This window comes from Delphinapterus leucas, chromosome 17 (genome assembly GCF_059928025.1).
Source record: "Delphinapterus leucas isolate spDelLeu-1000000601 "Yukka" chromosome 17, BTC_Dleu_Yukka2, whole genome shotgun sequence".
In the NCBI taxonomy this organism is placed as follows: domain Eukaryota; kingdom Metazoa; phylum Chordata; class Mammalia; order Artiodactyla; family Monodontidae; genus Delphinapterus; species Delphinapterus leucas.
Genome location: NC_143145.1, coordinates 74,679,180 through 74,967,537, shown reverse-complemented (window position 1 = coordinate 74,967,537; position 288,358 = coordinate 74,679,180). Strand labels below are relative to the sequence as shown.

At 40.1% G+C, this 288,358-nt stretch overlaps 3 protein-coding genes and 3 pseudogenes across 6 annotated transcripts; 2 read left to right on the top strand and 4 right to left on the bottom strand.

The window, feature by feature from the left end:
• Positions 1 to 49,912: 49,912 nt before the first annotated feature.
• ARMC1 (armadillo repeat containing 1) lies at positions 49,913 to 84,829 on the bottom strand. Its single transcript, XM_022595289.3, has 7 exons — positions 84,606 to 84,829; positions 80,864 to 81,084; positions 74,486 to 74,577; positions 65,088 to 65,277; positions 53,049 to 53,165; positions 52,888 to 52,962; positions 49,913 to 52,115 (listed from the first exon to the last, which is right to left on the bottom strand). Exons 2-7 carry the CDS (start codon positions 81,044 to 81,046, stop codon positions 51,924 to 51,926), a joined length of 849 nt encoding a protein of 282 aa, XP_022450997.1. The 5' UTR covers positions 81,047 to 81,084; positions 84,606 to 84,829; the 3' UTR covers positions 49,913 to 51,923.
• A 226-nt stretch (positions 84,830 to 85,055) lies between these two features.
• Positions 85,056 to 165,100, top strand: MTFR1 (mitochondrial fission regulator 1). 4 transcript variants are annotated; one of them, XM_022595286.3, is made up of 9 exons: positions 85,056 to 85,509; positions 85,605 to 85,676; positions 110,721 to 110,860; positions 119,095 to 119,193; positions 127,128 to 127,243; positions 153,562 to 153,797; positions 155,619 to 155,871; positions 162,459 to 162,627; positions 163,524 to 165,100. In XM_022595286.3, the coding sequence occupies exons 3-9, from the start codon at positions 110,798 to 110,800 to the stop codon at positions 163,590 to 163,592; spliced, it is 1,005 nt and encodes a 334-aa protein (XP_022450994.2). In that variant the 5' UTR covers positions 85,056 to 85,509; positions 85,605 to 85,676; positions 110,721 to 110,797; the 3' UTR covers positions 163,593 to 165,100. The 4 variants fall into 4 exon arrangements, with proteins under 4 accessions (XP_022450994.2, XP_089755201.1, XP_022450993.2 ...); XM_022595285.3 differs by lacking the exons at positions 85,056 to 85,509; positions 85,605 to 85,676 and adding an exon at positions 97,561 to 97,667; XM_022595287.2 differs by lacking the exons at positions 85,056 to 85,509; positions 85,605 to 85,676 and adding an exon at positions 97,795 to 98,399.
• LOC115803732 (U6 spliceosomal RNA) lies at positions 129,867 to 129,932 on the bottom strand (annotated as a pseudogene).
• On the bottom strand, positions 155,744 to 287,109 carry PDE7A (phosphodiesterase 7A). Its single transcript, XM_022595281.3, has 21 exons — positions 286,504 to 287,109; positions 218,392 to 218,452; positions 215,133 to 215,216; positions 196,199 to 196,350; positions 194,331 to 194,394; positions 188,843 to 188,938; positions 186,936 to 187,036; positions 181,745 to 181,876; positions 181,459 to 181,550; positions 178,891 to 179,035; positions 178,353 to 178,449; positions 177,378 to 177,458; positions 171,462 to 173,560; positions 170,932 to 171,040; positions 170,444 to 170,701; positions 170,295 to 170,356; positions 167,380 to 169,064; positions 167,025 to 167,191; positions 165,838 to 165,964; positions 164,093 to 164,260; positions 155,744 to 163,545 (listed from the first exon to the last, which is right to left on the bottom strand). Exons 1-13 carry the CDS (start codon positions 286,639 to 286,641, stop codon positions 173,352 to 173,354), a joined length of 1,452 nt encoding a protein of 483 aa, XP_022450989.1. The 5' UTR covers positions 286,642 to 287,109; the 3' UTR covers positions 155,744 to 163,545; positions 164,093 to 164,260; positions 165,838 to 165,964; positions 167,025 to 167,191; positions 167,380 to 169,064; positions 170,295 to 170,356; positions 170,444 to 170,701; positions 170,932 to 171,040; positions 171,462 to 173,351.
• LOC149747058 (large ribosomal subunit protein eL39 pseudogene) lies at positions 230,316 to 235,203 on the top strand (annotated as a pseudogene).
• On the bottom strand, positions 249,985 to 251,787 carry LOC149747057 (PX domain-containing protein kinase-like protein pseudogene; annotated as a pseudogene).
• Positions 287,110 to 288,358: the final 1,249 nt, after the last annotated feature.

The following is a 288,358-nucleotide window of genomic DNA, read 5'->3' as shown; positions in this document are numbered from 1 at the left end:
CCAGATAGGAGGAGCTTGGAAGGTGATGGAGCAGAGAAAAAAATGAAGCTGGTTTTAAATATGTGACGTTTGAGGTGGGTGAGGGTACCCGTGAAGTAAGAACCGGGAACTGAGGCTTGACAGAGAGGCAGAGGACACTGATTCTAGAATGATCATCATAGAGATCATGCCTAAAGCACGGGAATGGCTGAGATTCATAGAAAAAAGAAGAGAGATGAGAAAGGAAAGAGAAAGCTAGCCGGTAAGACATATTGCCATGCATCTTTTGTCCCTTTTGGAGCACAAGTCTGTTTATGGAAGGGTGAGTAATTGTTGTGACTGGAGCTTAGGGTGGATGCAGAGACGCAGTGTAGCACAAAGAGGAGACTGAAGGGCAGACATTTCAGTCAAGGAAATCATTTTCTCAGCTACAGTAAGATATCTAAGTCCCACTAAAATTGTCTGTTATCACCAATGCCCCTATAAACATATTTTATTCACACCGGATAACAAAGCCCAGTAATCTACCTGTCAAATCTAGAGAACAAAAACCTAATCTCCGTTTAGTTTTTAGTTTATCCATGGCTAAACAATAAAAACCCAATTTATATATTTTTCGTGTAAGATCTTAGAAAAGTTCACATAGGATTTTGCACATAAGTATTAATATATTCAATCATAATCATTATATTCCATAATATTATTTTCCATAATAAAAAAATTTGGATTGCAAATTTTAACTATCCCTTTAAAGTTACACAAGTCTACTCAATGCTAGCCACAAGGAACTTGATTTCTATCTGCTACCAACCATTTCTGTAAATTTCTAGAATATGAGTCTTCGTGGTTATACTATACCTATAAACCTATGCTGTGCAATGAAAACCACAGATTATTCGTTTAGTTTCTGTTGCATCTCTCTGGACACTCAAGGATCTCCTACGTGGGTTTCTTTACCAAGCCCTACAACCATCTGGCAGAGTCTCACTGAAAACTGCTATTCCGTGTATCTGCCTGCTCTTGTTAACATGAGCACAAGAGAACAAAGGTGAATAAAATACAGGTGTCCATTACGTCGACTGCTTTTCCATGCTCTGCGCCACTGCTTCCTGTACTCTCTCCTGGAGTCCCACCCACTCACACTCCCAGATTTTCTCACTAGGCTGATGTATTAGTTATGTTATAGGTCAGCCACTTACCAGAGAGACTCTCAAAGACAGTGATATAAAAGATATTCCTCTCTCTCATATAATAGCCAAAGGTCATGAGCAGTCCTCAGGGCTGGTAGCTCTGCTCCACAAAATCATTCAGGGACCCAAACTCCTTCTACACTCCTGTCCCACTGTCTCTGAGGGTGTTGTCCTCATTTCCATCTTCAGAGCTGGCAAACCACACCACAGTTTGCAAGAAGGGGAAGGAGAATTCAGGATAGCACGTGTCACTTCTGTCCACATCCTGTTGGCCAGAGCCTGGGAAATGTAATCCTAGTTGGGCAGCCATGTACCCCTGAAATTGGGGATTCTTTAACTGAAGGAAGAACTGAAGGAGGAAATGGACTTGGGGGACAATTAGAAGTCTTTGTCACAGCTGGTTCAGATTTAGACTTAGACAAGGCCAGGTCTGTCCACTCTGGGCACTTCTTACACCAGATCCTCTCGAAGCCTCTGCTCTAAGTCTCAAGCACTGCAGTGAGTACTTTATGTACATTAACTCATTTAACTCTCACGACAAAGATATGAAGTGGATACCATCATGGCCATTTTAGAGATAAGAAAAGCTGAATTTAGAGGACTAAATCACCTTTCCCAAGCTCAGACAGCTAAGTGGCAGAAACAGGAGGACAGGGTAGACTGAGGTGGTCACAGGGCTTCTAAGTAGATGTGAAATAAACTAGACCATTGAGAAAGCTCTGAGCTAATAAGCATGGGATTGAAAGGTGGGCTCCCATGAGGAGCTAGAGTGAAGACTGGGAACCAGAAGGAGAGCAAAAGCCTGCTCTGCTTGGAGGATGCATGATGCTGGAGTTAAATGGATGAGACACGGCCATTCTCTCCAAGTCACTGAGCAAGTTTTTTCTCCCTGGGGCCCACCAAACCCTTGGTATAGCAGTAACTCGCCATTTTCTGCCCAGCTCACTGGAGGGGGAACTCACGCAGGGTGCCATAGTCAGCATCCACGTTTCAGGACTGGGAAGGGATTCTGTCCATATTCAGTCATGCAGCTCACATATTATATGCCAGCCTTTAGGCAGAATCTGTCTAGGCCTTGGAAATATAGAGATGAACATGCACAAAATCATCCCTCCCCTCACAGAATGCAAAGTCTAGCAGGGAAAACAGACATTAGATTATATGCTCATGAGAATGTATAACAAATGTAATGGTGGGGAAAGTATTGGCTGGTAAGGGCCACCACCTGCCTGATATAAAGGGGGAGGGGCCCCGTCACAACCAGGAGGGAGGGGCCCATTCTTCCCAGAGAACTCGGGGAGCACGCTGTGAGGAAATGACCCTGGACCTGACCATGAGGAATGAGATGAGGTAACAACCTGAGAGGTACGCTGTGCAGACCACAGTACACACGTATTGCTACTTTAAGCCACTGCCTCTAATGGCTGCAAAATAGATATAAGAGTTAAAAACAAAAAAAAAGTATCCATATTATTATACCATTTGACTTTCTTCTTGGATTCTCATTTCCAAGATCCTGATTCTGATTTACTGTATTTATTTTTTTTAAGCATTTTTTTTTTCTTTTTTTAAAATTAATTTATTTTTTGGCTGCATTGGGTCTTCGTTGCTGTGTGCAGGCTTTCTCTAGTTCCGTCGAGCGGGGGCTTACTCTTCACTGCAATGCGCGGGCTGCTCATCACAGTGGCTTCTCTTGTTGCACAGCATGGGCTCTAGGAACACGGGCTTCAGTAGTTGTGGCATGTGGGCTCAGTAGTTGTGGCTCGAGGGCTCTAGAGCGCAGGCTCAGTAGTTGTGGCACATGGGCTCAGCTGTTCCGTGGCATGTGGGATCTTCCCGGACCAGGGCTCAAACCCATGTCCCCTGAATTGGCAGGAAGATTCTTAACCACTGCACCACCAGGGAAGCCCCCTGATTTATTTTAATTTGATCTCTAGTAAGGGTTATTTTTTCCTGGAGATCCTTGCTTCCTTAATATTGATGCTTTCATGTAATTCCTTCAACTTTACCCATCTGATTGCCCTCTCCTATGGCTTTTTCCTGGGGCAACTAGTAGTTACAACAGATGACATCTGTAAATAACCAGTTGCTACAAAATGTTAGTTACAGTCACTACAATTAATGAAAATAAACTGCAAGAATATTTGTATCATCAGCCCAACTAGAGCACCCCTGGAGCCCCTTCAGTCTAAAACACCTTTGGCAAATATCCATAGGATCAGAAACATGTACCATCACAAAAGAAAATAAACTGCCTGATAATGGAGAGTTCTGATGTCATTATTTACACAAGCCAAGACTAGAGGCTGTTAACTAAAGAACAGGGAAGGCTACCCAGTGGGTGTCTCTGGAGTTTGGACCCTCATGACTGACTAGATCCATAATTAACTCAGCTCAGAGCAACTATAAAGAGTAAAAAATCCCCTGACAATAAGAAAGAAAAAGAATTTAAGAAGAAGCAGTGCTTTCCTCTTCACAGGGGTAGGTAAGTTCTCCTTTCTTGAGGTACTTTACATCCAGGACTGTGTTGCTGTATAAATCACAAATACTTTATTCATTCCCCAGATATTTACTGAACACCTAGTGCATGCCACACAGTGTCCTGGGTACTGAAAATGACACAGTAACAGGTAGACACAGTCCATGCCATGTGCACCAATCAACACACAAATAAATCTATGATTATAAGCTGTGATAAAGGCTATGGAGGAAAATTGAAGAGTTTGATGAACAATTTTAAGAGGAGAGAGTATTTTGATTAAGGGGCCAGGGAAAGTATCACTGAAGAAGCTATTTAAGCCCAAAATGAATAGGAATAGGCCAGCAAAGCAACATGAGCTGAGAATGGTGATGAGCTTTGAATGCAGAGCATGGGGTTTGACAACCAAGGATATGGAAGAGGGAATCAAGGCTCCTGTGTAAGTGAGACAGTGAGGTTACCTGTGTTCTGCCCAGGTCCCTGGCTACAGCAAGCCAAGAGGGTCATAAAATCTCCACCTCTCAACACAGCCCCCAAATTCTCAGTGTTCAATTGTTTTCTGTCTTCAGAGTCAGGTAGGAAGGAAAAAGTTATCAACAGCTTGAATTCTGACTGCTGAGGTTGCCACTGTGTCAATCCTTGAACTCTCCAGGTAGAATGAATCATTAGATATTCTCGGTTCACATAATACTTTGGCCACACTTCACTGTCACACTACTGCCGTATTATAATTACATCTTTACAAATTTTTATCTCCTTCTAGCTTTTGAGGTTATAATGTACAGAAATGTTATATTTTTATTTATATCCCTGAAGTCTAGGACACTGCCTGGAAAAGAGTAGCTACATTTATAAATGTGTAATAAATAAATATATGAAAAAATAAGTTAAAGAGTCACTACATTCTGTAGAACTCTCTTGTATTTCAAGGAGATATGAGTTTATATACATTATGTATTTTTATGTGAAAGTGTCTAAAGATAATAACTAATGAGAATCACTTCTTTGCTTTATTGGATGAGTCTCAAAATCTTAGTGAAACAGAAAAAAAGAAACTGAAAAATATACTGACCCAGGCATTACATATGCAAGTAATTATTTTCTTATAAAAATGTCAATGCAGGACTTCCCTGGTGGCGCAGTGGTTAAGAATCCGCCTGCCAATTCAGGGGACATGGGTTCGAGCCCTGGTCCAAGAAGATCCCACACGCCGCAGAGCAACTAAGCCTGTGTACCACAACTACTGAGCCTGCGCTCTAGAGCCCTTGAGCCACAACTACTGAGCCCACATGCCACAACTACTGAAGCCTATGTGCCTAGAGCCCGTGCTCCTCAACAAGAGAAGCCAGCGCAATAAGAAGCCCACGCACCACAATGAAGAGTAGCCCCCACTCGCAGCAACTAAAGAAAGCCCGCGCACAGCAACAAAGACCCAACACAGCCAAAAATAAAAAATATAAATTAATTTTTTTAAAAAAATGTCAGTGCATTATGGTCGTGAAGGTACAAAGCCCTCCACATACCACCTGACTTCAAAATAAATGCATCCATCCTTAAAAAAAAGTCAGCACTGAGTTATTTTGTGCCTTCATTGAAAATGTGATGGTTTCATCTAAAAAAGACTTAGAGTCCAAACTAATATCATATGAATGTAATTATTCTCAAAAACGTCCTATTTGGAATCATTGCATTTTGCACAACAATGCCAGCCACCCACAGTGGCTCAGACACCCTCACACCCGACAATGGCCAGGTATCAAGTGTAAAAGGACCCGACGCAGCAGACAAATTAAAATGTGTCTTTGTCGAATGATACTGTTTCGAGGAACATAAGTGACATGGCAATTAATGTCTGTGAACAGCTGGTTTTAAAGATTAAAGAAAGTGATTACTTTTCCCTGCCAATGGACAGAGCCACTTAAATGTGCTGAGTTGTTGGCATTTTAAGATACACTTCCGTGAAATACTATGGATGAGAGCATGCTGTTAGAAAAATTTAACCCAGTCTTACGACAGGAAGAGACAATTTGGAAGTATTGCAAGAGGCAACCCAGAATTGCAATATGCGAACCAGGAACTATGTATTGCTGTTTACATGGTTAGAGCCAAATAGACTTATCAAAGCAGGAAATCATTGGATTACAAAGAAGGATTCAGATTCTTCCTGTATATGCTGCTCCTTTTAATCCCATAATAGTGGTCTTTAAAGGCAAGAGACTGTGATTGAGAGAGAGATGTTGTGAGAGAAAGAGACGTGTTTCCGTGTATTTGGAGGACTACTGCCAGCTTTAACAGGAGTTTTCCTCAGAATGGCTGTGTGATCAGGAAGTCCCAAAACCATGAATACAAGATATGTCCAAGGTCCAAATATCAATTTCTCTTTAAGCCAAAATGTCTCCATTAGCAAATTGGCGTGGTGAGCTCTAGTGACCAAACCCATCATGGTAGAGCCTTGACATACCAAGGGGATGTGTCCTGTGACCTTCCAGATCTCACGAACATACAGCAAGAGTAACAGAACTGGCAATGGGCTGTGTTTTGAAGGATACTTTCAAAAGTGACAACACTCTTATCACTCCAAGAGATTTACTCCTTGGGAAATGAGGCCAATTCATTAATAGCAAATATCTATTATTGAGATCTTTGTTTTGTAGCTACAAAGGCAGTTAGAAGATGAAGGTGGTCACACTGGAGATGTGAAGAGGTAAGAGCTGAGACATCTGAAAATACTGTTCCTGATTGGACTGATATGGTAGGTGAGGATGCTGGTGGAATTGCAGGTAACTACTGCTATGTTTCTGGCTTAAGGAAGTAATCAGAGGTGTATGACGCCTTTACTGTGATATGGAAACTGGGGGGTGGGTGGGAGCAGGGGATGGAATTTTAAAGAGAAAACAAGGCTCTTAGGGAAAAGCTTAAGATATTGTTGACTGGAAAATTAATAAAAGTTATGTCAAGTGTCAAGTATCAGAGCTGCACCACAATACCCAGATGTACGGAACTCACCACTAGGATGGATATGAACATTTGGGGCTTGATTTATTGGCTTTTTGAGTATCCAAGTGCAAGTAGTAGGGGTTTCAGCGGGCGGAGAGGGAGTGAAGCTTGCAGACTGAAGCTGAGTAGATTCTTTGATACGCAAGTCAGAAAAAAAATTACAAAATAGTTACCATCATCAAGTAGCTTATTAGCACTTTCACGCTACATATCATTGACAGTGAAGAGTCTAGGCAGGGATGTTCTTTACCATGTTAGTGCCACAGGCAAGACTCAAAGGCAAACAGAAATGCTTGAGGGAAAAAATTAAATGACTTCCCTGTAATGTGTGAGGCTGAATGGCAAAGGTCAATATCCTGCCCCATAAGCTAGTGTGTAATAGAAAATCTTTATTGACAATATTGATCTCTGTTATCATTGCACTAACTGGTATCTAAAAGTCACCATCTCTACCTTAATCCTTATTTAGAAACATCCAGTTGTGAAATATATTGACGGCACCCAGAAGCAGCTAATCAATAGTGCAGGGATTTCTTCTGACTTGGAAAATCAGAACTTGGCAGATAAATGGACTTTCTGTCTCAGCTCTCAAATCAATAGATTAATTGGTTCTGGCTCCAAGTATTCAATATATATTTAACCTAAAAATAATAGGCTCTTTAGACCCAGTTCTATGCACCTCTCTTTGTTGGTAAGCTATGTCTATAAGTTATTGGGAAAAGACTAAAAAATAATTGACAGGAAATTATTGAAAAGGCAGGGAATCACTAGTGAAAAGCCAGGGAATCTTTTTCATACGGGCTCCTAGAGACATCTCTGGTTCATTTTCTCCTCTAAGTCTTATAGATTCTACCCCTGTAATAACTCTCAGGTCTTTCCCCTCCTCTCTTCTGACCTATACCCACTCTCATTATCTCACCCTTCGGCGCAAGTGTCTCCGAACTCTCCAATGCCCTTTAATTAATTCATTCAACATATATTAATTGAGCAGCTATTTATGCAGCAGGCACTATTCTAGGTACTTGGAACTCATGGTGCTTAAGGAGTTGACATTCTACAGGGGAAACTATACAAACAGGAAGCACAAGAAGTCAACTGTATAGTATGGTAACAGGTGATAAGTGCGATGAAAACACAAAACGAAGGTAGAGCGAGGTAAGGAGGATGGGGGCGTGGAAAGGTATGTTACAGTGTTAGACAATCTGGCAGGGAGTCCTCGTGGAGAGGACAGGGTAACATCGGAGCAGACTCTTGGCAAATGCCGAGGAGCTGGCAAAGCAGATACCGGGGGCCGATGGGGAAAGCGGTCCAGGCAGAGGAAACGGTCGGAGCACAAGCCCAAAGCCAGGGGGGGAAGAGGGCCTGGCTGCTCATGCGAGCGAGCGAGAGGTAGAGAAGTAGAAGCGAGGTTGGACTCTTTTCCCACAACCCTCGAGTGGGCAGTGGAGGAGGAGAAAGCACCAGAGACTTCTCTTCCCCACCACCACCCATTCTATCCATGTATTATGTTGATTTTACCCCATTAATATCCTTCTGATTTCTTTCCTTATTTATTTTACACTCTCATCATTCCTCACAGGGATTGCTGAGGTAGGTCTTACCTTCCAACCCTCTGGTGTTCAAACTGTGTTCCTATGGGTTTCAGGAATTCCTCAGAAGGGACTCAGGGCTTGAGGGGGGACCCACTTATCACCCTGATAAGGCTATATCAAAGAATGTTTTTTTGAAATGTTCATTGGGGTTGTCTCTGGGTGATAGGGTTTCAGAGGATTTTTTTTTGTATATTTTTTTGAAAAAAGGATTTTTATAATAATATTACACAGTTGACCCTTGAACAATGGGGCTTAGGGGTGCCCACCCTCTGCACAGTCGAAAACCCAAGTATAACTTACAGCCTGCCCTCTGTATATGTGGTTTCTTCAAATCAGTGGATTCAACCGACCTCAATCATGTAGTATTGTAGTATTTACTACTGAAAAAAATCTACATATTAAGTGGACCTACACAGTTCAAACCTGTATTATTCAAAGTCCACTGAAATAATTCTTATAATAAAAATATTAATAATCAGCTCTTTCATTTGGGGGAAGAAGGTTTACCCTGCTTACTTATTGGCATGGAGAAATGCATTACACTGTTGAGTGAAAAGCAATTTATAAGATGATATTAAGTATATATGACTTCTATAATTTTTTAAAACAGCAATGTTTTTTATACGCTCCATACATTTTATAAAAACTAGTACTAAAACCTTAATACTATGACGTATTTACATTGAAACTACCTTTGTTAATGCTAATTAAGTCTCCTACCCATTCTCACCTCTTGATATACACTACTCCCCTACTGACTCAGTCACATTGAGAAACCCACGAAAAGACAGCCATGCAATCACTTCTTTTTGTGCAGTGCTAAGATAAGGACTTACAAAATGGCATTGGAGAGACTGCATAGGAAGAGGCTGCCATTCCTCCAAATGTATCCTTATATGGTTAAGGGCTGGGACTACAGACATCAACTCGGAGAGAATTCCCTGGTGGTCCAGTGGTTAGGACTCCATGCTTCCACTGCAGGGGGCACGGGTTCAATCCCTGGAACTTGGGAATTCTCCACATTTTTGTCCAGATTCCCTACAACAACAATACTGTCTATTTATCTCAGCTGTTTAATACCTGTCCTTTAATCTCAGCTGTTTAATACCTGTCCTTTAATCTCTATTTCTCACACCCAGAAGCCTGTTTTTCCTCACACTGAAATAAGTGCTTTATCATTTCAATCTCTCCCCTTCAGAATTCCAAACCCTTGCTCACGTCCTAATCATAAAGGGTTAACTGTGGACCTTATCTTACACTTGTTCCTAGAAATCCTGACCAGGAAAGCTCTCCTCAGTGAGCCCTCGGTCTCTTTATTTTATATCTAAGTCATCTTCCTAGTCAATGGACCTCCCTAAAAGATTAATGTAGTTTGAACTTTTATAGAGGAATATCATTTGTGCACTGTCATATTTAGCACAAATGGTGCTTCAGTCACAGCTCAGTAATATTCCAGCATATTATTTCCAAGGCATTTGAGAGTTTAAAGAATTACTGAAGGGCACACTGTACTCGTTTGGTAATAAGGCAGAGAGCACTGCCGTCTACATATGATTTCAACAAATGGAATCACTGCTAATTTCATCACACGTAGCAAAATAGTTGTGATAATAACCCAGGTTAAATATCCCACTGGAAGAAACAGATGAGATAGAGCCTTTTATAAGACCTCCAAGAAGTATGGAAGAGGAAGTCCTAGGAGTTGAAGGCAAGATGCTGAGAAATCATCTTCCCACATTGAATACACACCCTTGATACTGTGGTTTTCTCAGCCCTGGGGGTTAGGCCACGGCCCCTCTTGGCCATTATTTGCCTGCAGAAGCCACTGAGCTGCACTGCAAGACGTAGCATGATGCAGAGGTCAGAAACACAACAGAGGAAGGAAGAAGATGCTGTCATTTACGGAGAAGCTGCAGCCACAACAAAGCGCAGGTATTCGGGGAGAAAATTCCCTGATGACTGCAGCTTTCTAAAGAGCACAGGTGAGACTAGTTTGTCTTTTTTTTTTTTTTTTAACATTTGAATTGATAAATATGTTTTAGAGGAAGGAAAGGTCTTGCTCGCTGTCAGGTGTCACCAAATAGTTTAAAGGCTTCAGGATGTACACTAATCAGAAAGACAGAGGAAAACCTACTGTCATGAAAGGTCCTTTCACATACAATGCTCCAACTCGATTTCAGATATTGACTTTTTTTATTAAGTTATCCACTCTAAGCCATGATGGTATTTAAGTCTCCAAGTTATGAGAAACCTGAGAGCAGGAACGGATCTCTTCTTCTGTTTCTGGATTAATAAAGGCATAATATTGCCATTTGGGGAACTAGCTTATTCAAAACACATTCCCATACAGTTTCTCCTGCTTATTAAAAGTTATAGTCTGCTATTAGAATTAATGAGATGTTTTGAGGATACCGGTACTTGTATTAGTTTGCAAAAAAAACAATCCTTTATTTAGACAAAAACAGCTCCACCTTGAGGCTGCCTGCCAGCAACTTCAAGCCCCTCCACTCCACCCGCTATGTCTTTGCTTCTCGTGACCAAAGGAGTTTCAGCCTCTTAGGAGAATGCTCCTGGAACGCTCTTTGGTCAGCATCTACAGGTTACTAATCAAGGGAACATGAAATTATTTCAGTAATATTTTGGTATCTCTCAACTCCTGGAAAAAACAGTAAAAGGTACAGGTAGAGGTAAAGCTCCTTAAAGTTTCAGACTAGATATAAACTAGATGAAAATCATAAAACGTATATAAATGCCAATAAGTGGTTCATCCAAATATAGCTTAAGTGACTATATGCCAAAATCCTTAGAAATACAGGAATCCCACCTCACCTGTGGGGAATACATTTCAAGACCCCCAGTGGATGCCTGAAACAATGGATAGTACCAAACCCGATAAACGCTGGGTTTTTCCTATACATACATACCTATGAAAAGTTTAACTTATAAATTAGGCACAGCAGGAGACGAACAACAGTAACTAATAATAAAATAGAACAATTATAACACTACACTGTCCTAAGTTATACGAATGTGGTCTGTCTCTCAGGTCTTAGATTGTACTCACCCTGCTTCTTGTGATGACGTGAGATGATACAGTGCCTGTGTGATAAGATGAAGCGAGGTGAGTGACGTAGGCACTGTGACCTAGCGGAAGGCTGCTGTTACCGTATGTCACCTTCCACACAGCGAGCCAAAACGCGGACGCAGAGGTTTGCCGCAAAGAGACGGTTTCTTTGGAAGGCCGCCAAGCGAGAAGACAGAAGAACAAATCTCAAGCCCACTTCCCCAAATGCAAAGTGTTTGGAGCATTTATGGAATAAAGAAGAAAGCGGCAGAACGACGTGAGGCGTGGGGAGCCTGGGGAAGAATGATTGGAAAAACCTGCAGCGACGCTCGTTCTACGCAGACGTTCTGTACGTCCCGGGGGTGGAGCTCCCGTCAAAAGGCCACGCGCATGCCCAGTTGAAGGGTCCGTGGTTCCCATCCAGTCTTAACCAGGTCAGTTCCAACTAGGCACAGCTGCCTCTCAGCTCAGCTCAAACTCCAAGTTCCTGGAAAAAAAAAAAAAAACTCAGGCAAACATTTTGTTCTTTTTTTTTTTTTTTTTTTGCGGTACGCGGGCCTCTTACCGCTCTGGCCCCTCCCATTGCGGAGCACAGGCTCCGGGCACGCAGGCCCAGCGGCCATAGCTCGCGGGCCCAGCCGCTTCGCGGCACGTGGGATCCTCCCAGACCGGGGCACGAACCCAGGTCCCGTGCATCGGCAGGCGGACTCTTAACCACTGCGCCACCAGGGAAGCCCAAACATTTTGTTCTTCAGGTTACGTGCCGCTTGCAAGACATGCAAGTCTTGAGACGACCTTGATGGATTTAACCCACAGTTTCACTGCTGTTGACCTTCTGATGATACATCAGGAGAAGGATCATCTGTTTGGGGTGGTCCTGAGTCATTAAGCCAGGACGACGCCGATGGTTGAGGATCTGGGTGGTGGGGACCGAGTGGACCATGCAAGATTTCATCACGCTACTCAGGAGGGTGAGAAATTTTAAATTTATGAATTGTTTATTTCTGGAATTTTCCATTTTATACATTTAAAACACCTTGGTTGGCTTGGGGTAACTGAAACCACGTAAAGTGAAAACACAGATAAGGGGGGATTACTGTATAGGAAGATGGTTTTTACAGATTCCCTTAAAATACAGAAAATGGTACCTGGTATATAACACCTGGATTTGTTTTACAGTACTTTACTCCTCCTACGATGTCTTCAACTCACCAACACATCTGTTTCCCTGGCTACGTCACTGTTTAGGGGTGGCCCTGGACCTTAAGGAGGTCCAGTAAACATGAAATTCCGGATATTGATTCAGACGTGTTCTTTCTCCCGTTAGATATAAACGATAACAGCATACTGCACTGTGAGTTATTGCAAGTCACTTTGCAACCACCAGGGGGAATCAGGCTTGGGATAAGGTTGACATTCTAGAAGGCAAAATGGAGAGAAGGAAGAAACTGACTTTAATATCATGATTGAGCTCTAAATGAAGCCCCAAAGCCTGGCTTAATTTTCCATTGTTCAGTGACATAAAAAAAATCAACCTCTTTTAATTTTAAGGTAGTTTGAGGCAGGTTTTCAGTTATTTGCAACAATTTAAAAAGTATATTAACTGACAGATCCAGAAAAAAACTGAATTATATCTATTAAAAATCCAAATCAAGACGTTCCAGGTCAAAGACTAAGTAAAGCATTTTTGGCCTGTAATTTTATACAGTGCTTATCACCAGGCCACCCAGGTGCCGTGACAAATGAACAAGTTAAAACAAGATACCATATCATTTCTCAGGTTCTGCTGCCAAAGACCTCTTTTATTTAAATTTTTTTGCCTCCAAACAGAACTGGAACTGAGAATTACACAAAATTTTCTCTTTTATTCAAGGCCCAGATGGCAGACTGCAAAAACTTAATTCCTGGTCTCTTGATAGCAATTTGAGGACTGTCAGCTCTTAAGATTTTAAGTAATTCAGTCAAGTGGCTATAGGCTCTGTAGGCTTGGGAATTGTGCTGTCTTCAGTTTTGTTGTTGTTTTATTTTGTCCGTAATAATTGTAACATATCTTAATATTCATAGGCTGTCCTCAGAGAAAATCAGCAGGGTGTCCCGCCACCCCTCACTCTCCCCCCCATATCTGACAACATGAATTGTTTACAAGCCAAGGATCCCCAAGGATCCAGCTTTGAGCAGCTGGAGCTTCTGAGGACTGGTGTGATGGAGCTCAGCGAGCATTTGGGAACATTTGGGAACATTTGGGAATTGTGCCATGAGATGCTGCCTTGAGGGAGGATTGACAATAGGAGAATAATGACATGTGACAGAGGCAGACGGGGACAAAAGGAATTTGGGTTGTCCATAGTACCCTGGAGAAGGCTTTTAAAGCTCACAGATTTGATTCATTATAGGGCTTTAGGGAGGGGAGGGGTACAGTGCAGGCAGAACTCTAAGATGGACTCCAAGATGCCCTGCCTCTTTCCCTCACCCCCATACACACACCCCATAATCCTCAGTATTGTGAATCTGATGGCTTTTTCTCCCATGGTTAGATTACGTAATTTGACACATGTCACTTTAAGAAAGGAAGATTATCAAGATGTACACAGCCTAAGGGCCTGAAACCTTTAAAAGCTGGGAGTTTTCTCCAGCTGGGAGCAGAAGAGTAAATCAGAGATTTGGAGCATGAGAAGGATTCAACTCACTATTGCTGACCTGAAGATGGAGGAGCCACAAGGCAAGAACACAGGTGGGAACTAGTTGCTGATAGCAAGTCCCAGCTGACAACCAGCAAAGAAACATAAATCTTAGTCCCAAAACTGCAAACAACTGAAATTTGCCAACAACAAACAGGAGCTTAGAAGTTGATTTTTTTTCCCCAGAATCTCCAGGCAGGAACTCAGTCTGGCTGACACCTTGCTTTTGGTCTTGAGTTCATCCTGAACAGAGAACCCAGTCACACTGTGCTGGACTTCTGACCTACAGAACTGTGGGCTAATGAATGGGTGCTGTTTTAAGCCTCTAAATTTGTGGTTATTTGTTACACAGCAATAGCTAACAAATACATTTGTCAAATCCAAACAGTAAACAGAGAAAATTATTTTGGCAGGAACAGTGAAGAAAGAAGGTAAGGAGGTGGAGCGGAATGGAGGAAAGCTACTGAAGAAAAAGTTATTCGCATATTAAAGGCAAGTGGCAAACAGTCATATAGTTCAGACCTACATATCTTGATACCACGTAATCACCTTACTGAGTTTTGTATAAGACCACTTATCAACACAGAAGATACGTGAAAATCACATAGGAATGGACATAGTCTTTATAACTTCTAAAACCCAGTGCTTCCAGAGCATGGACAGCAATGCTTGGGAATGAACAACAGTGCAGTCTTCATGTGATAAGATCATGTGATCTTATCATATGATCACCTAAGAGTATGTTTAGTTTTGTAAGAAACTACCAAACTGTCTTCCAAAGTGTCTGTACCATTTTCCATTCCCACCAGCAATGAGTGAGAGTTCCTGTTACTCCACATTCTCACCAGCATTTGGTGGTGACTGCGTTCTGGGTTTGGCCACTTTAATAGGTGTGTAGTGGTATGTCATTGTTGTATTAATTTGCATTTCTCTGATGACATCTGATGTGGAGCATCTTTTCATATGCTTATTTGCCACCTGTATGTCTTCTTCGGTGAGGTGTCTGTTAAGGTCTTTGGCCAGATTTTTAATTGGGTTGTTTGTTGTCGAGTTTGAAGAGTTCTTGGTATATTTTGGATACCAGTCCTTCACCAGATACGTTTTTTTGCAAATATTTCCTCCTTCCCCCCGGCCCCTGCAATCTGGGGCTTGTCTTCTCATTCTCTTGACAGTGACTTTTACAGAGCAAAATGTTTCAATTCTGATGAAGTCTAGCTTATCAGTTCTTTATAAATCATGCTATTGGTGCTATATCTAAAAATTCATGCCAAACCTAAGGTCATCTAGATTTTTCTCCATGTTATCTTCTAGGAGTTTTATAGTTTTGCATTTCACATTTGAGCCCATGATCCATTTTGAGTTCATTTCCATGAAGGGTGTAAGGTCTAGATTCATGTGTCTGTGTGTGGATGTCCAGTTGTTTCAGCACCATTTATTGAAACACAAAGTTTTTCCCTACCAACTTTTATTGAAAGGCATCTGCTTATATGTTAATGTACCTTTGTTTCTAACAGTAATAATAAATCTCCCTAAAAACTCAGGAAGCAGGCATTTCATATAAAGATCCAGCAATAGTGTTGCATTTATTCATTTCTCTCATAACTGCTCTCTGAGCCGGATTAGTGTCGTGACCTCATTTTACAAATAGAAAATCTGACAGAGAGGAGAAGGCTGCCTTGTTTACACCACAAAGCCCACAGCAGTGTGAGGATTCACGCTTACTATCTCTAATTGTTGCCTGCTCACCTGAGTGCCTGATGCATGAGGTCACCCATTTTTACCCTACCATTCAGAAAGCAAGGACGAGGATGCGCGTTGGATTCTCTTGGTCCTGCATTAAGGAAGCACCTAGGATTCCATTTTTCAAAAGTGCTCTTTCTCTCATATTATAAGACAAATGTGAGCAGAAACTCTGAGTGACTCAATCACAAGGAGTATGAAAACCATTTCCTATCAGGAAAGGAAGCATCTCAAACTTTTAGTCCTTGTATGACAAGAACAAAAAATACACACCCTGTTCTTTTCCTCTCTTTGGCAGTAACGCTAACAGAAGAACAAGCATGCTAAATTGTAAGTCTGAGCTAGAGGTGAAGGGACCATTAAGGCACATACCTCGAAGTGTCATGCTTGTTTTCTGCAAATGACTCATCAGAAAAGTTATAACAAAAAATAATTCTGAGAAGTTGGGAAGTTGATAGGTCTTTGGACCAGAACACATACAGATAATATCAGAAGCAGAAAGAAGACACGTATCTCAAGTTCCAGTGGTCCCAACTTAAATACTACTTTTCCTAATTGAACATAATCCTGCTGATTTTTGTGATGGCTTCACTGTGAGTGCATGGCTGAAAAAAGAAAAATGTTACATGACAAATTCACTGGTTCTTTGAAAGAATATTCTAGGATTTGTGGGTCTGAGGACACGCCTTTTTTTAACTTTGCAGCCTAGCCTTCCTGTTGACGTGCTTCATTTGCTGGCTGCTTCAGTTGCTCAGAATCCATGCTGCTGTTTGTTGCATGGAAGTTCCCACACGGCCAGGGTGTCTGACACTGTGCTTCCAACAGCTGTGCACGTGGTCCCAAAGCACTGGATTCAAACTTGTGTTGTTTTACAACAAGTTGTTTATACATTGATTCTAACAACTACATTTGAGAAACTATGACTCAGAAAGAGGACCCTTCCAAAAAGGTACTGGATTATATACCAATATTTTCGACACAGAGAAAGATTTCAATTAAAATACAGCTAACTCAGTCTCCCGACCTAATGTATTTTTGTAAATGTGATAATACTTTGCTCATCATTCCTAAGATTCAGCTTCTAAGATGTCTATCAAACTTCTTCACTTTTCTCCTTACTGGTGGCATTCAGTCCTATTAGGACTTAAACTTCTTTTCCTCAATCATACATTTTGTGTCTGTACTAACCCATTGTACTATGTCAGCATCCACGTCTTTAGCTACGTCCTGAGAAGACAAAAGTGGGGTGCCTAGGAGTCAGAAAGATCACACCTTGCAGTGAGGAGGACATGGGGACAGTCTGATTTGTCACATATGAGCAGAGGGGCTTTGGACACTCACATTAATCCCTGCCCTGTAGGTCTTGTGGGAGGATTAAATGAGATACTGCCTGGAAAACTCAGTACTCCGAGAACAGTCCGTGTGGCACTGGTGTTTGATTTCAGCCAAGGTATTTAGCTTCTTTGTCTCAGCTTTTTTGTCCTTAAAATGGCAGTGATGATAAGTGGAACAGCTCTAAAATGGAAGACAAAGCGTGAGAGTATGTGGGAGGCGTGAGTGCTCAGAGAATATCAATCCCCACACCATGATCAATATGGAGATGACATCTGGATAGAAATTGTATGATTCTGTGACTCTTAAAACATGCACTTTTAATGAACTCTCTGGACTAGGAAATACTGTGACCTTTGTTTTTACTGTGAATTGATGCATCATACGTGTATTTACAATAATTTAAGAGATCCCTACTCCTTGACTGGTGCCTTTTAAATAAGGCAAATACCATCGCTACTTGAATGTTTCTAGATCAGTGTTTTCTCCAGTGTGCCCTGGAGCACATTCATTGCACAGCATATTGAATTAGTGTTACAAAACGAGGCAGTTCAATGGTCAAAGAAGTTTTGAAAATATGAGTTAAGCAGGGTCAAACAGATTCTTTTAATCTAGAAATACTTTAAAGCTTTTAATCATGAACCTCTGAAAAGGTAAATATACTGGAGATTGTTTTCCAAAGTCCATTAACCTGATGTTGATGTTCCGCCCTAGGGGACATGTGTCTTAAGAATACACATTGGTGGGACTTCCCTGGTGGTCCAGTGGGTAAGACTCCAAGCTCCCAATGCAGGGGGCCTGGGTTCAATCCCTGTTCCAGGAACTAGATCCCACATGCATGCCTCAACTAAGAAGTTCGCATGCCACAACTAAAAGATCCTGCATGCCGCAACTAAAAGATCCCATATGCCACAACCAAGACCGGGTCCAGCCAAAATAAATAAATAAATATATTTTTAAAAACTTTCTTAATTCCCTTATTTAAACAAAACAAACAAAAAAAAGAATACACGTTGGGGGACTTTCCTGGCGGTCCAGTGGTTAGGGCTCCATGCTCTCACTGCCGAGGGCCCAGGTTTGATCCCTGGTCAGGGAACTAAGACCCCACAAGCCACACAGTGTGGCCAAAAATAAAATAGAGTAAAATAAATAAAAATAAATAAATAAAAAAGGAATGCACATTGGGAAATGCCTCACACAGTATGATTACTAGCAAGATGGGCTGTCAAATTAGGACCGAAATTTATTCTCTATCAGTCCCGGAGGTCCAGAGTCTAAAATCAAGAGGTAGACAGAGCTCTATTCCTCCTACAGGCTTCAGGGGGAGATTTATTTCCTGGACATTTTCAGCTTCTAGAAACTCCTCTATTCCATGGCTGTGGCCCCTTCTCTGGGCCATTCCAACATCTCCCTTCCACCATCATGCCTCCTGCTACTGACTCAGACCCTCCTGCCTCACTCGAAAACCCTTGAGATTACATTGGCCCACCTGGATAATCCAGGATCATCTCCCCAGCACAGAAGTCTTAATTTAATCACATCTGCAATCACATCTACCTTTTACTACGTAAGATAATATACTTACAAGTTCCAAGAATTAGGACTTGACATCTCTGGGGCAACCATATTTAGCCTACCTACCACATCAATAATTTCTCGATTCATCTAAAATATGTATTGATACATCCACTGTCTAAAATGTACAGGGAATACTTTGGTGCTATCAGGGATCATAAGGATAATAAGACTAAGTCCCCAATCTGAAGGAATTTATGATCTAATAGGGCAAACAAAATAAATTAATAAAGGATTTTCAGTTCAAAAATTCATGGGGCTTCCCTGGTGGTGCAGTGGTTAAGAATCCACCTGCCAATGCAAGGGACATGAGTTCGAGCCCTGGTCTGGGAAGATCCCACATGCCGCGGAGCAGCTAAGCTCGTGTGCCACAACTACTGAAGCCTGCATGCCTAGAGCCCGTGCTCCACAACAAGAGAAGCCACCGCAATGAGAAACCCGGGCACCGCAACGAAGAGTAGCCCCCACTCGTTGCAACTAGAGAAAGCCCGCGCGGCAGCAACAAAGACCCAACACAGCCAAAAATACAAACAAATAAATAAATTTTTTTTAAAAATTCAAATAAGTGGGCGTCCCTGGGGGTGCAGTGGTTGAGAGTCTGCCTGCCGATGCAGGGGACACAGGTTCGTGCCCCGGTCCGGAAAGATCCCACATGCCGCGGAGTGGCTGGGCCCGTGAGCCATGGCCGCTGGGCCTGCGCGTCCGGAGCCTGTGCTCCGCAACAGGAGAGGCCGCAACGGTGAGAGGCCCGCGTACCGCAAAAAAAACAACAACAACAACAACAAATTCATATAAGCAAAGGGGGTAGAACAATATGGTCTCTCAGAGCTCAACGCAGGAAATTAAGTAGGACACTAAATTCAGAAAGTGCCAAAAGTTAAGGTTGTCATGGTAACATGAACTCAGCAACATAGCAAAACCTGCTCTTCAAAAGTATACACTTAACAGCTTTGCACAGTTATGATCTGCTGAAGGAGCAGCTTTCATTCAATGATCCAGAACCCTTTACAGCTATGGATTAGCTCTTGTTCTGTGGCTGTCAGACAAGAAATGGCTTGCCTCGCCAAATTCAGTTTCACAAATACTTAATGTCATCTACTATGTGTAAGACGTGGAGCTAAGTCCTGAGGGGATACAAATATGCATAAGATAATTCCTGACCCTAGGGAACTTTTCATCCAGGGTTAAGTGTGCAAATGGTGATGGTGAAAGTCCACTGAGCAGAAAGAGTGCTTAGGAAGGCCAAAGACATGAGAGGCCCAAACTTCTAGAGGTGACAAAAGGTCTCCTGGATCTGGTAGCATTTGCAAGAAGATACTGAGGTGGGAACACCCCAAGCAGAGCTCAGAGCTGGAAAGGGCAGAGGATGTAGGGGAACAGTAATCAACTGGCTGAAATAAAGATCGCATGAAAGGGTCTTATACAGCCAGAGCCAGGAATGATAGCCAATAATGTCATTAGCAGATATCGGTGTTTTCAACAAAGATATGACACAAATTTAAAAGGTCAAAGTTCTCTTTCCTATCTCTACCTCATCTGTTTCCCATATCGTAAAAACTGCCTTTCAGAAAAGCCCTTATCTGATTTTCCAAACTTCTTACTGTTCATGGTGTGTCATGGCCATGTGCCTTGACACATCTTGTTCCCTGTACCTGAAATGCAAGGCAGAAGTCATGGTATCCATTTTCTAGATAAGGAGGTGGAGAATCAGAGATCAATTTCCTAAGGGTACACAAGGAAGGAACTGGTGAAGCAGGGGATTTAAATGTTGTCTGTCTGACTATAAAGCCCAAGCGATTTCTCACTTTGATTATTGAACGTACGGTACTGTATTGCAATTACTTGTTTGATGTCTCTCTCCCCAATTAAACTGGGAGTATCTCATGGATAAGGTTCAGACCTTGCCCAATTTTGTATTCCCAGAATCCAGTTCAATGACCGACACACAGCAGACCTTAAGTAAGTTTTGCTGAATGAGTGAATAAATGAATTTATGCAAGCAGTTACTGAAGGAAAAGTGTTCTTTTCTCTATGAAGGCAAGGGGTTCTTTTCCATGTGACAGTGATGTTAGTTGTATGCCCTGTTACAGCAAATGCTTGGTGGGCTTTATCCATCAACTGGTTATTTATACTAATAAAAAGAAACAGGGCTTCCCTGGTGGCGCAGTGGTTGAGAATCTGCCTGCTAATGCAGGGGACACGGGTTCGAGCCTTGGTCTGGGAGGATCCCACATGGCGCTGGGCAACTAGGCCAGTGAGCCACAACTACTGAGCCTGTGCGTCTGGAGCCTGTGCTCCACAACAAGAGAGCCTGCGATAGTGAGAGGCCTGTGCACCACGATGAAGAGTGGCCCCCGCAAAAAAAAAAAAAAAAAAAAAGTGGCCCCCGCTTGCCACAACTAGAGAAAGCCCTCGCACAGAAACGATGCAATACAGCAAAAATAAATAAATTAATTAATAAACTCCTACCCCCAACATCTTCTTTAAAAAAAAAAAAAGAAACAGATATGAGCTTCCTGGATGTCCCTTCCCTTAATCTTGATTTATGCTTGCACCTTTCCCTTCTTCTGTTCTGCCCTAAACTTGTTTCCAGGAGTGTTATTATGCTAGTATCCTGCTTGGAAGATAAGACAGGATTCTAGCATCCTTGCCAACTGGGTTTTTATCTCCCACGGTCCAGAGACCCCACCTAAAACTGCTATACAACTTGTAATATCACCGGACACCACTGTCTTCTCAGAGCCCTGTTTAAACAGGAGCACTCTGGGGTCCTTCTCTCCCTCCTCTTCTGGAAGCTTCCAAGGGCCCTGCAATCACCTTTTACTTTTTCTAATTACAATAAGAGAAGACCATTTGCTCTTTACCTATTTCTTCACCTCACCTTGATAAACTCCCCAGTTGACTTTAACCCTGTATTTTCTTTTTTTTTTCTTTTTTTTTTTTTTGCGGTACGTGGGCCTCTCCCTGCCGTGGCCTCTCCCGTTGCGGAGCACAGGCTCCGGACGCTCAGGCTCAGCGGCCATGGCTCACGGGCCCAGCCACTGCGTGGCACGTGGGATCTTCCCGGACCGGGGCACGAACCCGTGTCCCTTGCATCGGCAGGCGGATCCTCAACCACTGCGCCACCAGGGAAGCCCCAACCCTGTATTTTCATCCCCTGAGTGCTTCCCTACAAGATCTGTTAGATTAGATGCTTCTGAAGAGACACATCATTTCCTCTTCATGCATGGCCCTTCCCAGGTTCTAGTTTCCAAGTATTGGAAAGTTGCTAACATCTCTTCAAAATCACAAATGAGAAACTTGGGAGTAGTATTGTTTTCTAACCCATACTCTGAACACTAAATTGGTTGCCAAATTCTGCCAATGTTTTCTGTACCAAATTTTTACTAACTCTTCCTTCCCTTCTATCACTGGCTCACTACAGGTTTGTTGAGTTTATTATATTTTCCCAACACTTTTTGCCTTTATACCAGCCATATTACTACTGGCAAAGGGATTTTTTGGTGTGTGTTCTGCTTCAAGTGGGGCAGTTTCACTCTTTAAACCATAATGGAATCTCCCAGGCTATGGATCATGTTAAAGGTTTTCACCATTTACTTCATGAAGATGCTGTGAATTACCTGAATTCTTAGCTTCCCTCCGTGTTCCAAATCCTCCCCCTATTATTAGGTTTATCTTCTTAATGATCTCACCCCAATCTGGTCTTTACATTTCTTTTCCTTGTGCTCCTCTATTCAAGTCATTTGAGAAATTCTCTCCTCCCTGACAGACTTATTAGGTAAATCCCATACTATCGGGAAATCCAGTTGACACGACACTCAAAATATATTCCACATCTGTCCATCCACTGCCGCTACCTGGGGTGGGCACCATCACCTCTTCCTAAGGTGACAGCGACCACTTGTACAGGTCTCCCTGCCCACCCACTACACTCTGTCTCAACACACCAGCTCCATCGATCCTTTTAAAAATCGAATCAAATCACTTTCGTCTTCTGCTTACAACCTAAATGGCTCCCTGGGCTTCCCTGGTGGTGCAGTTGTTGAGAATCCTGCCAATGCAGGGGACACGGGTTCGAGCCCTGGTCCAGGAAGATCCCACATGCCACGGAGTAGCTAGGCCCGTTCGCCACAACTACTGAGCCCACGTGCCACAGTTACTGAAGCCTGCGCACCTAGAGCCTGTGCTCCGCGAAGCCACCACAATGAGAAGCCCGCGCACCGCACGAAGAGTAGCCCCCGCTCACCGCAACTAGAGAAAGTCCGCGCGCGCAACAAGGAAGACCCAACGCAGCCTAAATAAATAAATAAATAAATGTGGCTCCCAACTCTCTCCGAAGCCTCATGCTGTGTGGCCTCTTCCCCCTGCCCACATCACATCCCACCCTTCCCCTTGCTTAGGGCACTCCAACCACACGTTCGCACGGCCGGCTGCTGCCTTGGAGTCCTGGTGGTAGTTCTGCCTCCTCTTCGGGGCACTCTTTCCCCATTTATCCACCCCTTTGAGTCAGTGTTCAAATGTCATTTTATTCATCCTATTGGCAGGGCCTTCCCCGACTGCCCCACTTACACCTGCAGCTACTTTCCCTGCTTTGTTCACCTCCTTGGTACTGACCACCCTCTGATGTACTAAGATTAGTCTATTTGCTTACTATCTCTCTCTACCCACTAAAAAATCAGTACGCTGAGGAAAAGACTATTTGTCTTCCCCACCCCCCCCCACAAAACAGTGACAAGAACAGTGCCTGGCACAGGTACTGAATGCAAACTTGTTGAATGAATGAAATCAAAGCATTAACACACTGCAAGCCTTATATTTTGCCCTTGTTGCTATTAAAAGTTCATAGCGGGACTTCCCTGGTGGTCCAGTGGCTAAGGCTCCACACTCCCAGTGAAGGGGGCCTGGGTTCCATCCCTAGTCAGGGAACTAGATCCCACATGCGCAAATGAGTTCACATGCCGCAACTAGAAGATCTCGCATGCCGCAACTAAGACCTAGCACCGCCAAATAAATATTTTTTTTTAAAGTTCATAGAGATACGGAACATATGAAACAGCCTCTGCCATGCAGAAGTGCACATTCAGTAGTTTTACCTGTTTATGTATTTTAGCATAAGCAGCAGATCCATGTTTTCTTTGTAAACATCACAAACAACAACGCATTCGGTGCATTCAGCACCTAAAAGGCATCTCTGAGACAGCAGACAGGCAGCCAGGAGTCCAGACAATGGAACTAGACACAGTTCAAAAGTGGACCAAGAAGAGAAGTTACTGTCTAAGAATAGGAAGAAAATGGTTGCCTAACGTGCTAAGGAAAAGTTGTTTCTAATGGGCTTTCTTGCAAAACTTAGGACGTTGAAAAGTGTCGGGGTCTTTTCCCCCAGTTCATCCAGTGCCAGAGATATTTTTCCAAAAGGCACTAGATCCTCAGCTTATATAACCCACGAGAGAGAAGATTCAATAAATAATAAATAATCGGGCTTGAAAAAGAGTTCTGAATTGGAGACGTTGCACCTTGTCTGAGACTGAAACTTCCGCCCTTTGTATAAAATGTTTGTCAGCCATCGTATGGAATAATTAAGAGTCTGAATCCCTTGGCTCAGGAAGCCCTATGATAAAACAATTCTCTGCCAGCATTAGCCCCTCCGCGTGCAGCGGTGAGATGAGAAGATGCTGCGGCCGCTTCCCGGCTGGTGGGTGAGGGGAGTCGCCAGAAGGCGGCCTCTCAGAACGGCGCCCGAGCAGACAGATGGGGCCGCCGCTGTGCCCTGAAGGCCGACAGACCCGGCTGTGCTGGGCCGCGGGACGGGGTGCGTTACAGGGCCCGTTTGCCTCCTTGAGGATACCCTGCCTCTGGGCTCCCGGACGTCAAACCTTCAGCTCCTTGATCGCGGGCACCTTGGAAAAATCGAGTAGGAGGGTCCTGGGGAGAGCTCGTTTCAATTCTGACTGGCTGTCGAGACAGAAGCCAACACCGGAACTTGCTGGGCCAGGCACCCCGGGAGCTAGTGCTCTCAGAGCAGCACAGGTGTAAACACAGCCCAGGGAGGGCGCTTACAAAAATCACTGCTGTGTAACACAGCCTAAAACTTGAGAAAGCGTGTCCCGGCCTTTGTTGCCGCCGTTCAAGATCAGGCTTCACCGTAGCACTTTAAAAAAGGAAAGGAGAGTTTATCAACATGTTCTGAAGTTTAACGTACAAGCGCTGTCCTCTCTGGCTACAATGTAATTGTAGGATTTTATTACTAATTTCAATGGTGGGGTTCCAGTTTTGAAAGTGTTACTTGGTCAAAAGTTCAGATTTCAAGTACACAAAGAAACACACAAAATTGTTCAGTGCGGCATTGTTACTGATATTACAGCAACAAAAATAACATAAAAACAACATCCATCAATAGAGGTGGTTGAAGAAATTACGTTGCAAACATACAATGGAATAATACGTAGCTTGTAAAACTTAAACACAGAAAGATTTCCATGATACAGTAAATCTAAAACCTAAGTTACAAAACAGTATCAGTGTTATATGATCTTATTTCATTTAAAATTTAAATGTTTTCTAAAGAAATACCTAGGAAGATATTAACAAACTACCTCAGAGGATTATGGGAGACTGCATTTTCTATGTCATACATCCCTGTATGATTTAAAAGCTTGCTGCAAGCATCTATTATTTCTATAAACAAAAACACACATTCAGGGGTGTGTGTGTGTGTGTGTGTGTGAAAGTTCACTAAGCTTTGGGCGTGATGAAATTCAAAGAAATGGTACAGAGTAATGATCATTAATTTGCTATTCTATTTGTAGACTAGGCCTATGCCTTTTATAATTTCATAAGAAACACATGACCCTAGAACTAGAAAGCTGAGGCCGTTCACAGGAAAACAACTTCTTTTCTTCTGACTCAAAAACACCTGCAGCCATCCACTTACTCCAATTACCCACTGGAACAAACATGTGAAAATGAAGCCAAAAATATAAGATAATATAAACTTAGTTGAAAACTGAAGTCTCTATAGAAATATCCTTTTCCCCAGGCACCCCTCTTTTCCCACACATACTCCCCCCGATAAACTCAGGCCTTGACCTGAAAACCACTTTCTTTCTCTTTCTTGATTGTTCCTAAGTGATGGTGGGAATAGGCTGTAAATCCCCATGAAGAACACACTCAGTAAGATTCCAAAGTTTATTGTTCTCAGTATTTGTAAGATTACTTATTGGAGTGCTAACGGTGACAGAAACACATACACCAGCATATACACTGCTTGGCATTTAGACGTGACTCTCACTGCAAAATATGGTAAACAAGGAAAACGATTTTTGTTGGGTAAGGAAAATAAAACCCTCATTACATCTCTCATAAAAGACCTGAGAAATCACTTTAAAGCTCTCACTGGCTACTCTTTGTTTAGAAAGGACCAAATTACAAAGGTTCGTCTATATTATGTTAAAGCATGCTTATAACCGTCTTTCTGAATGATAAATTTAAATGAACATTTCTTTGCTGCCATCTCGTGGATTATCTAGGTAATGCGGACAAAGCTCAGGAGCAGGCAAATTCCCCCAGATTGTGCCAGATACGAAAAGACTTATTGGTTATTTGAAGTCATACGCAATGTATATGGACTACTACTTCCAACATATTAAACTTCTTCCTAAGAACGAGGTTAATACTAAGATCTTTTAGCTTTTAAATGTCGTTACCTTGTTAGAGAAACAAAACACTTTTTGCCACTACTTATGCAATAATTACTATTTAAAAAAATTATAAATATCTTCTTTAAGGCAATGATCCCTTTAAAAATCTAGTTTTTTAATATACACTGTTGGCATTACTTCTACCACCTAATATTAAAATTTAGGGAAAAAAGGTAAAATCCTCCACTGTCTAAAAAGATAATATCTATGGCATTTAAGGCTAACTCCAAACCCACATGCCATTGGGAAATGACCCCAAAACACGTAGCAAGAATTAACTTGTGGTCTTAGACAATGGGGGTCTATGGCCTGAGCTCTCTGTCCGAGCACCTTCCCCCAACACCTGTGAATACCAGCCATCTCCAAAGCAAAGGGACTGAACCGCAGGGGAGGACACGTGAACTCACCTGGTGGTGTGACAATGCAGTAGGAATAGGAACACCCACCGAAAGTACCTGCAGCCCGATTTCTACTCTGTGAATGAGTAGGATAACTGCAGAGCTGTTCCCCCTCCACAGAGACTGGGAGCAGGAAAATGTGGGTGTAGGAAAAGAGGAAACAGTATTGTGATATTGTGATTTATAAGAAGTATATATTTGGTCTTCATTTCCTTCCTGGCACAGAGCTCCTAAAACTCTTGGAATTTCCTGAATGATAAGAGTGATCAAGGCGACTTTCGTTATGTTAATGAGGCGACTTTGGCGTTGCACCTAAGGATAGGGGCTGGTTGCCCAAGGGAACCAACAATGTAATGGGCTGGAGGTTGAATCAGTTGCCAATGGCCAGTGATTTAATCAATCATGCCTATGTAATGAAGCCTCTATAAAAACCCAGGGTAGGGTTCAGAGAGCTTCTGTGTTGGTGAACACGTGGAGATGCTAGTGAGAGACACATGAAGTTCTGCATCCTCTCCCCATACCTTGCCCTATGCATGACTGCTCCTGAGCTATATATCCTTTTATAATTAATGGGTTATCTAGTAAGTAAAATGCTTCTGAGTTCTGTGAGCCACTCTAGCAAATTAATCGAATTCATTCAAGGAAGGGGTCCTTTGAACCTCCGTGTAGCTGGTCTGTCAGAAGCACAGGTTACAACCTGAACTTGCATTGGCATCTAAAGTAGGGGGCAGTCTTTGTGAGACCCAGCCCTTAATCTGTGGGATCTGATGCCACCTCCAGGTAGTGTCAGAATTGGGTTGAATTGTAGGACACCTGGCTGGTGTCAGAGAATTGCTTGGTGGTGTGGAAAATACACGTATTGGAATTGGTGTCAGAATTGTCGGTATCTTCATCCCTTTGCAGATTCTGAACGCGGTCCCGATGGGCAAAGGCTAGTGTGATGAGCAGAGGTATGCTTAACATGTGGCTGCCAAACCCACTGTCAAGTGTTGTTACAGATTCATGCTGCATTTCCCATACAATTCCTGGACCTGCAGGCATTCCTTGCAGTGTCTAGGTTTTAGGGTCAGCAATAAACCCAGAAAGGGATAGAGGGGGAAAAACAGAAACTCTTGTTAGTCATAATGCATGTATTGGAGAACTGAAGACAACACTGGAAAAAAATTCTGCTCCCCACACACCTGCTGCCCCCAATTCTTTCCCCAGTAAATCTGAGAAATATGGAATTTTCCCACTTGAGAAGAACTTAAAAGGATGTATTAGGAGAACCTTTATGAGACCCTTCAAATGTGTTCTTCAGAATCCCATGAACAAGATCTAGGACTTGTACTGATACCTCTACACTCACTGCCAGAATAGCACCTTTTAGCAGATTAGTGCTCCGGGCACAGTAAATACAGTAAAAGGTGGGAAAGCAGGGTAGTAATATGTGCTTTCAGTTGCATATTTATTTACCTTTGCTTGTAATTAAATGGTTGCATGGGAGGAGATGGGCCCTGGCTGATAGATCCTATGTTGTGAGTCAGATCCTGGCCTCAGAAATACTATTTCTCCTTTAGGTTCTGTAGAATCTACCTCTGGGGACTTCGAGATAGAAAATGAGATTGACCGGGAGAAGAGCCTGGGGTTACTAGATTAAGCAGAAAAAAAAAAAGGACACCCAGTTAAATTAAAATTTCAGATTAAAAACCAAACAGTTGGGACATGCTAATATTAAAAATGTATCGATTGTTTATCTGAAATTCAAATTTCTAGTGGGCTTCAGGAATTTCATCCAGCAACCTTAATCTTCCCCTTCCCCAATGGGAAAGAAATTGGACGGCCCAACTGGAGAAAAAGAAACAAACTGGTAATTCCTTTTTAACATAAAGCTAATATTTCTAAATTATTAAGATAAAATTGCCTAAAATTACACTGAGTAACAAATTTTCCAAATGTCATGGGGTAAAAACGTATGGCAAATTACATTAAGGTTATAATTACAGGTAGAACTGAAGGTCAAGTAGAATTATTCCCTTCGGTACTTCAGACACTTAGTAAGCACCACTGCATGCAGGAAGCATGCTCAACACCAGGAAGGGGGAGAGCAGGCTCATCATCCAGTGAGGGGAGAGACAGAGGAGGTGGTACACAGGTGATCCGGGCAGGGAGCCGAAGGACACAGGGACCTCATGCCTCTCTTCTGCTGCCCAGAGAACCTGGTCTTGTGAGTAAGGAGGTGAAGAGATGTATTTTAAACAAATAGACCACAACTGTCTGTACTGACTCTTGGTTAACAGCAAAACCTGCATATTATCTGTCAGATGATAAAATATCAAGGCTGGAAATGACCTTAGAGACGTCCCCCAGCATGACCGTTTGACAGAACGGAAGCCTGAAGTCCCGCAGCCGCTGGCATCGGGGCGGCCGCCCCCTGCTGTACAGACTCCATCTAAGTCTTATCCTGGCTGCTGCTTCCTCTGGGGAGGTCTGGCCATGAGGATGGAAGGGTCCATATCTCAGGTTCCAAATGACGAATAAATTCACGTCTCCAGAGACCAAAACTACCAAAGCAGAGAGAATTTTTAAAAGAATTGCGAAAGAGACTGCTGCCACATCGTGACAGTTCAGTTAGAGCAAAGTGAACAATGGGCTAAATGTTGCTACAAGAAGACAGTTATTTAGCCAGAATTGGTGTGTGCTTGTTTAGCAGGTAAAATTTACTCGTGCCATCCTTGGTCCTCACACAGTTGTGTCAAAAGGCTAATCTCTGGGCTTCCCTGGTGGCGCAGTGGTTGAGAGTCCGCCTGCTGATGCAGGGGACGCGGGTTTGTGCCCCGGTCCGGGAAGATCCCACATGCCGCAGAGCGGCTGGGCCCGTGAGCCATGGCCGCTGAGCCTGTGCGTCCGGAGCCTGTGCTCCGCAACGGGAGAGGCCACAACAGTGAGAGGCCCGCGTACCGGAAAAAAAAAAAAAAAAAAAAAAAATGGGCAAAGGATCTGAAAGACATTCTTCTAAAGCATATACACAAATGACCAACAGGTACATGAAAATATGCTCAACATCATCAATCATCAGGGAAAAGTAAATCAAAACCAAAATGAGATATCACCTCACACTTGTTAGAATGCTTTCATCAAAAAGACAAGTGTTGGTGAGAATGTGGAGAAAAGGGGACTCTTGCACACAGTTGGTGGGAATGTAAATTGGTGCAGTCACTAGGGAAAACAGTATGGGAGGTTCCTTAAAAAACTAACACTAGAACTACCACATGATCCAGCAACTCCATTTCTGGGAATATATCTGAAGGAAATAAAGTCACTACCTCAAAGAGACATCTGCACCCCCATACCCATCATTCATTGCATTATTTACAGTAACCAAGACATGGAAATTACCTAAATGTCCATTGACAGATGAGTAGATTTTTTTAAATGTGAGATAGATACAGATATAGATACAGATACATACAATATATTTTTAAATTAAATACAGTGTGATGTTATTCAGCCATAAAAAAAGAAGGAAATCCTGCAATTTACAACAACATGGATAAAACTTGAGGGCATTATATTAAGTGAAATAAGTCAGACATAGAAAGACAAATACTGTATGATCTCATTTATATGTGGAAACTAAAAAAAAAAAAAGGACCCAGAAACAGAGAGCAGTTGGGTGGTTGCCAGGGGCAGGGAGGAGTGGGGGAAATGAGTGAAGGTGGTCAAAGTGTACAAACTTCCATTTATAACATGAGGGCTGCAGTGGACAACATGATAAATACAATGAACACCACTGTGTGTTATACATGAAAGTTGCGAAGAGAGTAAATCCTGAGTCCTCATCACAAGGAAAGAAAATTTTTTTCTATTTCTTTAATTTTGGGTCTATATGAGATGAACGTTCAGAGAACTTTTTGTGGTAATCACTTCATGATGTCTGTGAGTCAAACCATTATGCTGTGCACCTTAAACGTACATAGTATATCAATCATATCTCAATAAAACTGGAAGAAAAAAAATCAGCCTCTTTGTTAACGATATCATTTTCTTTTGTGTTGTGAGCTAAATATTTCTTTATAGGGAAACAGCTGACGTTAGTGAACGTGGGCTCTTTTTTAGTTAATCAGATCTGTGTTCAAATCTTAGCTCTGTTTCATATTATTATCCGTTAAGCGCAACTGGCGTATTGATTCACTTTTCTCTCAAATGAGGATAATGCATCTCAAACAACTGTTATGAAGACTATATAAGAGATAACCCAGAAAAAATGCTTTAGCACAGCTTAGTAAGAACTTGATAATTCATGGCTATCACTATAGTCCAGTTAATGAAAAAAAAGAGATTTTTAATACCTATCTATTTATGATAACTTACCACATATTTGCCATTTAATATACAATAAAGTGACAGCAAGATTAGCTGAATTCCTCATCCTAGAATTTTCTCTCCATACCCATTTTCAACCTCCAGTTGGGAGTAAAGATTCTCTACCAATGAGACAGAACGTGAAGCCACTACAGATCCTTAGCTAATGGGCAATAGGATGGTGGGTTGATAGACTGCAGGAGAATGGAAACACAGGGATATTCATGCCTTCACTCATTTTTTATTCCTCATATGTGTATTTACTAAACAAACATGTATGTCAGATACTGCTGGGTTCTGGAGTTAGAGCAATTTTTTTTAAAAAAAGAGAAAGAAAAGAGAAACTTTTAGTGAAAGATTATATTCTTAAGTTTTTTCGTGCTAGGGGCTATTTGTTGACCATTTTAGGACCCTATTAAGAAGCTCTCAGAAATAAAAACTAGTTTATTGCAGAAAGCCAATGGAAATATAACATCCAATAGATATTTTCTGGTCAAATATGTCTTTAACTAGAATTAACCCAGAGAATTAAATATCTTGAGAGTAGAGTAGACAGGATAAAGGAGAGAGGGCTTGCTGGGTCCTACCTTCTCCGGGGAGAATAGACTAGCTCTGCCCTGTAAGTGCAACAGGGAAGCAGATGCCTTGCAACAAGAGGGAAGCTTTCTCCATGATCAGAGCTGTCTGAGGACCGAAAGGGCAGCCTAGGAAGGGCTAAATCAATGGACACAGAAGCAATTGGCTGACAAATGCAACGACCATTTTTTTTTAAACTACCATTCCTTTCAACTCTGAGACTTTTTGGTACCCGGGCCTCTCACTGTTGTGGCCTCTCCCCTTGCGGAGCACAGGCTCCGGACGCGCAGACTTAGCGGCCATGGCTCATGGGCCCAGCCGCTCCGCGGCATGTGGGATCTTCCCGGACCGGGGCATGAACCCGTGTCCCCTGCATTGGCAAGCGGACTCTCAACCACTGCGACACCAGGGAAGCCCTCAACTCTGAGACTTTTATCAATGAGATGTTTCACATTGAGAGGATGTTGCCTCCAGAGTTTATGCTGAGAAAATAGACACTTGGGATATATTTTTGATACAATATTTGACCCAGTATGGACACTGGAATTACCCAAGCTGCCACATAGTGTCAGATAAAACGGAAGAGAACTGAGTTGGCCTAGCAAGTCTTTTAGGACCCTCGGATCAATGTGGCAATAAGGCCCAAACAGAGTTAACCATCTAGAGAATGGCTGCTTTAACTCCGGCTTCTTTATGGATTGTAAGCCTGTCACATTTCACTTGTTTCATGACCATCATCTACAAGCCACACTAAAAGTTAATTAGCGAAACAGAATCGTCACTGCGATTATAGGATGCAGAGTATAGAATCAGGAATGTAATGTTTGCCATAGAACTATCTGGCGAGGCCACAAAGACCATGAGAGGATGATGAATGAAAGTTCCCTAAGCAACTCTTCTGTGGTGAGCTCACAGTAAAAGAGGAAGAGCTGCGAGGGCCAGTCACAGTCAGCACAACTCCAAACAACGTGATCAAACTGTACAAACAGGGCTAGAAGCCAAGCTGATACATCAATCAGAAATAGAGCAGCTAATGTTAAACACATGACAGTTTTATAGGCAAAGAGCTTCAAGTGCAGACATTGACAGGGCCTAAAAATCCCACGTGATTCCAAACTTAAGGACACTGTGGTAGACAGGGGCAGCCGCCAATGGTGACTCAGGGTCACGTCCGTGCTCCTGCCCTTCACTGCTCTCTACTAAGAGATCTTACCTCTCTCTGAGATGAGAGATGGCACAGGGTTGGGTTCGTCACAGGGTACCTCTCCCACCCTGGCCATGATGCTGGTCCCGGGTTGGACAACGGCCAAACCCTTAACTAGGAAGCAGACTCCTTATTGCCTCCAGAATTGCAGCACTGGAGGCGGAGGATTCTGGAGTGGCCTGAGCCTTGTTCTCTACCACTGGGGAAAACCTCCTGAGATACCCTGTGGAGGCAAAAATGAAGTCGACCTGTGCCCAAGTTCCAGTGGCTTTCAAATCTCAGACTGATCCTATGCCTGCCCTTTCTGCAGTTTGTCCATACGAACCAACGCATTCTCTTTGGCTTTAATTAAAGTTGGGTACTGTCCACTTGAAAGCAGCCTAATGTCTATCATATGTGTAACGAGTTTATGGCAGAGACACAGCTCTTTGGGGGAGTAAATGTAAAACAATTTTTTTAAACTATTGCCTTGAGCTCTACTGCATTGAGTGTCCCTCTCTTACCTTTTAAAGATATGGGCAAATTAACTGCCTTTCAGTTTTTACAGGGGTCAGAACACTTTTTCTGTAAAGAGCCAGATATTAGCCAAATAGCCTAATATTTTAGGCTTTGTGAGTCATATATGATCTCTGTTGTATATTCTGGTTTATTTTGCAATCCTTTAAAAAAATGTCAGGACTTTCCTTGCGGCGCAGTGGTTAAGAATCCGCCTGCCAATGCAGGGGACACGGGTTCGAGCCCTGATCCAGTAAGATCCCACATGCCGTGGAGCAACTAAGCCCGTGCACCACAACTACTGAGCCTGCGCTCTAGAGCCCGCGAGCCACAGCTACAGAGCCTGAGTGCCACAACTACTGGAGCCCACGTGCCTAGAGCCCATGCTCCACAACAAGAGAAGGCACTGCAGTGAAAAGCCCGTGCACCACAACAAAGATCAGGCCCCGCTCTCCGCAACTAGAGAAAGCCCGCATGCAGCAACAAAGATGCAACGCAGCCAAAAATAAATAAATAAATTTATTTTAAAAAATAATAATAAAAAATAAAGAAAAAATGTCAAAACCGTGGGCTGGGGCTGGATTTGGCCCGAGGGTTATTAAAACACTTGTGTTTTTTTTTTTAATTGAAGTATAGTTGATTTACAATGTTGTGTTAGTTTCTGGTGTACAGCAAAGTGACTCATATTTTCATATTCTTTTCCATTATGGTTTATTACAAGATATTGAATATAGTTTCCTGTGCTATACTGTAGGACCTTGTTTTTTATCTATTTTACATTGATATATAGTAAAAGTTTGTGTCTGCTAATCCCAAACCCCTAATTTATCCCTCCCCCCAACAAAACACTTCAGTTTTGAGCTTCAATCTCACTGTTGGGAGAGGCACCCTGCCCCCTGAGTGTCCCTGCACGTTCCTGCTGAGTGTGTAGACTGGCAGGCTTATGTGTCTTCTGACACTGAGCGTAGACCACTAAGTCACATGGACAACTGAGTCCAGGTGACTACCAGGTAGCCCAGCATGATGAGCAGAGCCAAGATTAGGGCGAGGCAAGCAAGGCACCCAGAGCACAAAATCTAAGGAGGCTCTCATGCTTAGGTGCCAATCCTGCATTTGCGCAAGACTGAATCCTTGCCTAAATTGTGCACCGTGGGTGCCGTCCCTTGCCCCATCCTTCTCCCAGCCCAGATGAGCACCACCTAACGGCTCATTCTCAAGAAGAAGGAAACTGGCTTTCTTGCTCTTTCCTACAAGGTTTACAGCTGGCTCCAAAGGCACTAGGTGTGGGCTTCCCTGGTGGCGCAGTGGTTGAGAGTCTGCCTGCCGATGCAGGGGACACGGGTTCGTGCCCCGGTCCAGGAGGATCCCACATGCCGCAGAGCGGCTGGGCCCATGAGCCATGGCCGCTGAGCCTGCACGTCCGGAGCCTGTGCTCTGCAACGGGAGAGGCCACAACAGTGAAAGGCCCGCGTACCGCAAAAAATAAATAAATAAATAAAAGCACTAGGCGCTTGCCTTGGGTTCTACTCCTGGAACATAACCCACTGCATGTATCCGTATTACCTCAGCCCATGAATCACCCCCATGGGACTTGCGGGCAAGGGAAACCAACAGGAATATGCTGAGGCTCATGCTTTTATTGTGCGGTGAGTAATAAAAGCCATTTGTCTCTGCCACAGGAGTCTGATGTCTTCAGCCAGCAGACATGAAACCTATCAGGCTAACTTGTTAGCTTGCAAGGTAAAATCAGACCCTTCACAGCTACGGACACTCACATCTGATGCCAAACTCCCAGCCCATCCATACTCCTATGTGCATCTCAACCACGGGATGGGTGGCGGCTCCAGGACTTGTAACGGTATTGTCTCTCCTTGAAACCTTCTCTCTTTCCTTCTTTAAGGCTGGAGTTCAAGGCAAGGAGGATGGATTAGGGGCTTAGAAACATGTAACTGAACTGCCTGCCTGATGATGGTGTTAGGAATTCCTCGTTTCTCATTACTACTGATTAGACTTGGTTCTGTCTGATGCTGGTGGTCTCCAAAGAGGCTATGTGTGTTTCTTGGGCTACTGTCAGCCTCACTCAGCTCCTTCCATTTCTGAGAAGCCCCTCAGGGAGGAGGAACCTAGACCCTCTCACCCATAGATGTGGTAAATGTCTCTTAATGGGAGTTGTCTTCTCACTCAACCTAGGTAATTATACAGTTCCTGCCCTTCTTTAACTTCCAAATTCCTTCCCAAGGATCCCAAAGAGCCTCTAGATAACTCTTCCATAGCCTCTGAGAGCTGTGGAATCCCAGAATGGGGTGGCAGTTACCACCCTCCTCTACCTGGGCATCCACATCCTTCAAACTCTGCCAACATAGGCTGCTCTTGTAGATTCCTTGTCTTCAGAAACCTCCAGACAACAGCAGATATTCATTTCTATGTACACATACTTCCTCACATTCTACGGATATATTTCATGCTCTCTCTAGGCTCTGACCTTGCTCCACTAAAGGGACAATGCAAGACGCACTTTGGGTTCAGACTGATTCTCTTAAAGCCCCAGCCCCTCCCTGGGCTTGAAAGAAACCACCCCCTCTCCTGCCCCCAGGAGGAGAGGAGGTAGCCACTGGCTCCAAACACCGTTTCCCCTATGGTCCCTCCTCAAGCTTCTCGGGACGTAACTGTGGGTGAAGAAAGGGATTGCTAAAATAAATTAAAACTTGGCAGTGTCGGACAGTAGACTATGGGAGAATTAGCACCCTTTATTCTCAGCTTTGGGCCTTGCTGCAACTCCAGAATAATAAGAAAGTTCCTATTGAATATCCTGACACAGGTATTTGTAAGACATGGGTCTTTTAAAACCACACCAGAAAAAATCGTAGGCATTAACTTTGCATCATTGTTAGGGTCCACTCTAAACTGGATCCACAACAGGAAACTTGGTACTATTTTCATGGGTTTTTAGTATATATGATGATAGCACAAAGGAAAGCTGGTCTCTAAGGGAAAATTTTCAGGAGAAAGTTAGAACCCATTCAAACATATTAAACAGAAAAGACAACTTCATCAGCTGGAAAAACAAATGTTTCCTTACTAGAAGGATAAAATTATTTTCTGACTCGATAAGAGTGTTTACAGTTAACTTCAACGTTCAAATTGCTTTATTGTCTTGTGCACCAATGGTAACACAACCAAAAACATCTTCTTGTGTAGTTTTAGGGTTGGCCTTAAGGGGTCTAGATCTTTAGAGCAGTGATTCTCAAACTTCAGCATGCGTGTGTCAGACCCCTTTGGAGAGCTGGTTAAAACCCTAATTGCTGGACCCCAGCCCCGGTTTCTGACTCAGTCGCTACTGTTGGGGGCAGGGGAGGGAGCCTGAGAATTCGCACTGCTAACAGGTTTCCAGTGATTTGTGCTGCCGATCTGAGAATCACATGTGAGAAACATTGCCTAGGGTATCATTTTCTAGCTCAGAGAGCATCCACTGTGTCCAAGCCAACCTGTTACTTTATAAAAATAGTTTTATGGTAATGCAACCACATTCATTTATTTACTTCTTGTCTGTGGCTGCTTTCTTGGTGCAACTGCAGAGTTGAGTTGTTGCAATAAACTTTAAGGCCTTCAAAGCCTTTTTTGGCCCTTACAGAATATTTCCTATTTGGTGCTTTATAGAAAAAAATGCTGATCTCTGGTCTACTACATCATCATCTAGCCCTAGTAAACCCTGCCACATCATGTCCTGGCCTGAGGATAATTACAGAGGATAATCCTGTAAGGATGTTGCCATGACTGGGGCTTATTTCACTAAATGTGCAATTTCGTAAAATTTTATAATAACTTTGACTTTGCATGGGTCATTTTACAACTATATATAAACTAAAGATATTTGCTCAAAACCCTGCTTTATATTCAGGTCATTATTTTAATTCCTTGAATGAAAAGGTTTTTTTAAAAAGGTCTCCATACACCTTGGAAGATAAAGAACTATTGAAAATATCTATGTTACCCAGTCACAAAGGAAAATTGGAAGGATACAGCATTTATTATGGTGGAGTTGCATCTCGTGCAGAGTTATATACACAAGAAAAAAAATCTCATGGAGTCAAAATTATGCTTGGAAATCAAAGTCACCTTTAAAAAATACAGTATACAACATTTACAGACCATGTTGGAAGCAGATTCTCAACGTGTCCAACACAGCCAGTTTTTCCTTCAGTGTCCAAACAGATGGCTCAATCTTTGGGTGAGCACCAGATGAAATAGTTGGCTTGCATTTGAGGCCATCTTGTATAAAAAAATACTTATCTTTAAACACTAGAATCACACTCTGCACAGTGAGAAGCTCACGCTACAAGGCACAAAGAATCTATGACCAACTGAGGGAGCTCACTTAGTCTGGGGAGTATTCAAGAGAAATGGTAGTCGGAAGTGACTGCATGACTTAAACCCTCAACCTCTCTCTTTCCCTCTGGCCCAGAACATACACTTGGACTCATAAAACTTGAATGTGCCTCTGATGGGACTCCCCTATGTTCATGAAGACACTCGTAATAAAATAAAGGTCTTTGAGGGCTTCCCTGGTGGTGCAGTGGTTAAGAATCCGCCTGCCAATGCAGGGGACATGGGTTCGAGCCCTGGTCTGGGAAGATCCCACATGCCGCGGAGCAACTAAGCCCGTGTGCCACAACTACTGAAGCCTGCGTGCCTAGAGCCTGTGCTTCACAACAAGAGAAGCCACTGCAATGAAAAGCCCTCGCACCACAACGAAGAGTAGCCCCCGCTCGCTGCAACTAGAGAAAGCCAGCGCACAGTAATGGAAGATCCAACGCAGCCAATAAATAAGTAAATAAAATAAAATAAAATAAAAAATAAAGGTCTTTGAATGGTGGTTCATATCCCACTCCTGGTACCAGATTCTGTTATTGCTCTGCTCAGGTTGTAAATAAAAAACATGCCCAGCAGAAATAGAGACACAGATGTAGAGAACAAAAGTATGGACACCAACGGGGGAAAGTAGCGGGGAGGGGGGATGAATTGGGAGATTGGGATTGACATGTGTACACTAACATGTATAAAATGATAACTAATAAGAACCTGCTGTATAAAAAAAATAAAATTCTAAAATTCAAAGAAAAGAAAACAAGATTACTTAGAGATAATAGAGATAAATCTAAAATACAGTCAACTAAAAGAGTTGAAACTGATGCCTCTGTGAAAGTCGAAATGGGGGAAAAGGTAGTGGACTGCCTTCTGTTTTCATAGAAAACCTTATAATACTTGTTATTTTCTTAAACCATGCATATGTATAACTTTTGTTTTTAAAAGAATATAATAAGTTTCCTGATGGCACGGACCATGAGAGTATTGTTCTATTAAAATCCCCAGTGCTCTACCTGAAAAAAAAAAAGAAACATGCCCAGGTAAACTTAAAGGAAAATGATTTTTAAGATATATCAGCATCACTAACGGCACTAGTACTTTGACAGTGTCATCTCTGTTTATGTCAGGGCTTTTTAGCTCCAAATAATCCTAGCTAAAAAGCTTACTGGATCATTTTGTCACCATCCACCACCTCTGACCCATGACCATGGCGAAATGCAAACACTCCTACGCCATTTAGACAAAGCTGCCATGGGCTACTTTCCTCTGACAAAGGCAACTTAGCAGGCTGTCACTTTAAGGCCCCAACCTCCTTTAGTACAAATACCAAATACCAAGCCCTTCCAAATGATCACAAAGATTGTTTAAAAGCCACGTTTATTCTTCACAGTAAGTTCACATGAAATTGTTTTTAAAAAGATAATACCTGGTTTAAAAAATTTTAAGATTTTTTTTTCTTTTATTTATTTGATCTTAGTTCCCCTACCAGGGATCAAACCCAGGCCCCCTGCAGTGGAAGCGCAGAGTCCTAACCACTGGGGCGCCAGGGAATTTCCTGTTTTAAGATTTTTAAGTCCAAGTTTACTTTCATTTCAAATAATATTAAAATATTGTCTAAATTGAGCCTCGCATAAATCTTGTGAAGATGGGTATTAACCTTACTTTGCATATAAGAAATTGAAAAGCATAATTAAGTCATATAACTTGTAGGTTAGAGCTAGACTCTAAACCCAGGTCTCTTCTGATTCCAGGAAGCTGACTTGGTAGGTTTCTTGATAAGTAAATCAATGGCTAACTTTGGCATAATCATTACAGGAACATGAAAAGTATTTAAAATAGTACACAATTATTTTAATTGTTGAATGTGTAAGTCCAGAATAGGATAAGTAGCAGCCCAGGAAATAAAAATTTTACAGTTTTAGCAACGTGTGTAACAGGGAAAACTAGGAATGCCATCTATACCTATCTTGCTGAAATAGGATAACAAAAGTTTAAAAGGCTCCTGGTAAAATCGCCTTTCCCTTAGCATATTATTCATCTAACTAAAGCAAAAAGATCGAATAAACAATCTGCATAAAGAATCACAAATATAGTTGTAGCTTAAGAAGTTTAGATTCATTAGAAAAATGGATAGTTTAATGTGTGAATATAAAATTAATGTAAGGAATTAAGTATAGTTACTCATACATCATTATTTGTTTGACTCAGTTTAGTAAAATGTAATTGTTTCCTACATTTAGTGTTTATGAGTGGAGATTTTTTAAATTGACCAAGCCACATTGCATTATAGCATCTGTCAATGATTAAAGAAACATCTCCCCATTAGTGATTTAGGACTTCACGATCCCCTAAAGGCTACCATAATTTTCCTTTGAGATTTAATGAACATACATAACACAAAAAAATCTTCTGTCCCAATTTGTTTCAAAATCTGAAACTGCTACTCATTTATACCCAGATAAAATGTAAAATATCTGATCTAAATTTACATAATATTTTATTAATCAGTAAAGTTATGGTATTATTACCTACACACACTCAATATATTTATTACCTGCATCTCTACTTGCATTGAAGATCCTCAACACTTGGGACTTTCCTGAGCACTGGAGGACATTTAGCATCCCGGCCCCAGCACACTAAGTCCCAATAGTTCGTTCCATTACTATGACCATAACAAAGGGTGGGCATGAACCTTAGTAAACGTGCCCCCAGACATTGTGAAAACCCTATACCACTCTCCTGATCCCCTTCAAGAACCACTGTGATACGGGCTTCCTTGGTGGCGCAGTGGTTGAGAATCTGCCTGCTAATGCAGGGGACATGGGTTCGAGCCCTGGTCTGGGAGGATCCCACATGCCGCGGAGCAACTAGGCCCGTGAGCCATGGCCACTGAGCCTGCGTGTCCAGAGCCTGTGCTCCGCAGAAAGAGAGGCCGCGATAGTGAGAGGCCCGCACACCGCGATGAATACTGGCCCCCGCTTGCCACAACTAGAGAAAGCCCTCGCACAGAAACGAAGACCCAACACAACAAAAATAAATTAATTAATTAATAAACTCCTACCCCCAACATCTTCTTAAAAAAAAAAAAGAACCACTGTGATAGATATTATAGCAGACCTGGACAAAGTCGACAAAGATAGCTAGTTCTTTGGAAGAGGTTTCTAGGAGACTAGATATATTCAATGTAAGATGTAGCTGGGAAATTTTTCTATACTAACGTATAATTTGACTTGCTGATTTTACTATTGAGCTGGGTTTAATTTTGGAGTAATACATCCCTATGATATTGATTAGGAATAACGAATATCGCTTATGCTAGTAGATAATTGTGTTCATTTAAGTTACAGAAGGGTTCTGAGTCAGAACTCGAAACTCGGGAATACTTTTCTCTCTTCCACCCCACCCCCAATCATCACACAGGACCTGGACCTCTTTTTAACTTGAAAGAATAAAATATAATGGAAAATCAGGCTACCTCTATAATTTTCACATATTTCAAAATTTTTCTTTAAAAAAATTCAGATTTAATAAATTACTAAGTCAAATATTACTGATTTTATAGAGGACATTTATATGTTAGTTTTAGACATACTTTTGGAAAATTGTTATGCCTGTACATATCACAAATATATTACACTGCAGAGCCCTTGCACAATTATTTATAAGAACTACAAACCAGAAAGCCTTCACTGTAAGACTGCATGGAGGCAACTGTTAAAACACATGTGAATCTGAAATCTAAAAAGTAGGTAGAGAATCAATCTGCTTTCATCCTTTTTCTTGAATAGTTCATCTGCAAAAGAGGAGGTGGAGGTAAAATTTCATAAGAAAACTTTCAAATCTTCAGCTGAAATTGCAACCACTCCTGAGAGAGCACACAGGCACAGAATCTTTGTATTGAAAATAAACCAAAATATCCATTACATTTGTGTACTTGATAGTTATAAATCATAATGTGCATTATAGATCCCTGTATCTACATATGCACATAAACTGGCTATATTTACTTTAATAATGAGATTGCTGCTGTAGAGCAAATGATACAATAAACGTTCAACTATTTTGAATGGTTGCTATTTCTATTTTATAGTCTTCATATGTCTTCATTGTTTTGAAAATGTAGACAACTGAAATTAAAGTCATTACCATTCCTCTATGGTAAGTACTGATGACATGAACACAAACACTTATAAAAATATACTATGCGTTCCTTTGAAACAGGTGAAGAAAACTAACAGCCATAACTTGCTAAAAAGTCATGTAAGATAGCTGCCTTTCTACTGATGACAGTTTTGCTTCTACAGTTGTGAATTAGTATTTTTTAATTTGGAGAATTTATAAATATACAGGAAATGTGTGACACCCATAACCAAGCCTCACCAACCAACATAATTCCATGTTTATGTAATAGTAGAAGCTGTAATTTATAACATATACCAAATAACAATTCAAGCTTATTACAACTATCAAAGGCTTCTTCATCCTAAAACATTTATGCTTTTGAATAGCTGCTAGCTCTAAAATGTTTATGTCCGTTTTAAGTATTCAATTGATTAAATTTAAACTTTCTCCCCAGCAGTGCCTTGAGAAATTTTTGAATTATATTCTTGCCCTTTTAATATATTTTTACTTGGATCACGACCTAGATTCTGGATATCTGGAGAATCCGAACATTTGTGGGTATATGTGCTGTCGAAATATTTTAAAACAGGTACTACTATTGGGGGCTGAAATAAAAAAGAATTTCAAGGTTAAGAAACTTCAAATCCAGAAACTAACACACCATTGTAAAGCAATTATACCCCAATAAAGATGTTAAAAAAAAAAAAAAAGAAACTTCAAATCTGTAAAGAATATCTGCTATCCAATAGGTGGTACCCTGCTGGATGCTGTTTAGGGTACCCTGACATTTATACTGGGAAACACTTCAGAAATAAGCCCAAGGGCAAAATGAATACACTAAAAATCATACAAAAGCTGAGTAACTAATAAAACAGCAAAGATATTCAACTAAACATCAAAGGTTTTGTACATAAGCTTTTGCTCTGAATTTCAATTTGAGCAGTTTCTGAAACCAGTTGGTTGGAGGAAAGGGGCTTTCCTGAACTGAGCAAAAAGTAACATCTCTCACAAGACCTTTAGATCTTAGAAGTACAAGGACTAATTCATGGTTTTCAACCTTGGCTGTATATTAGCATCATCCCAAAGCTGTTAAAAAATACCCATGCCCTTGCCCCGTCCCCAGAGACTGGTTCAAGTGTCTGGAGTGGGGACAATGTTATTTATTAAAAGCAGGCAAATAATCCTAATGTGCAATAGGGTTGAGACCCACTGAACTAGATGCAAGGATCAGAGAAAGCAGATCGTAATCTAGGAGTCTGATGGTCTTTCATGGAAATAAACTCATCCACGCTAATATAAAAAATATGAGTGACTGGAGTATTGAGACTGAGCACATTCTCATTCTGGTTAATTTTAAATATGCTTAAGATAAAACTAATTCAACTTGTCTCCTTAGTCCACTAGGAATTTAGTAAGAGTAATATAGGAAAATTCCTAACTGGCCAATCCAGCAAGTCTCTGTTCAGCCTTAGAGAAGGATCCAGAGTTCAACTATCAAAGACCAGTCCTTCCAGCCCTCCTCTGGACTACACTCGCTTCTGAACCTCATTCCACATTAAATGTCTCTTTTCTATATCTTCTCTCTCTAGGATCCATCCCACTAACATCTAAACATCTCAGCCTCTCCCATTTAAAGCATGCGTACCTAGATCCCTCATCAACACCCTCGCCCACAATCCTATTCTTCTAGTGTCCCCTAGCTCAGTGTCCAACAAGCCCATCAGTGCAGCTGCTAAGGATCCTGGGGGTCTCCCCTCACAACAAATCACCATGTCCTTCTCTGAAAATGCATTAAAAAAACTCTCAAACGTGACACCTCTCTCCATGCCCACTGCTTCTTACCAAGTCCAAGCCACCATTGTCCCTGCATTGCAAGTATGGTAATAGCCTTATAATGTGGTATCCTCCAATCCATTCTTCTCTCAGGCCCATTCTCCACATGGTAGCCTAAGTAATCTCTTGGGCAAATAACCAATTACCAAACCCATGTTTCAGTCTTTCTTTCCTTCTTTCCTTCCTTTCCTTCCTTCCTTCGTTCGTTCCTTCCTTCCTCCCTCCCTCCCTCCCTCCCTCCCTTCCTTCCGCATGAGGGATCTTTGTTGCCGCATTCGGGATCTTAGTTGTGGCATGCAAACTCTTAGTTACGGCATATGAGCTCTAGTTCCCTGACCAGGGGTTGAACCAAGGCCCCCTGCATTGGGAGAGCGAAGTCTTAGCCACTGGACCACTGGGGAAATCCCAAATCCACTTTTTTTAAATTAACAGACCTCATAGAAGTATTGAGATCAAATGAATACTAAACAAGAGCAATTAGCAACTGTGAAGCATAATAAATGGTGGTTATTATTAGTTTATTAATGTACAAATACTTAATAGCAATTGAACTATTTGCATTAGTAGAGGAAACAAAATTTCAGGGACTAAAAGGGCCTACAAAGTCTTGTTTTATCTGGCCTCCACCAACATTTCCGTCTCATCTTGGACTCAACACATCAGCCTTACTCTTACTTAGCCTTCACAAAGCTGTTCCTTTTGCCTGGAATGCTCTCCTTGTCCCACTTGGCCAATGAATGCCTGCTCATCACTCAAGTTCTGGCTTAAACTTTAATTTCTCCAAGAAGCCTATCTTGACTCCTCCATCCCCCTTCCCAGACAACATCAGGTCTCCCGAACCTCCTGTACTACTTCCAGGTACATCATATTTGTAATGAGCTGTTCCATGATCTTCCTTCCTTCCCACTAGACCATGAACCCCACAAAGAACCATGTCTATAACTCCATCCATCAGCACCATGACCAGGACAATATAGGTTTTCAAATGTTTACTAACTAACTTTAATGACCTAACTGAAACATACCCTTAAGTGTCAGCATGAGTTGGTAATCGTTGGCATTTCTCCATCACTTTGTCTCCATTGAGCTTCACCAACCAGAGTAAGGAAAGTATCTTCTTTTTCCTAGTATTAAACTTACATTTCTAACATAAGTTATGGAGGTGACAAACCATCTGCTTGGCCTATATTGCTATGACAACACTAAGAAATGGTATAATGAAGGAAGAAAGTGTATCTGCTCTCCCATCCTGTATCATAACTAATAGCTCAGTGATCAGGATCTTAATTTAGAATACATTTTTCTTTAACTCATTACCTCCTACCAGCCTACACTTGCTACTTACTATCCAATCAGAGTGAGAAAAAATCCCTGTAGATTGTCATCCCCGAGAGTTTTACTACATACATTCCCACAAGAAGTTAAATAAAATACTAGTAGTCCTTAATACCAGGCACCATAAGTATCTTCATCCAGAAGTCTTTACACATTGTTTATCATCCTTCAGTAAAAAACACTCGTTTTTTACCGAATTTAACTCTCAGTGGGACCGGAAACACTTGGATTTCTTCTCACTAGGTACATCTTGCTTTAATTCCATGTGTGTCATGTGAATCTAATTTTTTTTAAAAAAGACCTTATATTGCCCGGAAGAACTTGATACATTAAAAAAATCAATAAAATCAAAACTAAAAGTATAAATGCCCATGTAAAGAAAGTTTTACAAAGCTTTATTTTTACATACGAATTTCCTTAAAGCAGTACACTTTTTCTCTGAGTTTCTACATGGAGAGGTAATGATTCTTTTTCCCTTAAAACGTTATCTCCTAAAACGGAGCCCTGCCTTCTAGCTCAACTCTTTCAGTCTGCCTTAGGCCTTTCACTCTATTTTTTCATTCATTGGTAAGGTCAGGGTGACTGATTTTCCATGTATTGCCTTTTTCCATTTCTTACCTACCAATCTTCTAGTGCATTTATCTTAAGCTAAAATTTTCCCTTTTTTCCCACCAATCACAAGATTACTTTTTCTTCTGAAAATGTACCTGGATATCTGAAATATCTGTGTCCTAATAAACTATCCTTCCACCTGGAATATTTAAACGTGAGAAAATGGATACTTACGCAACTCATATTTTCACATTAAAGTCCTTATCGGAAGAGAATAGATTAGAAAAGAACCTCGGGAAACAGGCTAGTCCCGAAGCCATCAGTAATGAGGAGGCTTGGAGCTAGGCTTCAAGGTGGGCTTGATAAGAAGGGGGCAGGGCAAGAGGAAGCACAGCTTTGAAAGTGACCTATGCTGTTGTAACTTACGAAATAAACACGCTTAGGAATGAAGAGACAAAAGACACAACTAAGTGGTCAAGGGTACAGCAGACCAGGTAAGCGCTGAAAGAGTTTAAATGGTTAGGAAAGATTGGCAACAGCCCAAGTGGGCAGAGAAGCCTCTGTGGAATAGCCTTGAAGAATAGATAGAATTTGGTCATTTGAGAAAAGAATGCATTTACTGAAGACTAAAGATGTCAATTCAACTAAAAATAAGAATAGAAGAGCAGGACAGGTTACAGAGAATATTGAGAACATAATAATAATTTAGATTTGACACAATAAAAGTCACTAAAGGCTTAAAGACAGGAGAGTAGAAAATAAAAATATATAATTATTTTGGCAACTATTTGGTCACTAAGAGGACCTCTGAGATTTAAATCTCAAACCTGGGGACTTCCCTGGCAGTACAATGGTTAAGACTCCATGCTTCCACTGCAGGGGGCATGGGTTCAATCCCTGGTCGGGGAATTAAGATCCTGCATGACACGCAGCGTAGCCAAAAACAAAACAAAACAAAAAACAAAAAAAACCCCAAACCTGACACTTATTTGTTATATTTAACTCCAGTTATTTTCAACCTTCAGTTTCCTCTGTAAAATGAGTACTAAAATCCCAGCTCACTGGACCGTTGGGATGATTAAAGGAGATTACACAAGTAAAAGCCCCAGTACATGGCCTGGAATGTAGTTAACGCTCAAGTAATGTTAAATGTTACTAAGAAGCAGGTGGCAGTAAACCAGAAGTACAGTAATTAATCCAAACAAGAGAAGACTCAAAATACCAAATACCCACCCCGACATGGAAATACTACCATCATTGTTAATTTACCATAATAACTCATTCGTAAACACTCCCCAGATGTTTGGCACACACAGTATTACACTCCATAGTGTGGCAAACACTAAGAAAACCTAAGAAATACTCCCTCCCCTTACAGATCTTGATCTCAATAAGAAGTAATATACTTATGGAAAGTAACGGACCATAAATGACAGGTCCCAAACCTAAGTAAGTACCATAGCAGTTAAGAGAAAGAAAGAATCATGGGGTGAAAAATGACCACAGGGGTGTAATGGATTTGAATAAAAAGCAGTGGGAAATACTCTGTACAGTGTGCAAGTTGCAAGTATTTTTATTAAAGAAATGGGCATATCTCTTTAACGTGTTAAAGAACTTCTGTAAGTCCAGTAAGAAAAACCAAATCCTTCTCCCCCTACCAAAAAATGAAAAAGGACAGAGACAACTCACAGAAAAAAATAAACAGCTCTTAGATACATAAAAAGCTCACTCTCAATCATAAGAGATCCATTTTTTTAGACCACGAAGGATTAAATATGAGATAACACAGTTGGAGAGAATGAAGGAAAGCAGGAAACCTCATAACCTGCTGGTGAGAGAGGAAACTGGAATAATTTCTGAGGAAGCAGGAACTATCTAAATTAAAAGCCCTCACAGCCTTTGACGTAGCAATTCTACATCTAGGAATCCATTCTACAGATATACTTAAGTAGCAACATTTGTAGAAGCAAAGGATTATAATCGAAACACTGGTTAAATAAACAGTGGAACATTAGAATGTTAACAATGTGAAGCTGTGAAAGAAGGAAGCTACTTTATACAGGGATCTAGAGTAATTTCTAAGCTACACTTTAAGTGAAAAAAGTAGGGTGCAGGGCGTTATCTTACTTGTGTGGGACAAAAACATGAAAAAGTTGGTAAATTTATAGACTATCCTTGATGGGCACACAAACTTAGTAGCAATGGCTGTCCCTGGTGAGGGGAACCAGGTGACTAAGGTTCAAAGGAAGAGTCACCCATCACTGGATGCCTATCTTGAACATGTTAAAAAATTCAAAGTGTATACTTCCTACCAATCGAAACAAATCAAAACATTCACTGTTATCAATATTGTCCATTTGTAGGATGGACAGATGACTTGCATCTTCTTTATGCATTTCTATAATTTTCATAAGAAAATGTTTTAAAGGAGATGAGAGTGTAAAGGAGGAAATTCTAGATAAGAAAGAATATGAGCAAATCTAGAGAGCAGGCTGAATACAGAATATTTAGGTTATAATACACAGGCAAGCCTAAATAAAGCAGACTTTTTAAGAGTTTTACAAACTTTATTGCACTGATTAAAATTCTAGGTCTCCATTTCATATTTCTAAAAAAGACTGTTTTTGAAACGAGATATACAACTGTGCCTCACATATAGAAAGGCTGTGGTAATGCTGCAGAACGTATGAAAGATTAGGTTGGGGGCTAAGCTCTCACGGCATTTTTGGTGCTGGACAAAGCAGTGCAAACTAATCCATAGGCCTTTGTTGACATTAAAGCAGAAAAACGACAAAGGTACTGTTAAGATTAATTTGACACATCAGAATGTGGCTACTCTACAAGTAAAAGTAGCCAATTTCTGGCCACAGGCATGTTTCTTGTGGCTCAGGTAGTGTTTTAAGGGTCTGGAAAAGCAACCAAGTCCAGAAGCTCTGATTGTTAAAAGCCCACAATCCACGTGAGGAAGACGTGGTTTCCCTCTTTGAACAGGCTGGGCGCTCTCCGTGTGTTTTCCTACGTTGTGGCCTAAACAGACTCACTTCTTTCACGTACCTACCTCTTCTGGCCTCCAGACAGAGTTCTGGATTGCTAACAGACACCCGGGTGAAGTCACTGGACTGGAACGCTGGTGGTGGGAGACGGGAGGGCTCAGCAGGGGACCCAGGACGTAGGCTGCCCGTGAGAGGCGGAGGCCGGGAACTAGGCCAGGCCACGCAGTCTAGTCCTGGCTTCACCACTTATTAGTTCTGCGACCGGGGACTAATGAGTTACTTAACTTCTGTCTCATTTTCCCCCATCTATAAAATGGAGACGTAACAGTACCTACCTCACAGTTGTTAAGGATTAAATGAACAAATATTTGTAAAGCACTTAGCACAATGCCTGGCACAGAATTAGTTTTTGTGAAATTTATTGCATGACCTCAGTTCTAAGAGAAATAAAAATTCACAGACTTTACACTTGACAGATACAGCAAAGGAGAGGGGAACTCTCAAAGATGACAGTAAATGGAGATTTAGAAGGTATCTACACAGAGGTAAATGAAGACAAGAGATGAGTTCTTCAAGGGTCAACATTTAGACAAAAATCAAATAGCTGAGGACTTAGCCTCAAAGAAAGAATCCCTGACTGGATACAGAAAGATGAGTCACATAAAGTGTGACTAGAAAGGCACAGTGTCTTGCTTGAGAATCAAAGACAAGAAGAGAATCATTTCAAACTTCCAGTAACAATAATTCCATCTTATACTTGTACCAGTACTATATATATGTAATATTCTCCTAAAATAATTCTATAAGAATCAGGATATTATAAGTTAATTTTAACTTCATTCAATGGAGCATTATACCCCTTTCTCCTGCTTTTTGAAAAAATAAAAACCAAATGACAAATAAATGGGGGAATTTGCCTAGCATTAATCAGCCAGAAATAAACATACCAGAAAAGAAAAAAAATACAGTCTGACATTTTTCCTATTTGCCCAACGAGTTAAATAGTACCCTCCATTTATTTTTTACTGATTAAAAAAAAAAATTATGTGTTCATTCTCTTAAAAAAATATTTGAGCATTAAATACTAGCCAGGTACTACTACAGACTTTCTCGGTTCTCAAAGAGCTAAGTAGGGCACAGACACTGGTAAATATAATTTTAATCTAATGCAATAAACACTACAATGCATATATGTACAGGGGCACTGATCCAAACCCAGGAAGAAGCAGGTGTGGTGCTGGGAAGGAGATGAATGGAAGATGCCCGGGAATTAGTCGGATAACACACTTGCAGGGAGTGAGGAGAAGGTGCCAGGCAGTGTGGATACAAACAGGCTTTGGCGAAATCAGTAATGCTCATACCACAAAAATGCAATATCCATTCAATTTTAATTATGTTGCCTTTTATTATTTTACAATATATTTCAAAGAATGCCGTTACAGTTGCCTTAACTGCTCTATATCTAAGACCTGGAGTCAAAGAACACTGAGAACTAGCGCACACAAACATCAAGCTGTGATACCTACTTGTGCTGAACAATTACTACCAAAAGGATGTCGTTTTTTAAATAAGCAGATGTGTGGCAATGCAAAATAAAATACAAACCTGTTAGAACAGTAAACTTTGTTTCAATGGCTATAGAAAGGAGGTGGTTTTGTTTTGTTTTGTTTTTTTTCAACACATCCGGTCTGGCAGCAAGTTGTACTATGCATTTAAAGCAATACATGCCCTGAAAGCTTATATTTTCAGTTGTGCGCATCACCTGAGTCAGAGCCCAGGTGAAAAAATATTACTCTCCATACCCTCAACACCCCTCCCTCTGTAAGGTCACAATGTTCTTGAACTCAAGATTCTGGTTGGCGAACTATTTTACAATAATTCTTCTCCAGTGACACTGGATGCTTTTAGTTTTCTCTAAAAGAGAAGCAATGAAAATGCAAGGAAACCCTCCAGGGTCCAATTTTCACTTCACATTCTCCAAGGAGTTAAATAGCAGCTCTACATGTTGACGAAAAATGTTTTCGATTTCCTCCTATTAGTTTTTAATCATATTAGCATTAAACTTTATCTGGAGTTAGTTGGATTTCCAAAAGAAAATTTTTTGTTGCCAAATATTTCAGAAATTTAATAAAGCATTACATATATGTAATTAGCTCTTAAATCTATACCAAAAATATATATGTATATATAATTATATTTATTTATCTTACCTTTGCTGAAGTCCTGTTTTTTTCTGGCAGAAAGTTTAAGTGGACGGACAAATGCTGGCTTGCTTTCTTTATAAGCAATAATTTGAGTCTTTTTTCTTTTCATTCAATATGACTGCATGTTCATAATAAATTCACAAAAAGCAATACAAGGAAACACCTACTGAATAGGCTTCTGCCAAGTAATTCATGTTTTAAGGTTAGACTCTACCAAATAGCACTATGGCATTATAGGCGTTCCATTTTTGTTTTCTTTTTTCAAGTTTGTCAGTTCTTTACTACTTTTTTTCTTCTTCTTCTTAGCAGGGGATAGTGTGTAATCACAAAGTAAGGCCTAGAGACCATTTACAGTCACTCCCAATATTAGGGTGGACATAATTCTCAAGAGCTGATATAAACCAAACTGAACAGCAGTCAACTAGAACCACATTTGGTCACATTCAAATGGTCTCCAATAACACTTTGCTGATATACATGTTTCCTTCTCAACTGATTTTGTGTTAATCTTTTAAAAATTATAACAACTAAGACTGCCAAGTTTTTGTAGAGTTGTATTTTTAGGGGTCTGTTACGTTGCAATGAATATGTTTTAATTCACAAAATGTCACTAGTGACGTCCTTTCTATAAACATGGTTGGCAAAATAAAAAAGGCACAAAAGGGGAATTATGAGAAATGCTTTCAAAGTAAGTATCTTTTCATGAGAAAGAAAGAGTACCAAAGCAAGTATCTTTCAGGAAAAAAGGCAAAATGTTCAGTAATTCATGCACAACTTGAGCTAAAAAAAAAAAAAACAACTTCTCTTCAGATAGGTCCTGAGGCTTGAGAAAACAAGTTTTCCTAATCACGTGCTTTGTGTAAAATAAAATGTAAAGCTGCACAAATACATGTTTGGTTTAACGGTGGACCCATGTTTTTTAAAAAGTGAGGCAATTTAAACAAAGGAAAACAAAACCAAAACACCTTCATAAACAAAGCAATTCCACCTGTAGCCTGTCCTTTTTACCACTTAGTGGGGTAAAATGTCCAGTAAAATGTAAAATGCAGCATTCTTAATCATGTAATCTAGAAACTTTTCATGATAACTTATTGCAAATTGCACTTGACAGTTCACCACAACAATGGAAAACTGGCCCCTTGTTCGTTTACACAGTCCTTGAGCCCCAAACTGAAGTCACCAGTAAAACGATCTGGATAAAAAGTTTGCAGCTGTGCTCAGCCAGCTAGCTCCACCCTCTGGGTGTGAGCCCACCCGGGACACTGCTTTGTCCTGCTCCTTTGTGGGACTCTCGTCCTCAGGCAGGTAGTCGGGCAGCTCTGTGTTCTGTTCTACTTCCACAGGCGTGTCTTGGAACGGGACCAGCATCTGATGCAGAGAGCACGTTAGAGTTGTTACAAAGTCAACCTAATTGATATAGGTACATGTCAAACGTTAAAAGTCAACTTTATTTCTCATTCTCATCACCATATTTATTCTCAGAGGTTATATTCCTTTAAAAAGTATCCTCTTCTATGAAGGTAGGCCCAATTGTTGAGCACTGTGTAAGCACAGAAGGAAGAAGTAGACGTGAAAATTCTGATGCTTTTCTCCTGAGGCTCCAGGAATAAATGTTCAACCTCTATTTAAAGACGACAAAAACAAGCAACCGGCTGCTATGGGGCCCTGAAGGGCCAATGAACCTCCTTTCTGTGGAAACTCAAATGAGCTAAAGCCATACAGATTCCTCTTCCCTATCACAAAGCCAGTGGAAAGAGTAGCAAGATGCAGAGATTATCACTATATATACCTGCCCAACGATGGGACTGGATCTTTATTTTTGGACTGGCAAAACCAATTAAGGGTTAGAAAGTATTTAAAAACCAATGCAAGGAAACCACATATCCTTTATTTCCAAATAAAATCAGCAAGACATCTCCACTGACATCAAGAACAGAGTCTGAGAGATTCTGAAATCCACCAAAGATCTCTCTGTATTTCTAAAAGTGTTAACTGTTAACCAAGAAACATTAGGATAATCTGACTCAGCCACATCGCTATATACTCAGCAGCTATTAATCTAGAAATACTAGCAATCTGCTGGCCACAAGGGATAATCAAGAGGGAGTCAAGCATAAAGCAAACTAAATCGAGCTTTTACCTCTTCTCCACTTTCGCTTTTCACGACTTGCTGAGCCTTCATAACCTTGGTTGATGCTATCGCTGATGCCAAAGCCTAGGCCAGGATAGAAAGACAACAGTTTTGAACACGGATGTGTTTACCCGTAACCTCAAGCATATTTAGCCATTTAAAACACCAACCTCTGCTTTCAGATCCGAACGGATTCGCACCACACATCTTTGAACAGCCATTTGAAAAGTAAAGCTAATAACGCCTTTAATTTTTAACAAAGCTTCTTCACACAGGTTTCTCCGAGACTGAAAAAGTAAAAGCAAATTGTTATTAAAACTAGCAAAATAATAAGGGAATATAAATCAAATCAAACAACACTGAACTAGTCTTTATATTTGGGGTGAAGGAGGGAACACAGGGCAAGGGAAAGCTAATGTCCCTATTTCAATTCTACAATCACATATTTGAGGGCACAGAAAGGGTGGTGCTTAGTCAAGTTTATGAAAATTTATAAGATCCAACAAAATAGTAATTCCTGCTAGATTTTTTTCAAGCTTCATTACTAATATTTAATTTTAATCATTTTAATCAGAAATAAATTTGCCAATGTTAATTTAAATCTTAAACCAAACAGAATGGAAGAATAATACAGAAAACATGCTGAAAAGCAGAGTTTCCTCAAGCTCAAGGGTGGGCAAACTACGGTCCAACAGCTGTTTTTGTAAATAAAGTTTTATTGGAAACACCCACACCTATCTGTTTACATATTGTCCAAGTCTAGTTTCACCCTCTAGCAGATTTAGTAGTCATAACAGAGACCATATGCCTGCAAAACCTGAAGTGTTTACTATCCAGCCCTGCAAAGAAAGGGTTTACTGACCCCTGCTCTAGCTTAAAAACCTCCAGGGATAGATGCTAACAGACTGAAGTTAGAATTAGTGAGCATTCAGTGTATGAGTCACTATTTTTTAAATCACTTGGTATTTACATCACGGCATCCCTCATTCATGGCATTCTCGGTGGTTACCGCTGCATTCTCAAGGGTTGTCAATATCCACTTTTTGGTTCTCATTTTCCTCTTGACAACACAATATAACATGCTCCCTTCAATGCTCCTTTGACTTCTTAATTATACACTACGCTGGTGTTCTGCTTACGTCACTGAGCATTTCATCTCTGTCTCATTTTATCTCCAAGGTCCAGTGCTAAAACTAAGTGATTTTCTTTCTCCTTCATCCCTCAGTAGACTATTCAGATCACTTCAACCATCACTACCATGTAGAAGCACAGAAGTCTACTTCCAATACGATTTTATTTTCATTTGTCTACAAACACATCCACGTGGATAACAAGTGGTCATCTTAAACACAAGATCCAAAGAGAAAATGAATTAAAAAGTAACTACGGTTCTCCCCATCCCTCCCTCCTCCTCCAACCGATACATCAAATCAACATCTCTAAATTATCCTGTTTCTGTATTGAGACCAGACTCCGATTCAGTACTTCTGAGGGGACAGGAATCAGCAAATGACACCAAGTCTCTGGGTCATAGCCTAGGAAGCACTGCCTTCAATTACCTGATTCATTCTTTTCTACTGAATAAAATCAGTCTTCAAACTTATTCCCACATCCTTCAAAACAACTCACATCATTGTTTATCTCCTACTTAAACTATTTTTCCACTTCTGCGTTTCAACACTATTCAGGCAAGGGTCTCGCATACAGTGGTGCATGGCAGCGCACGGGGCTCATGTACTGCACTGTCCCTTCTGCAAAGCGCCTTTGGTGGCTTAGTGCCCAAAAGGTCCATGTTTATCTCTTCCGCATATTCAACACCAGGTAAACTTAACAGTGAACGAAAGTTTACATAGCATATACAACATGAAAGTTAGGATACTACTAGTCTAATCTGTTTCCTTATTTTAAATGTGAGGAAACCAAAAAATATAAACGTTAAGCAACTTTCCTGGTTTATCACAAGAGTCTGACATTAAATTCCAACTATGTGTGACAGTGAAAAACCAGACTCATGATGCCAATTCATCTTTATTTTAACACAAATTAACACATCTGCAACAGGTAAAGGTGGGGTGTCCAATTCCAAGATGTAAACATGAGATCTTCAACAGAGCAAATAGGATCAAGAATTAGCTACGAAGGATGAGTAACTTCTTGATAGGGATAGAAGGTCAAGATCAGGTTTTAAGAATCATAAGCAGATAAAATTAAGAATTGGGCAAGGAGGTAGATGGGTCAAAGTTAACTGCCTGCCAATTGCTAGAAGGGTCGGGGCGGGGGGAGAGAAGAGAGGGAGAAGGGGAGGGGAGGGAGAGGAAGGAAGAGGGAGGGGGAGGGGGAGGGAGGGAGGAAGAGGGGGAGGGGGAGAGAGAGTGTATGTGTATCAATTCGAAAGATGTAGATAGTAGCCTCTCTCCAATTTCTAAAGACTCCATAGTAGCATGATTTGCAGCTGAGGAAATAAAGCAAAGGGAAAAATGCTTGTGACAATCCAAAATCAGGAATATCTTTCTAAAAGCCTTGATACGTACACTAAAATAATGTACACTGCTTTCATTACTAGTGAGAGTAGACACGTTTCCCTGCGTAGCTGTCCAAAGCAGCAGTTAAAAGCGAGGTTCTGCAGCTAGACCCACGCTGCCTAGATTCAAATCCCATGTCCTTCACTTACCACTTCTACTACACCAGGAAGCTATTTAAATTTGGTGTGCTTCTGTCTCCTCATCTGTAAACTGGGACTATAAGTAGACCTTATACTTTTAAGAAAAATAAATGAGTTAACACACCAGAAAGGTACCTGCAAGTACTGCAATAAATGTTAGCTGTTACTATTTACTGGAAATTACATCTCTTCCAGGAATTTCCCATTTTCCTGTTGGATTTTCTTTTGATTTTTTTAATATATATTTTTAATTTTTATTCTTTTTAATTGGAGTATAGCTGCTTTACAATGTTGTATTAGTTTCTGCTGTACAATGAAGTGAATCAGCTCTATGTATACATATATCCCCTCCCTCTTGGACCTCCCTCCCACCCTCTCCCCCCATCCCACCCATCTAAGTGATCACAGAGCACCGAGCTGAGCTCCCTGTGCTATGCAGCAGGTTCCCACTAGCTACCTATTTTACACACGGTAATAAGGCCACTAACCTGATGTCAATTATTCATTACAAATATTTTCCTACTTGTTTTTACGTTTTAAGAACACATTTGACAAAGCAAAAACTTTACTGTTAAACTAGAGCTCTTTCCTAAAGCAATTTCTTCCACATCCTTTTATTACTCTTAGGTATCTTCTTAGTTGTCTATGTGTGAAGGCTTGACATTCATGGCTCCCTTTCTTGGGAACATGCACTCTTCCACAGATAACCACTGGGTCACTCCTAAGTTTTGGCTAAATGTCAGTTTCTCCAAGAGGATTTTTAAACCATCCTATTTAAAACTATAATCCACCATCCCACCCCTTAGCGATCCCTAGCTACCTTCCCTTTATTTCTGTCCATGGAACTTACCACTTCTACTATACTATAAAACTTGTCTTGTTGACGGTCTCCTCCAACTATGAGATTAGTTTAATGAAGTCAAACATAGGATTTATGAGAACTTTTGCTTATTTTGGTCACCGCTGTATCCCTGGTGCCTAAAATAGTGCCTGGCACATACTAGGTGCCAGGTTATGCCACCAAAACATTACAGTACAGTTTCACAGTTAACCTGCCTTTTTTTTTTTTTTTTTGGATTTTAGCAATTACATTTTTAAGATATAGTGGCCTATATATATATATATTTTTTAATATATTTATTTATTTATTTACTTTTGGCTGCACTGGGTCTTCGTTGCTGCACACGGGCTTTCTCTAGTTGCGGGGGCTACTCTTCATTGCAGTGCACGGGCTTCTCATTGCGGTGGCTTCTCTTGTTGCAGAGCACGGGCTCTAGGCATGTGGGCTTCAGTAGTTGTGGCTCACAGGCTCCAGAGCGCAGGCTCAGTAGTTGTGGCTCACGGGCTCTAGAGTGCAGGCTCAGTAGTTGTGGCACACGGGCTTCGCTGCTCTGCAGCACGTGGGATCTTCCCAGACCAGGGCTTGAACCCGTGTCCCCTGCATTGGCAGGCGGATTCTTAACCACTGTGCAATGAGGGAAGCCCCCTATGTGGCCTATATTTTTTTGTGTGTGAGCTTTGTTGGGTTTTATTATTTGGTCTCTGCTAGCTTTAAAAAGGAACTGTACTGTTTTCATTAACATTAAACAAATGGTACTGGTGACAATTTATATATCTTAATATCTTTCATTCAATTAATTTACATTTACCAGAACCTGCTTTCTAGAAACTTTTGGGGATCTTATGGCCCCAGTTTTGATAAGATAGTTGTTAACTTATTTGGCAATGTCATGGATGATATGCATATGAAAAGTTTTCCCCAACCCCTGTTTACTGAATCCTAAATCCTGAGGTCTAGGTGCCCCAATACCACAACTAGAAAAAGCTGTGGATAATCCAATGTAACCTACCTGGCACAGCTAAAGAGATAAGTGGTAATCCACCAGTTGCCACCCCTCAATATGTGAAGGTATATAACTTATCACTGCTCAAGATAACTTCAGGGAGACCTGCAATTCCAGTCAAGATGGAGTAACAGGGACCAGATTTACCCTCAAGGCTTAAACAACTAAAAATACAGACAAAATAAAATGAATAAAACAATGATTTCCAGGTGTTGGAAAGCAGACGCCCCCGAGAGAAGGAAAGCAAATGAAGTGAGGCTCACCAGCACAGCAGCGGATTGCCTGGAAAATTTTTAGGCTGCAACTCACAAAGCAGGAAGCCAAGCAGAACCAGCAGTCTCCCCAAGTTGAGGACACAAAGTTGAAAATTCAGGGAGGCCAAGGCAACTATAATTCATAGCACAGAGCATGAGAGGACACAGTTGCACAAAGGGGGCCCCGCAGAGAGAAGACACACACCAGCGATCGGCAATGGGTTCCCCTCTGGTTTTCAGCTGAGCGATGAAGGGTGCAACGAATGTGAGGAAACAGCCAGGCTGGAAAGGAATAGAAGTAACCATCCTGCGTACTCACACAGGGCTGGGAATACTTCCTGTCCCCATCAGCCAGAGCAGAGAAAACTGATATACACAGGGCACAGACAGAGAATCCAGAAGAGTATGGCCTCAGTAGTGTAGTAAAATTATCCCTAGGTTAAACGGTGCTGTAGTCTGCCTACCAGAGCTTAAAGGCAAGACTCAAAAACATCTAATGTTTGCAAGTAACTTAACTGATCCAGAACAAAATTCTAGAATATTTAAAGGCTTTGCATACACATACATGCTGTATCCCAATATGTAAAATTTGTAATATCTGGCATCCAATCAAAAATTGAGGTGTGCAAAGAAGAAAATACAACCTATAACTAGAAAAATCAACCTACAGAAACACACTCAAAAATAACACAGATGACTGAATTAGTTGACGAAGACATTAAACAGTTATTCTAACCATATTCTGTATGTTCAAGTAGACACAGTATAAACTGTTAAGGAGATATAAAAAAGGCTCAAATCAAACTTCTAGAGATAAATAAAATAATGTCTATGGTGAAAAAAATTAACAGCAAAGTAAATACCGGTAGAAGAAAAATTTAGCAAATATAGCAACAGAAACCGTCCAATATGAAAGAGAAAAAAAGAATGAAAATGAAATTAACAGAGTATCAGTGAGCAATGGGACAACTTCACATGGTTGAATATGTCACAGGAATCCGTGAAAGACAGAAAAAGTACTTGAAAAAATAATGGAAAAAATTGCCCAAATTTGCTGCAAACTATAAACCCAGAGATCCAAGAAGCTGAATAAACATGAAGAAAATGATACCAAGGCACATCATAAACAAACTGATCAAAAGCAATAATAAAAGAGAAACTATTAAAACAGGCAGAGGGAAAAAATAAGATATATTACACATAGATGAACAAAAAAAAGAATGACAGAATTCTGAATAGAAACAATACAAGGGAGAAGACAGTGGGACAATATTCATAAAGTATGGTAAGAAAATGAACTGTCATCTAGAGTTCTATACACATAAAAATATCTTTCAAAAGAAAAATACAATAAGGACTTTTCCAGATACACAAAACTCAAAGAGTTAGAGACTTCAATATCCATCTGACTTTTTTTAAATTTAATTAATTAATTAATTATTTGGCTGCATGGGGTCTTCATTGCTGTGTGCGGGCTTTCTCTAGTTGCGGTGAGCGGAGTCTGCTCTTAGTTGCAGTGCACGCGCTTCTCATTGTGGTGGCTTCTCTTGTTGCGGAGCACGGGCTCTAGGCGCATAGGCTTCAGTAGTTGTGGCACGCAGGCTCAGTAGTTGTGGCTCGCAGGCTCTAGAGCACAGGCTCAGTAGTTGTGGCACACGAGCTTAGTTGCTCTGCAACATGTGGGATCTTCCCGGACCAGGGGTTGAACCCTTGTCCCCTGCATTGGCAGGAGGATTCTTAACCCCTGTGCCACCATGGAAGCCCATCTGATTTTCAAAAATGGATAGAACAGCTGGACAGAAGATCAACAAGGAAGAAGACAACTTAACACTGTAAACCAACTAAACCTAACAGACACTTGTAGAACACTCCAACCAAAGGTATATACATTCTCAAGTGCACGTGGAACATTCGCCAGGATAGACCTTTAGGCCATAAGACAAGCCCCAACAAGTGTAAAAGGATTGAAATCATGCATATGAAATGAGATCAGAAATCGGTTAACAGAAGAAAATTTGGGAAATTTAGGAATATATGGAAATTAAACAACAAACTCCTAAACAACCAATGGGTCAAACAAGAAATCACCAAAAAAATTAGAAAATACTTTCTGATGAATGAAATGAAAAACTACATACCAAATCTGATGGTATGCAGAGACAGTAGTGCTCAGAGGGGAATTTATAGCTATAATAACTACATTAAAGTAGAAGAAAATCTCAAACCAATTACCTAATATTCCATTTAAGAAACAAGAAAAAAGGGCTTCCCTGATGGCGCAGTGGTTAAGAATCTGCCTGCCAATGCAGGGGACATGGGTTCGAGCCCTGGTCTGGGAAGATCCCACATGCCGCGGAGCAACTAAGCCCGTGCGCCACAACTACTGAGCCTGCGCTCTAGAGCCCGCGTTCCACAACTACTCAGCCCACGAGCCCACGTGCCTAGAGCCCGTGCTCTGCAACAAGAGAAGCCACCGCAATGAGAAGCCTGCTTGCTGCAACTAGAGAAAGCCCACGCACAGCAACAAAGACCCAACACAGCCAAAAAAAAATTAAAAAGAAACAAGAAAAAGAAGAGCAAACTAAACCCAAAGCAAATGGAAGGAAGGAAATAATAAAGATTAGAGCAGGGGAAAAAAAGAAATAGAGAATGGGGGAGGGGTGGATAGAAAAATCGATGAAACCACAAGTTGGTTCTTTGGAAAGAGCAACAAAATTGATAAAGCTTTAGCTAGACTGACGAAGAAAAGAGAGGAAGAAGACTCCAATTACTAAGAGCAGGAATAAAAGAGGATATATTATGACCAACCTTACCAAAAGAAAAGGATTATAAACGAATACTATGAACAACTGTATGCCAACACATCAGACAACCTCTACGAAATGATATATGCCTCAGAAGACAGAACCACAGGGCTTCCCGTGGCGCAGCGGCTGAGGGTCCGCCTGCCGATGACCCGGCCCGGGAAGATCCCACATGCCGCGGAGCGGCTGGGCCCGTGAGCCATGGCCGCTGAGCCTGCACGTCCGGAGCCTGTGCTCTGCAACGGGAGAGGCCACAACAGTGAGAGGCCCGCGTAATAAAAAAAAAAAAAAAAAAAGACAAAACCATAAACTGACTCAAGAAAATATGAATAAACCTATACAACAAGTAAAGCAACTGAATTAATAATCAGAACATTTCCCACAAAGAAAAGCCCAGGACCAAATCGCTTCACTGATGAAGTCTACTAAATGTTTAAAGAAGAGTAACACCTATCCTTCACAAACTCATCCAGTCACTTCCCAAATCCTCTTATGAAGCCAGGATTACCCTGATACCAAAACCAGAAAAAGACAGCACGAAGGAAAAAAAGACTACAAACCAATACCCTGTATGAATACAGATGCAAAATGCCTCAATAATATACCAGCAAACTGAAGCCAGAAGCACATTAAAAATGTTATGCACCACGACCAATCGGGATTTATCCTAGGAATGAAGGGCTGGTTCAACATAGGAAAATCAACTGATGCAATACATGATATTAACAGAACTAACTCATCTCAAGAATAAAGACAAATAAGAAGCAATTTTTCAAAACAATGGACAAAGAATGAACAGACATTTCTCCAAAAGAGAAAATCTGTGATAAATTAAAGACATACACAATAAACCTTAAGTCAACCACTAAAAATGGCCAATAAGCATGTGAAAAGATACCATCATTGTAATTAGGTAAATGCAAATCAAAATCACAATAAGATACCACTTCACACCCACTAGAATAGCTATTTTTTTAAGAAATGGAAAATAAGAAATGTTGGCAGGGATGTGGAGAAACTTGACCCCTCACACCTTGCTGATGGGAATGTAAAATGCAGGGGCCACTGTGGAAAACAGTCTGGCAGTTGCTCGAAAAGCTAAACGTATCATCCAGCAATTCTACCCTTAAGAATATACCCAAGAGAACTGAGGACATATATCCACACAAAAACCTGTACATAAATGTTCACAGCAGAATTATTCATAATAGCCAAAAGGTGGAAATAAGCCAAATGTCCATCCTCAGCAGAGTACTTACTATAAGAAATGTTAATGGAGTCCTTCAGGCAGAAGGAAAATGATATTAGACGAAAACCTGTATTTACACGAAGGAATAAAGACCCCCAGAAATGGTAAATACGTGGGTAGACAGAAAATACTCTTATTTTTTAATGTCTTTAAATACTTGTAAATGGTTAAGATGGATGGTAATTCTATGCTAAGTGTAATTTACCACAAAAAAAATTTTTAATAAAAAAAGAGAATATTTAATGTAATAACAAAGTAATTTGGGGTTTATAACATATGCAGAAGTAAAACATAACAAGAACACAAAGGCAGAGATAAGGCAGATGAAAGTATAGTGTTATAAGTGTCTCATGGTGATTAGTGTTAATTGAAGCTAGACTGATAAGTTAAAGATAAGCTGTGACAAAATGAGAGAGTGGCATGGACACCAAACGTAAAATAGACAGCTAGTGGGAAGCAGCCACATAGCACAGGGAGATCAGCTCGGTGCTTTGTGACCACCTAGAGGGGTGGGATACTGAGGGTGGGAGGGAGGGAGACCCAAGAGGGAGGGGATATGGGGACATATGTATATGTATAGCTGATTCACTTTGTTATACAGCAGAAACTAACACACCATTGTGGAGCAAATATACTCCAATAAAGATGTTAAAATAAATAAATAAATAAATATGATTTAAGACATGGTAAAAAAAAAGTTAAAGATACAGAAAATAAATCCTAAATAAAATTCAAAAATAAAAAAAAGATACACAAAATAAACCCTAAATCAACAAACATAAAAGAAAGGAAGGAAGGAAAGAGAATTAAGGCAAATAAGCTAACAAAGGAGATAAAATGCAATCATAAAAAACTTTCAATTACTCCAAAAGGCAGAAAAAGAGGAAAAGAGAACACATGGGACAAATAGAAAGCAATTAGCAAGATGGTTGTTTTAAATCCAGTCATATCAATAATCATATTAAAGGCAAATGATCCCAGCACTCCTGTTAAAAGGTAGAAATTTTTCGATTGGATTAAAAAAGCAAGGCCCAACTATATGGTGCCTCTAAGAAATCCAAGTGAAATACAGACACAAATACAAGATACACACTATAATCAAAAGAACGCTTGAGCAGCTAATATTAAAAGCAGACAAGGGACTTCCTTGGCAGTCCACTGGTTAAGACCTTGCCTTCCAATACAGGGGGTGTGGGTTCAATCCCTGGTCAGGGAGCTAAGATCCCACGTGCCTTGTGGCGAAAAAACCAAAACAGAATATTGTAACAAATTCAATAAAGACTTAAAAAATGGTCCATATAAAACAAATATTAAAAAAAAGCAGAAAAGGTAGAATGTGTTGAGAAAAAACTACACTGTACAACTACTACTGTATAATACTTTTAAAGACAGTACAATTGGTATTACATTTTCCTTAAACGTTTGGTAGAATTCACCGATGAAGATATCAAGGCCAGAAATTGTCTTTATGGAAAGGTTTTTAACTACGAATCCAATTTCTTTGACAGACATAGAGCTATTCATTCAGGTTATCCATTTCTTTTTGAGTGAGCTTTGGCAATCCATCTTTCAAGAAATTTTCCTGTTTCATCTACATTATCAAATTTATTGGCATAAAGTTATTCAAAATATTCACTTATTTTCCTCAGTGTCCACATTAAAAGATCTATAGCAATGCTGTCTCATTTCTGATACTGATACTTTGTGACTTCTCTCTTTTATTCTTGATCAATTTAGCTAGAGGTTTATCAATTTAATTGATCATGTCAAAGATCAGCTTTTGATTTCATTGATTTTTCTGTTTTCCATTCCACTGATTTGTTTTTTTTTGTTTCTTCTCTTCTGCTTACTTTGGATTTAATTTGCTCTTCTTTTTCTAGTTTCTTAAGGTAGAAGCTTAAGTCAGAGACCTTTCCCTTTTTGTATATAAATATTCAGTCATTTGGTGCTAATGAATTCCCCCCTAAACTCTGCTTTAGCTGCTTCCCACAAATTCTAATACTACATCTTTGTAAAAATATTTATTTATTTTTGGCTGCATTGGGTCTTTGTTGCTGCGCGCAGACTTTCTCTAGTTGCAGAGAGTGGGGGCTACTCTTTGTTGAGGTGAATGCTTCCCACTGTGGTGGCTTCTCTTTGTTGCAGAGCAAGGGCTCTAGGCATGCGGGCTTCAGTAGTTGTGGCACAAGGGCTCAGCAGTTGTGGCTCGCGGGCTCTAGAGCACAGGCTCTGTAGTTGTGGCGCACGGGCTTAGTTGCTCCACGACATGTGGGATCTTCCTGGACGAGGGCTCGAACCCACGTCCCCTGCCCTGGCAGGTGGATTCTTAACCACTGCGCCACCAGGCAAGCCCCACATTTTCATTTTTATTCAGTTCAAAATACTTCCTAATTTCTCCTTTGATTTCTTCATTGACCCATGGATTACTTTAGAATTGGGTTAGTTTCCAAAATTCTTAGGGGGTTTTCCAGGTATCTTTCTGTGATTGATTTCTAACTTGCTTTTCATTGTGCTCAGAGAACACACTTTGCTTGGTTCTAATTCTTTTAAATCAGGACTTGTTTTATGGGACACAATATGGTCTATCTTGGTAAATGTTTCATGTGCACATGAAAAGAATGAGTATTACCTTGCTGCTGAGTGGGGCTTTCTATAAATATCAGTTAGGTTAAGTTGATTATTAGTGTTGCGTCTTCTATATCCCTGTTGATTTTCTGTATACTTGTTCTATTAATTGAGACAATGGTAATCAAATCTCCAGCTCTAGTTGTGAATTTATTTCTCCTTGCATTTCCATCAGTTTTTGCTTCATATACTTTGAAGTTCTATTACTAGGGCATAAATATTTGCAATGGTTATGTCCTTTGAATAACTGACCCGTTAAGCACAAAATGCCCCTCTTTATCAGAGTAAAATGCTAATATTGGGACTTACTCTTTTCTTTTTAATTATTTATTTTAATTTATCTATTTTTGGCTGTGTTGGGTCTTCGTTGCTGCATGTGGGCTTTCTCTAGTTGTGGCGAGCGGGGGCTACTCTTCGATGCAGTCTGTGGGCTTCTCATTGTTGTGGCTTCTTTTGGTGCGGAGCACAGGCTCTAGGCACGTGGGCTTCAGTAGTTGTGGCATGCGGGCTTAGTAGTTGTGGCTCGTGGGCTCTAGAGCACAGGCTCAGTAGTTGTGGCGCACGGGCTTAGTTGCTCCACGGCATGTGGGATCTTCCTGGACCAGGGCTTGAACCCGTGTCCCCTGCACTGGCAGGCAGATTCTTAACCACTGTGCCACCAGGGAAGCCAGGGACTTATTCTTAAAGACTGTTAGCAGGTGACACTGAGATAACCGGTTAACATGATTTCCCTCTCGCATGTTATGAACCATGTGTTTATAAAAGTCTTACCGTATCATCAAGACCATCTATATGCAAAACCACTGTTTTGGCACGTTTGTTTGTGGTTCCCAGAAAAAACTGAGCTTTCCTTCGACGTGAATTCATTTCATTGAAACTATCACCATCTGCCATATTGGAAGACTGAAGAATTTCATAGATTTCAGAGGCCAGCAGTTTTGTTTCTCCTGGAGTTGTAGTCCTTGAAAAGAAACATATAAATTAACAAAGCAGTCTTGCCACTTCTACTGATTCTGTAATTTTATTCCTCAACTTGGCAAAACCTTGTTTTCTTCATTCTGATCTATACTTTATTTCTAGAGTCACACAGGCTACATCTACTTAGATAAACAAAACAGTTACAGACCACAGACTGGCAAAAATGGTTATAGGAAATAAATACTCCCACCATCACTGTTTTTAACTTCCTTTATTTCATAGTTCAAAGTGTCATCATTTTCATACAGTAATAAATTCCTTTCTGGAAGATTTTCAGTTTCTATCTACTTAAAACCAAATATTTTTTAAAGAATAACATAGTCAAATCAACATGATGGTCCCACTGTTGTTCTAAGTATGTTTTTCTGGTATACCTCACAGGACCAATTTTATTGCTGCCCTTCCTACAAAACAGTTAAGGGAATACCTCTATAGACACAAATCTCCCTTAAAGCTAAGTAAAATTTTGTCTTAGGCAGAATGAAATTTGCAAAAGCATATAAGCAAAAATGAAGTAAAAACGATTACAAAAAAATGGTTCTGGGGCTTCCCTGGTGGCGCAGTGGTTGGGAGTCTGCCTGCCGATGCAGGGGACACGGGTTCGTGCCCCGGTCCAGGAGGATCCCACGTGCCACAAAGCGGCTGGGCCCGTGGGCCATGGCCGCTGAGCCTGCGCATCCAGAGCCTGTGCTCCGCAACGGGAGAGGCCACAGCAGTGAGAGGCCCGCGTACCGCAAAAAAAAAAAAAAAAAAAAAAATATATATATATATATATATATATATGGTTCTGAAGAACCTAGGGGCAGGACAGGAATAAAGACACAGACCTAGAGAATGGACTTGAGGACATGGGGAGGGGGAAGGGTAAGCTGAGACGAAGTGAGAGAGTGGCATTGACATATATACACTACCAAACGTAAAATAGCTAGCTAGTGGGAAGCAGCCACATAGCAGCTCGGTGCTTTGTGACCACCTAGAGGGATGGGATAGGGAGGGTGGGAGGGAGACGCAAGAGGGAGGGGATATGGGGATATATGTATACGTATAGCTGACTCACTTTGTTCTACAGCAGAAACTAACACAACACTGTAAAGCAATTATACTCCAATAAAGATGTTAAAAAAAAAAAAACAACGAAGTTACTTCTTGATCTGGGCACTATATGAGGTATCACAAATATCTACGTATGTTGCTGTTCAACAAATTAATGATAAATAATTATTGCCTTATTTTTTAAAAATGCTTTTAAAACCAAAAAGAAAAAGCCAAGAGCATCTACAGATTTGGAAGCAGGTATCTTAGTCTTTAAAAAAAAAAAAAACAAAAATTACTATTCAAATACTGTGATTCAAAACATTCAAGTACAAAAAGTCTAGAGTTATATGGTACAGTTGGCCATAAGCCTAAGAAAGACTGTATAATTAAACAAGTATTAGTTGCCCTAAGCTTCTTAAGCAAGTGAAAATTGAAAGAGCTGATTAATGCCCTGGATTTAGTTCAGTCTTTAAAATATGACGCCCGAGAAAAGACTATCCTGAAAAGCTCTTTCATCTAAATAATTGGAATTCTGCTCTCAGTAATTTACTATTCCATAATGAAGTATATTGATTCCTCACCACTTTTTCTAAATAGTTATCTATATTGAAAATGTTCAAAATATTATTCATAAAACACAACGGAAAGGTGAACTCTGATCTTCATTATATATCAAAAATAATTTTCATTTTGAATGTATTTCCTCACTGGTCATAAACACCAATTCACTCTAATCCTATATATATGCTACTAATATCATTTTATACCGCCTATAAAAGCCAGTTAAGACTTCCATATACTTCATGAAAGCAGTGAATATACTATTTTAATGTTAAAGACTTGCTATCATCTTTTGAAGATCTTCACAACTTTTCCTTTAGGAGTTGGTTTTGCTTTTTTTTTTCTGTGTTGTTCACTAAAATAAGTGTTCTTATAACATTTATGCAACTCAGAAAATCATCCTTCATCTTTCAATGTAAAACCAATCCTAACTTTAAAAGGGTTCTAAGAAGGCAGTCAGCAACTCTGCTTAGGTAACAATGAAGTCCAAAGGCAGGAAAACTATGATCCTTGAGCAAAAGTCCGTCATTTACATATCATCTCTGGCTGCTTTAACCCACAAGGGCAGAGCTGAGCGCCGCAACAGAGACTGTGAGCCCAACAAAGCCTAAAATAGTTACTATCTGGCTTTTTATTTTACAGAAAAAAAGTTGCCACCCTCTGTTCTAAAAACTTTACAAAGAACAACGTAAAAATCAAGGCAAAATGGAGCAGCATTTTCAAGAATCACAAGAAAACAAAAGGTGAACCATGGATGCAGTCCAGTTTTCCTTCAAGTATCAAGGTTTACAGAAAAGGAATTTTAAACATGAAAGAACTCAAGGAATATTAGAGTCTTACTTGAGCAATCTACTAGAGAATTAAGCTTCAACCAACAAAGAGATGACTAGGAAAACTAGCAAAAGGACTGATGATGAGCATTTTACGCATTTAACTGTAGATCTAAATTTAAAACTAAAGTGGAAAAGAGAATAGAATATATAAATGTTCTGATAAAGTAGAAATAATGCAACTTAAAAAAAGAAAGGAAAAGGGAGAAGAAAAGGGAAAAGTCGACAAAGTCTGACTATGGGTGTGAAAAGATTACCATTAAAACCAACAAGCAAGATGGTGAAAGTTTAAATAAGAAAACAGAAAACTTAGAACATTTATTTAAAGTATAAGTACAAAGGTAACCACTTTAACAATAAGACAAATCAGAAGAAATTTTCAAGATAAAAGAAGAAAACAGCAGGCACAAAAACACAACTATTATAATATACATGGTAATTACAACAAAAATGGGTTAAGATGAAATATATCAGTAACAGCAATAAATATAAATGGACCTAGCTCACTAATTTAAAAGATTTTTTATTTTATTTTTATTGGAGTATAGTTGATTTACAATGTTGTGTTAGTTTCAGGTGTACAGCAGAGTGATTCAGTTATACATATACATATATTCATTCTTTTTCAGATTCTTTTCCCATATAGGTTATTGAGTAGATAAGAGTTCCCTGTGCTATACAGTAGGTCCTTGTTGGTTATCTATTTTATATATAGTAGTGTATGTATGTTAATCCCAAGCTCCTACTTTATTGCCCCCACTAAAAGATTTTCATTTTGACTCACAAAACAAGACACAACTAAAAGTGATTCAGAAATAAAGGAATGGGCAAGTGTAGATAAGGCAAATAGAAACAATGAGAACAGGAATTGTGTACTGATATCACACAAAGTAGAATTCCAGCCCCAAATCCAAGCATTAAACATGACAAAGGACACATTTTTTTCTCCTAAAATACATACTTCACAACGACTATATATAAGTTATGAAGACATACATACCAAACAACAACATGTATGGAGAAAGAATAAAGCAAATGTTAAAATAGTAAAACAAGGGACTTCCCGGGTGGTCCAGCGGTTAAGACTCTGTGCTCCCAGTGCAGGGGGCCTGGGTTTGATCCCTGGTCAGGGAACTAGATCCCACATGCTGCAACTAAAAGCCCGCATGCCTCAACTAAAAGACACCCACATGCCATGACAAAGATCTCATGCCGCAACTAAGACCCAGGGCAGCCAAAATAAATAAATATTTAAAAAAACAAAAACACAGTAAAACAAATGGTAAAATGTTAAAATTTGGGGACTACTGGTGTACTTATCTAGGCATCAGTGTACTGTTTGTACAACTTTTCTGAAAGTCTGATGTCATTTCAAACTAAAGTTTAAAAAACTATGTATGTATAAACATATTTAAATGAAAACATAAATGGCATTATGGATTTTCTTTTTTATATTTTTGAATTTTTATAAATAAACCACATACCACATACTTGTAATAAGATTTTAAAATAGTATTTTAAAGAAAATAAAAGAACACAGAAGAAAGGCATAAAGAAATGAAGCACATACTTTTCATCCAAGATTTTAGCAAGAAGAATAGACCACCATTACTATGGCACTGTTTCAAAATCTAGAATTTTAGGAAGTTCTCTAGATGAAATGAGGTATTTTAAAGTTGAGATGCCACATTTTATTAAAGTGACTTTTATTTATAGCATACTTCATGTTAGATATTCACAAGTGCCTTTATAAAATACATTTTGTATCAAAAGTATTATTCCTGAAATACAAATTACCAAATGCCTTAAACTGCATTTAGATAACTTCCTAGACTGACATTTTGAAAATTCTCTTCACAAAGGGATCCAGGGTTAAAAATAAAATGTAAAAAGGTTCTAACCTCTAAGGACAAGTTTTCATTTATGGAAGATTAAAATTAGAACACAATGCCAGATTCATTTTGAGTGACAGAGAACTTAAAATTCTCTTTACAATTGAAGAACTGAAAGTAACAGCGACTTTGAAATCAATCCAACTGTCGATCTGTGAGCACCAATTTGACCTAAACATTAAGTCAAACCTGCTGTTGAATAACTTGCTAAAATCTCAGCAAAATTTTGTAGCAAAAAATAATTTGGTGATAAAAGGGCAAAAATTTCAATACACAGAATTTTCCCTATTTTATAAAACATTGCTCTCTGCTTCTCATGTTAAGAATAACCTCCACTCTCCCCACCTACTTCTGCTTTCTGGTTTCCCCTTTGATCACTCCAGATGAAGGTTTCTCTTCAGTCAATAAAGCAGCATCCCTCCACAATAGATTTTCTTTGTTCTATGGGTCTCACTGGGGTATGGGAAGATCCTTTTGCTGCTTCCCTAGTTGTATAGTTCCACAGAATCATAGCTAAATCTCCCTCTAACTCAGTACTCCTAAACAGAGAGAAAAACTGATCCGAATCCCACCCTGACTGCCTAACTGTCATGGGGCAGCCACATCAATGAAAACAATTGGGGTATATAATTTAGATCTCTTGTGCTATGGCTTACCAAGATGACCTACATAAGAACGGAATAGTGGTAAATCAGTCATCTGTATCTGCCAACAAAGATGTCAAAATGCAAAATAATGTCTGAAGAACATATGTCTACAGCGTCAAAACGATTATGCATATATAAAACTCACCCTGCTCTATATGATAAAAACTTTTCCTTTTGATTTTTTAAGAATTTTTAATACAGGTACCCAAAAGAAAAAAGTAAATGAGGAGAAAATAATAATGCCAGAGCAATCTAATTTCTTAAAAAAGGAAAATGAGGGACTTCCTTGGTGGTCCAGTGGTAAAGAATCCACCTTCCAATGCAGGGGACTCGGGTTTGATCCCTGGTCAGAGAACTAAGATCGCACATGCCGCGGGGCAACTAAGCCTGCATGCCACAACTACTGAGCCCATGTGCCACAAACTACAGAGCCCACGTGCCCTGGAGCGCCAGCGTTCTGGAGCCTCCTCGCCACAACTATAGAGACCATGTGCCCTGGAGCACTGCACCACAACTAGAGAAGAGAAAACCCGTACGCCACAACTAGAGAGAAGTCCGCGTGCCGCAACAAAAGATCCCGTATGTCTCAACAAAGATCCCGCACGCTGCAACTAAGACCCGACGCAGCTGAAAATAAATAATAAATAAAATGAAGAAATATGTAAAAAAAGAAAATTATGTCCAAGCCATGAGATAATTCACAACACAAAGCTAAACATGCTGAACCAAAACCTGATTCTAATACTTCAGTCTTAATGTTTACAAGCTAAAACACATAGTTTTATTGATCTTCTGATAACAGTAACTGATAAATTCTAAGATGATTATTTTAGTAAACAGAGGTGACTTTTAAGAAAGCTTGAAAGGTAACCTTCAAATCTGAGATCTCCCACAGCCAAATGAGCTGGAAAATATATATAAAAATTATTACATCATATCTCCACTTTTGAGAGAGGTACAGGACCAAATTATAATGGCGTATGCAATGAATGCATACCTGTTTTACTGCTGGAGGAGCCAGCAACAATCACCACAGTGTCCTAAAAAATATACATCATTTGTATTAAAGAGAAGCTGCTTGTGGCAACCGTGGAGACACACTGCTTGGATCTCCCTTTAAGAAGGAAACCTGCCCTTTGGCTACAGGGAGTAGAATAGTAGAGCCACCAGCAGTAGTGGCTTTGAGATCTCTCACACCATTCAATCCTTCATTCCAAGGCCTGACCGTTCCCAGCGAGACCCCACTCAATGCCTGGGCAGCAGGGGCACAATAGGGCCTGGCCATTTCTGCCCAATGCAAGACTGATCTACGGGGTAATCCTCGCTTTGGAGCTCCCCCTTGAGCTGTCAGATTTGCATTGCAATCTGAGACTCTCCTTGCCCCATTCGGTTTCCTCTTCACTTTCCTTTTACAGATGTCAGATCTGCATTGCAGTCTAACGACTATAGTCCAATCCTTCTTCATTCCCTTCTACCTCTACAGACGATATCTCACAATAAACCTCTTCCATTTCTAACTCCATCTCAAGATCTCCTTCCCAGATGACACTGCAAGATAATGACCTGAACTGGCACAATACTTCTCTTATAAAGATACAAGTTGTTGGTCTTCCCTGGTGATGCAGTGGTTGAGAATCCGCCTGCCAATGCAGGGGACACGGGTTCGAGCCCTGGTCCAGGAAGATCTCACATGCCGCGGCGCAACTAAGCCCGTGTGCCACAACCGAGCCTGTGCTCTAGAGCCCGCGAGCCACAACTACTGAGCCCACGTGCCACACTACTGAAGCCCACACGCCTAGAGCACGTGCTCCACAATGAGAGAAGCCACCACAATGAGAAGCCGGCGTACCACAACAAAGAGTAGCCCCCGTTCGCAGCAACTAAAGAAAGCCCGCACGCGTGGCAACAAAGACCCAACACAGCCAAGAATAATAAATAAATAATAAACTAAATAAATTTATTAAAAAAAAATACAAGTTGTCTCCCTAACGTTAAGATGTTACGGAAAACCCCGAACTTTTTGGCCAACCCAATATTTTAGATGTATCTCTCATTTACAGATACACACATACATATGCACATACCACAAGCTTAGCCAACCAAGCTAAGAAATTGTTTTATAGGTTAAATCTACAGTACCTCTAAAACTTGCTCTAAATGTTTAAAGCTCAAATTTGAAGCATATTTTAATATCAACATTAACTTTTCATATAATTTCTTACATTTTAAAATTTTTACCACGTATTTTCAGCTTCAATAACCAAACCTGTTAAAGAAATACACAATCTTAAGTTCATCATATGAATAAAATAATCCTACAGAAGGCTCCATATTATGCTTAATCCTGTCACGATTTCCAAAAGAATATGCCAGTTAAAAATAATTACATGGGGGCTTCTCTGGTGGCACGGTGGTTGAGAGTCCGCCTGCCGATGCAGGGGAGGGACACGGGTTCGTGTCCCGGTCCGGGAAGATCCCACATGCCGCGGAGCAGCTGGGCCCGTGAGCCATGGCCGCTGAGCCTGCACTCCACAACGGGAGAGGCCGCAGCGGTGAGAGGCCCACATACCACAAAAACAAAAAAAAACAGCTAAAGAGGGTTTCCCTGGTAGCGCAGTGGTTGAGAGTCTGCCTGCTGATGCAGGGGACACGGGTTCGTGCCCTGGTCCGGGAAGATCCCACGTGCCGCGGAGCAGCTGGGCCCGTGAACCATGGCCACTGAGCCTGCGTGTCCGGAGCCTGTGCTCCGCAACAGGAGAGGCCACAACAGTGAGAGGCCCGCGTACCGCAAAAAAATAAAATAAAATAAAAATAATTACATGGCATTAAAACATACTAGGAACAAGAACAATGCAACCTCATATTTTATACAACACTTTAGAATTTACAGACCATTTCTACACGTATCATCCCACTGAATCGAGCACCTTGACGTTGTTCCTCAGGTGTATGGATAAGGAAACTGAGGGTCAAAGAGACCATTTCTCTCAAGTCAGAACTGCAATCCAAATTTTACTAATGCAACTGACCTCAAACCATAGGTAATGATTAATACAATTGATGCCAGTCAATATTTTCTAATATTTATTCCTAACTGATCACCTGAATAAAAACAAAAAAAACCCTTCAGTCTCTAACTTGTCATTATTAAAGATCAAGACACCTATCAGGGGTAGCATGATTAAAAAAAAAAGATTATTAAAATAAAATTTATCTAGAAGCCAAGAACACTAAAAAAAAAAATACACTGCCTTGGAAGTCAGTTTGGATGGCGGTCCACTGATATAATTTAACTTACAGTGCTTGGGAATTATAGAACTTTTGTGAGCACTCAAGCCAAAGAAACTGCAAGTTTTAAAAATCAGTAAATTAAATGGTTATTTATTATAGTCTTAAAGGCAGTCATGTCTTGAATAAGATCAAGATACAAAGTAAACTAAGATAAAACCTCAGAAAGCATAGTTTTTTGCTTTCAGACACAGTGGAAATAACAAAACACTTAATCTTCAATTTCTAGCCTTCTACAAGGAAATCAGCAAGGCCTAGGAAAGGAGCAAAACCAGACGTTCCCAGAGGCAACACAGCTGAAGGACTACAGATAAGAAACTCAGCCTCTGTAATTTTCTCACCCATAAAACTATTATCTGTCTAACCTACCTCAAAAAGCTGTAAATAGCAAAATGAGATGATAGATATAAAAACCTTCCTAAGATGAAAGGTACAATTAAAAACCACCCATTTGCTAGAATTCAAATTAAATGGCCCTAAATCTCTAAGAGACATCGCAATGATTCTCAGGAAAATCTCACCAAAAGCCCTTTTTGTCATGATACAGATCAAGGTTCTTTCGAGTAAGACTGCAAGGAAGTAAGAAAAGAATTATGTACTATACTACAATGCTGCACATTTTCAAATGCCACCTGTGTTGCACTACTAGCAAATCCATTTACATCTACTTCACAAAACTTCATACAAGGTAGGACTGTCTCTTTTTAGAAATATTATTCATAAGTACAATGTGTATCAACATTTTAAATAAAATTTGAGCATTTTCGTAAGGACTACTGTTAATATCAACGTTTAGAAATAATCACAACACTGACCATCAGAACATTTTTGGACATATAACCCACGAAAGTATGCCGTCACATTAAGAGTACAAATTTCAGTAAAGTAACATGACCCACTTTTCTACTCCATTAGGAGACACTATCTATTGTACTTACTTCTGTATAACACTTTGCAAGCTTAGCATCATACCCAGCTCTCCTTTCATCTTTTCTCTGTTAGCACGGCACTCTGCCAAGTATCGAAGAGCCTACAGCGAGAGCAGGAATAGGTCAGTCCACATGCCAGACTACTCAAAATTAAACCCACTACTAAGCTACTGCTAGAGGAAAGAGTGAAAAACAGGGCTTTGCTTTTAGAACCAATTGGTTTTGAATGTTTAGAAACTCTTCTTTAAATGTGATAAGCAGAGCAGTCCTCTAGGGGACAAAAATATTCCTTTGAGCTGCAGTAGCTGAATCTGCTCTTTGAAATGAAGGTTCCCAACTTATCTGCAAGGTCAAAATTAGGCTGTTCTGGTTTCATTTTCACCACTTCATCTTGACAAGGACACAAGGAACTATAGTCCATTTATTAATTTCAGGGAGCAGTCCCAATAGCCATCATTTCCCTAGGTGCTTTTGACATATTAACTAAAATAAACTGCTGAGAGGGACAAAACATACAACCCCCTTTATGGAATGAACTGTTTCTAGTTTTATAAAACACCTTTAAAATGACTTTTTTTTTTTTAAACTGAAAACCAAAAGATGAACTCACTCTCACAAATTCCTATTCTGTGAAGTTAACTTTTCTAGGGTGCTTTTCTCTTAAGATTTAAAGTACATTTTTGCAAGTATTTCCTTCACATGCTGATTCTTGAGGGATTTTATTAGCTGTTCTACAAACTTCCTAATCTCTGATCATTCACTGCAGACTTTAGTACCTGATTCGCAGGGAAATACCTCTGTGAACTACACCATCCAAAGCTGCCCCCTCAGTTCACTGACCTTCACATTTCCTACTAGCTCTCTACACTACATTTCCAAAGTGCCTGGTCCTTACCAAAAATGGTACTATCCATGAAATCACAAATCCAACAACCTGTCTCTGACTGCAATCTCCTATCCTTTCTGTAACTAGTCTTACCTTGATTTTCACTTTGGTCCATATAGGATTAACTGCCAAGGTAACTGCCCTCCCTTCATAAAAAAACTAACAAACAGGACAACTGGATGAGAAGCAGCATAGGACTGGAATCCCTAAGAGAAATGATGAGGCAGATCCTACAACTGCCCCATCTTACTGCTTTGGAAGCAGTTCCAGACTGCAGCACAGGGAGAAGGAAGCCCAGTGAAGTCCAGGGGTCTTGCCAAGCTAGGGAGACAGAGATGAGAGCTGGGGAGGTTAGGGTGGAGTAGTATAATAAAAAATACATGTCTGGTCTTCGTCTAGTCCCTGGCATAGAGTTCCTAAAACCCTTGGAATTTTTTGATAGGAATTTGTTATTCATAAGGAGGCCCTTTAGATCACACTTGGGTGAGTTCATGTTAAAGAAGTGAGTTAGGCTGTGTCCCCTAGATGGCCTCAGGATGCAGCTCGTCACTAGAAAGACCAAGTGACTAGAGGGTGGGAACTTTCAGCCCCACCCACTGACCTGGGAGGTAGGGAAGGGCTGGAAATTGAGCTCTATAAAAACTCTTGAACAAGGAGATTCAGAGTTTCTGGCTTGGTAAATACATCCACCTGCCAGGGTGGTGTGCCCCAACTCCACAGAGACAGAAGTTCCTGTACGCAGGACCCTTCCAGATCCTGCCCTATGTGCCTGTTCATTTGTATCCTTTATAAAAATCTGGTAAATGCAAGTAAAGTGGCTTCCTGAGTTCTGGAGCCATTCTAGTAAATTACTGAACTGAGGAGGAGGTCACTGGAACACCCAATTTATAGCTGCTCTGTTAGAAACATGGGTGACCTGATACTTGCAACTGGCCTTTGAAGTGAAGGCAGTCTTGGGGAACTGAGTCTTAAACCTGGGGAATTTGATACCTAACTCTGAGTGCTTACTGTCAAAATTGCATTGTTGGTCACCCAGCTGGTGTCCACAGAGGACATTGGCTGGTGTCAGAAAATACCCCAGGCAGCTAGAATTTGCAGAGCAGAGTAACAGACAGGAGGGATCAGCACAGCAAGACAGCTCCATAGATCTACGGAGGGGTGCCCAAGAATCTGTGGTTGAATACTGACTTGCACATGCCTGGAGTAAAAGACCAAAGGGCCTGGGACTAAAACCACCAGAAAGTAGGGAAAACCATTCCTGGACCTCACACTGGGCTGAGAATAGTTTGTGACACCACCAGCCAGAAGTGAAAAGACCTCACAGTGCAGGAGGAATCAGGGTGAATCCTCAGAAGAGCATCCCGTTAGGAGTCTTGGAAGGATCAAACTGATCCCAAGTAACTTAAGGGCAACCAAGAATAAAGTTGAAGAATATTTATAGGGACACCAAAACCTCCAAAGCCCATACGATAAAATCTGCGATGTCTGGCATCTGATTAAAAACTACCAGACACGAAAAGCAGAAAAATATGACTTATAATCAAGGGGAAAAAAAAAATCATTAGAAACAGACCAAGATATGACAGAGGCAAAATAAGAAATAAAAGCATTAAAATAGCTATTATAATTATGTTCCATATGCTCAAGGATGGGTAGAAACACCTAAGTATCGTGTGAAAAAAAATGGAAGATATTAAAAAGACCCAAATGTAACTTCCAGAGGACAAAACATAATGTCTAACATGAAAACCACAGTGGATAGGATTAACAGCAGATTAGGCACGATAGAAAAAAACATCAGTGAGCTTTAAAATGCAGCAATAGAAACCATCCAAAACGAAGGACTGCGAGAGAAAAGAAAAAGACTTAAAGAAAAAAAAAAGGAACAGTGACCTGTGGGACCACATGAGGTATCTAAAACACATACAACTGGAATCCCACGAGAGGAGTGACAGGGAAGAGACAGAAAAAACTTGAAAGAATGATGAATCACAATTTCTCAAAATTGATGAAAACTGTAGATCCAAGACCAACAAATCCCAAGCAAAACAAGAACAAAACCAAAACGCAAAGAAAACCATCCATATTAAGCACATTATAATCATTTGCTGAAAACCATTGATAAAGTCACAAAAGAAGCCAGAAAAAGGCTTATATATTATATGGAGAGGAACAAAGGTAAGAATCACAGCAGTCTGCTCATTAGAAATAATTTGAGCCAGAAGATAAAACAACATCCACGGGACTTCCCTGGCAGTCCATGGTTAAGACTCTGCGCTTCCAACGCACAGGGCATAGGTTCGATCCCTGGTCGGGGAACCAAGATCCCACATGCCACTCGGTGTGGCCAAAAAAAAAAAATGAAAAAAAAAAATGAAACATCTTGTAAAGCACCAGGGGAAAAAAGCCAAGAGCAAAACTGCATTACAGGGCTTCCCTAGTGGCGCAGTGGTTGACAGTCTGCCTGCCGAGGCAGGGGACATGGGTTCGTGCCCTTGTCTGGGAAGATCCCACATGCCGCGGAGCGGCTGGGCCCGTGAGCCATGGCCGCTGAGCCTGCGCGTCCGGAGCCTGTGCTCCGCAATGGGAGAGCCCGCAACAGTGAGAGGCCCGTGTACCGCAAAAAAACAAAACAAAACAAAACTGCATTACAAAAAACGTTAAACTTCTTCAGGCGGAAAATAAAACACACCAGTAGAAATACAAATCTGTATTAAGAAATGAAGAAGGGCTTCCCTGGTGGCGCAGAGAGTCTGCCTGCCGATGCAGGGGACTCGGGTTCGTGCCCCGGTCCGGGAGGATCCCACATGCCGCGGAGCGGCTGGGCCCATGAGCCATGGCCGCTGAGCCTGCGCGTCCAAAGCCTGTGCTCCCCAACAGGAGGGGCCACAACAGTGAGAGGCCCGTGTACCGCAAAAAAAAAAAAAAAAGAAATGAAGAACACCAGAAATGGTAAATATAAAATACACTTGATTTTTAAATCTTTAATCTCTTTAAAATAGCTTAGAGTAAGAGAAAAAAAATACTGTAGATTTTTTAAACATACACAGAAGTAAAATGTGTGACAAAAAATAGCACAAAGGATGGGAGAAGGAAATGGAAATATACGGTTGTAGGATTCTCACATTATACATGAAGTAGACTGTAACAAGTTAAAGATGTATAATGTAAACCTAGAACCACCACTAAAAAAATTAAAAACAAAAAGGTATAGCTAATAAGTCAACAGCGAAGAGAAAATGAAATTATGAGAACACCAACATATTCTTCAACCTCTCTGGGAACTCTGAGCCCCTGGCTCCCTCTACTCTCTCCTTACTAGGTCCCTCCATGACTTGACTTCTCTTCCTATTTAGCCCAGCACCTACAGTCTACTGTTTCAGCTACTCTCTTGCCAAAATCCTAAACTTCCTTCATTACCAACTTGCCTGGCCAAGAATCAACCTCAAACAAATCCAACTATCTGGCTCTCAGGGCCTATGGCAGGCCTGAACCAGGGTGAAAAAGGAGTTTCATAAGCTGTAAGCCTCCTATCAATTCAGCGTTACCAAACTAAGCAGTCCCTCAACGCTTGTGAACAATCTCACCATCGTCCTCAGTTAGCAACCTTTCCCATTTTCTGTACCAACTGTGAGAGCCTTCTCCTCAAACCTTTCCCACTTCAGCAGCCCCTTGCCTTCTGAATTTAAATAAGTTCAAGACTAGTCTATTTAGAATAAACAACCCCCTTCAACCCCAAGTCTCTGTCAAGAGACCAACACACTCTCTCTCCTCTCACCCTTATTCCAATTCTCATTGAAATAGGACCCAAACTAGGGGCCACGCAAATTTCCCCATTTGTTACTACCGTTCACTCATACTAATGTCTGTTTTGCCTAAATAAACGTCATTCTATGAAAGTAAAATAGGAAATCTGTATTATGTACTTTGATTTCTGAAAAGAAACAGCCTATATTATTTTTCTGTATGAACTTGTGAAATTACACTAAATGGGAATCGATCATGGGTCCTTAAGTAAAGGACAATGAGTTTAAAATTTTCTATGACAGTAATTTTCTTTTAAACTTTTTGCTGTGAAAATTTCAGAAGACACAAAAGTAGAGAAAATGTGTGGTGACCCCCATGTATCCATCATTCAGCTTCAACAATTATCATCCACTAGGCAATCCTGTTTCATCCATCTCCCCCGCCGCTAACCACACTGGAGCATTTTATAGCAAATCTCACAGAACATATAATTTCATTTGTAAATACTTCAGTATATCCCTAAGAAGTTAATGTTTTTTAAAAAATTAACTTAATGATAATACTATTATAATACCCTGCAAAGCAATAAGTGGTTCTTTAATATTATCTACTGTCTTGTCCACATTCATTTCAAGTTATCTAAAAATATGTTTATGGTTGATTTGTTCAAATTGGGATCCAAGTCAGGTCCACATATTATACCTGGCTGATATGTCCCTTAAGTCTCTCTAAATCTGTAACAGTTACTGCTATGCCTTTCGCACACCCCAACTGCCTTTTTAATGCAATTTATTGTTCACTGAACTGGATTATTTGTCTTCCAGAAATTTTCACATTCTGTATTTGCCTGATTGCTTTGTATTGTTCTTTATCATGTTTCTCTAGCCCCCACATTCCTCATAATATGGTAGTTCCTTGTGCATTATTAGCTATGATCCTGTATATTTTCTCTTTTCTTCTCCTTTATCTTTCCTTCCCATCTTGTATTAAAACAAGTGCCACATCCATCTACTAATGAACAGATAAACAATCTGGCACACCTATATAATGGAATGAAGGAACCATAAAAAGGAATGAAGTACTGATACATGCTACAATGTGGATGAACCTTGAAAACATTAGCTCTGTGAAAGAAACAAGTCACAAAGACCACATATTATATGCTTCCATTTATGTAAATATATACAGGCACTTCTGCCAGAGATATACGCAAATACAAAGAAACAGGAAGTCACGGCTGCTTAGGGAAAGAGGGTGGGGCTGAGAAACAATAAGAGCAGAGTTTCTTTCTGAGGTGATGAAAATGTTCTAGAATTGATGGTGGTGATGGCTGCACACTCTGTGAAGACACTAAAACCCATCGAATTGTACACTTTAGGTGAATTGCACGGTATATGATTACATCTTAACAAAACTGTTACAAAAGAAAAACAAAACCATAAGTGCCTCTTTGAGTGTCTTTCTGTACTGATATAATATAATCCTTAAGATTTCTTCTTAAGTGAAAAAAGGAAGTTGCAGAACATTCCATGCATGTAGTATACTACCATTTGTGTCAAAGAATAAAAACAATATAGTATGCTACCATTTGTGTAAGAGGACTACACGTACATGTTTGCACATACAGAAATACATACAAACTTACTATTATTTGCTCTACACTTAACTTTTTACCACGTCATCTAATACTTTTTCAAATTCTCCTTAATTTCAAAATTATAACACTGAGACTGAAATTACTAAAGGCAACTTACAAGCAGAGCCGAGTGGACGACAGGGGGGTTGGGATGGTCCATAAATAAAATAAGGCCGGGCAGACATCCCTGATCCTGGACAATGGCTCTACGGTTTAATGGATCTGCTGCTAGATCCCGGAGCTGGTTAACTACCGAGAGAGCATCAGGTTCTTCATTCATGGTGGAGGAGGACGAATTCATCTTCTATGCCATACACGTGAACAAAATCTTCTTAAATTCTGTAGAAATGGTTGGCAAAATTAGTTCTAGACTGGTGAGGCATATTATGGCATTTGTTAAATAATCAGAATCACAGCACTTTCAGAAAGAAACAGATGAATCTAAATCGCAAAAACTTAAGCATTTGGCAATTCCAGTCTGAGAACATAGGAAGCTAACTAACAACAACAAAAAATCAAGTTATTTATGTGTGCACAATGTTTAAAGAACATATGTCATCCTCATTATTCCAATAAACTTTTTAGCAATACATATTTTAACACCAAAGTCACAATAAACAAGATCTTTACAGTTCAAACTTACAACCTTTGCTACACTTCTCAAACTGTAACACTGCCAGTGTTTTTTTCCTCTAGAACACTTCTGGAGCCTAAGACAAGTGTCTCCGAGAAAAGTGGCTGGCAGACAGCTTTTTTTCTAAATCATCTGTGAACAAAACCCAGTTTACTGGGTTTACAAAAGATAACATCCCTTAAGAAGGAGGGAGTCAAAGAAGGTCATGAACAAAGAAGCCAAGAAGGGGATCTTGCCCTGTGCCTCAGGCCAGTGGAGTCTGCGAGATCAGGGTGGATCTGAACCGAATCTAACCACACCTATCCGTCCCTGAGTGGGCCAAACTCAGAAGAATGAAACAGATTTTGAGGTGAGGTAATTCATTTGGCAGATAAGGAAACAGTCACAGAGAAGTTAAATAATTTGCCCCAGGTGACAAAAGCTAGTTAGTATAGAACTGGGCTGAAAGCTTATTTATTATCTCCTAAACTGGTCAGCAGTCGTTCCACTTCCCATACCTTCCTTTTAAACTCAGCATACCTTTTTCCCACAAAAGTAAACAAGATATTTTAGAAAATGTAACATAATAAACATACAAGCGGAAATACAAAATAACAAGGAATAATTTTCACAGATGCAGAAAGTTAAAAATAGTAACTTCCATTAACCAAGTTACACAATATATTTCTTATTAGGAAGAATATAAAGGTGTTGGGGGAGGAATTCCCTAGCGGTCCAGTGGTTTAGACTCCGTGCTTCCACTGCAGGAGGCACAGGTTCGATTCCTAGTGGGGGAACTGAGATCCCCATGCCATGCAGCAGGGCCAAAAAATAAAGAATATAAAGGTGTAAATACTTTCCACAAAGTAATGAGTTAGTTTAATGCTAATTTCAAAAACCATGCCAACTGGGGGAGGTGGGCTGGGAAATTATTCTGTAACTCCAGACAGCCTACTAAAGTTATTTGGGAGGAAAAAGGTAATAAAGCTGAAATGGTCTTCCCATATATTGAAATATACAAAGATATAAAGAGTAAAGCAGCAGTACGGGGTGGGAGGTAGTTGAGAGACACTTCTCCCAGGAAAGCTGTTTATACAGTCCATCTAAGAAAGCAGGCTCTACGTGAATCAGACCCTGGCTCCACCACTTGGTAAGTGTGATTTTAGGCGGGTCACCTGAACTCTTTGTCTCAGTTTCTACATCTGTAAAATGGGATTAGTCATAGCAGGTATCAAATGGTATACTGTCCAGATGAAATAACAATACACGTAAAAGGCTTAGGTGACACATTCTAAATGCTCAATAAATAATGGTTGCAAGTTACATGGGGTCAAAAATCAATGAAAAATAGTAAGATTATTCAATAAAGGGTATTGGAATAACTTCTAAGCAATTTAAAACCACTGCTAAGATCTTTAACTCGTAACACATGGGGGAAAAAAATCATATCCCAGATAAAATACTTTAAAAGTTAAATTTTTGAAGTTTTCAAGCAAGCATAAAATAAAGGACTCAGAGAAAACAAGGCTTCAACAGGATAGTATTTGGCAGATAATTTTCTCAAAATGAAAATATAGTTACTTCAGCAATTTTAAAAAGGATTTAACAAAAAAGCAATAGACTGAATACTGTACACAGAAATAAGACGGAAGGGTTTGCCTCTTAGGTGCTTCTATTATCAACATCCTGAATATTGCTGTTTACAAGCCAGCTTACGCATCATGAACTTTATGTGCTGTCACCAGCACAAATTCTGTCAAAAATGAAAACTGCAGAACCAATCACTGGCCCAAAGGTCCAAGAACCAAGTCACATTTAAGAACCAAATACCCAGAGTAATGGCCTTTTGCTTACAACACTGGCCTTGAAACTGGAGCGCTCCATTCTCATCTAAGGAGTACTTAGAGAACCACTCAGTGGGAATGATTCTTAAAGTTATAGCCTTTCCTGTTCCTTTGAGATGAACAAAAGCCAAGAGTTAAAACTTCTAACCTTATCAGCCCATTCAGAAGGAGAGGGCTCAAATTAGGATCTGCCCAGGAAAATGTAGGGAATAACACAAGGTATACCTTTTACTTTCTCTTTTGTTTAGTTCAATTCGGGCAAACAAATCCTTATGACAATGAACGCACCCCAAACTTTAACAGGCACTCTGATCACCTAAGGGATCTTATTTTAAAAAGCCAATTCTAATTCAGTAGGTGGGGTGAGGTCTGAGAGTCTGCATTTCCAACAAGCTCCCAGGTGAGGTCTATGCTGCCAGAATGACGCTTTAAAAAGCTAGGAGTTAAGTGATAGATGGGAGGCACCTGTAATTAGGCAGCTGCCTGAAAAAAGCTAGGAGTTAAGTGATAGATGGGAGGCACCTGTAATTAGGCAGCTGCCTGAAAAAAGCTAGGAGTTAAGTGATAGATCGGAGGCACCTGTAATTTGGTAGCTGCCTGATTTTCTTTCAGCCAAGATGTACCATTCAACTCAAAGAATTATTTAGCTCTCATATACAGAGTTTAATATAAATACACAGAGCTACACAACCACAACTTAAATCCATATTCAGTTAAGCGAGTTTTTAAAAAAATAACGTAAGCAGTGACATCAAATCTGGCTTGCCCTTTACTAGCAACTAACTCTTTGAGAAGTTGGGTTACCTCCTTTGAGCCTCAGCTTCCTCTCATAATAATCCTGAGTGGTTGTCAGGATCAAATAAGAACTTCAGATGGTGCTAACAGTACCAGCAATTAGCAAACAAGAACGATACTTGATCCTGTGGGAACCTCTATTTGGCCACGTGTTGGGGTACACACATAAGTACACTACCACGAAAGGAGGTGCTGTAGACACAAACGCCCCCAAGAACTGTTTTTAAAATACAGAGATGTGAACGCTGGTCTCGCTTGAATGAAGCCGAACCCAACCATGTCCTTCTGCTCTTAGTAGACACGCAGGAGCATAAAGCTAATAGGAAGTTACTAAACAACAACCTGGAGGGATGAAGAAGTGAGATGACACCCATTAATAATGTTAGGGTTTGTGAAAATCGGACGTGCAGGGGACGAGGAGGAAGTGAACAAAGCTAACATTTTCCCAGGACACGTGGGAGCAGAGCTTTAAAGCGCCTGGAGGGACGCACTGCCTCAAGGCAGGCAGCGCGCCCCACCCAGGCCGACTGGCCGCCTGCGTGCAGGGGCCGCTTTCTGCGGCCTTCCCGGCTCCACCGCTTTGTCTGCCGTCGCTGGACCCTACTTACCGCTCCAGCGTTCTAGGAATCCGGAGCCTGCCGCAGCATCAGGGCCACACCGACGGATAACGTAGAGGAACCCAGCAGGCGCGGAGCGAGTCCCTCCTTTCGCAGACGCGGCCTCGGCGATGACAAACGACCCTGCTGACTTTAGGAGCCAAAAAAAGCTAGGACGCTAGCAGGGAAAGGCTTTACGGACTCTCCCCCATGACCCAGCCACCTCGGCCGGTTCTGCCCTCCCATTGGCTAATACCATTCCACAGAGTGTAAGACATCCAATCCGCGAAGGTCTTCTTAGACTAAAGCGTTCATTGGTGAACAAGGGAAATGCCCGAAGCGTTGAACAGGAGGGTCTAGGGAGAACCCGGGAAGAGTGAATTGGACCAAACGACTCTCCGTCCATTAAGCGCTAAGCAATGAAACGTGGTTCCCCCTGAGAAACCGCCGCGCTTTCCCGACTACAATTCCCAGCGTTCCTGCGGTAGAGGAACCTGTCCCCTCCGGCTTTCAGAAATTCAAATTGAACGTAACTTCTCCAGCAACTCTTTCAGTTCCAATAGGGCAGCTTTGTAATATTTCACTGGCTTCTGTGAGTCTTAATTCAGAATCTTTTCAAATTTTTTTCTTTTTACTGAGGACAGTAGCACTGTCTTCGTAGAAGCGCGAAGGTAGCAAAGTACAGTTTTTTGTTTCTTTTAAATAGAAACTTCTTTTTGGAACTTTTTTTTTTGTAAGGAAAAAGAGCCTTATGATCAGGGAATTTTCTTAAATTCGTGAAGAAGTATTTTTAAAACATTGTCTTCTATTTACTTTATCAAAGTAAGGGTTTAAATTCTTGTTCTATTCATGGCAGTCACTGAAGTTTTTGTTCTGTTTAGGTATACGTTTTATATTCTTTAATATATCTCTAAATGTAAGTATAATTTAAATCCCACAGGCCAGTCTGATTATAATCCTTCCGTTGCACTCAATAACCTCACTGAAAAAATTGTGAATTCTCTTTCACAGTTTGATTCTGCCACGTACTTCCTATATTAAAGTCCGAAGGAATTTGAGAGGCCTCTAATGAAGAAAGAGTGAGTGAGTATAAATATCCCCGGCTGTACAGTTGTCTCTCCTAATGTTTCTCCAATACTTTGATTCGTCTGTAAGTGAATTTAAAAACCAAACGGTTACTTCAGCCCAAATTCCTTTGCCTTCACTTGTTCTTCGTTATCCTTCTCTTCCTCCTAATAAGCTCAAGCAAAAAGGGGCAAATTTGAGTAGAAAAGATCTCTTTCACACCGTTTGACCTATAGCAAAAACACATCTGGCTGGTTTCTACTTTCCAAAGTCACAAGAGAGAGTGGTAGTAAGTGAATATTGAATCTAAAATAAAAAGGAGAAGAGAGATGGTGCATGATGTCCAGTGATAGAAGCACCAGCCTCATTTGTAAAAATCAGCCAGACCAATTAACTGCTGGAACTGAAAAAAAAAAAAAAAGAAAGAAAGAAATAGGAAAAAAGGAATCGTAAATGTAGAAAACTGTAAAAAATATAAGAAGTACAAAGGGCAGAGTCAGGTTAAACATAGCCCATTTGACTGAGTAAATTAAACTTTGTTCAGTATTGTTATCAAAAACAATAACCCAGGGAAATAAACTTGCTATTTTTGCTGAGGTTAATTTGTATATTAGAAAAGGAAAAGTCTTTTGGGGTTTTCCCAACTAATTATTGATATAGGTTTTTGGCACCAGTCAGAATATATGTTCAATAGAGTTTTTGACTTTTAGAAGTTCACAATCTAAAGTTAAATATAGTCACACTTCCACATATATACAATGGAATATTACTCAGCCATAAAAAAAGAATGAAATAATACCATTTGCAGCAACATGGGTGGACCTGGAGATTACCAAACTAAGTGAAGTAAGTCAGAGAAAGACAAGTATCATGATGTTGCTTATATACAGAATCTAAAAAAAAACAAAAGACAAATGAACTTATTTACAAAACAGAAACAAGACTCACAGACTTAGAGAATGAACTTATGGTTACCAGGGTGGAAGGGTCGGGGGAAGGGGTAGATTGGGAGTTTGGGATTGACATATCACATTGCTATACTTCAAATAGATAACCAGGGACTTCCCTGGTGGTGCAGTGGTTAAGACTCCACCTGCCAATGCAGGGGACATGGGTTCGAGCCCTGGTCTGGGAAGATCCCACATGCTGCGGAGCAACTAAGCCCGTGCACCACAACTACAGAGCCAGCACTCTAGAGCCCATGAGCCACAGCTGTTGAGCGCACATGCCACAGCTACTGAAGCCCACACACTTAGAGCCCGTGCTCCACAGCAAGAGAAGCCACTGCAATGAGAAGCCCGTGCACCACAACAAAGACCCAACGCAGCCAAAATAAAATAAATAAATTTATTTTTTTTAATTTTAAAAAATAGATAACCAACAAGGACCTACTGTAAAAAAATAATAAAAATATAAAATAATAAAGTAAAAAAATAAACATTTGTAGCTGGAAATAAATAAATAAGTGTAGTCACACTTCTGCCTTTACAGTATCAAAAAGACCAATTCTTCCTAGCAAACTGCCATTACAGAGAGTAGGTGACTGACATTAAAAAGCAGGGAATGTTAGGAAAGGTGGGAGGGAAGGAGACGCAAGAGGGAAGAGATATGGGAACATATGTATATGTATAACTGATTCACTTTGTTATAAAGCAGAAACTAACACACCATTGTAAAGCAATTATACTCCAATAAAGATGTAAAAAAAAAATCAGGGAATGTATTCACAAAAAATAATTACCAGTTTCATAAGCACTATGGATTGTAAGCCACAGGAAAGTCTTTTAAGGTTTTAAGAATTTATATTCCCATATTAAAAATGTATGAACTCAACACCAGTGAAGTTATACTACCTGCCATTGTGAGTCATTGCTTGTGTTTAACCTCAGGCAGGACACAGCTGGAATGTCAAGTTTCTCAATGGCTGTGTTGCTTAAGACACATGAATCACCTAATGGCAGTTTTATTAATTCAATTATTTAACAAACATTTTTGGAACACATACAATGTGCTAGAGACAGTCTTAGCAATGGGTTCAAAGATGAGGAAGAATATAATCACTGCCCTCAAAGAGCTCATGGTCTAGTGCAGTGGTTTCCAAAACTTTTTGATCAAGCATCCCTTTCAGCTTAAAAAAAATTTTCTGAGCACATAGCTCTGATATATGTATATGTATTTATTTATTCACAGATGCTATACATATACTGATGTAGACTTTAAAATATGTCAAAATAGAAAATTTTTAAGGATGAGAAATAATTATAAATAGAAGCACTGAATATAAAATTGTATCCATTATTACCTCATTTACCAAAATATTAAATTCCAGGTGGATTAAACACTCAAGCGTAAAAAATAAAATATTAAAAATCCTTTAGGGGGGCTTCCCTGGTGGTGCAGTGGTTGAGAGTCTGCCTGCCGAGGCAGGGGACGCGGGTTCGTGCCCGGGTCTGGGAGGATCCCACATGCCACGGAACGGCTGGGCCCTTGAGCCATGGCCGCTGAGCATGCGCGTCTGAAGCCTGTGCTCCGCAACGGGAGAGGCCACAGCAGTGAGAGGCCCACGTACCGCAAAAAAAAAAAAAAAATCCTTTAGGAAAATTTTGGAGACTACAGCAAAGAAGTAGGGGAGAACTTAAACGAAAGTGGGAACCAAGAAATTTTTATAAAAAAGAAGAAATGGTCATATTTGACTTGTTCTAAAAAAACATTTTTTTTGGTATGGAAAAAAGATACATAAGCAATGTCAATGATAATAGATTTGGGGGTAAATTTGCAACTCGGTGGGCAGATAGTAACATTCAAAAATTGATTACAAATTGGAAGTTCCCTGGCCATCCAGTGGTTAGGACTTGGTGCTTTCACTGCCGTGGCCCAGGTTCAACCCCTGGTGGGGGAACTAAGATCCCACAAGCCACTAGGCCAAAAAAAAAAAAATTGATTACAAGTTGTCAAGGGCGTAAATAACCCTATGGAAATTGGGTTAAGAATATAAATTGGTATTTAATCAAGAGAAAATCCATATGGCCAATAAACAAGAAAAGACATTTAAATTCACTTGTAATAAGGGAATACAAATTAATATAACAATGGGAATAATCACTTGATGCTGATCAGGCTAACAAAAATCAAAATGACACAAATTTGCTGGTGGGGATACTGGGTAGGAAGAGGACTCTCAGGTAATGCTGTGGAAATGTAAATTATTACAGCGTTTTAGAACACAATCTAGAAAAATCTATTATTAAAAATAATTTATATTTGATACAGCAATTCATTTCTCAAGAATCTAAACCACAGAAACAAAAAGCACCGGTATATAAAGACAGTAAGAACAAAGATGTTTATTGCAGCATTGTTCATGTTGGAACAACAACAACAAAAAAACCCTGAAACAACGCCAACAACATCCAACATCAAATGAATGCATATCAATAGTGGAATGTTTTAGTAAATGATGGTATAGCTAAAAAACGTGGACCATTATGAAAACTATATTAAAAGTCATTAAGAAAAGGAAATTAGAGCTCTAGGAAGAGACACAATGTTTAGTGATAAAAGTAAGATGCTTAAAATTATATGTCGTATGATCTGATTTTTGAAAACAATAACAAATATCCTACACATGTTTATATATCTTTATATGTTATTGTGTGAGCATGGAAAATATAGAGATATAATCTAGGTTTTCATCATATATTACATGAATAAATAGCATAGGATCTGGGGGACTAAGAACCCACCACACCAAGAAAAGCCAAAAATCAATTAAGTAACTTTGGGAATTCCCTGGAGGTTCAGTGGTTAGGACTCTGCGCTTTCACTGCAGGGGGCCCGAGTTAGATCCCTGGTCCTAGGAAAATAGGTTCCCACAAGCCACGCGACACGGCCAAAAAATTAAAAAATAATAAGGTAACTTTACTAGGGGGTTGTAAATGTAGTTTTATATATAATGCATAAATTTGCATTAAGTAAAATCATATATGTAATAAAGTGTATCTATGTGTTAGGTTAAAAGGCAAAAGGGTATTTAGCAGTTCCAAGGAGCTATTGTACTTTTGTAAGTATGAGAGTGACAAACTGGGGGTCACCAAACAGTCTGAGGAAGATACATAGGAGGCGGGAGGCTGGTGGGGCAACCAGTGAGCCCTACTTAGTGCCTCAGTGTCTGTAGGACCTAATTCAAAAAAGCTACATGGTGCCATATGGTTCAGACAAATCTGAGTTTGACTACTTCCTGGCTGTATGACTTTGTACTAGCAGTCACTTTGCTGCTGAGGACCTCAGTCTCTTCTAAAAAACAGAGATCATGGCACCTGCCTTCCAAGATTGCTGTGGAAATTAGTTAAAATAGTGTAAGTGAGAGCACCCAGACCAGTATCTAGATGTTGTTCCATAAATGTACATTTAGTGCCATGTCTCTCTGTAAAAAATCTGCTATCTAGAAAAGATCTGATAAAAGCTAATTTATAACGATAAAATTCAAGAGTGCTTGAATACTGGGGGGAAAAAAAAGAAATGTCACTGGTTACCTTTAGAGAATTTGAAGGAACCAACTCATTTTTCTGAAAACTGCTAAATAAAGAGAGAATCAAACCAAGCATTAAATTTGCCTTTCTTAAATGTACTACACTTCAGTGTAACAAAATTGTTGACATGAGATTATTCTGAAAACTGGTAGCTATTAAGAAACAAGCATCAACCTGCTTTCCTTTACAAACATGCCTCAAGGTAACCAATTAGCTAACAAATGAAAAGGGATGATAACACATCCCTTTGTGTTACTGTTTTGCAAACCATAATCAGATCACGGATCTAGGCAGTGATCATTGATAGCTGTTAACGTTACAAAAAGAAGCACAGGAACATTATGTAGCTTCTGATGTAAGAATATACCACCACATATGAAGTATTCTTGCCAAAAAATTGAGCCTGAATCAGATCAAGCCTTTATATCTAATCAGCAGTTTACAGAAAATAAAAGGAGACGAAGGAATTGTTAAATGTCGCCATAGGAATGCAATCAGCAGAGTCCTGAATGTGGGAAATTTCTATGGGACAAAATTCTCATTTTCTTCACTAAAACAAAACAAGAAATAGTGGGGTGTGGGGGGGGGCGTGCTATGTAGATTAAAACAGATTTCAGAGACTATCCACAAAATGTAATGCGTGGCTTTGTTTAACATTCCAATTCAAAGAAACCAACAATAAAAAAAATAAAAAATAAATAAGACAACCAGGTAAATGTATACACTGAATTGATGACATTAAGAAATAATTATTAATGTTCCAAGCCTGATAATAGTATAGATATGTTTTTCAAAAGACTGCTTCCTGGCTCTTTCGCTGCCAGGGGCCCAGGTTCAACCCCTGGTCAGGGAATTAAGATTCCGCAAGCCACATGGCATGGCCAAAAAATAAAAAATAAAAAACAAACAAAAATAAAATAAAAAGACTCCTTATCTTTTAGGGATACACACAGAAATATTTATGTTTGAAATGACATGCCTGAGATTAGCTTCAAGAGAATCAAAGAGTTTGCTTGTATGAGGCCTTGTGGTTTATTCCCTGGCATCACCGCTAAACAAGAAACAACAAAAAGAGTCAAAGAGGCCAAGAAAGAGCATAGGTGAAACCAGTAGGGATAGGTGGCTGGTTGTTGAAGCTGTGTGATGGATATATGAGGATTCATTGTACTGTGCTTTTTACTTTTGTGTACGTTTAACATTTTCCAGAATTACAATTTTTTTTAAATAAATTTATTTATTTTTGGCTGCGTTGGGTCTTCGTTTCTGCGCGTGGGCTTTCTCTAGTTGCAGTGGGCAGGGGCTACTCTTTGTTGCGGTGCATGGGCTTCTCATTGCAGTGGCTTCTCTTGTTGTGGAGCACAGGCTCTAGGTGCGGGCTTCAGTAGTCGTGGCATACGGGCTTCAGTAGTTGTGGCTTGTGGGCTCTAGAGCGCAGGCTCTGTAGTTGTGGCACACGGGCTTAGTTGCTCTGCAGCATGTGGGATCTTCCCGGACCAGGGCTCGAACCCGTGTCCCCTGCATTGGTAGGTGGATTCTTAACCACTAGCCCCACCAGGGAAGTCCTTGCAGGCGGATTCTTAACCACTGCACCACCAGGGAAGCCCCAGAATTACAGTTTTAAAAACAAAACCATTTAAAAACATAAATAAGAGGTCTGTGGATCAGCGTCTATCCCAAAATCTGGTTTACAGAAGGAAATATCACAGTCTCTGGAACGCAGTGACCTTTTGACCTATTTGGATATACATCTTTAAGGATTTACTGTACATCAGATCGCTTTGTACACTGATCTGAGAAAAATAGTTTCGAGGCTTAGAACTACCAAATTTATCCAATAGTACATGATTAAATCACAATAGCTTAACAAATTCTTCATTGGACACTGTGGTAAAACACATTCGTTTATACTGAGATTTACATGACTGAAGCAGATTTAAACATTATTCTCTCTTAACAATACCTGCCTTGAAGCCAATAGCCCTGAACTATTAGGCATTAACTGGCATCTTCTGACTGTCCCCTAATGTGAGATCATGTTGGCCCACCAGTTAGCTCTGACCAGTAGTCCTGCAGCTTCATCTCTCCTAGACACATCCAGCCTCCCTTTGTCTTAAAGTGTCCCTCACATGGGTACTTCACTGTCCTACCCAGTGGTCTTTTACCAGCTAGGTTTTCCTAGATTCTAACTCAGGACCTCTTGAGGCCCATTTCAGTGTGATATATTTTTTATAGACAGGCAATCAGAGCTGTCAAAAATCAGAACTAGAGAAAGGGTCTCGATTTCCAAATAGGGCTGTCCTTAAACCTAATATGAGAAACAGACTGATGGACATATTTGGACATTTGTCTGTCCCTTACTTTACTAATATCAGGGTCACAATCATATGAACTGTTTGTCCTTCATGGTTATTATTAATTGGGCCCTTGTGATAAGGCATGCATTGCCCTTAGTATTTTATAAATGTTACACAATCAGTCTTCAGGGCTACCCTTTGAGGGTGACTATTTTCCCCACTGTCAGGAGATTGAGGTCAGGAAATTGAGACCTGCGGAGACTTACAGTTGGTAAGTGCAGAGGCGTATTTGAATATAGGTCTGTCGGCCTTAGAAGCCCACAGTCTTTCTACAATAGAATTCTGCCTCACTATCAACCAAAATGAACAAGTGGGAATCTAACCTCTTGTTAAATCTCTGCGAGGAAACTGGCCCACAACTGGCCTTGGTCACCTTTCTATTGCCTAATATACACTTAATAATGATAAATCTCTTTGCCTAAATAACAGCATTATAATCATTTAATTTCCTGTTAGGAATCTGGAGGCATATAAAGGTCAAGGGACTTTTTCAAGCCTGTATGTTGAGTAAGAGAGAACTCTGCTGTTTTTTTCTCCCCTATATAATAAATACTTCAACTAGCAGATGAAATTTCAGTTATTCTGGATTCTGCCAAGAAAGCTAAGCCATTAATTTGGGTAAAGAATTCCAGGATCAGATACACTAAAAAGAAAAGTCTATTGTCTTCTAAAATCCCCAAATGGATTGCCCTGTAACCTTCTACATTTTAAGAATTAGCTATACAGAACAACCACCTAAGTTTCTGGGAAGGAGCCTGGGTATATGTATTTATTTTTTATTTTGTAATTTATTTAATTTTATTATACAAGTTAACACATATTAAATATGCAAAAGTTATTGAAATACAGAAAAGAATACAGAAAAGTAAAACCATAATTCTACCACCCAGAGAGGAACACTATTGACATTTTGTTATATATATCCTTCCAAAGAGTTTTCTATGCATATTACAATATATTCATATTTGCTTTTTAAATCAATATGGAATCATATTTTATACATTTTTAATTAATCATGGCTCTCTATGGGTATAGGTATTTTTAAACAAATTCCAAAGTGAAATTTAAGAACCACTGATCTTATGGAGTCAGAAATTGTATTAGTTATCTATTGCTTCCTAACAAATTACTCCAAAACATAGCAACTTAACACAATAATCATTTATTATCTCATAGTTTCTGTGCATGAAGAATCCATGTGTGGCTTAGCTGGATGTTTCTGGCTCAGGATCTCTCTCAAAGCTGCAATTAAGGTGTCAGTGGGGCTGCAATCATTTCCAGGCTCAAGTGGGAGAGAATCTTTTTCCAAGTTCACTCATACGGCTGTTAGCAGGATTCAGTTTCTTATAGGCTGATGTACAGATAGTCAGAGGCCTCCCTCAATTTTTTGCCATGTGGACCTCTCCATAGGACAGTTCACATCATGGTGGATGGCTTCTCAGAGTGAATGAAGGAGAGACCGGGAGAGAGCAAGCAAGATGGAAGCTACAATCTTTTTGTAACCTAATCTTGGAAGTGACGTCCCATCTTTCGTGCTGTAGTCTATTCATTAGAAGGGAGTCACTAGGTCCAATCCACCCTAGAGGAGAGGAAATTACACAAGAGCATGAATACCAGGCAGAGATCTTTGGGGGCCATATTAGAGGCTGCCTATCACAGGGATATAAACAAAGAATTAAAAAACAAGGCAGCAATATATGTGCACCAGGAGAGGTTAGATTCAATGATATCCCAGGAGCAACTAGTACACCCAATATCTAGATTTTGATTTCTAAATACCATTTCAGGACTCCTTGAAGAAATGGAGAAATGGCTGACTCTAATGCTGGGGCAAGAAAAGTACAAGATCAGCCTGGAGACTCTTGTAGTTCAAGAAAAAAGATGATGATCAAAAAGCAAAAAAGGGGCTTCCCTGGTGGCGTGGTTGGGAGTCTGCCTGCCAAGGCAGGGGGATGCGGGTTCATGCCCCGGTCCGGGAGAATCCCACATGCCGCGGAGCGGCTGGGCCCGTGAGCCGTGGCCGCTGGGCCTGCGAGTCCGGAGCCTGTGCTCCGCGACGGGGGAGGCCACGGCAGTGGGAGGCCCGCGTACCGCAAAAAAAAAAAAAAAAAAAAAAAAAGCAAAAAAGGAGGGACTTCCCTGGCGGTCCAGTGGTTAAGACTCCGTGCTCCCAATGCAGGAGAAGTTCGATTCCTGGTTGGGGAACTAAGATCCCACATGACGCACAGCACAGGAATAAATAAATAAAAATAAATAAAATTTAAAAAAGCAAAAACGGCACATGAGCCAACCTAAGAGAGCTTCCAATGGTCAAGCTAGAACAATTTGAGCAACAAAATAAAAATCATATATAGAATATAAAATGAAGTATAAAATAAATATACATGCATATTTATAAACAAATTATTGAATACAAATAAATAAATGGGGGATGGGGAGAGAGATGAATCTTCTTTACAGAAGAATTCCAAATAATTTGTATAGATATTCTACTCCAGGGGGTGAAGCTTAATCTCTTACTGTCCTTCAGTGTGGGCTGGATTTAGTGACTTGCTTCCAGAGAATAGGGAAAGAGGGGGAAAATGCCACTCTACAGTGGAGAAGCTAGCAAACACTACCATGGTCCAGGTGATTGGGGTTAACATCAGCAGTAATTAAGTCATCATGTACCCCTGATATGATGTGCTGAGAAGGGCATTCCACCCATATGGTATTTTTCCCAAAATTTATAATCCCAGTCTAATCATGAGAAAAAACACCTGACAAATTCAAATTGAGGAACACTATACAAAATACCTGACCAGACTCCTCAAGACTGTCGTGGTCACATCAAGGTTATGAAAAACAAGGAAAGACTGAGAAACTCTGACAGACCAGAGCAGTCTAAAAAGACATGATGACTAAATGCAGTGTGGCACCTCGGATTGAATTCTGGAACAGAAAAAGGATTAGTAAAAACTGAGTTAAGTCTGGAATTTGTGCCGGTGTTGGCTCCTTAGTTTTATAAATGTTTTATGATAATGTAGACGTTAGCATTAGGGGACACTGGGTGAGGAGTACACAGGAACTTTTTGTACTCTTTGCAAACTTTTCTGTAAATCTAAAGTTATTCCAAAGTAAAGTTTATTAAAAACAAAAAGTAAAGCATCCTACTTATATATATATATTTTTTTTGCGGTACGCGGGCCTCTCACTGTTGTGGCCTCTCGCGTTGCGGAACACAGGCTCCGGACGCGCAGGCTCCAGACGCGCAGGCTCAGCGGCCATGGCTCACGGGCCCAGCCGCTCCGCGGCATGTGGGATCTTCCCGGACCGGGGCACGAACCCGTGTCCCCTGCATCGGCAGATGGACTCTCAACCAATGCGCCACCAGGGAAGCCCCCTACTTATAATTTTAAAAGTGTGATGACTGGAAGATTTCCCCCTAGGTTAGCTTCTGGCTGAGCACATTTCAAACTCTCTTTCTCTTCCACCAGCTAAATACTTCTAGTGCTAGGTGCCACGGGACACATCCATTTGTGAGATGGAATAAAGCACGGCTAGGAGTATTCCTGGAAGCCATTCCAACACCGGGGGAGTCAGCAATAACTTAGGGAAGTGGCTCAAATTCATCTCAACTCTTTTTCCCTCACCCAGATTCCCCAAATGCCCACGGCCACTCCAGGGTACCTAGGATGAAGGGAAATGTGAAGGAAAGGAAATTGGAACGGAAAAAAGCCTTAACCAATCCCTGTTGAGGAGAGCTTTAAGACATCTTCCTTTTAAAAAGAGTCGAAAGCTACATGTGATAAGGTGAACTCGGTGCTAGGGGCCCACCTTGGGTCTTGGAAAGACCTGTTGCAAGTCCTGGGGCCCGGGCAGAAGCTTCATTAGCTTAGCAGAGCTCCACCCTGGGAAGATCTCAGGAGAAACAGGTGAACTTTGTCAGAAATGCCGCCATGCTTTGCCCCGCCCCTTTAGCTCAGGAGATGCTGCTCTTTCATCCCAGCCCAAGCATTAACTCCTTCCGGATGTGCTGAGAACCCGGGGCAGGCGTAGGCAGGTCTCCCAGGCCCCTCCATGTCTCCATTATAACATTTGGTTATATAAATTAAGTTTGTTGTTATCCTGTAGGCTCACTGAGGGCGTGGTTCAAAGCTTTTAAAAATCTTTGTACTGTCATAGTGGGCCCCAACAAGCCCTTGTTGAGTAAATGAATTAATGCTCTTGCTGAAGGAGGGAAGCCCTCGCCAGGGAGAGACTGGGGGTCCCAGGATAAGAACATCGGCGCTCCGCTGTCTGCAGACTGACCTCTGGGATCAATTACAATGGGAGGGTAAGAGATGCAGCTAATCAAGCCAATCAGCAACAGCCTCTTGAAAGGCCATACAGAAATAGGTTTCTCATTCTACCTGTGAATCTTTTATCAGTACTACACACGTTACCATGCTTAATATATTGTTAGCTATAAATGTAATAATCATATTTTCATGACAGAATGATTTGCAATACAGAGTGACCTAGGATATTCAGCTCTTAAAAACCATGTGTCCCAGCTATTAAACAGATGCTGGAACTGAAGACTCAGTAAAGTAAAATCGTCATCCATCAGGCACTTTGTACAACCCCACACCCTCACTCTCTCTAAAGACAAGCACACCGGGGATACAAAGTCTGTAAAAGGCAGCAGAAGATAAGCCGGGTGAGCACAAGTCCCTACAGCGCGGGATGAAAAAGCTCCACACTGGTTAGCTTAACAAGGGCTTAAGATTCACAGCTTCTTTCAAGGTAATGCACACTTGCGGCTACATTCATCATGTGATTCTCCCTGCACGCCTAGATCTTCAGGTTTACAAGGCACTTCCCAGGGCAGGGAAGTGAAAACGAAAAGCAAAGTGCACGAGCAAGCGCACGCCCCAGCCGAGCCCAGCGCGTGCGCACACTGCGAAGGGCCTCTCCAGGCGCTTCCGGCGGTCGTCCAGCTTTCCGCTCCAGCTCTCAGTGCCCGCCTCAGGGCCGGAGGAAACCGCTGATTGGTCAGCCTGGTCCGGGCTCGGGGCGGAGATCGGGTGATTGGCAGCAACGCCCCAGGTCAGCCAAGCTGGAAGCCGGAGTTGTAAGGGGTGCGTGGCTGCCGCGCGGCTGAGGTAAAGTGGGGCTAGCGACTCTGGAAAGCGGTCGGCGTGGGGTCGAGGAGGGGCCCCCGGGCCAGACGGCGGTGGGAAACCCTGGTGACAGGGTAGGCGCTGAAGGAGCCGGGCTCGGGCTTGCGGGGAGGCCGGCGGGCTCCGCGGACCGGTTGGGTGTCTGCGCCGCTGCTGGAGGGAGGCGGAGAGGATCTGGGGCAGCCAGGGTGGCTGAGGACCCGGGTGGGGCTGGAGCTTAGGCGGAGCAGAGGGAATTTGGCCGACTTGCCCCGAAGGCTGGCGCTCACCCACCCCGCAGCTGCGCCCCCCCGTCCCCGGGCTTCGGTCGGTCGTCCGGAGCCCGCAGTTGGCCCGCCGGCCGTCTGGAAGGCCCTTGGCTGCGGTTCCCGTGGGTGTTGCTCTTTCCCGGGACCGGCGGCCGGACTTGGCGGGCGCACCTCCCGGCCAGGCCTCGGGGATTCGGAGGGAGGAGCACGCCTACCGGGCGGCCGGGGAGATTCAACCAGCTTTCGCTGACCGGCGTTACCGTTGACTTTCGGCCGCTCAGGACTTTCCCAATGTCTTCCTGACCAGGACCAGGATTTGCATTAAGCCCCAAGGGGAAAAAACAAAAATCGACCTTTGGACATTTAAAAACACATTTTTTAATGGAAATCTGCAAACTCTACAGAGGTCGAGAGAATAGTGTGAAGAACTCGGTGTACCCATCACTCAATTTAACCAATTCAACAGGTATCATTAAACGGCCAGGCTTGCTCCCTCCCCGCGGGTTATTTTGAAGTGCATCCCAGACATATCTTTTCATCTCTTTTACATATTTCTCATGATCAGTAATCATACTTTTCCAGTCATTTGCTTTCTAGAGAGGTTGAGTAAAGTGAGGCACACTTGAAGGCGTAGACAGCCTTAATTTAGTTTGCGCTGCAAGAATGTGGGCAGTTCTCTGACGGTGCAGTTTCAATACCTGGTGCTCAGCTTTTCAGAATCACTGAAAACAAAGGTTTTCAAATAATCTAGTTTTGTCTGTAGCTTTACTGCTTTTGAGTAGCATTATGTATTGATTATTAAAATCTTTTTTGTATTGATAATTTATATTTACCGAGGTTTTGATACGTATGAAGCACTGTGAAATTGTTTCCACCTATCATTTAACTTTTACAACAGCTGTGTGAAGTAGGTATTATCCCATTTTACAGGTGAGGGGAAAAGAGGCTTAGAGAGGTTAAGCAATTTGCCTGTGATCACACTGATGTAAGGGGCAGGGGGCTGAAATTTAGGATGCTGACCCTGGTCACTGCAAAGTTCTTGCTCTTTTAACCATAATTGACTGTCCTAAGAATTGTGGAGTAAATTAACTGCTGTGGGAAATTCTGTTGAGCTACAAATCCATAATGGGGGGAGAAAAAAAAAACCCTGGGTATTTATGCGTACAGTAGTAAGCTAGGTACTTTTGTTTCTTTGAAACAATAAAAGGTTAATACAATTGAATTTAAAGTTATGAGCAAAGTATATAAGTGTAGTTCAGTAAATAGAATTTAAAACATTTATTTTATAGAATATGTCCAGTTAAAGAGGAAGGGAAAAGGGAAAAAAAATATGTATCAATGAATAATCGCTACCTCTTTCGGCACTTAGCATATACTGGCAATGTATACTGGATACTTTAATCTGTATCCCTCATCTTTTCTATCTTATATTACTTCTTAGAGAGCATCTTCATCCAAGTAGTTTTAGAGGAGTAAGGTCTAGAAAGAGACAGCTGGGCTTGTTTGGAGGACAGCAGAGAAGACCTGTTAAACTGGAGTTTAGGATTCCTACTGTAGGGGACTAGTTCAAAAGTCTAGAAGTAAGGTTAGACTCACACATGAGGAACTTGAGTGCCAAGTTGAAGGAGTTTGAATTTGAGCGAAGAAGTGACATGATCACAGTCTCATAAGATAGTGAGCTGGCCCTGTCAAAAATGGCTTCACCTGAGATGTGAAGCAATTAGTGAATTAACCTGGTGGAAATAGAAGTTGGTAACTGGTGAATGTATGGATATAAGGAAAGGAGTGGGGGAAAAAAAAATACTCTGAAGGAGAGGAAGAGGGACTTCGCTGGCAGTCCAGTGGTTTAGACTCCGCACTCCCAGTGCAGGGTACAGGGGTTCCATCCCTGGTCGGGAACTAAGTTCGTACATGCCCAGTGGTGCAGACAAATTTAAAAAAAAGAGAGGGGAAGAGACAGCATGGCACAGTGGTGCAGCAGGTTCTGAAGTGCTGATAAACTTCAGTTTCTACCCCTTTGTTTTCTTGGGCAGTCTTGGTGATGAGTGTTATTACTATATAGCTGCTTTTTGAAACGTTAACTACTCAGCTGTTCATCTGTTCTTTTATGTTTATTTACTGTTGATACAACTTACACAGTTTAGATAAGCAACAAAAAGTGATACTGTAATCTCACCATGTAATGATACAGAAGTGCATAAATATAAAGAAGAAAAGGTAGAGAATTCCCTCACCAGGCCTCAGACACAAGCAGTGTTAAGCTTTGGTATCTTCAGATCTTTTCTTTCGTGTACATGTGTACATAAAATACCTATTTCACCACTATTTCTATGCTTTGTTTTATATTTTAAAAACAGAATCACATATGTGTTAGTCATTTAGATTTTTATCATGAAATCCTTTCATGTATAGCTTTTTGTTTTAATGGCCATAAACTTAGAATAAGTATGTTGAATATAACTATTTCCTTATTGATGGACATTTAGTTTGCCTCTAGAGTGTCTCTTTTACAACTGATACTTCAGTAACTACCCTTACTAGCTTTTAAAAACTAAACATCTTTCTTGAAACTAACACAACATTGTAAATTAACTATACTTCAATTAAAAAAAATAAAAAGTATTGTTAAAATTTGAAAAAAAGTGAACACCTTTACTTATGAAGGTATAATTTACTGAATTTTTCCATAAGGGAATTTTTTAATACACATAATATGTAGGGGACAGTAATTATTACACAACTTATCAAAATCACGTTTATAGTGAATTTTCATCAATTTGCTTGGCCCAAGGAAGCACTTTTAGTTAGTGAAAAATATTATTGACTTCCAAGTAGTGTGAGTATTTTTTTCTACTGATGTCCAGGACCACTTAAGATATTTGAGCAGTCTTTTTGAAAGATTGTTTTAAAATTGATGCCAGGATACTTAATTCATTTGCATGGGAATACTTAAAATAATACTTAAAGGAAATTCCTATCTCATTCACAGGAGGGTTATATGTCAGAGATCCTCACATGAAAATGGCACATCTTTAGTTCAAATGGAAATATAAAGCTACCTCTAACTTCTTTTATAGTATACGGAGAGAAAGTTAACTTCTAAAAATGTTACAGAAAATGTCCTTTAGAAGTTTAGTTTCATATCTATAGCCCATTAACTTGAAAGAATTTTCATCAAGTTTTAATTAGGTTATGTTCTTAGGTTTCTTATCTAAACAGCTTTTTCTTTTGTTTTTGAGAGATGTAGTACAGGTCATGAGATTTATTAATTTGTGGACTGAAAAAAGTTAAACTTATTATATGTCAGACTCTGTGCTAGGTACTGGGAATGTAGCAGTGTACTTAATTTGTATGAATAGTATAGAATATTAATTCAGAATATTGCCAGTAAATTGTACCCATAGGTTGAGTACTATGTCATTGTTTTATAGTGTGGTAAGTGTTCTGACTTAAAGTCTCAGCCCAGACTGACTTGAAGTATAGCAGTGGTCACTAGACTTGCATTTCAAGTTTAATTTCCAGAAAGGGTAGGGCTTTGACAACTTTTTTTTTTTTTTTTGCGGTTCGCGAGCCTCTCACCGTTGTGGCCTCTCCCGCTGTGGAGCAGAGGCTCCGGACGCGCAGGCTCAGCGGCCATGGCTCACGGGCCCAGCCGCTCCGCGGCATGTGGGATCTTCCCGGACCGGGGCACGAACCGTGTTCCCTGCATCGGCAGGCGGACTCTCAACCACTGCGCCGCCAGGGAAGCCCTGACAACTTTTTATTATAAGTAAGCATTAAAAAAAAAAAAATCAAAAGTAACATTCATCTACTGTCCCCACATCCTAAAAGAAATAGCATTTTAATACTAAAAACATAAGAAGGACATATTCTCAAAATAAAGGACAGTAACTTTTTTTTTTTTAACATCTTTATTGGGGTATAATTGCTTTACAATAGTGTGTTAGTTTCTGCTTTATAACAAAGTGAATCAGTTATACATATACATATGTTTCCATATCTCTTCCCTCTTGCGTCTCCCTCCTTCCCACCCTCCCTATCCCACCCCTCCAGGCGGTCACAAAGCACCGAGCTGATCTCCCTGTGCTATGTGGCTGCTTCCCACTAGCTATCTACCTTATGTTTGGTAGTGTATATAAGTCCATGCCTCTCTCTCGCTTTGTCACAGCTCACCCTTCCCCCTCCTCATGTCCTCAAGTCCGTTCTCTAGTAGGTCTGTGTCTTCATTCCTGTCTTACCCCTAGGTTCTTCATGACATTTTTTTTCTTAAATTCCATAATATGTGTTAGCATACGGTATTTGTCTTTCTCTTTCTGACTTACTTCACTCTGTATGACAGACTCTAGGTCTATCCACCTCATTACAAATAGCTCAATTTCGTTTCTTTTTATGGCTGAGTAATATTCCATTGTATATATGTGCCACATCTTCTTTATCCATTCATCCGATGATGGGCACTTAGGTTGTTTCCATCTCTGGGCTATCGTAAATAGAGCTGCAATGAACATTTTGGTACATGGCTCTTTTTGAATTATGGTTTTCTCAGGGTATATGCCCAGTAGTGGGATTGCTGGGTCAAGGACAGTAACTTTAAATTGAATAAGTTTTTATTTTTTACTTCATGGTCCTTATTTTTCTTTTGCATCATTGTTTGCAGCCAGAATGTAGACTGTTGTTTGGGATGCACTAATAGGGTTTACCTGATCTCTTAGTTTTCTGAGAACAGGAAACCTTATTCCAGTAATTTAGCCAACCAAATAACTAAGAATGTTCTATTAATCTTTTTAGACTCCTCGGACCCCAGAATGAAATGGTCACACTCTTCTGTTACATTGTAAAGATAATTAAATGGCCATTTCCTTGAATAGTTCCAAAAGACCTTATAAAAATAAGCCCCATGTACTGTTGTAGCTTACAAAGTTTTTGGAATTTTAAGTTTAATGACAACTTTGGTATCACTGCTAACAGGTTTATTGTGAAACTATTGCTAATAACTTTTTTTATTATAAGTATCTCAAAAACATACACTGCGTTAGTTGAAACAATATTATGTTGTTTTATCTTTGATTTTATTGCTCTATACTTTAATTGGTCTACCTGCACACACATAGTTTCATAGTATTTGTGGCGGGAAAAGAAAGTCTGTTTTCACAGTTTATCTGTTTCTCCTTTACTCTTGGTTTTCTCTTCTACTGCCTTGCCAGCTACCCCACGACGCTACTTCTGCACGATATTTCTGTATGTCTGGTCTACGCTAGAGTAGGCTCGACTATAAGCCTATACCGTCATCATATAATCCTAGAAGTTAAATTTTACAAACACACACACATATACATACATAAAGAACCTAGAAAACAAAGTGCAGCCTGATTCTTAGCTATCTTTTTTTTTTTTGCGGTACGTGGGCCTCTCACTGTTGTGGCCTCTCCCATTGCGGAGCACAGGCTCCAGACGCGTAGGCTCAGAGGCCATGGCTCACGGGCCCAGCCGCTCTGTGGCATGTGGGATCCTCCCGGACAGGGGCACGAACCCGTGTCCCCTGCATCGGCAGGCGGACTCTCAACCACTGCGCCACCAGGGATAGCTATCTTTTTTTTAAACCTGTTTTCTTGTGAAGTATAACACACACAAAGTGTAACACAGAAGGATGCACAGACATAAATATACAGCTCAATAAATGATCACAAAGCAAATATCCATGCAGAGACCACCCAGTTTAAGAAATAGAAAGTTGTCTGCCCTCCAGAGAGCCCCTTTATACTCCCTTCCAACTCTTAGCCACCCCATCCAAAGGTAACCACCATTGTAACTTCTTACACTATAGGTTTGTTTTGCCTTTTATGATTTTCTTCATGCCTTTAAGATCTATAGTGATGTCCCTTTTTTCATTCCTGATACTGGCAAAGTGCCTTTTCTCTCCTCAGTAAATCTCATTAGAGGTCAATTCTTTTTATTAGTCTTTTCAAAGAACCAACTCTTGGCCTGGTTATACTTCTCTGCCTTAATAGTTCTCTGATGCTTTCAAATAGATGCTTTTAAAAATATTGTCCCCTAGTTTACTTGTCCTCAGTGGGAGGAGGGTTTGTCTGAAATTACCTAGTTCACCTATAAATAGAAGTAAAATTCCTCTTAAGATATCTGTTTGAAATTGAGACAGTATAGAAAAGGCACTGGCTTGGGGCTTAGATGCCTTTCATTTAATATTCACATATTAACTGAGCAACTGTTATATCCTATATGTTGTGCTACATGCTGGGGTCACTGTGATGAATAAGATAGAGTCTTTGCACTTACGGTGATTGAAGTGCCGTGGAGGAGGTAAGCAGTTTAGGTACATTGTTTTAATACACTATGTAAGAGAATACATACAGGAGGGCCCTAATCCTGGTTGGTCAGGAAAACCCTCTTTATGACCAAATCATAAAAGACCTACTTTGGTAGTGAGAATGGATAGAAAGGGATAGCAAAATCAGGGGAGGGGGTGGTGCAAATAGTGTAGTTAATAGATTTTTACAATACTGTAGACTTAGAAGAGCAGTAAGGGCAATGGAAATGGAATCTGATATATTTAGGAGGCAAAATAGAACTTGATTGTAGAAAATGAAAGAGAAAGAAGGAATAACTGACTAGGTGTGCCATTTTCTGAGGTAGGGAACATATAAGCAACAGATTTAGGAGGAAAGTTGAGGAGTTCAGTTTCAGATTTCTTTGGTTTAAAAGAAGATGGGAGAAACCAGAAGGCAGCATGTGATTGAATTTAACAGGGCAGAGGAAAGCATGTGATTGAATTTAACAGGGCAGAGGAAAGAGAATCCATGTAATACAGGATGGAGCTGATGTAATGAGACCTGTGGGTTGGGGGTGGGGGTGGGGTATAATCCTGAGCACTTAGTTGGAAGGAGGGACAAGAGAGAATGGGGGACGGACTTAGAGGGACAGAATAGGTGTGGATGCAGAGATGCTGCTGTATGGCATGTGGCGTGGCAGGATGTTGAGGGATTTTCTGTCAGAAGACTTCTCTATTATTTAAAGTAGTAAGCTTGGTCATCTGCTGAGAAATGATGGAGCAAGGGTTAGAGAGATTTGGGTAGCATGAAGAATGCTTGAAATAGCTGCTCTGGAGAATGGAAGAGTGGGAAGAGCAGAAAATAAGATTTTCCTGAACGCTAGGCAGCAGTGAAGGCCCAGTTGAGACCAGAGGTCGTACATTTATAGCAACATCAAAATGTGAGATACAGTCTTTTTTCTACAGCCCAGTTGTAGGAAGTGTAGGCTTGTGGACTCATCAGGTTCTGGCTTGTAGAATAAACAAAACAGTAGAAAAAGGAGTTGAAAATTCTAACAAAGCAGTAGTTCAAGTGATTTGGGGCTTCATGAGGTAGATGAAAGTGGGAAGGGATTGGTTAGGTTGACGGCAAGTGCAGAGGAGGAGACTGAAGGTCTCAGTATGGTCCAAGGAGTGTCTGAGTGAAAGCTGCAAGGTGACATTTGGTTTTTGTAACTTCGATATTTTTTTTCTTTTTTTTTGGCTGCGCCAGGTCTTAGTTGTGGCATGTGGGCTTCTTAGTTGTGGCGGCATGTGGACTCTCAGTTGCAGCATGCATACGGGATCTAGTTCCCCTACCTGGGATCGGACCCGGGATCAAACCCGGGCCCCCTGCGTTGGGAGCGTGGAGTCTTACCCAGTTGACCACCAGGGAAGTCCCTAGATTTTGTTTTTAAATGCAAATTAAAACATGTATTTTTGTAGCATTGTCTAAACAGTACAAACCATCCCAAGAAAAATTTACTTCTACCCACTCTGGCCAGTTTTAATAGTTTGATGTATATCTTTTCATAAATGAAAAGGTTGAAGATTTTTTTTTGTTTTACAGAAATGAAATCATACTTAGTATATTTCTCTTCCTGTAACATATATATACCATCAAGTCATTACATAGACTGTAACTCACTTTTAATAGATGCATAAAGTTTGTAATATGCATATACAGTAATTTATTTAACAGGTGTTTTATTGGTGAACATTTAAAGTTGATCCTAGTTTTGTGAGTAGAAAAAGCACTGCAGAAAATACCTTTATATATATTCTTTATGTATAATGCTTTTATTTCTGCAAAAGAAATTCCTGAAAGTTGCATAACTTGGTCAAAGGCTCTGTGTGTTTTTAAAACTTGTATTTGAAGCATAACTTACATTAAGAAAAGTATCTTGGTAAGCTTTCACAGAGCAAACACGTGCAAGTATCTGCGTATGTCAAGAAATAGAACACTGCCAGCACCCTCAGAAATCCCTCTCGGGCCTCCTGCCAGTCACGACCTCTGCCTCCAACAATTCAAAACAAAACAAAAAAGACTAAGTTTAAATTAAAAAAAAAATTCATAATCTCTGATGAGATTGCTTTCACTTTTACCTGTTTTAGATCTTTATGTAAGTAGACTCAAACAGTGCTCTGTTGAATGCATCATCTCTGTGAATATTATAATCACCTAGCACCAGCAAGAATATATGTTTATTGGTGTACTAGTGCCAATGAGGCCAAAGTGCAGAATTCCATTTAGGAAAGGACTTGGAGTAGAGAAGAAGACTCGGTTGAAGTCATAGCTGAGCGATAGGGAATGATTCAAGTGTCCTTAAGTCAACCCTCATGAGGGACAGAGGGTGGTAAAGCAGTGCTTCCTAAGGAGAGCTTTTTTTTTTTTTTTAAGTGAAGGTATAATTTACATACAGCAAAATTCACTCCTTTTGGCAGACATTTCTTTGAACACAGAGTCATATAACCACCACCACAATCGAGATATAAACTACTTCCATTTTTCCAAAACCTGCCTTGTGCTTTGCTGTAGTTAATAACCCTGCTGACCACTGCTCTGTTTTGTTGTCACTTTAGTTTTGCCTTTGAGGGAGGGTTTTTCAAAGAGCTTAGAGCAGTAATTGATTGGAAACAGCCCTGATATAAAGTAGGAGAGAATAAGCAAGCACAGGACCCTTTGAGAAGGCTTGGAAGCAGCATTCTAAAGGGACAGCCAAATTTCAGTTCAGCGCGGGAGGGGATGCTTACCTTCAAACAGGGTTCCAGAGAGCACAGTGGAGAAGTTTGGAGGAAAGGGTAACTGTAGGCGGCCACCGACTATGTGACCTCTCCTCTGTGTTTACTGTTTATCAGTAACAAGAACCATTCCCCTTATTGAAATTTCCCTTTTTTTTTTTTTTTTTTGGTGACAACACCGCTCTCATTTTTCTGTTACGTCTTTGATCATTTTTTTCCCAGTGACTCTTGTTTTCTCTGCTTGATGCGCAAGTATTTCTTGAGGCTTCTATTCGGGCTTCATTTCTTACTCTGAGTATGAGTTAGCCCATTCACTCTTAGGTTGCATCTCCTTTTTCTAAGCCAGTGCTTCCTAATCTTTATCTCTGGCACAGACTCCTTCCTGGCAAGAATAATTTTTTTTTTTTCTGGCAAGAATAATTTTTAAAAATAGTTTAAAAAAACCCCACAAAACTATCTGCTTAAAAAACGAGGAAAAGGGACTTCCCTGGCGGTCCACTGGTTAAGACTTCGCCTTCCAATGCAGGGGATGCGGTTTCCATCCCTGCTCGGGGAGCTAATATCCCACATGCCTCAAGGCCAAAAAACCAAAACATAGAACAGAAGCGGTATTGTAACAAATTCATTAAAGACTTTAAAACTGGTCTACATCAAAAGAAATCTTAAAAAAAAAAAAAAGCGAGCGAAAGACACTTCTTAATGGAAGGTATCAAGATGCCCCCAAAACCTGTGGAAAAGCTACTAAAACTGCTAAAATTAAAAAGACTGACAATACCAAGTATTGACCGTTGACAATACCAAGGATTATAGAACAACTAGAGCTCTTGTATATACCTGCTTGCGGGAGTGTAATTGGTACAACCACTTCAGAAAAATGTTAGTTTCTACAGATTTTTCAAAGATTTAGCTATATCTCTATCTCTGTATAATCTGATGATCTAGCAGTTTTACTTCTGGGTATAGACTCAAGAGAAATTAGTTCTTTTTTCATTTTTGCCTGTGCCGCACAGCATGTGGGATCTTAGTTCCCAGACCAGGGACGGAACCCACGCCCCCTGCAGTGGAAGCGTGGAGTCTTAACCACTGGACCACCGGGGAAGTCCCAAGAGCAATTAGTTCTTCTTTTTAAAATTAATTAATTAATTTTTGGCTGTGTTGGGTCTTCGTTGCTGTGCGTGGACTTTCTCTAGTTGTGGCGAGCGGGGGCTACTCTTCGTTGCGTTGCGTGGGCTTCTCATTGTGGTAGCTTCACTTGTTGCGGAGCACAGGCTCTAGGAGTGTGGGCTTCAGTAGTTGTGGCTCGTGGGCTCAGTAGTTGTGGCACACGGGCTTAGTTACTCCACTTGTGGGATCTTCCCGGACCAGGGCTCGAACCTGTGTCCCCTGCATTGGCAGGTGGATTCTTAACCAGTGCACCACCAGGGAAGTCCGAGAAATTAGTTCTTATGTGTACCTTGCTATGTTATGTGCACAAATTGTTTCAGCAACTTTATTTATAGTAGCTAAAAAATGGAAACAACCCAAATGTTCATGAACAGTAAGTTGGGTAATACAACACTGTAAATCAACTGTACTCCAATAAAGTAAAACAAAAAACAAACAAGCCCCCAGTAAACTGGGCAAGTAAATTGTGGTATAGTACCACAACAAAATACTGAACATCAGTGAAAAAGAACTGTGATTCACAAATTATGTGGATAAATGTCACAGACAATGTTGAATGACAGAAGTCAGACACAGAAGAGTACATGCAGCCTGCGAAAGTGATAGGCTGTAAAAGTTAGAGTAGTAGTTAGGTAGGTGAGGCATGGATATCGACTGGGTAGAGGCCCAAGGGAGCTCTTGGGGTTCTTCAGATGTTTCACATCTTGATCTGGATGGAGGTTCCACAGGTTTATACATATATAAAAATTCATTAAGCTGGACATACTTAAAATTTGTGCACTTGCCTGTGTAAGTTATATCTCAATTTTTTTAAAAAGTGATAGGTTTAGGGCTTCCCTGGTGGCGCAGTGGTTGAGAGTCCGCCTGCTGATGCAGGGGACACGGGTTTGTGCCCTGGTCTGGGAAGATCCCACATGCCGCGGAGCGGCTGGGCCCGTGAGCCATGGCCGCTGAGCCTGCGCGTCCGGAGCCTGTGCTCCGCAGCGGGAGAGGCCACAACAGTGAGAGGCCCGCGTACCGCAAAAAAAAAAAAAAAAAAGTGATAGGTTTTCCAATTACATAAAACCATCCTTTTTCTCTGACCAGTTTTTTGTCAGTCATCTCCAGCTTATTTTTGGCCCTTTGCACTTTTTATTACCATTACCTCTCAGAATATTCATTCTTATAGGCAACTATAGATGTTGGTAATATTTAAATATATGTCTCACCAAAGTTCTAGCCCCGGCCATTTCTTAGTTATCAATAAATTATATGTTCCTGTCAGCGCTTAGAACTCTTTCATTGCATACTTTGATCTGTCCTTAGGGCTGGGCTCGTTCTAGTTCATGTTTCACTCAGCGTCTGGCGTATTTGTGACAACTTTATCCCCCCACCCCGCCCCAATTCTTTGTAATTCTTCATCAAGTTCTCCTCAAAGTGTAGACCACAAACGTTATTTCTGGTCCACAAAGGGGTAAGCCTATATCAGAATGTAAATCAAGTATATCACTAACTACAAGGGTCCGCAACCCCTGAGCCGCGGACCGGTACTGGTCCACGGCCTGTTCGGAACCGGGCCGCACGACAGGAGGCGAGCGAGCAGAGCCTCATCTGCTTCTCCCCGTCGCTCGCGTTACCGCCTGGACCATCGACCCCCCCCGTCCGTGGAAAAACTGTCTTCCACGAAACCGGTCCCTGGTGCCAGAAAGGTTGGGGACCCCTGACTAAGTACTGCTTTTTTTTTTTTTTTTTTTTTAAAGGCTTCCTTGACAAGGAAGCAGCACATTGATTTATAGTCTGGTGTAAACTTGTTGTGTTGGAGACCAACACTTCAGGTAAGCTGGTTTATGTCATATGAGCTCATAATTCTATCAGATATACAGTATATTGATGGGGAGGTGAAGAGGGTGAGTGGCAGGGGTTATAGTGCCAGTGAGTGTGGTTTGTTGTTATTTTTGACCTTCTGGCCTCTGAATTCCTATTTTATGTTTCTGGAATTCCTTTATGATTTTGGTGAGAGCCAGAATCGGCTTGTAACCGTAGCCAGGTAGGTTCGTCCAAGCAAATACCGCCAGTATGGACAGCAACTCAGGAGCCAGTGGGACAGGAAAGTGGGAACTGGTAGATTCTGTTCTGTCAGGGGTGGCAGTAGCAGTTGCAGTGATGTCTTCCAAGACCAGTTCTGCTGCAGTTTTGGATGTCTTTCCTGGCTGTGTAGCCTATAAGTTTCTTCTAAGATTGTTGTCTACTGGGTGTCTTTCCACAAATATATTTTCTACTTATGTCAGCCACAGTAGGTTTTTGTTGCTTCCAAGGTAGAACCCTGACTGGAAAAGAAATACTTAAAAAAATTTAAAAAATTGTACCATTAGTTTATTTAAAGGTGATCACAAGTAAATTTTTTTTCTTTTTTTTTTTTAATTTGTTTTATTTATTTTGGCTGTGTCGGGTCTTAGTTGAAAATTTTTTTCCTTAAGTAAACTTATACATGCAAAGGTTTAAGATGTAGACTAAACTTACTTTGTGAGATGTGTTGTAGACAGTAAAGATTCTAAATAATAATTATTTCACTTTAGTATTTACATTTTAACATTTCAGTGTGCTTTATGGACCATGTGCTACTATGTATGCCTGAAGTACTTGAAATGCAAATTTGGAGAGACTTTGCCATCTAAATGCTTGGCTGGATTAAACGCCTAATTAGGATGGTTTTTCAACAGGTTGGAAGCATGCAATCGGTGAGTGCTTGAAATTCATTTTTAAAATCCAGACATTGAGAATTTTTTCTGAGAAAAATGAATCTTATGTATGGCCAACTTATGTAGTATTTAATTTGCTTACTATTTAAATCATGGAAGTGAATCTTTACCCAGCATCCTAAGTAAGGGATGGGTTGGTTACATCGAAAACTTAACCAATATTCATGTGACTGGTAAAAGCAATGCATTTGTTATTAGTGAGGAAGAGGCTTAAATGTATATAGAAATCATTGAATAAAATATGTTTGACTAATGCTTGACAACTCTGAATGTTGTAGAACTGTTAATATTGAATGCTCTTATAATGTGGTTTATCACACAGCTGTTTAAAAGGTAAGTCATGTCTCCTAAAATATAACTGTAGATACAAAGGAAAAAGTTAGTGTAATATTGTTATTCTGTGCCAAAGATGTTCGGATCTTGACATTTTTAAAAGTATTTTCTACTAATACATAATTTTTTTTTTAGATCCAGTGTAAAGTTATTAGAGCAATACTTGTGCCAAGCATATTTTGTGGAATATTTGTTTCTCATTTTCACATTCAGTGTCATTGGTGACATGGAATTACATTGTATTCATTAAAGATATAGGCAGGTTACATAATTTGAATATGGGTATACTTTTTAACGCACTACTTTTACTTTTTCGTTTTTATTTTGTGTCTCTTTGAATATTGCTAAGAGAAGGTTGAATGTTTTGTTGCCCCAGTCCCACAAAGTTCCATCTATTTTCTTTGGAGATAAAAAGCAAAGAACCAAATAACATTTACCCCGCCCGCCCCCGGTTTTTTTAAAGTTTTTTTTTTTTTTTTTTTTTGCGGTACGCGGGCCTCTCACTGTTGTGGCCTCTCCCATTGTGGAGCACGGGCTCCGGACGCGTAGGCTCAGCGGCCATGGCTTACGGGCCCAGCCGCTCCGCGGCATGTGGGATCCTCCTGGACCGGGGCACGAACCCATGTCCCCTGCATCGGCAGGCGGACTCTCAACCACTGTGCCACCAGGGAAGCCCCTAAAGATTATTTTTGATGCGGACCATTTTTAAAGTCTTTATTGAATTTGTTACAATACTGCTTCTATTTTATGTTTTGGTTTTTTGGCTGCGAGGCATGTGGGATCTTATCTCCCCGACTGGGGATCGAACCCGCACCCCTTGCATTGGAAGACAAAGTCTTAACCACTGGATTGCCAGAGAAGTCCCTACCCTTTTTAATATTTACATAATTTTGAGTATTATCTTTCGGATAAACAATAGGAAAATGGTTTGTAAAGTTAATACTTTCATCTTTTTCAGTTACATCTTCTCATGTTTTGAACTTCACTTAATGCAGTATACCACCTTTCTCAGTTGCTACTTACCATCATTTGGCTACATAGGGTAGGTTAACATTTCAGTACTGACAGCAAAAGAATTTCTTTTCAGAAAGTCAGGAAGCTTTTGTTGCTAATGATTCCCCAAAAGTGAAACTTTACAGCTTATGATTCCTATTTATTTGCAATTTTAGTAAGAAGTATAGTTGAGTGGAAAGATTGTAGGTCTTGGATTCAAACAAACCTGGGTATGAAATTTATCTCTGCCAGTTACTTTCTTCATCTACAAATTACAGGTAGAAAGAACTACTCCTGCACAATGAACCTGTGGATTACACGGCAGTGTATGTAAAATACCTATCACAGTGGCCTGTATGTAGTGTAGGTACATTCAATGACGGTTAATTTCCTACTGTTTTGCTCTGTCATCCCCCTGCCCCCGCCCCAAGTCAGGCAATGTGACCAGTGCTGATTGAGGCCAAAGTGCAGAATTTTGTTTCAGGAATAGATAACACACTTTATTTAGCTTAGTTTACTTATTTAGCTTTGTTCATTTTGAGCTGTAACATGGGTGCCTTTCATCAAAGAATGGACCAGGTAAGAGAGCATTAGCTTGCTCCCAATATTGTAATCACAACTGATTTCTACCAGTAGATGGAAAGATCATTTTTTTATGTAACATATAATCATCACCTTTAATCAGTTAACTGAAAATCTGTATAAAAATAAATGTTCTCCTAACATTAAACAATTTGACCCTTTGGAGTTATTTTCTATCTTAGTTTCTGGGATCTTTTAGCTTGCTGCTTAAGAGTAATCTGAATATAAAAAAAAAAACTTTTTAGTTCCATCTTTCAATGATAAATACATATTTCTCACTGCTTTGATATATAAATGAACTTGGTACTATATTTGAATGTATTCAAGAGCAGAAAATGCCTTCATTCTTTGCATATTTTATCTGCTTTAAAAAGAAAGTGCAGGTTTTGAGATCTGCGTTTTGTTTTGCCATTAGGCCCAGCTGGTGATGATTAGCTCTTTGTATTTACCGCACACATCAGCACCATCATAATAGCTGTCACTGATCGGCTTACTGTGCCCAGTGTTTTACATGTATTTTGTGTGTTCACTAGGACAACACTTTTTTTTTTTTAACAGATGAGGAACCTGAGGTTCAGAGTGTTTAACTGACTTGTGCAAAGTTACCTGACTAATAAGTGGCAGAGCTGTAATATGAACCCAATTTTGATTCCAAAATCTTCTTTTTAGTGTACTTTGCTACCTCTTATAATAGAAGGGGAAGAAGACAGTATTTATTAAAGTCGTGTTATATTTAAATACCTTAACTCAGTTTTTAAAAAAAATTTATTTATTTTACTTATTTTTGGCTGCGTTTGGTCTTCATTGCTGTGCATGGGCCTTCTCTCGTTGCAGCGAGGGGGGCTACTCTTCGTTGTAGTGCACGGGCCTCTCATTGCAGTGGCCTCTCGTTGCGGAGCACGGGCTCTAGGCGCGTGGACCTCAGTAGTTGTGGCACGTGGGCTCAGCAGTTGTGGCTTGCAGGCTCCAGAGCTCAGGCTCAGTAGTTGTGGCGCACGGGCTTAGTTGCTCTGAGGCATGTGGGATCCTCCTGGACCAGGGCTCAAACCCACGTCTCCTGCATTGACAGGCGGACTCCTAACCACTGCGCCACCAGGGAAGCCCCTCCCTTAACTCATTTAAGACTCATAGGCTTATGAGGTAGATACTGTTCCCGTTTTATAGATGCGGAAAGGGAAACATAGAGGGATCAATAATTTGCCAGCTTTATACAGACAATAAATGGTAGAGCCTACTTTTAAAACCAGGCCTATATGCTTCCGTGGTCTCTGTGTTTTCTCTTCACTGCGTTCCATTTGGCCTCAACATTTGTTTGAATTTAAAACTATATACAGTTGACCCTTGAATAGTGTGGGTTTCAACTGCTTGCATCCACTTAGATGCAGATTTTTTTCCGTAGTAAGTACTGTAGTGCATGATACATGGTTGGTTGAATCCGCAGATGTGAAACCCTGGATACAGGAGGGCCAACTGTAAAGTTATATGTGGATTTTGTTGGAAAAGTGGGGGCAGTGTTTGGTGTCCCTAACCTGAGCATTGTTCAGGGGTCAGCTGTATTCACATTTGTCCAAACTTTCTCCTCATTCTATTATTACTATATTTATGCCCTTAAGTAAAAATGGTTTTAAACTAGAGAAAGCAAGCTATGAAACTAATGTGATTCTGGTTCACCTCAGTATTTTATGTTGAAAAGTTACAGCAAATATCTAATTTGTATTAGGAATATATTTCCAGTAATACTTAAGAATTGCAACCTTGTTTTCCTCTTCTGTTTTGGAGGAAGAATGTGAATGTGGCTAGGAGTTTAGATAAGGAAGAAGAGAGCTGAGGGAAGGGTTGTCTTCAGTTGGGGATTTCAAAATTGTTATAGAATTTCATCTTCCTATCTCCACCCCCTTCTCCCCAACACATACTTTTTAATTTTCCTCTGGTTCCCTTGGAATTAAGAATTTATACTTTGTTGGGTCCTAGACGCCCTAAAAATTTGATTAATGGTATGGACCTTCTTCCCAGAAAAATGTTGTATATGTACATAATTTTGTGTATAATTTCAGGGATATGCGAAATTATATATCAGAATAAGAACCTTGGGTTAATATTACATAGTTTTTTTGAGAAAAATACATTTGATTAGAATTAAGTTTATATTTTTTCTTGCTAAATGGTGACTCTCAGATAGAAATATAGATTTAACTAGTCTCTGAGAAATGAATCACCAGCGTATAAAGCTTGAGTGCAGTCATCATGGTGAGACAGATGACATTTTCAGATTCCAGCCTCACACTTCAGCACTTCGACAATAGCTTTTCACATTGTTAACAAAGAACAAATTGCTCTCCTGGTGTCATCCTCCTCCTTGCTGTCATCACTTACAAACTCTGTTGCCAGATGCTATGGACTGTCATTACTAGACTCAGACATGCAAACATGCATGCCCCACACAGATTCATTATTACATTATTTATCAGTACTTATAAATAAAGCAAAGCAGTTTTTTTGTTTAATAATAATAAATAGGGCTTCCCTGGTGGCGCAGTGGTTGAGAATCCACCTGCCAATGCAGGGGACACGGGTTCGAGCCCTGGTCCGGGAGGATCCCACCTGCCGCAGAGCAACTAAGCCCGTGCGCCACAACTACTGAGCCTGCTCTCTAGAGCCCGTGAGCCACAACTACTGAAGCCCGCGTGCCTAGAGCCCGTGCTCTGCAACAAGAGAAGCCACTGCAGTGAGAAACCTGCACACCGCAACGAAGACACAACACAGCCAAAAATAAATTAATTAAAAAAATTACTGTTACTTAATTTTTTTTTAATGGAATTGAATGCTTGTTTTTTTTTTATAAATGTATTTTACTTATTTTTGGCTACGTTGGGTCTTTGTTGCTGCGCACGGGTTTTCTCTAGTTGCGCTGAGCGGGGGCTACTCTTCGTTGCGGTGCGCGGGCTTCTCATTGCGGTGGCTTCTCTTGTTGCGGAGCACGAGCTCTAGGTGTGTGGGCTTCAGTAGTTGTGGCACGCGGGCTCAGTAGTTGTGGCTCACGGGCTCTAGAGCGCAGGCTCAGTAGTTGTGGCGCACGGGCTTAGTTGCTCCGTGGCATGTGGGATCTTCCCGCACCAGGGCTCGAACCCATGACTCCTGCAGTGGCAGGAGGATTCTTAACCACTGCATCACCAGAGAAGCCCAGTTTTTATTTCTTAATGAAATCGAATTGTCTAGTAATGACAGTTTTCTCCCTGCCCTCTCTCTTAGATCTGAAAAGATATTACTGACAGTTCATCTTTAGAGGAAGCCTTTCCTTCTCCAAACAAGTGTACTGACAAGACACAGTTCAGCCACCAGTTAGGGTAGGAGATGCACTTGGGCCGTACAGCCTCCCAATGCACAGATGGTGACTTTCCATACCATCTGTTCATTATTTCTTCACAGCCATTTACAATTTCTCCCCCTCCATGAGGGCTGAATAGAAAAAATAAAGTTAAGACCTAGTTTTAGACTTCTTGGAAGTTAGCTGCTCCTTTCCCTTACTTTTTCTTCAATCCACTGAAGGTTATGGCTCCTCTTCTTTCTAAATATCCCGGTCATTAGCTTATAAAGACTCTTGCTTCATAATTTTTGGTGCTAAATGTTATGCAGTTCACAAGTAACAGAACAACATTATGTTAGTCCACTGTGTATACTTGAAAAAATAATCACATAAGGCAATCTGTTCTTTTACTTTACTTAACTTTGCATCAAAAGCCTAAATAGTCTACTAATTCCTTATAAGTAAAAGCTGAAGCTTTGGCCACCTTCCCTTGTTGAAGGCACCTGGTATTCTTTCCTTCTGATATAAAGCAGATGGGAAGATAATAGTTGAAACTTAGCCCTGAAGCATGCATAGCAAGGAAGGCTAAAAGCTGGCAGAAATCTTAGTTTCTGACCTTGGCAAGTCCTTTTTGAACTTTTCTTCGTGAGCTTTTTTGTCCTCTTCATCTGCAGTTAAGATCTTTGCTTACTGGAGGGATGGAAGATTCACATTAGACTATGTAATTGTCACATTGTGATGTATAAATAGCATTCTCCTACATCATAGGAGAGTTTTGACTTATGGCTAAGTAGAAGACATGAGAAATGATTGAGTGGTGTAGTTACTATTGCCCTATGGCTATTTTTTTAAAAGATCGATGCCTATTAACATGTATAAGGTAAAGAGTTTGCTTAAATACTGTTTTATTTTATTTTATTTTTTTACATCTTTATTGGAGCATAATTGCTTTACAACAGTGTGTTAGTTTCTGCTTTATAACAAAGTGAATCAGCTGTACATATATCCCCATTTCTCTTCCCTCTTGCTTTTCTTGGCCTCCTATGTTGGGTTTGTAAGGCTGTGATTCCCTTTTTCCTCTGGTCGGATGATTTTCCTCCTCTTGGTCCTCATGTGTTATTAACACTATTCGTGTGATAATCCTCTGTATGATCATTGGTTTGAATGATTGCTTTCCTGAACTCCACGTAATTCTAAGCTTCACAGTAACTTTACCTCTTATATTCTTTGTTTAATATTCTTATTTCAGTATTGATGTCTTCTTATCTTTCCACTGACCAGTTTTCCAACCTGTCCATCCTTTTCATTTATATTTCCAAAGCAGGAGTTATAGTTTTTGTTGGTTATAGTAGCCAGTGTAGGTTATAGTACTTTCTGGAGCTCTCCCAGGTAAACAGTCACTGAAACTTTGAACAATTTTTTAAATCCATTGAAAAAAAGTTGAAGTATAGTTAATTTACAATGTTGTGTGAGCTTCAGATGTACAGCAAAGTGGTTCAGTTATACATTTATTTGTATATATCTGTTCTTTTTCAGATTCTTTTCTATTATAGGTTATTAAAAGACCTTGAATATAGTTCCCTGTGCTGTACAGTAGGTCCTTGTTATTTATCTGAAACTTTGACCATATTGATGATGAGAATTGTATGAGCAGAGGCAGATGCCAGAGGTATTATATATACCCCATGATCCTCACTTTGATTCATACTGTTAACCTTAAATTGGATTTGATTGCTAAAATCTAAGAAGTCAGATTGCTTCTATGCTCGTTTTACAAGTTGTGCATGCTTTTAGAATGGTCTAAAGGTCTAATTAGGGTTATGTGTTGGAGCCATGGCTGTTTACAGTAACATTGCTTGGTCATACTGTAATTCCATTCTTTAAATTAGAATGGGCATTGAGTGACTTTAAAAAGGGGTCAGTGTCCATTGCTCAGAATACATGCCAGCTGATTTGGTACTATTTATTTAATAGTTTTAGGATGCAATTGAATATCTCAGTTGAATGAATTAGTAAATAGTCATATCATTCTCATTCTTTTTTTTCCAAATTGCTTTTAATAGTATACCACCTCTCTTTACCTCTTCTGTCCAGGCTTTCAGGTATAGCACTCAAAACAGATGGATAGTTTTTCTCTTTAAGGAAAGAGCATATACTTGGGGAGAAGTTTCCAGGTACAATTCGTAATGCTTTAACATTCTGCCTGTGCATTTTTTGTTTGCTTTTTGCTTTGAGGTTTGTATTTGTTTTTGCTTTAAGCATAGCATAATGTCCTCTGTGTATTATGATTTCATCTGAAAAATTCTGCTCACTAGGGTTATCACTAGCCTATTTAGTACTTTTGTATAAATTAGGAAAAGACACCTTTCCCCTGAGACAAGGCCTCACAAGTACAACTGGATTTTGGCCCCCACTCACCCTTGGCCAGGCCTTCTTGTGTAGCAAACAAAATGCAGCATCCTGAATCGTACAAATTCAGATTCTGAACTTTGTACTGATTTGCATTTGTTTTGAAAGTCTATTGTAAGTAGCTTGTAGTTTTGAAAAACTTATAGATAAAATTCTAAAAATATAGCAGAGGAGATAAAATAGTTTCCTCTGCAGAGTAGGATGAAAACCTAATGAAAACAGATGAGTTTTTACTCCTAATATAATTTTATTTTACAATTACTAGTAGTTCTTTTTTTTTTTCTTCCTTTTGGCCATGCTGCACGGCTTGTGGGATCAGATCCCCAACCAGAGATTGAACCACCAGGGAACTTCCACTAGTTGTTCTTTTACATTTTTATATAATGCCTTACATTAAACTTTATTGCATTAGTAACAACCTGCTGTATATATTCTTTAATTTTTAATTAAGAAATATTAGCTCATTTCCCGTAACACAGAGCTTTGTGATCCCATAATTAATGTGTCAGCATGTCATGCAATTAACTGTCCAGTGCTTTGTATTAACAGTTCTGTAAGTCTTGTAATTAAACTTTTGGTTTTTCCTACTTAGGTACTTTGGTCTGGGAAGCCATATGGTTCATCTCGAAGTATCGTAAGGAAAATTGGTACTAATTTATCTCTGATCCAGTGTCCAAGAGTTCAGTTTCAGGTACTGTACTTTATATATTTCAAATTTTATATTAATATGTGCATTGGTGATGTAAATAGGCCAGACAGCTTTAAAAGTACTTTTTGAACCTCTCCCCACTATTGATGCTGCTATCAATAAAATAAAAGAGGATAAAAACCACAGTAAAGTCTTTCTAATTTTAGTTCCTCTGTGAAGTGATTATTCAAGCTCTGTAAGACATTTATCCTTAAGAATACATACAGACTTAGAAGCATATAATAAGCCAAGCAGTTGTTAATTCCCAGGTGACCTTGAGCATTGTCTTCTAGCACCAAATCAGAAGTAGCTCAACTCTGCTTGGAGATAAGTTCCTATTTTCTTGATTTGGGTTTTTGTTCCTTACGGTTGTTTTAGTGTGAGACATGTTTCACATAGCTTTATTCTTGTTTTTCAGTAATTCTCTACAGTAGTAATAAAATCTTTTAGTTCACCGTTTAAGTGTATAAAGTTCAGCAGATAATCTATACCAATTTTAAATAATAGATTAGCATGTGAAGTGTGGAAGATAAGTTTAACTCATAATTCAGAAGGTCAGAAGTGCCCCTGCGAGCTTATTAGATGTCTTACTTATAAGTCACTCCTCCTTGTAGAGAGTTAAAAATCTGTTTCTAAGTAAGTGGTAGAAATGAGCATTTGTTCAGGTTCACTAACAAGGTAGGTCATTGTTACGCCCACTTGCGGATTGACTGGCAAGACCTTTGTGCATCAATCTAGAGATTGACAGATTGGAACTTTGCAGAAGTAATTTTTAACAAATGATGCGCTTTTAAAAAAACTCACAGTAGAGAAACCTATGATAGTAATTCTCTCAAGCACGATTTCTGAGAATTCAGTTCACTGAGACACCAATTGCTGATTGCTTTATTTGCCAGTTTCCTTCAAATAACCATTGTGTTAACTAAGACTTAGTAACTTTTCTTCTGATTGCTCCATTTATTCCATTAAAATTTTATCTGTCTGCTTAACCTTGTTGCAGGAGAACTTGCTTCAGCATTTGTGTTCACATAGCTAGAGAGGTATGAAAGGACGTAGAGATAATCCAGCATTTTCTGGTAGCAACCCAAATCTGCCTTGACAGTCAGTGGGCCGGAGTACTAGGGCCAAGTTCATTTTCTTGGCAGGATTCTCTTTCTCAATGTTATTAGTCACTTAGAAGCATCTGAGCAGAATAAGAGTTTTAGGTTTAGTACAGGAGCTGCATTTGAAAAGAGGGATTAACATAAAGGAGAGGAGTAAGGTAAGAGGAATGTTGGTGACCTACTTGAGAATGTAGTAGAAAACAGAAGACATTTGTTTATAGTGAGATTTTTCACTTCCAGGCAGTTTTGCAGCATGCTGCGTCTTTTCAAATTCAGCATCAATCTTAAAGTGAGTGTTTTATCTGCTACTTATTTAGATATTTTAAATTTGCTATCATTCTTCTGTATCTTCTGTTTTTTTAATTTAATTTTTTTTTACTACATCAGAAATATAAAAAATGTAGAGTCTTCAAAAAATATAACGGATGCCGTTTAAGAGTAATAAAATTGACAGTTCATTTTTGCTATTTTTTTTGGCTCATTTGGAGGTTTGATTGATATGGAATGTATTTGGACTGTCCAGGAGTCCAACATGAGTAAATACTGCTATAGAGAGTCTGGAACGGGGGAACCACCGTGGGACCCAGGGAGGGAGAGAAAAGTTGAAATAGATTAAACTTGAGAATGAGGTGTTCATGGGTCAATTCAGAAGCAGGAGTTAGTAGTCAAAGCCAGTCCTTTGTTATCCTGGGTGATTTCACTGTCTTTTGGAACTTAGTCTCATATTTTCTTGTCTTCCTCTGCTCCTGTAGACTTTCACTTCTATTCCTTTTCTTGTACCCAGCACTCAATAGGCATCACCTCAAGTTGGTCGCCCTCACAACAGTTTCACCTCCAAAATCTTAAGCCTCAGTGTGTTCCTTCTAAATCACACCATCTTTTCATTGTTGTCAGCTGACCCATATATCTGCAGACAAGTAAGACTCACATAAATGATGGGCAAGACAGGCATGTTACTTTTTTTTTGAGGGTTAGACAAGATAATCCATGCAAAGCCCTGAATATTGTAACTGGTACATAATTAGTGCACAATAAAAGTATGCTAGTGGTGGGATTTTATTGTTATTGCCACCTTGCAGCAGAATAGCAGATTAACTTACTTGGTTGTCTAAGTGAACTCCCTGGTTTTACAGATTGGATTTTTTTTTTCTTTTGGCCGTGCCGCTTGGCATGCGAGCTCTTAATTCCCCGACCAGGGATCAAACCCGTGCCCCCTGCATTGGAAGCCTGGAGTCCTAACCACTGGACTGCCAGGGAATTCCCAAAACTTTTGCCTTTTTTTTTTTTTTTTAAACAAATTGGATTCCTGTGTATTTATAGGTTCACAAATCAGAACACAGATCAGCACATTTATTTACACCTTCATCCAGTTAATGGGCCCAATGAATATTGGGCTGGGAATAAAATGAGGTAATGAATGTTAAAAAAAAAACAACATATAAAAGCACTCAATGTTTATTTGCTCTGTTTATTGGAATGGAGTTCAGAGGTTTTGATTTGCAGTGGTTCTCAATACTGGCTACATAATTAAATCACCAGGAGCTTTAAAAAATAAAATATCCATGCTCAGGCCCCATCCTCCAAGGCCCCAGCCTCCTCGCAAAAACACTTACAGAATGTATAAAGAATATAAGGTGTCATCCAAGGCTTACTAAATCCGAATTTCATATATTCGATTTTTTTGTTCATTTGTTTTTTAAAACCTCTTCAGAAGCTTCTTATGTAGCCAAGTTTGAGGACTTCATTTACAGATTGTGTTTTAGTATTTTGCTAAAGAAAGTTTACAGTAGTAACATAATTATCTATTGGCAAATTATGAAAGTAATCACTAAAACACCTTTGGGGTCATTTTTATGAATTTCAAATTTTATGAGTTAAAGAAAAACATGGAACTTAAGTGTGGTTTATTGGGGTAATAAATACTACACTTAGAAAAATCTAAGGCCAAAAAAAAGTGCTCTTGCATACCATGAGATAAGGGGAGGGTGGGCCCTGTGCTACAGTAGTTTGAATCCCTGCTCAGTAACTGGCAGAACTCTGGGAAATTTAACCTGGATTACCTTTTTTTCCTGTGGAAACCCTGCCCCAGGCTATTTTCTTAGATTGCTAGGAGTGATTGTTGGAATTGGTGGTGGAGGGAATGTTCTGTAACCAAACAAGTAATGAATAAGATTCTCACTGAAGTCCACGCACTGTGACTAAAGGTGGAAGTAAAACAGCCGCCTGCCACCTGGCCGCCCATCTTTATTCAGCAAATCAACTTGAAATCCATGCATTATGTTAGGTGCTGTTGGTCAGTGGTGAACCAAACAGACACGATCTCTACCTTTACTGGGATATGGTTCAGTGGGAGAGATATTAAGCAAGAAAATATGCTAATAAGCATAAAACTATAATTTGTACTAAGTGCAGTGAAGGAAAAATTGGTATAGCATGGGGAGACTAACAGTGGTGGTCTGGGAAGGCATCCCTGGAGGAATGACAAATAAGGATTAAAAAGAGCCAGCCCCTTAATGAGTTAGGGAGAGGGATGGATGTGGGGCAGTGTTGGCAGAGAGAACAATAAGTGCAGAGGTCCTGAGGCAAGACAGAAGTTACTGTTGAGCTAAGACAAGGCCCCTCAGTCAGGAGCTAGTGAGGTGGGAGACGTAGTGTGGTATCATGGTCTTTGATGTCTGAGCCATCTGTGGATAAGTACCTGGATTCATACTAAAATTCATTGTTAAACTTCATATTTTTCCCAGTTACTGTCTGATAATCTGGACTATGCTAGCATGTGATGTCATACATGTGATGTCATACCATTTCTGGATATTTTTAGCTGTAAAATGGCCCTTACGGGTAACTGAATCCAGATATATATGCATTATGTTTTATAAATTTGGTAACATGGCATAGTAATTTGAAGCCCAACTCAGTAAATATCTGTTTGTGATGTTTTATTCATCCTCAGTAATAGACTTCTTACAGACTTGTTTTTCCATGGAGATACTGTTACTTTCCTTCCTAGGTTATTTTGAGAGACATACACACACATTTCCTTCCCTCTTGTCTCTCTGGTCCTTTTTCTTCTCCCTATTCTCCCCTCACCTTCTTTCCCTCCCCCATTCTAGGTGTGTCATGAATAGGAAGGGTTAATAGATGCTCAGTTTTTTTTAAAGTGACCACATTACTCAGCAGTATTAGTGCCTGTCTCAGCTAGAATATTTAGTTTGGTGTTCTTTACTCAGGTATGCCTCTTGGCCTATTGGTGTCACTGTATGTCACTATATTAAAATGCAGAAATTCTGCTTTTTCTTATTATGACAGGAATTGGTAGAAAGTGAGGAATAATTAAATCTGTAATTAAAAATCCAGAACTTATTTTACTGTGTTGCTTTTAAGAATACATGTTTTGCATTTGGCTGTAAACAAAAGGTGGTAAAATAGACTGAGTATATTTACTGTTACACCGTTTTTGGCAAGAAACTGAGAGAATCCTAGTTCCCGGTGCCAGTGTGTTTATTTTATGAAAAGTCACATGAGGACAAAGCGAGCTCTTCTAATATTTTATTCTAAGTATTTCAACTTTTGTACAAGCTTTATATTTTTCTTTTATGCGTTTTATTAAATAAATCAATTTCTTCAGTGTAGTTTTACATTATCAGAATTTTTAAAATTACCTAAAATTACTTCAGTAAAATTCTAGAAATATAATTGAATCTTGGATAATTTAAATTGTTTCAAATGTTGATTTGAATTTCTTAAGATCAGTAAAAATACAATGCTCTTACTGAATTTTGCTCTGAATGAAATGCTTTTCTTTCTGAAAGGAATTAGGATACTGATAAATCAATAAGCACTAATTTTATTTTTATACTGCCCTTGATTTTGAAAAAAAAATTTTCTGTTGTTTTTTTTTTTCCCCCCTACTAACAATAGCTGTGGTAGGACAGGACCTTGCTGGAACCTTCAGTAAGTTGACCTTTTCTCTTTCAAACTTCCCATCCATCATCCATGCATGTCAGTAGTGGTGTCTAAATCATACCTCCAAGAATTCCATGCCCTCAGTCCCCTTGCCTACACTGACCTCACCTAAACTAGTACTTTACTAGGTGAACTGTACTTCCTGTTTCATTCTTATGCTACTGAGTGCCCATTTCAGCAACAACTGAAGTGGCCTTTTAAAAAATTAGATTTTTTTCAGTTTTATTTTGTTTTTTGTATGAGTTTCCCCAGGAACTTTGTTAGGCTTCTTTTTTGGTGGCATAAATCACTGTTACAATGTAAGTACGTGACTTAAATACTAAAACTACTTTGTTTTGTGGTGCAGGATGTCAATTAGAAATGATACAGGTATTATCAATTCTGGAATTGGTTCCTGACAGTATCATTAACATTTTCATCTCATTGAATACATGTTATAGACATGGTATTATTTCAGTGATTAAATATAATCAATGCTCAGTAAGATTACAGACTAAGTCCATGGAATAATTGGGTTTTTTTAAAGTTTGTGCAAAAAGCAACATTTCATGTTTAATATGCGAAGTGTTACAGATGTAAAATTGAGAAATATTGTATGATCTTTACATTATAAAATAAAATACTTTGAAAGGCTGTCACAGAATGGGTTTAACTTATATTTTTGTGTATTAGAAAAGTATTTTGCTTCCTTTTATGAACAAAAATATCTGGGAAGAAAACAGCAATTTTTGTAGCTTTTATGGGAAGGTAAGAAGTCTTAAGGTCAAAACTAGATTTTTACTTATCTTAAATATACCTTTCTTCCTACCAACTAGTAAGTGTATTGGAACAAAATTTTATTTTATAAACAAAGATTTAGGTAACCAAATTGATCTTCATGAACTAGCACCTTAAGGAAGGGACCATTCAGGTTTTACCTTTATGATTTGTCACTTGTACAAAATAGCCCATTAAATACTGTATTTTCTAGGAGCTTCCACAGAGCTTGGGGGACCTTCCTGTTCCCGAATCTCCGTGTAACCCACTTAGAATCTCCATTTTATAATGTTATGGGAGTATTAATATACCATTCTGTTCTTAGTAATGGATAGCAACAGAATATTGCCAGATTCGCAGGCTCTTGAGACCAGATGTGATGCCCAGTTCATTTATTTAAGTTGTACAAGATACCAATTTACTGAAAACTATTTGTTTATTGACTTATTTAAATAAATTTCTGAAACATATAAGGGAGAAGTAGAAAAATCTTCTTCATGGTTTTTCTTTGATCATATCCCTTGACAATGTACTTGCTGAAGCTTATACTTTTTTTCTCTTCTGACCACAGTTACTCCACTGTGTGCCTTAAAACACTGGGTTTTTATTTTTGTTGTTTTTTTTTTTTGCGGTACGTGGGCCTCTCACTGTTGTGGCCTCTCCCATTGCGGAGCACAGGCTCCGGACGCGCAGGCTTAGCGGCCATGGCTCACGGGCCATGGCTCTCCGCAGCATGTGGGATCTTCCCAGACCCCTGCATCAGCAGGCAGACTCTCAACCACTGCGCCACCAGGGGAGCCCAAAACACTGGTATTTTGAAAGCTTTTTCATCTTAATTCCGTTATTAGTTTTTTTGTTTTTGTTTTTGCCCAGGATTAAGTCCTTACATCTCTACTCTTCTAATATACTTGTTTTCTTTCTTTCCTATACCCCCGTCCTTCCCCAAAGCCAGAATTTAAGGCATTTTAAATACTTGATATTCTTAGTATCTTGTTGTTAAAATGTCAGTTTTCTAATACTACTCTATGAAGTTGATAATGTTGGGCAATTATGATATCTGAATGCGTGCACATACCAGTAGCCAATGTTTAGTTAAAATTTTATTCTTAATATTAAAGATATATTATTTAAAAACTAAAGATATATTATTTAAAAATTTTAACCGTATTAGTATTATGTGTTTGTATGGTATATTTTACAGTTGAGGAACAAGTATTATTTAAGTGTAGCTTCCAAAAGCTTCATCTGGCAATGATAATAGTAAGAAGGTTCAAACAAAGCATGGGTTACTGTAGAAGCTTTCTGATAAATACATGTAAATCTCTTTGGCCTCTTAAACGTTTTTCTTCAATTAAAAAGTCTGCATTTTATTTTTTATTTAAACCTTACTTCAACTTGTAGGAAGTATTACATTAATCTGATAACTGTTATTCATTGGCCATCTGGCTCTGAGGCATTATTCTTAGAACAAAACAAATTTAATTCAATTAAGTTATTTTTCCATTTTTTGAAGGTCAATTTCAGAACTTGCACGCTTTTTCTTTGTTATATTTATTTCAGAATATTCTGTTCCTTCATCTAGGTGTTTAAGGTTAGCTAGAGAATTCTGTTCTGCTATTTGTATTTTTGGTTCTTTAATATAGTTAATACTTTAAAAATCAAGAGCTCTAATGATATTTGAAAATGTATTTTCATTATTGTAACAGTGTATCTATATAATATCCATTTAAAAATATTCCCAGATTTAGCACAAATTGGTCACTATACTTTTTACTAAATCTCTTCAGAAAAGAACTGATTTATAATGTTTAAATTCTAAAAATTTTCTTAATGTTTTAGGATGAATAGAGGTTTTTGTTTTTTTTTAATGAGTCTCATTTGACCTGTAAAATAAAAATTGAATGAGTTAAATTATAATTCAGAGATTGCATGCACTATTAAACAACAGTATAACATAACTAAAGGTCTCTTTCATGGAGACCTTCAATGGAAATGCTAGAAACTGTCCATGTGTTTGTAACGCTAGAGCTGATGATTTTCCTTAGGTAAGAAAATGCTTTATTCTACCATTTTGGTGCTAGATGAAGAACTTTCCCTATTTGTAACTTATAGCTTACCAGCCCTACAACAGAATGGAGCCCCAGACAGCCAGGAGAGGATGCAGTGGTGTCTTTTGCTGATGTTGGATGGGTAGCCAAAGAAGAAGGAGAGTGTTCAACAAGACGAAGGTTAGTCTGGTTGGCTATCAGAGCTGAGCTGCAGTATTTAGTATTTTAAGATGATACATTTACAGTATTTCCTTTTATTAGCCTAATTTGATCTCTAGTAACCCAGTTCTTTTTTTTTTTTTTTTTTTTTTGAGCGGTCATCTTTTCTGTTCATTTTAAACACTCAGCTGGTATTTGTAAAGTTCTTAGAGACCTGTAACTGTGTCCTAGTCCTTAAGAATTACAGAACTCCTTGCCCTTCAGAAGTTTACATTCTAAAATGAGAAATCAGAAAGACCTATCATAAATACGTTTAGATAAGTAAGTAATTCTAATGGTCTTATTGAGGCAGAGGAATCACCGTGGATCAAATTAGGAAATTTGTATAGTCAAGATAGGTTTTTTTAATAGATCTTTATTGGAGTATAATTGCTTCACAATACTGTGTTATTAGTTTCTGTTGTACAGCAAAGTGAATCAGCCATATGCATACATACATCCCCATATCCCCTCCCTCTTGAGCCTCCCTCCCACCCTCCCTATCCCACCCTCCCTATCCCACCCCTCCAGGTCATCACAGAGCACCGAGCTGATCTCCCTGTGCTATGCGGCTGCTTCCCACTAGCTATTTTACATTCGCTAGTATATATATGTTGATGCTACTCTCACTTCGCCCCAGCTTCCCCTTCCCCACTCCGTGTCCTCAAGTCCATTCTCTATATCTACGTCTTTATTCCTGCCTGCCCTGCCACTAGGTTCATCAGTACCCTTTTTTTTCCCCTTAGATTCCATATATGTGTTAGCATACGGCATTTGTTTTTCGCTGACTTACTTCACTCTGTATGACAGACTCTAGGTCCATCCACCTCACTACAAATAACTCAATTTCGTTTCTTTTTATGGCTGAGTAATATTCCGTTGTATAAATGTGCCACATCTTCTTTATCCATTCATCTGTCGATGGACATTTAGGTTGGTTTCATGTCCTGGCTTCAGGATGAGGTTTGATTCAAAGGAGACAGTATGCAAGAGCTAGAGAAGTGCTTTCATTTCTTTGATAGAGCCTGAGTAAATTATTGACTACTCTTCAATCTAATAAACACCTATTCAGCTTATTCAACTCTTCTTATTAGGCATCAAGGAGACATAGATAAAATAAGACACAGTCCCAGCTTTCTAGGAATACTTGGAAATACTTGCTAGAGGAGATTACAAAAGGAAATCAATAATAGCGATACTGGAAAGACTACTAAGTGAATACAGAAGGCCACTGTGGGATGAGAGGTTCAGCAAGGCTTCTCAGGGGGGCGGATGATAGAGCTGAGTGCTGAGGGGCAGTAGGAGCCACTCAACTAGGAAGGCTGTATTCCAGGTAAAATGAATGTGATTAAAGGTACTAATCAGGAGGCCACATGGCATGTTCAGGAAACTCCAAATGGCTCCATGAGGCTAGAGAGTAGCAGAGAAGGGTAAGCTGTAGGAGAAGAATATGGAAAGTAGGTCAAGGTTTAAAGATCATACATGTTAGGCTAAGAAGTTTACACTTTTTCCTGAAAGCACTGTAGAGCGATGGAAGAAATTTAAGCATCATAGTAATAATATCAAATTTGTATTTTAGTTAAATTTCCTTGTAAACAGTGTAAAGAATAGAAGGGAGCCAAGTCAGGAAATAGGCTAAATAAGAGATGATAAGAGTGTGACTAAATTAAGAAACCGACAGAAGGCGTGGAGAAAAAGGACAAAATCAAGGGATACTCAGAAGAATGTTAAACTTTTTTAAGAAACTTTTTGGGTATTGGGGTTGAGAAAGGAAGAGTCTAGGATAACTCCCAGGTTTCTGGCTAGGATATGAGAATGGTGGAACAATTAATAAGAATATAGGAAAACAGATTTCTTTCTGGACGGTGGGAGTAAGAGGTAGTCCAATGTGGAATATGCTGTGTTTGAGCTTCCTGTGGGATGTTGACATTGCTCTAGAGACAGTTTATGTAGCTAGATATTGATAAAGAATGCTTGCACTTCAACATGTGGATAGAATGGCTGGTACCCAGAGTACTCAAGGAGCATATATAAGACATGAAGAGCATTTGTATCCTGGATAAAGCTGGCATTTGGGAGTAAATCAGGAGAAAAAAAAAAAGAGAAAGAAGGGACTCCCCTACCTGCCAGAAGTAGCTCAAGAGGCAGAAGGAGAACCAGCAGAGAGTGTTGTCATGGAAGCAGAGGTAGGAGAGCTTCAGGGAAGTAAACTTCCATCAGTGTCAGATACTTAGAGGCTAGGTAAACCAAAAACCTAGCAAGTTTCCATTTTGTTTTGCAGTTGAAAGATTATCATTGACTTTAGCTAGAGAGTAATTTCATTTGAGTGGTATTAGCTGAATAAAATAAGAATTAAGTAATCCAAGAGCAAAAAAGGAATTTGATTTGAATGACAAGTAGGAGTGAGGACATAGCAGTAGATGAACAGACCAGATTATTGCAGGATTAGCAGGTAAAGAGCCTTTTTTTTTTTTTTTAATTTTTAAAGTCTTTATTGAATTTGTTGCAATACTGCTACTGTTTCATGTTTTGGTGTTTTGGCTGCAAGGCATGTGGGATCCTAGCTCCCCGACCAGGGATCAAACCCGCAACCCCTGCATTGGAAAAAAACATGGAATGCTACACGAATTTGCGTGTCATCCTTGCGCAGGGGCCATGCTAATCTTCTCTCACTGTCGTGGCCTCTCCCGTTGCGGAGCGCAGGCTCAGCGGCCATGGCTCACGGGCCCAGCCACTCCGCGGCATGTGGGATCTTCCCGGACCGGGGCACGAACCCGTGTCCCCTGCATCGGCAGGCAGACTCTCAACCACTGCGCCATCAGGGAAGCCCTAGCCTTTCTTTTTTAAGATGTTTATTTAATTTTTTTTATTAAACTTCTTGAGATAATTGTAGATTCTTCACGTGCAGTTACAAGAAAGAATACAGAAGCATTTCCTGTACCCTTTACCCAGTTTTCTCCAGTGGTAACATCCTGCAAAACATGGTACACTATCACAACTAGGATATTGACACTGGTTAAGTCAAGATGCAGAACATTTCCGTACTATAAGAACCCCTCCTGTGGCCCTGTTATGGCCACACCCACTCACTTCCATCTCCAACCCCTCCTTAATGGCAATCACTTATCTGTTCTCCATTTTCACAATTTTGTCATTTCAAGATAGTTATATAAATTGAATCATACAATATACAACCTTTTGGGACTGGCTTTTTTCACTAAGCATAATATCTACTGATTCATCCAGATTGCTGTGTGTATCAGCAGTTCCTTCCCTTTTAGTACTGAGTAGTATTCCTTGGTATGGATGGACCACAGTTTGTTTAACCATGCACCAGTTGATGGACATCTGGATTGATTCCAGTTCTTGGCTTTTATAAGTAAAGTTAATGTAAACGTGTACAGGATTTTGAGCCAGCATAAGTTTTCATTTCTCTGGAATAAGTGCCCATGAGGGCAATTGTTGGTTAATATGAGTCATAAGGTAGTTGCATGTTTAGTTTTAAAAAACTGACACACTATTTTCCAGAATGGCTGCATTATTTTACATTCCCACCAGCAGTGTATGGCTAAGCTAGCTTCTCTGCTTCCTCACCAGCATTTGATGATGTTACTTTTTCCTTTTTTTTTTTTTTTTTTGCCATTCTAATAGGTGTGTATTGTGCATCTCATTTTCATTTGTGTTTCCTTATTGGCTAATAATGTTAACATCGTTTCATATGTTTGCCATCTTCATATGCTTTTGAATAAAATGTCTCTTCACGTCTTTTGCCCATTTTCTAATTTGGTTTTCTTTTGCGAGTTCTTTATATATGCTAGGTATGAGTCATTTTTCAGAGGTGTGGGTTTGTAAACATTTTCTCCCAAATGTAGGGCAAGTAGGACAAGTTAAATCTTATCTTTTCATCTATTTAACAGGGTCTTTCACAGAGCAAAAGTTTTATATTTTAATTCATTCGTTTTTCCCTTTTACGGGTCATGCTTTTGGTGTCAGTGTAAGAACTCTGTGCCTGTGTTAGATCCTTTGGATTTTTCTCCTGTTCTTGTTTTTTCCAAGTTTATAGTTTTATGTTTTACAATTAAGTCTCTGATTGTTTGTCCGGTTTTGGTGTCAGAGTAATACTAGCTTCAAAAAATGAAGCTATCTATTTTCTGAAGAGATAGTATAGAACTGGTGTTAATTCTTTAAACATTTAGGAGAATTATCCAGTGAACCATCCGGACCTGTTGATTTCTTTTTGGTGAGATTTATTTATTTATCTATCTGTCTATCTATCTATCTATCTATCTATTTATACATACAGAAAGGCATTTTATTTTAAACATAGCAGTGTGTACCTGTCAATCCCAAACTCCCAGTCTATCCCTCCCTCCCACCCTTCCCCACTGATAACCATAAGTTCATTCTCTAAGTCTGTGAGTCTGTTTCTGTTTTATAAGTCCATTTTAGATTCCACATATAAACGATATCGTATGATATTAAGTGAAGTAAGCCAGACAGAGAAAGACAAATATCATATTTCTCTGTCTGACTTACTTCACTTAGTATGATAATCTCCAGGTCCATCCATGTTGCTGCAAATGGCATTATTTTATTCTTTTTATGGTTGAGTAATATTCCATTGTGCATATGTACCACATCTTCTTTATCCATTCATCTGTCGATGGACATTTAGGTTGCTTCCATGTCTTGGCTATTGTAAACAGTGCCTGCAGTGAACATTGGGGTGCGTGTATGTTTTTCTCTGGATATATGCCCAGGAGTGGGATTGCTGGATCTTATGGTAGCTCTATTTTTAGTTTTTTTAAGGAACCTCCATACTGTTCTCTATACTGGCTGTACCAATTTACATTTCCACCAACAGTGTAGGAGGGTTCCCTTTTCTCCACACCCTCTCCAGCATTTATTGTTTGCAGATTTTTTGATTGATGGCCATTCTCACTGGTGTGAGGTGATATCTTACTGTAGTTTTGATTTGCATTTCTCTAATAATTAGTGATGTTGAGCATCTTTTCATGTGCTTCTTGGCCATCTGTATGTCTTCTTTGGAGAAATGTCTTCTGCCCATTTTTTGATTGGGTTGGGTGTTTTTTTGTATTTTGAGCTGCATGAGCTGGTTGTATACTTTGGATACTACTCCCTTTCTGGTTGCTTTGTTTGCAAATATTTTCTCCCATTGTGTGGGTTGTCGTTTTGTTTATGGTTTCCTTTGCTGTTCAAACACTTTTGAGTTAAATTAGGTTCCATTTGTTTATTTCTGTTTTTATTTCTGTTACTCTGGGAGACTGACTGAAAAAGATATTGCTGTGCAACTTATGTCAAAGGGTGTTGTGCCTATGTTTTCCTCTAAGAGTTTTATAGTGTCTGACTTTACATTTAGGCCTTTAATCCATTTTGAGTTTATTTTTGTGTATGGTGTTAAAGAATGTTCTAATTTCATTTTTTTGCATTTAACTATCTGGTTTTCCCAGTACCATTTATTGAAGAGACTTTCTCCATTGTATAGTCTTGCCTCCTTTGTCATAGATTAATTGGCCATAGGCGGAATTGAGTTTTGGTGTGTTTTTAAAATTATGAGTTCAAGTTCCTTAATAGAGTTATGTGACTGTCTAACGAATTTCGTATTGGAAGAGATGTAGTAGTTTGTATTTTTCAGTTAATTGGTCCATTTCGTCTAACTGGTTAGATTTATGTGTATAGAATTGTTTGTAGTATTTCCTTATTACGCTTTTGATAGCTACGTGGTCTATAGAATATATCCCGTTTCATTCCTGATATTAGTAATTTATGCCTTCTCTTTTTTAAATATTTGTCAATTTTATTAATCTTTTCAAAGAACAAGCTTTCTCTTTCATTGATTTTTCTTTTTTTGGTTTTCAATTTTATTGTTTTCTGCTCCTATCTATTATTTTCTTCCTTCTGCTTACTTTTGAGTTTATTTTGCTCTTTTTCTAGGTTCTTTGGGTGAGAGCTGATATTATTAATTTGAGACTTTCTCTTTATTTTGAATTTTATTTTATTTATATTTTATACAGCGGGTTCTTATTAATTATCCATTTTATACATATTAGTGTATATAATGTCAATCCCAATCTCCCAATTCATCACACCACCACCCCAGTCTCTTATTGAAGAGACTTTCCTCCATTGTATATCCTTGCCTCCTTTGTCATAGATTAGTTGACCATAGGTGTGTGGGTTTATCTCTGGGCTTTCTATCCTGTGCCATTGATCTGTATTTGTGCCAGTACCATATTGTCTTGATTACTGTAGCTTTGTAGTATAGTCTAATGTCAGGGAGTCTGATTCCTCCAGCTCCCGTTTTTTTCCCTCAAGACCGCTTTGGCTATTTGGGGTCTTTTATGTCTCCTTACAAATTTTAAGATTTTTTGTTCTAGTTCTGTAAAAACATGCCATTGGTAATTTGATAGGGATTGCATTGAATCTGTAGATTGCTTTGGGTAGTATCATCATTTTCGCAATGTTGATTCTTCCAATCCAAGAAAATGTTATATCTCTCTATCTGTTTGTATCATCTTTAATTTCTTTCATAAGTGTCTTATAGTTTTCTGCATAAAGGTCTTTTGTCTCCCTAGGTAGGTTTATTCCTAGGTATTTTATTCTTTTTGTTGCAATGGTAAATGGGAGTGTTTTTCCTTAATTTCTCTTTCAGGTTTTTCATCATTAGTGTATAGGAATGCAAGAGATTTCTGTTCATTCATTTTGTATCCTGCAACTTTACCAAATTCATTGATTAGCTCTAGTAGTTTTCTGATGGCATCGTTAGGATTCTCTATGTATAGTATCATGTCATCTGCAAACAGTGACAGTTTTACTTTTTCTTTTCTGATTTGGATTCCTTTTATTTCTTTTTTTTCTCTGACTGCTGTGGCTAGGGCTTCCAAAATGATGTTGAATAATAGTGGTGAGAGTGGGCATCCTTGTCTTATTCCTGATCTTAGAAGAAATGCTTTCAGTTTTTCACCATTGAGAATGATGTTTGCTGTGGGTTTGTCATATATGGCCTTTATTATGTTGAGGTAGGTTTCCTCAATGCCCACTTTCTGGAGAGTTTTTATCATAAACAGGCATTGAATTTTGTCAGAAGCTTTTTCTGCATTGAGATGGTCATATGGTTTTTATTCTTCAATTTGTTAATATGGTGTATCACATTGATTGATTTGTATATATTGAAGACTCTTTGCATTCCTGGGATAAATCCCACTTGATCATGGTGTATGATCCTTTTAATGTGTTGTTGGATTCTGTTTGCTAGTATTTTGTTGAGGATTTTTGCATGTATATTCATCAGTGATATTGGTCTGTAATTTTCTTTTTTTGTAGTATCTTTGTCTGGTTTTGGTATCAGGGTGATGGTGGCCTCCTAGAATGAGTTTGGGAGTGTTCCTTCCTCTGCAATTTTTTGGAAGAGTTTGAGAAGGATGGGTGTTAGCTCTCTCTAAATGTTTGAGAGAATTCACCTGTGAAGCCGTCTGGTCCTGGGCTTTTGTTTGTTGGAAGATTTTTAATCACAGTTTCAATTTCACTACTTGTGATTGGTCGTTCATATTTTCTGTTTCCTCCTGGTTCAGTCTTGGAAGGTTATACCTTTCTAAGAACTTGTCCATTTCTTGCAGGTTGTCCATTTTATTGGCATAGAGTTGCTTGTAGTAGTCTCTTAGGATGCTTTGTATTTCTGCAGTGTCTGTTGTAACTTCTCCTTTTTCATTTCTAATTTTATTGATTTGAGTCCTCTCCCTCTTTTTCTTGATGAATCTGGCTCAAGGTTTATCAATTTTTTTATCTTCTCCAAGAACCAGCTTTTAGTTTTATTGATCTTTGCTATTGTTTTCTTTGTTTCTATTTCATTTATTTCTGCTCTGATCTTTATGATTTCTTTCCTTCTGCTAACTTTGGGTTTTGATTGTTCTTCTTTCTCTAGTTCCTTTACGTGTAAGTTTCAGTTGTTTCTTTGAGTTTTTTCTTGTTTCTTGAAGTAAGCTTGTATTGCTATAAACTTCCCTCTTAGAACTGCTTTTGCTGCATCCCATAGGTTTTGGCTTGTCGTGTTTTCATTATCATTTGTCTCTACGTATTTTTTGATTTCCTCTTTGATTTCTTCAGTGATCTCTTGGTTTTTTAGTAACATTGTTTACCCTCCATGTGTTTGTGTTTTTTACATTTTTTTCCTCAGTAATTGATTTCTCATCTCATAGTGTTGTGGTCAGAAAAGATGCTTGATATGATTTCAGTTTTCTTAAATTTACTGAGGCTTGATTTGTGACGCAAGATGTGATCTATCCTGGAGAATATTCCATGCGCACTTGAAGAAAGTGTAATCTGCTGTTTTTGGATGGAATGTCCTATAAATATCAATTAAATCTATCTGGTCTATTGTGTCATTTAAAGCTTGTGTTTCCTTATTAATTTTCTGTTTGGCTCATGTGTCCATTGGTGTAAGTGAGGTGTTAAAGTCCCCGACTTTTATGGTGTTACTGTCCATTTCCTCTTTTATAGCTGTTGGCAGTTGCCTTATGTATTGAGGTGTTCCTATGTTGGGTGCATATATACTTATAATTGTTATATCTTCTTCTTGGATTGATTCCTTAATCATTACGTAGTGTCCTTCCTTGTCTCTTGTAGCATTCTTTATTTTAAAGTTTATTTTATCTTATATGAGTATTGCTACTCCAGCTTTCTCCTGACTTCCATTTGCATGGAATATCTTTTTCTATCCCCTCACTCTCAGTCTGTATGTGTCCCTAGGTCTGAAGTGGGTCTCTTGTAGACAGCATAGATATGGGTCTTGTTTTTGTATCCATTCAGTGAGCCTGTCTTTTGGTTGAGCATTTAATCCATTCATGTTTAAGGTAATTATCGATATGTATGTTCCTATTACCATTTTCTTAATTGTTTTGGGTTTGTTTTTGTAGGTCCTTTTCTCGTGTTCCACTTAGATGAGTTACTTTAGCATTTGTTGTAGAGCTGGTTTGGTGGTGCTGAATTCTTCTAGCTTTTGCTTGTCCGTAAAGCTTTTGATTTCTCCCTCGAATCTGAATGAGATCCTTGCCAGGTAGAGTAATCTTGGTTGTAGGTTCTTCCCTTTCATCACTTTAAGTATATCATTCCACTCCCTTCTGGCTTGTAGAGTTTCTGCTGAGAGATCAGCTGTTAACCTTATGGGAGTTCCCTTGTATGTTATTGGTCGTTTTTCCCTTGCTGCTTTCAATAATTTTTCTTTGTCTTTATGTTTTTGCCAATTTTATTACTATGTGTCTTGGTGTGTTTCTCCTTGGGTTTATCCTGTATGGGAACTCTGCGCTTCCTGGACTTGGGTGGCTATGTCCTTTCCCATGTTAGGGAAGTTTTCAACTATAATCTCTTCAGATATTTCTTGGGTCATTTCTCTCTCCCTTCTCCTTCTGGGACCCCTATAATGCGAATGTTGTTGCGTTTAATGTTGTCCCAGAGGTCTCTAAGGCTGTCTTCATTTCTTTTCATTTTTTTTCTTTATTCTGTTCCACAGCAGTGAATTCCACCATTCTGTCTTTCAGGTCACTTATCCGTTCTTCTGCCTCAGTTATTCTGCTATTGATTCCTTCTAGTGTATTTTTCTTTTCAGTTATTGTATTGTTCATCTCTGTTTGTTTGTTCTTTGATTCTTCTAGGTCTTTGTTAAACATTTCTTGCATCTTCTTGATCTTTGCCTCCATTCTTTTCCTGAGGTCCTAGATCATCTTCACTATCATTATTCTGAAATCTTTTTCTGGAAGGTTGCCCATCTCCACTTCATTTAGTTGTTTTTCTGGGGTTTTATCTTGTTCCCTCATCTGGTACATAGCCCTCTGTCTTTTCATCTTGTCTATCTTTCTGTGAATGCGGTTTTTGTTCCACAGGCTGCAGAATTGTAGTTCTTCTTGCTTCTGATGTCTGCCCTCTGGTGGATGAGGCTATCTAAGAGGCTTGAGCAAGTTTCCTGACAGGAGGGACTGGTGGTGGGTAGAGCTGGCTGTTGCTCTAGTGGGCAGAGCTTAGTAAAAGTTTAATCCGCTTGTCTGGTGATGGGTGGGGCTGGGTTCCCTCCCTGTTGGTTGTTTGGCCTGAGGCAATTCAACACTGGAGTCTACCCGGGCTCTTTGGTGGGGCCAGTGGCAGACTCTGGGAGGGCTCAAGCCAAGGAGTACTTTCCAGAACTTCCGCTACCAGTGTCCTTGTTCTCATGGCGAGACACAGCCACCCCCAACCTCTTCAGGAGACCCTCCAACAGTAGCAGGTAGGTCCAGTTCAGTCTCCCCTGGGGTCACTGCTCCTTCCCCTGGGTCCCGATGGGCACACTACTTTGTGTGTGCTCCCTGAGTGGAGCCTGTTTCCCCCAGTCCTGTTGAAGTCCTGTAATCAAATCCTGCTAGCCTTCAAAGTCTGATTCTCTAGGAATTCCTCCTCCGGTTGCCAGACACCCAGGTTGGGAAGCCTGACGTGGGGCTCAGAACCTTCACTACAGTGGGTGGACATCTGTGGTATAAGTGTTCTCCAGTTTGTGAGTCACCCACCCAGCAGTTATGGGATTTGATTTCATTGTGATTGTGCCCCACCCCCTCCCCTCTCATTGTGGCTTCTCCTTTGTCTTTGGATGTGGGGTATCTTTTCTGGTGAGTTCCAGAGTCTTCCTGTCGACAATATTCCTGTCTGTGATTGTTCAGCAGTTAGTTGTGATTCCGGTGCTCTTGGAAGTGGGAGTGAGAGCATGTCCTTCTACTGCACCTTCCTGAACCAAATCCTCTTTTTCTGATATAAGCATTTAGTGCTGTAAATTTCCTTCTCAACATTGCTTTTAGCTGCATCCCACAAGTTTTGATATATTATTTTAATTCAGTTCATTGTATTTTTAAATTTCCCTTGAGAAAACTTCTTTTAACTGTTGAAGTTAGAAGTTTGTTGTTTGGTTTCCAAATATTTGGAAATTTTGCTATTATTTTTTGGTTATTGAGTTTTAGTTTGATTCTTTTGTGGTCAGAGGACATAAACTGTATACAGTTCATCCTTGAATAACACAGGTTTGGACTGTGTGTTCCCACTTATATGCAGATTTTTTTCTGTAGTAAGTACTATAGTCCTACACAATTTGAGGTTGGTTGAATCTGCAGGTGCAGAACTGTGGATACTGAGGAACTGCAGATATAGAGGGCGGACTATAATTTATATGCAGATTTTGGACTGCGGGGAGGGTTGGAGCCCCTAACCCCTGTGTTGTTGAAGGGTGTATTTCCATTCTTTAAAAATTTGTTGAGGTTTTTTTTGTTTTGTTTTGTGGTATGCTGGCCTCACTGTTGTGGCCTCTCCCGTTGTGGAGCGCAGGCTCAGCGGCCATGGCTCACAGGCCCAGCTGCTCCACGGCATGTGGGATCTTCCCAGACCGGGGCACGAACCTGTGTCCCCTGCATCGGCAGGTGGACTCTCAACCACTGTGCCACCAGGGAAGCCCTGTTGAGGTTTTTTTTAATGGCCCAAGGATATGGGCCATTTTGGTTTATGTTCTATGGGTACTAGAAAAGAATGTGTACTCTTGTTGTTAGTGGAATGTCCTATAAATGTTAAATAGAACTTGTTGGTTGATGGTGTTGCTAAATTCTTCTGTATCATTCTTGATTTTCTATTCTAACAGTTGTTGAAAAGGGGGTGTTGAAGTCTCCCACTGTATTTGTGGATTTGTGTATTTTTCCTTTCTGTCAGCTTTTGCTTTTCATTTTTTGGAGGTCTGTTGTTTGGTGCATACATACTTAGGATTGCTGTGTCTTTTATCTTTTTACTGTAATATAATGTCCCTTTCTGTCCCTGATAATTCTGTTTGCTCTTAAGTCTACTTACATTTAATATTAATGTAGTCAGAACTGTTTGGTTGTTTTTTGGTTAATGTTTGCGTAATATATCTTTTTCTGTTCTTTTACTTTCATCCTGCTGTTGGTATTTGCCTCATATTTTGAGATGCTTTTTTGTTGGATCCATATATATTTGCAATTGTTATATCTTCTTGGATCGATCCCTTGATTATTATGTAGTGTCCTTCTTTGTCTCTTGTGACAGGCTTTATGTTAAAGTCTATTTTGTCTAATAAGAGTATTTCTACTCCAGCTTTCTTTTGATTTCCATTTGCATGGAATATCTTTTTCTGTCCCCTCACTTTTAGTCCGTATGTGTCCCTAGGTCTGAAGTGGGTCTCTTGTAGACAGTATATTGTTCGGGGCTTGTTTTTGTATCCATTCAGCCAGTCTGTGTCTTTTGGTTGGAGCATTTAATCTATTTACATTTAAGGTAATTACTGATACATATGTTCTTGTTGTCATTTTGTTAATTGTTTTGGATTTGGTTTTGTAGGTCTTTTTTCTTCACTTCTATTTTTTTGTTTTCTTGTGATTTGATGACTATCTTCAGTGTTATGTTTGGATTCCTCTTTCTTTTTTGTGTGTATATCTATTGTAGATTTTTGGTTTGTGGTTACTATGAGGGTTTGGTATAGCAAAACCTCATAGTATGTGTATACAAGACTGTTTTAAGTTCCTGCTCTCTTATTTCAAATGCATTACCAATATCCTGCATTTGTACTCTCCTCAAGATTACTAGCTTTGATATCAGATTTGTGTGGATGATTTCCTACCTTTATTGTATTTTTGCCTTTACTGGTGAGCTTTCCCATTTGTAATTTTCTTGTTTGTAGTTGTGGCTTTTTCTTTTGCACCTAGGGAAGCTCCTTTAGCATTTGTTGTAAAAGTGGTTTGGTGGTGCTGAATTCTGTTAGCTTTTGCTTGTCTGTAAAGCTTTTGATTTCTCTGTCGAATCTGAACAGGAGCCTTGCTGTGTAGAGTATTCTTGCTTGTAGGTTTTTCCCTTTCATCACTTTAAATATATTGTGCCGCTTCCTTCTGGCCTGCAGTGTTTCTGCTGAAAAATCAGCTGATAACCTTATGGGGATTCCCTTGTATGTTATTTGTTGCTTTTCCCTTGTTGCTTTTAATATTAATATTTTCTCTGTGTCTTTAATTTTTGTCAGTTTGAATAATTTGTGTCTTGGTGTGTTCCTCCTTGGGTTTATCCTGTATGGGACTCTGTGCTTCCTGGACTTGGGTGACTGTTTCCTGTTCCACATCAGGGAAGTTTTCAGCTTTATCTCTTCAAATATTTTCTTAGGCCGTTTCTCTCTCTCTTCTTCTGGGACCTCTATAATGTGAATGTTGGTGTGTTTAATGTTGTCCCAGAGGTCTCTTAAACTGTCCTCACTTCTTTTCATTCTTTTTTCTTTATTCTGCTCTGCAGCAGTGATTTCCACCATTCTGTCTTCCAGCTCACTTATATGTTCTTCTCCCTTATTTATTCTGCTATTGATTTCTTCTAGTGTATTTGTGATTTCAGTTATTGTTCAATTGTTTGTTTGTTCTTTACATCTTCTAACTCTTTGTTAAGCATTTCTTGTATCTTCTGAGTCCGTGCCCCCATTCTTTTTCCGAGATCTTGGATCATCTTTACTATCATTACTCTGAATTCTTTTCCAGGTAGATTGCCTTTCTGCACTTAACTTAGTTGTTCTTCTGGGGTTTTATCTTGTTCCCTTGTCTGGAACATATTCCTCTGCTGTCTCATTTTGTCAGTCTTTCTGTGTTTGCAGTCTCTGTTCTGCAGGCTGCAGGATAGTAGTTCCTCTTGCGTCTGGTGTCTGCCCCCTGGCGGGTGAGGCTGGTCTAGAGGCTTGTGCAGGCTTCCTGGCTGGAAGGACTGGTGCCTGGCCACTTGTGGGTTTGTCCCTCTCGTGGGTAGGGCCATGTCAAGGGGCGTGTTTAGATGTGGCTGTGGGCTCAGAAAGACTTAGGCAGCCTGTCTGCTGATGCGTGTGGTGTGTTTTCACCCTGTTGGTTGTTTCGTCTGAGGTGTCCCAGCACTGAAGCCTACAGGCTGTTGGATGGCCCAGGACTTGGTGTCAAAATGGCAGCCTCCAGGAGAGCTCTCGCTAATGAGTACTCCCTGGTACCTCTGTCACCAGTGTCCTCTTCCCCACAGTGACCTACAGCCCTCCTCACCTCCCCAGGAGACCCTCTAAGACCAGCAGGTAGGTCTGGCCCAGGATCCTCTGAAGTCACTGCTTTTTCCTTGGGTTCTAGTGCACACAAGACCTTGTGTGTGCCCTCCAAGAGTAGGATTTCCCTTTCCTCGAGTCCTGTGGAGTTTCTGCGGTCAAGCGCTGCTGGGCTTCAAAGCGAAATCCTCTGGGGGCTCCTCCCAATGCCAAGACTCCCTGACCAGGGAGCCTGATGTGGGGCTCAGAGCTCTCACTCCTATGGGAGAACCTCTGTGATACAATTATTTTCCAGTTTGTGTGTTGCCCACCCGGTGGGTATGGGATTTGGTTGTATCATGAATGCGCCCCTCCTACCATTTCGTTGTGGCCTGTTCTTTGTCTTTGAATATCTTTTTTGGTAGGTTTCATGCTTTTTTGTCAATGATTGTTCAGCAGTTAGTTGTGATTTTGGTGTTTTCGTGAGAGGAGGTGTGTTCAAGCCCTTCTACTCTGCCGTCTTGTCTCCTCGCCTGTCTGGGGCCCACAGCGTGGTCGCAGTCACTGTCCCGCTGTAATGTGGCCTCGTTGTTTGGCCACAGACTGGCCTGCCTTCGACGCCCATCAGGCTGGAACGAAGCCCTGCCATTATTTTTTTTAAGTACTTTTTCAGCCTTGCCGTTTTACTCCTCTCCTGGGACCCTGATGCCACAATTACTAGATCTTCTCTTGTAGCCACACAGGTCACCGAGACTCTGCTCATGTTTTTCCCTAGTTGGTTCATTTTTTGTTTTCCAGATTGGATAACTTCTGTTGTTCTGTCTCTAAGTTCACTGATTCTTCCCTCTGTCTTCTCCATTCTGCTTTTGTTCCTATCCATTGTGTTATTTCAGTTATTTTACTTTTTGGTTCTAAAAGTTTTATTTGGTTCCCCACCCCCTTTTTTTTTTTTTTTTTGCTGAGACTATTATTTTCATTTGTTTCAAGAGTGCTGCTAAATGCTCATTGAAGCCTTTTTATTGTAGCTGCTTTGAAATCTGTCAGATAATTCAAACATCTCTTGTCATCTCAGAGTTGGCATCTACTGATTGTCTTTTTCCATTCAGTTTGTGTTCTTTTTGGGTCTTGGCATGAAGAGTGATTTTACTGAAACCTAGATATTTTGAGTATCTGAGATTTTGGATCTTATTTCAGCTTTTTCTTTTAGCTGGCTTTCACTAATAGCAAGGGAGGAGTGTGTGCCATCTTGTTACTACCAGGTGGGAGCAGAAGTCCAGGTTTCCCACTCGGCCTCCAGTCACCCGCAGGGCAGTGCTCTATTTTACTGCTGGGCATATTACTGCTGGGTGGCGGTGGGTGCCCCAACTCCCCACGAGGCCTCCTGGGGCACCATCCTAGCAGATAGGGGAGGCTGCTTCATTGATGCTGGATGGGGTGTAATTCTGCCCCCACACCCCACCCCAGATTGTCTCCACTGTCTTACAGGGAGGTGAGTAAGTCCCTGCTTTCTCTGACACCATCTTGTAGGGTTTGAGGCATCTCATTACAGCCTAGAAAGGAGGGAAGTTAGCCTTGGTGGAGGTGGGGCCGCAGCATTTTCTGTGATGTTGGCTGGAGTAGAGCACTTATTTTATATAAGTTATCTATTGTGGGAGGCTGCCCCTTTCTTGGTCCTTTGGCTAAGAGAGCAGGCTTTTGTTGAGACTTTTTCCCCTGCATCCATTGGCATTTCTGGGTTACCTGTTACTCCAGTGCCCAGTCTGGGATATATGAGGTAAAAGGAAACTCAAGGAACTCACTCCTAGGCTGGGGTTTTTTTTTTTTTTTTTCTTTTTCTTTTGGATCCCAAGGTCCAACTCAGTCTGTCTTCTCTCTGCCTGAAGTCTTTTTTTTTTTTTGCACTTCTTTTTCTTGGTGTTTTTTTCTTTTAACTTTATTTTTCTGCTGCATTGTCTTTTTAAAAAAATTAATTATTTTTTGGCTGCGTTGGGTCTTCATTGCTGTGCGTGGGCTTTCTCTAGTTGCAGCAAGCAGGGGCTACTCTTTGTTGCAGTGCGCGGGCTTCTCACTGCAGTGGCTTCTCTTGTTGTGGAGCATGGGCTCTAGGCATGCAGGCTCAGTAGTTGTGGCGCACGGGCTTAGTTGCTCTGTGGCGTGTGGGATCTTCCCAGACCAGGGCACAAACCCATGTCCCCTGCATTGGCAGGTGGATTCTTAATCACTGCACCAGCAGGGAAGCCCCTGCATTGGGTCTTTGTTGCTACATGCAGGCTTTCTCTAGTTGCAGCAAGTGGGGGCTACTCTTCGTTGCAGTGCATGGGCTGCTCATTGCGGTGGCTTCTCTTGTTGCAGAGCATGGGCTCTAGGTGTGCGAGCTTCAGTAGTTGTGGCACATGGGCCCTACAGCATGCAGGCTTCAGTAGTTGTGGCATGTGGGCTCGGTAGTTGTGGCTCACGGGCTCTAGAGCGCAGGCTCAGTAGTTGTGGTGCACGGGCTCAGTAGTTGTGGCATGTGGGCTTAGTTGCCCCGCAGCATGTGGGACCTTCCCAGACCAGGGATTGAACCCGTGTCCCCTGCATTGGCAGGCGGATTCTTAATGACCGCACCACCGGGGAAGTCCGAAAGTCTTCTTACATTTGTTTTATATATGATGTCCAGAGATTATAGTTGTAGTTAGGAGGAAGAATAGTGAAAAGTTCATCTGCTTCATCTTCCTAGAAAAGTCTCTAAAGGGCTTTTAACACAAATGTCATGTTTGTACTTGACATGACATTATGGGGTAGCTATTATGGGGATTGTGATTATAGAGTAATTGAGTTGGCATAATGGATTTGGATAATGGATTTTGTCTATGATGTTGAAAGTAATTGGCTAAAGGATCTTTGAAAAGGTGCCTGGAAGCATTCTAGGTAAAGATAATCTGAACCTGAACAAAGTGAGAAGGAAACAGAGGAGACCCAGCTGGATTTGCGCAATGCTCTGGAGGAGGAAGTCAACAGACAGGTGGGAAGTGGCCCTAGAGTTCCAAGGTTAATGACACGGCCCATGTGACTAGAGAGATTGGGCAGACTTTTTATTTTGCTGTGTGGTGCTATATCACCTTTTGCATCAGTTGTGATTAACTGTGGATGGGTATAATAAACCTAGATGGCTGGGAAAGGTACTCTGTGTTATGTTCCTGTGGCTGATATCCTGATAAACAGGCTGACACATCTAAGTCTCACCATCTTCCTAAGGACGGGAGCTTTGAGGAAGCTCTATTTGATCAGTTTCACATACCAGATAAAGTGTGTTTTGTACAGATTGATGAGATAGCAGATTTACCATATCATGTATTTTAATCAATAGGACAAAATAGAAGGATGAAAGCTGATGGAATTTTACATTGTCTTGACAATTATTTAATACTAGTACTCTTACCAGGCAGTTTGAGTCTTTTTACATCTGTCATTTTGATATTAACTGCATTTCCATGGCAGTTTTTTATTGTAACTTAACTCATAACTGTAACTTAAATCTTAAAAACATAATATGAAGTAGAGTACTTTCAAGATTTATGTATTGCCATTTGAGTGTTTCCCTGCCTGTCACATTTATATTTATATGAAAGCCAAAGCTATTCAATATATTTGTTTCTTATTTCTCCCTTGAAATTTGTTGATGGCATTTCTATAACTGTTGGTTACAATGTTACAGTATTATCTCTCTGGGAAAGTGGCATACACATGAGTCCTTAATTGGTTATTGTACAATTGATTTTTTTTTTTCAAATACACTGAACTTCAGTTTTCTCATCTCTAAATTGGAAGCACCAATACCTACTTTGAGAGGAGAATTTTGAAAGATAGCATGAGAAAACTTATAGCACAGTGCCATGCACAAGTAAGTCCTCATTTTTTTTTCTGTTCTGTACACGTTTTTATTTCCCTTTGAATTAACAGAATGGCCCCAGGATTGGAAAGAAATCTTCATTTTTATAAGAAGCATTGAGATCCTTTGAAAGAATCAATATAACTGAGAGTCTTGTCTCAGATAATTAACTTGTTCTCTTTCATAATCGTAGCCTATGGAGAATGTGTAGTCTTTGGACATAGACACAGCATAACATTTGCACTATGTGTGATGAAATTAAAGACTATAATCTATGTGGCTTCTAGCAGACATCATAGGCATTGTCATCAAGTTTTGTGTTTATTTTAAAATAAATTTATTTTATTTATTTTTGGCCGTGTTGGGTCTTCGTTGCTGCACGCGGGCTTTCTCTAGTTGCGTCAAGTGGGGGCTGCTCTTCGTTCTGGTGTACGGGCTTCTCACTGCGGTGGCTTCTCTTGTTGTGGAGCATGGGCTCTAGGCCCACGTGTTTCAGTAGTTGTGGCTCGTGGCTCTAGAGTGCAGGCTCAGTAGTTGTGATGCACTGGCTTAGTTGCTCCATGGCATGTGGGATCTTCCCAGACCAGGGCTCAAACCCGTGTCCGCTGCATTGGCAGCTGGATTCTTAACCACTGTGCCACCAGGGAAGCCCCTGTCATCAAGTTTTTGATTGCTTTTGGAGTAGAATATTTTTTTAAAAATTTATTTTTTTAATTGATGTATAGTTGATTTACAGTGTGTTAATTTCTGCTGTATAGCGAAGTGATTCAGTTATACATACATTCTTTTTTACATTCTTTTCCATTATGGTTTGTCCCAGGATATTGAATATAGTTCCCTGTGCTATACCGTAGGACCTTGTTGTTTATCCATTCTATATATACCAGTTTGTATCTGCTAACCCCAAATTCCCACTCCATCCCTTCCTCACCCCCTCTCCCCCTTGGCAACCACAAGTCTGTTCTCTTGTGAGTCTGTTTCTGTTTCATAGATAGTTCATTTGTGTCATATTTTAGATTCCATGTATAAGTGATGTCATATGGTATTTGTCTTTCTCTTTCTGACATACTTCACTTAGTATGATAACCTCTAGGTCCACCCATTTTGCTGCAAATGGCATTATTTCATTCTTTTTTTATGGCTGAGTAGTATTCCATTGTATATATATATCACATCTTTTTTATCCATTCATCTGTTGATGGGCATTTAGGCTGTTTCTATGTCTTGGCTATTGTGAATAGTGCTGCTATGAACATAGGGGTGCGTGTATCTTTTTGAATTAGAGTTTTCTCTGGATATATGCCCAGGAGTGGCATTGCTGGATCATGTGTCAGCTCTATTTTTAGTTTTTTAAGGAACCTCCATACTGTTTTACGTAGTGGCTGCACCAATTTACATTCCCACCAACAGTGCAGGAGGATCCCCTTTTCTCCACACCCTCTCCAGCATTTATTTATGTATGTATGTATGTATGTATTTATTTTTGGCCATGTTGGGTGTTAGTTGCAGCACGTGGGCTTCTCTCTAGTTGTGTGCAGGCTCCAGGGAGCATGGGCTGTGTAGTTTGCGGCACACAGTCTCTCCCATTGAGGTGCACAAGCTCAGTAGTTGTGGCGCGTAGGCTTTGTTGCCCTGCAGCATGTGGGATCTTAGTTCCCTGACCAGGGATCAAACCCACGTCCCCTGCATTGAAAGGCAGATTCTTTACCACTGGGCCACCAGGGAAGTCCCTCCAGCATTCGTTATTTGTAGACTTTTTAATGATGGCCATTCTGACTGATGTGAGGTGGTATCTCATTGTAGTTTTGATTCACATTTCTTTAATAATAAGGGATGTTGAACATCTTTCCATGTGCCTGTTGACCCATCTGTATGTCGTCTTTGGAGAAAAGTCTATTTAGGTCTTCTGCCCATTTTTCATTTGGGTTGTGTTTTTGTTGTTGAGTTTTATGAGCTGTTCGTATATTTTGGAAATTATACCCTTGTCGGTCCCATCATTTGCACATACTTTCTCCCTGGAGTAGAACATTATTTAAGGAATATTGAAATGTTTCAAGTTTAACTCCACTTTGTTCATTCTTTATTAATATGTTAATTTCTAATTGTATCTAATTCTTAATTCTTAGTGCCCACGTACATATCAAACTGAGTATGTATTAAATAAAAATTTACAGGTTCATAGGATTTAAAAGTATTTGAGGTAGCCCTTTTTCTTATACCAGAATGTTTGTAATCTAATGAATTAAGATGAATGTATTTACAAAAATCTGATATAAGAATAGTGAATAAAGTGAGACTGAAGGCTTTGACTAAAGATATCAATTGTAAAATGAAATGTGCTGTTTTTTAAGGAGTGTCGGGGAAGAACCCCAACCTCACAGAGCATGACAGTGAGTAACAAGACTCCAAAGGAAATGACTCAGCAAGCAAGCAGGCTGGCTGGCCACAGCGCCATAGGTGCAAGTGTACACCAGGAGACACAAAGGATCAGGGCAAGACGGTTTCCTACTCACAGCACAGCAAACAGCAGATGTTATTCATTCCCATTTTAATCTTAAGTATTTGACACTAGACATTAACTAATAATGCACATCAGTACAGTACTGCATTCAAGGAAGAAATGTCATTGCCACTAAATATCACTTATAGGAAGATCCAGCTTTTTTTTTTTTTGCGGTACATGGGCCTCTCACTGTTGTGGCCTCTCCGTTGCGGAGCACAGGCTCCGGACGCGCAGGCTCAGCGGCCATGGCTCACGGGCCCAGCCGCTCCGCGGCATGAGGGATCCTCCCGGACCGGGGCACGAACCTGCGTCCCCTGCATCGGCAGGCGGACTGTCAACCACTGCGCCACCAGGGAAGCCCAAGATCCAGCTTTTAAAATACAAAACGAGACTTGTGTTGAACAGAATCTAGAATAGGCGATGAATCCCACTAGTCATCTGGGTCTGCAGCCTCATGACAGTCCTGACTATTCCCCACTATAGTCCTTTCATGGATTACTTCCCTCAGAATAATTTCCCTAGTCCAGTTGTCTTTATCCAGCTATTTGCTCACTTTGAAAAATATTGTTAGCTTTCTACCCAACTTTGTGCTTTCAGGGAACTACATTACGAGTTGTCCTCCCTTCTCCGCACCCTATTGACAGTAACATGTATTTCTGTACCTTTCTAAGCTATTCTCTCAACTAAAACAGTGAGGGAGACTCAATAAAAGTCATCCGGGGAATACCACCTTTCACAGGGCACTGGGCTCATTTAAAAGAATCTCAGATTTTGAGTTGTCATTAACTGTGAGGTAAGGGGAAAGGATCCAAGAGGTACATTGTATTTAATTGAGGATTTTCTTTAAAATAGTCAGTGGAGCTTAAAAAGCCCTTCGTGTCTGTGTATGTTGTACTTCAGAGTGGCCGCCCTTGATACTAACATTGAAAAGGTAAGCGAGCCAGACACTTCGTGTGGATGGTACTCTGAAGGGGAGCCTGCACCCTTGTGCCATAGGCACTTCAGAGCCAAATCAAACAAAAAGGGTAGAAGTCTCGCCAGCACAAGTCAGTATGCAGACCGTATTTTTTTTTAAAAACATCTTTATTGGAGTATAATTGCTTTACAATGGTGTGTTAGTTTCTGCTTTATAACAAAGTGAATCAGCTATACGTATACATATATCCCCATATCCCCTCCCTCTTTTGTCTCCCTCCCACCCTCCCTATCCCACCCCTCTAGGTGGTCACAAACCACCAAGCTGATCTCCCGGTGCTATGTGGCTGCTTCCCACTAGCTATGTGTTTTACGTTTGGTAGTGTACATATGTCCAAGCCTCTCTCTCTCTCTGTCACAGCTCACCCTTCCCCCTCCCCGTATCCTCAAGTCCATCCTCTAGTAGGTCTGCGGCAGACAGTGTTTTTAAGAAATGATCATACTTTGGCTGTTTGTCTTCTGCTTTTGGGACATCCGTACTTGATGCCTCTTTTGTTCTTTTTGTTTTTATATTTGTTTACTTAAAATTTCTCTGAATTATACACAGATTTAGTGGAAAAGAGCATTTCTTAGTTTGGGTTACTTTTGCCTCTATATTCTAGCTCTTTAATAGCCTTGTATTCTGAAGGATGGCAAAACAGATTGGTTCTGAGAGCGAGTTATTTGTAGACTGCCTTATAAAACAGATGTCTGTGGGAAAAGGGTGTGTGTGTGTTTATAGTTTTAAAGGAAGGGACATGTATGAGAATTTTCATAAAACCTAAGCTTTTCCATATATAAGAATATTACAGAGCAACTCTTTTTCTTTATTTTTTTGCCTTTGGTTCTCAAGCTTCTGTAAATGTCAAATCTTTCTGTGTCTTTGAGAATGCATGATCATTTCAAGATTATTTTCCTTTTCCAGCTTCTAAAAATCCACATTTAAACTTCCACATTTCCTATAATTTGTTTGAACCCATAGCTGTCAACCCATAGCAGGGAAATGCAGAATCTATACCAAAGTTATAAAAATAGTATAGACATATAAAATATAGATGATCTGACACTGTCACTTAAATCGTTTTGCTAAAGGTCCTAAACTTTTTCCCTCTTACCCTGGCACACTGTTTTTCAAGATTAATGAGTGCTTATCCCTTAATTCTCAGTAGATGCAAAAACAAAAGGATAGAATTCATCTGGAGGAGTTATGGGGAGAGGTAGAAGCTTAATTCTTATTTTTCTTAAACAGTGTAGTTTGCTGTTAAGTATTGGTTAATTTCCTCTTACAGTGTATTTTGGCTGGAAGATATCTTAAAGAAAGGAAGCTGTTCAAACATGCCTTGTAGTTGATCTCTTAATCCAAATCGCCCTATTATCTCGTTCCAGTTCTGGGTATCGAAGTGTAAATGTTCATGGGATTAGACGATTGGCTTACTTGAGTGATAACATTTTAAAACAAACGTAAAAGCATATAATACTTTTGGATCCTGTGATCTGGGAGGGTATACTCACTACTAAAGTGACTACGAGTTCTTGAAAAAACAGTTATTATAACATCATTTTTTTGTTTAGTAGCACTAAAGATTCTGGCATTCAAAATTTATCTTTAGGGCTTCCCTGGTGGCGCAGTGGTTGAGAGTCCGCCTGCCGATGCAGGTGACACGGGTTCATGCCCCGGTCTGGGAAGATCCCACATGCCGCGGAGTGGCTGGGCCCGTGAGCCATGGCCGCTGAGCCTGCGCGTCCGGAGCCTGTGCTCCGCAACGGGAGAGGCCACAGCGGTGAGAAGCCCGTGTACCGCAAAAAAATAAAAAATAAATAAAATTTATCTTTATTTGCTGTTATAATATATAGTTTATGAAACCTCTGCACTCATACATAATATGAAAATATGTTCCCAATAAAATATTCATTCTCTTAGGTAAGTTCAGATAAACAAAGCAAAATCCAACTTTCATGGAAAATGGGAGACGGTAGGGGGTAGAGGTGCGTCTTTACCTCCAGGCTCTCGTGCTTCTCTGCTCGGCTGCACTTCCATCCAGTTGTCACCCTCCAGGTGCTCCACCCGGCTGCCTGTGGCAGGGCGCCTGTCCCCTGTCTTGAGAACTCTCTGCTTCTGATCATCCCCTGCTCGAGACCCGCCGTCTCCGTTCCTACTAGTAGTCTTCCTCCTTTCTCCACTGTCGCTTCGAACAAGTGTGATACTTTAACTGTACATTTATTTGAGATTTCTATATTTTACCCAGATCTTTCCTCAGGACTAGAATTCTGTCTCTGCCAGTATCCTATCTACCAGTGGTTTCCTTAGTTCTTTCAAAACGTAATATTTTTAAAATAGTATTTTAAAACACTATTTTAAAAGTAGTGTTTTAATATGTTTTATTAGACAGTTGTCAAGAATATAGTTGAGGAACCATATTAAATATTTGACATTATACTGATTAAATAACTATGTAAGTATCCCCCCCAAAAAAACTTCATTCAGTAGACTAATATCTGTCTTCTTGTAATTTAACGTGTTTATCGTATAGAGACGTTTAACGAAATTATTTGACCTACCCTATGAAAGGTAAGTAGAAATCAAAATTCAGTGTTATATTAACAAAAAGCCATAGTGATTTAAAAAAAATTTAATGTCTTATTAAAATTACTTTCTTTATTGCAGGTTGATTAGAGCACATGCTCTAATCTGAACTTATATAACATATAATCTTTCAGAGAACATATTAATGTATTTAATCAGAGCATTGGTATTGTTTCTTATAAAAGTTTTTGCCTTTGTTTAATCGTTATGTACTTTTTTTAGACATTTCATCACCTGTTTCTTCCCCGTGTGGGGTAAGAAAGGAAATGGTAATTAAAGCTTTGCAAGCCCAATATATTTCCCTACCCCACAGATATTCTAAATTAAATAAAGTGAATGAGGTTAGTATTATTAAAGTTGGTTGCTAGTTAGGTAATAACGAGGACATTTATTCTCCAAATATTTTTGTTTAATAATTAATACTACAGGTAAAAAACAATTTGCAAGCAGCCTCTGTGTATGACAGTTTAATTAACAGGGCATAATCAAAATTAGATATGAAGAAAAACAACTGAATTCAGTGCAAAATACCAAAAGCTGAAGGTCCAAGAATTCATTCATTCAGACACTAGGTAGAATGAGTTATCATAGCTCTCAAGCAAAACTAAAATAGCAGTGTTCAGTTAAAGGAAAACTGAAATACAGTATAATGTTGGTGAATGTTACAACAGTCAGTCTGAGTTTGACTACATCAAACAGAAGCCCAAAATAATGGTGATGGAAATTTTTCTCAAGTCAAAAACATCCAGAGTGGATAGTCTGAAGCTGACAGTGGCTCCACTGTGTCCTCAGGGACCAGCCAGGTTCTTTGCCATCCTTAGCTTTGGCTTTACTGTCAAGGTTAGCTTCTGTCCTTCAGCGACTCTCAAGGCTCTCAGAAGCAGGAAAAGTGGGTAGGGCTAGAGATGAAAGGACTTTCTTTCTTGTAGAGTTGAGTCACTGCCCTCTAAGCAGCCTTCCGAAGTGGCTCACCATCTTGTTAGACACAGCTCCGTCACATGACCACGTGAGACTGTGAGGGGAACTGGCATACGTTAATTAACTTGATTGTGGTGATTATTTCAAAATGTATACACATTAACAAATCATCATGCTGTACTATGTGTGTGTGTGTATATATACACACACACACACACACAATATTTGTCAGTTATTCCACAATAAAGCTGGATGAAGAAAAAAAGGGCTTAGAGGCTGGAAAAACCTAACTGTAGAAAATAGGAGGAAATGGATAAATATATAAATTGACAGTTGAAATCTGAATTTTATTCTCAACCTACGAAGCAGTGCATATTAGAAAACCTTTCTTTACGCTCAAGTGAAAATGAGACCATCTGTATAATTACTGCATGGGTTCAATTGTAATTACTTTTTCCCCCTTTTCAGTTTCTTATGCTGTAATTTGGCCCATATTGTTACAGTGTGTCTTGCAGTTTGGTGTATTCTATCACAAGTGGAAAACACGGACATCGAAATGCAGAAACCAAGACCCTGGGGAAGGGCTAATGGATTACTGATTTGATTTGATTGTCAAATATAGCCAATAATTAGTTTACCTTTATTTATTTATTTTATTTATTATTTTTTTTTGTGGTACGCGGGCCTCTCACTGTTGTGGCCTCTCCCACTGCGGAGCACAGACTCCGGACACACAGGCTCAGTGGCCATGGCTCACAGGCCCAGCCGCTCCACGGCATGTGGAATCTTCCTGGACCGGGGGCACGAACCCGTGTCCCCTGCATCGGCAGGCGGACTCTCAACCACTGCGCCACCAGGGAAGCCCTAGTTTACCTTTTTTTAAAAAAAATATTTATTTGATTGCACTGGGTCGTAGTTGTGGCTCTGGGCTCCTTAGTTGTGGCATGCGAACTCTTAGTTGCAGCATGCATGTGGGCTCTAGTTCCCTGACCAGGGATCGAACCCGGGCCCCCTTCATTGGGAGCGTGGAGTCTTATCCACTGCACCACCAGCGAAGTCCCAGTTTACCATTTTTAACAGCATTAAAAGTTGCATCACCTTAGTTCAAACCACCAAAACAAAACATGAATTAGCAAAAACATTGTTGGAATCTGTGATTCCTCCGGATAGTGTTGGCTTGTGCATATAACGTAGAGATAAAGATTAAGAAGAATGATGCCAACAAGAAACCTGGTGTGGTGTGTATCTACATCAGGTTGATAAGTGCTTTGTTGTTTTGAAACTTACAGCAGGGGTTTTATGTAAGGTCAGCCTGAAAAATGGTTCTCAGATGTTATGTTCTGCTGTGTTCTGATTGACTTTGAAATGATGATTTTTTACATTCCCTAACAAAGCCTGTGTGACAGCCAACCTTCTGTCTTCCTTGAAGGACAGAGATCCGGAAAAGGCAACCCCTTCAGGATGATCTTCCTTTCTTCGAGAGGCCCCTAGGCCGGCAGTTTTCCTTACCAAACCTGTCTCCGGAAGAGCCTCCACTGCAGACCATGACACTGGCCAACGAGGAAGCACTGCAGAAGATCTGTGCCCTCGAAAGTGAGCTTGCTGCCCTCAGAGCTCAGATTGCCAAAATTGTGACCCTCCAGGAACAGCAAAACCTCAGTGCAGGTCTGCAAGTCCTACATTTGTTTTAACCAGCAAACTGGAAATTAGGAGAATGCCACTAATTTGAAAAGAAAAAAGAAATGTATATATAGAAGTGTAACTGAATCACTTTGCTGTACACCTGAAACTAACACAACATTGTAAATCAGCTATATTACAATAAAAGTTAAAAAAAAAGTAACAGCCATTGGGCTCGTTGGAAAATCAGGGGTCAGTCCTCTGCATTGTCCAGTACAGGACCCAGTCAAGGTTAAGTAGTTCCTGTTTGTTTTGAACAGTCTTAATGCCGTCAGAGAGGATGGTGAGTGTATTTTGAAAACACAACATATACATACATTGACAACAGTTGACTTGCCACTAGTGAATGCTGTGGTAAACTTAGTTGTCTGTGATAATGGCACAATTCACATCAGACAGGAGGTAATCGCAAAAAACAACCCTGACAGGGTTGAGTGCTGTTTACTGACCTACATGTCCTGAGGCAAGTACTTGGCCTTTCTACCTCCCTTTCCTGCTCTAAAATGGGGATAGTAGTTACCTATGGTAGGGAGTAAACGTGGAGATTATATACAATACCTTCAGCACATAGTAGATATTCAGTAGTCATTTTTCTCCCTCTTGCCCAGAGTGGAAACTGAATTCAGGTCCTTTGACTCCTGGACTACTACTGCTGCTTTTATTTGTGTGGCACTGTCACTTTGGAGAAGAAACTATAGCCTTGAAATCCTAGCCCATTAACCTGTTGGTAGGTAGTGGTGGTTTTTCCAAGTGTTGTTCCCTGAGTCCTGGCGAGACTCAGCATAAGCCAACTCTAAAGGTTAAAGGATAGGACAGTTATTCTGCCTCTGAGCCACTTTGCTTGTGGTCCTAGAGTTTAATGTAGCCCCACACGGAAACCTCATCCAACCTGGGTCAGGCCAAGATGGGCAGAGGGTGAGTGCACTCCCCGCACCTGGTGCTACTTAAGTGAAATTTGCATGTAACTTATGAAAAACCAAAGTCCTGCCCTTTTCTGTTTAACCTATGAATTACATTTCTCTTTTGCTTTACCTCCCTCTTCTGGCAGACTAGAAAACTACTGTAAATTGTGAGATAATTTGGGGCTTTATGTTAGACTTCTATTTACAATCCAAATCCCTTGAGTAAAACTCGTGTGCATCGAGTTCCCCCTAATTAATATAGTTCACCCCCAAAACAACTCTGTAATTTCCAATTATGCAGAAAGATGAATTTTTAGGTCCGTATTTTAGAACCACTTTAACTCTTGGTTACTTCTTGTTTTGGAAATTAACTATAACTTTTTTTTTCCTCCCAGAAATTTGTTCAACAATAAATCTAAAGCTTGAAACACACTTTGGTCAATGCACATTCTAGTTAATGCTCAATTAAATCTTCTATGTAAATATACTTCAAAAGAACCACGAATGTATCAAATGGTTTTTTCAAATACTTAACTCTAGTACTAAATTGTCAAACTGTATATACTGAAGATAGTTATGTGTGCAGTACAGATGCTCTGTTTCATCTAAAAGTAGCTACACACTTGGCAGCAGTCAGACTTGAACAGTAGAGATCACAAAAGCGCCCTGTTAAGTTAAATGGAATGTTTCCATCTGGAGAGTTTGGGATTAAATGATACAGTGACTGAGATGCAGGCATTTAGATTCCAACCAAGTAACTGAAACTTCCTTTCTACTTACGTAACTTTGATTCTTTTTAAGGATACTGTTTTCAGATATAAAGTCCTTAACATAATGTTGCTTTTAAAATAGTTTATTTGCCTATTACCAGCAGGATCAAAATGACTTTCCCTTGTTTCTGTAGGTGACTTAGAATCTACGGCATCCGTTGCCCCAGCGCCACCCTGTGTCCCACCAGCTCCCCCTCCGCCACCTCCCCTCCCTCTGTCAGGGCTCCACAAAAGCGCATCTGCTATTCATCTGATTAGAGATCGAAGAGAGAAAAACGCCTGTGCTGGAAAGACTTCAGTCAAGAGCAGTCCAAAGAAATCTGATATGCCAAATATGCTGGAGATCCTTAAAGACATGAACAGCGTGAAACTTCGGTCAGTAAAAAGGTGAGGATATATTTGCCTTCTTTCTCACTTCCCTTGATTTTTTTTGCCTAAAACCAAGTACTAGGTTTCTTTTTTTTTTGAATTTTATTAATTTTTTCATACAGCAGGTTCTTATCCATTTTATACATATCAGTGAATACATGTCAGTCCCAATCTCCCAATTCATCACACCAGCCCCCCCCCAACGCCAGTTTCCCCCCTTAGTGTCCATACGTTTGTTCTCTACATCCGTGTCTCAAATTCTGCTGTGCAAACTGCTTCATCTGCACCATTTTTCTTGGTGCCACATATATGCATTAATGTATGATATTTGTTTTTCTCTTTCTGACTTACTTCACTCTGTATGAAAGTCTCTAGATTCATCCATATCTCTACAAATGACTCAATTTCGTTCCTTTTTATGGCTGAGTAATATTCCATTCTATATATGTACCACATCTTCTTTATCCATTTCTCTGTTGATGGGCATTTAGGTTGCTTCCACATCCTGGCTGTTGTAAATAGTGCTGCAGTGAACATTGGGGTGCATGTGCCTTTTTGAATTATGGTTTTCTCAGGGTATATGCCCAGTAGTGGGATTGCTGGGTCATATGGTAGTTGTATTTTTAGTTTTTTAAGGAACCTCCATACTGTTCTCCACAGTGGCTGTATCAATTTACATTCCCACCAACAGTGCAAGAGGGTTCCCTTTTCTCCACACCCTCTCCAGCATTTGCTGTTTGTAGATTTTCTGATGATGCCCATTCTAACAGGTGTGAGGTGATACCTCAGTGTAGTTTTGATTTGCATTTCTCTAATAATTAGTGATGTTAAGCAGCTTCTCACATGCTTCTTGGCCACCTGTATGTCTTCTTTGGAGAAATGTCTATTTAGGTCTTCTGCCCATTTTTGGATTGGGTGGTTTGTTTTTTTAATATTGAGCTGCATGAGCTGTTTATGTATTTTGGAGATTAATCCTTTGTCCGTTGATTCGTTTGCAAATATTTTCTCCCATTCTTACGGTTTACTTTTTGTCTGGTTTGTAGTTTCCTTAGGTCCCATTTGTTCATTTTTGTTTTTATTTCCATTACTCTAGGAGGAGGATCAAAGAAGATCTTGCTGTGATTTATGTCAAAGAGTGCTCTTCCTATGTTTTCCTCTAAGCGTTTTATAGTGTCCGGTGTTATATTTAGGTCTCTAATCCATTTTAGTTTATTTTTGTGTATGGTGTTAGGGAGTGTTCTAATTTCATTCTTTTACATGTAGCTGTCCAGTTTTCCCAGCACCACTTATTGAAGAGACTGTCTTTTCTCCATTGTATATCCTTGCCTTCTTTGTCATAGATTAGTTGACCATAGGTGTGAGGGTTTATCTCTGGGCTTTGTATCTTGTTCCATTGATCTATATTTCTGTTTTTGTGCCAGTACCATATTGTCTTGATTACTGAGGCTTTGTAGTATAGTCTGAAGTCAGGGAGTCTGATTCCTCCAGCTCTGTTTTTTTCCCTCAAGACCACTATGGCTATTTGGGGTCTTTTGTGCCTCCATACAAATTTTAAGATTTTTTTGTTCTAGTTCTGTAAAAACATGCCATTGGTAATTTGATAGGGATTGCATTGAATCTGTAGAAGCTTTGGGTAGTATAGTCATTTTCACAGTATTCATTCTTCCAACCCAAGAACATGGTATATCTCTCCATCTGTTGGTATCATCTTTAATTTCTTTCATCAGTGTCTTATAGTTTTCTGCATACAGGTCTTTTGTCTCCCTAGGTATGTTTATTCCTAGGTATTTTATTCTTTTCGTTGCAATGGTAAATGGGAGTGTTTTTCCTTAATTTCTCTTTCAGGTTTTTCATCATTAGTGTATAGGAATGCAAGAGATTTCTGTGCATTAATTTTGTATCCTGCAGCTTTACCAAATTCATTGATTAGCTCTGGTAGTTTTCTGGTGGCATCTTTAGGATTCGCTATGTATAGTATCATGTCATCTGCAAACACTGACCGTTTTACTTCTTCTTTTCCAATTTGTATTCCTTTTATTTCTTTTTCTTCTCTGATTGCTGTGGCTAGGACTTCCAAAACGATGTTAAATAATAGTGGTGAGAGCTGACATCCTTGTCTTGTTCCTGATCTTAGAGCAAATGCTTTCAGTTTTTCACCATTGAGAATGATGTTTGCTGTGGGTTTGTAGTATATAGCCTTTATTATGTTGAGGTAGGTTCCCTCTGTGCCCATTTTCTGAAGAGTTTTTATCATAAATGGGTGTTGAATTTTGTCAGAAGCTTTTTCTGCATCTATTGAGATGATCATATGGTTTTTATTCTCCAATTTGTTAATATGGTGTATCACATTAATTTGCATATATTGAAGAATCCTTGCATCCCTGGGATAAACCCCACTTGATCATGGTGTATGATCCTTTTAATGTATTGTTGGATTCTGTTTGCTAGTATTTTGTTGAGGATTTTTGCATCTATATTCATCAGTGATATTGGTCTGTAATTTTTTTTTTTTTTGCGGTACGCAGGCCTCTCACTGCTGTGGCCTCTCCCATCGTGGAGCACAGGCTCCGGACGCGCAGGCACAGCGGCCATGGCTCATAGGCCCAGCCACTCCGCGGCACGTAGGATCCTCCCGAACCGGGGCACGAACCCGTGTCCCCTGCATCGGCCGGCGGACCCCCAACCACTGTGCCACCAGGGAAGCCCTGTAATTTTCTTTTGTTGTAGTATCTTTGTCTGGTTTTGGTATCAGAGTGACGGTGGCCTCATAGAATGAGTTTGGGAGTGTTCCTTCCTCTGCAGTTTTTTGGAAGAGTTTGAGAAGGATGGGTGTTACCTCTTCCCTAAATCTTTGATAGAATTCACCTGTGAAGCCATCTGGTCCGGGACTTTTGTTTGTTGGAAGATTTTTAATCACAGTTTCAATTTCATTACTTGTGATTGGTCTGTTCATATTTTCTGTTTCTTCCTGGTTCAGTCTTGGAAGGTTATACTTTTCTAAGAATTTGTCTATTTCTTCCAGGTTGTCCATTTTATTGGCATAGAGTTGCTTGTAGTAGTCTCTTAGGATGCTTTGTGTTTCTACAGTGTCTGTTTTAACTTCTTTTTCATTTCTAATTTTATTGATTTGAGTCCTCTCCCTCATTTTCTTGATGAGTCTGGCTAATGGTGTATCAATTTTATCTTCTCCAAGAACCAGCTTTTAGTTTTATTGATCTTTGCTATTTATTGTTTTGTTTCTATTTCATTTATTTCTGCTCTGATATTTATGATTTCTTTCCTTCTGCTAACTTTGGGTTTTGTTTGTTCTTCTTTCTCTAGTTCCTTTAGGTGTAAGGTTAGATTGTTTGAGATTTTTCTTGTTTCTTGAGGTAGGATTGTATTGCTGTAAACTTCCCTCTTGGAACTGCTTTTGCTGCATCCCATAGCTTTTGGATCATCATGTTTTTTGTCATTTGTCTCTAGGTATTTTTTTATTTCTTCTTTGATTTCTTCAGTGATCTCTTGGTTATTTAGTAGCATACTGTTTAGCCTCCATGTGTTTGTGTGTTTTACGTTTTTTCCGCCTGTAATTGATTTCTAATCTCAGAGTGTTATGCTCAGAAAAATGCTTGATATGATGTCAGTTTTCTTAAATTTAGTGAGGCTTGATGTGATCTGTCCTGGAGAATATTCCGTGCACACTTGAGAAGAAAGTGTAATCTGCTGTTTTTGGATGGAATGTCCTATAAATGTCAATTAACTCTATCTGGTCTATTGTGTCATTTAAAGCTTGTGTTTCCTTATTAATTTTCTGTTTAGATGATCTGTCCATTGGTGTAAGTGAGGTGTTAAAGTCTCCTACTATTGTGTCACTGTTGATTTCCTCTTTTATAACTGTTAGCAGTTTCCTTATGTATTGAGCTGTTCCTATGTTGGGTGCATATATACTTATAATTGTTACATCATCTTCTTGGATTGATCCTGTGATCATTATGTAGTGTCCTTCCTTGTCTCTTGTAACATTCTTTATTTTAAAAGTCTATTTTATCTGACATGAGTTTTGCTACTCCAGCTTTTGATTTCCATTTGCATGGCATGGCATATCTTTTTCCATCCCCTCACTTTCAGTCTGTATCTCCGTAGGTCTGAAGTCGGTCTCTTGTAGACAGCATATATATGGGTCTTGTTTTTGTATCCATTCAGTGAGCCTGTGTCTTTTGGTTGAGCATTTAATCCAATCATGTTTAAGGTAATTATTGATATGTATGTTCCTATTACCATTTTCTTAATTGTTTTGGGTTTGTTTTTGTAGGTCCTTTTCTTCTCTTGTGTTCCACTTATAGAAGTTTCTTTAGCATTTGTTGTAGAGCTGGTTTGGTGGTGCTGAATTCTTCTAGCTTTTGCTTGTCTGTAAAGCTTTTGATTTCTCCCTCGAATCTGAATGAGATCCTTGCCAGGTAGAGTAATCTTGGTTGTAGGTTCTTCCCTTTCATCACTTTAAGTATATCATTCCACTCCCTTCTGGCTTGTAGAGTTTCTGCTGAGAGATCAGCTGTTAACCTTATGGGAGTTCCCTTGTATGTTATTGGTCGTTTTTCCCTTGCTGCTCTCAATAATTTTTCTTTGTCTTTAATTTTTACCAGTTTGATTACTATGTGTCTTGGTGTGTTTCTCCTTGGGTTTATCCTGTATGGGACTCTGTGCGTCCTGGACTTGGGTGGCTATTTCCTTTCCCACGTTAGGGAAGTTTTCAACTATAATCTCTTTAAATATTTTCTTGGGTCATTTCTCTCTCCCTTCTCCTTCTGGGACCCCTATAATGCGAATGTTGTTACGTTTAATGTTGTCCCTGAGGTGTCTGAGGCTGTCTTCATTTCTTTTCATTCTTTTTTCTTTATTCTGTTCCACAGCAGTGAATTCCACCATTCTGTCTTCCAGGTCATTAATCCGTTCTTCTGCCTCAGTTATTCTGCTATTGATTCCTTCTACTGTATTTTTCTTTTCAGTTATTGTATTGTTCATCTCTCTGTTTGTTCTTTAATTCTTCTAGGTGTTTGTTAAACATTTCTTGTGTCTTCTCAGTCTTTGCCTCCATTCTTTTCCCGAGGTCCTGGATCATCTTCACTATCATTATTCTGAAATCTTTTTCTGGAAGGTTGCCTATCTCCACTTCATTTGGTTGTTTTTCTGGGGTTTTATCTTGTTCCTTCATCTGGTACCTAGCCCTCTGCCTTTTCATCTTGTCTATTGTTCTGTAAATGTGGTTTTTGTTCCACAGGCTGCAGGACTATAGTTCTTCTTGCTTCTCCTGTCTGCCCTCTGGTGGATGAGGCTATCTGAGTGGCTTGAGCAAGTTTCCTGATGGGAGGGACTGGTGGTGGGTAGAGCTGGCTGTTGCTCTGGTGGGCAGAGCTCAGTAAAAGGTTAATCTGCTTCTCTGCTGATGGGTGGGGCTGGGTTCCCTCCCTGTTGGTTATTTGGCCTGAGGTGACCCAACACTGGAACCTACCTGGGCTCTTTGGGCTAATGGTGGACTCTGGGAGGGCTCACACCAAGGAGTACTTCCCAGAACTTCTGCTGCCAGTGTCTTTGTCCCCACGGTGAGCCACAGCCACCCTCTGCCTCTGCAGGAGACCCTCCAACACTAGCAGGTAGGTCTGGTTCAGTCTCCTATGGGGTCACTGCTCCTTCCCCTGGGTCCTGATGTGCACACTACTTTGTGTGTGCCCTCGAAGAGTGGAATCTCTGTTTCCCCCAGTCCTGTCAAAGTCCTGCAATCAAATCCCACTAGTCTTCAAAGTCTGATTCTCTAGGAATTCCTCCTCTGGTTGCCGGACCCCCAGGTTGGGAAGCCTGACGTGGGGCTTAGAACCTTCACTCCAGTGGGTGGACTGCTGTGGTATAAGTGTTCTCCAGTCTGTGAGTCACCCACCCAGCAGTTATGGGATTTGATTTTATTGTGATTGCGCCCCTCCTACCGTCTCATTGTGGCTTCTCCTTTGTCTTTGGATGTGGGGTATCTTTTCTGGTGAGTTCCAGTGTCTTCCTGTCAATGACTATTCAGCAGTTAGTTGTGATTCTGGTGCTCTTGCAGGAGTGAGAGCACGTCCTTCTACTGTGCCATCTTGAACCAGTCTCCCAAGTACTAGGTTTCTTGCGAACTTTGTTTTATAACATGACTACATGAGTAGCTCTAAGTTTTTAGTTTAAAAAAGATAGTTAACTGTGTACAGGAGCCTAAGAGATTAGCAGAATAAACACTTGAAGGTAACTTTCCAGTTTCTCCCCCAACTGCATTTGAAGGCTTTTCGTTACTGTGCAGTCATTCATCCAGTGAAGCTGTATGCGTCCCTGCTGTGGCAGTCACCAGGCTTTTGGAGAAGAATGGAACCCTAATTGCCCTGAAGGAGCACATAATCTCTGCTCCTGAGAGGACCTGAGGGACTGTTATTGGGCACTTTTGTGCTCTTCCATTGAGCTTTAAATCTAGGTTTTCCACTTCGCTGCATCAGTATGTGTCAGTGTCTTTGTCAAGTGTATTGATGCCAGAGAAGTGCCGTCGGGCTCCCCGTGTGCTTCCCGGAGGGATCAGCGCCCCCTTGGTTCATGTTCATTTTTCTCAGGTCAGCACAAGACACGAAGCCCAAACCGGTGGATGCTGCTGACCCTGCTGCCCTCATAGCAGAGGCTCTGAGAAAGAAGTTTGCTTATCGGTATCGATGTGATAGCCAAGGTGAAGTTGAAAAAGGAATTCCAAAGTCTGAATCAGAGGGCACCTCAGAAAGAGTGTTGGTGAGTACTGGGCAGAGTTCTCTCCAAGTACAGCCTGGTAGTTCCCTTCACTGCTGCAAGCTGCAACACGTTCAGCTCTGTGTGCCTGCGAGATTCAAAAGGACGTATATGCTCTGGGATTTAGTCCCTGCCTACAGCTAGATTAGCTGTTATAGAAGAGCACAGAGAAGGAAGCAAGAGTTAACCCCTGGTTTCATTGCTTAGTGTCTCCTGTGTTAAATTTTTCATGCTGTTTTATTTAAGTATAATGAAGTGAAATTCATTACAATAAAATTTATATCTGAGGACAATAAAAATGCTGATATAGCAAGGAAAGATCATGTTCTCTTAGGGCACCTGTGAGGAAGTCTCCGGAAGAGGGAGAGACATTTGACCAGGGTCTTGCAGGTTGTGGGCATGCCAAAGATGGGACTGAGCAGATTCATGGAAGCTATCAAATATATTAATTTATACATTACCTTTATTCTGGGTACTGTTAATATACATTACCTTTATTCTGGGTACTGTTAATATACATTACCTTTATTCTGGGTACTGTCATGGGGCATATGTGTTTATTACAGAGATGTAGATATCTTAGAAATTCTAGCATCTCTGAAAGTCTTCAGACGTTGAAAAAGAAACTCTGTACCTTCCTTCTTTTATTCGGAGAAGTAAAATTGGACTAAGCTAGGCTCTTGCTAAGGTAATTATAGTTTTCTAGGGCATAATTTTGTTGTCTCTTTGCCTTTCACTCTTTTGATATGTCATGTTTATAACAACTTGTCAGTTCATAAAGGTTTTAATATTACGTAGCTGTTTGGTTTTTCATGAAGAACATACCTTTGATCCATGATTGGGAGCGGGGCATATCATTACTGTTACATGAACCAGTGTCTTTTTTGTTTCTTTTCTAGTTTGGGCCACACATGTTGAAGTCTACAGGAAAAATGAAGGCTTTAATTGAAAATGTTTCAACTTCCTAATACTGAGCTGAGAAAGACTGTCCTACTAGTTCAGCTGTTAGTGTTGATTTCTATTAGCCAAACAGCCCTAATACACCATTTGGTAAATACCTGAATTTAGTGTCTCCTTTTAAGTCTCAGAGGATTAAGCTATAACAAAAGCACTCTAAGTTTGTTTGTTTGCTTTTAAGAGAAGGTCCGTTCTGAAGTTTTCCATAGCATATTTATATTCTGACGTGTTTTTAATGTGTAGCCAAGATGTTTAGATTTCCAGTCTGGAAAACAATTATATAGATTTCAGAATAAAGAAAGGACCTTTGTAGATGTGAGTTTTTAATTCTTAACACTAATTTATCTGTACACGTTTTACGTGCATGTATTCAAGACATAAGATTTAGCAAGGGGGTGACGAGGGTGCTGACAGTGTCATTTGTTTTCAGTGATCATTTCTATTCAGTGATGGAGCAGGTGGAATAACCAAGTTGTTGGAATGAAATGGTTTTGAGATTGGAATTTCTTACCTTGAACAGAACTTTTGATGTTAGATTCTCTCTCACGTTTTTCTTGGATTGGAGATGGAGTTTGAGTAGGAACCAGATAATGTTTGCTGCTGAAATTCCATAATGCTTTCCTTTAAAGAGGGAAGTCAAGGATCATGGAAACCGTTTTCACTGTAGTGCCATCCAGTGCTGAGGAAGAAAATGTAGTTTTCAAATAGTGAGGAATCAAATGATTGGATTAAATCTCTTTTAAAGTAAAAACTAGAACATACCATCTTTTTCTTTCAGTTTAATAAATGGCATGAAGATAACTTGCTGCTAATACTTCTGGAAATGTCAGCATAATGGAGTTAAAATTTTTTTAATATTGGTCAGAATAGTAGCTTTATAATGAAACATTGAATAGGAGAAAGAATTTTCTGTAAGTTGCTTATCATAGGTCAGAATGGTGTTTTGCTGAATTATATTATGTAGCATAAACCTTAGGTGCTATTAGGAAGTAGACAACTGCCTTTCTCCTCTACGACTTCTAAGGAATTGCTACAAGTGATCATTTTTAAATGCATGTATCTTCATGATTTTCTATATTTCTGTTAAACACACATAGTTTAATGTCAGAACCTCCTACTATGAGTAAATATTTGGATCTATTATTTAAATCTAGTGAAAAGAAAGTTGTCCTTCCTGGGGGGATTAGGAGGTGTGAAGACCCTTTTAAGTTATTGAAAATACGTGCAGTGTTCTAAATAATAGCAAATGTTATTAGTTGGAGGTGATTTTCATGGTTTGGTTATTCAGCTGAACTTTGAACTGTGGCTTATTTTACACATGTTGATACATTGTTTCTGATTGTTTTCTACGGTTTAAAAATTCTGCCTTTAAAAAGAATTCAGAAAATTCGCCTGATATAAATTTCTTAGGAGGTCAAAGTATGTATTATATTTGTATCACTGTTGAAATTTAGGCAGTGCTCCAAATTACAAGGAAGTTACTGTTTTGAAATAAACTTTTACTTTCCTTGGGCCATAATGCCTATACAAATGCTTTCATTTTTTTTTTCCACAATAGGCACGATTCTTTTATATTATACATGCAGCTTCTTTAGAATTATTTGCTTTCTGCATTTTTCAAGGGGAAATACATTGCCTAGAATATATCACCTCTCATTCATCATCTTTCTCTTAAAGGAACTCCATCATTAAGAAGAGAAAGGCAGTCACTTGGGATGAGTTTCCTCAGGGTTCTCAAGCCTATAATCCACCTCTGGGACTGGTGAAAGCTCTTTTCTCATCTTCCCCTACACCCACCTTATTCAGTTTCTGGTTCTCCCACCCAACACAATAGTTAGGTGAAAGATCTTAAAAATAGTTCAACTCTACATTTTACAGCTGAGGCTCAAAAAAGTTAAATAACTGGTGTAATGTTTTCTCTCCTGTGATTCTGACTAGTCTAGGGACTCACTCTTATAGAGTGGACCCTTGAAAATGTGGGGGGCGGGACTTCGCCTTCCAATGCAAGGGGTGTGGGTTCCATCCCTGGTCAGGGAGCTAAGATCCCACGTATCCCTCCTGGCCAAAAAGCAAAACATAAAACAGAAGCAATGTTGTAACAAATGCAATTAAAAGACTAAAATTGGTCCGTATCAAAGTTTTAAAAAAAAAAAGAAAACGTGGGTGTTAGGGGCACTGACTCCCTCTCATCCCCAGTCGAAAATCCACGCATTGCTATCTCTGCCTCAACAACAAATGAATTGGTAAATGACTCACCCACGGGTGGGTAGGAAGCTGAAACAGTTTTTGGATAGGGTCAGGACTCAACCCTTATGTTTCTTTGATTCCATGTCCTGTGATCTCTGGTCAAACACACACTTCTCCCCATATGTAACTTAAAGATCTGTAAAATGAAAATATAGGTACTATATTATTTATTGAAACACGTCCACATGTAAGTGGACCCATGCAGTTCAAACCTGTGTTGTTCAAGGGTCAACTGTGTACATAATGAGTGTGGCAAAGAGCGCTGGACTTGGAGCTAAAACACGATCCATGTATGTGATCCTGGCCAAGTCACACCTCTTTTTAAAATGGGAATAATGCTCAGTCCAGAAAACTAGGATTAAATAATGATTCTGAACACGTTCTGTAAATGGCAGCTTGCTAAGTAAGTTACTACATTATTTTACACAAGGTCACTGTAGTGCCCAGTAGACGGATTTCTCCAGTGTTCTTGGCACCTGGAAAAGGTGTCATTCTTTGCACAGGCCTGGGTGGAGCAGTAGGTCTTAGTCTTCAGTTCTGGTTTGTCTTCCCAGTCGTAGGCCCTTCTGCAGAAGAATACTGTCCTCATTTTTTTCTTTTTTTAAATTTTTTGACCACATTGCATGGCATGTGGGATCTTAGTTCCCCGACCAGGGATCGAAACAACCACCCTTGCATTGGAAGCCCAGAGTCTTAACCACTGGACCGCCAGGGAAGTCCGCTGTCCTCTTGCTGTATTAAGAGTTCCTATGAGTCTGTGCCTCAGTGGTGAAGGAAGAAAACATGAGGTAACAACTACTGGAAACAAACCATCCTCTGGTAACTTCTCCAAAAAACGTTAAGTTTTCTGTGTAGGTTAGATCTGGCAGATACAAGTTTAAACTTTCAGGCGTTAGCCCAGTAGCACCAGCTCTGGGATTGCCAGGCAGAAGGAGGCACTTGGTTTTACAACAGTATCACTGTTCTGCCTGTTACTGTCACAGTCTTTCCCATGAGCCTTTAGCCATTCCCGAGTCCTCTTCCCCCTTCTCATCCTAGACTCAGCATTCTTCTGAGCTACCCCACTGAGCCTTTTTCTTAAAATTCTTATTAGTTTTTCCTTGTAAACCTTGTAAGCAGGCTAGTTCTTGGTTCGTACTAGTGTGATCACTTGAGAACAGATAGGACAATAAAATAAAATAATAAAAATAGCATACCCATGGAAGGATCCAGAAATCTTGGATGTTTCCCCGAAAGCTGTTGTCCTTAGTCCACTTGGTAGGGGCTGGAAAACTTAATGTTCCTCTAGCTGGAGCTTCTCAAACTTCTCTCCCCTGGAAGATTTTCCAGCCTCTTCTAAAGGTCAGAGAGCTCCTTCTCTAAGCTGAGAGAATAACACGAGTGTCATTTAGACATTACCAGGAAGCTAAAGATGATCCAAATAGCACCTCCCGTTCCACCCCAAACTGCTGTGGCCGCTACAGGGCAGTCCCGTCCCTCCTAACCACTGTCTTCCCAGCTGGAAAAGCCGTAATTTGGGGAGAAAGACACTCTTCACAACAGGATTTTTACCAGAGTTGTGAACAGCTTTCTGTTCACATGGCCTAGGAGCTGTCCCTCTTCACCGGCCACTCATGCTTGCTATCAGAGGATGAAAAAGGGTGCGAAGCAGGTGTGGTGGGGACACTGTTGTGTAACGCAGGTGTGATCGGTGACGGTGGAGAGCACGTGACACTCTGCACGATGATCTCTCTGACGCAGCTCTGGAGCAGACTGCCCTCTGCAAGGGGAGCACCAGCTAATGCAGAGACATGTGTGACTCAGGACACAGCCCTGACGAGCTGGTCCAGGTCCTCCCTTAGGAATCTGAATAGGAAACCTCGAGCGAGGGGCACAGTTGGTACCTGGAGCTCAAATAAGCACGCCATGAGGTACACGTGTACCCACGATACCCACGAGCAGTTTATACAAAACAGATGACGAGGACACGAACAAGGACACTGGGACTGAACCGTGTCAGGACATTATTTTACCTTCACGAGGCAGACATGTTATAGGTTAGGGAGCCACGCAGAAGATGAGGTGACACGCTAATACACGACCAGAGACCTTAACACAGTCGATCTAGCCATAAAGACAACACTTTAAAAACTTTACTGCCTTTCTAAGCAGACACTCCAAGGTAGAGAAGAGAAAGGAAAAGGAGAAGTGTGGGAAGAGGCAGACGCAGCAAGAAGCTACATCTCAGAGCGCTCAGACCCCCAGGTTCTGCTTCTACAGCCTTCATAGGGTTTGTCTCATTATCGTGAACATGAATCCTCAAGATAAAGCTCCAGTTACCCTGCAGTGATCTGAGTGAGACTCTGTTCCCTACAATGGAAAAGTTAACCCCTATCTTGTGAGGATTCTTAGATGGAAATTCAGAAACTTTCCTGCAAATGTTCAACTAGGAACTTTAAACACATTCCTTTATGATACTTTCTTCAAAAGATAAAGCACCTTGGGATACCATGCAGCCTCCCGATTCTTTATAGGATGCAGCTCAACAGTAAAGAAACACTTCAAATTTATGCTCAAAAATCTCAAGCAATGCATAGCTTAAACATAAATGTAATATAAGATGAACTTTCTTAACAAGACTATTGATGGGACCAGTGGAAAGTTGCAATAAACCAATAGGTCACTGTGCTTCGGTTTTAAAATACAGCTAAAAAGAATCTAATGCTAAAAATGGGGGTGTTTCTCTTTCCCTGACCATTCTACCAGACTTCAGGATAGGTTCAGGACGACTGAGCATAGCTGTAAAAGTAAAAAAAAAATGTTACTGTGATTGATAAAAGTTATTAGTATTTTACTAGAAGTATCACAGTGAACATCTAAGACATATTTTAGAATCAAACTTGAAAGCTAAATGATTTTACCAGTCACGGATGTTAGTAAGATTCAATAATTACTGGAAATGGTGTCATTTTCATCATTAACCCAACAAAATCATTCATTCTCAACAACACCCTAACACTTTACACTCATTTTGTACAGTATAGAAACCTCCCATATTACATAACAGATGCTTTCCACACATCATCTTGTCACCCAAACATTTTGAGAACAGAGACCCCGTCTCGATATTTAGTTTTAATACCTTTATTACATCCAGTGCAGTTCTGCACACAACAGGAACTCGGATACTGTGACCACGTGACCTCGGCATTGACAGACTAGTTTCCACATAATTGCTCATGACGGTAGACTGACAGCTAAAAAGGAAACAATTCCAAGTTAATTTTTTCAACATTTACTGACGGCACAGTTCACGCTAGCCCTATGCTAAGCACAAGAGAAAAAAAGGTGGAGGAGACGGCTGTGCACCCCTGGCAGTCCCCCGCAAGTAGCGGTCACTTCCCCTGGAGACAGTGGACAACTGGGGGCCTTCCAGAGGACACAGGTTGTCTGCAAATCCTCAGCAAACAAGGAATGGCTCAGGCTAAGTCTTGCACATATCTGGATAACTCTGTGTTTCAGATATATACTGCTAGTATGGTGATTAATGTCACATTTATTTAAAAACATTCCTGAATGCAGATTAGCTGTCGGTCATTGTCCCAAGCGGGAGATACCGATTGGGAGGAGATTTAAACAAAATATTTATACATTAAAAAAAGTACACATGGGGCTTCCCTGGTGGCGCAGTGGTTGAGAGTCCGCCTGCCGATGCAGGGGACACGGGTTCGTGCCCCGGTTCAGGAAGATCCCACATGCCGCGGAGCGGCTGGGTCCGTGAGCCATGGCCGCTGAGCCTGCGCGTCCGGATCCTGTGATCCGCAACGGGAGAGGCCACAGCGGTGAGAGGCCCGCGTACCGCGCAAAAAAAAAAAAAAAAAAAAAGTACACATGAAAACACTGTAAACCTCCAATGTGAAAATTTTAAAGTTTCAAGAAAATCGAAAGCTTTAAGAGTCAAGAAAGATTTTTGGAAAGAAAGGCTGTTACAGGAATCTTCAAAGAATTATTTGCACCTCTAACTTGTACCTAAGGTACAAACGTTGCCCAGGTTGGACAAAGGACATAAAATATTTACTTCTTTTATGTAAAGAGGATCATTATAAACCACCACACTTACGGAGTGCAAATACTGACCAGGAACCAGATGGTTTTTGTTAAGCTAAGGCTTACCACAATTTTCTCTCCGAGGACCTTCAGCCTAGAGCAGAGGAGCTGCCCCCCCCACCATGACTAAGGGCCGGCCCAGAGCCCCAAAGGGCTGCTGCAACGCTCAACAATTCTTTGAAGTCTCCTGTTTTATCTTTAAAATTTGTGAATTTTGCATTCTCTTCTATAATATTTAATTACTTATTTAAACTGTGACCTTCTAAATTACTGTACTGTTTCCTCAGATTTTTCTAGAAAACCGATGTTCAAAGAATATAGGTCCTGTTGAAGAAGCAGGGCTATAGCCGGTAATACCACATATATGTCACAAAACATACCTTTGCAGTGGGTTTATTTTATGTGTAGGCAGGAGATGGGAACAACGCTCAGGTGTCTCCCCCTGGAGAATGGCAATAAGAAGACAATCCTCTGAATATCCAACAGTGAGAAACATGTAACAGGTCAGAGAAGAAGAAAGCAATCATACACTGGCAGATGGAGCCCAGGCAGGCTCAACTGATGCAAGGCTGAAGGTCTGACATGTCTGCTGGATGTGCCAATCAAGAAGGCGTGGAGAAGCAGCTCCTGGCGGAGAATCTGTAGCCTCGTTCAGGGGAACCGTGGTCCACAAACGAGTAGCAGCAGGTACGTCCCTGCAGGATGCGTGAGGCGACTTGCTTCCCTTGCTGAGAATCCATGCTCAAGCAACCGGCTGATCGTCATTTGGCTTCCCGAGAACGTCTGCCTAAAGGGAGAGAACGATTGATAATTATATTTCTCACTGTAAATTAAACTATTAACGCTTTAAAAAAACATCAGTTTCTGTGAAATTGGTTAACGTGAGTTTGCTATGAGATACAGTTCTACTTTCCATGTGCTGACATGCTAGGTGTGTGAGCTGGCAAGTTTCCTTATCAGACACTGGATGCGTCAAATGTGCCAAGATGATACTCCTCGTATAAGTGGCCAACTGACCTTCCCCACATAGCCCTCGGACTTCTGCACCCAGCTGTCCAGTGTGGTGGCCACGAGCCACATGTGGAGACCGGGCACCAGAAACATGGCTGGTCCGAACCGAGACGTGCTGTAAGCATAAAATACACGCCAGATTTCAAAGACTTTGTAACAGAAAAAAGAATGTAAAACATCTCAATAGTTTTTTATAATGACTACATATTGAAATGATAAAATACTTTGGATATGTTGGAATAAATATTATTAAAATTCCAGCTGTTTCTTTTTCCTTTTTTTTACATGTGACTCCTTGGAAATTGACAATCACTGACTCGGCTCACACTGTATTTCTATCCGACATCACTCTTCTATGCAAATAATGACTATGTTTGAGTTCAAAGTTTACACGTATCCCTTCTAATGAAATGGACTTGGGAGGATCCAGGAGAGGCCCAGTGGTACCTTTCTTACGCTGATACCAAAAGTAGTATTAAGTGGCCATTTCTTATTACTTGACTTTTAAAAGGCCAATACGAGTAGTATTTTAGTACCTGCACAAAGGCCTGAGGTTCCCGCCGTGGAACAAAGGGCTGTGGAGTCAAGAGGCTGGGCTCAGAGCCGACTTCTCCCGGCTGTTAGGACTCTGTCCACTACATCCCGGCCTCAGCTTGCTCACCCGTGAGGTGCAGGCAGCACACGAGCCCGCAGGACTCTGCCTGCGCCCAGCTCTGCCCGAACAAATGTGTGGCGAGCGAATGCCGGAGCCGAGAAGCGAATTCTTTGCTTCCCTAGTAATTTAGCGTCGTGGTTTCCAACGGACTGACTTATAGGTAAATATCAAAGATGAAAATGTGAAAAGATAGGTTTTTATTCGTCAAAAGTTAACAGCAACAGGCACGTATTAAAATGAGTATGGCAAAGCCTTTTACAAATGGCTTTACACTCAAGCTTTCTCCCAAGAAAATGACTGTTGCAACAAACTTGTAAACATAATTAATAAACAGTCCTTTACAGTAACAAGGGAAATACAATTGAACTAAAAGAAAGCACCGGTTTCTCTTAAAACTAGATTACAGTTGTGCTTACTACACATAAAACATTTTAAAACAAATTACAAAAGTGGAATGTTGTAAGTTTAAAATTAGTCCTTAGATTTTGTCCTAGAAAACATCTGTTCACATCAAAAGGCCCATCAAAGGGTAACGTTTCATCAAAGGGGGAGGGACAAGAAAACAATGCACTTTTTTTCAAATCAAAACAAGAAGTTTGGTCACTTAGCTTTGTGCATAGTTTAAGGCATCTGGAGCGATCTGTTACAGCTGACCTCCCTTCCCCTCCCCACGTGTGGCTGCTCATTATGTCACATTCTAAAATAATAAATAAAAGCTGACGTTCCCAATCCTTCCCACGTGGATAAATAGAACACATGCACAGTCACACATGCACGAGCGTGCCCCACACACACATCCGCACACACACAACATACCTCTCACTCCCTGCAGCGAGAGGGACTTTAGTACCCTTGCTCTGAAGGACACACTGGCCCATCCCACTTTATTTCAGATTGGCAATACCCTGAGCTGATTATGGTGTTTTAAAACATTCCACCCTTTTCTTGCATGTGCAGGTCAAGTGTACATTAGTGAAAACAACATGCAACGTCTTCACTGCGGAATCATAATACAGCTAGGACACTGGGGTTCTGCCCCTCCCGCCCCAAATTAAAAACTAAGAGTTAAAAAAAATTGCATTGCCCAACAGCACTGGAGTGAAAGCTCGGCGGCACTCTAGGATAAGTGCTCAGTTTCCAGTGCACAAAGTAAAAGGATAGCAAATGGGAGGCTTTGGTGGCATCCAAAGAAGAAGAAAGGCAAACCGGGGGAAAGGGCTGCAGTTTAGGTTTGATCTTTAAAATTCTTAGTGGTTCCTTCACAATCGTGCTCCAAGGCGGATTGAGAACCAGTATTTCAGAGTTGGTCTGTAAACATCAAGTCTGGCCAGAGGCGCAGAGGCTGGGCACTTCACATTTCCATTTTCTCCGAGAGAACTTAGTGGAAGGTACAGATACACACTGTTGCATCAGACGGGTTAAATTCCAAAGATTTCTGCTGAAGGCTTCGGTTCAAGTTTCATGATGCTTCGAGAAGCACGAGGGCCACCGCAAAACTTCCTGCAAAACTTTGTTATTCCCTTCGGTTCGCTCCCGCTGGGCTTTGCATATTCAAGGTTTCACACGAAAGCCAAATGCATATTGCTGTATGTTCGGGTCTTGTAATTAAAAAGTGGGTTCAAATGATCCAACAGAGGAAATCTTGGAAATAAATAATGCTGGCGTCATTCACTTCCCTCGGCAGTCAAGAGTAAAGTTCTCTCACCTCAAGACCCCATTCACATTTCTAACGAGCTCCAGAGGCAGTCTGCCCACTGACTTGGGGGGGCGTTTAGGATAACCGGTTCTCCTGAGGTAATAACTGTGAGTTCAGCTCCTCAAATGCAGCATCAGCGTCCTCGCTGCTGGACTGTTCTCGCTGCAGTCCCTTCCAGCTGGCTTTGTTCAGCCCCACGTGTCCGAGCATTGTCTGGGACAGCCTGGTGTTGGAGAACCGGGCCCATTCTGTGAACAGAGGCTCCACGAGATACGTCATAAAACCTGAGACAGTAAGAGAAAAGGTATCAGTGGATGTTCTGAAACTTTACAACGTCGAGGTAGTGTTTACTCTCTTAAGTCCTATTCCAATATTACCTCTTATTTTTCAAAAGATGTGTGTGTAGATTTACATATCTTCTCTGAAGAATCTATTTAGGTAACTTACTGAAACCTGAAGTAAAGGTGAACTGACAAACACAGCCCATCTCTTCTGACGACTCCTCTCAGCTGCACCAACCATATCCTTCTATTTCAGCAAACCCGCGGCGGCCCTCTCAACCCTGAGGAGCAGGGCACAGTGTGCCCAAGGATAAGGGGGTCCCCCCGGGGCTGTGGGTGACGAGGCCGGACTGAGGCACGGCTGCCCTACCGTCCGGGCTGGTAATCGTCACACCTGGTCATGAGCACAGTGGGCCCGCTATGAATCTCAGGATTTATAAAGCCAAAACGCATGCCACAAAGTGTGAGTCTAAAACGAACAGAGGAGATTAGTTTAGACAATTAGGAAAGTGAACATCAAAAGTGTACCAGGGGGCCTACTTTACAGACACTTCCTACAATCGATCTCCCTTAATTCAGTCAGAAAAGGAGAAGGAGTGGTCTCGGGCCTGTCTGCATCTCTGGGTTACACAGCACTCGAGCCCACATTACAGCTGACTTAAAACTACATAGTGTCTTAACATAGGGCGAAAGAAGCCTCACCTTGACAATCAGATCACATCTATTAGGAGAAGCAAATAGCATTGTCTTCCTAAACTTTTGATCAAGGACAGGAAAACGTACATTCAAATTCTATCACTGCTTGTTTAACAGTTTTAAAATTTTCTTCATCTCCAAAACCTTTTCTTTTCAGCAAAAGACCACATGGACCACAGACAACACAGGTTCCATTTAGCTAACAAAAAAAATCTCACTGGAAATAAAGCACCCACTACTTTTAATTAGAAAAGTCATATACGGTCTGATAATTGAATTTTTTCAAGTGTACAGGTTATGGTATCTGAAGTAGTAACGATATTGGAAATGAGGCTTTCTTCCATTTCTTTTTTAAAAAAATTATTTATTTTTGGCTGCGCTGGGTCTTCGTTGCTGCGTGCGGGCTTTCTCTAGTTGAGGTGAGCGGGGGCTACTCTTCGTTGCGGTGCACGGGCTTCTCATTGCAGTGGCTTCCCTTGTTGTGGAGCACGGGCTCTAGGTGCACGGGCTTCAGCAGTTATGGTACGCGGGCTTCAGAAGTTGTGGCTCACGGGCCCAGCCGCTCCGCGACATGTGGGATCTTCCCGGACCAGGGCTCCAGGGAAGTCCTCCATTTCTTTCTTTCATCTCTTCCATCCCCTCCACACATGTTAACTGAGAACCTTCTAGATGCCAGGCACTGCTCTGGGGTGGCCATGGATAAGCAGTGGACAAACAGACAAGATGTGCTCTCCACGAGTTACGTCTGGTGAGGAGAGAGAGGACACGGGAAAACGGCATCACTGCAGTCAGAGCAGAGCGGCTTCTGGCAGCCAAGCCACGCCCTCAGCCCCGGGTCAGGCTGAGCCAGCCGCCAGAGCCCTGTCTTTTCCAGGTGCCACAGTCAAGTTGTGAGCAGCCGGAGTGTTGCACCCAAATGCAGAACCTTATTACCGCAGGTTTCACGCAATCCATCTTCTTTGATTCTCCCACTGTCCCAGCTGGTTGAGAGCTGCATCCTGCTTCTCACATCCAACAAATCAGCTCTCACTTCTGGCTCTATGGTACCTAGGATTCTTTTAGGTCTTAAGTACCTGATAACAATGCACGGGCCGGGGCCGCGGACACAGCCAGGTGGCAGGACGCTACTCGTGAGCTGCTCATCCACCCGTGAACCCCCTTAACTGTCCCAGCCCATGCGCCTCTATTCTCCTCAGATACCACAGGGCGCTGTGTCAATGCCTCACCCTCACCTGGTACGTGACAGGACCTAGTGTTCCTACCAAAGAAGAAAACCGTGTTAATTAAACACGACTGCTACCTACTGACCATATGCTGGCTCCGAGTAACTGCTGCTAGGCACAGAGTTCATTCTAATCGTCCCCTGACTTACCCTAGGAAGAGGACCTCTGCAAGCCCCATTTTACCTAGGATTTGATGTCAGAGAGACCAACACCTGTTATCCGTATAAACTGGGCAAACTATGTGGAAAAGAACACCAGCAGTGCCTGTGTCCTAGGGTGCCGTGAGGGGTCAGCCCACATCAACTGTCACCGCCTTCTACCTTATCCCTGCCCCCCCGGGGGACCGGGTCCACAACTGCCCAACGCTGACAAGGTCAGAAACGACAAGAACGGCTTAAGGGATCTAGCTTCTTGTCCCTTTTAAAAAGTGCAGTTTTTTTAAACCTCATTTGCAACATCTCTCATGAATCAAGGGAGTAATGTGCTGAGGCACGAAGTAAGCTGGAGTGTGTGCACAAGCCAACCCCTGCTCTTCAACTCAGCCCCCTCTGCCCAGATTTCATCTGCTCTTCCGCATCCGAAGGTTATGCCCTTGAGGACCAGGCCAGAGCAGACAGGCTTCTTGTCCTGTCATCCCCTCCCCTCCCGCCTCCCTCTCCCGCGCTCCTGGCCAGTCCCAGCTCCCGGGGGACTCGGCGTCCCCGCGCTGTCCCCGCAGGCCTGGGCCTCACTCTCCCGCATCTCTACTGCTCCCTCTGCAGCCAGATCGTTACTACCCACTGCCTCCCCCGAGGATCCTCTGCAACTGTTGTACAGTGTTAGAATTCTGTATCTGATTTCCTGACCCTCCGGCACAGTCCGCTTTTCCGGGTATTAGCAAAGCCACAGCACTGTGCTGCCTTCCGAATTCCTGGAAACTTTCTCTCTCCGAAGTTTCTGGACACACTTCACTATTGTCAACCGAGTCCTGAGAGGTCCTGCTCAGTATCAGCCACCAAAATTACGCCCGTCCCTCCATATCCTTCTGAGTGACCCCCACTTGGCAATCCACCCACCGCACCCCAAACCTGGCCCACCTTCCCTCGGCTCGTCTACAACAAGCTGCACGTTCTTGAGTCACAGCCCCTTCATCGTGCTTTCTCTTACCGTCACAGTCCACTCAACAAGCAGTTCTCAAGTGGGCCCGCCCCGAGGGGCAGCGCTGGCCTTGGGGACACACACCCCTCCAAAGGCCAGGTCGGCACCTGGAGCTGTGACGACAGGCATCCAGCGCCTCAAGAGGGGTGACGGCTGCCCGGAGAGAGTGAAAGGTGGCTTCTGGGGGTGACATCTGAGGTGGACCCTCAAGGAAGAGGAGGCTATGAGGCAGATGGGGGGCCTGGCGAGGCACAGAGTGAAGGAGCACCAGGGATTTGGGGAGCCCCAGGGAGTCCCGAGTTGCTGTAGGTAAACGAGGGGGAAGGTGTTGGGGAGAAGACGGAAGAGACAATTGGGGGCCAGGTTGCAAGGGGCCTGTGTGAGGTGCTGAAGAGTTAGCTTCAACCAGCAGGCAGCGGTGAGAGAAAAGCCGGCAGTCGTGGAAGCCGGTCTTCCCATGACCGTCAGGCCCAGCGGTCCCAGAATGACACCAATGAGGCTCCCACATGGGAAAATGATGCATTCTTTCCAGTTCAGAACAGAAAGTTATTGCTACCTGCTCTGCTTTTGAGGAACTAAAATCAAATGAGAGTAAATTATAAGAGCCCAAAAAAAGGAAAAACCAGAATAAAATTTCTTCAATTATTTAAAAATTAGAAATAAGCATAATTTTAATACTGGTATTTCAGATGTACCTCTCTTCTTGGCAAACTTAAAATCAGTGGCATTTTAAAAACCAGTTATATCTAAGTATGCATAGTTACCAATCTGGATGTTGGCAATAGATTCGGTCTGACGATCACAAAGTGGACTCACACCCAGATGATACTTTTTCTCTACGTCTCCTAGAAATGGAAAAAAGAAAAAAAGAATTCTTAATGCGAAATATACCTATGGGTTAAATATATAATGAAAGTCTTCATCTTACCTGTAAATTCCTTAGGAATAATGTAACACAAGCCTCATGAGAGGATGCCTTCTAAATTAGCTCTTTTAAAAAATTTTTTTTGGCGGTACGCGGGCCTCTCACCGCTGTGGCCTCTCCCATTGCGGAGCACAGGCTCCGGACGCGCAGGCTCAGCGGCCGTGGCCCACTGGCCCAGCCGCTCCGCAGCATGTGGGATCTTCCCGGACCGGGGCACGAACCCGTGTCCCCTGCATCGGCAGGCGGACTCTCAACCACTGCGCCACCAGGGAAGCCCTAAATTAGCTCTTTTTTAAACTTTAAGTTATTCATACATAGAAAAGGCTGCCAAGCCAACATCCTATTTTAAATGGAGAGGGTGGAAAACTTTTACTAGGTGTTATCCCAAGACTGTAATTCTGTCAGCATTTTAATTTAAAACTCAGATTTCTGAAAGGAAGGTGCATGGAACGAAGATCCTTGGTTCCTGGCTTTAAATCACAAAACATGTCTTACATGCTCATGTGGCCACACCCTCCACACAAGACAAGGATGGAGCAAGGGCAGGAAGATCTTTCTGTACAGAAAACCTTCCAGCCGGCTCCACGTCTAATTCATAAATGCCGACACACACATCAGATCATTTCGAAAGAGAACTGCTGACTTTCAGAACAGGTGTTCGAGTTGCGCATTATTGGTTGTATGTACAGCTACCGTGAATCGCCACTAAAACTATCAGGCACCTGCTGCTAGACTCTGCAGTTGCCTGAGTTATTTTACTCATATGGCGCTAAAAGGTGACCTGAACAGACTAGCGCTCAGTACTGTGACTTGCCTTGATGGAAGAACTCCTCCGTTACTTTTTCACTCCACTGCTTGCTTAATTCCCAGGTCCGACATGGGTTACAAATATCTGCACACTTCAAAGCCATCTAGCAAAAGCAAAGTGTGGGGTGTGTCTTAAGAGAAAAGGTAAAATTTCAGTTTTACTAAGCGTACTACACACCAATAGTGGGGAAAAGAGCACCTGAGAACAGAAAAAGAAAACGTTGCAACAGGAAATTCGTTACCCTTTATACTGATTTTACGATACTATTAGTTGTAACGATCATTTTTGCAGAAACACTGAAAGCCTGCTAAGCACATTATACACGCTTGGTAATTCCGGAGAGGCAGGCATAGGACTGCACTAACCAGAAAGCTACAGAGGAATCAGCCACTTCTCTCTCATTTTTTAGATATGAGAACTTATTAAAATGAAATGCTTTCCCTCAGGATTTAACCACTCAGAAGACTACACGAGAATATTTCATTTTTATTCTAATAGTCATATGATTTGCTCTAGAAATAGAATCTTTCCAAGCTCATTTTACCTGTAAAACCAAATGCCTGTGCCTGATGTCTTCCAGACGTAAGTCACCTTTGTCCAGATGGGCCCTAAACAAGGACAGGTACTCGTTCTGCCGGCTGATGTCCGTGGCCAGTATCAGAGCGCCTATCTGAGCCTCCATCTGTTGTCTGGAATTAGAAAAACATAAAGAGAAACACAAGTCTTTCAACTGAATAGCTACTTCTTGATTATTTTTTCCTTAAGTCTTAATACTCAGAAAGCTTTACAGGGCCCTAAGATATTCTAACTGCCATTCAACTCTTAACCTACCAAAAAGATGGATTTAAAGAATGCATTTTAAAAACCTACTAAAAGAATCAAAACTAAAACCAAGACAGTTGGTAGGAAAATACCAATATGCAAACACTCCAAAAAGAATGCCTAAAGGTGGAATTATATGCCTAAGAAAGTCTACGTAAGATTGGCTGGGATGCAGTGAACAACTTTGGACTCTTTTTTGGTGCCTGAGATCTGAGAGGCAGGAGGAGGGTCAGATGGAGAAAGAACAGCCCATTCCCACTGACTTCTGCAGACTTTTGAAGATGTCTGACTAAAACCTGATGAAGTTCCACCAGTTTAATAAAGTTTAGACTCAACTATGCTTTCAGGGCCAAATTCAAGAATTAATTATCCAAATTTTCTGGAAGGGAGAAGGTAACATGTTAATACAAATAACAAATACATTACATCATTTAAAAAACCGCCTCAAAAAAAAATACCGTATGCTAATGCATGCATATGGAATCTAAAAAAACTGTACTGATGAACCTAGGGGCAGGGCAGGAATAAAAACACAGACATAGAGAACGGACTTCAGGACACAGCTGGGGAAAGGGAAGCTGGGACGAAGTGAGAGAGTGGCATGGACATATATACACTACGAAATGTAAAACAGGTAGCTAGTGGGAAGCAGCCCCATAGCACAGGGAGATCAGCTCGATGCTTTGTGTGCACCTAGAGGGGTGGGATAGGGAGGGTGGGAGGGAGGCTCAAGAGGGAGGGGATAGGGGGACAGATGTATACAAACACCTGATTCACTTTGTTATACAACAGAAACTAACACACCATTGTAAAGCAATTATACTCCAATAAAGGTATTTAAAAAAAAACTGTTTCAAGTCAAATAAGAGAAATGTTTAAAAATTCCTTCTGTTTCAATGGGCCATCACAAACATTATCTTTGTATAATGATCAGTAAAGAGCAGTCAATAGATTAAAAGGCTCTAAAGATAGTTTTCTGGAGACCCTAGTCCGCCATCTTCTTGGTCTGCCGACTTTCCGAATAAAGTCGTATTCCTTGCTTCAAAAAAATATAAAGTAAAAAAGTAAAAGGCTCACAGTATTGAACAGTAAATAAAACAAACCCTAAGCAAACATAAAAGAATGCTATTATGCAGTATTCCTCGTTTTCAGTTTTTATTTGTATTAGAATATGAGAATTCAACAGGGTTAATCATCAAGTGCAGAACATGACAGGAAGGGAATAATGAAGCACACCATTACCTGCCCAAGCCAAGAGAGAGAGCCTATATACACAAACACTGTGTGCTTCAAGCAGTTTCTGTATCTGTACTATGACAAGAAACAATTTTACTTACCAGAAGTACTGTCATAACTCCAAATGGTATCCATGAATACAGATTTAAAAAAATAAAAAGTCCAGCTTTTTTTCTCACGGACATGACCAAACACATTTTTGTTTTTTTATGAAGTTGTTTCAAATTGTGAAAGGGAGAAAGGAAAGAACAATGACAGTAACTTAAGTCTTGACACCCAAATGTATTTTTATGTCTCACCTTTTTTCTAGAAGTAGGTGGTTTATATCCACTGACATGGTTTTCCTAAGTGCACCTCCTCTGGGTGAGGCATCATTAAACGCTTCAGTGTGTGGACCAATGACATGGGATTGTGTCGGCCACCACCATCGTTATCATGTTGGGCTCATTTACATTAACGCTTTTTATTAGCCTTTCAAGTGGCCTGCTCAACATCAAATGATATTTTCTAAAAAAACTGTAGGATTTTCTGTTCTTTCAATTCATTATTTTATCCTATAACTCTAGCAGTGACTCTAGGACTATGCTGTTGAGGATAAAAAGCATTCTTTTCACGTCTTATCGGTTTTGAAAACTTCCTGGAACAGATTTTAATGAATCTATTTCTTATAGAGATTGTTTACTTTCTATCCAATTTACCTTTACAGCTAGAACTTACGGTTTTATTCAAAAGAGCATAAAATGGAAATACGAAATACCATTTACATAAATAAGCAGTAAACCATGACTGAGCCACTGTGTATTTGGAGTGGATTTTATAGTATCTATGAGTGATCCTTCATAAAAATTCACTGAAAAAAAATTACTACTGACTGTATTTCAGAACAGCTTTAAATTATTAAAATTTTGATGTAAATTTGTAAAGTAAGATAATTTACCCGAAAACTGTGGAACACCTGAATATAACAACATAATTTTAAAAACTTTATACAGTTGTTTTTGCAACTTAATTTCTATAGTTCATAACTAATTAATTTTGTCTTAATCCAACCTACCTGCTTTCTAATGGCATATGTGAGAATAAACCGGATTCTCTCAATAAACCCACTGCAGATCTCCAGTGGTGATTTTCCAGTACTGAGGTATTCTACAAAAAGAAAAGGGCATCTCTGAGTAAATGGTAAGTCTTTTTCTGAACATAAAGAATTATTTGTAAGTAATATTAATCTGATTAAAATCTGAACATTCACTGAGAATTTATTTACTCCTTTCACTTCTTTAAACATGACACATTTTCTAGAATGCAAGAATATTAAATTTTGAGGATAAAATTGCACTAACCTTGTATAAAGTTGCCAAGTAATGGTTAGTTTTAATAAGGAAAGGTTGATTAACACCTGGATGATCCAGATCATGAGTGGCAGCTGCAATTAAGCTCAGCAAGACGTCCCAAGGAGTTACAGAATTGGCAAGCTGGAGTGCGGCAAGGAATAACCGATTACAGACATATTTGAAACACGCTCTGCGCCATTACAGTAGCTGTTCTAAATTAGCCTCGACTGAGTGTCGGCAGTCTCCTCCCGCCATGTTTCTCAGGCCGCTCATCCAGGCCACGGAGTGCCTGCCAGCGGCTGGTCTCCTCACGACCCTGGCGGCAGGCGTGGTATAATGGTGTCCCTGCCCACGTGGAGTTCGTGGATGCAGCTCATCCTTCACTGGAAACTAGCATCATTAAGATGACAGCTAAAGTATAAACCACCTTTTTGAGAAATAAAAGTTTTCAAACAACAAACAGAGATTTGAGTATTTCTGTTACTGTAGTCACAGAAGGCCTATGAGGTTTTAAAAACATTTTTATCACGGTGAGAACACTTAAGGTGAGAGCTACCCTTTTAACAGATGTTTAAGTGTACAATACTGTAAACCTATGACTAAGCGTGTGCGTTTATCAATAAATTGGTTACTGGGTTTCAATCAAGAATCCAAATCCAAGGTTACTTCTGAGGTCCCAAATGTTGAAGGAAGCTACTGAGTAATCACGGAGCGGAAGTTTATGTCAAGTTGGTAATGAAATCCTCTCCCCATGGATGGACAGTTCAGAACAGCATACACAGTGTATTCATCTCAGGAAAAGCCATCCTGTACACTAGCCACTGTAATTTTCCTCTCAACAGTCATTTATTATTCTTGATAAAATAATCACAATAAATAAGCTTATTTACCTGACTGAAGTTTTCAACGACAAAAAACACTCACCTGGAGTGTGTCGCACCTGCTTTTCATGAACCGCCTCTCGCTTCCCGGCAAGCCCAGCTCCACCAGAGCCTCCCCAGCCCACCTCCGTTCTCCGCCCGCAGCCCAGCCCTCGCCCAGCCCCAGCCCACAAATGACTGACTGCGTTCTTGCAGCACATTTCACGTCCTGCCACACTAACACTGCCAGAGCGCAGTGTGCGCCTGTTTAGCTTTACACTGGGGCAGTGCTCTCTAAACGTGTAGGGTCCTGTGCCCTAACAGCAGAAAAGTGTTCTGAGCATAGGCCACCCATATCGGTATACTTACTTACAGATTACAACACAGAGCCAACCCATACTGCACGTGATAAAACATGGATGAAAACCGAAAAGTTTTAAAATATGAGGTAAGAAAATTTTTGATTCAAATTCTAGTATATTCTTTCTATGCCAGAATGGATCTTTTTTCCATCCCCTGCGCCAAGTTCATCTTGGTCTGAAAAAAACCACTGTTGGAGGGCCTGAATCCACTAAAATAGTGTAAGCTGTTTGAGGGCAGAGAATGTAAATTATTTATTTTTGTATTACCTGTAAATGGTATATAGAGAAACTCAATGAATGGGTAGAAGATGGTGAAGACAATTATTTCCTCTTTAGGATAGGCAAAAGCATTAAAAAAAAATAAAAGATTTTAAAAGTGCTGCTTGGACTTCCCTGTTGGCACAGTGGTTACTAATCCACCTGCCAATGCAGGGGACACGGGTTCGAGCCCTGGTCCGGGAAGATCCCACATGTCGCGGAGCAACTAAGCCCCGTGCGCCACAACTACTGAGCCTGTGCTCTAGAGCCCGCGAGCCACGATTACTGAGCCCACGAGCCACAACTACTGAAGCCTGCGCGCCTAGAGCCTGTGCTCCGCAACGAGAAGCCACCGCAATGAGAAGCCTGCACACCGCAATGAAGAGTAGCCCCTGCTCGCTGCAACTAGAGAAAGCCTGCGCGCAGCAGCAAAGACCCAATGTGGCCCAGAATAAATAAATAAATAAAGAGTGCTGCTTACTAATCAAGATGAGCAGAAGGCACACTCCATGGAGCACCCTGCATATAAAGCCACATCCCCTCCTGACATAAAAATGCAGGCGTGGCTGTGGATATCTTATGAACATGCGATTTGTTAAGCAACATTCAGAAGTGTTATATTCTTATGATAACTTTGGCAGAAGAACAGACGTGTACCAGCCTGGGAGAATGCAATAATCCAGAACTGTTAAAAATTAATGTATGATTTACACATGACATCAAACAGTCTCAGGCAGATTAAAGAGTTAACTATTAAAAATAGAAACATGAGACGCAGCAGTTGGGCTGTTAAAGTTCTGTGAAGGAAAAGTAAGTTCTAAGTTTGAAAACAAATCACACATGCAAAAAAAATTTTGAGTAAAAATGCAACATTTCTGCTTGTTACAAAAATCTTTCATCAGAAAAAAAACTTTATGAGTTTCCTAACAAAGACAAGGAAGTCAATGACATTAATGCAATTTTTAAAACTAGGTTTTTTTAAAAAAGACAAATGTTATCCCCATTTCTGACTGTTGCTGTTAGGTGTCGTTAGGCTCAACTGGAACAAAATTATAATCTATATTCTGAGGTTCAGCTTTGAGGACATAAAAAATAAATACTAAAGTTAGAGCTGATACAAGTACACACCGAAGGAACTTTCAATAATTTCTTGGTTTTCAAATATTTTTGTCTTTTTTTTTTTTTTTTTTTTGACTTAGAAGAGCCGGGAATTAGCTCTTACGTATAAATCATAAGATATAAAAACCGAAAGCAGGACTTCCCTGGTGGCGCAGTGGTTAAGAATCCACCTGCCAATGTGGATTCCCCCATGCAGGGGACATGGGTTTGAGCCCTGGTCCGGGGAGATCCCACATGCCGTGGAGCAACTAAGCCCGTGCGTCACAACTACTGAGCCTGCGCTCTAGAGCCCGTGTGCCGCAACTACTGAGCCCGCGTGCCACAACTACTAAAGCCTGTGTGCCTAGAGCCCGTGCTCCGCAACATGAGAAGCCACTTTAACGAGAGGCCTGTGCACCGCAAGGAAGAGTAGCCCCTGCTCGCCTCAACTAGAGAAAGCCTGCGCGCAGCAACGAAGACCCAACGCAGCCAAAAATAAACAACAATAAAAAAAAACCAATAGCAGCACCAATCCATAAAATAAAAGTTGGTGTTTAAACAAATGAATGGAAGCAGGTTTCCCACTGAACACTGTATATATGGCTTTCTCTTCACGGTCCCCTCTGCACCTGGATTCTTCTCTGCGGCCATCTCCTTCTCAAACACTGCCTCTCGGTTTATATGGTTCCCGACCGTCTGTCTGAAGTTGTGAGCTCTCGCCAGCCACCCAGTCACTCCCCAGCACATCACCCTATTTACATGACTTCACAGCAGCACTTACCACAGTAGAGGTCAAAGTTCTGTTTATCTGTTTAAAGACTGCCCCCCTGCCCCCCACTGGGAGGGCAACTTTTTGAAGGCCAGGGACCTTTCCTGTCTTGTTTACTACCACTGGATTCTTAGCACCAGGAAAACAGACAGAACAAATGAATGAACACACTCGACAATGCGATGCCCGGTAAAGGACCGGGAAGTAGAGGAGGTGCGGTCAACTCTGAGCGACTCCATTTCTATTTTCTTATCTCTACGGTAAGGGAGGAGGGAACTGCTGTATTTTAAATCTTAGTGATCTTATCGGTATCCTTAACTGAAGCTTTGACTGAAGAGCTCACTGAGTATGTTAATGATGAAAAGTGTTTAAAATAAGAATGATCTGAGCTACATAGGCAAAAAGTGTTTAAAACTAGTGCTGCCAGAGCCGCACGGGTAAGACAGTGTCCGCACCACGTTCGCCCTGCACTCTGCCCCTCTGGTCCTGCTGGGTGCCGGCGCTCCCAAGCCCTGCCTTCGGGCTGGGCGGGGCCAGCCAGCGGCCACGGGCCTTCACAGCCCCGTGGACTAGGTTTATCTCCCCTGTGTCCCATGGGGCACTTAGCTCCATCATTCCACTTCCCTGGCTGTATGGTGATTACTTACCAATTTCTCCCACAAGACTGTTCAACAGAGACACTTTAGGCTTGGCCCAATGTTTGTTTTAAACTTTAATGAAAAAATTGGGGTGCATGGGAGTATTCATTTATCAAAACTACACACATAAAATGTATGCATTTTACTACTGCATATAAATGATGCCACGATAAAGTTAATTTTTTTAAAGTCATAATACACTTTAAAAATTGGGGTACTTTCACATACTCCACATCTCTTGAAAAATCAGGAGACTGGCAACCACATGGCTATATTCTCAGAGTTGGCATCAACTAGCACCAACTGGCTCAGTCAGCCTCCTTCCCTCCCAGCATCCGGCCGAACTAAGATCCCTGGGGAGGCGAGTTTAGAAGTAGGGCTAAGGGTGGCAGATGTAACTTTACAGCCTCCAGGAACAGGAAACGCCCATGGGCAAACATGGCTTCCATTAACATCTACAGCTGGTAGTCCCCAACTCTGATTTCTCTGCTATGCTTCAGACTCCTTTCCAACTCTCTACTAGACACCTGCATTCGGATATGGAGCGAATACATTTAACGTGCCCACAATGGAGCTCATCATCTCTGCCAGCCCTCCCTCCCTTTCTACATTCTCTCCCTCACAGCGACTCCCACCTGCTACTCAGCTGCCGGGGACAGTCTCCACCGACTCCTCTCCCTATTTCACTCCCCTAGATGCATCCAGACACCACATCCTCCATGTTCTGATTCCCAAGAGATCTCACCAAGCGTCTGCCTCTCTCCTGCCCCAAGGCTATCGAAACAGCTCCTGACGGGCAGCGTGCATGTTTCTGGTCTTGTCTGAGTTATTCTCCCCCCACAGCCAGGATAGCTTTGTAAAATCTCCTGCTTCCCTTCCGTAGCTTCCTATTCATCACGGGATCTGACGAGTGTCATCCCTGCCCTCGTGGAGCGCAGTGTAAACGCCAGGTGACTTGACATGTGTGGCCGGGCCGTACAGCCTGACCCTCACTTGGGCTTCTCCAGCCTCATTCTCGACAATCACCCCAGCTCTCTAGCTGTCAACTTACAAATACAGCCACACCTGGAAACCTGATCCAGCTACATCTCATTCTTGTGAAGGAAGCTTCTGATTTTAAGCCTGATTAAAACATTAACTTAAGGAAAAGTATTTGAAATTAAATCAAGGGCATTTTCTCAGGACTTTCACTGACTGTAAATGCCAACACCTTACCTTAGGTTCTTTTAGGTAACAGTGCATGGCCTGAGTAACATCTGCAGCGTGGACTGCATTGTGGTAAGGGTTTTGACTGTGGTAATCTTCTTGGATCATAACTGCGTCAAAGAAAAAAAAAAGACCTCAGATTTAACTGCGAACAGGAGGCACACAGAAATACAAAAATTGCAACAATTATGCATTCTCCACTTACCCTTCTCATGTGGCTATCAGCTAATTGTTCTGATTCGGGGAGATGATAATCACTTATCATAACTCACATGTATACCCGAGGCATCAACACCACCTTGACTCTTGTTTGAAACTCTTTAAATGGCATGAAGGTATTCACGTCAAAATTATAAAAAATTTTTTTCCTTTTTTTCTCTTTTAAAATGTCAATCTATCATTGTGCCCCACTCCTCTGACTTTTTTTTTTAATTTAAAAAGAGTTTCTTAGTTTAATAAAAACTGTACAATTCATTCAACAAATACTCATTGTAGTAGATACCGTTCTAGGAACTAGGAATTCATCAGAGGACAAAAATCTTTATGAGGCTAAAATAATACAGATATTGGGGAATGTGAACACGATCCTTGGGATACTCCATCAGTGAGGTGAGTTTCAGATCTGCAATTAGTTTTTCAGTAGTAGGGAAGGATGATGTGTTAATCCTGCCTTCTCTGCTCAGTGTCTGTATTATGCTACCATGAAAAAGTAGACTAGGATGAGAGGGTAGAGCCGTCCCCACTGCCACCAAACCTGCACTGTGGCCCTCACAGCCCATCACTCAATCCAGTGATCTCCAGGTATGGTGAGCCAACCCCAAGGTGGTGAGCTGGGACTCACTGGTGAGAGGCAAAGAGCATTAGAATTCTGTATGTACTTTGATCCCATCCTTTAAAATAGTTTTCTAAACACTTGTGTTAATATCTATTTATGTGTTTTATAACAGATAGAGTATTGCAGGCATACAATTTGTAAATGAATATGCATTAGAAGTTTCTCAACGTCTCAGGTAATAAATTTATCTTACTTTGCTAATGAAGAGGAAAGAAAATATTATCAACTTCGTTACAAAAACAAGAATCCTATGCTAATATTCTTCTAACGTTTTCCTTTATTCGGTGAAAGGCTCTAATGTTTTCCCTAGCAGAGTGCTCTTAAATATCACTCTGCACATGAAAACATATTCAAAATAATCTTTGAAGTTTACTGTCAGGAGGTTTCTGGGATCAGAAAAAGAGGAGACCCAAGTGCAAGGTACCTGGATCTTTTAAGGTTTTAGCCTTCAAAAAGTTAGGAAAGGACAGAAACTGTGTCATCTTTGCGAGAAAGCCGGGGCTGACGTGGGAGACTGACAGCAAAGCTGACCCAGCCCCCAGCGGCACTGGGCCTTCGCAGCTTCCCCACCCAGAGGTGTGGGCCCCCCCTCCACCTGACGGGATGCGGCGGACAGCAAGGCGAGCCAGTGTCCGGGCTGGGCTCGGGGGTCTGGATGTGCCAGCGCTCTCCTGCCAACTGGCCACTGCTCTCTGAACAAGCTTGGCTTGTTGGAAAATAATCTTTTTCCGTTTTTGTTTTTAAAGTGGCTCTATTATGGTGCCAAACTCCTCTGCCTCCTTTTAATTTAACAGGAGATCATGTAGAGCTGAGCCGGGTCGGGCCCGGTGTCCCAGCTGAGGCCCACGACGCCGCAGTGCAGCTCACTGGGTGTCAAGGGCGGGGGCACGAACAAACTCAGCCAGACCAGAAGCAGCGCTCCACAGCCCTGCAGACTCGGGGCTAAATCAATGTGCGTTTTTCTTTAAGCCACTAACTTTGGGGTGATTAGTTTTAGAGCAACAGCTGATATAATTGAGAGACAAGTTAAACAAGTACCAGTATAAATCTTATTACTGTTAAATGGGTTAGAATCACTTACCTAAAAATCTACGAAGTTTCATCATATCTAAATGGAAGTACTCAATTAATCCATGAAGACTAAATAAATGAAACGTTAAACTTACTAGACTATTTCCTAAAAAGGAAGAAGAGGAGATATTAGCAGGAATACAAGCTTATGTAACTGCACTGTACTTCCAATTATAGGTTTGAATACAAAACATAAAGAGTACTAAGTCCTACTTTTTCTCTATCTAAAATTTACAACTTATTTTAATTTTACCAGTTTAGAACTTTAAATATCACATGTTCTTTCTATTCTAAGAAAAAAAGATTTTTTGGTTTTATTTTTCCAAAACCAAACAACTGGAAGATAAACATTTTTGAATAGATAAGTTTTTTTTTAAGACACCAAAATAATTAGAATTGATAGAAAACTTTGAAAATTGTCCACACTGAGTAAGTTTAGTTCAATTTCCCAAAGCACCTAAAACATGTGCACTCACCTCCCTCATAACCATCCCTCCACCACACTGCTCTGAATGGGGGTGTCCCAGAGCAAAGTGCCTTGGCTGCATATGCTATGTTATTTAACAATTAAACAGACTGTAGGTTTTAAAGGTGTGTGAGCTCATAAGTTACTGCCAGCATTCAGACAATAACAATAACATAAACATGATTCCGGTATTCTCGAAAAAAATCTATGATTCTTACAAACATGTACAAAAGACCCAACTAGTCCCACAATGAAAATTTGTAGTAATAATATTTATGAAGAATTACAAAGAACTATCAGGCTAAACTAATTATCCAAAACTGCCTGAACAACTGTTTAGAAGCCCACAGATGAGGAAAAAAGTAAACTAACTGGAACAAGGTTTGCATAAGCAACAGTGGGAAGGATGTGGCAACCAAGAGAGTCTTCCTAAAAACCATCCGACACATCACCTTCACACAGAAAGAAAAAACCATTTCAAATCTTTTCCCTTTAAGGAGTTAAATGTAAGAATGCATTCCAATCCTAGTAACACTCTACTGGTACAAACATGAACCCATGTGGTCTAGAATCACTTGTGAAGAAGTGAGCTATGTTTCTGTCATAACCACGGTAACAACCAACTTTTCTTAGGGCATATATAGAGATATTTCAGAACGTATGTTCAAAAAACAATCTGGTTTTAAAAAATGGGCAGAGAATCTGAATAGATATTTTTCCAAAGAAGACATACAAATGGCCAACAGGTACAAGAAAAGCTCGTCAGCATCACTAATCCTCAGGGAAATGCAAATTAAAACCACAATGAGATATCAACTCACACCTGTCAGAATGGCTATTATCAAAAAGACAAGAGATAACAAGCGTTAGCTAGGATGTGAGGAAAAGGGAACCCTTGGTGCACTGTTGGTGGGACTGTAAACTGGTGCAGCCACTATGGAGAACCATGGAGGTTCCTCAAGAAATTTAAAGTAGAACTACCTTATGATCCAGCAATCCCACTTGCTGGTATATATCTGAAGGAGATGGAATCACTATCTCAAAGAGATACCTGCACCCCCACCTTCACTGAAGCATTATTTACAACAGCCAAGACATGGAATCAACCTAAGGGCCTATCAATGGACGAACAGATAAAGAAATCGTGGTGTATATGCAGTGGAATATTACCCAGCCATAAGAAAGACGGAAATCTTGCCATATGCGACAACATAGATGGAGTTTGAGGGAACTGTGCTAAGTGAAGTCAGACAGAGAAAGATAAATGCTGTATAATCTCACTTATATGTGGAATCTAAAACAAAAACAACAGAATCTCGAGCTCACAGATACAGAGAACAGACCGGCGGTTGGTTGTCAGAGGTGGGGCAAGGGGACAAAATGGGTGCATTGTGTATTTGAATGCTGCCGAGAGAAGGTCTTAAAAATTCTCATCATAATGAATAAAACCGTGACTATGTATGCTGACGGATGTTAACTAGACCCCCTGTGGCAATTATTTTGCAGTACATACAAATGGCAGATCATTACATTGTATGTTTGACGCTAACATAATGTTCTATGTCAATTATACCTCAATTAAAAAAAAAGAATGTATATTCATTCTGTGTATTTAGGTAATCGCAGGATTCTCCCCAAATTGTTTCCCAAACCTAATGAAATAAATTACCAATTTCTAGGATCTAGAATAAGTTTTAAGAAAGCTGCAATCAAATGGTAAGATACCCTCACCTGGAATTCAGACGAATGGTAGTAAGAAACGCATGTTAACGTCCTCCACCAAGAAGCCTGGGGGAATCTGACAAGAGCCAATCTAACAGCGTACCGCCCATATCAAAATGAAAAACTGTATGCAACGCTTTTTCTCATTTTCAGTTTATAAGATACCAACTGACTTAATACCAGTAAATAAGAACACAAGTCAACGAAACATTTCAAAGCAAGTGGTGATGCTTAGTTGATACGTTAAACAAGAAACAGGCATAGAAGCAGTTATTTTATATGAGAATGGAAACATCTTCTTGGAAAAGAAAACTGTACTTATAGAAAAGTTACCCTTTATATAAAGATATATGAAAGGACGGACCTGCCTAAGGTGTTACGGCTCTCGACAGGTTTTAGGATGTGATTCTCTTCAATACTTGGGAGCTGGCAGGACTGGGCTACGGCTATAACACAGGCCTGGCAACGAGGGTCCTCATGCGCCAGGTGACTTTTGGGGGAGACAAGCCCTATCTTGCTATCTGATGTAACCTAACTCATTCCTGCAAAGGCAACATCAAATATATCCTACCAGGTAGTAACTACTTCCCGCTTTGCAGTGGACAAGCTGGGAATCAGTTTTGTTTCTTCCCTGCCCTCCTCACAGTATCATTTGGGAAATCACCAGAGGAAGAAACACAGAACACACCAGGTCGACAGCAAGAAGGGAAAACTATATACTTGGATACTATGTACATATATCATCCAGAATTCGTTTCAGGCTAAGCAGCTCTGAAAGGAAAGCAGATCCAATTAAATAATGCAAGTTAAAGGAATTTTCTCCTGCCCACTTGTTTCCCAGTAATATCTCTTCATGTACAGAATTCCTGTAACTTTTGGGTGACTGTAGTGAACTGAACATAGATATCACCACCTGTAAAAGCACAGGTGGGTGGCTAACCATGGGTCGTTTCTACTAACCCCTAACAACTCCAAGAAGAAACCATTCGGCCACCTTCTCCACAAAAAAGGAGTGAGGTGATTGAAGGAAAGCCAAGTGCTAAGTTAACTGACGTAGACTAGTGGCCATTACTTCTGCCCATCCTGCACCGTCACCCTCGTTCCACTTTTATCGCCACGCCCCCTGACTAGCAGGTATGTTCTTTTTAAAAATAAAATCTAGAGAAAAACAATCAACTATTTCAGTGGGTGACAAGTGTCTCAGGAGACTAAGAATAGGCTATGAGCTCTTAGTGTTTATGTGAGGCTAGACCTTGAAGGTGTTAAGGGCGGCACTGTCTTATCTATGTTTATCTTGAGATAATGACTAAAGTAATATTTGTGTTGCATTAGGAAAGGGGAGTTTCCCAGATCTAGAAGAAGCTGAGGCACCTATATTTTCAAAAAGGGGATGGCTGCAAGGAAGGACAGCTGGTATTAAGAGCCTCCGACAGGCCCTAAATGATATTAGAGCCTCTTCTGTGTGGACAGGCCCAAGTGGGGGAAGGGAGAGGAACAGACACTAGGCACCAGAGGGCAAAAGAGAGGTGAGTAGGAACAGAAAAGGGGGAAAAACAAAAGGCAGGGAAGCGGGAGGGAGGCTCCACCACTGAGGAGAACTTTACTGTCTTTACACTTGTGCCTGGGTCGCTTCAGTTTATTTTCGGTCAGCAGTCCACAGACAACTTGAAGGTGATCACAAAGGTATCCTCACTATGCCTGACCATACAGCTCAGAGCGAATGATGTAGTGATACTAAAAAGCTAGACCCATGCTTTCTCAACATGCATACAGTTCTATTTGCTTGTCCATTTCCCATATTTGGCTTTCTTAGGAAAGGAGCTTTATTCCAAAGTAAAATAAGAAAAAAAAAGTGATTTCAAAGTATGGCAGTGAATCACATATTTATTTCATTCTCAACCATCAGAACTGACGTCCTCTCAGTGAACTTTCCACTCTGCTTCATTTAAAACATATTAAGGCAAAAGGGGCAAAGTCTAGTTGGACAACAGGTACCACCTTTTTTTTTTTTTTTTTTGCGGTACACGGGCCTCTCACTGTTGTGGCCTCTCCCGTTGCAGAGCACAGGCTCCGGACACGCAGGCTCAGCGGCCATGGCTCACAGGCCCAGCCGCTCTGCGGCATGTGGGATCTTCCTGGACCGGGGCACGAACCCGTGTCCCCTGCATCGGCAGGCGGACTCTCAACCAATGCACCACCAGGGAAGCCCACCTTTTTTCTTTTTTATTGCCAAAAATTTTACACTAAATAAAGAATGATTCTCAAAGGGAATTCTGTTCCCATTCTCAAACAGAATAAAGAAAAATGAACCCTTCCCGCAAAGCAAAACAAAACTCAGAAAGAGGTAAACAGATCAGAATCACCTGTCTCGGGGCTTCCCTGGTGGCGCAGTGGTTGAGAGTCTGCCTGCTAATGCAGGGGACACGGGTTCGAGCCCTAGTCTGGGAGGATCCCACATGCTGCGGAGCAACTAGGCCCGCGAGCCACAACTACTGAGCCTGCGCGTCTGGAGCCTGTGCTCCACAACAAGAGAGGCCGCGATAGTGAGAGGCCCGCGCACCGCGATGAAGAGTGGCCCCTGCTTGCCGCAACTAGAGAAAGCCCTCGCACAGAAACGAAGACCCAACACAGCAAAAATAAATAAATTAATTAATAAACTCCTACCCCCAACATCTAAACAAAAGAATCACCTGTCTTTTTCAAAGTACTCATACTTTCTGTAGATTCCGATACGCCCCCTCAAGAAGCCACGAGCTCCTCCCACCCCACCCGACCCCGCCATGGAGAAGCAGTGCCAGAAGGAACCACTGTTTGCTGATCATTAACACGCCATCTCTCAAGTGAGCAGAGAAAGGAAAGCCTAGGAGCCAGAGCTAGAAGAAAAGCCATCCCTCAAAGGGTCATTCATCTACCACATATCTGGGGCTATCAAAACTGGAATACAAGATCAGAGGATGTCACTGTGACTACAGTACAAAAGAAACCAAAAAAGAAAAAAAAAACAAAAACGACGAGATAGTGATGTTCGCCTTGGGTTATTAATAACAGTAGCATTAATAAGGGACGCCCAAGTGATGATGACAGCGGTTACTTTTGATTACTACTAAGAGTAATAATCAAAAAATAAAATTTTAGATTGATTCTCTAGGCTTACAAGTCAGTCACTAAAGAAGCAACACAACAATGCTCCCTCTGCCAGCAGAGGGCTCCTAACCTAAGTAAATGAAAGCAGCAGCCCACCGGCGGCTGTACCGTCAGTGCAGCAATCTCAAGAGTACATTAACTTGAGTAAGTCAAATTCTTCACTTACCATTTGTTAGTCTATCAAATAGAAAGATATCAAAATTCCAATTTCCAACTTTTTCCAGCATACACTGAAATGAAAACCAAACATTCCTACTGTAATTTAATTTCAGTAACATTCTCTATCTTTTGTAGACAGTCCACAGGGAAATTAATGAAAATGGGAAGTGGTTGATTTACTTTAAGGAATGTTAAGTATCATTCTCCCTTTAATCATGACCTTTCCAAACGGCTCCAAAGCATGTCCAGAGGGATAAACTCCATTTGAAAAAACAGTTATTATTTTGTTTTCCAGTTAATAAATGTATAGGTAAGGTTAGTGTTCCCTTCGACTTATTCCTATACTCCCATGAACGGTCAAGAATTCGAATATAACTTAACATCACAGAAGTGTGGTTCATACACTGCATGGTCTAAGAAACCAGATTTTTAAAATCGAATACAAGTAAATTATAATAGCCGAACACTTGCTATATCCCAGGCACTGTTAAAAGTGCTTTCCTCTTTACTCACTTACTCTTCATGCCGACACTATCAAGCAGGCATTGTTTTCAATCCTCATTTATAGATGGGGAAAGAGGCAAAAAGTTCTAACTTGCTCAGCAAGAAAGTAACAGAGCTGGGATCTGACGTCAGGTGGTCTGATTCTGGAACCCAGGCACCAGACACCTACACTGTACTACACTCAAATTATTTGTTATTCGTTTTCTGAAAATACACTCCCAATTTATGGGTATTTATTTATATTCTTTAAATAGCCTTATAAAAGAGTCAATAGCATTTACTACATTAATTTTTAGGTTGATGGTTATTTCAGCCAAGTAAATAAATCCCACAACCCTAAAACTCAAACAGATATTTTTACACCATATATTTGTAACCTGAAAATTTTGTGGACTTTTATTTTCAAGAAAAAGTTTTTATTTTGTATCTAAAACTTCACTGTCGTATACATTTATGACCTAATCGACATAAGCAACATTAAGGTACTACTGGTTGAGATTATAATACTAACAACCAATGATACACATAATATTCTCATTCTAAAAAACAAAACTTGTGAACTTTTTAAAATTTAAGGAAAGCATCAGTGCTTTTCCACTGATTTGTTTTATCAAACTGGGAGGCAAATTTTTTCACTTTAGTATAACCGTAGAGTGGGTACCCTGACCGTATCTACACAAACTGACAACATCTGGCCTGTAAGTATTAAGTCAAAGAATACTTTTACAAATATCAGAAACATAAGATTATTAAAAAATCCTCATTTGGTCAAAAACAACCTCAACTAACTTCCACCTTCATTAACATACTTCTTTTAAACTATATAAAGAAAACAATGCACACAATCACCAGGTTTAATTTTTAAAAAATCTAAATCTTCCAAATATCTCACTGATACAAGAGATTATGAAAAATCATTTGACTGAAAGTCATGAGTCTTCCTGTGCTGGGTTTACTTCTAACCAGCTGGGGGAGCTCAACCAAGTTCCTTATACTATTTAGGCCATAGTGTTCTTTTTTTTTTAAGGCCATACTGTTCTTAGCTACAGAATACAGAAATTAGATCAGACAATCCATAATATTCTTCCCAGCGTTAAGTGTGATCTTATAGCTTAACTTTCTATTGATCTACTTGCTGTTATAATCAATTGAAAACATTTTCATTATTTTAGTTACTTCAGAAATGTTCCTTGCTCTGTAATACCTAATTATAGGATGAACAGCTAGCTGCTCTAAAGGGAAAACCTGAAAAATGGGTTCAACTGATTTCACATACAAAAAAAGGCTCTATAAATCAGTACCATATGGGAAAAACAAGGCTTCGTTAAACTTATCTAAAAATTAATGTTTTCTTGAAAAAGCTATACACACCTTGGCTTGTCCATTATAATCATCATCTAAAATGTTTAGAGAATTCGAAACGCTGGTACCACGGAAAAAGCGTGACGATCTAAGATACCGCTGGAAACTTAGTAACCTTCTGATATTCCTTGCAGACACAGAAACTTCGATTTCAGATTGAGCTGAAATAAAAGGAGTAAAAGGTGAGTAGAGCGACTCAAAACTGTGCATGCCCTATCTTTGTTGTACCCTTTCTAGTTACATACAAGTATTTCTTAAAATTAATCAGCTTCCATGCCATATTTCTAGAAGAGAAGAGGTACTTTATTTGTACTTTCAATTAAAGAGCTGAGAATGAAGGGGCAAATCGCCAATTTTATCAGCATTTAGAAAGCTAATGGGGAGTGTGGTTAGATTAATAATCAGTTTTTTTTAACCTCCTAAGAATTATTACCTTTCACTCCGTCGCTTCAATACACTATACAAACACCATGAAGCAGAAAGATAAAATCTAGTTTCAAACTATCCTTCATATTGAGAAGCCAGGTCCCAAGTTATACACGAGACTTTAAGAATTAATTATTCAACTCAAACATCTCAAATCCTAGTGAGGTATCATTTCAAATCTTTCCTTAAGATAATTTTATTCAGAGGAAAAGGAGATGGAATGGAGAATAAAGTAGCTTATACCCTGTAAGAGTTCTAAAGGATAGGGATAAAAATCCTGCAAGATGAAAAACTCTAGAAAAAAAAATGTGGTTCCACATTGGATACGGATACGTTTTCTTTCCATGAGTCTAACAGTCTAACAGTGTCCCTGCAGTGTTAGAATGAACCAAAGCTTCTGGGGCACCAGACAAAATAAAAGACATTGGTTACAAGCTGTCTTGTAGGGCATGAACGCTATCTTTAAATTCTAGAATCTAACTAAGTTAAGTGAAATGTTCATAATACGAAACATCAAAGTGGAAGACTAAGGATCAACAGATCATCATCTCTCATCTTACCTTCCATTAACATCCCACTGGTGGAATGACAGGTAATCAAACACATTCTCTCTTGTGTGTCCAGTCACTAACTGTTCTATTAACCTCTATCACCCAGTGTTTTCTCATCTATAAAATAATGGCAATAGTATCTAGTTCAAAGGGTGCTGGATTAAATGAGATAATATACACACGAGTCAGATATATAATAGGTATTAAATAAATGATGGCAATGTAGAGGATAATAAAATTGATGTTGATGCCACTGCTTGGAGGTACGCATCTAGGTAATTATCCTAAGTTCCAAATCTGTTTATGTTGCTCTAAATAAAAATATTCACTGATCCCTCATCATTTTAAAATGAACTCCATCTTCTTGGCCTGGAAGAAAAGGCTTCATGCTCCAGGTTCTGGCTCTCTCCAGACTCAATTCAGATGACACCTTCCCTGGGAAGCACACCTGGACACCTATATACACACTCCCCATCTAGGAGAGGTGGGAGGCACCTCCTCTGGGCTCTCAAGGCTACCCATGCAGACACCTATCACACTACTTTTGAGGCTGTTATTACAACTGCTTATTTATCTGTCTCCTTCAACAAATGATGACCTCCAATACAGGCACGGATTATTTTTTTTCATCTTTGTATTCCAAAGCCTAATAATAGTGCCATGTAGGTATGCATAAAACATACTGAGTAAATGAATAAATGCATACTGTTTTTGAAATACCTGATGAGTTTTGAGGTTCCCATACACTGACATGAGCCAGAAATAAGATAACGCACAGTTACGTGGGTTTTTTCTCATTTTTCATCCCAGTGGATCTAAAATAGAGTATCTAGAACAACTGTGGAGTTAAATTTTTATCTTTATCAATGTAACTTACATTAAAAGGACTAGAACCAAAATGGTAACGTTATTAATATCAAGCAATTATGTTTGAACTAGAATTAGTATGTTTGAGGAAATGAGGTTAGCTTAATAAGTTCAGTGAAAGTAATGTTCCATGTGCTTTGAAAAAAGCTATCTAGGGCTTCCCTGGTGGCGCAGTGGTTGGGAGTCCGTCTGCCAATGCAGGGGACATGGGTTCGAGCCCTGGTCCGGGAGGATGCCACATGCCGTGGAGCAACTGAGCCCATGCGGCACAACTACTGAGCCTGTGCTCTGGAGCCCGCAAGCCGCAACTACTGAGCCCGTGTGCCTGGAGCCCGTGCTCTACAGTGGGAGAGGCCACCGCAATGACAGGCCCGGCCACCGCAACAAACAGTGGCTCCCGCTCGCTGCAGCTAGAGAAAGCCCGCACGCAGCGGCGAAGACCCAGCACAGCCAAAAATAAATAAATAAAATGAATTTAAAAAAAAAGAAGAGGTATCTCATCTAGCCGTCAACAATGTTAAAAAAACAAGTATTATTATCTTCCACTTTATACATGAGCACACTGAATCTACAAGAGATTATATATAAGATCATACAGCCAATATAGGGTTTATATATTATATATGTAAGATCATACAGCCAATATAGGGTGTATGATCTTAATATATAAGATCATACAGCCAATATAGGGTGACAACTAGATTTTTTTTAAAAATAAATTTATTTATTTACTTTTGGCCGTGTTGGATCTTTGTTGCTGCGCACGGGCTTTCTCTAGTTGCAGTGAGCAGGGGCTACTCTTCGCTGCGGTGTGCAGGCTTCTCTTTGCAGTGGCTTCTCTTGCTGCGGAGCACGGGCTCTAGGCACGCAGGCTTCAGTAGCTGTGGCTCAAGGGCTGTAGAGCGCAGGCTCAGTAGTTGTGGCACACAGGCTTAGCTGCTCCGTGGCATGTGGGATCTTCGCGGACCAGGGAATCAAACTCGTGTCTCCTGCACTGGCAGGCGGATTCTTAACCACTGCACCACCAGGGAAGTCCCTGACAACTAGATTTTAAAACACAGATCTACTGACAAAGCCTGTGTGTCCACAGTATTACGCACAAGTTTCTTATTACATCTCTACAGTATGGTTTATTGACTGTTTATGATAAAATTCTGTGTATACCATTATTCAAAAGTGTCCTTATTTAGATGAAAGCATGTACAGAAAGAAACACAGAGGGAAAAAAGCTAATGTACAGAAATAAAAGTATTCAATTAAATACACATTTATTTTATTTATTTGGTTGTGCTGGGTCTTAGTTGTGGGCTCTTAGTTGTGGCATGCAAACTCTTAGTTGCGGCATGCATGTGGGATCTAGTTACCTGACCAGGGATCGAACCCAGGCCCCCTGCATTGGGAGTGCAGAGTCTTAACCACTGCACCACCAGGGAAGTCCCAGAAATACAAGAATTTAATATGACCCTCTAGTCTTACTCCTAGAAAAGACCGGACCTGGAAGGGCCAGAGTGGAATGACACGAACACATGGGGAGCAGATGAGAACTAATTAATACAAGCACTGCCATCTCTGCATTTACAAGGCACTTTACTGTTCTACAAAAAGTACGCTCACATCTGCCGTCCCATTTAATAATCACAACAGTCCTGTGAAGATGGCAAAGATTATCATCCCCATTTTACAAATATAACCTTAGAAACCAAAGTAGAAATGCAATACAATTAACGCATTAGAGCCAAGGCATTTAGAAAGCTTCTAAAAAATGTTGCAGAAGACACGTATTCTATTCATTATGGAAAAGCAACCTGAAAGAGTTCAAGGTCATAAGCATGACTTCATAAGCATTCCCTTCAATTTACTATCTTAAATCACACACCAAAGGTAACAATTTTATCACTGGCAATTCCTTTGCATCCTGTGTGTGGACACTGACAGTAGGATCACTGCTCCCAAATTGTACGTCCAAACTAATCCACCCTTGAAGTAAACTTGAGAATCTCTTTGGGAGGATAATTACATAAGGTCCAAAAAATTAATAAGCCTCATTTGAAGGGGCTCAATCCACTGTGCTAAGTCCCTACATCAACATGGCAGGATTCACACTGTCAATGGTTAAGACAGGTGGCACTGTCTGGGAGTCAGGGCTCTACCCACGAGATCATGGCTGTACCTCCCCCTGCCTTATTCCTATCTTCTAGGTGACTTCTCACAAGTCACAACTTCTCAATGTCTCATTTTCCTTAACTTAAAAAAAATTAACCATAATTCGTCTTTTTTCCTGTTTCACAGAGCCCTGAAGTTGGGACTCATTATCAAGAGTTCTGTTTTGACCACATTAAGTTGAGCATGAATATTAGATATTAACTGAAGGGGAAAAGTTCACTCCTCATAGGAACCCAATGCCTTCCAGCAAGACTAACTCCACAAATAACCTATACAACAGGATAAGAAACAGACCTTCACTTAGTGATAGAACCAGCCTTAACAATGACTGATTATTCAAACAATCTAAGAAAGGACAGAGAACCTGTCCAAATGAAATGGCAAATCAACCAGTGAAAAGAATTTTCTTCACCTAGGGGGCTTGAGGAGCCTATACCTAAGAAGATTACATTCCAGAAAGAACTGAAAATCCCATAAGACTTTGCAGAGATGGTAATTAAAACTACCTCAAAGCTTTGCCTGAGACTTAGTATAGGACCAAAATGGGGGGAGGGGTGGGACCAAAATGGGGGGAGGGGTGGTATCTGATTTTTTTTCATTAATCTAATTTTTAATACGTACTGCACTCACGTTTCAAAAATGAAAATCAAGGAGGGAAAGGAGGAGGGAGGGAGAAAAGAACACAGTGAAAAACCTTACCCCTACCCAGTTTCTGACCCAACCAAATGCCAAACTCTCCCCTACAATGATCACCTTTTAAAAGTTTTGCGGGTATCCTTTCTCAATTTTTGGATCAAATATATGGAAACATCATTATATACTATGTTTCTACTTCTTTTACGTAAATGGCAGCATACCATATAACCTGTTCTGTACTTTGTTTTTTAATTTATCTTAGAGCTCTTTCTCTATCAGCACACAGAGACCTTCCTCATTCTGAGGCTACAAAATATTCCATCATAGGGATGGACCATAATCTATTTAAGCAATCCTCTACTGAAGGGCGCTGCTACAACTTCACAATTTGCAAAAATACCTTCATTTTATTAAATATGCTTATATTTCCACTACTTGCTTTCCACTACTTGTCAGCTTTAGATGTCATTCTTTAATGTTTTATTATTACAAACAGGAAATAACACTACACAGGAAATCACTCTATATCCCATCTTCTTTGCCTTTTCCTCTTCCAGTGTTTGTTAGTTGTTAGAGTGCTTTTTTCCCCCTTTCACTCCAATCCCCATTTGCATTTTAAGTTCAGCTCTAGCATTAAACATATTCAATATTCAGGTGCTTTTACCATGGCTGCCCCAGTTATCTTTCTTTGCCTTTGGGTTTCAATTATTTGACTATAATGCATCTCTGTGTGGATCTCTTTGAGTTTAACCTGCTTGGAGTTCACCGAGCTTCTTGGATGTGTATATCCATGTCTTCAGATATGGGAAGTTTTCCACCATTCAAATCATTTTTGTGCCCCTTTCTCTCTTCTTTCTCCTGCTGGGTCTCCTATGAGTCATATGTTGGTACACGTGATGATCCCTCCACTGGTTTCTTGGGCTCTCATCATTTTTCTTCATTCTTTTTTTCTTTCTGCTTCTCAGTCTGGATTATTTCAATGTTCTTATCTTCAAGTTTGCCAATCCTTTCTTCTGCCTGCTCAAATCTGCTGCTGAATCCCTCTAGTGAATTTCTCATTTCAGTTATCATACTTGTCAGCTCTGGAACTTGTTGGGTTCTTTTTTATAATTTCTATTTATTGAGATTCTGATTTTGTTCATACAACGTTTTCCTGATTTCCTTTAGTTCTTTTCCCATGGTTTGCTTTAGCTCATTGAGCATTTAAGACAGTTGATTTAACATCTTTGATTAGCAATTCTAATGTGTGGGCTTCCTCAGGATGGTTTTTGTGAAGTTCATTTTTTCATATGTATGGACCATACTTTCCATTTTCTTTGTATGTTTTATAGTTTTTAATTGAGAACTGGACATTGTGAGTATTATGCTGTGGCAACTGGAAATCTAATCTCTCACTCTTCCAGGGCTATTTATTTCTGCTTGTTGTGGGCAGAAGCCATCTGTTGTTTTGTGACTATTTTGTGACCAGACTATTTTGGTCTTTGCATATCTATCTGACTTTGTTTATTCCTTGTTGTGTGTGGTCACTGAAATTCCTGCTACAGTATCTCTGCAGTCAGCCAAAGACCCAACACAGATTTCCCTTATATGTCTGGCTCCAAAGGCTGGGGGGTGGGGAGAGAAGTACCGATTCTTTAAATCTTCTGGTAGATGCTTCTGGGCAAAGCCTCTGCAGCTGAAAGGGCTGAAACCAAGGCAAACATCTGTGCCTAACCCTCAGGATCTGCCAGACTGACGTCAAGAAGCAACCCCAAATTTCTGGAGGACTAGGTCCCCACTGCCCACCTGGCTTTAGCAAGTCACTAAAGAAACACGGGCCACTCTCCCCACAGGTCGAGGGGCTGAGGAGCGGGGGATGATCACTGGTTTGTGCACACTGCTCAACTGCCAAAGAACAGCAGCCCCTCCCTCATCAAGCACTCCCCTGGCTGTTATAAGTGTCCAGTCAGGGTCCAGAGTCCTGAAATAGTTAATTCTGCCTTTTTTTTTTTCCAGTTTAGTGGTTGTTTTGATGGAGGAACCAACCCCTAGAGCTTCCTACCCTGTTATTTTTATTTTTTTTTTGCGGTACACAGGCCTCTCACTGTTGTGGCCTCTCCCGCTGCGGAGCACAGGCTCCGGACACGCAGGCTCAGCGGCCATGGCTCATGGGCCCAGCCGCTCCGCGGCATGTGGGATATTCCCGGACCGGGGCACGAACCCGTGTCCCCTGCATCGGCAGGCGGACTCTCAACCACTGTGCCACCAGGGAAGCCCCCTACCCTGTTATTTTTGAGCCACACTGTCCCTTTCCTTTAAAAGGTGTTTTGCCTGGTCCCTTCTGGGAGTAGCTGCCCTAAGCCTTCTCTTCCGCTCAACCTGGGTTTGAGAATGGGGACAAGGTGCATGGAAAGGCTTAGCAGTCCAGAAACAACACCTATCAACAGCCTGGTGCTCTAGGTATTTTTCTACGAATTATTTCCTATATATGCATAAACATACAGGTTCTCTCGTATCCCAGACAGTTCACAGCATTTTTTAACTTAAGAATCCACGAACATCTTTTCAAGTCAATAAATGGCACTTACATGTGCCATCATTTTTACTAGCCACATATTATTCTAAAGTATGAAACTATCATAATTTACTAAATCTTTCTGCTGTTACGCTGCTCCTAACTTTCATTTTTCTTACCAACAACTCTGTAATAAACATTCTTATAACTGAGTCTTCGCACACGTCCTGATTCCCTTACAACAAACCCTCAGAAGTAGAACAAGCACATAGGAGCACATTTCAATGGCTTCTAAAACACACTATCAAACTGGAGAATCGGTTTTCTAAAAGAAAATTGGAGAGGTTTCCAGAACTCTCCTAGAATAGCTTCCAAAATATGATCTGAGAAAAGGGAATCGTAACTATGAATCAAGGATGAAGCATGATGAGATCATGTTAAGATGGAAAATTTTAGTTTCAGGTTTGCTTCACCCCACCCCCAGCCTTCCTCCACACACAGATACATACTGATTCCCTGTAATGATTAAAAATAAAATTCCTATACTGAAACAAGCAAGTAGAGGCCACTATTGAGAAGGTATCAAGTTGAATAAGTAGTATCATTTAGGAACAGATAAAAAGAGGATACATGGGGAACTGGGAACAAGAAAGAGTGATCCTGAGAACTTAACTAGTACTTCCATTCAGACAGTTAAATGGCTAAAAGGCTCACCCCCTGACCATATTACATAAAATCTGACCCTATTAACCAATATTCTCACGAACTCATTTTGTGACATGAGACACACCAGTATTTATTTCACAGCATAAAAGACAACAGATTAAAGTTGTCTTTATTCAAGCCCAGCTTCCACCAGGCTAGGACTATTTAAGTCTCGGGCTTGTTCTAGTTTACATGGTTACCTACATTCCAATCCAGCTTAGAAAGCCGACAGGGCTCAGTGACTTAATCAAGTTACTATTAAGAACTGTTGGCGCTGCTGGTTCTTGTCTAAAATATCACATTACCTCACTCTGTGATCACGAACAAACTAATCAACCCACCAAAACTAAATGAGCATCGTTACTTAATGAACATGGGAATTACTTCCAGTCACCCACTCCTGGCTTCTCTGAGCCAGTACTGAAATGTGGGATAGCAGCAAATTTAGAAGCCATGTTTTTCTCTTGCTTTTCTCCTTCGTATCAGAAAGTGGACAGAAAAAAGAAATAGAGGTAATAGGTTAAGGAAACAAAAGGGCTGGAAAATCAACACGTCTTGAGCAGTATCACTCTCAACTCTCCTACAGACCCTCTTCTCTGTCTGTCATCCAAACGGCATGGCAAAGGTGTCACCGATATTATTAGACAAAAGAGGTTTTTAACAGAAAAGCCTGTGGATCTTGAGACTTGACCACTACTTGCTTTAATTGTCCACAAGAGGGAGTCCTGCAGTCACTATACCTGCTACCTTAAAACCGTAACAATCATTTAGACGCATTAGCATGAATTACCCTTGGAGACTGTCATAAATGTTTTTTTTAAATTCAGTGCTGTAAGGTGTTAACTCTAGTCTAGGGCAAGGTCATATTGAATGATAACTGAATAAAAAATATTAAGACATTCTCCGTTCTAATCTCCTCTTTAATTTTCCTTAAAAAGAACGGAAGCCATATCAGAAAGCCTCCTGTTAATACTGAATAAACACATTTAGCTACATCTAAATTCAAGTTTTCTTGGAAGAATTTTTACATTTAGCATGCATGGATAAATGGAGAAAAAACAGCTAGGTGTTCAGAGCAATGGTCTTTAGTAGAGTAGCTTGTTCTGATACGGAGAAGCAGTACAGCAGGGCAAATAAAGACATCAGCTTTGGAGTTACATATCTGATTTTGAATCCCAGCCCTGCCCCTTTTACTAGTTTTGTGATATCAGGAAAGCTATTTAAGTTATTGAACTGATTGTCAGTTTCCTCACTGTTAAAACAGGCCTTACAGAACTGTTGTAAAAATCAAAAGAGATAATACAGCAATACGTCTTTTTGGGCAAAGAATAAACACTAACATTAATGGCTATAGTTGTTACAGATATCAATTCTTTTAAAACAATATGCATAATTGACATATAACATTGGTTTCATGTTTAAATATTTTTAAGCACATGGCTTCATACTATTTATTTTAACAAAGCCAGATTTATTCTTCATGATAGCATAACTTCCTTCTGAAGCACTGTATACTTTTACATACTGTAGAATTAAATGCACACATTTAAAGATTTCAAAATATGCATACGTCATTACTTTAAAATAAATATATAGACATTCCAAGCTTCACTACAAACCAAAGAAATAAAGGAGCTACTCATAATCTAAAATTAGATCAATGTTAACATGAGAATAAACTAATCTTCTTTCCTTTAAGCAATTCTTATAACTTTAGTTTGCAGTATTCAATATTCACTTTGACAGGATTTGATAAAACAGTCACTATAAAACCCTTTTAAAAAGATTACTCTTATTGTTATGGATTAGGCATTTCTTTTCTCCTTCATATTAGAAAGTGGACAGAAAAAAGAAATATAGGTAATAGGTTAAGGAAACAAAAGGGCTGGAAAATCAACACGTCTTGAGCAGTATCACTCCCAACTCTCCTACAGAGACGGGATACGTGACATGTTGGGTCCCTCTTATGCTCAAACGTAGGACTTGAACACAGCTCCTTATTTGTTACATTCCTAATTCCCTTATTAGTGAGCTGAGAAAAAAAGAAGGAAAAGAAAGCACACAAGCCTTACTGTATAACATACAAAATAAAGCTTAAAGTTAAATCTCCAATTTCTCCAATTCTCCAAAGGTCAGGCAGAATTAAACTATCATTAAATTTTATTAAGGTTAAGGTCCAAGCCATATCGGTTCCCTAATTTATGCTATGAAGTTAGAGAAGATATCTAGTAGATATTCTTTCAATTTGAGACAAAAAAGAAACAAAAATCAGTGGTTTTTCAAATGCAGGCACTTCACAATCTCCTGGAAAACTAGATACATTAAAAAAAATACATACAGGGGGGCAGAATGCTCTGTTTCCTAATTCGATTCAGCACAGCAGTACTCATCTCTACAGGCACTGCTTGGCAAGGGGATTGTTATAGGAAGGAGGCAGGAACACGCATGATGAACAGACAGGGGAAAAGGACATGAGATTGTTTCCTGTGACTATGAACTATTACAGAAGTGTTTCTGAAACAACCAGATATGATTTCAAGATAAATGAATGACTGGGAACAAACTAAAATTTAATAGAAACGCCAGACAGATATGACCTTAGTCTATAATATCAGAACTATAAGTAGAGGCTGGCACACTCACATCTGAATGAGAGACTAAATTACAAATCATGGACAGCCACCTTAGCAAATCAAACAAATAATGGCTAAAAAAAAAAAAATATATATATATATATATATATACGCTTGTAAATAGGAAAGTGATGACCAGGCAGCACAGTATGAAAGATAATAAGAAAAACAATGTAACACAGAAAAAGTCATGGCTGAGGGAAACGCCACGCAACAACTTCTATTCTTAAAGGGAAGAAGCAGTAAAAGCTTCGGAATATAAGAGGACCTGAGTCTGTGTGGGAGTTTACTATACATTAAAGACTAAGATAAACTAAGACAATAAAGTCAGTATGACATAAGCTTTTAAGCTCAAGATAAACGCAGAAACAGATGTTCTTTCTGATTGTGTCACTAAGTATGAAACAAGTATCCAAGTCTAACACAGCCCTGTTAGAAAGATAAGAAACAACACAAAATCAAACGCACCTGAGGGTCTAAGGCAGAACTTAATAATTTTGTCTGCTTTCAGAGTGGGTCATTATAATAAAGACAACATGAGACGTTCGATTCAACAGAAGGGCAGTAGCCAGCCTGAATTCAGTTTACAGCTAATACAGATCATACTTAGAGAAATACAAATGGGACCCTATTAAGTCTAACTGGTAGAAGATATGCAGTTTTAGTCAATTTGATGCAACAGGAATATATTCAATCTCTACCATGAGCCAGAGGCTGCCAGAAACCAGGAACAAAAAGATGAGTAAGGCTAAAAGCCTTTTAGGCTACAATGTAAATATCCTGAAAGGTTCCCTAGTATGGGGTGGAATAAAGTGCTAAAATGAATAAAAAGGCTCAAGATAATGGGCAAAACACATTTACATAGAATGGAACATTACCATGTGTCGGGAGTAAAAGAAAACGGAAAACTGCGTTTGTGTGGACATGAAAAAACATTCTCCTGGTATTACATCTTGTCCGACGTTGGCAGAGAGACCATGGCTTCCAGTCTGGATGACGTCAATGAGCTTTGGTGAATTCCATGAAAATTTCAAGCTGGCAGCTCCCCTTCCTACTTAATAACCATGCCAGAACCTTGCAAAGGAAGGTATCAGTGCACATGTGGAGCAGAATTATAATAATGCTTTTATGTTTAAAGATATTAGAATTTGTTACCATATAAGCTAAAAAGAATGTGTAACTAGAAGAATAATTTACTAAATGTAGGGGCATCAAATGTACAGCAAAAAAGAGATGAATTCTGACACAAAGTCAATATGGAATCCATTTCATTAAGCCCAACTAATTTAAAAGTCAAAATATTACATTTCAAGAGACCAGGTGTACGGCCAATTGGACATAGAAAAATATCTGTAGGAAAATTTGGGGCTCGTAATCCACCCTACGGAAAGCTGGTTACTGAAACCAACATACTCGAAAGGAGGAAACTCACAGGAGGGAGGTTCCTGGTTCTCTCTCCACAGAGCGCGGAGTGAAAGCAGAACTTGAGAAAGCCCGCGGAAGAGGAGCTGTCACGCTAAGGAGAGACGGTCCGGAGCCACGGGGCCGCGTCAGGGAGACCCAGCTCTGGGGCACTTTTCAGTCCACACCACCCAGCCAGCAGCCTAACATCTCTGCCACTTTCTAATCAATCAGCTTCTCTCTCCCCAGCCTTCTTCTCTACCCCCCATTGCCTCTTTCTCCCAGTTTGGTAGTGTACGTATTGCTCATCATTATCAGGTGCCCCAAACCTCGAATTTTCACAACGTTAAGGTCAGGAGACTAAATGGGTTAAAATTAGTTGAATGCGGGACAGCAAGAATCAGTTTATTAAAGGCTGGAGGACCAGAAATCTGGACCTCAGTGGGAGGAACTCCTAGATAGGGCAGGTCTGAAAGGTTAGGGATCTTCTAAAAATGGGATGAAAGCTGAGGCTTTTCAGTAGATATCAAAGAAGTATTAACGTTAACACGGAAGTTTAAATATCAGCCTGTTGAGAAATGGACCAAACCCTTAGAACAGAGCTACACCCAACGAGCACACGCTGCGGAGAGCCAGCTGCGCTACCTGCTAGTAACCCGACAGTCCTAAACACCACTGCAAGATTCCAGGCACAGCCCTGCGGGACGGACAAGGGACAAGGAGGCTAAGTAGTAACCCGACAGCCCTAAACACCACTGCAAGATTCCAGGCACAGCCCTGCGGGACGGACAAGGGACAAGAAGGCTAAGTAAGAAGCACCAATCTTAGTCTTTTGTTATCTAAACAAATAATTAGTGATTAGCATACTGTGAATACTCATGGACTGTCATGACACCTTTTAGGTAGTGTAACCAGAAACTGCTTTCTATTCAATAAGCAATTTCACATCTCCTTTCGGGCTGAATAAAAATTTCTGACTTAACATGAGCGTCTGAACATTTCAGCAGTATCTTTAGTGAGCTAAGATCTTCCAAATTTCTTAATAAACACAACCCATCATATAATTCCCGCTGATATGCATGTTCTATCTAAATTGCAAAATGGAACACTTCCCAGAGAAGAAAATATTAGTTTGAAAAAACAATGTTCCAAGGAATGTTTCTGATCATCCTAAAATAATGTCAACAATGACTTCCTTACATGAAAAATCCCTTTCTCAAACTCAAACTATGTAAATATGTATGATATGTATTATCTTTTGTACCATAACATAGGTAATAAGAACACAAACAAAGGTAAAAGAATGCTTCATAGGGTTTCCCTGGTGGTGCAGCGGTTGGGAGTCCGCCTGCCGATGCAGGGGACACGGGTTCGTGCCCCGGTCCGGGAAGATCCCACGTGCCGCGGAGCGGCTGGGCCCCGTGAGCCATGGCCGCTGAGCCTGCACGTCCAGAGCCTGTGCTCCGCAACGGGAGAGGCCCGCGTACCGCAAAAAAAAAAAAAAAAAAAAAAAAAGAATGCTTCATAAAATCTCTTCAGTGAGAGATGATATCTGGGAAAGTTTGTTTTCTTGCCCCATAGAACCAAGATAATAACACCTGATAAATTCACAAAGAAGTTAGCATGAACAGTCCACTTAAAGCAGCAGAGACCAAAAAACAAACGAACAAACAAAAACCCCCGAACAAGAACAACAAAACCTAGTTAAGAATGAAAGCTTCTGTGTGACGACTTAAAAACTAGAGTAGAATTTCTTGATTAAAGCAGAATCTGTGACAAATTGCCAGGCTAACCCTGGCTGCAGACTTACACCAGGTCTTCTGCAAACACTTCCTGGCAACGAGGATTCATGATCTTCCCAATCCCCCCACCCTCTGTAACCATGAATACAGGTTAGTTTCAAAACGTCTTCCCAAAGTTTGAATTCTCCCATTTCTTTATAAACAACCACAGACCTGGTCTAATACCAGTTAACAAATCTGCACTCCGACTATAAACCCATGATTTTTAATAAATGCATAATTTAATTACCATACTTTAAAAACTTTTTGTTTAGAGATCATTTTGAAATACAAATAAAAAATGCAAAAAGCTGCAAAACTAAATAGTACAGGGAATACCCTTTATCACCACCCTTTATTCAGATTTGCCATTGTTAACATTTTATCCACCTGCTTTACCATTTGTACTGTGTGTGTGTGTGTGTGTGTGTGTGTGTGTGTACGTGTGTGTGGTGTGTACTTGATTCTTTTTCTGAACATCTGAGGGTAGGTTATAAACATTCTGGTCTTTTACCCTCAAATACTTCAGTGAATAACACCACAACCTAATACGTGTTCCTATTATAAATAAGGCCAATGTGAATGGCCTCACACATACATTGACATTTGTGTAAGATTATTCCCTTTGCATACATGTCTAGTGCTGAAATCAAAGAGAAAAAAAATGTTTATGACTCTTGATGCACCGTGACGAACTGCCTTCTAAAAAGTTTGTAATAACGCAAACTTCTATCACTAGCACCTTAGCTGATCGTTCGCTTAACTTTCTAAATTTGACAGGAATTTGTTTAGTAGTGAAGTTGAACACTGTTTCTGTATTTAATGTACTCACGTGTTCAGCTAATTTTCTTCTTTTGCCTCTTTATACCCTTTTAGAAAGACTCAAAGTCAGAACTTGCGGCATGATAATGCCCATGGCAAATCCTATTGTGAAGATCCATTTCTAGGCCTCACGAGAACGAGAATAAGGATTTATGACAAAAGATAATCCAAACCGCAAAAACTCAAGGCAGAGAAAACTGCAATATTTACATAATAAAATTATTATTGAGGTCTCACTTGCTAACTTTGGAGCCTGTAATTGTTCTCTAACTGGATAAACAGCTAGAGGAGAATGCACCTTGGGATGGTAAACCCAAACACTGTTTATAATAAACCGTATATATAAAAGAATCTTTCAATAAAAGCTCAATATTGCAGTACAGATGTCTAATTTCTAGGCAAATTTAATAAAGACAATTATGTTCAACGTGGAGAAAATCACAATCCAGAAACAAGTTAAAACTATTCCAGCACCTAAACACATATCAGCAGCACCTCACAAATAGAACACATGGAAGAAATACAAAATTACAGACAAGCAGCAGTTATAATGTACTAATGGTACAATATATGTTTCTAACCTGTTGATATGCATTTTCTCCTGTATTTTAAACTCTCTCTCTCTTTAAAAAGACCCTGCCCTGGGAGGACAGATTACAAGACAGAATCCTAAAAGTAAGGACAACGGTTAAGAGACCACCAGAATAACCCCAGACTGTGGTAACAGAGGTCTGAATCAAGCAGGATAGGAGATGAGGAGGACAGAAAGGAGAGGAGAATGACAGCTATTTTCGGTTACTAAATACACGGGACTGAATGCAGACTGGCTGTAAGCAATGAAAGAACTGAGAGAGACAAGAATTTTACAACAGGGAAAGTTAACAGTGAGTTTAAGGTAAAACCAAAGAGATGCACAGAAGGCGTGGGGTGAGGAGCTGTACACAGAGAAAATTCTAGCTTCAATGAATTTAATACACCTATCCAGAATTTTGTATTCAGAACATTCTAGAAACTATTTTAACTTCAGCATGCAAATATTTATGTCACTGTGAAAAATAAAGTCATATTTTTAATTGTATACAAAGGAGAGGGCACATTACTGAAGCCCGACTGCTCAGGCCCTCGAGGGATTACGCCCACCCCACAGCGCTGGCCAGGTCCGCGGGACACGGCTGAAGGCGGCACTCGGGAGGCTTCAGCCACAGCTCGGGCATGCGCTCACCCCCTGATTAGATCACATTTCACAAAATACGCTCGATGAAAATTTTTTCTTTTCAGAATTCTGAGCTGTGTGATAAACAGAACCTACGACATGAGTAGGAAAGAATGACTCATTTTTCTCTATTTAAAAAACCCCTCCAAATTACGTTATCATTTTGGCTTAGAGAGATACTCTTGTTTTATAATAACTACAGGGTCAGTTCCACAGTGGCAATTTCCAGCTACAGCCTAGAGTCTCAGAACATCTGTCACGATGGGGTCGTGAAGAGAATCTGCATACCCAGAAGCCGAGTGGGCTCTGCTGTGCTGAGGCACCAGACCACAGAGGCTCCCCAGTAGGATGCAAGGGCAGGTCCCCAAGCCCGAGGAACATCCTCAAGCCTGGGACTGCTGCACACTGCTTTCAACCATTTCTTGCCACTAGGTTTCATTTTGCACCCAATCTGAGCATCTTTATCTCTTAGAAGGAATATTTTGTCCGTTTACCTTTCCTGCCATCATTGATACCTTTGCTCGTACTTTTCTCATTTTGTCCTTAAGATTTTACATCATTTGCTCCTGGTTTCATAATGATTTAGAAGATAAACATCCTGTTTGAATTCCATGAGAGAGTACCTCCAACAATTTGGTCATTTCCAACTTCCCTCCCCCACAGAAATGTCCCATTATGTCTCCTATTTAAGACTTCCAGCATCTTATAACAATTATAATTTTCAAATCCTCTCTTTCACTAAAATGCAGTAGAAGACAAGGGGTAACCTAGAGACTCCCAAGGCAACACTGTGCTTTTCTTTAGGTCAACATTGAGACTTAACCATTTTACTGATATCCTTACTCAGAGCCAATCTTTGTATATTACAATATTTACAAACAATTTTATTTAAACTTTTCAGTGAGTAATATGTTCACATGAATCAAAATTCAAAAGGGTGTAAAACAAACAGCTTCTTTCTCTCTCACGTCCTCAGGCCGCCCAGTTTCCCTCCTGGAGGCAACCCATGTTACTAAGGTCTAATGTGTTGTTACAGAAAAAAACGACATATTGAATCACTCTCGCTTCCTTCCCCAGACAAACCCACTAATCCTGGAGTATTATTCTTTTATGCTGTTGGTATTCTTTTTGCTAATATTTTTTCCAAAGATTTTTTTATAGACATTTACACTTACGAGTATTACATTTGCCTCTTGAAAGTTATATTTGCTCTATAAAAATAGCTCTGAATGACTTCTTTTTGTGTAATCTGAAAGAATTTAAAGTGCTGTGAAACTAATTATCAGTCTCTTAAAGACACTGAATAATTTGCCTGTAAAATCTCCAGACCTCATGCTTTTAGGGGTAACTCTTGTGTAGCTTTCTCCAACATGTTGACCCCAGAACTCTTCCACACTCTTAAAATTATTCACTGCCCCAAAGAGCTTTAGTTTATGTGCGTTGTATCTACGGATATTTTCCGTAATAGAAATTAAAACAAAAATTCAAAATACTTATTTATCATTTCATTTAGAAATAACATAATAGGACTTCTGGTTTCTGGATCTGCATATAAGGAGCTCAGAAGTTGCCATTCTGTCCTAACAACACATAAAAAGCTGAACAGACTGCAAAGTCAACAACTGTTCTAGGATCCACTGAAGAGGTGAGGACACAGGGCAACTCACTGCCCCAAGACTGGAGAGACAGGCAAAGAGAGACAACTTACTGGCACAGAGACTCACAAATGGAAACCTCCTTGGGAACCGGTGCCGGGGGCAGAGAAACCTGAACTATAATCGATGAACTTCTGGAGGCTTCTCTGAGAGTTAAAAGCTCCAGGGAAATCCAGTCATGGGGTGGGAGGGGGGAGCAGAATTTTGTGAGATTTACCTCCAGGAGCTTGACCAGGTTAATCCCACAGTAAATGTCTGCCAGAACTCACACAAGAAGAAGGTGCCAACCTGAAAAGGCCCATCTCTATTCAAGAAATTGAATCAACAATCAGCAACCTTCCAAAGCAGAAAACATCAGGCCTAGAGGGGTTCACTGGTGAATTCTTTAAGGAAGAAATTATACCAATCCTCTAAAATCTCTTTCAGAGGCCAGAAGCGCAGGTAACACTTCCTAACTCACTCTAATCAGACATTATCAAAAAAAGAAAACTACAGACCATTCTCTCTCATGCATATAAATGCAGAAATTCTCAATATTGGCAAACCAAATCCAAAAGAGTCTCCTTCCTCCGAAGAAGATTAACACTTACTTCTAAGCAGGTGGCTTAGAGGCACTAAAATCACAGACCACCTTAATCTAATCATTATTTGAGAGAGTTTAAGGCTGGGATTGTTTTCTAATATAAAGCACTTTGGGTCTCTGACTGAAGCATAGAGAGTTTACCAGGACAATTCCCCAACCTTGGTGGACTACAAACACCTGTTTTTGTTTTTCTGGCCTCAAGTGTCCAACAAAAGCTCTGCTCAGCTTCTCACCCACTTTTCCCAGCATCAGCAGATGCCACTAAGGGGAAAAGTAGCCTGAAATGCCCGCCTCGTCCTTGCCTCGACGGCACTCTGATACACTCAAATACACGTCTTTTCTACTGTGTCTAGTTTTTCTAATTTTTTCAATTGTATTGTTAATCCAAGTAATTTATCCCACATTACCAAAAGAGGAACTCCTCCGAAAACAGATTTAATATGGTTAATATTTAAGGGTTTTAGAAGTCCTGTTTTTTCCCTTTTTCTCCCATTATGTGCCGGAACCAAACAATGTTTGTTTTCAAAATACGCATTCTACCAAACATCTTTCAGGGGTGTGGGTGTTTTTAAATAAATCCAAGGGATATATACCTTGTTAACTCTGAGATACCTTTATATAATGTCACCTGCACAAAAGCATTTTATCTAGAGTCGTGAAGACCAAACATTTAGAATAAAACAACTTTTTGAACATATAGTTTTTAAAAAGAAAAAAATGTACCAAAGTAATTTCACATTTAAATAAGAAAGAAGAAAAACCATACCAGCTTTCATATTTTGATACTTTCCAATTCTACTTGCCTCTAAACATTTACAAGTATTATTTAGAAATAAAGTGTCATTTATCATGACCCAGTATTTTAAAAACATTTTAAACATATGTTTTTCCTTGTATTCGCTTTCCCTTGGAAAATTACATAATTTTATGAAGATCTGAAATGAAAATTACATAATTTTATGAAGATCTTTTACTGGAAGTCTGAGAGAAATACTGTATCTGCTAACACTTACCGTGAAAAATACGAAAATCAATATATGGATGAGAACCTCTCCTTTCTGATTCAAATCCTGCTCGACTCCTTACGCGTACATCTCCTGGACAGAATCAGGAATAAAACATAAGCTTAGAAGGCTGCCGTTCAGGAAGAAGCTCCCACATGCAATAAAGGTCTATGTGGGATCAAACCCATAACTCAGGCTACTAATGATATAAATGAAATAAGTAGTTAAGAGCTGATTTATTTGAAAGGGTTTACAAATGTTTGGCACTGAGTTATAAGGCTAGATGAGGTTTTTTTTTAACCTACCCCTCTAATAATTATAATCTCTATTTTAGAGTCACCTTCTGAAAGATGATTCATGTATATGATAATCCAACCTCATATCTTATTACTCACATGGAGTTAAAAAAAATCCTCAAGACAAAACTTTAAAAAGCCACAATGAGAAGCAAATATTTATTAAGTGTCTGCTCTGTGCCTAACACTATACTATAAGGGATATAAAGAAATAGAAAATATATTACCTATTCTCAAGCAGCTTATAATTTTTTACATGTACAGAAAATTAAAATGTTAAAGATTTTGCCTGAAATGTTTAATTTGGTCAATCTTCTTTTTTCTCATTGACAGTGGGTATAGTCAAGGTCTTTAGTTGGGTCTTAAACTTTGTTGTTTATAAGCTCAGTATTGTTTCTTCCTATATTCACATGGCTTTTGGATCTACTTCTCCATACAGCCACATAACCACTGCAATCTTCTGCCAGGTACTCTTTTTCTGCCTTGCAGACATTATTTCATTTAATTCTCTAACCAAATCTGAGAGATAGAAATCTTAACCCCCATTTTCAGATGCAGAAACTGAGATTTTTAGATGTTTAAGAGCATGCATATGCCACAAAGCTAGTGTAAAGGTGTGCCAGGGTTTAAACCTAGCTCTGCGGGCTCCAAAGGCAGCACCTTTCCCACTACACTTCCACAGCCTCCGAGTTTATAACCTTTAAGTCTCCAGTCCCCACTCCTGTGCCCTCGCAATTCCGCTTGCCTGGAAGGCTCTCCTGCTTATTCTTTGTTTCAAGGTGCCCGTCATCCACCATGAGTCCATCGCACAACGATTAATCCCTTCTCTCATGTGGCGATGCCTTCACTCTCTATTGGATGTTTACTGAGCACTCACTACATGTCAGGTAACACAGCAGTGAGCAGAATATATAAAGTCCCTGTCTTCATGAAGCTCACCCTTTCATGGAGTGACACAAATAATAAAACAAAGAAATAATTTCATCCTATGGAAGATGGTAAAAAGCACCATGCAGAAAACTAAAGCAAGGAAAGAAGAACAGGGAGGAGGAGTTGGGGAGGAGTGATTCATGGCTGTGGTCAGAGACCTCAGCAAACGGGAGGCATCTGAGCAGAGGCCTGGAGGCAGCGAAGCAGTGAGCCACACGGCTACCTGGATGAAGACGGGTCCAGACGTAGGGAGAGCAAGTATGAATACCCTGAGACGGGAGCATGCTTGTCACGTTCAAGGTCAAGCAAAAAGGCCCGCGTGGCTGGAGTGAGGTGAATGAGGGGAACTGGTAGGAGGTGTGGTCAGAGAAACAGTAGGGCCACATCACACTGGACCTTCAACGGGCCATTATAATAGCTTTGGCTGTTACTCCAAGACAGAAAACTATCGGAAGATTCAGAACAGAGGGGTGAGATGGACTTAGGTCTGAAAAGGTTCACTCTGGCTGCATAGACTAGAATCAAGTAGAGACGCACAGGCAGACGCAGGGAGACGCTTAAGGAGTGAGTGCATTCAACGAGGCAACAGCTATGGCCTGCGGGGAAGGGGATATGGGGAGATGCTGGTCAAGGGGGTACAAAGTTTCAGTTACGCGAGGGAAGTTCTGGAGATCTAATGTACAACTATGTGACGACAGCTACCGATAAAAAACCGAGTAACTGTGGTTCAGTTAGGGGTGGTAACAGCATCGTGGTGGTGAAATCCTGGATACACTTTGAAGGTATCAGCCAAGAGGATGTGGTGATGAAGTAAACGCAGAGGAAATAAGAAATAAGAGTCAAGAATGACGCCAAGGTTCCTGACCTGACAACCAGAAGAATGGAGTTCCATTTTCTGAGACGGTGAAAGAATGCAAAATCACAGACCTGGGGAACACAAATCTTTTAACACATATGTTAAATGTGAGGTACCCATAACCATGTGGAGATGCTCTACAGAGTGAAGAAGACAGGAGTCTAAAACTCTGTTTTAAGGAGAGTAGAATCCTGACATGTCTACAGAGAGAGATGGAGACAGTAAAGAAGAAAAGGCTCAACATTCCTGGGGGGAAATATGTGCTAGAGTAGAATGGGACTAGGCAGGTAAGATACACAAGGTAAATTAAAGAGAGAAAAAGGGAAAAGCAAAAACAGGACACTGGAGAACACACAGGCCTAAGACTATGAAAAAGAGTTAATGAAAGAGGCACAAACAAACAAACAAAAAACCCCAAACCAAATCACCACCCCAGAAGCAGGTGAAGAGTGACCAAATATCATAGAAACTGAGTGAGGAATTCTGAGTATAAGGAGAGCAGTCATGAAGAAAAGACAGTAAGAAAAGATGAGTAAAGGGGCCTACTGGAATCTTTATAGTATGTTTTTAATAGTATGAATTAAAGTACAAGGGATCAAGGAGTGCGTGGATGAAGAGAAAAATCTGGCAAAGAGAGGGAAAGAGAGAAACTACACACATATATGTATGTGTGTGTATATATATATATCAATTATACATGTATATATACACACATCAAATTCATTTTACCCTCTGCACTTGAGTAATACATTAAAGATTTAAGAACTGAGACCAGGAGAAGACAAATGGCCTTCTCACCAGCCAACTGAGAACAAACACATCCAGTGACAGGACTATGCGATCAGGTAATTCACGGTCTCGTCTTTGTTCATGTTACCGTTTAGTATTCAGCAACTGTACAAATCTAAGACTCTTTTTATGAAGAATAATCAGGATGCAACTTAAAATTGTATACTAATCACAGAGTCCCAGTTATTAAGCCAGAGATTTCTCAATTACCCAAACTCTAAGATGCCCCTCTTTATTCACATCATATTAATTTTGGCTTCTACACTCAACCTCAAAGTAATAGGTCATTTCTGCTGCAAACAGTGATGAAAAGCTACCCAGTGAAAGATATCTCGATCTTGAATTAACAGCAGATAACAAAATTAACTGATATTGGTGCAAAATAAATAATTCTTACCTAGCATACGAATGTACAACGCAGTCTGATCAGAGCTGTCATAGGAGATAGCTCCACGCCTCTAGAAAAAAAAAACACCACACATTTTAATGCATGATAATTTAAAATGTGATATAAAATTCAATTCAACAAACATGTATTTATTATTTTTTGTGACGCACTGTGCAAGAGAAGTTGGGATATACAAAATGGAATTAAATACAGCATTTGCTCTTGAAATCTCTAGTTGTGAGGAAGACAAATTATTATAATACAATATGATTAAGCACTGTTGGAGAAGTGGATACAGAGTGAGGAACACAGTAGGTGGAAATTTAATGTCAGAGTACATCATACAAGCCCACTTGAAGAGAGAGCTTCTGCAGAGGTAGTCAGAATTGATGGAGAGACACAGTTCAACTACTTCACTATTCCCTTCACTTAAACATGAATGAATAAGCAAACAAGAATCATCCGACATTTGAAGAAACTCTTTAGCTAGAAATAAATGGAACAAAATGAAAAACCAAATGGCCCAGAAGCTACAAGAAATAAGAGAATTTAAGAAATGTAATTAGTGTACTCAGAGAAATCTGAGTAAAACCAAAAATGGGGTGCACTGAAAGAGAACAGATTTAAAAATATATTTTGAGCTTAAAAATAAACAGGTATAAAAAGTATCTTGCAATATTACTCATAATGGCCCCCAACTGGAAACAATCCAAATGTCTACCAACTAATGTATAGCCATACAATATTATTCAGTATTCAATATCTAGTGTTGTTATTCAGACATAAAAAGGACTGAAGTACTGATACATGTTGCAACATGGTTGGGTCCTGAGAACAGTATACTGAGTGAAAGGAGCCAGTCACGAAGGACCACAAAGCATATGTTTCCAATTATATGAAATATCCCAAACAGGCAAATCCACAGAATCAGGAAGTAGACTGGTGGTTCCCTAGAGTTGGGAGAGTCGATGGGAACTGGAGAGTGAATGCTAACAGGCACAGGGTTTCTACCTGCAATGATGAAAGTGTTCTCAAATTAACTGTGGTAATGACTGCACAACTCTGAATATACCAAAAGGCACTGAATTTTAAAAAAACCCACCCACTTTAAATGGGTGAATTGTATGGTACATGAACTATACTTCAATAAAGCCATTATAAAAAATAACGAGTATTGCAAATATTTTAAATATAATTACCAAAAAAAAACCGAAAGCAAGAAACCAAAAAACACCTCAGTAAGACCTGAAACACCCTCAGCAAGTTCTGCCAACTCCACCTTCACACCCATCTCCCTTCCTCGATCTCCACTCCTTCATTCTGTCTCAGGCAATAGCATCTCTCACCTGGACTCCTGCAATGTTCTGCCCTGCTGACTGGTTTTCCTGCTGCATCTCTTGGCCCCCAGTCCATTCACGCAGAAGCAAGAGTGAACATTCCAGCTACTGCTCAGAAGTCCTCCAATGGTCCCCAATAGACTTGGAATAAACTCCAAACACCTAACTCTCCATGATCTGCCTACCCCTCAGTCCTCTTGTCCTACCGCCCTCTTTCTACCACTAAGAGCCAGCCACCCTGGCCGCCTTCCCCTTTCTCAACCACGCCACACGCACAGCCTTGATACCTGCTGTTCTGTCCAGGATCACTGCATCATCGTTCCCTTCTTACCTCTCAGGTTCCAGACGAAATGTCATCTCTTCAAAGAGACAGTCCCAGACTACAAAATCTGAAGTCACCAAGCAGTCACCCTCCCCAGGGTCCCTACGTTCATGCTCTGTACAGCACACCTAGCTGACCTACTCTTGTTAGCTTGTTCTAAAACAAAAGCTCCACAAGAGCAAGAACCATGTCTGACTTATTCACCACTGTGTCCTTGGCCCTAAAAACTACTATTATTTAGTAGATGCTAAATAAATATTTGGTAAATAAATGATTGAATGCACTTATTGTAAATAAATTAGTGAATAATCATTTACAAATTAAGTTGATGAATAAATTAACGAACAACACAATTGATATAAAGACAAACTAAACATCTAGAAGATAAAACTAACCAAACCTCATACCAGAATCTAACCTCTGTGGAGGCAGACTTTGTTCAATGCTGTATCCCCAGATATAGAATAAATCCCAACATTTAGAACAGTGCCCAGCACATTCTAATGTAATCAATAATATTAGCTGAATAAACAGGCAAGCAAATTCTTAAAAAACAGTAATAAATAGAACTAGCGTCATGAGCTATTATAAAGTAGCGTGACACTACAGAGAATCTAGAATCAAATCCAAGAATACACAGAAATTTTGTATATGCTAAATAAAGGATCTAAAATCTGTGGAGAGGAAATTCCCTGGCGGTCCAGTGGTTAGGACTCAGCACTTTCACTGCCAAGGGCTGGGGTTCAATCCCTGGTCAGGGAACTAAGATCCCACAAGCTGTGTGACACAGCCAAAAAAAAAAAAAAAACAAAAATCAAGTTAATTATTTGATTTAAAATGTTAGATTAAGTGGTTGTTATCTGGAAAAACATAAGGCTGTATTATTACCTTCCTACTCCAAAATAAATTACACATGGAACAGAAATTTTAATGTAAAACAACAGCATGAAAATATTAGAAGAAAACATAACTGTATTAAAAAAAATCTCAAATAACAACAAGGACCTACTGTATAGCACAGGGAACTATATTCAGTATCTTATAATAACCTATAATGGAAAAGGATCTGAAAAAGAATATATATATATGTATAACTGAATCACTTTGCTGTACACCTGAAACTAACACAACATTGTAAATCAACTATACTTCAATAAAGTTTTTTTAATTTAAATAACGACTCAAAAAGAAATCTTAACTAGGAAAGGCCTTTCTAACTGTTCTATAAAATCCAGAAGTCATGAAAAACAAATCAATTTGGCCACATGAAAGTTAAATTATGTATGACAAAATGTTCCATAAACATAGGCAAAAGACAAACTCCAAACAAAGAAAAATGAGTTCAACAGATACGACAAAGGGCTAATTTTTCCCTGCTACACCTAAAAATGAAGGGAGAAAAAAGTGTCTTACAAATCAATTACAAAATGAATAATAGTGTAGAAAAACAGGTGGGACATAAATACACTACTCACAGAAAGAGAAATAATAAACTAATAAACACAAGAAAAAATGCCTGACTTCATTAACAAAATACATATTAAGGAAATGAGATGGTATTTTTACATATTAATGATATTCTTTCCTCACAAACCCCTGGCATGGAATTTACAACTCTTCAACATATACCTAGAAATCTCAAGGAAAAATAATCATTTTTTTTTTACTGTTATTATAAAGAAAAGTTACTGTATTTAAAGCCCTCATTTGGATATAGTATGCAAAATAGCTCCCCAAATCATTGTTATTATCTCCTCGGTGTTTATCATTTAAGGGAAAAACATCAATTAAACTGCTAAGACTTAATGTATCCTTAAACAAACAAACAAAAAACCCCACCAGTTCAGGAAATATAAAAGGAACGCAAGTCACAAGCAAAAATAAAATTCTGATTTTCAACACTGGCCGCCTCCAGGGAAGCTGAAGGACAGACACAAGGGTAGGAAGAGGACTTTTCAATGAATATCTTTTGAATTTTGTAGCACGTGTAGTTATTATATATTCACAAAATACATCGAACTAAAATTTAAAGCTACAGTAAGAATGTACTACAAAGAAATCTACAAAGAAATGGATGATCTCAAAACCCAAGGGACTAAATCATACAGAACACACTCCTGGCAGCATCATGCTTAATAAAGTTAGTGTCTTGCACCAACAGAAGACCCTGAGCCTCCTGCAGTGTTTCATGGTAAACTACTTATTCTGGAGCAAACAGCCACTGTAATCACTTGGTATGAAAAGGCACGACTCACACCTGCTGTTCCCATCTCTACCCCAAGATATTTATCTTATTAGATTTCAAGACTCCCCTTAATACCACCATATTAGAGGAAAACCTAATAGTCTGGAGAGCACATATGTGGAGATAAATATTTCTATCGGCCAAATCATATTCATGAAACCACAGATATAATTATGTAATAGTTTGTCATGGTCAGGACCTATCAACCCACTATTATCCAATCAAATTGGGTAAATAGCTTGTTAAAACACATTTTAACCTGTTATCTCTAACAGTTCTCTTCAGGAGAAGGGTTGCCTTTTTTTTTTTAATGAGGTGAAGGGTATTTACTAAAAGAGCCACTAATTAGAAAGGTAAAGTCTCATTTATCACTTTAAGGATTGAGAAAGACTAACATCAGCTGTTAAAATAGTATAAGTAAGAAGCTGGGTAATGAACATAATCTAGATTATAACTGTGACACTAAACTTATTTTAAGGTAATCACTTGAGACTTAGTTATAGAGGCACTAACTTAGGGTCTGTATTAGTTAACCATTACAAAAACTTGGCAAAAAGGGTAGAATTTAACTTTAATATATTTTAACAAATTACTTTGGGATGTGCAAAATATTCAAATTATTTTATTCATTACTAATTTAAGTAAGCCTGGTCCACAAATACTTAGCTTAAATGCTATGCTAACCTGCAAGACACACTCTCATGAAACAAATCCAAATGAGACAACAGAAAAAATTTTTTAAGAATGGACTTAAAAAAAAGGTGGACCCATCAATGAATACATTCTGAGTGATAATTTACTCATTTATTGCCTCACAGACCAAGATTTAAATGAATATTATTAAACTGTAAACAGTCTAGGTAAAATAATCTAAAGTAACTCTTTGTGGATAAATATACTATAAATTATAACATAAAAAATTTGATTTCCATGTTAGAATGTTACTTTAAAAAATAATTATATGTGCTTTATACACCAAGACTGCAGCACAGACTTAACATATATCTTTGTAAAAGACTATCATTTTTAAAGCCATATACTAGTAAAATTGTTTTTAATAAAGACAGTAAAACAAATTTAATCAAATTCCCGTGTCACACTGTCAGTCATAAAACACTCGGGGCTATCGTCCACATTCCCACCTCACCTCCCCAGTGAATGGAAACAACTGAGAAGCTTCTACTCGTGACTTTTCTAATTTAGCCATCCTGGGAACAGCTCATAAAGCAAACTAGTGTAAGTCAAACCACGGGTGAGGCCCAGCTAATCAGAAACTGACAGCCGCAGCACAAACAAGTTAAACTCTAAGGTTCCAAAGGATCCACCACCACACAGACAGGAGTTCTGAGCGCCCTGGTAAGACACTCAAGCTTGCATCGGGGTGAATCGCGGCTCTTCCTTAAAAGATCTGACTGACAAGATAAATGACAAAAGGCGTAAAAGTTGTTCCTGATATTGGTTAATACATAACTTTTAAAGACAGGCATTTTTGTTTGTTTGTTTTGGCGCAGCTTATGAGATCTTAGTTCCCCAACCAGGGATTAAACCCGCACCCGCGTCGGTGGAAGCACCGAGTCCTAACCACTGGACCGCCAGGGAATTCCCAAGACAGACATGTTTTAAAACTGAGCAAAGATATCTTAAGTGCTATGGTTTTTATCTTGTTTGGGTTTTCCAGTAAAATAATCTATTGTGCAAAGGCGTGTGTATTTCCCTTAGATGGTGAAGTAATGATATATTAACTCCTTGCTGAGCTCCTACTCTGTGCCAGAAAATGCTCCAGGAGCTTTCAAACAAAACCTCACTTACGCACATAAGACCTCTGTGAGGCAGGTCTTATACGCCGGGTTTTGGAGATTAGTAAACAGGTCACAGGGCTTAAACACAACAGCACTAAATACATTTTTGGGTAACGTTACAGAAACGGTAACACACTACAAAAGATGAAGCCCAAAGTTCTGAAAGCAGTTTTCTCTGATGCAGTAAAGTGAGCTTTTTCAGACCGTATTCATCTTACGTATGCTAGGAAAGTGTTCGCACCTGAGTGCCTATCCAAGCACGAATCCATCCATTGAACACTATCCTTCCCAGTCCTCTTCCCTATGCAAACATTAAAAAAAAAAAACACACTCTTAAAATACTAGCATTCTTTTTGTTTAAAAACTTAATTTAAAATTTTTGGTGGTTATAACAAAAATAAAAAAATCTCTGAAAACATCCACAATTCAACTAATGCATTATTAACATTAACTTGACCTTCATTCAGTAACTTGGCAAGCTAATCCTTTAAAAACAATTAGTAAATTGGTGTGAGTGAAACAAAATTCATTCTTAACTTACAAAACACAAGATTTAAAAAATCTGAGTGCGCTGTTTTGAAGAGATTTCTTCAATCGTATTCACTAAGAAAACAGGACTGCTTCAAGAAAAAGACAATTATGCTTAAAACAATATGCTTAAATGTGAAAAACATGACATTATCAGGGATTCAAACCTCGCTTGAAGAAGAAATATAAAAGAAGCTTTTGTGCTGCTTATTAGCAAACAGTGATGGCCTTATACATTTTAAGTTACTATTCACACTTTTCAATTTCTTAATAAAGGAAGACAAAAGCTGCCTGGTGGATGAAAGACCATCATTTTTATACAAGTATAGAAAAATAATTTCAAATAGTATAATCTTAAGTATTTCCTACTTTGGACTCTCATTCGGATGGCAAATGGCTAGCATTCTAGCAAGCATTTCTTTCTTTTTTTTTAAATCATAGCATAATTTTAATAGGGAATAATGAAGACAACTTAATACGGAATGCTAGATTCAGTTGATGAAATACTATAGCAAGCATTTCTTAAGCCCAATATTTGGAATCCAAATTTAAAAACAACAGATATATAATAATCTTACTCTTTTCAACATATTAAATAAAGTAAGGCATATATTTCCGCAGCAGGAAGACCTTAAGTGAGAACATGAGAGACAGTGGTATTTAGTTTTTAAAAAGTGTTTAATTGTTTAGAAATCCTCAATCATTATACTTTAAATTTATAAGCAACAGTAAATTTGCTATCTCTAGAAGAGAATGTTTAAAGTACGTACACCAAATGTCTAACCTGTTTAATTCCATAATCTTAAAAGTTAAACTTCTTTAAGTGTAAAAACTTCTTTAAAGGAATGATCCTGAGGAAAGCTACCTCGATACCAAGGAATGATACCATAAAAAGCCCTTCAGGAGGAATAGGTGGGAGAAGAATAAAAATCACATGCAGTAATCTCAAGCTTCTCAGCTGACAGGTAAAATGTGTAGCTCTTTTAATCAGAGAAATAACACTGAAGCAAAAGGAGAAGAAATTTGACTAGCAAGTTCACTCCTACCCGTATATAAACTAATGATTAATGTCACAATCCTAAAAATAAAGATGGCCTACCTTAGACGCGATCCACTTGATAAGAACCAAGGCCAGACACCAGATCAAGGTAATTCCCATTGGGATCAATGAAAAGCCCCCTGCATAGCCTCCCTCCTCTCCCAGAGAGCAATGAGCAAGGAAGATTTGTTAGGATCTGACAATAACCAGCTGTCCCGAGGCAGAAGAGAGGGGACACTGCCTGCCTTGAACCTCACGCAGCTGCCTTCAAACAAGGGTCACCTGACTCTCTGAGAACATGCTGCCAGCCGGCCTTCCTACCAGCGCGTGGTTAATGCCACAGCCCAGGGCTGGGGAAGGAGAGTCAGTAAAGCTGGAAGAGGGGAGGAAACACCTTCGTGAGCGCTGACCTAACAGTCTCACAAAATGTAGGCAAACGAGGTCTCCAGCTGGCCCCAAGCACATCCCCGACCTTAACACCAGGAATGCTTTCAAATAACTTCCAAAAAATGTCTGGCAGTACTAAAAATTTCCTCATTTCCTCCACGTAGACCAGTGTCACAGGCATAATGTCCTGGCATTTAAAAATATTAATGCATTTTACTCTATTTTTTCAACTTTAAATACTGAATTGGTCAACTCTATTTCCTTAAGAGCTAGGATTACTTTATGAATGCTAGGGGCTTTCATAGATAATGTTGTGCTATTTAACATTATAATTCACTCATTATGGATTTATTGACAAAGGCCAGTCTATCTTCATTTTTCAAGCAATTAAAAGTACACTATTTCTAAGCCCAACTTGCAATCTAGCTTACATGATAATATTTGTGTTACACGTCTCATTCTTCTCTCAGCTGTGAGTAGCTCGGTGAAAGCAAACTGGGCCTCTATTCATCTTCATGATCTCTCACAGCAGCCAGCAGAGAAAAAGCCTTTCATGAAACTTTCATGCGAGTATTCATTAAGCTGCAACTAGGTACCAGGCCCTTTGCTGGACGCCAGGGGTATAATCTTTGAGTGAAAACGGAAAGGGCTCCTGCCCTCCAGAAACTTACAGTTGAGTCAGTCTACGTTAATCGAAGTCTGCAAATAAATACAAAACTGCAACGGAAACAAGTACGACGGAGCTGCGACGGGAACCGCCAACAAAGCCCCGGGTCTGACCTGGTTAGGAGGTCAGGGGCTTCTTCCCAGAGGCCCTGAAATGTCCCTGAGCTGAACTGCAAGGGCAAGAACACGAAGAGGATGGGAAGAATGATCCTCACAGACATGACAACACACAACAAAGACAAGCAGAAGATTCGGGAAGAAGAGCAGAGGAGGCTGCAGTGCAGGCTGTGGGACCCCACAGTGGAGGCCCCGAGAAGGGGCTTCGTCTGCATCCTAAAAGCCAATCCCACCCTGCTGGAGACTTCAGCAGGTTTTGGTCAAGGGCAGCTCATTGGGGTAGGGGCTGGGGGGCAGTCAGGACGCCACAGTGGAGGCCCAAGAGAGGCGCTCACGGACTGTGCTGGGGGGAGACGTGGACGGGCTGGGAAACACTCCGGATGCGACAGGACTACGTCATGGGCTGCAGTTCATGGTGAGACAAAGGCATCTGCCTAGTGGCGGTACCCACATGACAGTTCTAAAATATTTGAAGACAGCCCAAATAGTTCAAATACCAACGCTGTTTTCATTATCCAATCCTCAGTAGGAAGAGTTTATTTTTTTTTAAAAAGTTAATTCTCCACCCGTCAAAATGAGGCATAAACTCAAATTACAGATGCACATCACAATTTTTCTAAATTGAAGCTATACATAACATATGGCCATACATTTCCCACCACACCTTATACATTATACACACACACACACACACACACACACACATACCTCTTCTTTCTACTGAACTTACAAGCTGTAATGCTAATCCTTGCACAAATGGAGATAACTTTTTTAGTCTGTCATGAAACTAGGTGTGGCATGAGATTGTCAGGGTCTTGGATTACTCTCTGGGCAGTAAGGTTCCAGCCGGCAAACTCAAAGGATGCCCAGGAACAGGTCAGAGCAGCCGAACGTAATCAGCTCCACCCTCAGGAGAGCCGCTGGTGGTCATCATTCGTTATCTGCCGCACTAGCCTGGGCGGCACTCTCCAAATTAGCCTACCACCTCGATGCCCAGCCCAGAAATACTTCCTATCCTCACAGCTCCCAGCCAGTCAGCTGCTCGGAAAGTTGAGTTCTACGAAGAAAACACGATCCTATTATTTTTGGTACGTTTTGATAAATGCCCTTTTGGTTAACGGTGGTGAGGTCAAGAATCTCAACTTGCTTTTCGTCTAAAAGTGGAGGATTGGGGCTTCCCTGGTGGTCCAGTGGTTAAGACTTCGTGCTTCCATGGCAGGAGGCGCAGGTTCGACCCCTGGTCGGGGAACTAGATCCCACATGCGGCAGGGCGGAGCCAAAAAGAAGTAAATAAATACAAGTGAAGGATTGAACAAGGGAAGAGGGAAAGAATCAGAACTGAGACTCGCAGGGAAAAAAGAAAGGCAGTCCTAAAAATTCTCTCATTTAAATGAACTTCTGTCGAGATTATCCCACCATCTCAAAACTCCACTGGGAGTCAAGAGCCTGGGTTTATTTCCCAGCTGTACTGCCAAGAGCTGAGTGAACCTGGGTGAATCACCACCTGTAAGGGCCTTGCTTTCCTCCCTTCACAGGAGTTAAATAACATCTGTAAAAGAATACCTCACTCATAGCAGGCTCTCAATAACATTTAGCCAAGTCCACATTAAATAATTAAGACCTAACAATGATCATGACCTAACCACTCCAGCTCCACCCCAACTCTGGGCTTAACTGAAATCACATGGTTCATGAGGGCAACGTGTGCTGTGCTTGCCCAGTGCCCTGGGAACCTCTCCTGAGGCCTGGTAGGGCTAAGGTCATTTTTCACACCAGTGAATATAGGCTGGCTCCCTAAAATGGTTCCCCAGCATCCTCTTTCTTAAATATCTACTGTATGTCTGACACTGAAATACAGAGATAATCAAGACACAGTCCTTCCAGATCAGAAATTTCCTATTTGAATAGAAATAGCTACTAAGTTTATGCCTAAAATCACAGCTCCCTCATTGCTGATGACACATTTACATCACTCAAATCTCACAAAGAACTCAGGCAATACAAGTTTTTCTTAAAACAGTACACTCACCTTTCTTAATGGCACGGACCTAATGGCTTTAAAACTTTTTCCTATTCTAAGATATGAACTATTTATCACTAATTTATCTTGATAAAGTATAAGACTTAATAAAAAATTTTCAACAAGACGAAACAGAAACAAAAGCTGTCATCCTTTACAATATTATGTCTATTTCTTAGAAAATTATCTTAAAACTAATCTTTCTAAACATAAAATAATTTATTATCCCATAAAGAAATAGTTGCCTCTTTTACAATAATAACAAATGTATTCTTTTACATTAACTTTTCTCACCTGTCTCAAAGCCTTAGTGAAACATGACAGGGCAACAAAAAAAATCACTTGACTACTAGAAAAATTAATGCATAGGAGACAGCTAAGCTTTATGAAAACAGAATTTAAAACTATAAGAAAAAGGTATAAAACTCTTTACCTTGCTGGGGCTTATAAAAGTAATATCTGAACAGTCAGGGTATTAAAAGCAAATCTCACTATTTTAGGAGCATGATCAATAGAAGGAAAAGGTACAGCTTTGATCACTGTGTCTTAAGAGAAGTAATCCAAGTGCAAATTTTATCCCTGGGGCTCTCTGCCACTCACAGGACACCTGTCAATCTTGGCAATAGCCTTTAGCTATCCATATAGAGACTCAGCATGTCCTTCTCTTGACCATATTAGGCTAACCTCAACTGCATTGACATCAGTGTCTATAATTTTGGAATCCTGTTGACAAGAAGAACCTATCCCAGAGTCCTTTATACAAATGTAATGTCTGTTGGAAATTATAACCAAATTTATAATAGAAAAATGTGAATACTATAGTCTAAACCTTCCAACTGTGCTTTTATCATTTTGAATTCCAACCAATTTTAATACCAAATAGTAAATCAGGGCGGGTTTTTAATTTCTATTACTAAAAACCACATATCGGAGCTTATTATTTTTCAAATGTTATGAATTTCAAGAGATATGAAACTGACCAAAAAAATTAATCCTTGAAAAGTAACAAAAATTATTTTAAAACTATGGTAACATGGGAGTTTTACCACTTAATTAAGACCTTTGTGTCATACTGATTTAGAGTTCTGAATTAAGTTTTCTGTTGGATAGTAATTAACGGCAATGAACATGTGATTAGTCTTGGTATGAAGTATTCAATAATAAAAACACCCTGACCTTTTACAAACATTCAAGTCTTCTGGTCCAGAAAACTACATTTTATGACATTAAAAGAACTCAGAGATTTGCTTATTGAGTGACTGTTCACAGTACCTCACACCAGTCAGAATGGCCATCATCAAAAAATCTAGAAACAATAAATGCTGGAGACGGTGTGGAGAAAAGGGAACACTCTCGCACTGCTGGTGGGAATGTGAATTGGTACAGCCACTATGGAGAACAGTACGGAGGTTCCTTAAAAAACTACAAATAGAACTACCATATGACCCAGCAATCCCACCACTGGGCATATACCCTGAGAAAACCGTAATTCAGAAAGAGTCATGTACCAAAATGTTCATTGCAGCTCTATTTACAATAGCCCGGAGATGGAAACAACCTAAGTGTCCATCATTGGATGAATAGATAAAGAAGATGTGGCACATATATACAATGGAATATTACTCAGCCATAAAAAGAAATGAAATTGAGCTATTTTTAATGAGGTGGATAGACCTAGAGTCTGTCATACAGAGTGAAGTAAGTCAGAAAGAGAAAAACAAATACCGTATGCTGACACATATATAGAGAATTTAAGAAAAAGAAAATGTCATGAAGAACTTAGGGGTGAGACAGGAATAAAGACACAGACCCACTAGAGAATGGACTTGAGGACATGGGGAGGGGGAAGGGTAAATTGGGACGAAGTGAGAGAGTGGCATGGGCATATATACACTACCAAACATAAAATAGATAGCTGGTGGGAAGCAGCCGCATAGCATAGGGAGATCAGCTCGGTGCTTTGTGACCACCTAGAGGGGTGGGATAGGGAGGGTGGGAGGGAGGGAGACGCAAGAGGGAAGAGATATGGGAACATATGTATATGTATAGCTGATACACTTTGTTATACAGCAGAAACTAACACACCACTGTAAAGCAACTATACTCCAATAAAGATGTAAAAAAAAAAAAAAAAAATTATGGGAATTTGCTCGCCATGTCTTCTCACAAGACTTTCAGGATCAAGTGATTCCCAGCCAAGAAACGAAAGCAGAATCGTACCATTCCCCAATGGATTCGAATGAAAACTGGTAATAAAATCAGGTACAACTCCAAGAGAAGACATTGGAGAAGAACCAAGCTGGGTCTATAAGGAGCCTTGCATATGAAGTGGCACACATATTTATGCTGTGTCAAGGTCACTTGCATCTTACCATATCACTCTGAGAACATCACTACCATCTGAACAGCTGGACGTGTTTTATTGGGAAAATGATTTTTCTCTTTGTGCCTGTGCACTAGTGCTTTGGCTCAGTACTAAATATGTGAGACCTTTTGTCGGAAAAAAAAAATTATGGAAAAGTAGAAATGGTCACAATTTCCAGAAGGAAAAAAAAAAAAATCAGTGGTGTAGATTTGACAACTGTAGAGTTTGGACTTAGGCTGCTAGTATATAAGACCAGGAGAATGTCACAGACCCCGGACACTTTAATTTCAGCAAGGCTGCACACATAGTCTCTGGAGGCATCCTTGAGAGCAAAACAGAGCAATGTTAGGCTGACTCCTAGCTGACTGAACAAACATAACCAGAGTTCAAGTACCGGATGTCAAGCTGGTGGAAGTATTCTAGAGGTCACTGACAGAACTCTACATTTGACTTTGTCTTGTTCCACAGTTTATTTATCGGGATGCAGATCGGACTAATGCATATCATATCTGCATATAGAACACAAAGTATAAACCACCATGCTTAATTACACAATAACTTAAAGAGAGAATGAAGTATGAATTTTAAAATAAAATAAACTGCACGCATATGGAACAGTGGAAATGGAGTTTACAAGTTTCCTTAAAAAAAAAAAAAAAGGTCAGAATGTTTAAACTCTAAATGAATAAGAGACAGTAAGTAAAGGCAATCTTGGGAAGCACCGAGAGTCAGATAAGTAACCAAATCCAGGCTACTCCACTGGTCTCAGTAGAGGCCACATGGATAAGGCCGAATTCAGTTCTCAGTATTACCCTGGAAGACGCATTCATACATAACATCTTTAAATGCAGATAAGGATAATATATAAACTGCTATAAGATAAAATAAGCCAAGGAGTTCAGCTTTATTCTGTGAAATTATGAAAGGTGGAAGTAGACCAATGGGCACAAGTTTGTGGAAAACAGAATTCGATTCAATATTACTTTCTAAGAACTTTCTACAGTTAGAACCATGGAAATTGAAAGGAGCTGCCTCAAACTAGCCTCTGTCAAGGCGGTTGTGGAGCAGCCTAGAAAAAATGACCTTCAAGGTCTCTGCCAGTTCTAAGATCCCACAATACTATACCTGACTCGATTTCATAATCAAAGAAGCCTTTCTAAGAAAGGTGCCACCACACCCCACAGACCCAGCCATACTGATTTCCTCAAAGTTACTAACATCTAAGTGGTTACTGGTATTTATCTCAAAAGATAATTTTTAAATGAGAACTATTTGTAGGTAAGGAAAAAAACTTCGCACTAAAAATACTACTATGAACTGACCACTACTTGTGGGTAAACATATATCAAAATATTTATAACATAAATACTAAAGAAGAAAAATACTAATCTCTCAGAGATTGGTCAAATTTAAAAAGGAAACGCCAACTGTCAACAACTGTTTCCCTCTCCAAACCAATGAGAGTAGAAGCCCAAAAAATTTCTGAAGTATACTTGAGGCACACCGAATAGTACTGTTTCATCTCCACATATAGTACTGCAAGGGAAAGGAGGGGACGCACAAAGAGATTTTGAGATCTCCACTGTGTTGGGCATGAAGGATATAACATAAATGGACACAGTCCTTGCCTTCACACAGCTCAGATTTTTGTGGGGACTACAAACAATCATAACAAATAACCACGATTACAAGCAGATGTAAGATGCTCTGAGTGCCAAGTATGACACTTAACCCAGGATTCAGTCGTAGCTAGGAAGACCACTGGGAAAAAGTGACACATAATCTGACTCTTAAATGATTTCATAAGAGTTTGTCACACAAGAGGTGGGGGAAAGAGTTCCAAGCACAGAAAAAGCAGTATTTGCAAAAACCCGAGGTAAGCAAAATCACGGCTTGTTTATAAAAATATAAACAAGGTTCAATAAATGATAGGACAACTGGTAGTGGACTAGAACTCCCATCATGAACAACTAGAGAACTAGGCTATCTATGAGAAACACTGCTTTCAGATGTTAGACAAGTAGGATAGGACTTTGATCCCTGAGAGAAGGGGGAAGAAAACAAATAAGGTGAGACCTGTAATTGCCTAAGTTTCTTGAAAGCAGTTACCAAACCCCAAGGTGGAGCAGAGTAACCCTGCAGAGCAAGAAGTCTCACAAAGTTGAGGACTCAGGGACTGGAGTTCAGGGAGGGTACAATACTTGGATTTTGCAGGGCTGAGTACCAGACAGGAAGAGCCGTGAAGATAACGGGCTCCAGAAGCCTGAAAATGGGTCTCCTTGAGTCTTTGGCTAAATACTAAGCTAGCCATGTGTAGAATGAGATACCATGAGGCTGGGAAAAGAACAACTACAGGGGAGCTGGGAAACATCTGGTCCCCACCAACCACAGTGAAGAGCTCTCACACAATACCTGGGACATTCCACAGCGACCCAAGAAATGCCAGAGCACAGGAGAAGGGCAAATGTAGCCCATCAATGCAGAACGTTCTACTGGACAGCATTGTTCTGGACCCCCACTAATGATGCTTAAAATATGCCTAAAAGGATCAGGCTGATCCACAAGTAACTAAATTGCTTATCAGATCAAAACTCAACACTCTTTTAAAGATGACAAGTGAAAAATAACGAATTAGGAGAATAAACAAGAAAATGTGACCCCAAACGGGGTGATGGTGGGGAGTCAATAAAAACCCAGAAATGAACAAGATGATGGAGTTGGTAAATTAAGGACTTTTAGAATGCTACTGTAAATATATCCAAAGATTTTAAAGAAAACATGCACACTGAAAAAAGAAACTGAAACTTAAAAAAAAAAGGATCACTTATAGCTAAAAAACATAACATCTAAACTAAAATTTCGCAGGTGGGCTTAACGGCAGACTAAATGCTATAGAAGAGATCAACAGAAATTACCTAAACATTTTCCAAATTTGATGACAACTATTAATCCAGATATCAAAGAAGCTCAATGAACCCCAAATAGGAGAAACACAAAGAAAGCCACACCAAGATACATCACAATAAAATTACTAAAAAAAGCAACTGATACCAAAACCAAAGACATTACAAAAGGGAATCATAAACCCAATCACCCATAAACATAGACACAAAGATGTATAAGAAAATATTAATAAATCAAATCCAACAATATATAAAAAGGAAATGCATTATGACTAAGTGGAGATTATCCCAAGAATCCAAAATTGGTTTTCTGTTCAAAAACAGCAATAAATGTAATTCAACATATTAGAATTTTTAAAAAATCATATAATCATTTCAACTGATAAAGAAAAGGCACTGAACAAAATTCAACTCATTTATGCTAAACACTCTTACTAAACTAGGAATAAAAGGAAACTCCCTCATCTGATAAAGGACATCTATTAAAAAACCTACAGCCATCATCATACTTAAAAATTAAATGCTTTTGCCCTAAGATCACAAAAAAAAACAAGGATGTCTGCTTTACATCTTTAATATGGTATTTAAAGTCAGAGCCACTGCATTAAGTCAAGAAAAAGAAACATACAGCATACAAATTGGAAAGAAAGTAGAAAAACTTTTATTTGCAGACAATATTATCATCTATATAGAAAATCATAAAAACCCTACAAAAGAATTTCTGGAACTAATAAAAATTTAGCAATGTCACAGGACACAAATTTGATATATAAAAATCAACTGCATTTCTATATACTCGTAAAAAATGATTGAAAAATGAAATTAAAAAAATACTACTTCCAATAGCATCCACAAACATCAATACTTAAAGGCAAATTAAATAGAATATGAGCAAGATCTGTACAATGAAAATTATAAAACATTTTTAGGAGAAATTAAAGACCTAAATAAATGGAGAAATATATCATGTTGTTACAAGACTGAATTGTGTTTTCCCCAAAAGATCTGTCAAGGTCATAACGCCCAGTACCTATGAATGTGACTTTCCTTGGTTCCTTGCAGATGTAATCAAGTTTAAGATAACAGTATACTGGGTTAGAGTGGGCTTGAAATCCAGTATAACTCATGTCCTTATAAAAAGAGAGAAATCTGGACACAGACACACAACCACACAAAGGCAGAGACTGGAGTAATGCATCTACAAGCCAAGGAATAACAAGGATGGCCGGCAACCACAAGAAGCTAGAAGAGACAAGGAAGGATTCCTCCCCAAGGGTCTTCAGAGAGAACATGGCCCTGCTGACACCTTAACTTCTGACTTCTAACTTCTAGAACCATGAAAATAAATTTCTGTACTATAAGCCATCCAGTTTGTAATACTTTGTTTTGGCAGCCCTAAGAAACTAATACACATGTTTACAGATTGGAAGGCTCAATATTGTTTCCAATTTTTCTCAAGTTAATCTATAAATCCAACACAATCCCAATTAAAATTCCAGCATTTTTTTTTTTTAAGAAACTGACAAGCGAATTCTAAGATCTATATGGAAACACTAAAGATCTAGAATAGCCAAAAATGTTTTGGAAAGAAAAGAGAAGACTGGAGGACTTGTACTACCTGATTTCAAGACTTAATTTAAAGCTACAAACAATGTGGTTTTTACATAAAGGCAGACGCAGAGCATCAGAGCTCAACAGAGAGTTCAAAAACAGACCCACACTTACGTGGTCAATCGATATTTGACAAAGGTGCCCAAGTAATTCAAGGGAAAATGTAATCTTTTCAACAAATGGCACTGGAAAAACTATATAAACTTATGAAAAAAAAATCTCAACGTGCAATCTCATGCCATACAAAAAATTAACACAGATCATTATATCTAAACATAAAGGCTAAAACAATAAAATTTCTAAGAAAAAGTACGAGAATATATTCATGATTTGGGGTTAAGTAAAGATTTCTAGATACAAAAACACTAGTCATAAAAAATGTTAATTATGCTTAATTATAATTAAAAACTTCTCTTCAAAGACAGTGTTAAGATATGAAAATGCAAACCACAGACTCAGGTATTTGCAATATAAATATCTGACCAAGGATTTGATCCAGAATATATTATACATATATTAATGACAACTCATATCTTAATCACAACTAATTCAATTTAAAATATAGGCTAAAAACTTGAACAGACAAGTCACAAAAGAAGATATACGAAGATATATGCATAGCTAATACACACACGAAAAGATGCTCAACACGTTTAATCACTGGAGAAATGAAAATTAAATGAAGATTAAATTTAATGAAAATTAAAACCACAAGATACCACTACACACCCAACAAGAACAGCTAAAATTAAAAAGACTGGCAATATCTAGTGTTGGGCTGTGGAGCAATTAGAGCTCTGCAAATGAAACATATGTCCCCAAAATGACCTGAACATGAATGTTCATAGCTTCATTCATACAGGCATCCCTCAGAGATATTAAATGTTCAGTTCCAGACCACTGCAATAAAGCAAATGTCACAAAAAAGCAAGTCCCATGAATTTTTTGGTTTCCCAGTGCACATAAAAGTTATGTTTACACTATACTGTGGTCTATTCAGTGTGTAATAGCATTATGTCCAAAAAACCAATGTACATACTTTAACTTAAAAATATTTTATTGCTAAAAAAAATGATAACCATCATTTGACAATGCAGGGTTGCCACAAATCTTCAGTTTGTAAAAAATACAATACCTGCAAAGTGCAATAAAATGAGGTATGCCCCTAGTCAAAGCTGGTAACAACACATGCATCCAACAACTAATTAACGGATAAATAAACTGTGGTATATCCATACAATGGAATACTGCTCAGCAATAAAATGAAACTACTGACATGTGCAATGACATGGATAAACCTCAAAAAACACTGTGCTAGGGCTTCCCTGCTGGCGCAGTGGTTGAGAGTCCGCCTGCCGATGCAGGGGACACGGGTTCGTGCCCCGGTCCGGGAAGATCCCACATGCCACGGAGCGGCTCCACATGTGAGCCATGGCCGCTGAGCCTGCGCATCCGGAGCCTGTGCTCCGCAACGGGAGAGGCCACAACAGTGAGAGGCCCGCGTACCGCAAAAAACAAACAAACAAAAAAAACAACACTGTGCTAAGTGAAAAAAAAAATCAGGAAAAAAAGACTACATTTTGTATGATTCCATTTATATGAAGTTCGAGAACAAGCAAAACGAATCAGTAGTGGTGGTCTGGGGCAGGAGCCCAAGGGAGCTTCTGGGGGTGATGGAAGAGCACAGTATCTTGATTGGGATAGTAGCTGCATAGGTGTACACATCTGTTAAAACTCATCACACTGTATAAATTATACCTCCATAAAGTTTAATTTCAAAAAGAGGAGCAAAATCTATTCCCTCCCACCCACAAAGGAAGTTTAGTACAGGTTACAGTGTAAAGTGAAGGTGGGAGTGGTAAGGGATTGAGACTAGAGAATAAGGACTGTGAACAATACTGACAGTCTGAATTGTGTACAAAGGACAAAAGGAACCCATTGAAAGGTTTTATTTAGGAGAGTGATGCATAAATTATATTTTGGAAAAAATACTTTGGGTGCCAGTGGATGGAATGGATTAATACAGTGGAAGACTTCCGTCTTCAGGAGCTCTGTAAGAAGGCTGCTGCCTTAATCCAGAATAAGACGATGGCTGAGATTAGGGGAGCGGTCACAGGAACAGAGAAAGGTGACAGGATTCAGGAGACTAATGTGCTCTGTTTCAGGAGAGGGCTCAGTGCCCCAAGGACAACTAAGTGGAAATGTCCATCCAGGAGTCTGGCTTGTGGTGAGCTGAGGAAGGGATTTGGGAGTAATCCCCTCCCAAGCACTCAAGACCATGTGGTAAGATTACTCAAGGAGAGAAGATAAGACGGTTAAAACCAAAATCTTCAGGCTTACAAACCGGAAAGGACTGGGAGGGCAAAAGACCAAAACTCGCCAATGGTAACTATTCAAACTAAACAGCACATCCCCACGCGTTTATTTTCTCTCACACATAAATATAAATAACATTCCCTCTTACACCTCTGTAACATTAAAGGCAATAAGAAACAGCTTTAACTGTAATACAAAAAGCAAGTGACAAGAAGGCCAACGCTCAACAAATTTCAAACTGCATCCCCTGTAGGGCTTGTTAATAGTTTCTTCCAGACCTAGGCCAGAGAAGGAACTTTTGGTTCAGCCCCTTCCTCCAATCTAGGCTCCCTTAGTTCCTTTACAAAATGAAAGCAAGATATAGCAGATAATATTAAAAATTCTGCCATCCAGTTCTGTAACAGACACTGATTTGGAAGAAGCAGCCAAGAATAAATTATAGCTAATCATCAAGACAAAACCTGTGTTCCTATTCCTATCGTTATTTACCTGGTGGCTGTAATGATTCGGTTTAAGTCTCTGAGATCACAGGAGTCATTTGATCACAGGATCATTTCCAACAGCAGACTGGTTTAGAGAATGGACCCTACCACTGAAAACAAATGAAAATGCTGGAAAATACAGAAAATACCTACTGAAATGAATCCATGAGCTGGTAATAAAATAAGGAACACTCGGGCAAAAATTAAGTAAAGGCAGGTATGCATAAAGGCGGGCAGAGTACTGAAGCTGGCTCTCACTGCAAGGTCAAAGTAAAGTGGGTGAACCTGAACTCTGCGTTTTTCACAACCTCCTGAGTATATCGAACAAAAGAAGCCCAAAGCCCAGGGTCTGGACAAAGTACAGAGCACCTCCCAGTAACTATTGCTAATGGAATACAATGAGCAATAGTAAGAACATTCTGTGCTCATTTAAAAAAATAGCTTGAATCAAATCATGTCCAATTTGACATCCATCAGCTAGGAGAACATGATACAAATTTACGCAGGCTAGCAAAAAGATTGTCCTCTTTTGAATGTGCCACCATTTCGATGAACTTAATTGCAAAGGCAGTTAAGACTGATGCTACTACCTTAAGGAGCTGGAACTGGAACAACGTATAAAAAGCAACTTGGTAAAAGGTTCAGAAAAAAGAACTATGTTCTCTTAAATTAACACCATTGGTTTACATTTAATAAAATGAGAACACCAAGGCTTCTGTACTTCGCACACGTAATTATAATATCTTGTTTAAAATAGAATAGGCAAAGAATTAAAAGGGCAAAAATAACTTTTAACTTACATTGAAGTACATGGTACTTCTTTGTTCAAAAGAAATGCCTTTATAATCAACACTCTACAAAGAAATTTAAAACTTAATTTTTATCATCTAACATCAACAAATTCTCTCATTACAAAGAAATTTTCTTCATAGACACAAAAAGCACAACAGAGGTTTCCAGGGGCTGGGAAAGAAGGGACTAGCAATTACTGTTTAATGGGTACACAGTTTCTGTGCGGCCAATGAGAAAGCTGGGCAAATGGACAGAAATGATGGTTTGTACATCTAAAAATGGTTAAAATAATAAATTTTACGTTAGGCGTATTTTAGTACAATTTAAAAAGTACAGAGGAAAAATATTTTCATCTAATTTTCCTCAAAGTTTGGAATACTCTTAAGTTTGAAATTCATGCCAACAACCATCTTCTTATAATTGAACCAGGAGAGCAGAGACTTTGGATCACGTACGTGATCATGGGTTCAAATCTGAGGTCTACCCTTCCTATCATGGAGTCTTGATACAAAAGTTACATTCTAAAAGCCTTGGCTTCCTCCAGCTGGATAATGGGAAAGTAGACAGCTAAGGTATGCTTAAAGATAATCCAGGAACGTTACCGAGGTGTTCTTACCCAATTCTCCAACACAGTCCCAGGAAAGGGTCATTAACTAAAATTTATAAGCCTTTAAAAATCATTTAACACCCTCTAACCAGTGCTTTAATATATTCATGCATATCAAAGACTCAAATCAAATTCTATAAAATGGCTTTTCCCTCTCTACAGAGCAGACAATCAACCTAGCTCCTACTTAAATTACCAGGTTCTCTAAGTTACAATGTAAGACAGCCATGGAATTAAGAAAAAAAAACAACTCATTAACTTACTCATTGGTTTTGCTCATGGTAAAAGCTTGACCATAATGCCCCCCTTATCAAATTTTTGTCAGTCATTACCCAATGGTAATAGTCCATTTTCAGTCAGTGGCATCAAAAACAGGCAGGCACGTAACAATCATAAATTTGCCCAAGTAATTCAGGGTCTAAGTCACAATTCTACCCCTTTAGGAGATCAGACATGGCGGGCATAGGCGGTGGTTAACCTCCTAAGTGTCCAATAGTCCGTGCACCCCACACGATACGGGTTACTCTTCTGACATCCTGCACTGCGTGTAATTTTATACCATTATTATCCGCATATAATGCTGTTTTTTTCTTTCTTTTTTTTTTTTTTTTTTTTTTGCGGTACGCGGACCTCTCACTGTTGTGGCCTCTCCCGCTGCGGAGCACAGGCTCCGGACGCCCAGGCTCAGCGGCCATGGCTCACGGGCCCAGCCTCTCCGCGGCATGTGGATCTTCCCGGACCGGGGCATGAACCCGCATCCCCTGCATCTGCAGGCGGACCCTCAACCACTGCGCCACCAGGGAAGCCCTATAATGCTGTTTTGACATCTTAAAAACCTTTCTGACTGGGGACACTTGCCCCTCCATGGGACAGCCAACTCTTAAAGATAGCCAGAAGCATGTCTTTGATTATGCAAACCAGCCAATCCAGAGCCAGACCTCCATCAGACCCTTGCATCTCAAAACAACTAATCATCCCAGGGTCAGGTACCAGGCAACTAGGGACCACTCCTGTAGCCCAAAGCCTGCAAAATGATTCAAAGTAACCAATTCTGAACGATTCACTCTGCCCCGCCTTGCCTTTCTCTAGGAAACCTGCATAGAGGCCATGGCCTAACTTTCCCTTCACTCCTGTCTTCTGTCTTCTGACCACCCTGGAGTTCTCCCACGTGGCCCTGTGTGGCGTACCAGGGCTCCTGTCTCTAGGACCCGTGAGCATAATACACCTTGTTTCTTCGTGAGCTTTTCCCATGTCTCCTCTGTGGCTGACTAATGTGACTGACCATCTCATAAAAGAATACAAAACATATGCACTGATCGAGAAAATACAAAATGATCTAACACTGAGAGTTCAGTAGTTATGTTTAAATGAATTTTATTTAATCACAGGTGTGTCTACTTATATTTGAAAAATAATAATATATATATGTATGAGTCTGTGTTTTTAAGTTTACTATTGCAAATACATGTGGATTCATGAATCCCTTGCCCAAATCCGAGATTCTTCTGGGATTTGCCATTATCAATTAGGCCAGGTGTGCGTGTATGCATGCCCTTCCCCCTTCCCCCTCATCCTCACCCAAATACACACACTTCTGAAAGAGATGTGCCCCCTTCAGCACACCATCACATCACTTAAAAAAAAAAAAAAAAAAAAAAAACCTGAGAAAACTGAGGGGGAAAAGCTGATATGCGAAAAACTGATATAAGAAAAACCTATATGATCAAGGTTAAAAGGGGTGACACTCCAAAGAGCACAGAATCTTTAACCCTCTCATCAAACTGCATACACAGCACCTTATCATACATCCTCCTCTATACCCTATTACCAGCATTTTTTTTATTAACAAGAAGATACAGAAAACCAGCTAATATTTGCCTTTTATGGCACAAATTTAACCTTATTATCTCATTTTCACCCTTTATGTACCCCAACTCCAACCAAATAACTTGCTCACAATTTCCTGATCACAGCCTGGACATGACAACTGCCACACCTATACCCAACTCATTTCCTCTATCTGGAATAAATTCCCTTCCATTTGGGAAAGCCACATCGGTTTTAACATCTCCAACATGTAGTTGTATAAAGAGAAAAATAAACAGTCATTTGGGTCATCCAAATGGCTTATTTCAAGATTTACTGAGGAAGCATTAAAAAAAAAAAACAACCAAACTAACTGAAATACGTAATTTGATACAGCTGAAGGATTTATTGTATGAACAATTAAGAGCCAGTTACATAAAGTACAGGCAATTTACAACTGATGAATAAGATATATTTAAAGAGTTTCTTCTTTTGAACCTGGAATACAAACTGGTACTATGCAGCTGCATTCCTAATTTGAGGTAATGTTTCAAGTAAAATTGATTTAAAAATTATGACTCCTGTTCACTGAAAAGTTTCTGAAGTGTTGAGGAGAAAACAATTTTCAAAATTAGACAAGTAAACATTTAATTGAAAGGCAGTTATGAACCTCTCTCCCTATATACAAATTTAGTTACTTGTATTATTATATTTTACAACTTACATGAGTCTTTCTTACATTACTGTTTGAGTATAAATTGATATAAGCTTTCTGGAAGGTAGTTTGGCAATGTTTATCAAAAGGCTTTAATCTACACCTAATATTTTAACTAGTCATACCACTTCTAGGAAATAATCTTAAGGAAATTACCGTAATGGACTGACTGGTTGATTACCAAAGTGAAATATGGACTACCTACAATCATTTAAAGTGAATGCTATAAAACATAAATGTTCTGTCTTCAAAAAGATTTAATTCTTGGATACTTTTAACTATTTCAAATTTGTAGTAAAAACAATGCACATATTCCATATGTAAATACAGAGAGAAAGTAGATGACTAGTTGCAGGGGCTGGGGAGGGAGGAGTGAGGAATGACTGTGGGTAGAGTTTCTTTTTTAGGTGATGAAAATGTTCTGAAATTAGATCGTAGTGAAGGTGTACAATATTGCAAAACTTTGTGAATACACTAAAAAGTACACTGTACATTTTAAAAGGGTGAATTTTATGGTATGTGAGTCATTTCTCAAAAAATGCACATATTCAAACATTTAAATTTTAACTCTTTGGGGACTCCTACCAAAATATTAATTTATGCTCCCAGAGTAACATCTTTTCACATATATCTTAAATTAGGCCATCCTCTGGCTTCTCTGTATATGGATATGACTGTTTCATACACGTGTTACTGATTAGAAAAGTTTGGGCTCTGAATTAACCTTCTCTTTTTTCATTTGTGCCTCTGCATGGTTCCTTCCACCAAAGGAACCAAGCTCCATAAACAAATGCAAGGCACAGCTCAGGTGCATCTGTTCAGCATATATTTTCATTAAAATGAAGCAGCTTTATACTAACAGATGAACATGTAAGAACACACTGGGGTTGTATATTATTATTTTAATGCTTAGTACAACTTTGGCTTACTTTTCTGACTTTACATTTATGACAAACAAGATGGACAAAATTTTAGATATTATTGCTGACAATACATTGAAACTAACATTTCCGACTATTTTTCCTTCAAAATTCTGGATCATTAATTTAAAAATATTCTGAAACTGCAAGGAAATCTCTAAATAAAACGCTGTTAAGATTTTTAAAACAGCTTTCTTGAGATACAGTTCACAAATAATACAATTCCCCCATCTAAATACACAGTACAATGGTTTTCAGTGTAGTCGCACATATGTGCAACCATCACCACTGTTAATATTTTTCTCATCCCACAGGAAGCCCCATACTTATGAGCAGTCAGTCCCCATTCTCCCTCCTCCAGCCCACAGCAACGACCTATCTTGTTTCTATCCTTACAGCAATCAAATTTTTGGATATTTTATATAAATGGAATCACACCCAATGTGACCTTTTGTGTCTGGCTTATTTTGTGTCTCGGCATGTTTTCGAGGTTCACCCAAGTTGTAGCATGTATCAGAAATTTATTCCTTTTTATTGTTTAATAATATTCCATTACGGACATAACACTTTTTGTCTGTTTATCAGTTGATGAACATTCAGGGTATTTCTACCATTTGGTTATTTAATAATGCTGTTACTGATATAAACATTCATGTACAAATTTTTGTGGGGCCCGGTTTTCCTTTCTCTTAGGTATATACCTAGAAGTGAGACTGCTGGGTCATGTGGTAACTCTACGTTTAGCATCTTGAGGAACTGTCAAACTGCTATCCCAAGAGGCTGTGCCCTTTCACATTCCCACCAGCAGTGCACGAGGGTTCTGATTTCTCCACACCCTTGCTAAGACTTATTATCTTGATTTTTTAATTCTAGCCATCTCTCCTTGTGGTTCTGATTTGCATTTCCCTGATGGAAAAGATGTTGGAGCATCTTTCATGGGTTTTTTGGCCATTTGTATATCTTCTTTGGAGAAATGACTATTCAGACCCTTGGTCCATTTTTTAATTGCATTGTCTTCTTTTTTTAATTTATTTATGGCTGTGTTGGGTCTTCATTGCTGCACGCGGGCCTTCTCTAGTTGCAGCAAGCAGGGGCCACCCCTCGCCGTGGCGCGTGGGCCTCTCATTGTGGCGGCCTCCCCTGCTGCGGAGCACGGGCTCCAGTAGTTGTGGCACGTGTGCTCAGTAGCTGTGGCTTGCAGGCTCTAGAGCACAGGCTCAGCAGTTGTGGCGCACAGGCCCAGTTGCTCCGTGGCATGTGGGATCCTCCCGGACCATGGCTCGAACCCGTGTCCCCTGCACTGGCAGGCAGACTCCCAACCACTATGCCACCAGGGAAGTCCCTCGAGTTCCTTTTCTATCCTAGAAATGACTCCCTTATTAGGTATATGATTTTCTCCCACTATGTGGGCTGTCTTTTCACTTTCTTGATAGTGTACTGTGAAGTACAATAATTTTTAACTTTGATGAAATCTAACGTACCTATTTTTTTCTTTTGTTGCTCATGCATTTTTCAGATCAAAGAATCCTTTCCAAATCCAAAGTCATAAAGATTCACCCTATGTTTTCTTCTAAGTTTTATAGTTTCGGTTCCTAAAATGAGATCTTTGATCCATTTTAACTTATAAGGATCAGCTTCATCCTTTTGCATGCGGCTAGCTATCCAGTTGTTCTACCACAGTTTACTGAAAAGGTGCTCTTTCCGCACTGGATGGTTTTGGCACTTTTCTCAAAACTCAGTTGATCAAAGACACATGGATTTCTATCTCAACTCTCAATTCATTCCATTGATCTATATGTCTATAAGTATGAAAGGTAAGTACTGCAAGCTTAAGTGCCAGTACCACACTGTCCTGACTGCTGTTCCTTTGTAGTAGTAAGTTTTGAAATCAGGAAGTGTGAGTCCTCCTATTTTGTTCTCTCTTTTTGAAAGATTATTGCTATCCTGGTTCTCTTGCAATTCCATATAAATTTTCAAGTCAGCTTATCAATTTCTATAGAGAAATAAGCTGAGATTCTGTGCTGAAACTGTAGATCAACTTGAGGAGTACTGCCACCTTATCAGTATTTCATCTTTTGATCCATGAACATAGGGTATTTTCCCATTTATTTGGATTTTTGATTTCTTTAAATGTTTTGTAGTTTTCAGAGGATGTTTTGCACTTTTTGTTAAATTTATTCTTATGTATTTCATTCATTTTTTTTTTTAATTGAAGTATCGTTGGCTTACAATATTATATTAGTTTCAGGTGTACTACAGAGTAATTTGGTATTTTTATACATTACACATCACACAAAGTTATTAAAATATTAACTATATTCTTTGTGCTATACATTATATCCTGTGACTTATTTATTTTATACCTGGTACTTTGTACCTCTTAATCCCCTTTACCTATTTTGCTTATCGCCCCACCCAATTCATTGGTTCTCTTTATCTGTGAGTCTGTTTCATATTTGTTAATTTGTTTTGTTTTTCAGATTCCCATATATAAGTGAAAACATACAGTATCTATCTTTCTTTGTATGGCTTATTTCACTTAGCATAATACCCTCTAGGTTCATCCATGCTGTCACAAATGGCAAGATTTCATTCCTTTTCAGCACTGAGTAATATTCCACTGTGTGGCACATACACACAACATATATATATGTATGTATCTATGTATAAAAATAAACACCATGTTTTCTTTATCCATTCATCTGTTGATGGACACTTAGATTGTTTCCATATCTTGGCTATTGTAAATAATGCTGCAATGAATATGTCTGTGCATATATCTTTTCAAATTATTGTTTTTGTTTTCTTTGGATAAATACCTGGAAGTAGAATTGCTGGATCATATGGTAGTTCTATTTTTTTTTTTTTTTTTTAGTATTTATTTATTTATTTGGCTGCTCTGGGTCTTAGTTGCACACGTGGGATCTTCAGTTGCAACATGCAGGCTCTTAGTTGTGGCATGCAAGCTCTTAGTTGCTGCATGCGGGATCTAGTTCACCGACCAGGGATCGAACCCGGGCCCCCGGCATTGGGAGTGTGGAGTCTTGACCACTGGACCGCCGGGGAAGCCCCTGGTAGTTCTATTTTTAACTTTTTGAGGAACCCCCGCACTGTTCTCCATAGCGGCTGCACCAATTTACATTCCCACCAACCCTTAAATAAATTGCTTAAGAGTTTCCTTTTCTCCACATCCTCACTAACCCTTGCTATTTCTTGTCTTTCTGATGAAAGCCATTCTGACAGGCATGAGGTGATATCTCACTGTGGTTTTGATTTGCATTTCCCTGATGATTAGTGATGTTGAGCATCTTTTCATGTGCCTGTTGGCCATCTGTACGTCTCCTTCGGAAAAATGCCTATTTGCATCCTCTTTCCATTTGTCAGCCAGATTGTTTGTATCAAAAAAACAAGACCTAAGAATAAATTTATCCAATGGGGTAAAAGACCTGTGCTCTGAAACTATAAGACGTTGATGAAAGAAACTGAAGACAACACAAATAAATGGAAAGATATACCATGCTTGTGGACTGGAAGAACTAACGTTGTTAAAATACCCATACTACCCAAAGCAATCTACAAAGTCAATGCAATCCCTATAAAAATACTAATGGCCTCTTTCACAGAACTAGAACAAATAATCCTAAAATTGGTGTGGAACCACAAAAGACCCCAAATAGCCAAAGCAATCTTGAGAGAAAAGAACAAAGCTGGAGGTACCATGCTCCCTGACTTCAAACTATACTACAAAGCCACAGTAATCAAAACAGTATGGTATCAGCACAAACACAGACACACAGATCAATGCAACAGAATAGAGATCCCCCAAATAAACCCATGCACGTGTGTTCAATTAATCCACGATAAAGGAGGCAAGAATATACAATGGGGAAAAGATAGCATCTTCAACAAATCATAGTGGGAAAACTGAACATCTGCATGCAAAAGGATAAAACTGGACCATTTTTTTTTACACCGTATACAAAAATAAACTCAAAATGAATTAAAGACTTAAATGTAAGACCTAAAACCATAAAACTTCCAGAAGAAAACAGACAAGTATGTGATGTGACATTGGCCTTAGCAATATTTTTTTGGATCTGTGTCCTCAGGCAAAGGCAACAAAGGCAAAAATAAACAAATGGGACCACATCAACCTAAAAAGCTTTTACACAGGGAAGGAAACCATCAACAAAACGGAAAGGCAACCTACTGAATGGGAGAAGGTATTTGCAAATGATATGTCCAATAAGGGTAATATCCAAAATATATAAAGAACTCATACAACTCAATATTAAAAAAACAAACAACCTCAGGATTTTATTCTTTTTAATGTTACTGTAAATGGAATTGTTTTAATTTCATTTTCAGTTGTTCTAGAGTATAGAAACAACTGACTTCTGTATATTAACCTTGTATCTTGCAACCTTGCTGAACTAATTTATTAGTTCTAATAATTCCTTAGTATTTTCTAAAAAGAGGATCATGTCATCTGTGAATCGTTTTTCTTCTTCCTTTCTGATCTGGATGCCTTTTCTTCTTCTTGCCTAATTGACCCGGCTAGAACCTCTAGCACAATGTTGAATAGAAGTAGCATGACTGGACATCCTGCCTTGTTCCAGATCTTATGGGGAAAGTTTCACCATCAAGTATGATGTTAGCTATGGGTTTTCATAAATACCCTTTATCAGGTTGAGGAAGTTCACTTCTATTCCTAGTTCTCTGGGTGTATTATTACTGATACGGTTATTACGTTAATTGAATTTTGAACATCAAACCACCCTGCATTCCTGAGATAATCCCACTTGGTCAGGCTGTATAATTCTTTATATATGTTGCTGGATTCAGTTTGTATTTTGTTTAGGATTTCTGTGTCCATATTCATACGATATATTGGTCTGTGGTCTCCTTTTCCTGAGATGTCTTTGTTGGGTTTTGGTATCACGGTAATGCTGGCCTCACAGGATGAGTTGAGAAGAATACTGTTAATATTTGCAATTTTTCTCGATGAATGAAAAATTTTATCACACTGTCAAAATAAAATAGAAAAATAAATACCGAAGCCGATAATATGATTCGAAGAGCCATCCACGATCCTGTGCAGACAACACTGTTGGTTGTATGTTCAATATCCACCCCTCCTTCCCTCCTTCCTAAAGCAACATTTTGTTCAGGTGTCTGGGCAGCCATGTGCTTCAGGGGAGTGTGGGCAGCCTCAGCCCTGAAGAGTGGGCCCTGACTGGTCCAAACCAGTCATAATGGGTCCATCTCTCTTGCCAGAGACTGAGTTAGAAATGGCCACGTAAAACAGGTGTGACGCAAAGTCTGCGGTGGGGCGCCTCATGGGATGGGTTCCTTTAAACTTAAAATGAGACAAAAGGGAAGATAGCCCATTTCGTCCTCTGGAAGCTGTCATGTCTGAATACATGGAACTACTAAAGCCACTGTGCAGCCATGGCATGAGCACAACTCCAACATACTGAAGCTAGCAAAACAGAAAGACAGAAAGAACCTGGGTCAGTAATGACGATACTGAGCTGCTGAATTAACCAAATCTGGAGCCACTCTTTTTTTTTTTTTTTTTTAATTTTCTAGACATGGTTTATTTTAATAAAAATACAGCTGAACATTTATCACAGATTACATGAAACTATACACAATGACATTCTCTCTGCATAGTAATCAACACTGATGTGTGTAACTGGAATTTTTAGATGGATTATTTATAATCCTTTAAAGTGCAATTTATTTAAGGGTTTAAGCAAATCATAGGATAAAGGATCTTTCTAATAAATGAGTAACATTAAAAATATGATATATTTGAATAAATCTTTGGAAAATCAGAACTGATTCTGCCGGATGCACTTGTGTTGTATAATAACCCACCCCCACAAACGCCAAACTTGACTTATTTGCTGAGGATTAAGAAGATCCTCTAACTGGCAAGAGCTTTTTCTGATGTCAACATTTTTCTGTCCGTTCGATACATACTAAAAGGAACTAAGAATCTAGAGTAGTTCCTTTAGCAGCCCTGAGTTCTATAACCACAATGGAGTTCCTGTTTGAACTTAAGAGACTGTTACGAACTTTCCCCGTTCTACTTGAAGGGAAAATGAAGAACTCAGTTGCTTCTCTGACTCTCAGCGACATAACTATGCTTTGGGCTACAGTGTTAATGTCTAGGATGAAATTAAGGTAGCAATAATGGGAGTTATCTAAGAAATAACCAGAAAATGCTTTAGCATAGAGAAATGAACCATGAGAGGAACATTTCTAGGAGCTGTCTGATGGTATAGGAGGGACTGCAACACGAAGGCCATTCACCGCTGTGACTGTATATTGTCATTGTTTTTGTTTTTTGTCCACTTCCTTCTGTTGGTGGAAATAATTGATTCCAATATGCTGCTGCCACCAAAAGATGACCATTAGAGGAAGAGCAAGACTCCTTCACAAGAGTAACAAAGGAGCAAACTATTTCTTAAGGCAGCAATGCCAGCCTGACTTTATTCTACTTGAAGACTATTTCCCTCTTGAAAAGCCTCTTACGTGAGCATCTGCGAAGTCGTATGTGACTGTACTGGCTCAGCAATTATTCATCCAGATAGAGGGTACTTTAGGGGTTGGAGGTGGAAGGAAAAACAAAACAACTTTTCCCTCCAAGTGTAAACACAAAGCTTTAGCCGATCTTAGGAGCGTTATGATCACAGGTTTCGGCTTTCCTCCAAGTTCCTTTTTGGAAATTCTGGATGGAGCTGAGTAAGGCCCCTCGGCTCACGCCATTCACAGCCTGGGGCGGAAGCTGTGTGGGCGCCTCTGTGCTCACAGGAGGCAAGGGAGCTGCTGGTGGCGGAGGCGCAGGTGGAGGAGGTGGGGGTAACGCGGACATCCCTGCTGTGGAGGGTGGAGTCGGCGATGACGGGGATGTGAGAGGTGAGCTGGCCCCAGATCCTGCTGAATTATTGGAGGTGCTGTATTTTGCTGAATGCTCTTCACTATTTTCAACAGCAGATCGTTTTGACTTCTTTGAAGCTAAGATCTTCCTCTTTTTTCTTTCTTCTTCGGATCCATGGTGAGACTGAGCTCTCGTCAGTCTTCGATGCTGGTGGATCTGTTTCTGTTCTTCAATTAGCCTCTTCTCTATACATTCTTTGGCAATTCTCAATGCCACTTTTAACTTTGTGGGGATCTTAAACTGTGGCTTTTCGGAAGTAGTTAGCAGAACATCACTGAATAATGGCATCTGTAAGAGCCGGGAGACGGTGGGCATGCCATTTTTACAGGCTTCACAAGACAGCGTAGGCTCCAACGCAGCCACCACAGCCACAGACGGTGCAGGAGGGAAGGAGTCTACAGGCAGTGAGTCTGGCGGTCGTCCGTAAGTCATTTCATACAGTAAGTGGCCAAAGCAGTGGACGTCCACACCCTCCAATGTATTGATTTTCCTGAATTGTGAGAAATAAGATCGGTAGAAGGAAGGAAGGCCCAACAAGGAATTCTCAAGGTCCAGCAGCTGGCAAGCATCCCCTTCCAGCATCACGTTGGAAGCATGAAGATGCCCATAAGGGAATCCCTTGTCATGGAGAAACTTTAGTACCTCTAATATTTGCCACCCATATGTTTTTATTTGCTGAAGTTCAAGGCCTTGAATCTTCTTAGGGTTGCAGTACTTCCTTAGGAATGGATCTTTTGGTTTTGCCTTGTAGATCAGGTCCTTCAAAGTTCCTTTTTCATTAAACATTCTAATTAGCAATGCTGAGGATTCGTTAGCTGTGGCAAAGGTAACACGATAGATGTAAGGGTGCAAACAGGACGGCAGAAGTTTGATTAGACACTGAAAACCTTTATCTGACAGACACTTGTCAGGACCAAGGCCAGCCCAGCTTAACACTAGCCGTTCCTTTGGCTGATTTTTAATCTTCACCAAGAAATATTTCTTCCTTATCCTCCAACCTATGTCTTTCAATGGTTCCACCACCTCCCACTTTGGTTCTGATCGGAAGAACACGGAAACCTGTTGTAAAGCAATCTCAGTATAGCTTGCAGAATAGTTGTTTGGATCTAAAAACTTCTTAACCAGCTCACAATTAGACAAGATATGATTTGTGGTGATAGCGTTGAGATAGTTCTGAAGACCTTTCTGCCTCTCAGCTATGAACTCACGATCCATGTTACCGATCAATTTTTTGGGAGGAAGAGGTAGACTTAGGCCTGCAATCTGCAAGCTGCTGTTCAGCAAATCAAAGTCACTGTATCTCCTAACCATCTGCCAGCTATTTTCTACAGAAACTCCTCTTTGTACCCGAATGATATATTCCGTGTGGGACTGCAGGCTCTGGCTCGCCTCGATGGCTGCTGTCAGTGGCACCGTGTCGTCCAGCAGGACCTTGCCGGCTGGCGGCTTCTCCATGAAGGCCATCCCGGAACGCCCGTCCACCACCGCCTCAGGACGAGGGGCAGGAACCAGAGGTGCCGACTCCCGTCGCCCGCCGGGATCCACCGCCGCCCTGGAGCCACTCTTGAGTCTTCTTGGTAAGTCTTTTGTTTGCAGAAACTGGAATTAGTTTTTTTGCTACCTGCAACTAACAACACTCTATCTGTATAACGAGTGGTGAGCTGGAGTCTGCGCACACTGGCTCAAGACAGCCAGTTCTGCACTTGTCCCAACATCTCGTTCATTGATTTTACATCGAGAGCTTCATATCAACCATGCTAAGAGTAAGGGCACTACAGAAACTGGCAAACACCACAACTCAGAGATCCAGTCATTATAAACACTTCCCAGCACGCCACTGGATACAACCCAGTTTCAAATTTTCTCTTCATTAAACCAACCTTTTTATTCCCATAATGAAGCTATAAATTAGCATTTACCAATGGAATACTGCATATATTTGGGTTTCTAATAAGGCTTTATTTAGAAAAAAAAAAACCTCAAGTATCTGAAATACTGCTATAAAATACTCCATATGAAAAATTACTGATAATGTAAATTTAAAAAGATTATAAAACATTATGCACAGTAAGAGACAGAAAGAGAGGATATATTTAGATAGACAGATACTAGGATTGTTGAGCTCGACACCAATATGTTCACCCTGTCATCTCTGGGTGGTAGAATTACAGATGATTCTTATATTTTTTGCATGACTATTTTGTTCCCTAACTTTTCCATCATGAACATGTACTACCTTAGTAATAAAGAAAAACACAATTTATGCTTTTAAAAGGAAGAAATTTAGCGTTTTTTGTTCATGAACACAAGAAGACACTATTTTTATTTCAGTTGTATCCAGGTAGAGCCTATATAATTCTCTGCAGGTAGGAAGATAGTTCCAGTTTTTAAATCGGATGATTCTGTGCTACTATCTATAGTACAAAGTTATAACCTTGTTCTCTGACACTACCCCCAAGAAGATGTTGCAGACAGAAAATGAATTATAATATGCATTATACGAAGAGCGCTGAATTCACATAATCATTTTGAAAATAAAATCTAAGCCAAAATCTCTCCCATTTTGAAATACGTATGTGATATGATCCGTGAAACTGCATTAACTCTATTCTTAAAGATAATGAAGTAAAGGAGCATTGGCCATGAGTCAAAAGATTTGGTTTCTAGGTCTAGAGGTCAACCTTATTATACTGCCTTATGCCTCTGGCAAGCAGCAACCTCTCTGAACCTAAACCTTCACATTTGTTAAATGGGGCTAATACCTACCCATTTCTCTTCACAGTATGAGACAAAGTAGATGAAAGAACTATTAAGTGAAAGATGGTATTATGTGCCACCACTTCATTACAGACACATCTTAAGTCTTGTAACAATTGTATTTTGTTCCACTCTGATACAAAAGACATCCTTATAACTAGCAATGTATGATGCTAGTTTCCCTGGTAACCAGTTAACTTCCTCACTGCTTTAAAAAGCTTTGTATTAAAAAAAAATTTTCTTTTCTTTGCTGCCTTACTGTATTTGACTTGCCTCAAAAAATACAAGAATGATACCAATAGAGTACTATTACCGCAACATGATACTGGATGGGGAGAGAAAGCTATAGATAATATTCTGTAAGGGATATTGCTACAAAAGTCCTGTAACAAAATACTAGCAAGTAGAACCATTAAAAGAATAATATACCTTAACCAAGTAAGAATCATTCTAGGAATATAACAGTAAGTTAATTTTAGATAATTTAGGATAATTTACCAAATTAGTAGATCAAAGGTGAAAAACTTTAAGCATCTCAAATGCCCCAAAATGCATTTGAATAAAATAAACAACCATTCCCAAATAAATACTCCCAATGAAGTAAAGATAAAAGGGCAAAGTTATCCTTATTTGCAAGTGATTATGAAATAAACAAGAAAAGGTACTGAAAAACTACTAGAAAATTCAGTATGCAGCTGACGACAAAATTAACATACAAAAATCAACAGTTTGTCTATTTACAAACAGAAACCATAATGAGAGAAAAGATTCCATTTACAATTGCAACCAAAGAGAAGTAAACCTGAGTATAAACAACAAAAATGATAATGGACTCTAGTTTTCACCTCTATTGAGGGATCTCAAAAAAGACTAGAATAGAAAGATTCAGTATTAGGGTGAGAGCAGCTGTATCAGTCAGGCTCCTGGCAGGAAAACTGATGACACACTTCAAGGAGTAACTGAGGAGAAATTCACGAAAGAACTATTTACTAAGGACTGGGCAGGGTGAAGCTCCCAGAGGGTAGCAACAGCAGCAGGAAGCTGTTACCACCGTTACTTCCAGACCCTAGCGAGGACTCTGACTATGGAAACATCAGGCAGAAGGTGAGCCTTCGGGAGACAAACGGTGCTAAGAGGGTGACAGGCTGAGAAATACACACTAACCTCTCTTCCCTCCCACCCTCCCATCTCCTACCAGTCCTGCCAAGTCCAACAAGAAGCCAGTGGCAAGACAGCCCTGATGAGGCCGTCCATAAAGGTCAGCCCCCTGAAGCGCAGAGCAAGAGGGAGGGAGGGAATATACTGAAAGCGCAGAAAGAACATCCAGCGCAGCAGCTGGTCTCTTCTGACTGTTTATTCTCTGCCAGGCGCTGCTCTAACCACTTTATTTGCATTAATTCTAATAATGCCAGTTTGCCCAAACAACAAATTCCAACAATCCCAGTAAAAACACCCATAGGATATTTTACGGGTAGTGAGAGGGGAGTTTTTGACTAATGATAAATTCTTCTAGGATAATAACCATGCATGCACAATCAGGTAGGAGAGAAAAGAGGGGAGAATAGTCCTATTACATATTTTAAAATATTATTAAGCTGTAATTAAAACAGTTTAATCCTGGCACATGAATATGCTCACTGAAACACAACAGAGCCCAGCGATAGACCAAACAGACACAACAACTTCACACACGATAAAGGCGGCATTTCAAATACATGGGGGAAAAGGTGTGTAAGTTGATAAACGATTCAGGGGAAACTGGATAGTAAGGAGAGGAAAACAGCTGGATTTCTGCCTTACTCCTTACACCACAATAAATTCCAGAGATGAAGCAAAGATCAAAACATGAAAAACAAACTGTGGGGGCTTCCCTGGTGGTGCAGTGGTTGAGAGTCCACCTGCCGATGCAGGGGACGCGGGTTCGTGCCCCGGTCCGGGAAGATCCCACATGCCGCGGAGCGGCTAGGCCCGTGAGCCATGGCCCCTGAACCTGCGCGTCCGGAGCCTGTGCTCCGCAACGGGAGAGACTGCAGCAGTGAGAGGCCCGCGTACCGCAAAAAAACAAAACAAACTGTGTTAATATAATTATCGAAAGAATAATGTAAAAGACTGTAGGAGAATACATGAAAGACCTATTATCTTGAGGCACAGCAGATAATACTCTATGACATAGAATCAGAAGCCTTAAAAGGGGAAAAATTATACATTTCACTAAATAAAACTACCACACACAAAAAATTACCATAAAAAGTAAAAAGAAATTCGATAAAATATTAGTAATATTATAAAACGAATTTATTTCCCTAATGGTGGAAAATTACTCTTATGATACAAGAAGATATTTTACATATTATTTTAAAATATAAATGCCATTCAAATAAAAATATGCATAGTATCACTTATAACTAAAGAGAAGCGAAACAGACCTAATGAGACACCTTTTTATTTTAACCCATCACGCTATCAAGGACAAAAACATTGATGATACCTCACTGCCAGTGAGGGTGTGGAGATGACAGAAGAAAGAAACAGCTGGAATTCTGCATTATTCAAACTCTCACCATCTAACTCAGGGACCAGAGTATGATCAGTTTTCAGATGGACCCCTCACTGTCCAGGCTGTCCCGACTCTGGCCATCCAAATCTCAGGAACTAAACAGAGTTCAGTAACACCTCATCTTTCACTATTTGAACTCGTTATACAAACTCTCACTATGCTAACTTAAGAAAAGATCTGGGCAACAAGAAATACACTGTGAAGTATACACAGTTTTGCAGTGAGAATGTCAATTGATGTAACCCTTTTGGAGCTAGCAAAATTGTAAATGCATGTAGCTTTCGACCCAAAGTTCTTCCCCTCCCAGAAATGTATACCATGGACATATGTTGGAATGTAAAGATATGTGCACAGGACATTCACTGCAGCACTGTTTATAAGAGGCACAAAAAAATACTGTTAGCCTAAATATCTTTTTTTTTTTTTTTTGGGTGCACCAACGTGGTCTGCGGGATCTTAGTTCCCCCACCAGGGACTAAACCCAGGCCCCTGCAGTGAAAGCGCTGAGTCCTAACCACTGGACTGCCAGGGAATTCGCTAGCCTAAATATCTTAATTGACAGGGACCTAAGTTAAAGTACATCCATGTACTGCAATTCATGAGTTCCTAGTCTTCTGGAGATGACTGATACTGGGAAAAGGCCACTTAGTGAACTCTCTCAAGCTAAGCACCAAAATGTAATTATAAAATTGAAAATGATAACTGATTTTCAAGATTTTGACTTGAAAAATAACAAATATAAAAACAAGTTTAAGTTATAGTTAATAAGATGTAAGTTATAATTTTAACTATGCACAAATTCTAAGAATAAAAAACAGAATCGTGTTCTTTATTTTTTAGTGTAAGCATTTCAACAAAATTGTATGATAACATAATATAATACATCCTTCATGTTTTTTTCTCAATCACAATGATCATCTTTTCAAAAATACTGAATGGCTTCATCCATTTTTCCTAAGGGTCTCTCTCTAATCATTTGCATCAAAAGTCACTGCAATCGAATCAGGCTCCCTTAAAAAACAGCTAGCATGTTATTACGACCCAGTAATCCCACTACTGGGCATATACCCTGAGAAAACCGTAATTCAAAAAGAGTCATGTACCACAATGTTCATTGCAGCTCTATTTACAATAGCCAGGACATGGAAGCAACCTAAGTGTGCATCGACAGATGAAGGGATAAAGGTGTGGCACATATATACAATGGAATATTACTCAGCCATAAAAAGAAACGAAATTGAGTTATCTGTAGTAAGGTGGATGGACCTAGAGTCTGTCATACAGAGTGAAGTAAGTCAGAAAGAGAAAAACAAATACCGTATGCTAACACATATATATGGAATCTAAAAAAAAAAGAAAACAAGGTTCTGAAGAACCTAGGGGCAGGACAGGAATAAAGACGCAGACGTAGAGAATGGACTTGAGGACACGTGGAGGGGGAGGGGGAAGGGTAAGTTCGGACGAAGTGAGAGAGTGGCATGGACTTATATACACTACCAAATGTAAAATAGATAGCTAGTGGGAAGCAGCCACACAGCACAGGGAGATCAGCTCAGTGCTCTGTGACCACCTAGAGGGGTAGGATAGGGAGGGTAGGAGCGAGATGCAAGAGGGAGGAGATATGGGGATATATGTATATGTATAGCTGATTCACTTCGTTATAAAGCAGAAACTAACACACCGTTGTAAAGCAATCATACTCCAATAAAGATGTTAAAAAAATAAAAATAAAGACATCTAGTATGTTATCATCTTAGATTTTCAGTTGGCAGTCTGTCAATAGCGTTGAATCTTTTAATGTCACACCCATGAATTTTATGAAAACCTGCATACTTTTTGCAAGATAAGCAATTTCATTTTGCAGCTGATTTTATTGTATTTGACCAATAAAAATATTAATAATGCATCAGGAACAATACTTAAGTGGGAACAAATTTTAAAAGTGGTGCTTTATTACTAAATTTTTTTCTTCCAATAACCAATCTAGTAACATACATACTAAGCGGTCTCTAAGAGAATGACATACCTACTGTACTGATACAAAGATGCTCGAGATTTGTGTATTTACGGAACAATGTTTATTATGATCCCATGTGTTTAAAAAAGATTTTCCTATGTATACTTGTAATACATATCAAGGTGTTTATGTGACCAAAATTGCCCCACTGTCCCAAGTGTTTCTGACGAGAAGGCAGCCACTGATCATACCCATGATCCTCTGTATGCAATGAGTGCTTTTTCCTCTTGCTTCAAGAAACTATAAACACTACTTACCTCTGGGGAACTGGGAAGGAAAGGTTTCCTTAACTGCATTCTATACCCTTCTGAATTTTTAAATTTTACCACAAGGAGGTATTACTTTTACAATAATGATGGTGGTGATGATGATGCTATAACTAAGCTTTACATCAAGTACCTAGTAATGATATAGAAAATCTGTGATTCCAGCTCCCAGGAGTTTAAACTAAGTCCTAACTTAGAAATCTCAAATGCTAGTTAATGAAAAGCCTTTCAAAAGACATTCTTATGCAATACTTGATTACCCTAATAGTTTTTTTTCCAAATGTATTACTTCAGAGAGCAAACTTTTTATTCCATTATCCTTTAAACAGGAATGAGTTTTAATGGAACGAAGTTTAATGTAACAATGAATCAAAAAATTCACTGATATGTTTTAGATCCCACATTGCAACTAACTTCTCAGAAACTACCATTTCTTGAGTTCTGGTTCATATCAAAGGAAAATATCCGCAATTACAAGGACAGGCTACGACAGTACCCCTCTCTTTTCCAAAGAGCGGGGCCAGGATTTCTTCATGTACTTCAGCCAAAGCAACAAGTTCCAAGCAGACTGTCTGCTATTAAGCCAAAACTAATGAGATTTGCAAAGTGTAAATCAATGCCACTCTCCTCATTAACTTTTTTGCTTTGGAAAATATAGATTTTTTTCCATTAAAAAACATTACGTTAACATGCAAATGGTAGTACAGTTATCTTTAAATGAACAGTATTTGAATTCTTCTATTTTATTTTCTAATACAAAAACATATCAATAGATGAAACCCATATAAACAAAAGCTCTTTGGAGTCTTCAACAATTTTTTAGAGTGGAAAGGGGTCCTGAAACCAAAACTTTTGAGATCGTACAGACCAAAAGGCAAACAGCTGGGAACAATTTGTGTACAACTGGGATGGATGAATTATAACATGGTGGAGGTGGGGGGGGGAATGAAATGTTACAGGTACTTAATTTGTTTTTAGATACAATTCAATCCCTTTTTAAAAAGTTAAGCAATGGGAAAAAAAAGTATTTCAAGTTTTCATATTAACCTACATATTTAGATTTCCAGTGTCTTCATTTCATCCTGTGGATCTGAGTTACCATCTGGTGTCATTTCCTGACAACCTTAAGAACTTCTCATATTTCTTGTAAGGCAGGTCTGCTTGCCACAAATTCTCTCAGTCTCTGCACAGGAATGTATTTCACCCTGGTTTCTGAATGATAGCTTTGCTAAATATAGAATTATTCACAGACAGCTTTTTCTCTTTCAGCACTTCAGGTGTGCCACCCCACTGCCCCAAGTGCTTCCGACGAGAAGGCAGCCACTGATCATACCCATGATCCTCTGTATGCAATGAGTGCTTTTCCTCTTGCTGATCTCAAGGTTTTCTCTTGTCTTTCAACAAGATTGTCTATGTTGTGTCTAGGCACAGGTCTCATATTTATCCTACTAAGATTCACTGAGCTTCTGGATGTGAAGTTTAAAGTTTTTCATCAAATTTGGAAAGCTTCCCAAAAGGCTATTTTCCACACCTTTCTCTCTCCTTCTGAGACTCCCATTACGCCTATGTTGTATGCTTGACCCTGAGGTTCATTTTCCTCCAATCATTTTTCTCTGTTTTTCAGATTGAATCATATCTACTGGTCTGTCTTTAAATTCACTGATTCTTTTTATTAGCATCTCAAAACTGCTGTTGAGACCCTCTAGTGAATTTTTCATTTCAAGTATTGTAGTCTTCAAGTCTAGAATTTCCATTTTAACTTTTCTTTTTTTTTTTTTTTTTTTTTTTTGTCGTACGCAGGCCTCTCACTGCTGTGGCCTCTCCCGTTGCGGAGCACAGGCTCCGGACACGCAGGCTCAGCGGCCATGGCTCACGGGCCCAGCCACTCCGTGGCATGTGGGATCCTCCCGGACCGAGGCACCGACCTGCGTCCCCTGCATCGGCAGGCGGACTCTCAACCACTTGCGCCACCAGGGAAGACCCATTTTAACTTTTTACTTCAGAATACATTTAGATTTGCAAAGAAGTTGCAAAGACAGTACAGAGAGTGCCTGTATATGCTTCACCTAGCTTCCCCCAATGTTAATATCTTACATAATCATGACACAACTGTCAAAAGAAAGAAATTAATATTAGTACAAAACTATAGACTTTATTCAGATTTCACCAGCTTTCCCATCAATGTCTTTTTTTCTGTTCCAGGATCCAATACAGGATACCACATTGCATTCAGCCATTATGTCTCCTTAGTCTCCTCTAAGCTGTAATAATTTCTCAGTTTTTCATGACCTTGACAGTTTTCAAGAGTACTGGTCAGGTGCTCATGTAGCATGATCCCAAGTTTCACTCTGCTGTTTTCTCATGATTGGACTCAAGTTCTAAGTCCTGGGAAAGAACAGTACAGAGGCGAGTGGTTCGTTTTTTGTTTCTGTTTGGTTTTTATTGTTTTTTAAAGTTATTTCTATACCCTTATTGAGAATCTCCACTTGTTGATTTACTGTTGTTATATTTTCCTTTAATTATTTAAATATGGTTTCCTTTGGTTCTTTTAACATAGTTATAATAGTTGATTTGAAATCATTACTAAATCTAACATTTGGGGACATTCAGAGACACTTTTTTTTTGTTTTTTTGGTTTTTGCGGTACGCGGGCCTCTCACTGTTGTGGCCTCTCCCGTTGCAGAGCACAGGCTCCGGACGCGCAGGCACAGCAGCCATGGCTCATGGGCCCAGCCGCTCCGCGGCATGTGGGATCTTCCTGGACCGGGGCACGAACCCGTGTCCCCTGCATCGGCAGGCGGGCTCTCAACCACTGCACCACCAGGGAAGCCCAGAGACACTTTTTTTTGACCGCTCCTTTTTCCTGTGCGCTAGTCACACTTTTTTTCCTGTTTCCTTCCGTGGCTTGTAATTTTGTTGTTGTTAAACCTATGGATTTTATATAATATAATACAGCAACTCTGAATTCTGATTCTTTTCCCCCTAATAGGTATTGTTGCTGTCTTACTTTTGTTTCTGTCTGGTATCATGTCTGGGCTAAATATGTGAACTCTGTCTCCCTGTGATATGCCACCACTGATGTCTCTGCTCAGTCTTGTTTTAAATGTATCTTTTTATTTTTAGGCCTGACTTCCTGAGGGGTTGCAGCTTTGCATAATTTCATGGTCAACTTGTGACTGGACAGAGGTTATGCTCAAACACCTTGAGCCAGTGAGGCTCCCACCTCTGCTGATGGGTATGTGCATGGGTAGGGGAGCTCCTGCGAAATTCAGTCTGTTTTCCAGTTTGCCCCAGGTTTATCTTTCCTCAGGCCCTTTCACATCTCCCAGGTGCATGCATGGAACTCCAGGGTCAGTCTAAAGTATGTGAATACCGTGGGCCTGCTCAGATCTTCTCTGTGCTTATGCTCAGTCTCATCCAGGAATACGTGTGCCCCAAACAGTACTGCAGTCTGCTATATGAGCGGAGCCACTGGCCCTCCCATGCACCTCTGAAATCCACATCCACAGAAAATGCCACTGAGCATCACCCGCCACTCCAAAGAGCTGAGCCCTCTTCAAGGTGAGGTCTTCACAGCCTGCTTCTTGCTGGCAGAACCTCATGCCAACCGAGCTGGGAGAGAGTAGGGTGGAATGTGTGTAGCCCCAGCCAAGAATGCCAGAGATTCCCATTTTTCTTACTCCAAGTTCGACAGCATTACACTTTTCAAAGCTTTATGCAATTGGCCTTTCGTCAGTCTCCAGAGTAATGAAATGGTTGCTTTACAAAAGTAACGTAGAAATAAATATTCTATTCAAATGTTCATACTCTTTGGACCAGCAATCCCAGTTCTATAAAAACCACCCTAGGGAAGCCCACAATGTGGAGAAAGCTGTGCACAGCACGTTCCTACTGTGCTATTTCTCCCTTCCAGCCTCCTGTGCGGCTAAGTGGAGCCACGTAGTTCTCACCAATGCGACAAGAGTGGAAGAGATACCACAGCTTCCTGCCCACCTCCTCGATGTAAACTGCCCTGACATTCCTCTCTTTCCCGTCCCCACAGACTGGCAGCAACTCACAGACAACCATGACAAATGAAATCCCTGTATTACTTCAAGGAATGGAATCACTTCACCAGCCTGTATCTATTTTCAGGCTACTGTATGACAACTAAATAAAAAGGTATCTTATTACTGAGTAACATTACAAATCCACATTTTAAAAAGTAACATATTCTAAAAAGCTACAAAATTAAATGTACCCATTCATCACAACTACCTTAAAATACATATAAAAACATGGCAACTGCATAAAAATAATAATGCTATAATGGTAGGATTATGGATGATTATTCCTTTCAAACTTTCAATAATATTAAGTTAGTCTGATAATTTAAAAAGTTGAAATTGTTGAATTAAATCTGCTTTGAGACATTTTCCATTCTGTTTTAAGACTGTCTTAAAAATGGTTTCAAAACAGATTTAAAGGATTTTTAAAAAAATAAAATTTCCCTATTTTTTATTTATTTTTAATTTTTTAGCCATGACACATGTGGGATCTTAGTTCCCTGATCAGGGATCGAACCTGTGCCCCGTGCACTGAAAGTGTGGAGTATTAGCCACTGGACTGCCAGGGAAGCCCCAGATTTAAAGGATTTTTATCCTATCCACTTTCATAGTGGTATAAAGCATGGATCCTCTGGCCAATGTTCACATCCAAGGTACCTGGTCTGCAATCCTGCCATTGTGCTCTTTCTTTAACAATGCAGAATTATTTACCCATGTTCCTCTAGGGTACTAGCTAACAGCCTTACCCAAACAAGACTGGCTTCACATAACTAAACTATTTCTACTTTGTAAAAAACAAACAAACACACACACAAAAACAACAAAAAAAAACCCTTTTGCTTCATCTTTCACATTTGTATTTCTTCGAGGAAACAAAGTCTAGTCTCCATGCGTGCAAGGGGATATACAGAAACTGAACCAACAAGAAGCTTTATGCCTTTTCTCACCAGCAAATTCCCTCAACCTAAAAAAATCTTTCTGGAGAAGGACAAGAGCTGGCCCCACTATGAAAAGCATAGCTTTTAAGACTGAAGTCCCTACACCCCAGAACTAAGAAACTGAAACAGCCAAGCCCAAAGAAAGCAAAACAGAGCTGCTAAAAACTCTGTCGTCCTCTCATTTTTCAAACTACAGTAGTCAGCAGTCCCCTCTTAGTTCAGGTTCCGCACTCCACGGCTTCAGTTACCCCCAGTTAACCGCAGTTCGAAAAATATTAAATGGAAAATTCCAGAAACAATACACAAGTTTGAAAATGTGCACCCCTCTGAACAGCATGATGAAATCTTGAACTGTCCCACCTGGGACATGAACCATCCCTTTGTCCAGCGTATCCTGCCCATTAGTTACTTAGTAGCCATCTCAGTTATCAGAACAACACCGTATCTCAATGCTTGTATTCAAGTAACCCTTATCTTACTTAATAATTATTCACTTAATAAAGCTTCCAAGTGCAAAAGTAGTGATGCTGGTGACTCATATGCCAAAGAGAGGTCGTAAAGTGCTTCCTTTAAGTGAAGAGGTGAAAGTTCTTGACTTAAGAAAAAAAAAATTGTATGCTGGGGTTGCTAAGATCTGTGGTAAGAACAACTCTTCTATCTGCGAAATTGTGAAGGAAAAAGAAATTTGTGCTAGTTTTGCTGTCACACCTCAAACTGCAAAAGTTATGGCCACAGTACATTTTAAGTGCTTAGTTAAGATGGAAAACGCATTAGATTTGTACACTAAGATTTTGAGAGAGATACATCCACTTAACTTTTACTACAGTGTATTATTATAATTGTTCTATTATAATTGTTCTATATAACTGTTCTGTAATTGTTCTATTTTATTATTGTTGTTAATCTCTTACTGTGCCTAATATTTTTAAAAATTTATTTATTTATGGCTGTGTTGGGTCTTCGTTTCTGTGCGAGGGCTTTCTCTAGTTGTGGCAAGCGGGGGCCACTCTTCATCGTGTTGCGCGGGCCTCTCACTATTGCGGCCTCTGTTGTTCCAAGGCACAGGCTCCAGACGCGCAGGCTCAGTAGCTGTGGCTCACAGGCCTAGTTGCTCTGCGGCATGTGGGATCCTCCCAGACCAGGGCTCGAACCCGTGTCCCCTGCATTAGCAGGCAGATTCTCAACCACTGCGCCACCAGGGAAGCCCACTGTGCCTAATTTTTAAGTTAAACTTTATCACACGTGTGTACAGGAAAAAACAGAGTATGTACAGGGTTTGGTACCATCCACAGTTTCAGGCATCTCCTGTGGGTCTTGGGACATATTCCCCGCAGACAAGGCAGGGGACTACTATATACAATCTCTCTAAAAATGCAGCTAACTTATACTGGTATCTCGGTATTTCCAAGCCTAATAAGTAAACAAGGTTTGAATAAGGGAAATGTACAGAACCCCATAAAATGTAACAACAAATGTGTCTAATTATAGAAAAAAGAGGTGGCCTTGACACCCTCTAACAAGACGTACTATAAAATATCATTATTTCTAGAGCCACGCTGTCCAGTGAATCAGTAGCCACTGTGGCTACGGAGTGCTTGAAATGGTGCTGGTCAGAACCGAGATGTGTGCTCCAAAAATACATAAAATTTACCACTAACATCTTTTTTGTATTGATTACATGTTAAATTAATAATATTTAGGATAGAGTTGGTTAAATAACATACATTAAAACTAAGTTCACCTGTTTCATTTTACTGTTTTAAATGTGGCTACAGGAAAGTTTTAAACGACATACATGGCTCACACTGTATTTCTACTGGGCATCACTGGTGTTATACCTGAACCAACCAGTCTAGTTTCTAACAAGAAAAATTTTATAACCATTTTCTTTTGGCTAAGCGTTCTCTAGTTCCACACTTATATGCTAAAGAATAAAGAGGGTGGGCTTCCCTGGTGGCGCAGTGGTTGGGAATCTGCCTGCCAATGCAGGGTACACGGGTTCGGGCCCTGGTCCAGGAAGATCGCACATGCCGCGGAGCGACTGGGCCCGTGTGCCACAACTACTGAAGCCCGTGCACCTGGAGCCTGTGCTCCGCAACAAGAGAAGCCACCGCAATGAGAAGCCCGCGCACCGGAACAAAGAGTAGCCCCCGCTCGCCGCAACTAGAGGAAGTCCACGCGCAGCAACGAAGACCCAACGCAGCCAAAAACAAATAAATAAATAAATTTAAAAAAAAAAAGAATAAAGAGGGTGTGTTGACCTGGGGCTACATCCCACAGTGTACTGAAGAAAAGGGCTACCTATAGTCATCACCTGGTTACTCAACAACAAGGGTCTATAATCCATTAAGACAACCAAAGCCCCAGGAGAAATCCAGATACTTTTTTTTTTTTGGTAATTTAATTAATTAATTTATTTATTGGCTGTGTTGGGTCTTTGTTGCTACGCGCTGGCTTTCTCTAATTGCAGCAAGCGGGGGCTACTCTTTGTTGTGGTGCGCGGGCTTCTCATTTCCATGGCTTCTCTTGTTGTGGAGCACGGGCTCTAGGCATGTGGGCTTCAGTAGTTGTAGCATGAGGGCTTAGTAGTTGTGGCTCGCGGGCTCTAGAGCGCAGGTTCAGTAGTTGTGGCACACAGGCTTAGTTGCTCCGTGGCATGTGGGATCTTCCCGGACCAGGGCTCAAACCCGTGTCCCCTGCATTAACAGGCGGACTCTTAACCACTGCACCACGAGGGAAGCCCTAGAGACCTTTTATAAAGTCCTCAAGGTTGAAAGCCTATCCCTGATCCTGACCATGTCATTTACCAGCTTTATATTAATCTGAATACTACTACCACTTTGAGGCCTTCCAGAAATCCTTCAGTCATCAAAGAATTAAGCGCGGCCACCTTGAGATGGCATAAGACCCTTTAAGACAGAAATGACTGTTGCTGCAGCAGCGTATGAGGTGGCATCGTGGGAAGGGGGAAATAGGAGGGAGTGTGGGGAGAGCAGGAAGCTGGACTCTGTAGGATGGGTCACTGACAGGACTTTATAAAGGTTTGACGCACTCTTTTCATTTGCTAAATATCTACTTTGTATGAAGCACTGGGCTGAACAGAGCTAAATAAACAGTGACCACTCTTAAGGAGCTCATAGTTTAACCAAACTGAAATCAGGACAGATAGGTACACAAGGTGGCTCTTCTAAGAGTTAACCCTCGGCTGGAACCTTAAGGATGGAAATCAGAGTTGGTTAATAAAATTAAATAAATTAGGGCTTCCCTGGTGGCACAGTGGTTGAGAGTCCGCCTGCCGATGCAGGGGACACGGGTTCGTGCCCTGGTCCGGGAAGATCCCACATGCCGTGGGGCGGCTGGGCCTGTGAGCCATGGCCGCTGAGCCTGCGCGTCCAGAGCCTGTGCTCCGCAACGGGAGAGGCTACAACAGTGAGAGGCTCGCGTACCGCAAAAAAAAAAAAAAAAAAAATCTGTTTGCCTAGCAAATTTCTATAATCCAAATACCATGGACCTCATGAAATTGTCTTTAAGGAAAAAATTTTTAAAATTAAATAAATCAGTAGACAAAGAGCTGCGGCTAAGTGCACTCAGGAGGCAAGGCAGGTTATGGTTAAACAGGAACGCGAGTATTCTAGAGGTATGATGGACGGACTCCAAGAACCCTTTGAAATGTTGTGTATGTTCCTGCATGACCTGTGTGTGTGTGTGTGTGTGCATGCACACACATGCGTGTGAGAAATACATTACAATCAACAGATTCTCTGATAGTAGTCTCCAAACTTGGAATGCATTTATTTATGAATTAGATACATATAATTTTATGTACTCCAGGTAACATAAATAAAATTAGGATCTGAAACAATAAGGTTAAAAATAAACATTCTAAAATTTTATTTTTACATCTTCAATGGCTTTTCCTGCACAGCCCTCTTGAATCCTGCTCTAAGAGACTTAACCAACCAAACAAACAAAAAAACGACAAAAAGGAAATTAAAAAACACCACTGATGGGGAAATAAATGTGGAAAGCCTTGAAAAAGTTATTAAAACTACACCTCAAATGGAAATGAAATGAGGCCAACCATAAAAAATTCTTGAAGTCACTTCTGGAAAGTTTTTCGCTGAAAATGAATTTGGAGTATTTTCACTGTGATGAAAGAAAAATGAAAATGTTGGTTCTACACACTGCAGGTAATCTATGTTTTTGCTTTTATCTTCAAATTGTCCTCTTTTATGTTAATATTATAAGCCATTAAAAATCCTCTTAAATGTTTGTAAGACATAAATTCTCTCTAAAATTTTAGAGATTTTAGAAAAGCCATGTAAAATGGGTCCTACGTTCCATTTTTCTTAGTACAAAATTTGAGTTACTATCACAAAATTAAAAATGTTTGCAGGAGGGGGATAGGTTACATGTCAATTGCTTTAGTGGTGAGAATGCTTAGAAAGTACATTCAGAAGTTCTCAAGTCATTCATTTTCAATATATTTTCCAAGCATAAAATTTTTCCTCCAATTTCACATTCTTGGTTCTATTCTGGAAAAGTACTTATGTCACCTTCCTTTTACAATATATTTAAAATACAAAGGGATAATTACCTATAATTTGTTACTGACAATTAATCCATACAACTTATTAAAATGAAAAAGATCTTTATCAAATTAGTACGCTGAAGACAAAGTTTGTGTGGAAGAATTTAAAATGCTGAAAACTTTTATTAACAAAAATTCCCTCTGATGACTACATCATTAAAGAGATAAGACTTACTAGATAAAGGCTTAGCAGTACAGGTAGAACATCATTTTATTAAAAATAGGTCAAGGGACTTCCCTGGTGGTCCACAGAGGTTAGGAATCTGCCTGCCAATGCAGGGGACATGGGTTCGAGCCCTGGTCCAGGAGAATCCCACATGCCGCAGAGCAGCTAAGCCAAAACTACTGAACTGAGCCTGCGCTCTAGAGCCCGCAAGCCACAACTGCTGAGCCTACGTGCCACAACTACTGAAGCCCGTGCGCCTAGAGCCCGTGCTCCGCAACAGGAGAAGCCACCGCAATGAGAAGCCCACGCACCGCAACAAAGAGTAGCCCCTGCTCACCACAACTAGAGAAAGCCCGCACACAGCAATGAAGACCCAACGCAGCCAAAAATAAATAAATAAAATTTAAAAAAATAAAAATAAGTCAAAAAGGTGGAAGTTTGCCACAAATATGACAAAATTTTCATTATCAATATAAAATTTAAAAACTGATTTAAAATATACTAAGCTGCCAATAGAAAAATAGGCAATGGATATAGACAATTCCAGGATAGTTAGTAGGTGACTAATAAACATATATTCCAAGTTTAATATCAAGAAAAATCCAAGAAGTGGAAACCAAAAATATTGAAAAGGTATGAAAAGGCACTCATGTGCTGCTCACGGAAATGTAAATTGGGGTCACCTTTCTGGAAAAAAATTTGGCAATATGCTTTGATCTAATAATTACATTAGGAAATTATTTCAAAATTCAGAGAAAGATTTATGTAGGAAAATGACATAACATTATTTTATTTCTGCACAGAAAAATATTGGATAAAAATGTTCTAAAATGTTAACAGCAGCTGTCTCTGGGTGGTAGACTACTGATGATGTTTACTTTCTTCTTTATAACAAGCAAATTAACTTTAGTCGAAAAAAAATTAAAGTTCCTTTTTAGAATTCCTTTCAACAAATATCGCGCAGCCCTTTTTATAGAAACAAACAATAAGTGTTTGCTATTTCTAGTCCAAATGGACAAGGCTCCTATTTTAATTCTGGATTTTTACCTCCCACTCACCAAAACCCCCATAGGAGAACAACCAGAAAGGCGCTCTAGTCAGGGAGAGATCTAAGTTCAAATCCTAGCAACACCATTTATGGCTGTGTTACTTTGGGCAACTTTTCTAAAACTCAGTGCATCCTTAAATAAGATTACACAATTTTAGAAATTAAGATAGCTCCAATACCACAGAGGGCAGCTCAGAAAGGATATGAAGATGAAGGTGCAATTTTGGGGGGGAGGGAATAGGCTGGGACTATAAAATGAAATTATAAGAATACAGTTTGGGATGCATCCCAAAGAGAGTCATGGTGACATATGATCTGACATGATAAGCCTGAGACTAAGAGTAAGTTTTTCTTCTTTCTTCTGTACTGAACACTTCCTATGTGTTGTACACTAGGGACACAGCAGTGAACTGTATAAGCAGCGAACAGTGTAAACAAGATCCCTGCTTCCAGACCACACATTCTATGGTGGCAGGCATGCAGGTTGGAAGCGAGGCAGAAATAGACAAATCCAGTTAGTGGTGTGTGCCATAAATAAAACAAGGTAATAGAAAGATGGGGGACGGGGGCTTTTAAATAGGGTGGTCAGGGAAGGCTCCTCTGCAAAGAGGGAGCCGAGACTTGAAGGAAGAGGAGCCACGGAAGATCCTGGGTCTGAGGGCAGAGCAGGTGCAAAGTCCAAGATGGGAACAAACCTGACAGTGTTCACAGACAGCAAGAAGACCACTGTGTAAGGAGATGCGACTGAAGTTAGGAGGGATCAGATTTTATGGGGCTGTATGATGAAAAGGAGTTTGGATTTTATTTTCACTGTGATAAGATCCCACTGATGTTTTCAGCAGAGAAGCATTATCTGGTTGCATTTTTTTTTTTTTCTTTTTTTGCGGTACGCAGGCCTCTCACTGTTGCGGCCTCTCCCGTTGCAGAGCACAGGCTCCGGACGCACAGGCTCAGCGGCCATGGCTCACGGGCCCAGCCACTCCGCGGCATGTGGGATCCTCCCGGACCGGGGCACCAACCTGCGTCCCCTGCATCGGCAGGCGGACTCCCAACCACTGTGCCACCAGGGAAGCCCGATCTGGTTGCATTTTAAAAATTACTTCGGGGAGTTCCCTGATGGTCTAGTGGTTAGGATTCGGCGCTTTCACTGCAGAGGCCCAGATTCAATCCCTGGTCAGGGAACTGAGATCCCGCAAGCCATGCGGTGCAGGCAAAATAAGAAAATAAAAATAAAAATTACTTCGACTGATCTGTGGTGAGAGAATTCTAGTAACAGGATGCTACATACCTTGAACTAGGTAGGAGTGATAGCACTAGCGGTGGCAGAATCAAGCAGAATTCCCACAGAGGTTGATTTCAGCTCTTTCGTTCAAACCCACCATAAAGGTCTCTTGTAAAACCGTCCCTGGTTCTCCCAGCTCCACTGTGCCACCACTGAACTTCACACACAATCCTAACCCAGCACTGCAGTCACGTACTTACATGGCTGTCCTTCGTGACGGACACACTCTAGGAATGGAGGCAGGAAGCACGTCTTACTTATCTCTGATATACCCATAGCCAAGTGCCTGGCACGTAAAGAGTGCTCCGTAAACACGTGCTGACTGCAAGAGCGAACAAACACATTTAAAATATTCAAACCCATTTGTATTAGTTTCCTAGGGCTGCTGTAACAAAGTACCACCAGCTGGGTGGCTTAAAACAACAGATTATTCTCTCTCAGTTCCGGAGGCCAGAAGTCCAAAATCAAGGTGTCAGCAGGGCTGCGCTGCCTCGGAATGAAGGCTTTAGGGAAGAATCCTTCCTTGCATCTCAGTAGTTTCTGGTGTATCCCTGCAATCTTTGGAGTTCCTGGCTTGTAGCTGCATCGCTCCAATCTCTGCTCCCTCTTCAAATGGCCTTCTTTCTTGTGTGTGTGTCAGAGGCTCTGTGTGTCCTCTCCTCTTCTTAGACAGACTTCAGTCATTGGACTTAGGGCTTGCCCTAACCCATATGACCTCATCTTGATTGCATTTGCAAAGATCCTCATTTCAAATAAGGTCACATTCTGAGGTTCCAAGTAGACATGAATTTTTGGTGGACACTATTCAACCCATTACACCTTTCAACACCAAAGTGGACTGCCTTGTAAAGTGGTAATCTTCTCATTCCAAAAATGTTCAAGCAAAAACTGAGCAGCCAAAATCAGGATGTTCAACAGAAGAGACTTCTGGATTGCCCGGTGTGTCCTTTAACCTCCTTGGTTTCAGTTTACTTATCTGGATGTTGAGGGTGCTGACTTCCACAGACTCTTCTAACATTGATGTTCTATGATTCCAGGTCATAAATACTATAGCAGAAAGCTTACCTTCTCAGCTCTGAAATAGGCATAATATTTTTTGTAAACTATCTGCCTCCAAACTCACTTCATTTTTCCATTAAAAACCCAGTGCAGGGCTTCCCTGGTGGCGCAGTGGTTGGGAGTCCACCTGCCGGTGCAGGGGACACAGGTTCGTGCCCCGGTCCGGGAAGATCCCACATGCCGCGGAGCGGCTGGGCCCGTGAGCCATGGCCCCTGGGCCTGCGCGTCGGGAGCCTGTGCTCCGCAACGGGAGAGGCCACAACAGTGAGAAGCCCACATACTGCAAAAAAAAAAAAAAAAAAAAGCAGTGCATTCCTCCATACATCATTACCCCACTATAATTCCATTTTAATAAACCACTCTGAATACCTACTATGTGCCAGTGAATAACTCGTTTCTGACCAACCTATAATAAATTATTAGCTAACTAGACCTAAGTTTCTTCATAACTTTATTTCTACTTAAATGATATTCCACCTGACAGCGTAAGTTACTTTTTTAATGTTGTTTTTTTAAAAAAACTGATTTCTCTGATTACAAAAAAAAAAAAATACAACAAACCACAAAAGTACAAAAATAGTAAAAGTTACCAGAAACCCCACTACCCAAAGATAGCCACTGTTAACATTTTGCTGAGCGACCTTCCAGACTTGTATGTATTCATACACTGGTGTATACAATATCCTCCATGTTTTTATTGACAAATACAGATATTACACAGAAAGTTAAATCAACAGGCTAATATATACATGCCACTTTTCAGCTAAAATTTTCCCCATTCAAACTGTTACGTATACCTTTCCAAGACAAATATGGATCCGTGGCATCATTTTACTGGATATAGAGTTTTACGCTGAATTAAAACACTGTATTTTAACAATATCCAATGACGAGCACTGAAATAACCTAAACATCCATCAATATCAATACTGCAAATTGTTGCCAAAAATCTATGCACATGTATCTTAGCAAATTGTTCTAACTGTCCCTTTGGATAAATTACAGGACTGCAGAAAGGGTAATATTCACATCTAAAATTTTGATTTGTAAAGACCTACTGTATTCCCAAAAGATTGAATCAAATGATGCTCCCAGCTACATTTATAAGACTACCTATTTTCGGGACTTCCCTGGGTGGCACAGTGGTTGGGAATCTGCCTGCCAATGCAGAAGACACGGGTTCTAGCCCAGGTTCGAGAAGATCCCACATGCCACTGAGCAACTAAGCCATGAGCCACAACTACTGAGCCTGCGCTCTAGAGCCCATGAGCCACAACTACTGAAGCCCACATGCCTAGAGCCCGTGCTCCGCAACAAGAAAAGCCACTGCAAGGAGAAGCCCAGGCACCACAACGAAGAGTAGCCCCCGCTCACCGCAACTAGAGAAAGCCAGTGTGCAGCAAGGAAGACACAATGCAGCCAAAATTAAATAAATAAATAAATATATTAAAACAAACAAACAAAAAGACCGTTTTCTCACACCCTGCTAAGATTGGGTTTTGCCAGTCTTTGCCAGTAAGAAAATGTTTCCCCACCCCCCAAATTTTTAAAATTTATTTTATTTTGCATTTCCTTTATTACTAGCAAAGCTGAACCTGTTTTCCTACTTTTGTGTTTCCTCCTGGAACGGAGTGAGTCTTCTGCTAACCTTCTGCTGAGTAGTCTTAACTTTTTTCCTATAGATCTTATTATATTGCCCTGTTAAAAGTAAAGAATCCTTCAAGGACTAAGGCCACTCACCACTCCTTTTCAACATCATACTGGAAATCCTTGCTAATGCAATAAGACAATAAAAGGAAATAAAAGGTATATTGATTAGAAAGGAAGACATAAAACTCTCTTTGTTCACAGATCGCATGATCATTTATGTAGAAAATTGGAAAAAAAACAGACCAAAAAACTCCTGGAACTAATGAGTTATTACAGCTAGGTTGCTGGGTACAAGGGTAATATACAAAGTCAATCGCTTTCCCATATACCAGCAATGAACAACTGCAATTTAAAATTAAAAACACAATTCCATTTACATTAGCACCCCGCAAAATGCAATATTTAGGTATAAATGTGTACAAGATCTATAGGAGGAAAACTACAAAACTTGGATGAACCAAATCAAACAACTAAATAAATGGAGAGACATTCCACGTTCATGGATAGGAAGACTCAATATTGTCAAAAATGTCAGTTCTTCACAACATGATCTACAGATTCAATGGAATCCCAATCAAAAATCCCAGCAAGTTATCTTTTTTTTGGGGGGGGAGGGGCTGCGCCATGAGGCATGTGGGATCTTAGTTCCCCAACCAGGAATCAAACCCAGGCCCTCAGCAGTGAGAACACAGAGTCCTAACCACTGGACTGCCAGGAAATTCCCCCAGCAAGTTATCTTGGGGGATATCGACAAACTGATCCTAAAGTTTATATGGAGAGGCAAAAATCTGAGAATAGCCAACTCAGTATTGAAGAAGAAGACCAAAGTCAGAGGGCTGACACTACCCGACTTCCAGACTTACTATGAAGCTACAATAATCTAGAGAGTGTGGTACTGATGAAAGAATAGACAAATAGATCAATGGAACAGAATGGAGAGCCCAGAAATAGAGCCACAGAAGTACAGTTAATTGATCTTTGACAACAGAACAAAGATAGTCTGGAGCAAAGATAGTCTCTTTAACAAATGGTGCTGGAACAACAGGACATCCTCATGCAAAAATGAATCTAGATACAGACTTTACACTCTTCACAAAAATTAACCCAAAACGTAGATAACTAATGAGAACCTACTGTATAGCTCAGGGAACTCTACTTGATGCTCTGTGGTGACCTAAATGGGAAGGAAACCAAAAAAAGAGGAGATATATGTACACGTATAGCTGATTCACTTTGCTGTACAGGTGAAACTAACACAACACTGAAAAGCAACTATACTCCAATAAATTTTTAAAAATTAACCCAAAACGAATCATAGACCTAAATATAAAATACAAAACTATAGAACTCTTAGAAGAAAACACAGGAAAAAATCTAGATGACCTTGGGTATGGTGATGACTTTTTAGACACAGCACCAAAGACACAGTCCACCAAAAAAAAAAAAAAAAAATCAGAACTGATAAGCTGAAACTTCTGCTCTACAAAAGACAATGTCAAGAGAATGAGAAGACAAGACATGCACTGGGAGAAAATATTTGCAAAGGAGACATCTAATAAAGGCCTATTATCCAAAATATATAAAGAACTCTTAAAATTCAACAATAAGAAAACAACTCAATTAAAAATGGGCCAAAGACCTTTAAGAGACACTTCACTGAAGAAGGTATACAGACAGCAAAAAGCATGTGAAAAGATGTCATCAGGGAAATGCAAATTAAAACAATGAGCTATCACTACACGCCTATTAGAATGGCTAAAATCCAGACCACTGACAATACTAAATGTTGGTGATGATGTGGAACAACAGGAATTTTCATTCACTGCTGGTGGGAACGCAAAGAGGTACAGCCACTTTGAAGATAGTTTGGTGTTTTCTTACAAAACTATATATACTTTTACCCATATGATCCTACAATCACACTCCTTTGGTATTTACCCAAAGGAGTTGAAAACTTATGTCCACACAAAAAACCAGCAGATGTTTGTAGCAGCATTATTCACGGTGCCAAAACCTGGAAGCCAGTTAAGATGTCCTTCAGTAGATGAATGGATTAATAAACTGTGATACATCCAGACAATGAAATGGTATCCAGTGCTAAAAAGAAATGAGTTACCAAGCCATGAAAAAACAAGGAGGAACCTTAAATGCACATTACGAAGTGAAAGATGCCATCCTGAAGGCAGAGGACTGTATGAATCCAATTATGTGACATTCTGGAGAAGGGAAAACTAGAGAGAGAGTAAAAACGTTCAGTGGTTGCTGGGAACTGAGGGGTAGGGATAATTAGGTGGAGCACAGAGGATTTTTAGGGTAGTGAAAATTCTCTGTATGATACTATACTGATGGATACATTTCATTATACATTTGTCCAAGCTCACAGACTGTACAACACCAAGAGTGAGCCCTAATGTATATACATCGTATGGAATTTGCATGATTATGATATATCAATTTAGGTTCATCAATTGTAACAAGTGTACCACTTTGTTGGGGGGGAAGTTGATCATGGGGGAGGCTAAGCATGTGTAGGGACAGGAGATACATGGAAAATCTCTGACATTCCTCTTAATTTTACTGTGAAACTAAAACTACTCTTAAAAAAAAGTTCGCTTTTCACAATAACTTCACTGTTTTTCTTAAAATATACGTGCATTATGAAGAATTCAAGGAAAAAGTAAAATGAAGTAAAAAAAAAAATTCTACCACTCACCCTTTCATACATAGTAAACACATAAATGGTTTAGAGAGTGAGCTCTTTTTATATCAAGAATATTCTTTTATTTGCTAAAATTCTTTTATTCCCTGAAGTGGAAAAAAAAGTTTTATTCTTAAGTTAATTTTTAAAATACAGGTGAAATATGTGTTCCTTTTTAAAAGGTTATTCCTGCTGAGTTATACATAAATCACATTTTAACAAATATCTTCCTAACAGGCCCAATACACTTTCAGTAATGGTTTTGCTTTATCTGACTATATTTTAAGTAGAAGTAACTCAGACATTTTAAAAATTGAGTGTGTTTGTCCTTTAACTTGTTCAAATAATCACTGGTCTATCAGCAAATGCTACTCAAAGGAATAATGTTCAGTAAAGAAAGACTGCTACTTATGGAAATCCTATAAATCAATCCTTTTTTAAGGAAGTAGGGGTATAGTGAGAAAAGCAACAGATTAAAAGTTGGAAGAACTAAGTTTACAGCTTTAATTTTTCCACTTTCTAATTGTGTGATCTTGGAGAAATCCTGACCTTTCTGAGTCTCGACAACCAAATCTTCAAACTGTTGAAGATAAATTACTTATAAGGTCTCTTTCAAGCATTAATATTCTGATTCCATTCCTGAAGAAGGCCTAAAATCATTAAGTATGGAGATCCAGGATTATGAGCAAACAAAATCAGGAAAAAAAAAAACACCTGATGTGTAAGGTATTATTTCTGTATGCCTATGCAGAACAGTAAAATACAGCAACAAGGTAATAAGGTGAAATACAGTAAACAGCAGTCTACAAACTGGATCATGCATACATACCCTGAGGAGCACCTGGGCATGGAAAGTTTCAAGGGAATTGATTTCTAGGTCTTCACCTTCCATATGTACAATTTTCTAGAACTATTCTACTGACACGTCAGTTTTCATTTACCTCCTTCTCCCCTTTCACCTCTCCTCTTCTGCCCTACATAAATCTCTACAAGTCCTGAAACTTACTGTGGAGCTGGGGCCTAACAACAGCTGAGGAGCCAAAAGGAGAGTTTCAAATATTAATGCTGAAAAAGGTAATTGCTCTCCAGACTGGGTATCAAATTTTTTTCAAATCAAATGGTCACCAGCTCCTATTTCCATGAAAATGGAAGGAGAACCAAATCCATTTGCTACTCAAGAAAGCCTTAAAAGTATTTTTGACTGTGGATCACTTTGCTGTCAACTCAAAAGAATGGGTGATACTGCTAAAATAAAGCACGTTTTATTACCATCTACTAAATTTGTGGACAAGATTTCTCAATACTTTAAGGTAAAAAAGGAAAAGAATCGGTGCAGAACCTCATCTTTTCTAATAATACTTATAAATGGATAAAATAGATTTCTAAATGATTTAAAATAAACAAAATGCATTTCCAATGAAATTTTTACTATTTAATATTTATTAAATTTAATAACTCACATGTTGTTTTGATTGTCTACTGGTTATCATTGTATTGGTAACTCAATCCAAAATAAATCTGACACAGCCTTACAGACACAGGAAATTTCAAATGTTTTAAATTATAACTGTTTTTGCATAGAACTCAGAAGAACTGGGTGACACTGCTTAAGTACTTTCTATTTCCATCTACTAAATTAATGAATGAATTTACTTTTGTTGTAGAAAAGTATGACACTGTGATTGATAAAACGCTTTCAAATATAAAAGAATACATTAGGATAAGAATATGTAGAGACTGTCAAACAGAAATGAGTTCAAAGAGAAAAATAAGGAATGTAAAGATTCTGTTAAAATTAAGAGCTTGCTCACATTTTATTAAAACAGATGATGGGGATATCAAATTTTAAAAATTCCCCTGGATGTATTTAAAACTGTGATTTAAATAATACACCAAAATCTACATCATTTACAAATACACTTGGAAGAAAAATTCTAGATATGTAAGAAGGTATCCAGTTTTTTGTGGGTTTTTTCCCCTAGTTTTTCAAAGGGATATGTGAGCAAAAAATGTTTGAAAACCCTTGTAGTAGAAGTCAAAATATGTCACTAGTCTCAACCTTTGTCCTAAGATACTGCCTACTGGACATCCCAACTGGAGGGCTCCCAGACACTTGAACTCAACATATTTAAAAAGTAAACTTATAATGTACTCCACCACCCTCCCCCAATCCTCCACACACATACACAAAAGAGGAAAAGAAAAAAAAAAAAAAAAACCTGCCTCTTTTGTATTTTTATTACTAGCTTCATGATCTACCTGGTCTCCTAAATTTAAAAGGTGAAGTTTTTTGTTTGTTTGTTTTTAACCTCTCAAATCAAATCAGTTCCGAGGACCTAACTCCTGACTTCCTATCTCTATTCCTTCCACCACTGCCACTGTTCAAGATCTCTTCACGCGCTATCATCAAACAGCTCTCCTTTAAAACAATAACTATACTTAAATTTACTTCCCAACATCTCCCATGGAGAGTGAAGCTACTTTATCATTATCAGAGCTATACAAAAATACCTGTCATGCATACAGCTGAGTTACGCCAAGAATTATAGAATCATGAGGTCAGACAGAACCAGGAAAGTCAAACCCCTTGACAAGAACCTCATCCAAGTATCTTTCGGGAATTTTTAATCTCATGAGGCAGTGTACTTCCTCTCTGGACATCTCTGTCAGAGATCTGGGCCCAAATACAACTTGTTTGACTTTTTCTAGGATTATTGTAGTTAAAACGGAGATTCATGTTAAAAGAAGAACACGTAAAATTACACAAAATTCTAAACAAAGAGTTAAAAATTACTTATAATTTCAGCATCCACAGATGGCTTCTGTTAGCATTTTGGGATATATATTGGCTTTTCTTCCTTCTGCAATCATGCACAGTATGTGAATACGTATGTATTTTGTGATTTATTTTTAAACAAAATCGGGATAAATCTGTAAATACCCTGAGGATTTTTTGTTTGTTTGCTAGCTTAATGTTGTAAGCAATTCTTCATGCAATTAAATATTCTTCAAATTCTTCCAAGTATTTTAGTGGGTACACAATACAGAAATAGTAGAAAATACTAAAATTTATTTATCCATTTGTAAACTATTTACACTATACATACTTTAAATTCTTCAATGCATTTTAGTGGTCATACAATATAAAAATAAATACCATATACTCACAATAAGAAATACTATAGTAAACCATTTATAAATTATTTGTTTTCAATTTTTCAGTGATAAATACATGATGAATATCCTTGAAGATCATTAATCTTTATCTACATTTCTAGTTATCTGCTCAGGACAGATACCCAAAAGTAAATTATCAGGCAAAAGTATTAATTATTTTATTCAATTGCCAAATTACTTTTCAGAAAACGTAAAACAATTAGACTCCTACTAGCATTACGTGAGTATAATCTTCAAGCTATACACTTATTTTTTTTAAATTTGCCAGTCTGAAAGCAAAAATCAGTATCATTCTTTTAACCTGCATTTCTTTTATTACTAGTGTGCTTAAACACAAGATCTCCCTTTCTATTTCTATTGTTTCTACCTATTGGTACTTATCTACCCTCTGAGGTAACATCCTTTTTCCGCGCAGTAAGAGGAAGTAGAAGAGAATGCATGGGCTTTAGGGTCAGAATGACCCAGAGTTTAATCCATTTCCAGTACCTAGTTGTGTGGCCTTGGACAAGTGACAACTTTAAGCTTGGATCTCTTCCTGTATATTAGCAACTGACCTCACAAAGTAGGAAAAGGGTATAGCAATCAAGAACATACAACCAATCAAAATCTAAATTAATCCTCTTCTCCTCCCTCTCATTCACATGGCAATCCTTCAAATACTGGAAGACAGCAATGCTCCACCATCTCTCACCAAGCATTCCCCACCTCCATTCCCACCTCCGCTGGCCCAAAACCTGAGTCTTTTTTCTCCAGACTAAATGTCTCCAATTTCTTCAGTCACCTGTCAAACAATACAGTTTTCAAATCACCTCACCACCCTGGTCACTATCTTCAGAGTCTGATTTAGCTTAATCATCTCCTCCTAGAACATGGCATCTAGAACAAAATATTCCAGATATGGTTTGAAAAGACCAGAGCGAAGGTTATCATTTCAAATAATCATCTCAAATCATCAAATTTGTTTTCTTTATCAAGATCCATGAACAAAATCTATAATCCGTAAACCTAAAAGTCTAACTATATTCCACTCACCTTCACCAATGAGGGAGACCAGTTTGAAAGTAAGGGTGTGGAACATGACAGGCTCTTCTCCAAGATCTTGCCTGATGCCTCAGACAAGCGATCTAACTTGCCTGTAAGCTCAGTTTACTTACTTCTTGGTAAAAGTGGGATTTAATGTCTCTAAGCTCAGTTTACTCACTCCTCGGTGAAAATGAGAGTACTGCCAATTATCTCATAAAGCAATCTTTTGTAAAGATTAAAAACATCAATTACAGTATCTGGCATGTAGAAGGTCCTCAATAAATGGAAACAAATAATTATAATTAATACTGAAACAAGACTACTGCATCTTTATTAAGCACTGTTTACCAAGTACTTTACATGGTCCTGAGCTAGAGTTTGGTCTACTCAAAACTTCGAGAAACAGAGTAGGTTTTGCCGAAATTTAGTTATCTGATTAATAATTTTTCTTCCCCAAATTATGCCCTGCCTTTGCCCTCTCCTCCCTCTAGCCATCATCTTCAGAAAACGAAGAGCCATCCCTACCAGCAGGTGGAGGCATGGAGCAATAATCCAAAATTCCTACTCAAAATTATAAGCAAGAGATTCTCTGATGACAACCACAGGATCAGCGGCATAGATCCCTTCAGAAGGCTTCCTGCCAGCAGCCAAAATGAAGCCCCACAAGCTTAGAAGGCTCATCTACAAATATAGCTTTTATTCCTTTCCTCACATACTGACCGCATGAACACTTACACCTGAATGCAACCATGCAAAAAGTATCATTTACTTGTGAATAACCTTTTGAAAGGCATATTTGGCAACAATGTAAAAATTAACGGTCTACCTTATTTTCAGGCAAGAACAGGCCATTTAAATATGGAAGAGAATATACACTTAATTTTCTCTCAATTCAAAATAATCATAAGATATGAGCAATCTGTAGCCAGAAAAAAATATTTTGAGTTTTTAAATTAGAAGATTAAAAATTAATTGTTGAAGTTTTCTGGAGTGGCCAAAGGGAATGTAAGAATGTCCAGAAAACTTCCACTAAAGATATTGAGTCAAGAGACTTCTAACAAAATTAGAAAGATTTTATAGCCACACAACAAATGTGATACACACAGTCTTTAGTACAGAAAAAGAAAAAAATTAAATTCATTAAGAGGATCTGCATGCAATGAGGGTTTTTTATCATCTAAATTTCCTAGGTGTTTTTATGACTATTAATGATCCCACACAAAAACTGAGTTAAGCTAAACTCTGTCCGTTTCCCTTTCTTCAGCTCTCTTCTTCCAAGCCTGTCTCTATATCCATCCCCAGAAAAGAAGTCAATTCTTTAAAACTGCTGTAATCCTTTCTGAAAAAGGAAAAAAGGAATGAAGGGAGGAAGGGAGGGAAGGGGAAAGGAAGAGTTGAAATTTACACTAAAGTGTTAGCAGAAGTCTTATCAAACTGCCTCGAAGAGAATGGACGGTACATCCCTCTCCCTCTTTCCACCCAAAGTGGGCGCCCTAATCTTCCTAGCTCCTGCAGAGAGCTTAATATTTTACCTCTCGCAGGACATTTGTGTTTAAAAAAATTTTTTTGAGTAGACAGTATGTACAACTGACAGAACTCTAGGCATTGCAACAAAGCACCAAAATCTGGACATAGGTCTAAAACCTCTCAATTCACATCCCACAGACTACACGTATTCCTGATGACAACTTATAAACCAGTAATTTGAACACCCTACTCCACAATCAAATCTGCAGTCCAAATACACTATAAATTTACATTAATATTATGTTTGAGCATGTTATTTGAAATATAGTATAAATACATATTTGTTCTGAAGTATAAGCCAAAATACGGTAGTACTGAATTTAAATCAAAATACGAAGTATTTCTGAAAATAGAAAAATGAAACCAAGGTCCCAACCAAAGGAGTGTCTTGGGAGTGGGCAGGGAGGAAGGTGTCATGAACAGAATCACTCCCCCGTTCACCACTGTTCACACAACCCCTGTACTGGCTTCTGAATGCAGGCTTGTGAAAAGGCAACAACTATGCTAACAATATTTGAAATGATGCAATTTACAAACTGATATGAGATATATAAGAACCTCCATAAATAAGCACAGGATATGCAAATGAAATGTCACAAAAGAGGTAATGCCAATGTACAAAAAACAGTCGAGAAGCTGTACACCCTTGCTTACTGCAAGTGAAAACAAACTCGGTGTACCACAGCACATCTACTGAAGCAGTAAAACGTTTACATAAATGTTTGTAAAATGGTTATTTAACATATAAGTATTAACAATTTAATACTATGCGATTGGAGATGAAAGAGATATGCTCATTCATCTTTGCACTGTAAAAGAAGAGAGAATTCTAGAAAGTCAGAAAGTGTTCCTACCTCTCGACCCAATCTAGTGCTTCCACTCTAAGGACTTCATCAAATTTGCATGAAGGTATTAAATGAAGTTTTGCAGCCAACAGCAACAACCTGAAAGTAGCTCTCATGTTCCGCATCCGGAGAACGTGCTACGGACAGATCAACATGACATCACTACTAACCATCATTAAGCACACTACACACCTGCTCTGCCAATACAGTCGCCACTAGCCATATGGAGCTATTTAAACAAAACTGTATTTAAAATTCAATCCCTCAGTCAAAACTAGTCATATTTCAAGGGCTCACCTAGCTATATGGCTAGTGACTATTATCTTAGGTACTGCAGAGAACATTTCCATCATCACAAAAACTTCTTTTGATGGTGCTTTTTGATCTACATAGCTACCTGCGCCTCCTCTCTCCTCCTCCCCTACATGCACCCATTTACCGAGAAACATCTTCTTAACCTTCAGGTCTTAGCCTAAGGCTCAACTACCACGTGAGGCTTCCCCTGATTTACCCAGGAAATGTAGGTATACCTTCTTGTAGTCTCATTAGAGCTTGATAACCCCAGTACAAAAATTATGTCACATATAAGCATACCATTTTCCCCACCACAATCCTGTAAAAGCTTTTTCAAGGAGAAACCAACCAACTTTTATCCAAGGGGCTCTGAACTGTTCTGGCACATACAGGACCTCGATAATTTGTTATATTCTTAGAACGTTACCAAAGACACCAGAGATGTGGACTGTGAATACAGGTGGAAAATGTTTATGAATAAGGAAGGCAATGCTTCAAAGAAAAACTTGGTTAGGTTGGCAGGCTCACAAGTGATTTTTTTTTTTTAAACTACTAATTCTTTACATTTTCTCAGCACCTAACACAAGGAGCCTTGTTCACAGAGGTGTTCAGTAAATATTTGTGGAATAGTTTCTGGATTAAAAAAAAAAGACACCAAGAATGAACCCTGTGGTAAACTATGGACTCTGGGTGATACTGATGTGTTAGGGAGGTTCATGTACTGCTCATGTTGGAGATACTGATGATGGGGAAGCTACGCATGTTCCAGGTGAGGGAAATCTCTGCGTGTTCCACTTCACAGTGCTGTGAATCTAAAACTGCTCTAAAAAATCAAATCTATTTAAAAAAAAAGATACAGATGCTAAATTAGAAATCAAATTTAGATTATTATGGTATTAAAAGCATATGTTTACATGTTAGATCCCCAAATTTTGTTCAATAATAATACATATCATAGATTTATGTTAAATTTTAAAAATTAAACCTCAGATTTCTAACCCAAATAAGATTTGTTTCCAGTGCATAGAAAATCTGACTGAAATAATCCCAGATGCGGTGTTTTGGCATGCTATCAATACACTAGCTCAACTTCCATGCTTAATAAGCACCTACCTAAGCAAAGCACTGTGGCCACAGTGGTGAACAAGATAATTTCTGCTCTCACAATATTTTTTTCCAAACAAGAAACGTATTTTGCAAGATAAATGTTTTTATACTCAACTATCAACAACAGATATCCCCAGAATGGTGGAAACAATCATCAACCATCTTCTATTATCCTTATTTTTCAAATAATTAAAAAATTTGTATTAACTATTTGAGAAAGTAGTACATGACCTGATTTAAAACAAAAAGTTAATGCTTCATTTACTTGGCATCCTTGGGAGACTTGGTGCTCCACATAAATGAATCTTCCACATAACTCGGGCTTGTCCATTTAAACATCAACACTTAAAATGTTCGGCATGGAGGTTTTTTTTTTTTAAACAGCACAAATCTTTCAACTTTTAAAAACAGACTCCATTAAATGTTATTTTGACTAATGTCAAAAACATAACTGTGTTGTATAACACTCAAGATGCCAAATTTTATGTCCTTTTTAAAAGTTTTTGGCTTTGAAGAGCGTTTCTTCTGACCCCGAGCTTTTGGTGCGTCAGCTGTCAACTTTTGCTGCTATCAGTATGAACCTGACTCTAGCAGCCTCCCATCCCCCTTCAAATGTGCTGCTACTTGGAAAACAAGTTCGTCAGAATTTTGCCTAAAACACACTGGCTTTGAGAGGATCTCCAAATCTGCTTTGGTCGCTCAGAGTCTTCGCTTACTTCCTGAATCTGTTAAAGTCTGGAGAGCCAAGTTTTGGATAAAAGAGTTACTGCTTTACCTGGATGAAAGTCCTTTCGTTGATGTCCTATTTTCAACTGATGCTCAGTCAGAGATAAAACTTAAAACTTCATTAGCCATTCACTCATTCAACCAATATTACTAAGTCCCTACTAAAAACTGGGCTCCCATATTACAATGAAAATGGAATTGAGAACATATTTTAAAATACAAGTACTCTAATATAAATAACTGTTCTACTAGTGCTTAAGGAAAAAAAAAAGAAAAACAGATTTCTTAAAGTCTTTTAAATGAAACTACAAAACCACCCAAACTTCTTATAATTCCTTTAACTTAAGACTTAGAAACTGAAGATTCAAGGGTAAAGAAAGCTTTTGATTTAACCAAATATTTACTTTATACAGCTCTGAATAAGATTCCAAGATTTTCTACCTCTTTTTCAGTCTATTACAAATTCCCATCTGGCCCTAAAGAAATCACTATGACATATGTTTTAGTATTAAATGATAATCAAAGTCTTGATAATGATAAATATACCCATTCAGCATCATGGTAAGTTTACCGTCATTTTAATACTGTGTATCGCTAATTTGAAAAAAGTGTTAGTTCAGGAAAACTTCTGTCCAAGTTTTCAGAAGTTCCTATACACTTCACTTTGGGGTACAAACAATTTCTTTTAAGCTTTAATAGTAAGTATGGTGTGGCTATACAATATTTGCTTTATCTGCCAATCATATTTTTTAAATTCCATTACCTATTTAAATCTAAGGCTAGGAAATGAGTCAAGAAGGAATGGAGCTTAAAGTTGGTCTCTGTGGATTAATTAAAACATCAGGTAAACTCCCTGGCATCAGCCTTACTTGTTTTAACTCCCTTGGAATCTCCCATCTCATTCATTTTCTCCTTGGGGAGCACAAGTAACTTTATTCACATTTTATAATTTTACAAATGAGTACTGATTGCCTTGATTATTTAGACTGAACCGGAAATGGGTATTAGTCACGTGCTGCTGATATAAGAAATGAAAAAGTTACTACCATTAAAAACCTTTTTAATGCATTAGTATCTCTTCAGTATTAAATTTGGAACCTGAAAATGCTTTAAGCAGTACTGTAAAGGCAGATCACAGACCTAACTTTAAAAGTAACTATGTAGCATTATTTTTAGATGTCACTTAATATTATAGTAATCTTTACAAGTTGACTCTGACCTCATTAGCATACCACCTTGTCCTGCAAAAGAAGTCTGATTTTAAATAAAAACAATTCACAGAGAAACCCAAATAATAGGCTACTGCTCTCTCTCTACAAACAATTTAGGCAAAGAAGCAAATGGCAAATATTTACTGGACACACCTACTGTAAGTAAATCCCTATCGGGTGCTATTCACATTACCAGTAAAACCCAAAAGAAATACAGACCGGGCTCAAGATATTTACAATATAATAGAAGAAAAACATATACCCCCATAAAAGAAGCTAATGTTAATCAACAGGAAAAATAAATATACGTGATTTAAAAAGTGATCGTGAACATGTGACGTTCTGGCAGCAGAAATGGAGGGCACTCACTCAGTTCAAATGTAAACAAAACAAAATTCTTTTAACCTCCCTATTTTAAATCCGGCAATCAAAATCAGCCAGAAGTAGAAGCTGGGCCAACAGCATCACCACAGAAAAAACAAAACACGAAATTCTCAGGGGCAACCGGTATTGGCCCATTCAAAACAAAGTCTTCCTGGGAGTGCTCCAACAGTAGTTTTTCTCTTAAAACCTCCTTATCAAATGAAAAACAAAACTGGTTCCTGGCTATCAACTTTACGAAAACCGAAGCTTCGACGAAGCACTCTGGAGACCGATACCACTTAGGGTCCATTCACATCATCGAAGGAGTCGGGGAGAAGAGCAACCGGGAATCGGCCTATTGTTCGGAGGACCGCAGGACCGTCCGAGCACCGCAGGGCGCGCGGGAGCTGCGGGAGGCGAGGCGCGCACCCAGCACAGGTGTGTGGGCGTGAGGGTGGCCAGGTGTGCCCAGGGCCACCGCCGACGAAGAGAGTCCCAAATTCCAGACCGAGACGTCGAGAAAGGGAGGAAAACGAAGTCATTCCTGAGTCTTAAGCCGCTGAGCACGGAGGGGGGCGGGCCTGGGAAGGGTCTGCAGGGCTCCCAGAGCCCACCCGGGTCCAGGCTTGAGCAGGCCGGGGGGCTGAAGCCCCGAGGGTCAAGAAAAAGGCTCCCGAATCGAGGGGCCAGACTAGGAATCCCCGAACAATGGGCAGTAGTGGATCTGGGGTGAACGGCGAGGACTGGGGAGTAGGGGTCGCGGAGGTGAAGCCAGGTGGGAGGGGGGTAACAACAGAGAAGCCCCCAGGCGTGGGCCCCCAGTGGCTGCGGCGGCGGCGGCGCTTACCTGTGATAGCTGCCGGGGATTGGGGCAGCCGAAGAGCGCGGAACTGGAGCTGAAGCTGATGGCCCCTCGGCGGCTGAGGACGTGCTGGGGGACCGGCCTGTCCAGGGGCAGCACCGGCAGCTGGTAACATACTTCCATTGAATACGCCCGCCCTGCCCCCGCGCGGCGCCCGCCCTGCCGCGGCCGCCGGCCCCTGCGCTGGGAAGGGGCCGCGGCTCGGGGGCGCCGGGCCGAGGCGGGGGCAGGGCGGGCGGGCGTCGACCCCTGGCGGGGAAGCCGCGCTCACGCCTCCCCCACCCCAACACTCCACCCGGGTTGCCGGCGGCAAGGCGCTGCGGCGGCCGCAGCGACGGTTACGAAGAGCAGCGCGCTCCCGGCTCCGGGGTGCAAGCGGGGGCAGCACGAGCCAAGTCGGCGGGGGAACCCTGGCGCCGCCAGGCTCTTCGGCCGAGAGGAGAGGGTCCGGGGCCAGTGGCGCAGGAGCGGCGCAAGGACAGAGCAAAGCGGTGCAAGAAAAGACTGCTGGAGCCAGCGGCGAGACCCAGGGCGCGCGGGGCTCGGGTGCAGCCACCAGCTCCGGCCGCCGCCGCCGCCGCGGTCCTGCCCCTCCCCTCCCCTCCCCCGGAGCCTGACTTCACTCCGCCACCAGCGCGAGCCCGGCGTAATTCACACTTTGCAGCCGCGGACCCTGGGCCAACCACCGCCGCCGCCACCGTGACGTCACGACGCTGCGCCGCAGGCCCCGCGCCGCCGCAGCGTCCAGGGAGACCGGCTAGCAGCGGAGGGGTTGAGCAGCCCTCCTCCTGTGCCGCACCTTGGAGCTCAGTCACCGTCCTCTCCCGCTTCACGCTGCCCTCCTCCCCCACCAATCCTCGTCCTGCAGGCCCCCCAGCCAAGGCGCGTGCGCACGAGGCCCCACCGTTTGGGGACATTCCCCTTATCGCTAAACTCTGGCGTTCGGGCGCGCTGAGGGTGTGGGGTGGGCTCAGCCTACACTAGAGGCGCGGTTCCGGCTTTTCGGCTCCAAAAACCCAAAGCACGCGGCCCACTCGCTAAGCTCAGCCGCGACCGCGGGGTCACCGCCGTGTTTCCCTCCTCGAATTCCCATTCTTGGGCTTCGCTCGGGACCGCTGCGGCAGTGACGTCAGCGGGCCGCGCGGGCACCGTCCTCCCCGCTACGTCACTGCCAGTCCCCCGGCGGGGTCGGACTGGGCTCTCCCCTGGCAGGTGCGGCCCCGGGGCCGTCCCAGGCGGAGGGGCCAAGAGCAGAGACGAGAGCGCGGGCGTGGGGAGGGGGCGAGGGGTGGGGAGGGAACACCGAGACTGAGAAAGAAGAAGTGAGAGTATGCACTGGAAAATATGAGAAGGGGAGGATGAAAATGAGAAGCCAGAGCGGGAAAGGAGACTGCATGCCCTTTTACCAAAAGTGTTTTCGTTTCTTGGCTTTGATTTGTAGAAGGCAGGAGAAAATAACTCTTGACATGGTTTGTAAACTGCAGGTTCATTTTGTTAACATTTCCTCCCAAACCATCAAAGCTTTTCAGCTGCAACCCTTTGTTTCAAGTACATTCCAGCCTCTGGGACATCAGCCTGAACAAGCTTTCCCCTGCTGGCAAAACTGATTTGGCTCTGCTTTCAGGTCACCCAAGCTTCCACTTCTATGCTATGACCAGCCACTGGCAAGGTGGCAGGTCTCTGAAAGTACTGCATAGCCAGTACCGATGAGATCAGGTAACATGTGCTGTTGATCCCATAAATCAACAGACGTCTACAAGACCTTTTATCGTCTTTCCATGACATCTGTTTCTTTTATATCACTTAAAACTTTCTACCTTCTCGTGGGCATTTTTCTACT

Coding starts and splice junctions, on each gene's coding strand:
- ARMC1 (XM_022595289.3), bottom strand. CDS start 81,046: ATGAATTCGTCCTCCTCCACCATGAATGAAGAACCTGATGCTCTCTCG. Junction 53,166..65,087: donor TAGATGGTCTTGATGATACG/GTAAGACTTTTA, acceptor TTACTTTTTCAG/TCTCGGAGAAACCTGTGTGA. Junction 52,116..52,887: donor AAAGCGAAAGTGGAGAAGAG/GTAAAAGCTCGA, acceptor TCTCTGCATCAG/ATGCTGGTCCCGTTCCAAGA.
- MTFR1 (XM_022595286.3), top strand. CDS start 110,798: ATGCTTGGCTGGATTAAACGCCTAATTAGGATGGTTTTTCAACAGGTT. Junction 119,194..127,127: donor GTCCAAGAGTTCAGTTTCAG/GTACTGTACTTT, acceptor TGTAACTTATAG/CTTACCAGCCCTACAACAGA. Junction 153,798..155,618: donor ACAGCAAAACCTCAGTGCAG/GTCTGCAAGTCC, acceptor TTGTTTCTGTAG/GTGACTTAGAATCTACGGCA.
- PDE7A (XM_022595281.3), bottom strand. CDS start 286,641: ATGGAAGTATGTTACCAGCTGCCGGTGCTGCCCCTGGACAGGCCGGTC. Junction 215,217..218,391: donor GTTGTACATTCGTATGCTAG/GTAAGAATTATT, acceptor GATTCTGTCCAG/GAGATGTACGCGTAAGGAGT. Junction 187,037..188,842: donor GAAACTTCGTAGATTTTTAG/GTAAGTGATTCT, acceptor TCTTTGACGCAG/TTATGATCCAAGAAGATTAC.